We start from the raw sequence: 254,763 nt of genomic DNA on the forward strand, positions 1-254,763 counted from the left end.
ATCAGGAACTGGAGCGAGGGAGCGTGGACGGGAGCGTCGTCGCCGGGGCCGGCGCGGGCCGGGGGCCGGGAGGGCCGTGCGGCTGTCCCCGCGGGACTGCCACGCAAACCCGAGCCAGAAGCACAGAGAGGGTCGCCCTTTCGTCTGCCCCACCCCCACCCCCTTCTGCAAGTTCCAGAGCTCCCCAAAGCAGGTACGTCCCCTGGCTGACTCCTCCCGGGACTGCCCTAAATGGCGAGGTGGGCAAAGAGTGGCAGAAGTAAAGTTGGAGGCGAGGACTGCAGCTTGCAGCTAAGTAAAACCTGGTAGAACCACGTCGCAAGTCCCGAACCGCCCACTTTTAGCACCTCTAGGCTTTGCGTGTGTCGGGGGGGGGGGTGAAAAGTAGGACACCTGCTGCGAGGAACGCGCCTCTGAAAGGCTGCGCGAGCGGGTGGAGGGGCCGACACCTGTCCTCTGCTTCCACAAGTAACAGGCGAGCGGTCCGCCGAGGCGGGGAAGGGCTCGCCAGGAGCTGCGGCGCAGCGGAGACGGCGGCAGCCACCGCGCGCCCTGGTGACCAGAAGCCAGCGCGGGCGCGCTGGGCTCCGACTTCGGGATTCCGGGATTTGCATTTATCAGCCTTCATTCAACCTGCCCCATTGTTAGCTCAAAGCTTGGCTGGGAGGGACCCGGACGCTGCTCCTCACTCACCTTTCAGTTTAAAATTCTCCTCCAATAAGAAGGTCCTGGAAGAGCTGGCAGCATGGGGTTGGCAGGGATTTTCTGGGCTTAGTGACAACATCAACCAAAGTCATTTTCTTTTCTCATGGGTGGATTTGCTCAGGAAGTTACAAATGACTGCCTGAGATTGTAGAGTCGGGTTTGGTTGCCTGTCCGCCTTGACGGACAGTTAGTGTGGGGGTGGCAGCTCCGCGACCTAGGCGCGCAAGATCTAGGGTTTCACCTTTTCATCCCACAGAGCCGATACCATAGAAACAACCCGATTGTCTTATTCAATTCAGCGGAGGCAATTACAATGTCACAGCAAAGCACCATGGGCAAGAAGAAACTTTATCCCCAAAGCAAGTCTGAAGGCTCAGAGAAATAAAAAGAAAAAAGCAAAAAGCCCCGCCAGAACAGCCACTTGAATTTCCTCCTGTCAGGGTACCAGGAAGGAATTAATTTAGAAAAGATATAAGGTCCTTAGACTCCATTGAAAATAAGACATCTCTCTAATATCTCCACACAGAGACCCTTGATTCTTCAGAAATAAAGTAGGTAACTCTGAGTTCAAGCTGCTTTTTGTTTGGTTGACATGGAGCATTTTACAATTGGCTTTGCTGGTAATCTCCATGGAGAGCAGGAAAGCAAGAAAAAAAAAAAGCCAGATAACCCTCCGTTGCCACCCCCACCTCCTGTGTTTGTTTTTCTGGAATCTGAAAAACCACAGATGCACCAGTTGAAATAAACTCGGAGGCAAAGCTCATGACAACAGCATTTGTTTGCTGTGAATTCTTTATTTTGATCCTTTTCATCAATTTTCATAATTTTGCAGCGCCTCTAAAACTTTACAATTCCACAATATTTCAAACCCCTACTCTTCTTTTCTCAATAAAGCATTGCAGATACACGTCCCAACTCACCCTGCCCACCTCTTCCCAAAAGTAACATTTCTGACATGTAGGTGGGTATTAATTACAAACGCTCTGAAATGTTGAGGATACATGTGTATGAGAATATTTCAAAACATTCGTGAAATAAATGAAAAAGTGGTAAGTTTATTTTTAGTGCAATAGATTATGAGAATAATTTGAAACTTTTCACACTATGATTTTTTTCCATGAGCTTTTTCAAGATTCCTTGGTATGCACAAACTTCCAATTTGTTTTCTCCAAAACAAAATTATTTTTAAATCCCATTTCCCATGAACTTTTTGAAATTCCCTGGGACTATAGTCTCAATCAGCTTCTCCAAGTCTTATTTTTAACGTATTAATCAAAGAAAAATCACGATCTGAAAACAAAAGACGTTGTCACATTGCTAACTTTTTGGAGAGAGAGAAGAGCTACTTTCCCCTGGCAGTGACAGTCAGAGGGAACAACAAAGGAACAGAGGGTAGTAAACAGCCTCCCCAGGTCACACAGACCCTCCATGGTTACCGACCAGTCACTAGAGAAAAACAGAACAAACCATACCCCCCACCCACCAACCGACCGCTTTCTTCCCTGGAGAGAAGGGAATTAGAGAAATGGGATCCCCCATACTTTTTGGGGTGTATGTGAAGTCTTTGCACAAGCTCTTGGTTTTGCAAGCAACAATCTTTTAAAGAGGATTTACGGCTTTTGCAAGAGTAAGGGCCTCATGCTGGCAGCTCAAACCCCACTGAAAAGCCTAAGGTTGATTCTCTGCTCCCACACGCTCAGGCCTCCGTCTGTACAGTGACGATGCTCTCCAGCATTCCTTGGACCGCGCCTTCCTGCATTCACAGAAAGGAGAGCACTGGGTTGTTTTTTTATATATAAATGGCATCGACTGCTGAAAGACATCCTTCCCGACCCCCACTCTCCTCACTTCCTGAGCGATGAGTCTCATTAATTATACCGGCACGTCACTGCCCAGCCTCCCTTCTAAATAGCTGCCAGATATCTACATATCACCTCTGCCTTGACACAGAATGTGCTCTGACATCAGGATCACAGAAGATCCTCTAAGAGGTGCCTGATAGGCGGTAAGATGATTGATGTGCCTGGTGAGCCCGCTGCGCTGCATAGCTTAGGGGTTTAGAAAACTGCACTGGGAGTCTGCTGCAGGCGATTGGTCTACTGTGCTGAAACGGTGCTTTCTGTTGCAGCAGAAAACTACAAGCAACGGTGTGAAGAAGGTGGCTAGTATTCCTTTCTTAATCAAAGTTTCAGTAAGGCCAGGGAACCATGACCATATAGCACATCAAGCAAGAGGAGCCATCCTGCTTCAGCACATACTCCTGGGGCACTGGCCGTGTACAGGGCACTAGTCTAGGCAGTAAGTCTTAGCTGGAATATAGATCGCATTCCTGAAGCAACTCTATGGGTTAAAACTTCCCAGTACAAATAACAAAACCTCAATTCAAGCTAGCTTGAGAAAATGAAATTAGCCAATGCACTGATTTCCACATTAAGATAGGAAAAAGATAAGGACTTCAAAAATGAGTGAGTCCAGCAATATAGCATCATCGTTTATCTCTTGTTAAAGAAAATAAAGATTCAGTGATACTTGTATGATGTAAGGAACACCTCCTCTCAGTAAGTACAGGCACCAGAGCAATATGTCTTACCAATGGGAAGAGAGGTTGGGCTCAACTCCAAAGAAAGAATGGGCCATGCCAGGCGCCGTGGCCTAGCGGCTAAAGTCCTCGCCTTGAAAGCCCCGGGATCCCATATGGGCGCCGGTTCTAATCCCGGCAGCTCCACTTTCCATCCAGCTCCCTGCTTATGGCCTGGGAAAGCAGTCGAGGACGGCCCAAAGCTTTGGGACCCTGCACCCGCGTGGGAGACCTGGAAGAGGTTCCTGGTTCCCGGCATCGGATTGGCGCAGCACCGGCCGGTTGCGGCTCACTTGGGGAGTGAAACATCAGATGGAAGATCTTCCTCTCTGTCTCTCCTCCTCTGTGTATATCTGGCTGTAATAAAAATGAATAAATCTTTAAAAAAAAAAAGAAAGAAAGAATGGGCCAGTGGGAATTTATAACCGAGAAACAGGATGGGGGGTGGGGGAAGCAGATGGAAAATTACTAAGAGGAAATATCAGAGGTAAGAGTGGCTCTCACTAAACTAACCTAACAGGATTCTTGCTGAAGACAGACCAGGCTCATCAGACATAACCTGGGGGTGGCAGGCTGGAGAATGAGGGACCAATTAGATTGTTATTGTGATCAGATAGCCAAGGTTTGGAATTCTTGCTAAACCAACTTAGCAGAGCTCTTTGTTAAAGCTGGGTTTTATAAGAAAATATAAGCACAGACCTAGAAGAAGGGTCAGAAATGTGATTCGAGCAAAGCTGTTTTATCACTTGCTTTGAAAAATTCCTTTTTCTCACTCCACTTGTTTCGGTGTTTTGACCCTGTTACCTGTGAGCATCTCCTACAGGTTGGCAGAAGTGACAGAGAATGACCAAGTCATCTCTGTTGGCAATCCAAGGAGAAAGAGTTTGCTTTTTTTCATCTGTAGGCAATACTGTTGGGAAGACTGTAATTGACCTGGCTCTGGTCATGTGTCCCTGTGTCCGTAGGTCAACAATAAGTAGAAACAGTTCTAGGTGGCCAGACCCTGGTAGTACAGCCACTGCTGTGGTCAGAGAGTTGGGGACTGTGAGTCCCAGCAAGCCTTGCCAAAACGAATTGGAATCACCACAGTGGGCTCACCAGTCCCCAGAGAGAGAGGGCTGCCCCAAATGAACACCAGAAGAATTCTAGCAGATAAAAAGGGAATGGTGGCCCTGACAAGATGGCTGAATGGCCTTCACCTTGCAAGCTCTGGGATCGAATATATGGGTACCAGTTCATGTCCCGACTGCCCAACTTCCCATCCAGTTCTCTGCCTGTGGCCTGGTAAAGTAGTGGGTGACAATCCAAAGCCTTGGGACCCTGCATTTGTGTGAGAGAGCCAGAGCCCCTGGCTCCTGGCTTTGGATGGGCTCAGCTCTGGCTGTTGTGGCCATTTAGGGATATAGCATTATAGAAAATCGCTCTGTCTCTCCTTCTCTTTATGAATCTGATCTGCTTTTTCAATAAAAATAAATACGTCTGAAAAAAAGGTGGGGAATGGCATGGGCACCCCCTCTAATGCCCCTCCCCAGGCAGCCACCAGAGAAGAACATGAACACCTTTGTACAGATTCTAATGTGTCTGACAGAGATAAACAGGTGTGAACGGATAAACCTGCCGAGTCCATGGGGAAGGATTGGAGTTGGGCATTGCCCAGGGATGAGGGTAAGGCTTGCGTGGCCCCAGTGGCCCTACTAAGCTGCACAAAGTGTGGAGGGGCCACCAGCAGAACTGCCACAGCCGGGGCCGCATTGTGTGTTTTTTTCACTCGTCCCGAGAATTTTCAAACACAGAAGTCAAATAGCCCTAATGTATCCGTCATCAATAACTTTTCACATCATGGTAATTTTATCTAGAAAGTTTTTGAAATACTTGTGTTCACAAATAAACACATTTTTAGAAGTTGGGTGTTGGCTTTAGAAAGAAATTATGCCTCCAAAACAGCTAAAGAAGATAAGTGTATAGAAGATCCTAGAAGAATGTAACAAAAATGAGGCCTGAGAAATGTCACTTACTTTTACCGTTCTAACTAGCACCTGACTTAAAGCTTTTACACACTAATGGAAATAGGAAGATAACTTATGACAAAATTTGACTTCTCATTCCTTAACAAGAGATGATAACATTTTTTAAAGTTGTATTTTTAAGTGAGCTGTTTTTATTTTTCTTATAATAAGGTGATATGGTTGTTTTCCCTTTTTGATGGGAATGTCACAAACCAACTTTGCCAGAAAATTTCACATTAAGTCCATCAATTCACAGAAGATTTTCTTAAGCCCAACCTACTTCTCAGGAGCTTTTAGTTCCCCAGGCCGGAATGGATACTTTTTTTAAGGCATAAAGTATGCTAATTAAAGTGGACTTTTCCCTTTTCTTTTTTTCTCTAACTTGTTTCATTGTGCTTTCTCCTGCAGTGGGAGAATGAAGTGTTTCAGAGGCAACAATAGTGTCAGTGGAGGAGACAGCCCGCTTTGCCTGCTTCCCCAGAACTGCTCAGGGCAGCCCCGCACCACCGGTTTCCACAAAGACCTCCCACAGAGCCAGTATCTGCACTCCGCAGAGAGCCGAGACACTGCTCTGAGACCTGGAGACCTCAACTTGGAAACTCCATGTGACTATCTTGGGATGGACTAGGCTCCCAGTCTCATTCCAGCATTAAACTTTCGCAAAATCCACCAATATAATTAAAAGAAAATTGGATCTTCATAATCTATCCAACTGTGGACCAGTCATTTCATAAAACAATCACTTTCATATACATTGAAAAGTTTATAAAGACATGAAACCTCTCTTGTAGAGAGAAAAATGAGGAAAGAAACTGGCAAAACAGGGAAAAATGCAAATTTTAAAGCTCTGAACAGTAAAAATGTATTTTCTATCAGAATAAAAATTCTTCCATTTCTCTTCTATTTGGAATTCTAATGGGTTGTGTATTCTTCATTGCTAACATGTCTTTCAACTGAAAAACAAAGCCAGGCTTTCCCACACAGAGCAAAAAGAAAAACTGCACTAAAAATTATGTTTTTGCTTCATTTATTTGTATATTTAAACTAAAAGGTAGGTGGATAATAAGTACTGTTCTTGTTTTTGTTAAGATTTTTATTATTAATTTGAAAGGCAGAGTGACAGAGAGACTAAGATACACACACGCACATACATGGGTGTGCTCATGCTGCACATAGAGAGAGAGCTGTCCCAAGGCTGTTTCATTCCCTGAACGGTCAGAACAGTGGGGTGTAGCCACGCCATAGCCAGCAACCAGGCACCCAGCAGGGCTCCCAGCTGGGGGGCAGGGACCTAAGCACTTGGGCTGCCTTCTGCTGCTTTGCCAGGTGCATTAGCAGGGAGCTGGAGCGGATGCAGAGCAGCCTGAGTTCCAATATGAGATGTATAGATGCAATTAGACTAGCAAAACAGTTCTAGTCAACATGAAGAGGCAAAACTTGAGTGAGCTTGGGCCCAGCGCCTTGGCCTAGTGGCTAAAGTCCTCGCCTTCAAAGCCCCGGGATCCCATATAGGCGCCAGTTCTAGTCCTGGCAGCTCCACTTCCCATCCAGCTCCCTGCTTGTGGCCTGGGAAAGCAGTTGAGGATGGCCTAAGTGCTTGGGACACTGCACCCGTGTGGGAGACCCGGAAGAGGTTCCAGGTTCCTGGCATCGGATCAGCGCGCACTGGCCCGTTGCGGCTCACTTGGGGAGTGAATCATTGGACGGAGGATCTTGCTCTCTGTCTCTCCTCCTCTGTGTATATCTGGCTGTAATAAAATGAATAAATCTTAAAAAAAAGAGAGAGAGAAATTTGAGTGAGCCACCTCATTCTTGAATTTGTTTATTTATCAAATTTGTATGAGAAATACAGAAGCGCTGGCCAGGGGAGAAGTAGGCTAAATATTGTAGAGAGAGCAAAAATCATCCGAGTTTCAATTACAGGACTCACTGCAGCTTGGGAGAGAGAGGTGGCTGAGCAAGGAAGGAAGAACTGTTACTATGTGTAACAAGCCCTGGAATGAGGGTGCATTTGTAAAAACAACAGAAGAGAGCGCTAACTACTTAGTTCCATCTCTAGATTCACAGAACGTAAATGAATGGTTAATCAAGAAAAAGCAGAAAATGGGCTGATCCCCAACACCTGAATTTTTTTAAAAGCTCATTTCTGCCTGGGTAACTCGTCATCCTTTAATTTCAGAAACGTATTCATCCTGCTCCTTTGGAACGGCGTACTGGATAATGAACCCTGCAGGGTGATTTTCAATAACCCCTGACCCTACCACCCTGCGGTGGCGGCAGGGACGTCAGATTAGCCCACGCACAGCTTTCCTGCTTCGGCCGCCCGCGGTCGCCCTGTCCACCGTGGTGGGACGATAGCTGCCGGCACTGCCCATGTCCTGACAGGAGCACTCAGATCCCGAGGATGAAAACCTTCACGAGTGGACCCGGGACGCCCACAAGTGACAAGGACCCGGCTGTGGACTCCGGACACGCCATCATCCAGGTGCCTGGTAGCATCGTTGCGATCCTTTGTCCGACTCCAGAATGAAGGAGTGACGGCTGGGAAGCTTGGGAAACACCCAGGAAAAGGGGGAGAGCAGGACTGACGGAGCCTGACTGAAGTTCAAGAAGCCTACTCCCCAGGCCCTACCCACCACTCCTCCCTCTCCTCTGGATGGGTCAGCGGGGGCGGGGGAGGCAAGAACAGGGACACTTTTGTGCTGCTAGCCAGCACACTCACTTTCAAATACTTCTAAAATTTGTGCTTTTCTATTATGTTTATGGGGGAGGGAGAGCTCCCATCCACTGAAACAGGGAGCCCTAACTCAGTCTTTCTTGTGGATGGCAGGCACCTTTCCCAACCCCCACCCTTTGGGAACTCATTTGCAGGAGCCAAGATTCAAATCCAGGCATTCACGGGTAAGAAGACAGTGATCAAAGCACAAAAAAAAAAAAAAAAAAAAAAAAAAAATTAACTAGAAATATTTATCTTGGCCATGTGCAAGCCTCTCTGAGCGGTTTTATTCTGCTGTCATCCTTCATATTGTTCTTTCTGACAGATCACAACCCATTCATCAGTTTTCACATCTCACTAACAGATCTTGATCTCCAGTTGAAAAGCAGGGCTCTGGGGACCAGGATTGTGGTGTAACAGGTTAAACCACCCAACCTGATGTAGGCATCAAATATGAGCCTGGTTCCAGTCCCAGGTGCTTCACTTTGGACCCTGCTCCCTACAAATGGTATAAGATGGCCCAAGTCTGTGGCTCCCTACACCCACGTGGGAGACTCAGGGGAAGCTCCTGATTCCTGACTGGTCTGGCTGAGCTCTGGCTGTTGTAGGCACATGGAGAGTGCACCAGTGATGGAGGAGTGACTCCTTGTCTCTTTTTCTCTCTCTGTGTCCCTAAAATAAAACATTTTGAAAATGAAAAAAGTAAGCAGTATTACTTGGAACACAATCAAGGTTGGCTTGATGGCGGGGAGGTGGAAGCCAGAGGAGCAGGGCAGCAGATCAGGCAGAGGCAGTTCAATCCATTGCATACTGGCATGTGTGGGTGCCAGTATGGGGTATGGGCCATGCAGGGCTAGGCTATCACACCTACTGGTTTGCATCAAAGCCAGGAATCGGGAGCAGACTGGGCAGGCTAGGCTGCAGCACCTACCCACAAGAGCTGGGATTGAAGGTAGGCTGTGCCAGGGCAGGCTGCAGTATCCAGTAGCAAAGGCCAACACATGAGATGGGCTATGCTGGGCTGAGTCAGAACTCTCACCAGCTCATACAAGATCTGTGGCTGGGAGCAGGCCTGGAGGGGAGCTAGGTGGACCCCTCAGCTAGGCTGCAGTTCCCACTAGTGAGCACAAGAGCCAGAATAGGGGCAGCAAACTGGGCTGGACATGGATGTAGCATCCCTCAGCATGGGTGTGGACTGGGTCTGGAATTTGCCAGACTGGGCTAGGCTCCAGCACCCGTTGATGCTCGCAAGAGCCAGGGTGGGTGTAGGACAGGCTGGGCTAGGTCTTAGCATCCACTGAAGTATATGAGAACTGGGTCTGGGGATGGAACAGGTAGGGTTGGGCTATAACACCCAATGGTAAGGGCAGGAATGGGTGTGGCCTGGTTGGGCAAGGCTGCTGTTCCTGCTAGGACAGGAGGTAGGCCAAGTCAGAATGGGTCAAAGACCCACTGGTGCACATGAGAACTGTGACTGGGAGGTTACCTGATAGAAGAGCTTGGGGAACTCCTGTCAGGACACAGTCCTTGCAGGTGAGCCCAAGGACCAAGGGCTGGGAGCATCCCAGCCTATGTGTAGGTCAGCTCTGGGGGTAGGCAGGGCTTGACCAGTTCATAGTGCTCACTGGTAGATGTGAGAATTACGACAGGGTGCAGATCAAGCTGGGTTGGGCCACAACACCAGCCAGTTCACATTAGGGCAAGACTGGGGACTGGCTAGGCCAGGCTAGGCTGCAGCACTCATTAATATGAGCTGAGAATGGGGGCAAGTTGGGCAGAGCCAGGCTGCAACACCTGCAGCAAAGGCCAAAGTGAGGTGGGCCATGCCAGACTGGGCCACAGCACCCACCAGCACACACAAGACTCTGGGGGTTTGGGGGCGATCCCAGTAGAAGGGCAGTAGAGGCTTCCCTGCTGGGCCACTTCTTCTACTTCTATTGAGCATGAGAGCTGGGACTACTGGTGGAACAGTCTAGGCAGTGCTACAAAACCCTTTAGCCTGCATGTTAGCTTGGTTAGAGAGAGAATCAGGCTGGGCTAAGCAACCACATCCACGGTGCAGGGATAATCCCAAGCAGGTACAGGCTGGTCGGGATAGAAGTGCTGGGATTGGAGACCAAAGCCTGTCAGGCTAAATTGCAGTACCTCCTAGAAAGTACAAGATCTGGGGCTGGGAGTGTACCTAATAAACTGGAGGTACCCCTCTGATGGGCTGCAACTCCCATGAGAACCAGGGCTGAGGGCGAGCCTAGGTGGACAGGCAGTGACACCTGCTGGCTTGAGGATGGGCTGCACAGTGGGGTCAGTTGGACTGAGCTAGACTACAACACCCATTGATGTGTATGAGAGCCAAATGGGATGCTGGGCAGCCTGGACCAGTCTGCTGCCCATACCTGCATACATAGGAACTGAGGCTGGGGGCAGGCCTGGTGGGGGTCATTGGGAGTCACTCTGACTGGGCTGCAGTTCCTGCTGGTATGAGTGAGGATCCCAGTGTGTGGTGGGTAAGGCTGGGCTGTGGCACAGCATCCATTGGTTTGCATATTAGATGGGGCTGGGGATAGAAGTGACAAGATGAATGCAACCACCAGTGTGTGTAGGCTGATGTGGTTGATGGCCTAAGCTGGACCCTTCACTGACTGGCACACACAGGAGTCAGCTCTGGGGTCACCTCTGGTGAGGTTTCTTTAGGGATCCCCTGAACTGAATTGCTGTACTCAAACTCACAGGATCTGTGGTCTGACCATGGAGTGCATGTGTCAGAACCAGGCCTCCTCAGGTGCTGAGGCCTGTGCAGTGGACAGCCTGCCTGTATGGTCTTGGGAGACATGACAGACCATTGAGGCCTTCAGAAGACATCTAGTACCAGACAACTATCTTGGCCGAGCTTTGACAGCAAGTATCTTGGCAAGTGGAGATTCAAAGGTGGACTATGTCAGCCAATGGACCGTGGAAGGAATTCCCCAACTTGCAGCAACAAATCAACAGCATCTCAGAATTATTGAAGCCACCTAAGTAATGCTCTCAGAACATGCTCCACATCGGCGACCCTGGAATAACATTGGGCAGCCTTCCTCCATCCCTGGGTACTGATGCGGTTAGGATACTGGGAGCAGCCCTCTCCCCTTCCCTTCCCTTCCCCCTCCTCCCAGATACAGGAAGAAAAAAATTGGAAACAATTGTCACACCCACCTTCCCCCATTCCTTGACCCTTCCCACCATAACTGGTGATCCACATGGGCATGCATCCTTTTCAACTATGAGAAGACCTGGGGCCCAGCGCAGTAGCCTAGTGGCTAAATCCCCACCTTGCATCTACCGGAATCCCATCTGAATGCTGGTTCCTGTCCCTGCTGCTTCACTTCCCATCCAGATCCCTGACTGTGGCTTAGGAAAGCAGTAGAGGGAGGTCCATGGCCTTGGGACCCTGCACCCACATGGGAGACCTGAAAAAAGCTGGCTCCTGATTTCAGATTGGCTTAGCTCTGGTCTTTTGGGCTGTTTGGAGAGTGAAACAGTAGATGGAAGATCTTTCTCTCTGTAACTCCTCCTCGCTTTATATCTGCCTTTCCAGTAAAACTAAATAAATCTTTTTTTTCTGTAGAGTGACAAGACCCAAAAAGACTTGCTAACACGACCCCACCCCGTAACACAAATGCTGAAACGCAATGAAGCCCAAACATCTTGCACAAAGTTATGCATCCTTGCCATCTTGGACACATAGGCTGTGGACTAGGCTGCCTTGGGATTGAGCAGGCAGGGAGAGAAACAGGTAAGAATCTCCCAAGCTGGGGAAGAACATGTGTGTTAGAGCCCCTGTCGAGTTTGCATGAAGCAAGAACTATACCCAAACGTGCTGAAGAGTCAGTCAGTGGACTCCCGCCTCCAAGAGGGAACAACAGAAACATCAAGACACCAGACAGAAGGCAGAACATGAAGGAACACTTGTCTGTCAACTTTCTTTGTTGCTGAAATATGTTTAGCACCAATGACAGTGCTGGATTATACGTACAGACACAGTTGTCATTCTTCTTTCAAACTTTATTCGTTATTGTTACGTATGATAAGCTGATATCAATGTTAATATTTTTAAATATAGATTTAAATTTGAATGGTAGAGTTATAGAGAGCAGGAAAGACAGATCTTCTGTCTGCTGTTTCACTTCTTAGATGGCCACAATGAGCTGAGCTGATGTGAAGCCAGGAGCTTCTTCCCCACATGGGTGCATGGTTCCAAGGACTTGGGCTTCCTACACTGCTTTCCCAGCCCACAAGCAGGAACCCAGTGTCACCTATGAGAATCAGTAGAGTCCCAGCTCCTCCATTTGAGATCCAGCTGCCTGCTAGTATACCTGGAGTATGAGGCTCAAGGACTTGGATCCCTGCCGGCAACACAGGAGAGCTTCCTTTACAGAGGTCCAAGTTTCTGGCTTTATCTGGTACAGCCACTGCAGCCATTTGGGGAGTAAACCAGTAGATGGATTCCTCTCTGTCTCTCACCCACTGTCTCTGTAACTCTCCTCCAATAAATAAAATAAATCCTAACCAAAAAAAAAAAAAAATAACCATGCACAGACCAGAGGGTCCAGCGTTGTGCAGTAGGAGATAAAGCCACCACTTGCAATGCTGACACCCTAAACTGGGTGCCAGTTCACAACCCCGTTGCTCCACTCCATCCAGCTCCATGTTAACAGCCTGGGAAAGCAGTGAAGGATGGCCCCATGATCTGGATACCTGCCACCTACATGGGAAACTCGGAAGCTCCTGGCTCCTAGCTTCAGGCTGACCCAGCACTGGCCCTTTCGGCCCTCTGGGGAGTAAGCTGGCAGATGGAGGTTCTCTCCCTTTCCCTCTCTGTAACTCTTTCTAAATAAATCAACCTTTCGTAAACACACGCTGAGACCAGAGACAAAGCCCACAAAGCAATGCTGTGGATCCAGAAGCAGCCTGCCGCAAGACAACACAGACTCCACTGGGTAGTAACATCCCACCATTTCCTAGGACAGAGACTAACATGGTCAGCAAGTGGTGAGTGCGTGCAGGGTCTTGATTTGTCTTTCCACTCGCTGACCTCGTCCCTGGAAGCATGTTTCCCTACTACATCAAGAGAGGAAGGTTACAGTGGGTTCCAGATGAGCTGTGTCAGCCCCGCTCTGCCCTGCTTTCACGGGAAAGCCACCCTGTGTGCTGGCTGAGCCGGAGCGACTCTCAGAACCAACAAAGAGATCGAAGATCTCTGGAATGCAAAGAACTAAGCCCCAACCTGTGGCTTATAAGGACAAATTGGAAAAGAAAAGGCAAAATTCATGAGTCTGCCGCAAAACCAGGTTATATATATATCTTAATTTCCCTGCAAATAAAAATAAAAAGCTGTGAAGTTTCAGAAAGAGGAATTAAAAGCTGGAATATAATTTCCTATCCTACCCACAAAAAAAAAAAAAATGATGAAAGAAACCCATATTACCACAGGAAATCTTTGGAACATCACACCTGACTGAAAATTAACATTAATGGTAAAGATTGCAGGATCTGCTTCCTTATGTTTTAACAAGAACCTGGAGTAGCAGTGAACTTCTCACTCTGTACTACTGATTTTAACAGGAGTCAACCACCTGGACCAGATAATAGGTCTCAGGATCAGAAATCATTATGGGGAAAAAAACAGAAGACGAAGAATGGGTGGCACTATAGAATAAGCCACTGCCTTCAACACTGGCACCCCACATGAATGCTGGTTCTTCTAGCTTTTCCACTTCCGATCCAGCTGCCTGCTAACACGCCCTGGGAAAGCAATGGATGATGGCCTGAATGTTTGGGCCGGGCCACCCACATGAGAAAACTGGGTGGGATTCCAGCCTGACCCACCTTAGCTGTTGAGGCCACTGGGGAGTGAACTGGTAAAAGGAAGTGTGTTCTCTCTCTCTCTCCATCTCTTTGGTAATTCCTTCAAATAAATGAATTCTATACACTTTGTGGATGTTAGTGGGTAATTGTTGCTCTTACTGTGTGGATGATTTCAGCAGCTAGTTTGTGTATGTCAGATTCGTGACTCTAGTCAAATTGGCCTTCAAAATGTAGAAATGTGACCGTCACTCCTGCAAGTGTTCCAAGTTCACAGGCAGCTGGCAGGGAAGGCACAGCCTCAGCCACGAAGTGCAGAGTATTCTTTTATTATAAATAATTAAAGCTGATAAAAGGCAAAGAAAACAGACATTCTCTTTAAACAAAAATAAATAATACAACAGCCAAAAGTTAAATCTTCAAACATTGGCACTAGAGCATTTACATCCTTCAACCTGGTACTTTTTATATTCCTAAAAGCATATTACATGAATCATAATTTATTTAAGTCTATATAACATTTGTCATAATCATCTTCTTAACATTAATTACCATTAGATGACAGCTTTGATCACTTGGGAAAATTCAGTTCACAATGAAAAACGTCAAACAATATTTACAAATTTTGGTCTTCTGCATAGGTCACCTGTAAGCCTCTTACGTGTTTCATCCTTTTCTCCAAAAGTGTAAATGGCTCAGAAGTTCTCTGAACTTCAGTATTAAGGAGCAGTTAATCACGTTGTCTTTAGTCCTTCTAAATTTGTCATAATAACTTTCTTTTTTCCATTTTTCTCTCCATGAGTCTTGGAATTTTTTCAAATAACTCTCCTTTTCAGATTCTTCCTTCCACACTCCTTCTCCTTTTCTTAAAGCTGTTAACTCGGCTTTAAGTAATCTCCTGTGAGTTTTCCAATAGATCTTAGAATCATGATTTAGCCCTTTAATAAGAATAGTTTTGCCAAGGCCTCTTCTCAAAATTTCCTCATTTAGATTCATGGTAAAATATCTACCCTAGAATTTAAAAAAAAAAAGCTTAATAAAATTGTTATATCCATAACATCTTAATTACATTAAAAGCTATCATTCCTTAATTTTAGTGTCCCCTCCCCAAAGAAAAAGCCAAAAATTAAAACAGAAAGGACCTCACGAGTTTAGAATCTGGTCATTTTTGCTCGAGTAAACTGATTCTTTTTAACAGAATTCTCCACACCCATTCTCTCCAAACCCGAAGTTCGTTTTTTAAAGATTTATTTATTTTTATTGCAAAGTCAGATACACAGAGGAGCAGAGACAGAGAGGAAGATCTTCTGTCCAATGATTCACTCCACAAGTGACCACAATGGCCGGTGCTATGCCAATCCGAAGCCAGGAGCCAGGAACTTCTTCCAGGTCTCCCACACGGGTGCAGGATCCCAAGGCTTTGGGCCGTCCTCAACTGCTTTCCCAGGCCACAAGTAGTGAGCTAGATAGGAATTGGGGCCACCAGGATAAGAACTTGCACCCATATGGGATCCTGGCATGTGCAAGGTGAGGACTTCAGCTGCTAGGCCACTGCGCTGTAATCAACAATATATAAAGAGGTTTCCTTGGGGCAGGCACTGTGATGCAGTGGGCTAACCAGTAGCCTGGCATGGTCAGCATTCTGTACCCCAGTTTCCAGTTCCAGTCCTGGCTACTCTGCTTCCAATCAAGCACCCCAATAATACTTCTCAGAGACAAGGGATAATGGCCCAACCATTTGGGTTCCTGTCACCAATACAGGAGACCCACATGGACTGTCCAGCTCCCGGCTCTGGCCTGGCCCAGCCCCGACTGTTTTGGGTATTTGAGGAGTGAACCACCAGATAGAAAATGGATATTCTCTCTCTCCTTGCTCTGCGTTTAAAATAAATATATCTTTAAACAACATTTTTTACAAATAAGATACTTAAAAATTAATGACTATTTTTCTTTTTAACACACTAACTTAGCGTGTTACATCACATGCCTGTAACGGGGGAATCCCATATGGACAGTGTTTCAAGTCCTGGCTGTTCCACCTCCAATCCAACTCCCTGCTAATGGCCTGGGAAAGCAGTAGAGAGGGCGCCAATAGCGTAGGTGACAGCTTTCCACACGGGAGACCCAGCTGAAGCTCCTGGCTCCTGCTGCTGGCCTAGCCCTACCCCAGCCATTTCAGCCATTTGCAGAGTGAACCAGTTCAGACTTAAAACACATACACTCTGACACACACATGGACAAGGCTCTGGACCATACTGAGCAATGTTTACCTTCTGAACACTCATTTGTCACTGTAGTTCCCACATGATGGCCTCACTCAACAAGTTACTCCAATAATAAATGTGTTACAATATACCTATGAATAAATACATTCATAAAAATACTCCTGGGCACTGTAACATAATGGGTTAAGGCAGTCTGAAATGCCGGTGTCCCATATGGGCACTGTTTTGTGGCCTGGCTGCCTGCCTGTTCCACTGCTGATCTAGCTGCCTGCTAACATGCCTGGGAAAGCAGTGGAAGATGACCCAAGTGCTTTGGCCCTGCACCCATCTGAGAGGCCTGGCTGAAGCTCTTGGCTCCTGGCTTCAGCCTGGTCCGGCCCTAGCTGTTACTTTATTTTAGAAATAAATCAACAGATGGAAGATCTCTTTGCCTTTCTCTCTCTCTCTCATTTTGCTTTTCAAATAAATAAAATTAAATTGTTTAAAAGCAAAAAAAAAAAAAGCAGCAATGGCCAGAGGCATTACTAATTTGAATGTTTTCTTCTTTTTATAAGACACTTTTATTTATTTGTTTGTTTCCATGTTTATTTGAAAAGCAGAGACACAGAGACAAAGAGATCTTCTATTTACTGGCTCACTGCCCACATGCCCACAAGAGCAGGGTCTGGGCCAGGGCAAGGCCAGGAGGCTGAAACTCCACGCAGTCTCCCACGCGCCCTCGACCCCTTGTCTGCTGCCTGCCAGCGAGGGCATCAGAAGGAAGCTGCAATCACAAACACAGCCTCTATTCAAGCCCAGGGACCCCAACGTGGCAGGTGGGGCCTTAATGCTGGGCAGATGCCTGCTCCCAAGACAGTTCCTTTTTTTCCTTTTCTTGGTAAATTTCTGTCTTGTCCTACATTATACATATATTACATATGTGACTAAAATTTTATAACAACATTTATATAAGAAACCCTGGTTTCTTTCTTTTTTTTTTTTTTTAAGATTTTTATTATTATTATTGGAAAGCCGGATATACAGAGAGGAGGACAGACAGGAAGATCTTCCATCCGATGTTTCACTCCCCAAGTGAGCCGCAACGGGCCGGTACGTGCCGATCCGAAGCCGGGAACCAGGAACCTCTTCCTGGTCTCCCACGCGGGTGCAGTGTCCCAAAGCTTTGGGCCGTCCTCGACTGCTTTCCCAGGCCACAAGCAGGGAGCTGGATGGGAAGTGGAGCTGCCGGGATTAGAACCGGCGCCCATATGGGATCCCGGGGCTTTGAAGGCGAGGACTTTAGCCGCTAGGCCACGCCGCCGGGCCCCAGAAACCCTGGTTTCTTATATACACATACATACACATATATGCATTATAATTCAATGTGCTTACATACATACCATAAAATATTACTAGTTTGACACTACTTACCCTATTCACTAACAGGTAGCAAAAGAGTGCTGAATTCTCCTTTCCAAGAAGCTGGAACCACAGTGCCTGGGAAGGCTTTAGCTCTTTCTGTAACCATTCCTTCCCAGCCTCGGTGAGTTCTACCCCAGCCAGCTTAACCAGCAAAGCACCACCTGGATCTTCTAAAAATGGCAGAAAAGAGTTTAGCTTTAATAGCGTGTTACAAAAGCAAATTCCAAAGTCATTTAAAAAACATCTGAATATGCTAAGCTTTTTTTTTAAGGATTTATTTATTTTTATTGTAAAGTCAGATACACAGAGAGGAGAGACAGAGAGGAAGATCTTCCAACTGATGATTCACTCCCCAAGTAGCTGTAATGGCCAGAGCCAAGCCAATCCGAAGCCAGGAACCAGGAGCTTCCTCCAGGTCTCCCACATGGGTGCAGGGTCCCACAGCTTTGGGCCATCTTCCACTGTTTCCCCAGGCCATAAGCAGGGAGCTTGAAGAGAAGCAGGGCTGCCAGGATTAGAACCGGTGCCCATATGCAATCCCAGCGTGTGAAAGGCAAGGACTTTAGCTGCTCAGCTATTGTGCTAGGCCCCACCAAGCTTATTTTTAAAACCAAGCTCTCTACATCTCAATACATGTACTCTGTTCAAGTTTTAAAACAATATAAATATAAATATAAATATAAATACAAATATAAATATAAATATAAATATAAATATAAATATAAATATAAATATAAATATAAATATAAATATAAATATGTAACAGTTTCAGTAAGCTCCAGAATAGGAAGTGAAGTTTAACCAATTTGACCTTTTTTTCCAACTTTCAAGATTTATTTGTATACCTATACACATAAAGCTACAGACACATATTTTTAATAAATAAGCTGTTACTACCAATAAAATTGTAGACATTGTATTCTCATTTGATGTCACAGGAATATCTTGCAATCTCAATTAATTTAGCCAAATGTGATAGCTAATAAATACTTTTTCTAGGGACTAAGAACAACAAGATAAATAGGAAAAGATCTGTACCCACAAGTGGCTCATAGTTACTGAGAGATTTAAACCCAGATACATCATCATTATAGGAAAGTCTAAGCCATTACTGTAATTACAGTGTGTACAGATTGCCGTGGGGCTTAGTAAAGAGAAAGGCTAATTTTGCTTGGGAGTGAAGGATGTTTCACAGAAGAGCTGAATCCTAAAGCACTGGAACCAAGGCTCCGAGCCACGGCCAAGCTGTAGGACACACCAGAGTTCTGAGCCACGGCCAAGCTGTAGGACACACCAGAGCTCTGAGCCATGGCCAAGCCATGAGGACACACCAGAGCTCTGAGCCATGAGCCATGGCCAAGCTGTAGGACACACCAGAGCTCTGAGCCATGGCCAAGCCATGAGGACACACCAGAGCTCTGAGCCATGAGCCACGGCCAAGCTGTAGGACACACCAGAGCTCTGAGCCATAAGCCATGGCCAAGCTGTAGGACACACCAGAGCTCTGAGCCATGGCCAAGCCATGAGGACACACCAGAGCTCCAAGCCATGGCCAAACCGTGAGGACACACCAGAGCTCCAAGCCACGGCCAAGCCAAGAGGACACACCAGAGCTCCAAGCCATGGCCAAACCGTGAGGACACACCAGAGCTCCAAGCCATGGCCAAGCCATGAGGACACACCAGAGCTCCAAGCCATGGCCAAACCGTGAGGACACACCAGAGCTCTGTGAAGCTTCAGTCTGTGATGGAAGTGGGAGGAAGGGCACCCGCCTGCAGATGTGGCCTGACTCACTTCTCTCATCTCCTTGGTGACTCCCACTCCCTTCCTCCCTGAGCCTTAGCTACCCATTCTCACCTCCATCATGAAACAGTCAAGTTCATTTCCCTGGTGCTCCTCCTTGGCTAGCCTCTCTAAACCTTTGGGCCTCTGATTAAACAGCAATTCCTCAGTGAGACCCTCTCTGCTTTCTCCACCTGCCTGTAGCCCCCAATAACTCTTTATCCCAACACCCTGCTGCTTTTCTTCATAGCTCTAAGCACAGTTTTTCATTTGTGCATTTTCTGCTTTCCACCTAAAACACTAAGCTGCAAGCATTAGAAGAACCTTGTTTATTTCATCTAGCACATTGTTGTACTGTTAGGTCCCAGACCATAATTAATTAAGACATTAATATTTGTAAAATGAACAACTGACTACTGAATGTCAGACTGTGTAGTCGAGTCAAACCAAAAATGAGGGAAGGGAGAAAGGAAATCTAAGGTCAAATTAAACATTCCTGGTACAGAGGCCAAGTTCAGGCCCTCACAGACAATGCAAAGTTATTATGAACTAAAATGCATTCTTTCATGGTCTTATAAATAACATCAAATAAAGAAACACAATGATAGTTACTTAGTATTATTGTTTTTGCAGCTTACTTACTTCTCCAGGATGATATAACAGGTAAAGTGATAGGAATATGTTCAATTTCTAAACCATTCTCAGTTATTCGGCGTAATCGTCCACGTAGCTTAACATTCCTTTTTAAAAACTCGACTGGAATATCTGAAGAGCTTGTAAATTTTGATGTCTGTTGATTTACAAGGAGAAAAATACAACCTTTTATTTTTTTTCATCTAAAGTTCAACATGTCACTGTTGCCTAAACATTCAACAAGACATTTCCTTTAAAAATATTAATTCAATATTAATAATTTAATATGATCTAATCATACTATTTACAGAAACCTTATCTAGAATTCATTGTTCACTATTTTTTCTTTTTTTTTTTCCTTTTTTTTTTCATTATTTTTCTATGTCAAGTAACTGCAGGGGAGACATTAAACAGACTCCTACCCCCTAACAGCTCACAACCTCTAACTATGACTCCATGTGTCAAGAGGCAGCGAGTGGCACCACGCCAGTCAGGTCCACACCCTGCTTCCTCTTCTGCGAACGTACAACCCTGCTCTCCATCAGGGTATGCTCTGGTTTGAATATGAACAACTGTTCCTGCATGTCCTGCTGGAAAATCTTAAGGCTGAGTTAAATTAAATTGTAACTTTTCCCTCGCAATGGCCATCGGGATCGCTTCGAAAACCCCTCGCAGCAAACAAACAATCATACAAACTAAAAAAAAAAAACCCTAAAATAAATAGACAAACAACAAAAAGTAAAGCTTGAAGTCTGACAGGAAAGAGCTGGCGTGGATTGGCTCATGCCTCACTGGGTGGGTCACAAAGATTAGTCACTCCTCACCATGGTGTTGAGGATTTTCCTGCACACCCCCCCGAAAAAAATTGTTCTGTACCTTAAATGTCGACAAATGTCTTGTTAGAGTTACAACCCAGTCTAGATTATCCTAAAATCTGCCAAGATCAGCAAAATTATACTTCAACACAACAAATGGCTAAATACTAAAATGAAATAGACACGAGACAACTGAATGGTACCCTATAGCCATTTTAAGGTATATAGCAGCCGGTCCTGTATATAAATTGAAATGTCAATGAGCTAATCATAGGTTGTGGTTAGGACTTGCTTTTTTTTTTTTTTTTAACATACTAGTTACTCAAAACCATGTCAATTCCATAATGTTGCAAATTGCTGTTGATGTTATATTGGGACTCTTAATTGACTGTGATGATATTCTACCAGCTCTAACTTCGGACCAGAAATGGTCTCCCCAAGAAACTGTTCAATCCATCTGCACAATAAGTAGCTGGACTCTATGCTTGGTATATGTTTGCAAAGAAAGAATCTTGATTGAATTTGAACTGTAATGCTGCATCAAGGTGGAGGAATCCACCAGGGGAGAGGGGTGTGGGGAGGGGGGGGATTCCCAGAGCCTATGAAACTGTCACGTAATGCAAAATAATTAATAAGAAAAATATATAATAAAAAATATGAAAAAAAATTGTAACTTTTAACTGACTTTTTTCTTTTTTTAATCTTATTGAGGAAAGATGTAATGTCTTTTTTTTAAAAGAAAGGAAAAGAAGTCCATATTAGAAATTTGCTTCCATCTCTGTCCCAGGGAAGGCTGAGGTTAGACAACACTTCATACCCTTGCCTTTCATACTAACAACCTTCAGCCATAAACATGGCTAATTCAAAACTCTCACAACAGAAGGATAAGTTACTACCCAACTTTTTATGATAGCAGAGTTGAATGAATATTTTTATCAATAAGAATAGCACAGCAGAGCAATTGAGAACGTGGCGTATCTTATAAGCTAAATGATGTGGTTTCTCTAAATCAATCAATGACCTGGGAAAAGGGGGAGGGTGGTGTTGTGACTTAAGGTGACAAGTGCCATCCAGGCACCACGCAGGTCATCAGTTGAGGCCGCCCCTGGCGCTGCTGTGTGCTCACTCAGCAGATCTGGCATCTTTCTTGTGAAGCGGCAGCTCAGGAGCTAGAACACTCACCAGGACCCGCTAAAAGCCCAGGAAGGATCAAGACGGAGAGCGAGTGTATTCACCTGAAAGTGCAGACACAATAGCTCCATGGTGCAGTTTAAGATTCACAGGCACTACCTGGTAAACTTATGAAACCTGCTGTGAATGACAGGCTTTGCAGCAAGGCAGATCAGACTCCAACTCTGTGGACAATCAATGAATCTGAAACACCCACACAGCTGGCCATGGAGACTCACAAGAGAACTGACAGGCTTCAACAGCAGACCCAAGTGTCTGCTGAAAACACAACCTGCACTTTACTCCAAAATTACATTCTTACAGGCCAAGAAGACATTCTCAGCTGGAAAACGGCCAGTCAGGGCCATCACACCCTGACTGCTATGGTGCACGGTTCTCCATTGCCTCATTCCCCTTCCCTGTTCCTTTACTGTGCATAAGCTGGTGTATGTGCACAAGCATGCTGTATTTTTTTCTTTCCTGTTTTTTAAAGATTTAATTTTTTTTTATTGGAAAGGCAGATTTACAGAGAGAAGAAGAGACAGAAAGATCTTGCATCTGCTGGTTCACTCCCCAAATGGCTACAACAGCTGCAGCTAAGCCAATCCAAAGTTAGCAGCCAGGAGCTTCTTCCAGATCTCCCACGTGGGTGCAGAATCCCAAAGCTTTGGGCCATCTTCCACTGCTTTCCCAGGCCACAAGCAGGGAGGTGGATGGGAAGTGGAGCAGCCGGGATTAGAACCGGCACCCATATAGAGTGTCAGCACTGGCAAGTAGAGGATTAGACAATTGAGCCATCACATCAGCCCCTCTTCTCTCTCTCTCTCTTTTTAATGGCCCATTGTATGTTTTGATTGAAATCAAATAGACAGGAGGAGGAAAACATTGGTTCTGTGAAAATATCTCTTTCTTCCATTAGTGACTTTATAGTCTTTATAGTCTTTATAGTCTAGTAATGTACTTTGCCGTCACTGTTTGAACAACAAACCTACAATCCCTGCACACCTTGGGCCCAGCGGCATGGCCTAGCGGCTAAAATCCTCGCCTTGAAAGACCCGGGATCCCATATGGGTGCCGGTTCTAATCCCGGCAGCTCCACTTCCCATCCAGCTCCCTGCTTGTGGCCTGGGAAAGCAGTTGAGGACGGCCCAATGCATTGGGACCCTGCACCCGCGTGGGAGACCCGGAAAAGGTTCCTGGTTCCTGGCTTCCGATTGGCACAGCACCGGCCGTTGCGGTCACTTGGGGAGTGAATCATCAGACGGAAGATCTTCCTTTCTGACTCTCCTCCTCTCTGTATATCCGCCTTTACAATTAAAAAAAAATCCCTGCACACCTTGTTTGAAAAATTTTAATGTTTTTCATTTATTATTATAAAATCAAGGACAATTTTATAGCATTTTTGCATGTAGCAGTTACATGTAGGGCAATCTGATTTTAAGTAGGGGTAAATTACTCTTAAAAAAAAAAACTAATCCTAAATAGCTTTTCCTTCAAACCAACCATGTTGTTCATGTTGTTGTTTAAGTAAGCTTCTTGTTTAAAACAAAAACGCTAATTTGAACAGATCATATTTTTAAAAAGAAAAAACACTGGGACAATCTAACTCTATATATAGACTGGATGTTAACTGAGATTATCATTAATTTCATTCAGTGTGATAATATAGCACAAATCAACATTATGAATTTTGATGTAATAAAATAAACAGTATGGATTATTATCTCCTTTTCTTGCAGAAGTATATACACTTAATTTCATAAAGAAACAGACAAATCTGGACTACGGAACATTTTACAAAGCAGTTGACTTAGACTAAAAAAATTTCAGTGCTATAATAGGTAAAAATATTTTTTACAAGTGAGGGTAAAATTCTACCTTAAAGGTGATTAAGGTGATAAAACAAGAGAATACAACTGACTGGACCTTGCGTTAGTTAACAACAACAATAACAACAAAAAATAGCAATGGGGCATTTTTGAGAAAACAAATGTGATTGTGAACTACATTTTAGATATTATTACTGACATGTTAGGTTTACCATACATATAGGATCGTGTGAATGTGGTTAGACTATAAAATATCCATATTCCTAGGAAGTATAATATGAAGAGTTTACGAATAAAAGTCTCTGATGCCTAACGTGCTTTCACATGGTTTCACAGAGCCAAAGGGAAAGCAGGTCTGTGTCACACTGGGCCACCGGGCAAGCCAGGGGGAAGGCAAACGTCACAAACTGTTCAGAAGAACAAGCTGACAGGAAAGATTCTGAATCTACAGTCAGTATTTGCTCAAGAACATGTGATACACAGACTGCAAACAAAAAAGAGAAGGCGTCCTAAATCAAACCACAAAGGGGATGAGTCGCTTGACAAAGCTGTGTAAGACAAGCTTGGGAGAAAAACAGAGAAACGTGGGTCGGAGGGCTCCCATATGGCGGGGACTCAACTACAGAAACACCAATGAGAAAAATGACAGAGTATCGGCAGCAGTAAGCCACACAGCTGCGATCTGGGCAGTCCCCAGGCCAGACCTTGAACGTGTTCATCGGTTCCTTGAATGCTGGCATAAAGGTCAGCACGGCCAGACGTTTGGGAGGACATGAGAACTCAGAAACATCCAGCCCTCCAGAATGACGGGTAGTCGGAAAGCCTGCCCTTGCAATCCCCAAAACCGAGACACAGCAACAGTCGCACACACAAAAAAGGCTTAGCGGTTTTAGTTAACTGAACCCAACACATGTGTAAATAAAAGCACAACCTGGGCCTGCCGTTGTAGTGAGGTGGGCAGAGCTGCCTCCTACAGTGCCAGGCCCCCATATGGACGCTGGTTCCCTTCCTGGCTGCTCTATTTCCTATCCAACTCTGCCCTTGGCTTGGAGAAGGCAGCAGCAGGCGACCCCTGCCAGCCATGTGGAAGACTTGGAACAAACTCTAGGTCCCTGCTTCTGGCCTGCCCCAGCACTGGTCACTGTGGCCACTGGGGAGTTCCCGGCCTCTGGTCTGCCCCAGCACTGGTCACTGTGGCCACCTGGGAGTTCCCGGTCTCTAGCCTGCCCCAGCACTGGTCACTGTGGCCACCTGGGAGTTCCCAGTCTCTGGCCTGCCCCAGCACTGGTCACTGTGGCCACTGGGGAGTTCCTGGCCTCTGGCCTGCCCTAGCACTGGTCACTGTGGCCACCTGGGAGTTCTTGGCCTCTGGCCTGCCCCAGCGCTGGTCACTGTGGCCACTGGGGAGTTCCTGGCCTGTGCCCTGCCCCAGCACTGGTCACTGTGGCCACCTGGGAGTTCCCGGTCTCTGGCCTGCCCTAGCACTGGTCACTGTGGCCACTGGGGAGTTCCCAGTCTCTGGCCTGCCCTAGCACTGGTCACTGTGGCCACTGGGGAGTTCCTGGCCTGTGCCCTGCCCCAGCACTGGTTACTGTGGCCACTGGGGAGTTCCTGGCCTGTGCCCTGCCCCAGCACTGGTCACTGTGGCCACCTGGGAGTTCCCGGTCTCTGGCCTGCCCCAGCACTGGTCACTGTGGCCACCTGGGAGTTCCTGGCCTGTGCCCTGCCCCAGCACTGGTCACTGTGGCCACCTGGGAGTTCCTGGCCTGTGCCCTGTCCCAGCACTGGTCACCGTGGCCACTGGGGAGTTCCTGGCCTCTGGCCTGCCCCAGCACTGGTCACTGTGGCCACTGGGGAGTTCCCGGTCTCTGGCCTGCCCCAGCACTGGTCACTGTGGCCACTGGGAAGTTCCCGGTCTCTGGCCTGCCCCAGCACTGGTCACTGTGGCCACCTGGGAGTTCCCAGTCTCTGGCCTGCCCCAGCACTGGTCACTGTGGCCACTGGGAAGTTCCCGGTCTCTGGCCTGCCCCAGCACTGGTCACTGTGGCCACCTGGGAGTTCCCAGTCTCTGGCCTGCCCCAGCACTGGTCACTGTGGCCACTGGGGAGTTCCCGGCCTCTGGTCTGCCCCAGCACTGGTCACTGTGGCCACTGGGGAGTTCCTGGCCTGTGCCCTGCCCCAGAGTGAACTACAGGATGGGAGATCTCATTCTCTCTGCTTCTCTTTCAAATTTCTTTCTTTTTTTTTTTTTAAATACAATCCACTCTCAGCACCACTAAAAGAAAAAAAAGTTCAACCTAAGACAACATTACTAGTATCAGGTTCTAAAAAGAGGAGATTAAAAAAAAAAAAAGCAAGAGAAGATAATACCCACATCCTGAATCGGACTCTGAGTACAAGAGACCGTCCTACTCTGGGTGCCGTATTTCAGAACAGGCTTCACAAAGTGGAACACAGTTAAAATAAGAGAAAAAATAGCCAGGAGATTGGGATCTCATCACTCGGGAGCAGGGAAGGTGAGCGTTAGCAGTGGAGAGGGTCATCACAGATTCTTCAACTACCAAAAGGCCAGCCCTTTCAACTCAGCTGTTTGGAGGTCGGGGAAAGTATTAAGTCTGTGAAGGATGAACTTGGAACAGAACATGGTCCTCTGGCTCTCAAGGGACTCAGAGCCCACTGCCCCCGCGGCTCAGGAGCCAAGGGCAGAGCATCCGGTGCATATGTGCATGTAAATACGGTTACAGTGGCAAATTTTGTTACATATATCTTATCAAAATTTTAAGAAGTAAAAAATGTATTTGTAAGATCTGAATCTCTGATGACTCTCTCCTGTGTGTATCAAAAATATAGAAAGGGCTTTCCGCCAAAGCATAAACTGTTCAGTGCTAAGGGAATGATTCAACTGCAATCCAAGTATAAACGCACCACAGAAAACAATCCTGCAGATATTCTACAGCATCTGATATATAAACTCATGACAACCTTTTCAGATTCCTTTCTAAGCATTAAAAGAATAAGTACGGTACTACTGACTGCAATTACCTGGATTTTATATTATGCTCATAGTTCTAAAATACTATTCAAAGGTTTCCAATATGAATAATAAAATGATATAGCTTTTGAGATAAAAACCAAATTGAGAATAATCTATTGTTTATCTTAACACCTTATTCACTTTTCGACTTACCAGTCTAATACTTCTTAGAAGCAGCATCATTCCAGCCACACCCATCACGGTGCTGATGTTCTGTGAAAAGAGCTTTAATGATTAATTCTCATTGATTAGGGAAGGACCTGGTTCTAAGGAGGTGGAAAGAATACTGTCCTTGTATCTAACTGCTCAAACGACGCGCATCCTTCAAATAAAGGTCCTGTTCTTCCAAACACTGTGACTCTTTCCTTGAATTTTCTAAAACAGATTTGTTGTTTATTTGAAGGACATAGTTATAGAGAGAGAAGGAAATAGAAACCTTCAACCCACAAATTCCCTCCTCAAATGGCTGCAAAGGCCAGGCTCGAAAAGACTGCAGCTAGCGGCTCCCCAGGGCCTTCCGGGTGAGCGCAGAGGCCCAAGCGTCTGGACTGTCCTCTGCTGGTTCCCAGGTATATTAGCAGGGAGCTGGACTGGAGGCTGACCAGCCAGGACTCAAACCAGTGCTCATATGGGATGCCAATGCTACAGGCAGTGGTAGCTTAACGTGCTATACCACACAGCTGACCTTTTCCAAGTAATCTGGCTTGTATAGATCTAGGTATGTAGAAAACCACAAACAAGTTAACAAGGTAGGTGTTTGGTCCAGAAATCCAGATCCTAGATTCCACCTGTGCCTCCGGCCCCTGGCTGCAGCTTCCCAGGAATGCAGACCCCGGGAGGCCGTGAAGACAGCTCACCTAGTCGGGTTCCTGTCACAGCATGTGAGACCCAGCCCGAGTTCCTGAGTCCCAGCTTCAGCCTTGCCTTTGACCTTGCCCCGGCACTCTCAGACTTCCTGACGGAAAACCAGCAGATGGGAGCTCTTCCTCTAACTGCCTCACAAATAACTAAATACATCATTTTTATAGAAATAAAAGATTATTTGGGCATAAAAATTTTTTAAAAGGTACATATTTGGGATCTTCAAAAGGCTCACAGAAAAACATATGCATGGATTTCAAGAATTGTTTGTAGCCAAATAAATGTATCTTTTAAGTTCATGTACTGTCATATGCACAGACACATATAATCCATGTTTCTCATTGCTTCTATTTCTTTTTGAGTTCCTTGAATGCCTGGACTGACCCAACACTTCCTGTACAGTGGCACAACCTTGCCGCTATGATGGCAAATAAAGTATTTGATTGAAAACCTTAGTACTAAGATCTCAAAATACAGTGCAATGTCAAATATATGTGGATAGTAGAGGGAAATTCAGAGATGTTATATTTGGGACCCACACTGTAGCACAACAGATTAAGCCACCACCCGCAATGCCAGCATCTCATAGAGGTGCAGGTTCAACTCCCAGCTCCTCCACTTCCGATCCAGCTCCCTGCCTGTGGCTGAGAAGACAGCGGAGGGTGGCTCAAGTGCCTGGCACCTACTCGTGTGGGAGACCTGGAAGAAGTTCCTGCCCCCTGGCTTCAGCCTGGCGTGGCACTACGTGTTGCAGAAATGGAAGATTTCTCTCTCGCTCGCTCTGCCTTTCAAATAAGTAAGAAAAAGTTTTTTTAAAAAGTTTTTTTTAAACTGAAGTGACCTAAAGGAGTTTAGAATTAAGATTCCTGCAATTCCAAGAAGAGTGATAATCTAAACATGCTTTACTTCAGTAAACACAACTAGGTATTTAAGAAATGAGCCTGAAAGCAGAGACAAGGGCACATTTTTTTTTGTTAGATTTTATGATTAGGTTATTTGGAATAGCATGTTTATGCGCTTTCTTTTATTAAAAAAAAATTTCGGACCCGTTGCGATAGCGTAGCAGTTAAAGTCCTCTCCTTGCACCCATACCGGGATCCCATATGGGTGCCAGTTCTAATCCCGGCAGCTCCACTTCCCATTCAGCTCCCTGCTTGTGACCTGGGAAAGCAGTCAAGGATGGCCCAAAGCCTTGGGATCCTGAACCCATGTGGGAAACCCAGAAGAAGCTCCTGGCTCCTAACTTCTGATCGGCGCAGCACTGGCCGTTATGGCTGCTTGGGGAGTGATTCATCAAACGGAAGATCTTCTTCTCTGTCTCTCCTCCTCTCTGTATATGTGCCTTTCCAACAACAACAACAAAAAATCTTTAAAAAAATTTCTGATGTGGCTTACATAGTTGACAAGGATGCACGCCCATGTGGGCCCTATGTGCTTTCTTAGACACTGTTTCTTCCTGCAGTCCTTATGAGGTCAGTTTTAAATTTATTTGTTTCTGTTCATCTACCTGAAAGGCAGAGAGAGCTCGACTGATTTTGAGCCATCTCCTGACGGCTTCCAGGATCACATTTGCAGGAAGGTGCAGGAGCCAGGATTCGAACTAGGCATGCTGACATGTGCCGCAGAGGAAGCGGCCAGACCGAGTACCTGCCCCCATGCAGGAGAAGTTTTCAAAGTTAACCCAGCCTTTGCAACACATTTCCTCACTTGGCTTCTAGGACACCTGGCCTTCTTGATTTTTCCTTCCCCCTCAGGTCGGCCCCTTCCTCGTCTTGCCCGGCCTTCTCTGCACTGTTGGGATTCTCAGAGCGCCCCCCGGGGCTGGGGTCCGCAGGGTCTGCAGCAGCTCTCCTCACCAGCCTACCAGTCAGACACCCAGGCTCGAGCAGCAACTACGACTCCGCTTTGGAAGCCCAACGTACGTCCTCAGGTAGACAGGCCTCCGTGTTCGCCCGTCGAAAAGCTCTCTAGATTTCCCCCGACCAACCCTTGACTCCAATGCCTCCTCCGCGCCGCCTGCATTTATCACCAAGCAGGTGGCCCTCAGTTCCCAGCCCCTCCCTGGGCGGCTCAGCCCAGGCCTCGCTCGGGCCGCTCCTCGCGGCCACCGGGTGCCCAGGCCGGGCTGGCCCGCGCTGTCCCCCTGCCCGGCCGCCGCGTCCCGCTGCGCCTCAGACACGCCCGGGCCGGGCCCAGTCCCTTCGGCAATGGGGCCGAGCTGGCCCGGCCGCGGCCCGCAGCCTGAGGCCCCTCCGGGACTGCGGTACCTGGACGAGGCGCAGGTGGTCGTCCGCCCACCGAGAGATCCCCGCCACCACATTGGGCGCCGCTCTCTCCCGGTCCGGGGACGGCCGCTCGGGGGCCGCCATGTTCGCGGCCTGGTGCGGGCGCGCGGCGCGCTCGCGGGCGCACGGCAGGGGGCGCCCTTCCCCGCCCGGCGGCCTCCTTCCCCGCCCGGCGGCCTCGCGGGTTTGCTTCGCAGTGCGGTCTCGCTTCAGGCAGGGTTTTCCACAGCTGTGCGGTAGCGGTACGCCCGGGCCATAAACCTACGGGCTAGCCGAGCAGGGGCTCACAAAGGTGCAACCAGAGGGGAGAAATACAGGTACTGCATTCCTTCAAGCCGCTCCCGAATACAACCCCATGCCTTACTGCTTGTATTTAAATTGTGCTTCCAAGTTGTCAGAGTCGCTCCGGCATAGCCGCCTCAGACACTCTAAGCGTTTGAACTGTTAAATAACTGCAACGGGTCTTCAAAATGTGAAAAATGTGTTATAAAAAAAGTATGTATGAGCATCCGGGGCAGCTGTTGTGGTGCAGTGGGTTAAGGCTCCGGCTTGGAACACCCACCTCACACATCCGAGTGCCTGCGGGGATCCTGACTCCATTGCACCTGACTTGCTGATGCCCCTGGGAGGGAGCCGGTGGTGGCCCAAGGACTGAGTCCCTGCCGTCCACCTTGGAGACCTGGGCGGGTCCCTTGGCTTCTGCCCAGTCTAACTCCACTTGTTGCAGGAGTTTGGGAAGGGCACCAAGTGACAGAAAATCTCGGCCGTACTCTTTTTTAAATGAATAAAACTTTAAGGATAATAACTAAATAAAATTTTTAATTCCATTTTCTACAAACCTATTGAAGAACCCTCACACAAGGAGCTGCCACGTTCAACAAATTAGTACATTAAATGTCTTTTAAAGGGAGGAGGACAGTTCAATTGCTATGGTGGGAAAATGTGTGTGTGTTAATCACGAAGGACAGGAGAAACCCGAGTGACTAGGGGTGGCAGAGGCAGGCGGTTCCACCCTGCTAGTTCTTTTGCTTTATTATTATTATTATTATTATTATTATTATTATTATTATTTTATTGGAAAGTCAGATATACAAAGAGGAGGAGAGACAGAGAGGAAGATCTTCTACCCGTTCATTCACTCCCCAAGCAGCCGCCACAGCTGGAGCTAAGTCAATCCGAAGCCAGGAGCCAAGAGCTTCTTCCGGGTCGCCCACACAGGTTCAGGGTCCCAAGGTTTTGGGCCATCCTTGACTGCTTTTCCAGACCACAAGCAGGGAGCTGGATGGGAAGCAGGGAGCTGGGATATGACCGGAGCCCATATGGGATCCTGGTGCGTGCAGGGCAAGGACTTTAGCCACTAGGCTATCACGCGGGGCCCCATTCTGCTGGTTCTAAGAGAACACTGCAGTGACAGGAGGCATCTGTGGGTGCACTGACCCGTTCTGCAGCCAGGAGCCTGCTGTGTCTATGGCCTGCTGAGATGTGGCTTGTGCAACAGAGGAACAATTTTTTTTTAAATTTACTTATTTATTTGAAAGACAGAGTTTCAGAGGGGAAAATATCCTGCCTGTAGTTCACTTCCCAGATGTTTGTAAGAGTGGGGACAGACCAGGCAAAGCCAGGAGCCAAGAGCCCAGAGTACCGGTGGCATGTGGATGGCAAGGTGTGGGTTAGCAGGAAGCTGGAAAGGAAGCAGTGACCCAAGCCACGCACTCTGACATGGAATTCAAGCACCTCCAGCAGCATATTTTGCTTATAAGATGTGTTTATTTATTTGAAAGACAAAGTTACAGAGAGAGAAGGAAAGACACACACGGAGGGAAAGATCATTTATCTTTTAGCCACTCGTTCACTCCCCAAATAGCCCAAATGAATGAGGCTGGGCCACACCAAAGCCAGGAGTCAGGAGCTGCATCCGGGTCTCCCATGTGGGTGCAGAGATCCAAAGACTTGGGCCAGTTTCCATTGCTTTCCCAGGCATGTGAACAGGGAGCTGGATCAGATGTGGAACAGCCAGGACTCAAACCAGTGACTCTGTGAAATGTCAGCATTGCAGGCAGCAACTTGTTCCAGCCCCAGGAACTGATTTTTTTTTTTTAAGATTTATTTATTTTTATTGGAAAGACAGATGTACAGAGCAGAGAAGAGACAGAGAGGAAGAGCTTCCTTCCACTGATTACTCCCCAAGTGACCGCAACGACTGGTGCTACGCCAATCTGAAGCCAGGAGCCAGGAGCTTCCTCCAGGTCTCCCATGCAGGTGCAGGGTCCCAGTGCTCTGGGCCATCCTCAACTGCTTTCCCAGGCTGCAAGCACAGAGCTGGATGGGAAGTGGAGCTGCTGGGATTAGAACCAGCGCCCATATGGGATTCCAGCATGCCCAAGGCGAGGACCTTAACCACTACACTATCGTGCCAGACCCGAACTAATTTTTTTAAGGTTTTCTATTTTTAAAAATAAATTGATTTTATTTTTGATGATGTTTATATAGTGGAGAAGGATACATGCCCATGCGGACCACCAATTACAGGGTTGAGGATTGGGGGGAAGTGGATGAGACAACTGCCTCCAATCTCCATTTATCGTCCTGTGTCTGGGGAAAATGGGAGAGGATGAGAGAGTGCCGCTCCCAGCAGCCCAACCGCATCAGTCCCTGGGAACGGGGGAAGGCCACCTGATGTTATCCCAGAGTCCCTGATGTGGAGCCTGTTCTGAGGGTCCTGCTTAAGTGGTTTCAATAGTTCTGAGATGCTGTTGATTTTGTTGCTCCAAGGTTGAGGAGCTCCTTCCAATGTCCACTGTCTGACACAGTCCACCTTACGGTCTTGGTTTATCCAGGTACCTGTCTGGGAGAGCTGTCCAATTTAAACTGCCCTCCATGGTCCTGGACATTCTCTGCAGACATTAATGAACTGGTTGTCGTGTCCCCCGTGAGCATCTGGGCATGTCGTGAGCTGCACAGGCCTCAGCGACTGAGGAGGCCCAGTCTGACACTTGCACTCCATGGTCAGACCACAGATCCTGCGATTCTCCCAATGGTTGGAATTCTGAGTCCAGTGATCCAAGTAGAGGGATCCTCAAAGAAAATACACCAGAGGTGACCCCAGACCTGACTCCTGTGTGTGCCAGCCAGTGCGGGGTTCAGCTCAGTCCATCACCCACTTCTGCCTACACACACGCTGGTGGTTGCAGTCACCAGGTCAGTTCTGTTCCCAGCCCCTTCTCTTATGCAAACCAATATATGCTGCAGCCCAGCCCAACCATTCCCACCACACACTTGGCCCTCATGCACACCAGCACAAGCTGCAGCCTAGTAGCAGTGACCCCCCAAACCACTGCCAGCCCTGCTCCCAGCCCTAATTCCTACTCATGCTAGTATGTGCAGCCGACTGCTCCAGTCTGCCCCACATTCCATTAGGCTCTCATATATATCAATGGGTGTTGTAGCCTAACTCAGCCCAACTGACCCCACTGTCCAGCCCACACTCAGGCTGGCAGGTGCTACCGCCTATCCATCTAGGTCCACTCTCAACCCTGGTTCTCATGCTCACCACTGGGAGTTCCAGCCCATCACAGGGCTGTAAATGATACTTTAAGGACTATAATCATATTACACATGAATTATTCCACCCTTTCTTTAACATACTTAAACCTATAAATATTTTGTCCTCTTTACCTTTGCTGTTTAACATAAGCATTTTTCCTGTAGGCCAGAATATTTTACAAGCCATGCTCTTTTTTACTTTAAAAAAATGTTTATAACTTTTTAAAATTAAGAACATGTTTGTTGGGGCTGGCACAGTAGCCTAGGGGCTGAAGCCCTCACCTTGCATGCACCAGGATCCTATATGGGTGCTGGTTCATATCCTGGCTGCTCCACTTCCCTTCCAGTTCCCTGTTTGTGGGCTTGGGAAAGAAGTAGAGGACAGCCTAAAGCCTTGGGATCCTGAACCCGTGTGGGAGATCAGGAAGAAGCTCCTGGCTCCTGGCTCCTGTCTTTGGATTGGCTTAGCTCTGGCCATTTCGGCCACTTGGGGAGTGAACCAGCAGATGCAAGATCTTTCTCTCTGTCTCTTCTCCTCTCTGTAAATCTAACTTTCCAATAAATAAATAAATCTTTTTTTTAAAAAGTTTGTATGTTTGTAACCTTTTTTATCTTAATCTAAAAACTAGCTGCTAAGAGTGCATGGGTTTATCTCATACCTTGGAACAATTTGATAATGGATCAGACTGTAATTTTATGCCAGTTATCTTTGATATAAATGTTATATTTTTAGATAATGCTGTAAGTAATGCTTTGAGAGTTATATTTAGTTATGTACAAGTGTTTATAGAGTATGAGGCTAAGAGGACGTAGTTTTTTAAGTCAAAGTTAATCGGCCTATTTCCTACCCTGCCCCTCCTGGCTAAGAGATGAGGTGGAGGTAGAGTTGACAAAGAGAGGAGAAAAAAATGTTGAAACTGGCCTTGAAGAAACTGCAGCTGCAGGGAGTGGCTGGTTTAACAGAGAAGAGGGGAGGAGGATGGGAAGAGCAATTTTGGCTACTGCTGGGGGGGGGGAGTCAGAGGGGGCAGGAGAGGGCAGTGGCGGAGGCTCAGCATGTGGAGGAGGCAGGGTAGGACAGGTGGATTCTCCTGGGGTGAGCCCTTGGAAGTCAGATTGGTCAGGCAGGGGAAGGGTAAGTTAAGAAGTCTGAGTGCTCAGAGTATACTAGAAGGACTTGAGAGGGAGAGCAGGATTGACAGATGAGAGTAATGGAGAAAAAAAAGAAGGCTTACACATAGGAAATCTCTAACCATTTGCCATTTCAGTGACATAAGTTGCCTAGATCACAGAGAATTTGGAGATCAAGTTAAATGATTGTCTAAATTGTGTCAAGTCCAAGCCACGTTGCAGAAGAGAATTTGGAGGTCAAGATGAGTGATTGTCTAACTGTGTCAAGTCCAAGCCACGTTGGAGAAGAAAATTAGATCCAGTGCAGTTTGAGTTGCAGAGGAGAATTAGTTGGCATGGCTGGAGGTCTGTGAGTTGTAGGGTTTTGAGATTTTTTAGGAGCCTGCCAACTGGTGACTCTGTAGAGGGCCTGGCTGGAATGTCCAGAACCCACAGTGGCAGGATCTGTGTAAACTCAGCTTTCCATGGAGGGCAAAGTCCGAGAACCAGAACGTACAGGGGAACCTGTTGATAGGGCAAGGGGTTACACTCCCCCATCACCTGCAGTGAGTAACGGCCACCATTAATCCAATCGGAGTAGCATGCTGAGAGGCAATGAGAGGTTTCCTTCACAAGTAGTCCAAATCTGGTTCTGAAAAAGCGATTGTGGTAGCTCAGATCCCCAGTAGGGAGAGCCAATGAGAGACCTCCAGACAGAGGGGGATGAAAGGGAGGAGAGAGGAAAAAGACAAGATGGTAGACAGGGTCCTGCCATGTGGGACAGCCTGGCTGGTGGTTTCCCAGGTGGGTGGAGTAGGCCACTGGGGCTGGGTGTTCAAAAGTCAGCTGTGGCCTTCACCTCCTATTTGCTGCCAAAACGAAGAGAGTTTGGAGGAACAAAGGGAGTTCAGAGAAGATGATGGGTTCCTGAGGGCAAGAAGCACTTGCACTGGAGAGCAGGTAGAACGGAGTGGGTTTACATCAGAGATAGAAGAAAGTCTGGACAGAGGGGACCTCCTTCCATCCTGTCAAGTGCCAGCAATAGTTATCTAGGTCCCAAAGTACATCCTGATCCAGAGAGCCACTAAGATGCCAGATGGAGCATTTATCTAGGAGGTACTGAGGCCACTCTACACTATATAAGTGTGTAAGAATTTTTGTTTAACATCTGAGGCCAACTGGAGTGTCTTTGACTAGGAGGCAGCCCAACGGGAGTATCAGAAGGAATGGATAAGTGGCAGCCCCATGCTTAACAGGTCCACTTGAGCCTGACACATAGAGGAACCAAGGCATTCCTGGGTTTCTCTAGGTCAGTGGTGTTTGTAGTCCTCGAAGGGGGTCACCCACACCGTCAAGAGGAAACTACGGCCTAGAATTGAACACAATGCATTTGAAAGTCATCACTTTAGAGCACAGCAGACAAAAGGATGCCACCATGCTCAAAGGAGTATGGGAGACAATGGGCGAGTTCAACACCTGGGCCCAGGGCTTTAGTCAGAGAAAAAGGTGAACTGAACTCCGGTGTGAGATATAGAAAGTGAACCTGGTCAGGGGAGCACGATCGTACCAAGTCACCTTCGAAGCCCCAGGGGCAGGGTAATAGCTCACCTAGTTGGATGTGACGAAGGTGCTCAGAAAGATTGAAGTGACTCACAGGAGCTCGGCTCTGGGTTCTGTGACTGGGTGTGATTGGATCTCAGAGTGGCTCTGGCTCCCGGGCAGGGAAGCCAAGTGGTGGGAGAGTCAGTCCGAGTCACAGCACAAAATATTAGGAATTAGTGCCACAAACCCACATGCCAGGTGCAACAAGTGAGCAAGGTGGCTGTGGGAAGAGTGACAGAGAGAGTCTGACAGACTGCTCTCTGGTTGGAGACAACCCAGGACCACTTCCACTTGGCAGAGTGACCATGTCAGAGAAATGCCACCCAGGGTATATGGCATTGGCCTTCTGCACATCTTAGGCGTGGGGGATGGAGGACGGCAGCAGCAGTTCATGTGTGCTTGTGATGTGTCATCATGGTGGGCATTGATCTTCTGTGCAGACTCAGCATTCCAAGCACTTCTGGATGGGAGTGTCTGCTTGACCTCAGCAAAGATGGCATTGAGGCTAGGAATGCTTTCTTCTGTTGTCTATGGCCAGAGGGAGGCAGGAAGGAGAGACAGCACTGGAACTGGGTCGGCTGCTTGGTGTTCCAAGGTTACCGGGAGCTCCTGGCTTGTGATGTTTCCTTGTCTTCTGATGCACTCAGCCCCTTCAGCAGTTACCTCTGCTTGGCCCAGCAGCAACTATGCCGGCTCACTGGTATAAGTTAACACAAATGTGGCATTAACCAGGCCCAGGATGTCCACCAGCTATTAGCTGCCTTTCTTCCAATAGTGTAACAGTTGCTTAGGTAAGAAACCAAAACTTCAACTTCGTCAGTTTAATTAGTTCAAATAGTTACATATGACTAGTGCCTACTACATTGGATAGGAAAAATACACTGCTGGAATCTACTTTATGCAAACACTGTCTTCAAAAAAATTGGACATAGAATATGTTGTGTAAGTAACAATATATTATGAATAGTACCTTCAAGGAGATTAGTGTCTCAGTACAGCCAATAAGAAGTAAGCAAAACTAGCTAATCCTTGGGTCTTGCTTACCTTGGGCCAAGCACTGCTCTAAGTGCTTTTCATATGTTAACTCCCTTAATCCACACAGCAATCTTATGAGGTAGCTACTACTATGTTTTTTTTTTTAAGATTTTATTATTATTGGAAAGCTGGATATACAGAGAGGAGGAGAGACAGAGAGGAAGATCTTCCATCCGATGTTTCACTCCCCAAGTGAGCCGCAACAGGCCGGTACACGCCAATCTGAAGCCGGGAACCAGGAACCTCTTCCTGGTCTCCCACACGGGTGCAGGGTCCCAAGGCTTTGGGCCGCCCTCGACTGCTTTCCCAGGCCACAAGCAGGGAGCTGGATGGGAAGTGGAGCTGCCGGGATTAGAACCGGCGCCCATATGGGATCCCGGGGCGTTCAAGGCGAGGACTTTAACCGCTAGGCCACGCTGCCGGGCCCACTACTATGTTTTTTTAAATTTCATTTTATGACACAGTTCCATAGGCTCTGGGATTCCCCCACCCCCTATCCAAGCCCTCCCCCCATATTGATTTCCTCCATATTATAACAGTAGTACAGCTCATAACCAGTTATAATTCCATCATTGCGGGCATAGACCATGCAGGGAGTGCAGCATCTTATTGTCCAGATAAACTCAACAGTTTCATTGGGAGACCACCTTGATCTGAAAGCAGAGCTGGCATAATATCATCCCCTCCAATGAGATATCACTACACAACTTGAACAACATGGAAATTTAAAACATCATGAAGTCAGTTGACATGGTACTGAGTGACCAGTGTGTTAGAAAATGAAAGTTCTTAACCACATCCTGTAACTACTTCCTTGACATCTCAATTTTAGTATATACACAACTGGCTGCTATAAACCTTAAAATGGTTATGTGGTACTATTCCGCTGTTTCGTGTCTCTTTTTTCCTTCACATTTATATTTATCAGCTTATAGTATTCAAGCGTGATTTTTACTGAACTTCGTGAGTTTTAGGATAGTCCAAACAGGTTTAAAACTCTAACAAGGCATATGTTAACAATTGAGAAGCAGAATAGTTTTAGGAGGGGTGTGCGGAGAGATCTTCAGTACCTTAGTGAGAAGTAACTGATCTTTGTGTCCTGCCTAGTAAGGTATATGGGAGTCCAAGCTGAATTTTTCTTGTCTGTTCTAAGCTTTCCTTATTGGTCTCTCTGTCTATCTGATCTAATTTTGGGGGCTCTGGAGTGACCCTGATGGTCATTGCAAGAGAGGGTGGGGAGCCAAAGTTGGAGCTAAGTAAGGACCAGAGAAGGCTGCTCTCCTGAGTCCTGAAAGAAGTTTATTGTTCTGTTTCTGAGGACCGTTCGGGGCTCCTGACTGTTGTTCCGATGTCATTAGACCCTGTGAAGGAGCTTCTGGGCTTCTTCCATCCCGTGTGGGAGATCTGATAGGGAGTGGGTGACCTCAGAGTTCTCAGCCTACGAGGGCACTCCAATTCCCTGTGATCTCCTTGGCAGTTGGTATATAGTCCTTGGTGAGGATCTGTGAGTCTCCAGGGTTGGGACACAAGCCTCCTCCTGTCCTCCTGCTCCACTCTGGGGTCCTCCCCTGCTCTGTGCATATGACTTACTGTTAAGAGACTGACAGGATTGTTCTTGATCCCACTGTGTGTCTTTATAGTTTTGCTAATGAGTAATGCAGATTTGAGTCTATTGTCTATAAGTTACCTGTTACAATCTTGATAGATTATTCTTAACATCTTTCTCACACACTCTAAGAAGGTGGAAGATTTGTGTGCTCTCCCGACCCATTGTGGAATAACATAGGGTATTAAAAGCATATCAGGCTTTTCAGTTCTTTGATGTAGATCATAACCAGTCTGTCTCTCATTGATTATTGCTTCATTGGCTACATCACAATATCTTACTGTGTATGATACAGGCTGTTTGAGGTTACAATTTACAGGTACTATTTTTAGGATTGACATAGTTTCATCTTAAATTAAGGCAAACGTATGGTATCTAACTCTTTGGGATTGGCTCATTTCCCTTAGCATAATCACAAATAGCTAGAACCATGCTGAAGGATAGGAATCTAACAGGGGGAATCACAATTCCAGACCTCTGGACATACTATAGGGCGGTGGTTATTAAAACAGCCTGGGATTGGCACAAAGACAGAGAGGAGGACCAGTGGAGCAGAACAGAAGCAGCAGAAGGGAACCCACGCAGGTTCAGCCAAATAATCTTTGACAAAAAAATAAAAAAAAGACGACTATCCAGGGAAATTGGAAAGTCTCTTCAATAAATGCTGTTGGGACAATTGGTTGATAGCCTGCAGAAACAAGAAGTTACAAACACCATACACTAAGATCAAATCTAAATGGATAAAAGGCCTAAACTTACATCTAGAAACCTTCAAACTTTTGGAAGAAAATGTAGGAAATATCCTGTAAGGTTAGGTTTAGGCCCTGACTTCCTAAAAAAAGTCACCAAAAGCAGTAGCAGTCAACACCAAAATAAACAAATGGGACTTCATCAAACTAAGAAGCTTCTGTACAGCAAAAGAAACAATCAACAAAGAAAAAGCAACCCACAGAATGGGAGAAAATCTTAGCACACTACACAGGAGATAAGGGGCTAATCTTTAGAATACACTAAGATCTCCAGAACAACCAAAACACTAAAACAAACAAACCGCTCAAGAAATGGGCATGGGAAATGGGCAGACACTTCACAAAGGAACAAATCTAAATGGCAAACAAACATATGAAAAAATACTTAAGCTCTCTGGCAATAAGGGAAATCCAAATTAAGACATCACTGAGGTACCATCTAATGCCAGTAAGAATGGCTCACACAGGGTCCGGCTTGATGGCGTAGTGGCTGAGGTCCTCTCCTTGCACACACCGGGATCCCATATGGGCGCCGGTTCTAATCCTAGCAGCTCCACTTTCCATCCAGCTCCCTGCTTGTGGCCTGGGAAAGCAGTCGAGGGCGGCTCAAAGCCTTGGGACCCTGCACCCGTGTGGGAGACCTGGAAGAGGCTCCTGGCTTCGGATCGGCTCAGCTCCAGCCATTGTTGCCTCTCACTTGGGGAGTGAATCATCAGACGGAAGATCTTCCTCTCTGTCTCTCCTCCTCTCTATATCTCTGCCTTTCCAATAAAAATAAATAAATCTTTAAAAAAAAAAAGTAAAATTAAAAATGGTTACCAATCTTAAAAAAAAAAAAAAAGAATGGCTCACATACAAAAAACCACCAACAACACTTGCTGGTGAGGATGCGGGGAAAAGGGAACCATACTCCACTGTGGGTGGGGCTGCAGATTGGTACAGACTCTATGGAGATCATTATGGAGAACACTCAAACAGCTGAAAATCTGCATACCATATGATCCAGCAATAGCACTTCTAGGAATATATCCAAAACACCTTTTAAACAAGAAACCAACATGCACCTATGTTCATAATAGCACAATCAATAATTGCAAAAACTTGGAAGCAACTGAAATGCCCATCAACAGAAGACTGGATAAGAAAACTATGGTTCATCTACTCATTGGAATACTACTCAGCTATTAAAAAAAAAACAAATGAAATGCAGTTCTTCATGGCCTAATGAGTCCAATTGGAAACCATTATGCTGAGGCACTACTGTTAATCACAGTTTTGCAGAGGAAGCATGCACAGAATGATTAAAACAAGAGCCAAGGTCACTCAGCCAAGAAGTGGTGAACTTGGTGTTCTGCTAGGGATTCAACTTAGCCAGTGGCCTCCTTGCTAGGCCATGAGCCAAACCACAAAAATGATTATGTAATTTTCCAGTGAGGTTAGAACACAAGCCATACTGGGGAAACCTGAAATACAAAACAAAATCCTTCATCAACGCTTCAAATAAAAACAGATAAATCTTTTGAATACTCAAGTTAAAAGAAAAAAAAAGGGCCCGGCACGATGGCCTAGCAGCTAAAGTCCTTGCTTTGAAAGCCCCGGGATCCCATATGGGCGCCGGTTCTAATCCCGGCAGCTCCACTTCCCATCCAGCTCCCTGCTTGTGGCCTGGGAAAGCAGTTGAGGACGGCCCAATGCATTGGGACCCTGCACCCGCGTGGGAGACCCAGAAGAGGTTCCTGGTTCCCGGCTTCGGATCGGCGCAGCACTGGCCCATTGCGGCTCACTTGGGGAGTGAAACATCGGACGGAAGATCTTCCTCTCTGTCTCTCCTCCTCTGTGTATATCTGGCTGTAATAAAATGAATAAATCTTAAAAAAAAAAAAGCCCATTTATTTCTTAGTGAAAGATTATTTGCCCAATTAGGGTCCTATACCTCTTACTTCCTTTCTGCTAACAGTCTCTCAGTCCTAGCCGAAGGCATGCCAGTTCCCTAGTCTCCATTCTAAACTTTTAATTTTTAAAAAATGTTCTTTTTTTTTACTTGAAAATCAGGAGGACAAAGAGCAAACAAGAGGGGGAGAGGGAGACAGAGCTCTTCTACCTAATTGCTTACTGTACACAACAGCCAGGGCTGAACGGGACTGGGGCCAGGGTTGCCGAGAGCCTGACTTTTTGCTGGGGTGTGTTCCAGGCTGGAGGCTGAAAGCCTTAAGCTAAGGGTGTGTCTACCACAGAGAACAAAGAGTTCTTACTGCTTGGTCAACTTATAACACAAACCAGGAAGCTGCTGCTGTGCTTAAATGGAAGCACAAAAGATTGATAAGGGTGTTGCAATCTAAAGGAGGGAACCATCCTGGTCCCGAGAGCCAAACTGGTATAAAAACAAGTAAGGGTTTTCTCGTGAGAAGGGGGTGGAAGACATTATTAGCAGTCACTGGAGCCAGCAGTTTTGTTTGAAAGACAACGTGCATTTAGTCGTGCAGGATTGTAAATAAGAGTTGTTGGTGAACTTCAATATGTTATTGATGGGCTACTGTCTGGTGGGAAAAGGCTGACAAAAAAGCATTTTTTTAAGATTTATTTTTATTGGAAATGCAGATTCATAGAGAGGAGAGAAAGATCTTCCGTCCACTTGTTCACTACCCAAGTGGCCACAACAGCTGGAGCTGAGCCGATCCAAAGCCAGGAGCCAAGATCTCCCAGGCAGGTCCAGGGTCTCAAGGCTTCGGGCCATCCTCCCTTGCTTTCCCAGGCCATAAGTAGGCAGCTGGATGGGAAGTGGAGCAGCCAGAATATGAACCAGCTCCTATATGGAATCCCAGCACTTGAAGAAGGAGGATTATAGATACTTGAGCCATGGCTTGGGACCCAAGCATATCTTCTTATATATTAAAGTCTAAAAGGACAAAACAAATTTACATTTTAATCAAATTTTCAGGGTTACTGTTTTATGGAATTTTTTGAAAGATTTATTTTATTTTTATTGGAAAGTCAGATTTATATAAAGAAGGAGATACGGAGAGAGAAAGATCTTCCATCCGTTGGTTCACTCCCGCAAGTGGCCACAACTAAAGGAGCTGAGCCCATCTGAAGCCAGGAGCCAGCAGCTTGTTCCGGGTCTCCTGTGTGGGTGTGGGGTCCCAAGTTTTGATCCATTGCTTTCGCAGGCCACAGGAAGGGAGCTGGAAGGGAACTGGAGCAGTTGCAATATGACCCGGCATCCATATAAGATCCCGGTGCATGCAGGGTGAGGGCTTTAGCCACTAAGCTACTGTGCTGGGTACCAGAATTTTTTTTTTTTTTTTAAGATTTAGTTATGGGGCCAGCACCATGGTGTATTAAACTAAGCCTCTGCCTGTGGTGCTGGCATCCCATATGGGTGCTGGTTTGTGTCCTGGCTGCTCCACTTCTGATCCAGCTCGCTGTTTGTGGCCTGGGGAAGCAACAAAGCATGGCTAAAGTCATTGGGCACATGTATACGTGTAAGAGGTCTTCTCTTTGTCATTCTTTCTTTAATTCATATTTTCTAGTTTTCACTGCATGAATCATACATATCTTTTGTTAAAGACCTATTTATTTTTATGATGCTTAAAAATTTTTATTAGTGATGTTTATACAGGGTATGAAGGGTCAAGGATCAGGGGATAGTGGGTGAAACCACTGTTTACACATTTTCTTAATTTTCTTCACTTATGTGGGGGAGAAGCGGATATTAGAGGAATAATCATGACGAGCTTCTCAATTGCCACATTACCCCAGGGACTTGGGAACTACCACCCAATGTCATCCCAAGTTCCCCACTGTTGGGGGGTTCTGTTCATGTGTTTTTGATAGTTCTGAGATGCTGCTGATATCGGCGCTCCATGGATGAGGAAATCTTCCCAAGGTTGTTTGACTGTCATAATCCACCTCCGAGTCTCCACTGGCCCAGAAACTTGCTGTCAAATTTCACAGGGATAATTGATCAATTTGTTCTGCCCTCCATCCTCAGCAAACCAATGGGTGCTGTGGCCTAGCCCAGCCCTGCCTAACACACACTCGGCCCTCATGTACCACAGGGGGAGTTGCAGCCCAGTCAGAGCAACTCCCCAATAACCCCTACAGGATTGGACCCCCAGCTCCGGTTTCTGTGCCTGGCATCATGTGCAGTGGTCTGGTCTGGTCGGCCCCACATCCCATTGCGATCACATATATACATCATTGGGCATTGAAGTCTAACTCAACCCAACCAACTCCACTCTCCAGCCCCCACTCATGCCAGCAGATGCCACTGCCTGTCCAGCCAGGCCCACTCCCAGTCCTGGTTTTCAAGTTCACCAGTGGGAGTTGCAGCCCATCAGAGAGGTGCTCACAACCCCTCCACTGGACCCACTTCCCACCCCGGAAATTGCACTCTCCAGGTAGTTTTGTGGTCTGGCTTGACAGGAGTTGCCCCAGTCCCAGCACTTGCCAGCTGATGATGCAGCAAAGCCCAACCCACCTGCCTTTATTCTGCCTTGTGCCTGTACCAGTGAATACAATCAGCTACCCTGTAGGCGCTGTCCCGCAGCGATGGACTTGGTGCACAGAGCCGATAATAGTGTGAACTCAGACTTTATACACTGAAGGTCATATAGGATAAGGGAGGAGGGATTGAGCTTAGCAACAAAACCCCTGAACTCTCGTTTGGAACTCCTTTTGTCTTGTATATTCCACCAAGTGTTCTCATACACATGCTGTCCACTCAACTGTCCTTATACAAATGATATCCAATCAGGTATAAAAAAGGTAGCCATTCGGTTGTTCTCATGCAAATATTATCCAATCAACTGTAATCCTGTGCTCGCTGACCTTCTAGGGTCACATTGTCCTGCTACACTACCCAAGCCTGGCTCTGCCCCTAACCCAGTTCACATGTAGGCTAACAGGTATTGTAACCTTACCCAGCCTGGTCTGCCCCGAGTTCCAGCTGTCACGCTTCCTGGTTGGAGCAGTGGCCTAGAAGTCCCTACTGCTCCCCTACCAGGTTCAACCCCCAATCCTGGTCTCACAAGTGTTGGTGGGTGCTGCAGCCCAGTCTGGCATAGCCCATGTCACCTTGGCATTTGGTGGCAGGTGCTGCAACCTGGCCTTGCCCAGTCTGCTCCCATTCCAGCTCATGCTGGTTGGAGCTGCCACTCAACCCGGTGCAGTCTGCCCCAGTCCCAGTCTTAAGGTGAACTGGCTGGTGATGCAGCCAGACCCAGCCTGTGCTGCACCCCATCCTGGTTCTCAGATTTGCCAGTGAGTGTTAAGAACTGGCTCAGCCTGGCCTTTCCCCATACCTGAGCCACATGTATTCTGGAAAGTACTGTAACCTGGCCTGCTCTGGGCTGCTCCTTGCTTTGGTTCTTGCGCTCACCTGCAGTGACTGTGCCCCGACACAAGAGTTCCCCAAGGTCCTCTATTGGGTCTCCTCTCAGTGGCAGAGCTTTCACACACTGGTGCGTCCTTGGTCCAGGCTGACTTAGTCCACCTCCAGTCCTGCCAGGAGCAGTAGCCTTGTCCAACTGACTGGTACCCAGTTTGGTTCCTAATGTTGGTTGTTATAACCCAGCCAGTCCTGGTCCATGCTGTGACACAGCTCTCATGTGGCCCAGTGGGAGCATCCAACATGTCCTACACCCACTCTGGCTTTCACGAGCACCAAGGATGCTGGCGTCTAGCCCAGTTTGGCATGACCCAGAGCCTGTTCACGCCCGTGCTGAGGAACACTGCAGCCATGTCTAACCCAAACCACCTCCATTCTGGCTTTCATGCTCAGCAGTGGGAACCACATCCTAGCCGGGACAGCCTCTAAGCTCCCCAGTCAGGCCTGTACCTAGCCCCAGGTCTTGCTCATGCCAGCGGTTGCTTTGACCCAACTCTGCATAGCCCATCCTCTGTCTTGACCTTTGCTATCAGCCTGGTCTGGCCTGCATCCAGTCCCAACTTTTGCTGTCAAATGCTACAGCCTGGCCATACTCAGTCCTCTCCCATCATGATTCATGCAAACCAGCAGGTGTGATAGCCTAACCAGGCTTGCCCTGCTTTCCATCCTGGCTCCTGCAGTTGCCTGTGAGCTAAGGTTGGCCTGGCTCTGCCCAGTCCACCCCTTTCCAAAACCACCCCACATGCGTGCAGGCAGTTGGAACTACTGTGCCCGGTGTGACGATCACCCAGGCCTGAGCCACATGCTCATTAGCAGGAGCAATGTCCAGCCAGGGGAGTTGCTCTAGGTCCCCCACCAGACTCACTCCCAGACCCATAGCTCACCCATGCCAGTGCAGTAGATATTGTGGCCCAGCCTGTTCCACACCATATTCTTGGGTGAGTCTGCAGGTGCTACAGCCTGTGCCCAGCCTCAGTACTCATGAGTGTCAAATGGTTCCATGGTCACGCCTAGCTCAGCTTGTTCCCACCCCTAGATCCAAGCAAACCAGCTGAAATCCCAGATCAATGGGGTGGGTCCACACATCCCCCATAGAATCCCCCATAGCATTACCTGTTCCCTGTCAATGCTCGTTGGCGAGTACTGTGATCTAGTGCTGCCAAGTAGGCCTCCAGCCCCTAGCTTTAGCGTGTCCCGTGAGTGGTATGTGGCACTGGTCAATACTAAATATCCCAGTTCTGCTATCATTCTAGGACTGCTGTGTTGGTCTCAACCTTAAAGGTCCTTGCATTGCTCCCTCAAGATCCTATCACCTCAAGATCCTATCACCAGGTGCCAAAGGCACTGGGTGAAGCCCATGGGCCACCCAGCCTGAGCCCTGCCACCTGGGAGCTCAGAGCCAGGGCTAGTCGGCCCCTTCTGGCTCTGAGCAGCCAGCAGGCCAATAGATTTAGGCTTCCCTCCAGTATAAATAAAAGCTAGGTTGGGCTTCCACTGATGAGCATGAGAGCTGGGACTAGGGCGTGGGCCAGGCTAGACAAGGCTGCCATGCCAACCGGTATGCATGAGAGCCTGAATGGATGCGGGCTTGTTGGGTTAAGCTGTAGCACCCATGTGCTAGGACTAGGAGTAAGTCATGTCAGGCTGGACTGAAGTACCCCTGGCAAGTGGAAAATATGGGACTTAGAGCAGGCCTAGGAGGGTAACTGCGGGCACTTCCCTCCTAGGCAGCTCCTACGGATAAGCACAACAGCCAGAACTGGGCTGGGCTGGACAGGGGAGCAGTAATTGCTCGTATATGGAGGCGGGGGGACAGGTCTTAGGGCAGGGTGGGCTGAGCTAAGCTGCAGTATCCATGGATGTGAGTCAGATGGGACGTGGGATAGTCCAGGCTAGGTCTCAGCACATGCTGGCAATGCAAAAACTGGGTCTTGGTGCGGGCCTGGTGGGGATATTGAGGGTTACCCCAACTAGGCTGGGGCACCCAATGGTGTGTGAGAGGACCAGGACTGTGGTGGTCTGGGCTGGGATACGCCACAGCACCTATCAGGTCATGTGAAAGATGGGACTGGGGGCAGCACTGACCAGGCAGTTGCATCCACTGTGTGGGAAGTCATGCAGTTGAGACAGAAGGCACTAGAATGAGCACAGGCATGGCTGCCGGGTAGCCAGACTAGGGGGAGTTTCTGGCTGCGTGGCAAGTTCCAGGAGAATGTCTCTCTAATCACCTCATTGCTGCCTCACCGCATTGTATGGACACTTGATCACCTCTCCGATATTTCATGGAATTCTCCTGAGGGTGGTGGTGGTTTTTTTGTAAATGTGAAATGATTTCTGTAACGGACCTGGTTTTATCAATCATAGTAAAAGGGTCTTTAGCAACTTAAGACAATGACACACAATTAAAAGCATACAATAGTACAATTGAGTCCATACTGTTCCCCAATGTTGTCTTATGTGCCCACCTTTGTACTGGAACTTGCGCTGAGATGCGTGATGTTCTCCTTAAGAAACAACTTGATAATATCTTAGAACAGATGGCAATCAAGAAGGTACACAAAGAGTTTGTTTACCATGCAGCCTCAAACTGCTACAACACATGGAATGATGTAGTCACCTTGCCTTTCTACCACGTAAAGCAAAAAGTATGTGGGGCACCTTCTAAAATGAAGATAATGTGATGATCCCCTACAGGAAAATGGTTGAAACTTTTACTTTATCCTGGCACTTAAATTTAGGGAAAGAAAATAGTTCAAAAATATAAAACAGAGGTTTCTTATGAAGGCAATTCATTCATAAGGCCCTCTGTTGAGCTGCCCTGATCCTTCTCACTGCCCTTTAACAAAAGAATAAAAAACAATTGAATCAGTGCTAGGTGAAGGTGATGGTAGTTAGTGTATGATTAATTATAAGATTGAACAAAAATCTAGGACACATTCCTTTATAAATTTCTTTATAAGCTTTCTAATTTTGTAATCTTGATTTTTAAAGCAGTATTAGTATAGATTTACTGAAAATTGAATTTGGATGTAATTTAACCAAGTGTCACTATGTAACTGCATGTGCTGCCAACTGTGGAGTTCCTGGCTTCAGCCGGGTGCCTGCAGGTCTGAAGGAGTAATGATTTGCTAAAAATGTGTTCTTTGAAGCAAACTGAGAATAACGTTTTTTAGGATTTCTTCTGTATTCTCTTAACCATGAAGTAAATATGAAATAATTGGATGCTGTTAAATAGCTTGTGATGATTTCTGTGTAAATAAAGAAAGCAATTTTCTGAGTTGTCCATTATGAGCATCACGCTATAGTGGTCCACGTCTCTTCTTTCCTGCCAATTCTCACACCCTTCCTGAGCTCCGACCTTGGCTGGAGCTGGTCCCCAGCACACTGGTATGTGAATTGACTGCTGCAAGTGACAGAACCCGACCCTGCATTGGCTAGCACACACGAGTCAAGTCTGAGGTCTCTCCAGGTGAGGTTTCTCAGGGGACTCCCCATTCAGATCACTGGACTCAAAATCACAGGGAAAATCACTATATGCACGGTCTGACCCTGGAGTGAATGTGTTGGGACTGGGCCTCCTCAGTTGCTGATGCCTGTGTAGCGGACAGCATGCCCAGGTGCACACGAGGTACACAACAGTTAGCTCATCTAGACCAGCAGAGGATGTTGAGTGCCTCGTCACAGGATGGAAAGCAGAACAAGTTGGTTAATTTTCCTGGCCAAGCTTTTTGCAACATGTTCATTGGCTTGCGGTAGCACTAAGGTGGACTTGGTCAGCCAATAGACTCTGGAAATTTTCTCAATCCTGGTGCAACAAAGCCAGCAGCATCTTGGAACCACCCAAACCACTCAAGTCACACCCTTGAAACACTCTTTCCCACATCAGGGTGTCCAGGACGTTATCAAGGACCCCAGCCACTGTGCTGATGCTGTCTGACAGCAAGGAGCAGTCCCTCTCCATTCCCCACAGTGGACACAGGAGAAAAAACACTGAAACATCTGTCCCATCCACCTTCCTCCCTACCTCAACCTTCCCTACCCTAGTCAGAGACCCGTATGGGTATGCTTTCCTCTCAACGATGCAAATAATATTAACAAATAAAATCAAAAATTAAAAATTATTAAAATTACACAAAAATAAATCCATCATTTGTTTTCATTCTCCACAAGCTTTCAAAGTACCTTCACATTAAAGGAAATGGAAAAAGAGTTAAAACGATACACCAGAGAGATCCAAGATAGTTAAATAAAAAAAAGGAATGCTAGCAGGCCCAATGCAATGGCTCAATGGCTCAGTCCTCACCTTGTAAGCACTTGGATCCCATACAGGCACCAGCTCGTGTCTCAGCTTCCTCACTTCCCTTCCAGCTCCCTGCTTGTGGCAGGGAAGGCAGTGGAGGATGGCCCAAGGCCTTGAAACCCTGCACTTATGTGGGAGACCCAGAAGAAGCACCTGGCTCCTGGCTTCAGTTCAGCTCAGCTCCAGCATTGCAGCACTTGGGGAGTGAACCAGTGGATGAAAAGATCTCTCTCTCTCCTCTCTGTAAACGTCTTTCCAATAAAAATAAATAAATCTTACCAAAAAAATAGAATGCTAGAGTTGGCAGGAAATATTTTCAAGTCACATATCTGACAAAGAGCTAATAACCAGAATATGCAAAGAACTTTCAATACCAATAGGTGGAAAGTATACAATCTGGGCCCGGCGGCGTGGCCTAGCGGCTAAAGTCCTCGCCTTGAACACCCCGGGATCCCATATGGGCACCGGTTCTAATCCCGGCAGCTCCACTTCCCATCCAGCTCCCTGCTTGTGGCCTGGGAGGGCAGTTGAGGACGGCCCAATGCATTGGGACACTGCACCCGCGTGGGAGACCCAGAAGAGGTTCCTGGTTCCTGGCTTCGAATTGGCGCGCACCGGCCCGTTGCGGCTCACTTGGGGAGTGAAACATCGGACGGAAGATCTTCCTCTCTGTCTCTCCTCCTCTGTGTATATCTGGCTGTAATAAAATGAATAAATCTTAAAAAAAAAAAAAGGAAAGTATACAATCCAAGCAGAACATGAGTAAAAATGTGAATAGATTATTCACAGAAGAGGATATGTTTTTGTGTGTATAACAAACACATGACAACATTAGTCAACAGAGAAATACAAATTAAGACAAAACAAAATATCACTTTACACCTTCAAAAATGACTAAAGGATTTTGCAAGGATATTGATTCGTCCATGGACTGGCAAGAATGTAAAATGGTGCGGCCATTCTGGAAAAAGTGTGGAAAGTTCCTTCTGAAAGTAAATAAGCAACACAGGACTGAGAAATTGAACTCTTGAGCATTTATATCATGCAAAAATTTGTACCTGTATGCTTATAATAACTTATTTATAGAAGACAAAAACTGGAAACAAATGTTTTTTTTTTAGAAAAGTTTATTTATTTGAAATGAAGTGAGAAAGAGGGGTTGCATAAAAGTTTGAAATCCATGTATTAAGGGGATCTTCCAAGATTTAGGGAGAAAATGAATGTTACAAAAAACTATACACAGATTCCATTTTTAAAAGAAAAATAACTTGCCTCAATTTCATTTTCCATGAACTTTCTAAAGTACTTTCATAGGCAAAATACACCCTGGGAATATAATTAACAAAAATCTGACTCTACTTCTTAAAAAACTCTAAGAAACAATAGTGGCAGTGTCTATACAATATGACTTGGCACTACTTGCAACAAGTAAATCATGATTCAAAAGTATAGCATATGTGTGTAAACTATGATAAAACCTCAAACAACCAATTTCAAAGAGATTGACCTGTTTCTAGTGACTGAAACTGCTCCGGAAAACATAAACATGAACATGAACTGTGATTATAATCTTGGACTATCTTAGATTGCCTGATGCACAAAGCAAAACTATTTTTGGATCTATCATCCAAATTTGAATGGATGCACATTAAACGATATAAGTATATGAAAATGGATTTGCTAAGTCTGAGGTTGTGCCATGGTGCCAAAGGAGACTGTTATTATTCCTGGAAGGGTCATTATTATCTGTGAATTCCTGAAGGACAGCTGGCATCTCCACCTTTACAACTCTCCTAGATAGTTCATGATGTGTGCTCTTTCCCTTTTAAGTTTTAATTTTATACCCTTTCCTTGCAATTAATTGTAACTGCAAGTATAACCACATTCAGTGAATTCTGAGTCTCTTCAGCAAACTACACTGGTCAGGGTGATCTTGGGATCCCTAATTCTGTAGCTCACACCAGAACACTGGCCACATGGGCTCATTAAATTACCCTATTATAATATATTTTTCATAATAAAATTTCTTATATTTGAGGTCAATTTAAACATGATATTGTGATTAGAGGTTTTCTTTCCGATACAAATGATCTTAGTTGGGGCCTGGTTAATGCTCTGTCTTCCAACACCGACATTCCATATGGGTGCTGGTTCTAGTCCAGGCTGTTGCCCTTCCAACCTACCTCCCTGCGAATGGCTCGGAAAGCAACAGAAGATGGCTCAAGTCTTTAGGCTCCTTCACCCACGTGGGAGACCAGGAGGCTCCTGGCTCCTGACTGGCTTAGCTGCAGCGTCTGCAGCCATTTGGGGAGTGAACCAGCAGGTAGAAGGCCTCTTTCTCTCCTTCTCTTTGTAAATCTGCCTGTCAAATATAAATAAACAAATCCTTTAAAATACTTAAAAATATTAGTGTATGAGAATCACTGTGACATTTTATTCTCAAAGGGTACCCAAGTCCAAATAACGTGTATGAGAGAAGGACATCATACACAGAGGATGACAAATTGGTCTAGACAGACGCTAGGACTTTAGGGCCAGCTGTGGTACAGTGGATTCTTCCACTGCTGGGAATGCCCTCACTCCATTGGGGAACTGATCTGGGTCCCAGCTTCTCCTGAGTTAGTGACCCTTTGGCTTTTTTCAAACATGAAGTGAGCAGTGAGGAACAGCAGAACTGATGGTTTATACGCATGTAAACATGTTGGAGAGTTTCAACACCCTTTAGCCCAGAACGAAGAAACAGGTAGAGCGCTACCACTGCCCACGGCGACAGCAGTAGCACTTAGTGGTGTGATTTGTGTTAGAGCCCAAACCTGCGCTGAACTAGAGGGCTGTCCTGCTAGCCCTGGCATGTCTTTCTCTGCTCGCATCCACCCTATTTCCTGGCCTGAAGTGCTTCACCTCCTCTTCCCTGACACTCTAAGCTAATGCAAGTCCTACTAATAAGGCCCCTTCTTTTCAAATGTGATATGCTAGCAACTTCTTTGACCCCTCAGAAGCCTCAATTTTCTTGTAAAGGGTCCAACCTACTATCTGCTGGTAGGAAGATTTTATTGAAGAAATGTCATTAATGATCATTTCAGTATCTTCTCTCTCAATCTGCCTTAAGATGTACCCCCCTTTGAGAAGTAATTTTTCTCAAAATATTTGATTAAAAATTCCTCTGAATATCTGAACGAATATTGTGGTGCTGGATAGAAGTTCATATATCAGTATAATACTGCTGCCCTTCCCACCCAGCTGCCTGCCTGTGGCCTGGGAAAGGAGTGCAGGACGGCCCAAGGCCTGGGACCCTGCACCTGTGTGGGAGACCAAGAAGCTCTTGGCTCCAGATCCGCTCAGCTCTGGCCATTGTGGCCATTTAGGGAGTGAACCAGTGGATAGAAGCTCTTTCTCTCTGTATTTCATTTTCTGTATATTCTGACTTTCCAATAAAAATAGATTTAAAAATAATTAAATGTGCTATTTTTAATTTTTTAGTAGTAAGTGCTACTTTTTGAAAAGGATGCTAATGGTGTGTGGTATGGTAGTCTAGTGGCAAAATTCTCACCTTGCATGCACCAGGATCCCATATGGGTGCCAGTTTGTTTCCCAGCTGCTTCACTTGCTTGAGGCCTTGGGAAAGCAGCAGAGGACGGCCCAAAGCCTAGGGACCCTGCACCTGTGTGGGAGACCTAGAAGAAGCTCCTGGCTCCTGGCTTCAGATCGACTTGGATCTGGCCACTGCGGCTACTTGGGGAGTAAATCAATAGAAGATCTTTCTGTTTCTCCTCCTTTCTATAAAAATACGACTTTCCAATAAAAATAAATAAATCTTAAAAAGTATAGGAAACTATTGAGGCAGAAATTGTGGCACAGTCAATCAAACTGCTGCCTGTAGTAGTGGCATTCCATGTGGGTGCCATGTCAAGTCCTGGCTGCTCCACTCTTTATACAGCTGTCTGATAATGCACACGGGAAAGCAGTAAAAGAGGACCCAAGAGTTTGGGTTCCTAAGCCTCATGGAGACCAGGAAGAAACCCTTGTCTGCTGGCTCAGCCTGGCCCAACCCTGGCTCTTATGTCTAACTGGGGACTGAACTAGCAAATGGAAGACATCTATCTTTCTCACTTTCTTCTGTAACTATGTCTTCCAAATAAATGCCTTTTTTTTTAAAAAAGGAAACTATTATTTTGCTTCCTGCAGAATATTCTTTTGCACTTACAGAATTTACTTCATTTTAAGATTTATTTATTTTTTATTACAAAGTCAGATATACAGAGAGGAGGAGAGACAGAGAGGAAGATCTTCCGTCCAATGATTCACTCCCCAAGTGACCACAACGGCCGGTGCTGTGCTGATCCCAAGCCCCCAAGCGGGGAACCAGGAACCTCCTCCAGGTCTCCCACGTGGGTGCAGGGTCCCAAATCTTTGGGCCATCCTTGACAGCTTTCCCAGGCCACAAGCAGGGAGGTGGGGATGCCGGGATTAGAACCAGCGCCCATATGGGATCTTGGCGCGTTCAAGGCGAGGACTTAAGCCGCTAGGCCATCGTGCCGGGCCCGACTTTACTTCCTTTAAAAATCATGCTCTCAACTTTATATGAACTACAAAAATTAATACTGCTGATTTTCAACATGATACATTTGGGTACAATTTTTCATAAACTATGTTCTGTAAAACATCTATTTCCCTTTCTCACAATTAAACAAATCTCCCTAGGTAATCTTTATAATCCAATGGAGAAATAAAAGTTTGTAGGAACTGCAAGGATAGAGCATCCATACTATGCAATAATCTGCCCTGATACAGGGCCTGCTTCCACAGAACAGAATTCTGGAAGAAAAAAAAAATAGCTGTCCTTGTCCATTCTACCCTGTTAACACATTATAGGAGGAAAATGAAGATTCTCATAGCAACACTGACTGGAAAGGGCCCTGTCTTTGACTACATTACAGTCTACCATGGTCAGATCATACAGTGACCAGCTGAAGTGGGACAAACATGATCTACAACAGATCTTAAATCCTCTAGAAAAATGAAGCTAATTTAAATAGCCTTGCTATGTACCAAACACAGTAGTTATAAAATGTTACAGCAGTTATAATGGTTATAATATAAAATAAAAGCACCTTCTGTTGCCAGAATGCATCCAACAAGACAAGCTAGAGTGGCAGATGCAAGGCTGGGAACCTGGTAAGAGGCTCCAGGGAGAGCAGGCGAAGGGCCCCTCGCCCACCGTGCACCCTGGAAAGGTTTTTGCATTTCCCTTGATAAAGGGCAGGCATCTGTGTTCTGTCTAGTCAGCTAATCTGGGCCAGACAGTCCTGCTTCTCAGTTCCCCATTTCAGTAGCGCTTGTTAGCTTTCTTTGAACTCCCTGCTTACTGACACAACCTAAGTCTAAGTTGTGTTTGAACTATTGTTTTGTTAAATGTGTATAAACTGGAACCCTGGAAATAAACTTTGTCAGTTGCCCAAGAGAGCACTGTCCCCCCATTTCTTTTGGGCCATTCTCCCCAGGGACCTGACAGGGAAACTTGCACCTTCCCTTCTATAACTAAAATGGTTTTCATTACGTATATTAACCTTGGTTATAATGACTTTATGTTGTTCCTTCTCTAAAACTAAGGTAAAATATATTTACAAAACTTGCATGGAATGTTTCCAATCATCATTTCTTTTTCATTTTTTTTTTTTTTTAATTTGAAAGGCACAGTGGTAGAGAGATAAGAGGGGAGGATGGGGACAGAGAAAGAGAAAAAAAAATAACTTCTATTCATTAGTTTACTATCCAAATGGCCCCCAAAGCCAATCTGGGCCTGGCGAGAGCAGCAGCCAGGGATTCCATCCTGGCCCATGTGGGAGGCAGGGCCCAAGCACTCCTACTTTCTCAGGCACATCAAGGAGAGGGATCAAAGGCAGAACACCAGACTTGAACCTCTACTCACAACCACTGTGCCACACGAAGGCTGCATCACAAGTGGCTAAAGCCGCTGCATCACAATGCATTGTCGCTTTACTTATTCAACTGCTTCAAAAACCATAATCCTCCAAAATACAAACACCAATACAGCCATCTTTTAGACTGGATAATAATCTCAGCCACTTAAAGTGAAACAAATATATTTTTCTGGGTTTTTGCTAACAAGGCAAAATTAAAATGTTTAACGACTAGGATTTATCTTCTTTGGAATACAGTTAATCTGTAAGTCTCTATTACCAGGAATATCTTAAGTATTCTAATTCTTTCAATGTTAATACTACAAAGGCAGTAATCTTCCATTTTTCATCACAGATTTCTTTCAATAGCAATTTGAAACTCTCAGATTTGTGGTGCAATTTCTAATACAACTTATGTTCAATGCCATGGTTTTTATATTTCTAAGGATTACAGCCCTTCAGGAATTGCAAACAATTCAGGGGTGTTAAAAACACAACAATATTTGTTTAGGATAAAAATCCTTGCAATAGAGGGATAAAAACCAAAAATAGTATTAGATTGTAGGTCTAGATCTAAAAAGTTTAACATAAAAGAATTCTAGAAAAATCTACCGGAGGTCAAGCCTTGTGATTCATCAGCAAAACTAAAGCATTGACAGTGGGGGAAGTTTTTGAGTGGGGGCTAGGCTAATCTAGTAAGAACTTTTCAGACTCATGCATACATGCTAACAACGTGCATATGAAGATACTGATGTAAAAAGATTTATGTTCAGTCTAATATGAGCCAGTAGACACACAATGCATTAATGGGAGTAGTTAATATCCATATCTGAAGGCACATTTATCAGGATTAAAAAAAAAACGAGAAAAATAAATAGCACAGTTTTCTGGTATTGCTGATTTCCAAGCAAGAGATTTTTATTTTTAAAGATTTATTTATTTTTATTAAAAAGGCAGATTTAAAGAGAGAAGAGACAGAGAGGAAGAACTTCCATCCACTGGTTCACTCCCCAAGTAGCCACAATGGCCAGAACAGAGCCAATCTGAAAGCCAGGAGCCAGAAGCTTCTTCCAGGTCTTCCACACAGGTACAGGGGCCTCAAACAGGGAGCTGGAAGGGAAGTGGAGCAGCCAGGACATGAATCGGTGCCCATATGAGATCCTATTGTGTGCAAGGTGAGAGGACTTTAGCCACAAGGCTACCATGCCAGGCCCTCTTTTTTTTTTAAGAAATGATTTTTAAATGCCATTGGTGATCGACATGTGCAGCAGTCATGCACAGCTCTTAAACCCTTTTGACACATCTTCTAAATGTGCCCGAATTACCCACGATTTCAATGCAAGATACTTTCTCAATTTCTTAATTAATTTCTAGAAAAAAATGCAACTAACAGCTTAAAACTTCATGTCGTTATAGGCTGGTGCTGTGGCACAGCAAATAAACCTATCACTTGTAATATTGGCATCACAACATTACACAGGTTCAAGTCCCAGTTCATTTATTTCCCATCCAACTTCTGGTAATGGCCTGGGAGAAGAAGCCAAAAAAAAAAAAAAAAAGTCCAAATACTTGGGCTCCTGCCACCCAGCCGGAGAACTTTAAGCTCCTGCCTTCTGTCGCCATCTGGGAAGTGAACCAGAAGATGGAAAATGTTTCTGAAACTCTGAATTTCAAATAAATAAATAAATACTTACTTACAAAAAAAAAAGCATGTCATTAAAGATGTATAGGTTTGAAATTATTTAAAAGTATTTGATTTGTAAAAATGATATTAAAAGATTATAACAATCTAACCTTAATAAAAATTAAAAATCAAAATACATTTTACAAATGAGAAGGCAGTGGGTATTTCTTTATTCAAGTAAACATTTTGAGTATAATACATGATAATGGAAAACCATGTAACGAAGGACTGTGGGCTGCGGCTTGGTGTCGCTGTCTTGTGGACGGAGTTTTCCCAGGTGTCTTCGGGTCTGACAGAGGTGCCCGACACAGCTTTCCCATGGCAGTGCAGGAATTCCAGAGGCCATGGCCATCCTGTGCGCCATTTTCTCCCACCCATTTTATCCTCCATTATTTACAAAAACCCCACTCTAAAATTCAACCTATGTTACATAAGAAAATCAGAAATTAGTATGTGTTTTCCCACAAAGACGAAATTAAATTTATAACTTAATCCTTTTCTGGTTTATGTAATTTCAAGATGGGGTACTGTGTCATATGAAATATGCAGAGAACCTGATCACTGATGTATCTAATGTTGAAAATTGCCGTCGTACTCAAAAGTTTAACTTTCCTGGAATGGAAATTGTTTCCTGGAAACTACAGTTTGCGATCCGAAGGCTGTGTTGTAATAAATGGAAATATGGTGCTTGATTTGGCAGAAAGCAAACATGAGATCTTTTTCACTAATAAAGTGCTTACTTAAGAAATGTCCCTCCAGCATATGGTTTAATTTTTTCAAAGACACAAAACACCTTTTCCTTTTTTTAAAATAGTCATTTTAGAACAATGGTATTACCAATCTTCCTCAGGAAAAAAAAAACTACTGGCAGAATATCTTTAATCTTTATTTTCAAATTATTGCCACGAACATACATATAACACTAAATTTGATCCCCTTTTTAGCTGCTTGTGTGCCATGAAGCACTCATGACAAAACCCACATGTAAGCTGTGGAATAAAAGTTAACAAAGAGTCAAAATATCTTCCAAAACAGAGGGCTGAGAAGGGGAATCAATAAATTAGAAATCACAGCTTTCATTTTATAAAAAATAGTTTGATAATCTTCTTATAAATCTTTAATGCCTAAAAAAGCAGGAAATACATTTAAAATATTTCTTTAAACACAAGTGCATTTGTACAACCTGGTCATGGTCAGAAAAATAACTAAAATGACGTTTTGTTAGTCTATATTGCCTGCTCAGCAAATCTCACATAAAATTGAACCAATTTATAAATCAAAGTAAAGTTTGACTGTCAGTAAGGTCAGACTATGTGTAGTTAGCACTGAATATCAAGTACCCTTCCATGTAATATGTAGTACTCAATTTATACATACAACTGAATGAGAGGAGCTGGTAACAATACTTGACTGCATGGTTACTGTCCATGACTACTGTAGTGCAGCTTAAAATGTGCTTTGGTTATTAAATTTAAAAGGAAGAACTCAAATAACAAGTCCGGAAAAGTTGCTTTAGAATCAATTTTCGGACCTTAAGTAAACTTCAAATACATTGACAAGGCAAGGGGAAATAGAATCAGATGTACAGAGAGGTCTCTATTTTTCAAACATTTGGCATTTTATAGTAATAATTTCTTTTTCAAATATTTTACAATTCTGTGCACTGATTATCATTGCTCTCTGACTTAAACTACAGTTACCTTTCTAGAATGTCCTGTAGTGCATGCATTAACTGCTTCTTCTGCACTTCCATGCAGACGGTCCTTCATCCTGTAGCTTTTTAAACTTTGGACCAAGAAAGAACCACCAAGCAAATCCAATAAAAACGCAAATAATGGATTCCACATAATAACCATCCAGTGCTGTAACACATGAGCCACCAAGTTTTTTGCAAAGCTGTAAAAATGAAATTATTTCACAATTTTAAAATGCAAGTATTCAGCAAGTAACATAGTTCTTTCTACTTTGCAATTTAAACAATTAATGTTGTTGCCAATTTTTAAAAATTGTTTTTGTGTTTTACTAATTTTTCATGAGAAAACATGTTAGTGTACCTTATTCCCTCTAATGCTACCAACAAGGATTAAAGAATTTCAGGGCTGTTGTGGCAGTGCAGTGGAATAAGCTTCTCACTGCAGTGCCAGCATCCCATATAGGTGCCAGTTAAGCTTTAGCTGCTCCACTTCCAATTCGACTCCTTGTTTATGATCCAGAAAAGGAACAGAGGCTGTCTGGCTTAAGTCTCTGTGCCCCTGCACCCATCTGGGAGACCCAAAAGAAGCTTCTGGCTCCTGGTGTTGGACTGGTTCAGCTCTGGCCATTGCAGTCATTTGAGGACTAAGTCAGCAGATGGAAGATCTTTCTCTGTCTCTCCTTCTTTCACTATAACTTTGCCTCTCCAATAAAAATAATAAAGAAATGTGTAAAAAAAGATTTTTCACTTCTTATAACAATATTGATTTTCAAGATGCAACTTTTCATATTTGAAAGCGTAAAGAAATTGCCAATGAACTTTACAACCAGATCTAGAAGTGAACTAATGCTACCTTGAAATAATTTACCAACAAACACTCACCATTCAATCTTAACTGAAATATAAAAACTAGTGGAATTTTTTCTTTCCTAACATTATAAAACCTAGCTATTAACTGGGCATGTTTTCAATGCCAACCTTGTGAGACAGTGATGCTCAAAGTGAGGAAAAGAGAGTAGCCTTCCTTTCCTTACAAGTGTATTTAAATGAGCCAGTCTTCCTGATATTAATGCATTATAACCCTCAGGACTTTTTAAAAAGATACAGTACTGCTGGAGGCAAAATGACAACATTAGTTTTATGTTATCTAAAATGACAACACTCACCTCGACAGCATCTGCTGTTCCACAGTTCTGGTTCGATGCGCCCACACACTCTTTCACTGTGAGGGGATCCACCAGCCAAAGAGCTACTGTCGCAGGCCAGTTTCCTCCCAGATTGGACACGGTATTTAAAAGAGTCATGTATGTGCCTCCAATAAGTGGATCACTAACCTTGGCATTGAAAGCCATTATAGAAACATACATGCTGTACAATGTGACCTACAGGGAAAATGTAAAACATCTTTAGTATGATTAGACTTAAAAAGCTATGGTCTAAATTAAGAATATCATAAGTTAAGAACATGAAATTAATTTTTATGATCTCCACTGTACTTGGTTCAACAGCCATTTAATGGCCATTATGGTAAGGCAGATTTCTTCTGCTGCCTTTCATATAAAAAGCAACTTTTTTTTTTTTTTTAAAGAAGAAAGAATGGAATAATTGGGCCTGGTGTGATGGCTCAGTGGCTAAATCCTCACTTTGCACGTGCCAGGATCTCGTGTGGGTACCCGTTCATGTCCCGGCAGCTCCACTTCCCCTCCAGCTCCCTGCTTGTGGCATGGGAAAGCAGCAAAAGACAGCACAAAGCCTCGGGAGAGACCCTAAGTGAGAGACCCGGAAGAAATTCCTGGCTTTGGATTGGCTCAGCTCCGGCCATTGCACCCACGTGGGGAATGAACCAGCAGATGGAAGATCTTTCTGTGTCTCCCTTCTCTCTGCAAATCTGCCTTTCAAATAAAAATATATAAACTGAAAAAGAAAGAAAGATGAATAAAAAACAGTCCCTCTGCACTGCTGAAGAATTTTTTTTAGCCTGGGAAAACAGGGAACAGGCAATTCTGATGAACTGCATTAAGTATTATAAATAGAAGTACACACACAGTGCCACTGAGGCCTAAATAAATGACAGAATAATTCTACCATGAATGAAAGGATTCAATTATTAGCATGTGGAGAAAAAAAAAAAAAAACTTTAGTCTACAAAGCAGCTTAGGTGGAACTACAGGAAGTGGAGATTACTTCTTTCCAGTATTAAAAGCATATCTAGGGCCCAGCGGCTAAAGTCCTCGCTTTCAATGCCCCGGGATTCCATATGGGCGCCGGTTCTAGTCCCGGCAGCTCCACTTCTCATCCAGCTCCCTGCTTGTGGCCTGGGAAAGCAGTCGAGGACGGCCCAATGCACTGGGACACTGCACCCGCGTGGGAGACCCGGAAGAGGTTCCTGGTTCCTGGCTTCGGATCAGCGCGCACCAGCCCGTTGTGGCTCACTTGGGGAGTGAATCATCGGACGGAGGATCTTCCTCTCTGTCTCTCCTCCTCTGTGTATATCTGGCTGTAATAAAATGAATAAATCTTAAAAAAAAAAAAAAAGCATATCTATGCTTGCAATGAAAGCATCTCAACTGAACTTGAATTGTGGTAATGCAACAAGGTGGAGGAATCCACCATGGGGGGAGGGGTGGGGAGAATCCCAGTGCCTATAAAACTGTGTCACATAATGCAATGTAATTAATTGAAAAAAGAAAAAAAGAAAGAAAAAGCATATCTAGCAAAGAAAGAAAAGACAGCTTAACACACAGCTCCCACAATCAAAAAATAAGTCATAAAATAAGTCATAACTTTCAATACACAATCTGTACCAGAAGCACAGGATATCTAGTTGGTACTAATTACTACTACTTCTCAACAGTTTTAGAAAGACATTGGAAATTAGAGAATGGAACAATTGGAACTAGGTAATAAGACTTAGCTAACTTTCCAATCAATCTGAACTGCAAAAAAAAAGATGCCTTATTAAGTAAGTTTAAAATAAAAAAGAATGAATGAGTGAGGGGCCAGTGTGCCTGTGTAGCATGCTAATTCTCCACCTGAAGCACTGGCATTCCTTCCAGGGGCCGGCTTGCGGCTTGGGAAGGCAGTGGAGGACGAGCCTTTACACTCACAGGGGACACCTGGAAGAAGCTCCTGACTCCCAGATTCGGGCCAGCCCAAGTCGGTTGTCGCAGCCATGTGAGGAGCAAACAAGTGGATGGAAGCTCTCTCATTCCCTCTCCCAACCTTCCTCTTCACTCTGTAATTCTGACTTTCAAGTAAAACGCATCAATATTTAAAAAAAAAATCAAGAAGAAACTCTTTTCTTGATCAAAGCTGATTAAGTCAAAAGCCACCAGTTTAAGGTTCACCATCCAATCATTTTCTTCATGTGAGACTCATGCTTAAAGCCAGGGTAACCTTACCTGATGTAATGCATAACTCAGCAGCACAATGACATAGTAATAGATGGGGAATCCCCCCTGATGCTCCACTTTAGGAGTCCACCAAACCAGCAGTGCATATTCTAACCCAAGCAGCAGTCTACAGAAACAGAAAGGAACATGGAGTAGACTCATTTCAGGTTAAACAACAAAACTAGAAACGTGTGTGCCTACCGTACAAAAGAACCCCTATAAAAACCAGTCAGGAGGCGTAAAAAGATAAAAGTATATGTCAATGAAATTGAAATTAGAGTTTCTTTTCAAACCTTTTCCCACGGAACACTCTAGTGATACTGAATGGTCCTCATCTTAACTTCTCTTGCTTAGCAAGGTTTTATTTCATTTTTACCTGTAGGGCATGGCTTTGTAAAATATGTTTAGTGGCTGGGGACCAGCAGTGTATTTGCTGATAATCAGAGGCAATATTATCTGTAAAGGAACCATGGGAACTGCCAGTAAGGCTAGATGTTCTTTGGGTACTCCCTCTTCCACCAGTTTCAATCCCGTTACTGCATCTGCTGCTGAAAAACCAATCTGCAACATAAAGATAAAAATAACTTTAATTTGTGACTTATAAAATACATTTCTCCAAACATATGTAAGTTCAAACACCCAATTTGATTATTGCCCCATTACAGATACAAGTATCACATTACATCCAATAAAATGAACAAGTTACATAGGGTGTGTGTTGTTTTATTGCTTATTAAAAACAATGAATGAAAGATAAAACCAAAAATATTCACTAAACATGGGAATGATTGACGGTTCCATTACATCTAAATTTCTACTTCAGGAGCCAATGTCTGGTGTGTAGTTAAGCTACTGGAGTGCCTGGTTTAACTTTCAATCCTTCCTCCCCCTAATGCATGCCCTGGAGGCAGCAGGTAACAGTGCAAGTCCCTGGTCTCTGCCACTCACAGAGAAAAAACTAGCTGAGGTTCCAGGGTCCTGACTTCGGTCCGTTCCAACCCTAGCTAAGAAGGACATTCAAGTTTCCAAAGTAATTCGGGGGACGGACAGTGAGCCTGGTGGTCATTAGCAAGATGTCTACATGCTGTGTTATAGCACTGGGTTAGATACTTGACACTTGAGTTTTCTAGAAATTCAGACTCTGGGAGAGAGTGGTGATGGCTCAAGTGACTGGTTTCCTGTTCCCATGTGGGACTCTATTCTGGCTCCTGGCTTTTAGCTGACCCAGCTCCAGACATCCAAATGTTTGCAAGAGAACCAACAGGTGGGAGATCCTTTTTTCTCTCTCTTGGCCTCCAAAATGGATACATTAAAAAAAAAAAAAAACAAAGATGTATAGGCCTGGCATGATGGTTCAGTGGCTAAATCCTCGCCTTGCATGTACTGGGATCTTACACGAGCACCTATTCATGTTCTGGATGTTCTTGCTTCCCATCCAGCTTCCTGCTTGTGGCTAGGGAAAGCAGTAAAGGATGGCCCAAGAAGTAACCTTGTGACGCTGCACCAGCGTGGGAGACCCAGAAGCTCCAGGCTCCTGGTTTCAGATCGGCTCAGCTCTGGCCATTGTGGCCATTTGAGGAGTGAACCAGAAGAGAGATCTTCTTCTCTGTCTCCCCTTTCCTCTGTAAATATGCCTTACCAATAAAAATAAATAAATCTTTTTAAAAAATTATTTGTTGAGAGATACAGGATGGGCCCGGCGGCGTGGCCTAGCAGCTAAAGTCCTCGCCTTGAACGCCCCGGGATCCCATGTGGGCGCCGGTTCTAATCCCGGCAGCTCCACTTCCCATCCAGCTTCCTGCTTGTGCCCTGGGAAAGCAGTCGAGGACAGCCCAATGCATTGGGACCCTGCACCCGCGTAGGAGACCCGGAAGAGGCTCCTGGTTCCCGGCTTCGGATCGGCACGCACTGGCCGTTGCGGCTCACTTGGGGAGTGGATCATCAGACAGAGGATCTTCCTCTCTGTCTCTCCTCCTCTCTGTACATCTGACTTTGTAATAAAATAAATAAATCTTAAAAAAAAAAAAAAGAGATACAGGAGAGAAACTGATCTTTCATCTGCTGGTTTACTTCCCAAATTTCTCTAACAGACTAAGCAGCACTGATCTGGAGCCAGTAGACAGGAGCTTCTTCTAGGCCGCCAAAAGGGTTATAGGGGCCCCAAGACTTGGGTCATCCTCCATCGCATTCCCAGGAACATTAGCAGGAAGCTGGAGTGGAAGTGGAGCAGCCAGAACTTGAATTGGTGCTCATATGGGATGTTAGCATGGCAGGCTGTGGCCTTACCAGCATTTCTGGAATGAACCAGCAAGTTCAATAATCTGTGTGTCACTCTCTTATACATATAATCACATAAAAGGATGCTCATGTTTTCCAGTCATCAGAGAAGCACAATTTATAACCCAATATGATGCCACTACATGCACATCAGGAAAGTTAAAATGCAGAAGACGAATATATGTGTTTTCAAGGATGGGAGCATCTGAAGTCGCACACAACTTGTGGTAGGAAAAATTGGAACAATTTCCTTGGAAAACTGTTTGCCAGTGTAAACTAGGTACTTCCGATACAACAATCCAAACTAAGCTTTCAAATATTATTTAATGATACAAGAATATATTTGGAATAAATTTTAAAAATCTATACTTATTATTCAATTCTACTTTTAAAATACATGTATACATTTAAATATATACAAACTATATGTATAAATACATAAACATATCAGGAAAAACGGAGGGATGCAAAGGAAAAATACCCAAAGTGTCATTGATGTTTATTTCTAAATGATGTAATTAGACATTATCTTCCTTGAATCGTTCAGCATTTCTCAAACTTTCTTACCTCTTTATCATACAAAAAGGGAAAGCTCAGTATTTAAAGTGAAAACAAGGGTCCAGCAGCGCCGTGGCCTAGAGCTAAAGTCCTCGCCTTCAACGCCCCGGGATCCCATATGGGCGCCGGTTCTAATCCCGGCAGCTCCACTTCCCATCCAGCTCCCTGCTTGTGGCCTGGGAAAGCAGTCGAGGACGGCCCAAAGCTTTGGGACCCTGCACCCGCGTGGGAGACCTGGAAGAGGTTCCTGGTTCCCGGCTTCGGATCGGCGCGCACCGGCCCGTTGTGGCTCACTTGGGGAGTGAATCATCGGATGGAAGATCTTCCTCTCTGTCTCTCCTCATCTGTGTATATCTGGCTGTAATAAAATGAATAAATCTTTTTAAAAAAAGTGAAAACAAAGAGATTTCACTTCATTTGGGCCTATTAAACAAAAGCTGTGTGCATCTATAGACTTAAATACATAAAAAATCCTTTAAGATTTTAGGGTTTTTGAATTATTCCAAAACTGCCTCGCAGATTAATGTACCAAAATATACTTACTTCCTCTCTCATACAAAATCTTAAAAATGTTTTAGAATTATAAAACTGGGACATACTAATATGTCCCATACTAATATGGAATGTCATCAGAAATTCTCTTTATTTTATGGTATATTTCCTTCTAGTATTTAAAAAATTTAGAGAGACTTTAATACTCATACATTTCCATATTTTTGTAAGCACAATATTGTGGGAAAATAATTTTACTAACCTAACATTAAAGTGTATTCACTGTATCATTACAAAGCTACTATTTTTTCAAGGCATAAATATCATTAATGAAATAAAATTATACATCAAAATGGTGTGATTTTTTTCAAGATATCAAGACATTTAGCTTACCAGACAGAGGATACTGTTTTTCACTGTTATACAACTTAAATGAAAAGTAACAGAAAGTGTCCTAGATAGTATTTATAATAGAGTGGTACATTTGCTTTAGGAATCTTACCTTTGCAGTAAGGATCAGAAGGCAAAATGTCAAAACTGCTGGCATTCTCACAATGGAGAAAAGCAGCTTGTATGTATCTGTGATCCCTTGCGTTTCTTCTTTAACTACTGATACCTCCTTGTTTTCTTTTTTCAGAAGGGCAACTAATGTCGTTGTTATCAAAAATACAGTTCCCCAGAAAAAAAGAAAATCTGAAAGAATTTAAATCTATGATTAACCTCCAAAATGATATAACTCTATTAATACTACACAAATGCTATATAAAACTTCTCAATTAAAATATGGGGAAAAATCAACATTTTAAGTGCGCATCTCTTATTCTAAGCATCACACTAGGCACAGAAGATGAACAATTTCTAGTGGCAAGATGAAATAGTATGGTCCCTTTGGAAAACAATTTGGCAGTTTCCTTAAGAGCTAACAGTAAACTTACCATACAGCTGAGCAATTGTACTCTTGGGCTTGGGCATTAATGCTAAAGAAACGAAGATGTATGTTTCAAAATCTGAAAGCCATCCAGATCTTCCTGAATGAGTCTGGTGAAATAAACTGTGGTATGTTTAACTGTAATAATTTTAGCAAATAAAAGGAAGAAACCATTCACACGTGCAATGATTTGGATGACCCTCAAAGATATTACATTGAATGAAAAGAGGGACTCTCCAAAGGATGCACTGCATGTTTTCATTTATGTAATATTTCCAAAATGGAATAATTACAAAGACAGAAAGTAGATATGCATTAGCCACGGCTTGGTGGATGATAATAATAAATGAGCATAATTATAGATGCAATATAAAGCAGTCTTCTTTTAATGCAAAGCAATCTTATGGTAATAGACAGTGGAACAGCTTTGACTGGCAGTGGGGATACAAGGCTACTTGATGAAATTGCACAGAACCCCAAACACACACGTACACAGATGAGCCTGTATCTAACCAGGAACGTATGAAACCCTATGGATCATTACCACCTCATGTCTCAGTGCTCCATCTAACAGATGTGTAATATGTTGACAACAGGAGGCTGGCAGCATGGTGCATAGGACATTTCTTTGCAATTCCCTATGAATTTATTTATTTACTTAATTTTTTTTTAATTAGTGGGAAATAAGTTCTAAAATTGGGCTGGGAAAAAGAAATGTATGTCTCAGGCAAACATTTTTGTGGCAGAGCATTTTAAACTCTCACTTGAAACATCCACACCATAATCCCTGACTCTGTCAATCACTAGCACTATTTACTCTACATCTCGACAGTTATGAGATGGTCAGATAATGTCTTAAACACTAAATATAAGATCTGGCGCAATAGCCTAGTGGCTAAAGTCCTTGCCTTGCATGCACCAGGATCCCATATGGGAACCAGTCGTATCCCAACAGCTCCACTTCCTATTCATCTCCCTGCTGGAGGCCTGGGAAAGCAACAGAAGATGGCCCATAGTCTTGGGACCCTTCACTTGTACGGGAGACCCAGAAGAAGCTCCTGGATTCAGACTGATTCAGCTCCAGCAGTTGCGGCCATTTGGGGAATGAACCAGCAGGTGCAAGATCTGTCTGTCTCTTCTTTTCTCGGCAAGTCAGATTTTCCAATTAAAAAAAAAAGATTAAATATGAACGTTTAAGAATGTGTGCGCCTGGCACTGTGGCCTAGCAGCTAAAGTCCTCGCCTTGAATGCCCCGGGATCCCATATGGGCGCCGGTTCTAATCCTGGCAGCTCCACTTCCCATCCAGCTCCCTGCTTGTGGCCTGGGAAAGCAGAACAGTACAGCCCAGAGCGTGGGACTGGGACTCTGGGACTCTGGGACTCATGCCCCCCACATGGAGACCCAGAGAAGCTCCTGGCTCTGGATTGTTTCAACTTTGACTGTTGCAGCCACTTGGCCACAGCAGATGGAAGATCTTTCTCTCTGTCTCCCCTTCTCTCTATAAATCTGACTTTCCAATAAAAATAAATTATTGAAAAAAAATACATCTGTCACCAGGTAGGAATCGATAGTCCTAACTCTTCCTAGTGGAAAGCATAACTGTTTTACAAATAGTACCATTTTCACTGATTTTTAGAAAGATTTACTTATTCTTTTATTTGAAATAATTACAGAGAAGGAGAGAGATCTTCCATCCACAGGATCCCTCTCCAGATGGTTGCTGCAACTGAGTTGGACCAGACCAAAGACAGGAGACAGGAGCTTCTTCCGTGTCTCCCACATGAGTGCAGGGGCCCAGGTACTTGGGCCATCTTCCACTGCTTCTCCAAATCCATTAATTAGCAAGGAGCTGGATCAGCAGCAAAGCAACGGGACATGAAGTGGCACCCATATGGGATCTGATCAGCTCCTCTGTGTGCATGCATATTTCTCAGCAAACTCTTAGCAGCACTAATACCTTTAGCTCTTTTCTCTGATGAGACGGTCCTGCTCCCTCTCAAGTGCTCCTAGTGGTTGTTACTATTGCTGCTTAAAGTCACAGACTGATTGTGCTCCAAAGAAAAACATGTGTCTAATAAATGCCTTTTTTGGTTTTTAAAGGTGTCATTGTTTAAGGGAATTCTCTACTCTCAAAGAGCTGACTTGTCTGTCTGCAAACAAAGTGGTCAAGTGGGTAGATGTCTGGTGCGAGTAAGTCAGGTAAGATGCATGACTGCAGGAACTGGAGGAGACACTGAAGACCTAGGAAATCTGCGCTCCTCTCAAGGCAAAGGTGTCCACCCTCAGGAAGCAGTGGAGGATGGCCCAGCTGCAGAGACCCCTGCTAGCCTGGTAAGAGATCCAGCTGGAATTCCAGGCTCCTGGTTTGTGTCCTGTGATCTGGGGATTGAACCAGTAGATGTAAGATCTCGCTCTCTGGATTCCACTCCAGGCCTGACTCTGGCTTATGTGAAGAGTAGACCAGTGGATGACAGCCTTCTCTCTCACATCCTTCTCTAAGTTACTGTGTCACTTGGAGGAATCAGGCAATGTGGGAGTAGGCTGATGCTCTCTAAGATCTCAGCAGTTATAGTATTGCTTTTCTCAGGCAAAAAGCCCTATCAACACATATTATAATCAGATCTCAAGATTTTCTTAGTTTCCTAAAAACCACAGGAAAAACAGGAAGACAAGAAACATACACTACAGAAATATCTCTACTATTTCTAGTCACATCAAGCCATTTTCCTCTTCTCTAACAAGGAATACATAGAAGTTGTTTTTTAAGAAAGAAATAATCTTTCAGGTAGTAAAACTTTGTTTTAATCTGTATGCTCTTCTGAGACACTATCATCATTTTCTTGCATCTTAAAGGGGCTCTCTTTGCTATCAGACTCTAATAAAGAGGGATAGGAACAGAAAGGCTTCCTTCTGAGACGAGGATTGCCTTGGATTCCTGAAAGTATGAAAAAGTTTATCTAAGCATAACCAAGCATTTTTAGATTTATTTATGTATATTGGAAAGGCAGATATGCAGAGAGCAGAGACAAAGATCTTGCACCCACTGCTTCACTTCCCACGTGGCCACAACTGGAGCTGAGCCAGGCCGAAGCCGGGAGCCTCTTCCAGGTCTCCCACACGGGTGCTTTCCCGGGCCACAGCAGGGAGCTGGATGGGAAGCGGAGCCGCCGGGATACGGATAGAGATACAGATAGGAAGTGGTGCCCATCTGTACGTGCCCTGCACGTACCCAAGGTTTTGTTTTTAAGGGATTCTACTCTCATCCTACTCTTCTCATTCATTCTAAACTTGCTATTTGCAATACAGTTTTCTAGATGTAAAAAACTCTTCTTCCTCCCACTGTCTGTAATGCTCAAAACGATGTTAATCACAGAACACACATGAGAATTTTAAAAAATTATGCCTGTTAACATTCTGATTTTTCAACACTGCATCAGAATTTAGTCGTCTTTAATTAGCCAAACAATTACATTTGTTTCACACATTTCTTACTGTGCTCTTTAATTTCCTCAAAACCACTGTTTGTCTTAGTGTTACCAAGTTCTAAAAATTACATTTGTGACATGTGCAGCTATAAAGAGTAGGAACTAGCATTGTGGCACCATGGGTTAAGCCAGCATCCGCAACTCTGGCATTCCACACTGGACTGTCTATTGGATCCTGACTACTACAAATCTACTTGGAATCCAGCCCCCTCTCCTGGGAAAGCGGCGGTAAAGGGCCCCAAGGTTTGGTCTCCTGCCACCCCTGTGAAGTCAGAAGTGCCTGGAATCTGGCTTGGCCCTGAACGTTTCTCTCTCTCTTTCTTTTTCTGTGTGTGTGTGTGTGAGTGACCATTCTCACTCCGTCACTGTTTCAAATAAATTAAAAATGTTCAAATGAAGACATAAGACTTCTTTAATTCTCAACTGTAATGTTTGAATGAGAACCAGAAATTCATTACAGGTATAGAAATTTCTGGAAAACAAAGTTCAAATCCCATTAGTATTCAAACATTCAAAAACAAGTCAATCTAAATAAAAATCCAATGGCACAATTTTGATCCCTGAGGGAATACTTCTGTTGGGGGAGTAAAGATGCTGCAGCTCATGCGCTCATCGAGGCGCTCTCGGCAGCGATGTTTCACCAATCACTCCCACAGAATTCTTAAGACAAAGTTCTACTTTACAATTAGCAATTATTTTCAGAGCCTCTTGAGTCTTGACTTCTTTGAGACTTTTCTTAAATAACACATCCCCTCTTTATCATTGGTGACAGTCATATGAACAGCAGCCCCAGGATAAAATGAAAAGGAGACACAAAAAAGGCAACAAGAGGGTGCATGATATGCAGTAATAAAGTGTTTGTGGGCAGAGAATCATGTCTTAAGCAGGAGCGCAACACCAGAACATTCTAAAATAATTGTCTAGGCGTAAAGCAGTACCTCTCAATCATTTTGGGTAAAAGCATAATCATTATTTTATCAGTAGAAGACGACGACAGGGGTAGGGTGAAGAAGTAGACAGAAGTGGACAGGGGTAGGGTGTGTGAGACTGTAAGATTCCAGAAGGTGAGTTGTATGTTTGTAATACGACCCTCGCAGCCCACTCCCATTTAATCCCTCCCACACCAATCCAACACTCCTGGCGTTTACCCTGTTAGTAATCTCCAGGCGAGGAGGAAAGGGAGAGGAAGCTGAATTACCTAAATTTCCAAACAAAATCACCTGCATTTATTATTACTAACAAGCAAGCCTTCTCCTGTATTCCAGATGTTGTTATTGTTGGTATTGGTCATTTCACTTCTGTTTCTAGCATGTACAGGAAAAGCCCCAGGAATTATTACATATATGTATATTTTTTCATCATGAAAAGGAGAAATTTTGCAGAACTTAACTTCTTACAGGATGTTTTTAAGTACCTTCCGGCATCAAAGAACATCTTACTGATTTGAAAAGCACCTTTCTTTAAGCACCTCTGGCCAAACCCAGCCCACCATGAGTGCTTCGGGCACTTTGAACACGGTAAATAATGCCCCGAGGCTGCTAGTACTTTCCTCAGAGCACTTTCACTGAGTGAGAACGAGGCAGGCTTGCCACCTGTCTGTCTCAAGGCCTCTAGCAGTCGAGAACATGTGCAGCCTGGCTCACTCAAGCACAGCCAGGAACTGTGGACTCGCCCTCTGCGGGGTGGGGACCTCCTGGGAGGCCCCCGACTTCTGTCACCTGGCCGACTGAAAAATCACTGAATGAATGAACCCTGTTCTGCTCAACAGGTTAGTTGAGAACTCTTGGCATATAACAGCAGAACTAGAAAAAAAGCAGAATCCATGGAGTTGGAAATCTCAATTCCAAAGGAAAAAGGCAAGCCAAGTGAGCTGCTCAACAGTGCTTTAAGCAAATGCCCATGGATGCCTACACTCCGTGTTTCCTTTTGACACGGGCTGCCTTGGCCAGTTCAACCACACTAGAGAGGAAACCCACCTCAAGTCATTTCTCATCAAATTACCCTCTGTAAGGATTAGTAATGAACTTCCCCAACATCACAGACTGTCCACACGAGTCACACAGGGTTTAAAAGTGGGGGGGGGGCAGCATAATCATTTAAATACACTACCTGAAAGCGTAACGATTCCCCTGGGTTGAGGTTGAAATCGCAAGTATTTGTTACAAAAGTCAGCAGATTCAAGGGCCAAAAACAAAACGTTGCCCAAAAAGTAGCCCGCTGTCTGGCCCACCGAATTGCACGTGGAAGCATAGCCCACGTTTTCCCGGGATAACATCGTTAGCGCCCAGCCGTCCACAGCGATGTCCTGAGTGGCGGCCAGAAACTCGAACAAGAAGAACGCGACCGTGAGAGCTACCACATCGGGCGTCCTGCCGTCCGCACTGCCGAGCAAACGGTCCACCTGGGTGGACAAGTAGATCATGAAGAAGCCTAGTACATATTGGGTAGGCACAAGCCAGGATTTGCGACGACCGAAGTTCTTAAGGTAGACCGCATCAACCAACGGGGCCCAGAGCAATTTGAGACTGAAAGGCCAGAAGACGAAACTGAAGAAAGCTTGGTCCGTATAGCTAACGTTTTTGCTTTGCAAAATGAGTGGTATGCTTCCCGCTAGCCCCAACGGGATGCCCTGGAGCACGTAAAGGAAGACCAGGAGCAAAATGCTGCTCAATTCGGCCTGGCAACTCCGCGGGGCTTTGGAGGGGTCAGCCACGCCGGCCTCACCGAGCAGGGCCTCTCGGTCCCCCTCGCCGCCCACCGAGTCCGGAGGGCTGTCATCCCAGCCGCCCGGCGGCAGAGGACCGCTCTTGAGATCCAGAGAGTGATTGAAAGTGCCCGGCCGCCGCTGCCGGCTGCTGTCCTTGTGGGAGACGGTGGGTGACATGTCGGAGACAATGCAGAGCCCCGTCCGTGGCGGGCCGGGGCTGAGCGTTTTGGATCCGTTCTAGTCCCGGGTCCGAGGAAGTGGCTCTGGACCAGGGATTCGGGAATGCACGACAAGGGCACGTCTTTCCGAGGCTCAGCGCGCTGCCACCGGCGGCCGTCCCCCAGCTGGCGGCCCAGGCGATGCCCGGCTCGTCGCCCGCTGTGGCGGCGTCCAGCAGCCGGGCTCGGAGCGACGGGGACGGCCTCCCAGCGCCGATGGGGCCCCGCGGCCCGTCTCTCGCAGCCCCCCTCTCGCCCTCGCCGCTCCTCAGGCGGCAGAGAGCGCTTTCTCCACGACTCCACAGATACCAGATAACTTCCTGCCTCGCGCTTCAGGAAGTGCTCCCTTCCCCGCCTCCAGAGCCAGCCAATCAGAACACGCCGGCGCGGCCGCGTTTGGGAACGACGCCGGGTGGGATCCCGCGGCCGCGGTCTCCGGGGAGGGTTCGCGCCTGCGTACTGCGCGGCCGGGGGCGGGGCGCGAGCCGCGGCTCTGTGAGCGCATGCGGCCTAGTGGGGCGCGTGGGGCTCGGCCATTGGGCTCGCGGCCGCACGTGACCGCGCCCGGCCGCGGTGGTGAGGCGTGAGGCCGTTTACTCTCCGCAGCCCGAAGGAAGGACCCGGGACAGTGCCTAGCGGCCGTGCGCTGTTGCTGTTGCTTTCGAGAGCCAGGCAGATACGGACAGCAGAATGATTGAGATTTGCGAAGTTTCCGTATCAGGAGACAAGGTCATTGTGTGTCCCCCCCAAAGGGTAGAAAATAACCTGGCTCCTTGGAGAAGTGTGTGCCTTCCGTTCCCCACACACTCGTATTTATGGGATGGACGAAACTGCTTCCCAGGTGCTGGGATTCCCTGCGGGTCTTCTTTCCCGGCGGGGTGTTAGCGTTGGTGTTCGGGTTAGGTGGATGGGCTGAGTTCCAGGACTTGCCACATCCCTCTTTTTGTGCTGCTGCGTTTGAGAGGGCTGGTGAGCCGCCACTCTGCTGGTGTCATAGTACACTTTTAAGTAACTCCTTCCTTAGAGTTCGTGGCAAATTATTGCAAGCCCTTAGAGCTGCAGACGTTGGAGAACCAGATGTATTTCAGGGACGCTGTAAGAGATGGGGTTTCCAAGAGCCTTATTGAATCCCACATTATGTAGTAGTTATCACACATCACGACCAACGTTAGAGTAGTATCAGTAATGATTCCCTCCACTTTAAAGGGTACTTTAGAACTTATGTTTATGATGGTCATTTCATGCAAAGGTTGGCCTTACATTTTTTTTAGAAAGGATTTATTTTGGGGTCCAATGTGGTAGCTTATTGGCTGAAGTTCTTACCTTGCATACACTGTGATCCCATGTGGGCACCGGCTCATATCCTGTCTCCTTCTCTGTAAATCTGACTTTCCAATAAAAATATTGGGAGACAAAGACAGATATCCATTAGCTGATTCACTCCCCAAGTGGCTGCAGTGGCCAGAGCTGAGCCAATCCAAAACCAGGATCCAGGTGCTACTTCCAGATCTCACTTGTGGGTGCAGGGTCCCAAGGCTGTGGGCCATCCTTTCTTGCCTTCCCAGGCCACAAGCAGGGAGCTGGAAGGGAAGTAGAGCAGCTGGAACACAAACCTGCACCTGTGTAGGCAGACCCAGTTGAGCCATTGCTCCAGACCCTGGCCTCACGTCTATGCACTTGCGTAGGCAGCTGATTCCTTTAACCACCTACCTCTTTTCCTTGATATTTTTCTGGGAGTCTGGCATTTTTCTGAAAGCAACAGAAAATAGTAACTGTAAAGCCCTCTAATATTTGTTAAGGAGAAAAACAGCATCCAGGAAAAAGCAGAGACAAATTAAGGAGTGCCCAAACAAAGCCTTATTTACTTGCAAGGTGAAGTGAGGAGGTAAAGGACTTCATCTGCTTGTTCACTCCTGGGATAGCGACAGTAAGAGGGGCCGTGACTGGAGGCAGGGATGTGGTGTGGGAGGTGGGCATCCCAAGTGGGGACCGGAAGGCTTGCCTCCATAATGCCTGCTTCTGACGGTTGTGAGAGTTAAAAGAAGGAGCCCGTACTGTGGTCATTAGGGGTTTTTTCCCCCAAAGATGAACGTGTTCATGAGTTTGTACTTTGTCTATTTAATCTTTTTCTTAAGTCTTCATTTGGATTTAATTATACATTCATTGAAGTCACAAATGTAACAGTCTTATGTACCCTTCACCATGACTCCTCCAATACTTAACATCTTGCGTAACTGTAAAAAATATCAAAACCAGGAAATTGGCATCTGTAAAATATTACGTGCTAGATTATGGGTCTTATTTAATTAATCTTTCTTTTGTAAATTTATTTATTTTTATTTGGAAAGGCAGATTTACAGAGAGAAGGAGAGACAGAGCAACCTTCTGTCTGCTTGTTCACTCCCCAAGTGACTGCAATGGCCAGAGCTAAACTGATCCAAAGCCAGGAGCCAGGAGCCAGGAGCTTCTTTCATTTCTCCCACATGATTGCAGGGTCCCAAGACTTTGGGTCATGCTCGACTGCTTTCCCAGGCCACAGAGAGCTTGATGAGAAGTGGGATAGCCAGGACAAGAAATGATGCCCATGTGAGATCCCAGCATATGCAAAGTGAGGATTTAGCCACAAGGCTACCACACTGGGCTGAACTGCATCGGTCCTTACATGCACGGGTGTCTGTGTGTGCCGTTTGTGCCATCCTTTGGTTGTGCCGGCTTTCTCTAGAACCACACATTGTGGTTGAGCCAGGCCTCATTCCTCCTGTTCTTTCTGAGGCAGTCAGTAATCCGCAAACTTGGGTCATGTCAGGAATGCTATAGAAATGGAATCAGAATTATGTGAGCTTTAGGATCAGCTGCCCTCACCTAGCCAAAGGGTTATTTTCTCTTTTTTTTTTTTAAGTATTGTTTGTATAGTTGAGAGGTGCATGCCCATATGGGCCTCTGATAAGGGTGGGGAAGGTCAGGCATGGAGGAAGACGGGTGGGACAAATGTTCTAGTTTTTTTTTGTTGTTGTTTTTCCTCCTGTGTCTGTGGGGAAGGAGGAGGAGGGAACTGCTCCTTGTTGTCAGACTGCTTCAGCACCCAGGGATGGGGGATGCTCATTTGATGAAGCCTTAGAGACCCTGATGCTTGGAACAGTTTTCCAAGAGTGTTACTGGAGTGGTTTTGATAGTTCTGAGAAGTTGTTGATTTCATTGTTTCAGATTCACAAAAATCTTTCTAGGGTCTGTTGGTTGACAGAGTTCACCTTGGTGCATCCACAGACCAGGAACGTACTGCAAAGGTTGGCCAGGAGAGTTGTCCAACGTGCTCTGCTTGCCATCCTCTGACAAGGCCACTGATGTCCCCTGCTAGCCTAGATGAGCTAGATGTCATGTCCCCCTTGTGTACCTGGGCATGCTGTTCTCTGAACAGGCATCAGCAACTGAGGAGGTCAAAGAGGGTTATTCATGTAGTTTTCTAGATGTTACAGACTTACCTGGGACCTGTCTCACCTTCTTTCCTGTTTCTCCATATCAGATTGGGAACATCTCCTATTCCTGTCTCATGATTCTTCTTGGAAGCATGTAATAGGTTTCGTGGTTCACAACTAGAGAGGAATTTATATCAGAGTGAATCATACCTTGCATCTTGCCCTTAACCGATTTAGATGAGACTTTAGATTTATATGTTTAAAGTTGATGCAGAGTAAGACTTGGACCCTTGGGGGAAAGAATGAATTTATTTCACATATGAGAAGGACATGATTTGGCAGGGGTTGGGGTATGAAACAATAGCTTGAATGTTTCTGTGATAATTCCTATGCTGAAACCAAATCCCGAATGTAGCAGTGCCGTGGCAGCACTGAGAAGCCGGTAAGAAGCAGGCTGAAGACTGAGAGCACACAAGCAGTATGTTTCAGAGAAGCGGGGGCTGGGGTTCCAGGCTTGGAGGCACTAGAGCGAAGGGCCCCTGTAGCAACTCATCGAGGTCAAGTACAATCAGCAGCATTTGAGGAAGAACAGGAAGCAACAGATTTCTACACTGTGTTTGTTTCCCACATAGCTTAAAGAGCCATCTGATTGGGACAAGGCTATTAACAATTCTACTTTCCACATCCTGTAACCATCTACCTAAAGCCATACGTGCCAGGCTAAGTCTAACTCCGTATCTTGACTCCATGGGTCAAATAACTTTGTGGTTGTAATTTTCCATGGAGACAAAAGCTCTAAATGCTGGCATGCGCTGTGTCTCACTTTGCCTTAACTGTGGCCTGCACACGTGTATCGATTGTCCCCTTTGGAGTTAGCTTCTCAGACACCGGCCCCAACTGTAATGGCCAACTTTGGGTCCTGCTAGGGGAGCTGCAGCTCCTGCAGAGGCCGTAAGAAATGACCCCAACGTGGCAGTACTGGAGGTGAGATGTGATTAGGTCATGGGGTGACGTCTTCTTCAAGGGAATTATTACTGGGAAGGAGGCGCGGTAGACAGCTCCTTTCCCCTGCTGTGTGAAAGCACTGACGATACCGTGTGTGAGTTGAAACACAAGCCTTCACTGGACGTTCAGTCTGCCAGCACGCGGATCCTGGACTTGCCAGCCTCCAGAAGCAAAAAAAATACATTCCTGGGCCCGGCGCCGTGGCCTAGCAGCTAAAGTCCTCGCCTTGAACGCGCCCCAGGATCCCATATGGGCGCCAGTTGTAATCCCGGGAGCTCCACTTCCCATCCAGCTCCCTGCTTGTGGCCTGGGAAAGCAGTCGAGGACGGCCCAAAGCCTTGGGACCCTGCACCCACGTGGGAGACCTGAAAAAGGTTCCTGGTTCCCGGCTTTGGATCAGCACAGCACCGGCCATTGCGGCTCACTTGGGGAGTGAATCATCGGACGGAGGATCTTCCTCTGTCTCTCCTCCTCTCTGTATATCCGACTTTGTAATGAAAATAAATAAATCTTAAAAAAAAAAAAAGAAATACATTTTTGTTGTTGACAAGACTTCAGATCGGTGGTTATTTTTGTAGAACAGCCTGAACAGACTAAGACGCTAGCAATAACATGCTTTATATCTTTTTTTAAAAGACTAATTTTTTTAATTTAAAAAGCAGGGTTGGATGAAAGATCTTCCTGTCTCTTCTCTCTGTATATCTGACTTTACAATAAAAATAAACATATCTTTAGAAAGGTTAAAAAAAAAGCAGGATTACAGAGTGGGAGAGAAGAGAGAATTTTATTGTCATTATTTTAGAAAGGCAGAGAGGTGTACTAAGCTCTTGCATCTGCTGGTTAACTTTTTAAATGCCTGCAACAGCTAGGGCAGGATCAAGCCAAAGCCAGGAACCAGATCTCAGTCTGAGCATCCCATTTGAATGGCAAGGACCCACATAGTGAACAATCATTCACTGTCTCCCAGTGTGTACATCAGCAGAAAGCTGGATTGGAAGCAGATCATCCAGGACTTGAGCAAGGTGTTACATTTTGGGAAGCCGGCATCCCAAGCGGTGACTTAACTGCTGTGCCACAAGCTTGTCTTTCTTAAGATTTTTTGGTTTTTTTAAAGATTTTATTTGAAAGGTAGAGTTAGAGAGAGAGGAAGAGAGAGGGAGATCTTCTACCCACTGGTTCATTCCCCAAGTGACCAGGACATCTAGGACTAGGGAGGCAAAAACTAGTCAGGAACTCTGCCTGGTTCTCCACCACAGGTGGCAGAGGCCCTGGTACCTAGGCCAGCTTCCACTGCCTTCCCAGGCTCATTATTATGGAGCTGGGTCAGAAATGGAGCATGAAAGAAATGCTGCATTTCTGGCTTAACTCCGGGGGAGGAACTCCTGGAAGGCTATTGCCCCTTTGTGGTTCTTTTGAATTAACAAAATTTGTATTTCTTATCAAGCTACTGAACCCTCTGTTTTTATTATATAGTTAATTTTAACTTGTTAATTTATGTTTATTGTATAATTTTGTACCATTTTGTAACTCCAGTTCTATTATAGTTAATTTAATTACTTGTGATATATGTTAAAACTACACACCTACCCAGCACATCAACTCTGGTAGTGATAACTAGCTACTTTTACTGGTATTTCTTGGAACCTCAGAGAAGCCCTAAGGACATCAAGGATGAGAAGGAATGTCGACTAGTCAAATAAATTATAATCCAGTTATCTTTTTAGAAGGGTATTTAGAAGCTACAAAAAATAAGATCTTGCAGTGATTGGTACCTGTGTATTAGCATAAGTCTGTGTCGTGTCACATGACTGCTAAGGTTCCTCTTGTATATGCACATCCTTCATGGCCTTACCACGCGAGTCATGATCTGTGGTTTGGACATGTAAACCTGCAAAAGAACCTCTTAGTAATTCATTATTTTGAAGTCTAGTTAATATATGAGAAGGAGTTCAGAATACAGGATTCTGCCATGACTAGAGCTTACTAAAACTAAAACGTGATCAAACTGGCCATCACACACACACACCCCCCCCCACACACACACACAAAGAGCTCTCAAAGACTAATGTAAATGTGTTTGTTAGAACAATGTGAAACCATATAATCTATTTGTGTATAGGACAGCTAAGAGTATGTACAATAACTAACGTGTTGTACCGATCAAATCAGATTAAATACTTGGTTTTCTTGGTAAAGGGCACTTGGTTAATTAGGGTGACTAACCTGATCCTTGGGATTTATTTGTCCTGGTTAGGCTTAGCATGACTAAAAATGAAATTCAAAATAGTTTCCAAATGTCTCCTGTGGAACTTCAGATTATTCTCATTCTTTAGGCCTTTCTCACCACATGGCCATCCAGAGCTGTCATCTAATACTGCATCCACAGCCAGCTTGGTCAGTTCATATCAGTGGGAAGAGGTTGCAAGGGTGAATCATTAAATTTGGATGTGCATTATGGTACAATAATGATTTAGCTAAGATGCAGCTGACAGTGTGATGTAATGCCAAGTATTGTACACAGTAAACCAGCCAATCACACAGAGATAAGCTCAGAGCTTTCTAGAGAATCCGTAAGTAACTGAAAATTTTCCCCTGGACCTGGTGAGGCAGTTTTTTTTTAAAGGATTTATTTATTGGAAAGTCAAATTTACAAAAGGAGAAACAGAAAGATCTTACATCCACTGGTTCACTCCCCAAGTGGCCACAACTGCTGGAGCTGAGTCAATCTGAAGCCGGGAGTTTCTGGGTCTCCCATGCGGGTGCAGGGTCCCAAGGCTTTGGGCCGTCCTCAGTTGCTTTCCCAAGCCACAAGCAGGGAGCTGGGTGGGAAGCAGAGCAGCCAGGATATGAACTGGTGCCCATATGGGATTCTGGCAGATGCAAGGTAAGGAGTCTAGCCACTAGGCTTTTGCATCAGGCCCTCCTAGTGAGGCAGTTTTAAAACATGGCCCCCAAGTTCTTTATCACTTGTCCATTTGAATCCTTTGGATACACTCTCCCTTCTCTTGAATGTAATCTGTAAAGCTGGGGACATGTCCCCAATGACTTAAAGATCTCTCCCAGTCTGACCTCATAAATCTCCAGTCTTAATCTGATAACCATTAGTATAAAACTTTGGGCTTTAAAAGTCTATGTAAATTTTGGGGGTCAACCCCTATTCAGTCCGTAATGGAGCCCATCTCAAATGGGGAAGCCATGTCCCTTGGCAAATGTATTACAACTGTTAATAGGAAAACAACACTTTACTGTCCAGAACTGTGGGTCAGTATTGTCATACATAGCTGCACTTTCTGCACATCTAGTGGCCCTCACTAACTCCTTTATTCCCAGAGATTTATTTATTTAAATGATAGAGTTACATGAAGAAAGAGATCTTGCATCCACTGCTTCACTCCGCAAATGGCCACATGGCCAGGGCTGGGCCAGGCAGAAGCCAGGAGTCAGGAATTTCATGCTGATTTCCCATGTGGAGAAGGGGTTCAGGCATCCCATCGCTCTCCCAGGTTTATTAGCAGAGCCCTGGACTGGAAACAGAGCAGCTGGGATTTGAGACTGACGCGCCTATGGGATGCCAGTGTCAAAGGCTTACCCCACTGCGTAATTCCTTCTGTTTCCCGTCTCTGTGGGCCAGTGCTCTTTCCTAGTTGGTGTTGTCTCAGTAGTCCATTTTTGCTGCCAAAACAGAATACCACAGATTGAGTAATTTATAGAGAAAAAAATGATTTCCCACAACAGTCGTGGAGGCCAAGAGGAAGGCATGATTGAAGATCCAGGGCCTGTTCTTAGTTTCCAAGATTGGGCTCTCATGACATGAACACCTCCAGCCATGCCCCATGTCCCAACACTGCTGCATTGGGGTCTAGATGGGACAAAACAGTCAAATCTTAGCATGTGTGCGCTGGTCAAGCTGCCAAGCGACCAAGCATCAAGGTTCTCGTGGTTTTTGTTTTTTCTTTCCCCATCCCCATGCAATCACTCTTTGTTCATCCTTTCTCTCTGCCCCAAGGCTTTCGGCCATCCCTTCTGCTGGAGTAAGGCTCACTTGGTGTCTGGCATCTTGGGTTTGTGAAGAAAAATGCTAACATTGGTGAATTGGCCTGGTCCTGCTCGAACTCCCCCTCTGCAGGGTTTTGAGCGGCTGGGAACTGATTCTATCTTGCCTGCCGCAGAACCCAGATCTGCACTCCTGCAAACAATCTTCTGTTTTTGAATGCCATCACCATATCCAGGACCACAATTGCTCCCTGCTTGTGGCCTGGAAAAGCAGTAGAGGACGGCCCAAAACCTTGGAACCTGCACCCACATGGAAGACTTGGAGGAAGCTCCTGGCTCCTGGCTTCAGATTGGCTCAGCTTCAACTGTTGCAGCCACTTGGGGAGTGAAACAGGATGGAAGATGTTTCTGTTTGTATCTCCTCCTCTCTGTTTATCTGACTTTCCAATAAAAATAAATAAATCTAAAAAAAGTGAGATAGACATTAAGAAAGTTAATCTTAACATAATATGGTTACATAGCATCATTCTGACTTTTGACCTTCTTAGGTAACTTTTTCCCCTTCCATTTGTAAATGTGTAGATTTTTGCTTTTTTCTTGGGGGTTTAGAATTTTCATCAGGATATGTGACACAATGTACATGTATGTCTTTCTGTTAATCTCACCTGAAACTTACTACACATTTTTCAACAATGTTCCACGTGTTTATTGGCCTTGAAGGAATTTCCTTTTGTAGTTTCTTTGGTTTTTCTTTTATTTTCTTTTCATTAGCTAATCATGGAAATCCTATTAAACTTGCATTGGGTTTACTGGAGAATATCCCTAAGTCAGCCCAAGGCTAGGATATCTGGCTTAGCAAAAACCCAGAAACCAAGATGGCTAAAGGGTGGACAGTAGGAGATATAGCAATGTATGCACAGGAATTTTGCCGAATAATAAATCCACTGCCAAATTTATGCTCTCAGCCTCAAGTGTTTTCCTGAACTCTTACAAAAATCAACACCACCATCTAGTGGCTCGTTCCTTTGCTTATATCTGGTTGCAGATTTCTTCACTAGTTTTCCAGGAAGTTTACTGTCTTCTGAATTTTATCTCTGCATTTTCCTAAGAATTTAAAATAGTTTTTGTTGGAGATAGAATCTGATTTATTGAGGTATAATTTAAAATCAGTGAAATTTATTCTATTTAGTATATGGATATGTGAAATCTGATAGTTGCAGCGTTGTGTAATGACCACCACAGTGAAGATAGAGTAGTTTTATGATTCCAGAAACTTCTGTTTAGGCCCATTTGAAGGCAATATTTCCACTCACCTCAAGACTGCTGTGTTTTCTCTCCCTGTGGCTTTGTCACAAACGATAATCATCTTTTTTTTAAAAAAATTATTTTTATTTCAAAATCAGATATATATAGAGGAGGAGAGACAGAAAGATCTTTTGTCTGATGATTCACTCCCCAAGCGGCCGCAATGGCAAGAGCTGAGCCGATCCGAAGCCAGGAGCTAGGAGCCTCTTCCAGGTCTTCAATGCAGGTGCAGCGTCCCAAGGCTTTGGGCCGTCCTTGACTGCTTTCCCAGGGAAAAAGGGAGCTAGATGGGAAGCGGGGCTGCTGGGTTTAGAACCAGCACCCATATGGGATCCCCGTGCATTCAAGGCGAGGACTTTAGCTGCCAGGCTACTGTGCTGGGTCCATGATAATCCTCTTTAACTTTAGAGACTGTTCAAGACCTTCCGTGGATGCCTGAAACTGTGGATAGCACCAAATCCTACATATTGCACATTATTTTCTAAATATATAAACCTTTGATGAAAATTTCTCATAAATCAGGAATAGTAAGAAATTAACAGCAGGTTAAACTACTACTGGTAACACTGATGTTCTATATTAGAGAGCTGGTTTAAGTATTGGGTACTCTACTTCTCATCCATTTTCTTGCTAATGTGTCTGAGAAGACAGTTGAAAATGGCCTAAGCGCTTGGGTCCTCGCACCCTGGCTAGGATGGAGATGCTGGCTCCTGGTGTCGGCTTAGCCTGGACTTGGCTTGTTAGAGGCATCTGGGGAGTGAACCACCTTTCTCCCTGTCTCACTGATGCTCTTTCAAGGAAATAAATCTTTAAAAAAGAAGTTAATAATATTAATAATAGAATACAGCAATTATAACTGTATGTTATTATGTGAAATTGGCCTCTCTTGAAAGATCAAGACAAATAACAGTATTTCAGACTTCAGTTGATTAATGGTAATAAGACAATGGAATGTGAAATTGAGAGTAAGGACATACTGCAAATGGAGTAAGGATGTACTTTTGTGTTGTGGCTTCTTTCAGTCAACATAATGCATTGAGATTCATCCATGTAATGTATTGATCACTTGCCTTTTTGTTTTCTGAGTAATATTCTTTCCTGTGGTTACATTAGCTATTAGCTACTTAACACCTGAGCAGAACCCTCAGGGCATGCTCCACATTTTGGACCATAGGATGACTACAGGTGGCTGTCCCCCCATCCCCGGTTACTGATGCTGTTGGGATGCTGGGTGCAGCTTCTCCCTTTCTTGCCCCCTTCTCCCAGATGCAGGAAGAAAAAGAAAATTGGGAACAAATCATCTCATCCTTGTTCCCTCATACCTTGACCCTTCACATTCTAATCAGTGGTCCACATGGGTATACATCCTTCTCAACTATGTAAACATCATCAAAATTTTTTTTAAAGCTCATCTGTATGTTATATCATTCAGTATAAGTACAACACATGAATACTGGCAACCAAAATCTTCTGATATATGTGCTGTAAGTAGTTAAGGGTTAGAGAGAACTATCATAAAGGTAATGGGCATACAGACCAAAGCAGGTGAGTTGGCCAAGAGATGGAGAAAAGTTGAAGAAAGAGATAATAAATATGTAAGTGGGAGACTGGGGAGTGGAGAAAGGAAGGACATTTAATAACTTAGTAAACTTTGTTCCACCCTGAATTTCTTTTGCATATCTGCACAATGTGCTTTCTTATTTTTAATTTATTTTGAAAATGTCTTTTAAGAGATTTATTTGTTCAAAAACAGAGTGACACAGAGAGAGATCTTCAATTCTTTGGTTCACTAGATAAATGCCCACAAGAGTTATGGCAGCAGTTAGAGCAGGCCAGACCAAAGCCAGCAGCCTGGAATTCAATTCGTCTCTCATCTATGTAGCATGAACCCAAGTACTTGAGCCGTCACCTGCCACCTTCCAGGATACATATTAGTGGAAAGCTTAATTGGAAGTGGAGGCAGGAGTCAAATGGCCAGGAGCAGCCAGAGCTTAACCAATCCAAAGCTAGGAGCCAGGAACTTCTTCCAGGTCTCCCAGAGGGGTGCAGGAGCCCAAGAACTTGAACAGTCTTCCCCTGCTTTCCCAGGCCTTAAAGGGAGCTGGATTGGAAATGCAGCCAGGAATGTAAACAGTGCCCATATGTGATACTGGCACTATAGGAAGAGGATGAGACTGATAAGCCACCATGCCCACCCTGAGAAACATTTTTAAAGTTTACTGAAGCTAACTGTAATTTCTAAGACTTGCATCATATTTCTTTGTTCCTCATGTTCTTCTAGGACCATCTCCTGGAATCTCATCTCTCTTGTGATTCGTGCAATGAAGATGATGCAGAGAAGCAAACCTGTGTAACTTCCAAGGTGAGATAGGCAGAGGCTGTGTAGTTTCTACCTGGCATCCCCGCCCCATAGGCCTGAGCTGGGAAATAGAAAATGTATTTGTCCTGGAGAAGCTGTGATATACAACACTGAGTGGAAGTAGCCAAAGGGAGGCCAGTGTTAGTCCCTGGTCTGGGTGTATGATTAAAGCGAGAAAACCTTTAGATGACTCCAGCTCCCAGGCTTGGAGCCGCTTCACCTGAGGCTTAATGGAGTTGGACTTTGAGCTGTGTCATCTGACACAATAGGTCAGAAAACAGCAGTTCCTGTTGAAGCCTGTCCAAATGGCTGCTAAATAAGTAGCCCTGTTGTTTTAAGTAGATTACATAGAGTAATTACATACCAGTTATTCTGTGGAATGTGCCTCTATTTGGGTTGTCTGATGTGTATTTACTCATGATTAGAATCAGGTTACCCATTTTAGGCAGAATACCAGTGAAGTTGCCCTGTGCCCAGCTAACTGCATCCATCAGGAGATGCTTAATGTCTGTTTATTCCGCGACTGGTTATTTCAACTTTGCTCAAGTGAGGAAGGTGTTATGTTCACATGTCTCTACTATGAGATACTTTTTGTCCCTTACATAATTAATGGTTGTTTCGTAGAAAGATACTTTGAGATAATGCTCCTCCCCCAACTTTCACTCATGAATTTTATACCACCCATTGACGTTTCCTGCTTGACTTTATTTTTGTGGTGGGAGCAAAATGACGATTCTCTGATTCAGTTATTCCTTCTACCTTTAATAATTAACATTGCATTATAAGGAAGAGCTTGCTCGTCTGTCTTTTAATCATTCATTTACTTACATCAGCGTAGACTGGTGAATCCTGATTGTTTCTCTGATTATAATGTAGACTATCACTTTTTTTTTTTAAAAGATTTATTCATTTTATTACAGCCAGATATACACAGAGGAGGAGAGACAGAGAGGAAGATCTTCCATCTGATGATTCACTCCCCAAGTGAGCCGCAACGGGCCGGTGCGCGCCGATCCGAAGCCGGGAACCAGGAACCTCTTCCGGGTCTCCCACGCGGGTGCAGGGTCCCAAAGCTTTGGGCCGTCCTCGACTGCTTTCCCAGGCCACAAGCAGGGAGCTGGATGGGAAGTGGAGCTGCCGGGATTAGAACCGGCGCCCATATGGGATCCCGGGGCTTTCAAGGCGAGGACTTTAGCCGCTAGGCCACGGCGCCGGGCCCAGACTATCCCTTTTGTTAGAAGATTTACTTATTTGTTGAAATATCAGTTACAGAGAGAGGAGACAGAGATTTCCATCTACTTGTTTACTCCCTAAGAGGTCTCAACGGCTCAGGCTGGGAAATCCAGATACTGTTCCTGGCTCCTGGCCATTGCAGGCATGAAATAGCTCTTTCTTTCTGCCTCTTCTTCTCTCTCTATAACTCTGATTTTCAAATAAATAAATAAATCCTTAAGAAATAAACAGACGATAGTAACTCCTGACTGACTGGAGACAAAAGAGGTGAGAGTCCTTCCACAGCATCAGGGGATGATCTTTTTTCACAAAATAAATTTATTTGTATTTTTTATGGTATTTACATAGTTGAGAAGGATATATGCCCATTTGGACCACTGATTAGGATGGGAAGGGTCAAAGAATAGGGGAAAGTGGTTCAGACAATTGCTTCCAATTTTTTTCTTCATGTATCTGGGTGAAGGGGGAAGAGAAAGAGAGAGAGCTGCTCCCAGCATCTTAACCACATCAATGCCCGGTGTCATTCTGGGATCCCTGATGTGGAGAATGTTCCGAGGATAAGTGGTTTCAATCATTCTGATATGTTGTCGGTTTTGTTGCTCAAAAACTGAGGAAATCCTTCCAACATCCACTGGCTGAATTGGTCTACCTTAGAGTCTTCACTTGCCCAGATGCTTGCTGTCAATGCATGACTGGGGTAGTTGTCCAATTTGTTCTGCCCTGTATTCTCTGCCATTGTACTAAACATCCTCTGCAGGCCTCCATGAACTGTCATGTCCCTCATGCGCATCTGGGCATGGCATCCACTGCCCAGGCTTCAACAACCGAGGAGGCCCAGTTCTGACACTTGCACTCTACGGTAAGACCACAAATCCTGTGATTTTCTGTGGTTGGAGTTTTAAGTCCAGAGGTCCAGTTGGGAGAATTCCCAAGGACACCTCACCTGAGATGACCCAACGTTGACTCATGTATGTGACAGCCAGTGCGAGGTCTATCCCAGGCCATCTCCCACATCTCAGCTGATTTCCTAAGAGGCTCCAGGTTATACTGATAAACTGCTGTGCTTTGTGTGTCTCTCTCCAGAGCTGATATGTTGGAATTTCACCTCATTGTGAGGTATTAAGAGGGAAAACATTAGTGTAGCTGTGGTCATTAGAGATGGCCTTTGGGAGGTTATTAGAATTAGATGATGGCATCAGGTAAGCTCCCATGGCTAAACACTGATGGCTTTAGAAGAGGGACAGAGGCCAAACGAGACACATAGGAACACCCCTTGTCTTTTGCCATGTGGTGCCCTACGCTGCCCTGAGACTCTGCCAGTAAAAGTCTGTCACTAGTTGCAAGGCCCTAAACATTCATAACCGTGAGCCAAATCAGCCTATTTTTATAGAAGATTACCCAAGCTAATATATAAATTTAACCATATAAATAGTTACTTTAAATGTTAGTAGTCTAAATGCTCCACTTGAAAGAAATGAATATATTCCACCATAAAACAGCAAGATCCAAGTATATATGACTACACCAAGCATTTTAAACATCAAGTCAAGGTGTCTACACTATGGCACAGTCATTTAAACTTCCACCTGCAGCACTGGCGTCCGACTACTGATCTAACTGCCTGCTAATGCACCTGGGAAAGCAGCGGGAGATGGCTTTTCCTGGGCTCCTGTGGCTCACATGGGAGATCTACAAGAAGTTCCTGGCTTGAGTCTGGCCCAGTGCCAGTCCCAGTGTTTTGGCCATTTGGGGAATGTGTGTCTCTTATAACTGTGCCTTTCAAATAAAAAGCCTGGGAAAGCAGTGGAAGACGGCACAAAATCTTGGGACCCTGCACCCACATGAGAGACCTGGAAGAAGTTCCTGGTTCCTGGCTTCGGTTTGGCTTGGCTCTAGCCATTGTGGTCACTTGAGGAGTGAACCAGCAGATGGTTCTTCTCTCTGTCTCTCCTCCTTTCTGTAAATCTGACTTATAAATAAATAAATAAATAAACAAATCTTAAAAAAAGTCCCCAACAGGTTGAAAGTATGCAAAAGATATACCATTTCAATACTAGTCAAGAAAGTAGGCATGGCTGTTTTAATCTTGAACAGATTAGATATCAGAGAAAATAACAGTAGTACCGAGGATGAACATTATCTCATAATGAGAAAGCGATCAATTTATTCCATATTTGTGTAATTTAATGATAAAGTGAGTGGTCAAGAAAGTTGTAATCCCTTATATTTTTGTTTTGAAAATTTAAAAATTTGTTAATGGCAAATAACTGTACATATTTGTAGAGTCCAGTGCAATAGTACTTTCTGTTTGAAAGATTTTACTTCACTTATGTGAAAGAGCAAGAGCAAGAGAGAGAGAGAGAGAAAGAGAAGCTACTTCATTTCCCAGATGGTACCAGTAGCCCAGGGCTGGGCCAGGCCAAGACAAGCAGCCTGACTCTGGGCCAAGTCTCCCAGCTGGGTACAGAGCCCCAAGTACTCGTGGCAATCTTGCCACTTTCACAGGCATGTTAGTAGGGAGCTGGATCAGATGTGGAACAGCTAAGGTATAAATTGGCACCATATGAAATGCTAGCATTGCAGGCAATAGTTTAGCCTACTATGTCACAGTGAGTCCCCTGATATTTCAGAACATGTATTCAACACATAATGACCATATTAGGGTGACTAACAAATTCCATCACTTAAGGCATTTACTACCTATGTGGGACAATTTTAAGCATTTTTGACCCTATTAACAGAGCTTCAAAGTGCATGAAACAAAATTGATATGATTATAAGACAAATCACAATTCTATTTGGAGATATTAATACCTCCTCTCTTGATAATTGGTTGAACAGGTGAGCAGAAAATAAGAATGGGGCTCAGCTCAATGGCTAAATCCTCACCTTGCAAGCACTGGGATCCCGTATGGGTGCCATTAATGTCCTGGCTGCTCCAACTGCCTGTCCAGCTCTCTGCTTGTGGTCTGAGAAAGCAGTAGAGGATAGCCCAAAACCCATGGGACTCTGCATCCATATGGGAGACCCAGAAGAAGTTTCCAGCTTCTGGTTCCTGACTTTGGATCAGCTCAGCTATGGCTGTTGTGGCCATTTGGGAACTGAACCAGCAGATGGAAGATAATTCCCTCTCTGTCCTTCTTCCTGTCTGTAAATATGCCTTTCCAATAAAAATAAACAAACATGGAGCTGGATGGGAAACGGAACAGCCAGGAGACAAACAGGTGTCCGTGTGGGAAACCAGTACTTGAAACTGGAGGATCAACAGTTGAGCCATCGTACCAGTATCACTTGGTGGTCAATTTATAGGGGTAAATACTTATACTAGAAGAAAGATCACAAATTAGTGGTTTCAGATCCCAAGTTCAGACCCTATAGTAAGGATTTGTGTTGTGGTGCAGTTGCATTAGCTGACACCGTAAGGCCAGCACTCCATAACTGAGCACTGGACTGATGGCTGTTCCACTTCTGATCTAGCTCCCTGCTAATGGCCTGGAAAGGCAGAGGAGGATGGTCAGAGTATTTTTGGTTCCTGACATCCACATCTGAGACCTGGATGAAGCTCCTGGCTCCTGGCTTAGACCTGCTCGAGAACTGGCTATTGTGGCCATTTGGGGTGTGAAAAATCTTCTGCTTCTCCCTTTCTGTACTTTTTCAAATAACTAAAATCTTTTTTTAAAAAAACTATGATTAAAAAGAGCTAATTAAGCATAAAGAAGAAAGGAAAATAAAGATCAGTGTGAAAATTAACAAGAAAGCAGAAAAACAAATGAAGCAAGGGCTAGTTCTGTAAGAACTTGAATTAAATTGGTAAACCTCTAGGCAGGCTGATGAGGAAGCACAGGAGGAAACACACATTACCCTTATTAGGAATGGTTCTAGACTAGAAGAATGATGAAGACTATTATACACAAATTTAGTGTCCATGAATTTGACATTTCTTACAAAACAAATTGTCAAAGTACATGCAAGGAATATAGATAACATGAGAATCCCTGTATCTGCTTTTTAAAATGGAATTTACAATCAAACATTTTACTGGAAAGAAAACTCCAAGTCCAGTAGGTCTCATTGTTGAATTTCATCAAGCAGTGAAAGAAGAAATACAGCCAATTTTATTTCAGTTCTTTCAGAAATAGTAACTTCCTACAAACTCCTTACTTTTTGAAATCAACATTATCCCTCCTATCCCCAATATCGTGATGCTAGTGAAACTGGGCACAACAGTTTGTTGAAGAAAGTTTGGACATGTTGAGTTGAGGTTCCAGCATGACTAGGCATTCAGCTGCAGACAGGTGGATCTGCAGCTCAGAAGAGCACTGTCTGGACACAGAGCCTACTAAGGGTATTTTTTTTTTTTTTAATATTATGAAGATTGGTTTGAAAGGCAGAGAGAGGGAGAAAGCTAAGTCTTGCATCTGCTGGTCACTCTCCAAATGCCCACAGCTGCTAGCTGGAGGCAAGGCTGAAGCCACAGCCAGGAATTCAACCCAGGTTTTCCTTGTGGGTGGCAGGAATTCAGTTACCTGAGATGTTACTGCTGCCTGCCATGGCGAGCAGGCACTCAAAGCCAGGCACACAATAAGAAACATAAGCAACGTAATCACTAAGCCAAATGCCCACTTTGCATATTAAAATTCGTAATTATATAATGTTACCTCTAGAATATATTTAAATGAGGCATTGTCCTCAATAGCTGGGAATTAGGCAATGATTAATGTCTGTATAATACCTCACATGCCATTTCATTCTGAGTGAATATGCAAGTTGAGATTCTTCTATTGGTTCCCACACCGTCTCTGGGTACCTCAGACATTCCCAAAGCAACCCACTATCCATGGCTTTGGAAAGTCCAATCATCCATTTCTCAGTTCAGAGAAAAGTAAGTGAAATAGTTGGAGGCCCACTGGAACTTTGGATCTTTTGTTCCTGCAAATATTTTACTTTCTTGAAATTTGTTTATTATTATTTTTTTGAAGGGAGAGACTCTTTCATCTGTTCTGTTTTATTTTCCCCAAATGGCTGGATTGCCAGAGCTGGTGTGAAACTCCTTCCATGTCTCTCACGTGGATGTTGGGACCCAAGGACTTGGGCTGTCCTCTACTGCTTTCCCAGGCTGTAGGCAGGGAGCTGGGTGGGAAGCGGAGCAGCTGGGAAACAAACTAGCATCCGTGTAGGATGCTGGCACTTGCAGGCAAAGGATTAGCCACATACATCCCTTCAAATATTTTTTTAGATTTTCTTTTAATATTGTTAACATAGCTATTGACATAGTTGAGAAGGAAATTGTTTTCATAGTGAGAGGGATGCATTCCTTCTGCTTAGGGTGGAGAGGTTCAAGTACAGAGGAAGGCAGGTGGGGGGCGTATATATTTCAGGTTTGTTTTTCTCCTGATTATGTAGGGGAAGAGGAATTCCACTCCTCACAATGAAACTACATCAGTGCCCGGGGATGGGATACCATCCTTTGATGACGCCCTGATGTGGAGAGCAATGTTCCAAGGGTGCTACTTGAGTGCTTTTGATAGTTTGAGATGTTGTTGATTTCCTTGCTCCAGGTTGAGAAATTATTCCCAACGTCCATTGGCTGGCCAAGTCTGCCTTAGTGCATCCACAGACCCACGGACATGTTTCAAAGCTTGGCCAGAACTGTCCAACCTGTTCTGTTTGCCATCCTCTGATGAGGCAGTTGAGGTCCCCTGCTGGCCCTAGTTGAGCTGGTTGTCATGTCCCCTGAGTGCAGCTGGTCATGCTGTCCAGCATACAGGCATCAATAACTCCAAGATCAGACTACACATCTTGTGATTTTCCCTGTGGGCAGGCCCTGAGTCCAGCAGTCTGGTCAGGGAATACCCCAATAAACCCCTTCTGGAGAGACCTCAGACTTGACTCTTATGTATGACCGCCAGTGCAGGCTCAGGTGTGGTTTGTCACCTGCACCAGCCAACACACATACCGATAGATGCAACTGCCAGGTCAGTTCTACCCCAGCCCCATATCTTATGTGAATTTACGGGTGCTGTGTCCCAGTCTCGCCAGCCTACCACAGACCCACTCCTCAAGCTGCACCCTAGTTGGAGCGACAGCTAATGACCCTCAGTAGGCCCACCCTCACCCGTTGTTTATGCACCTGCCAGTCTCGCCTGGCCTAGTCCATATCCCGTTTGACTCTAGAGCACACCAAATGGGTGCTGTGGCTTAGCTCAGCCCTACTCACCCCTAGACCTGGTGTAAGGAGTTATTCGAATATCCCACCCTGGGCCAGGCACCATTTCCTCTTCCTCACAGATCACGAAATTCATGCTGGTCTAGCCACCCACCAATCAGAGGTAACCCGGCATTCCACCTGAGAATCCCACCCCCAATTTTCCAGCCTCTTCCCCAACCCCGCCCACTCACCAATCATCCCTAGGCATTCACCTGAGGCACCAATCCCGTGGGGCCTGCCCTCAATCCCTCCCAATCCCGCTCCCCACGTCTCGCAGGCCTGCCTGAACATAAGAGGCCCCAGGTGCCTGCATCTCCCTTTTTTTCCCTTTTTTCCCACTGATCTCCGCCACCTTCACCCTGCTCCTGCCCTGCTGGAATAAGCCTCCCAAGATACTTCGTTGCGACTGGTGTTTTCGGCTCACGGTAAAGAACCAGGTTGTGGGAATTAGCTGCGTGTAATAATTTCATAATAATTGGGCCCGGCGGCGTGGCCTAGCGGCTAAAGTCCTCACCTTGAACGCCCCGGGATCCCATATGGGCGCCGGTTGTAATCCCGGCAGCTCCACTTCCCATCCAGCTCCCTGCTTGTGGCCTGGGAAAGCAGTCGAGGACGGCCCAAAGCTTTGGGACCCTGCACCCGTGTGGGAGACCCGGAAGAGGTTCCTGGCTCCTGGCTTTGGATCGGCGTGCACTGGCCGTTGTGGCTCACTTGAGGAGTGAATCATTGGACGGAAGATCTTCCTCTCTGTCTCTCCTCCTCTCTGTATATCTGACTTCGTAATAAAATGAATAAATCTTTAAAAAAATTTCATAATAATATCGTAATAACGTATGAACTAGAACTCTAACCTGTTTTAAATAGCTAACACCTAGTCCTCACAAAATACCAACAAGTGCTGTGCCTTGTCCAGCTTGGCCTACCTCCAGCCCTGGTTTTTTTGTTCACTAATGATGGGAACAGCCAGCAGGGGAGTGCTCACAGTTCCTCTGAAAGGCATGTTCCCAGCCCTGGACCTTGTGCCTGCCAGGGGGTAGTGTGGTACAGCCTGACATGACTTGCACCTGGTACCAGCACTTATCAGCTGGCGCTCGCGTCTACCATGGCTCTTGTGCTCACCAGAGGGTATGGCAGCCTAACCCAGCCTGACCTGCCCCATTGGAAGCAGCAGCTTGGCAAGGGACTCCCCAAAGCTTCCCTACTCGCTTGATCCTGGCCCAGGGTCTTGCATGTGCTAGCAGGTGCTGTGGTTCAGTCTGAGACGGCCAGCCACCAGTCTTGGCCAGAAGATGCAGCCTGGCTCAGCCTGGCCTGCTCCCAGTCCCAGCCCTTGCTGGCAGGTGCACCAGCCGAGTCCAGCCTGGCCCACCTCCAGCCCTCATGTGAAGTGGTGAGTTTTGTGACCCTATTAATGTTTACCAAGAATGTCCGTTCTTTCCCAGAGTGGGTAGCTCCTTGAGAGGCTGTTTCTCTGAGCCTTCATTTGGAACATCATTACTTTGATGGGATTGGTTTATAATGTGAGCTTCTAGGAGTCAGGGCTATCATTCCAGCTCGTGAAAACCCATACTGGAGCCTAAATTCGGCAAATGCAGACTGCATTGTAACGACCAAATATTGGTTGAAAGGCTTTGTAAAGCGGAAGCTAGTCCAGGAGTTATTTACTGCACAATCCTTCTCTGGTTAGCTGCTGACGGATCGTCTGAGTGACACAAAGACAAAACCCCAATGTTTGCCTTTTTTTTTTTAAGATTTATTTATTTTTACTTGAAAGGCTGATATATAGAGAGGAAGAGCTTCCGTCCGATGGTTCACTCCCCAAGTGAGCGCAACGGGCTGGAGCTGAGCCAATCCGAAGCCAGGAGCCTCTTCCGGGTCCCAAGGCTTTGGGCTGTCCTGGACTGCTTGCCCAGGCCATTGGCAGTGAGCTGGAAGGGAAGCAGGGTTGCTGGGATTAGAACCGGCGACCATATGGGATCCTGGCGCGATCCAGGCGAGGACTTTAACCACTACGCTATCGCGCCGGGCCCCGATGTTTGCCTTGTAAATAGACTTCGCAATCAGTCTTCTAGCCCAGCTTCTTTGTGGAAAGAATCACGCTTTGCGGCACTAAGGTGCTGTAAAAGTCTGGAGGGACCTAAGCGATCAAATTTCACACTGATGTCCCTTACCGCGGACCTGCTGAAAGCGCTCCTGCTAGAGTACGTCTGGCAATTTGAGATAAAGCCGCGTTAGCGGCGTCCCTCCAGAGAGTGCTGCGGCGCTGGGGCGGGACGCCTCAGCCCAGGCAGGCGCCCAGGGTTCCAACTCTGCAGCCGGGCCACGTAGGGCCGGGGCGGAGTCCGGCCGCGGGCCCCTCCCCCGGGGGCGGGGTCCGGCCGCGGGCCCCTCCTCCCGGGCGGGGTCAGGCCGGGGCCCCTCTCCGGGGCGGGGCTTGCCTCGGGCCCCGCCTCTCGCCGGCGGGTGGGTTGGCCGCGGCGCGGGGGTTGAGTGCGGCTCTGGCTCCGCCCAGCGGCTGGCCGGGGCGGAAGCGGGAGGCGGGGGCAGCGTGCGCACTGCTGGTCTCTTCCCGCGGCGCCGGGGCCCTCGCTCTGCCACTGCTGTCTGGGCCCGGCTCCTCGGCCCGTGGCGGGCTCTCTTTGGCGGCCAGCCGCTCCTCTGCCCGCGGCATCGACTCCGGGCACCCTCCCGCCCCGTCCCGTTCTCCCGCCGCAGCACCGCCGCCGCGGCCCTAGCCCCGATGGCTCTGTGCAACGGAGACTCCAAGGTCAGTGTAGCGGGGGGGTCCCTGCGTCCCGCGGCTCCCGGCGGCGGCCACGCTCCGGGGGCTCAGGGGGCCCGCTCGCGGCTTCCCGCCCCGTCCTCCCTCGGGTGGCCCCTTGTCCCGGGCAGCGGTGCGTCCGAGAGTCCCCGGTCGGGGCCTGTGGCGTGTTTTCCGCTCAGAAGCGACGGCGCTTTGTTGATTTTTGTCTGTGCGTCGAGGTCCGCGCGTCGGGGAGGGTTCAGCTGCCCGCGGCCACCCGCTGGCCGCCGGGGGGCGCGGGGCGGGCGGGCGTGAGGAGGCGGCTTGCGGACCCCGCTCGGCACCTCCGGGAGGCGAGGGCCTGCGGCAGGGACCCCGGGCCCGCGGAAGCAGGGCTGGCCGTGCGGCGCTGGAGCCGAGCCGGCCCCTCATTTGCCCGCCTGCCCCGGACGAGGCCCGCGGGGCGCCCTCCCACGCGCGCTGGCGGCCCGCGGCTGTCCTCGGCGAGACGCGGGTGGCCGCCTGGCTCGCTCCATTCGCGGCCTGTGGCCCCGGGCCGTCGTTGGGCTCCCCTCTCCCGGTCCCGCCGGGCATGGCTGTGCGCCGGGGGCCCGCCCCGTCCCGCGTGCAGCAGTGTAACCGGAGCATCCGCTCCCTCTCCTCCGGGGTCCCTCGCCTCCGGGGTCCTTCCCCTGCACGCGCGGGGCTTGGGGGTCGGGAGTCCCGGGGTGTTGGGGAAGTGGTCGCTGGAAGTGCTGGGCCGGGCGAGAGGACTGGGCCGGGCTGCGCTTGTTGCCTCCAACTCGCTTTAGTCTATAGACCATGCTCCTCTTCCGTCCCGCTTTTGAACTGGGACCCTACTCCCTTCACTTCCATCTGAAGTTTCGTTGGCACCGAGTTCTTTCAGACTTTGCACAGAATCACTCCATTTTGTCAGCGGGTATCTGTGGTTTCCAATCGTCATTTACCTGAGCAGTATATGTTTTTCTGTACACTGTTTGTGGCCCAGGTTTAGGAAAACAATTTTCATTCGGGTGTGTGATTTTTCCAAACGGTGAGGGAGTGTTCCATGCTGATGGTTACTGTGATGGCTTACTTAGGCAGTTTTAATACTGTCTTGCAAAAGTGGTGCCCACCTTCGTAGATCCTAAATGTGAATGGTTGTTTAAGACATGGTAATTATTTAAAAAGCATTTGTGGAACAAACGAGTCACGATTATAAAGAAGCTGACAGATTGGGGCTAGCGCCGTCATCCCGCCTGGGCGCCGGTTCTGGTCCCAGCTGCTGCACTTCCGAGCCAGCCTCACAGGGTGCTCAAGTCTGTGGGCCCTGCACCCACGTGGGAGACCCGGAAGCAGCTCCTGACAACCCTGGGGCCCAGCTCTGGCTGTTGCAGCAGTTTGGGGAGTGAACTAGAGACTAAAAATATGTGTCTATAAAAATCTGCCTTTCAAATGATAATTAAAAACAGTATCTTACAGAAAAAAGAAGCCGGTCGGCTTAGTTTGAGGCACCTTTGGTGCTCAGGCCAGCTGCAGGTCTTTGTGATAAAGCTGAAGGAAAGGTAACCAGCTGCTGTGGCCTGTGTGTGTTTCCTCTGTATTGGCTGAATTGCAGATTTTTTTTTTCCTATCCTTAATTTCTACTCTTGCAACTCATCGGAAAATTTTCATCACCGTGCTTGTAGATTAATACCAGCTCTGATACAGGAAGGACTCAGGCATAATTTACAGGCTTTGAAAAATACACAGTGTGTTTGAGACAAGTGCATTCCACAAAGTCAAGTGAGAACTTCAAGATCAGTGTCCAACTTATTTTTTAACTGTCTCAAGAGTATACAACTTTCCCCTCTCAGCCCCGTTATCCTTTTTTCCCTTCTTCACTTGGAACTTTATTTTGTTACTTTTAAAATTTTTATTTGAAAGACAGATAAATAAGCAGAGACTCCCTCTCCCCAACTCCCCCAGAAATCAGCCCTAGCTCTGGCTGGAAATTGGGCTGGGCTGGGCTGAATGAAGCTAGATCTGGGTACTCAGTAGCAGGTGCCCAGCTCCTGCAGCCATCCCCTGCTGCCTCCCACAGTTCCATAAGAAAGCTGGGGCTGGAAACACCTGGACTTGGAGCTTAAAGAGGATAGTCATCAGGACATATATTTTAAATCTTGCGTAAGATTTATTTATTTTGAAAGTGGTAACAGAGAAAGGGACAATGAGATCTAACATCCTCTGGGTCACTGCCCAAATGGCCGCAGCAGCTAGGGCCGGACCCGGCGGGCCAGAGGCAGGGGCCCAGACCTCCAGCAGGGTCTCTCCACGGGTATCCAGCCTGCCCTGCTTCTTGTCTAGTTCCTCACTCTAAGGCACCTGAAGAGGCAGGGGAAGATAACCCAGGCATCTGGACCCCTGCTGTCCCTGTGGGAGCTGGGGAGGAAGTGCCTGTGTGTCTGTCATACTGCCTTTCAAAAACAGTTTTGTTAAAAATTTGTTTTTAAGAGATGCCTCACTTAAAGTGTCAGACTTTGGGTTGAAGTAAGGTATGATAACCTGTCTCATCACCTTTACTGAGATGTTATGACATTTTGGATTAATTTATAAATATTCACTACTGACTGCATATGATAAAATCTTCAGTAGTACCTGATGTTAATGTTACACTTGCAGTTTAAAAACATTCTAAAAATTTGTTTTGTTTATTTGAAAGGCAGAGTTAGAGAGAAGGAGAGCTAGAGAAACCTTCCATCTTGTGGTTCACTCCCCAAAGGGCCCCAACAGCTAGAGATGGGATGCTTTGAAGCCAGGAGCTAGGAATTCGATCCAGGCCAAGCACCTGAGCCATCTTCTGCTTTCCCAGGCCATTAGCAGGGAACTGCATGCGAAGTGGAGCAGCTGGCACTGGAGCCAGTACCCATATGGTATATTGGCGCTGCAGGTGGAGGCCTAACTGCCTGTGCCACAGCATTGGCCCAAGAGTTTTTGAATTTTTGCTTGAGATGTAGAGGATGGGGGGAAGCGAAGAGGGAGAGCCTGTGCTGCCTGTCACCCGCCTTCCTTCCTCTAGTGCCTGCAGTGGCCGGTGTTGGAGCCAGGGCTTGGCATCTCCAGCTGGTCTCCCATGTGGGTGGCAGGAATCAGTCGCCTGAGCCATCATAGCGTCCTTCCAGAGCCTGATTGACAAGCAGCTACTTTTGGAAGAAACAGCCAAGAATTGACCCTGGGCAGTGCAGTGTGGACATAGGCCTGTTCCCCTAATGTTAATTTTAAATTTGGAATTTGGAAATTTGAAAGTTTGAGATGGATACAGGTATGACATGGAATTTTTTTAAAAATCAGGAATACATTGAGAATTAAACATCTGTCTATATTACTGTGTGTGAGAATCTAATACATTTGTTTCAGCAATCAGAAGGATTTTTTGTGTGTGTGTCTAGAATGGAAGAGCTGCAGCAGGAAAAGCAAGCGGCGTTGTGTGTTCTCAGACCTGAAAGATTTTGAGGTTCTTCTAGGGACCACAGATGACACTGGTTTTAAGAAAATATTATTCAAGAATTAAAAAATATATGTATATTGACTTGTCCAAGTGGTTTTGAGAACTTTTTTTGAACAAAGCACAGTCTATTCATAGGACAGAGAATGAAGATGTGTGAACTTAGTTCACAGATCAACTTCTCAATGCTGTGTGTGTATTTAATTCATTGATTTATTTGAGAAGCAGAGTTAGGAGGAGAAACAGAAATTGATCTTTTATCTGCTGGTTCATGCCCCAGATAGCCACATGACCAAGGCTGGGCCAGACTGAATGAAGCTGAGCACTTCCTCCTGGTCTCCCATGTGAGTGCAGGAAACTGTGCCTTTGAGCCATCTGTTGCTGCTTCTCCAGGCTCTGGAGGAGGGAGGTGGATCCGAAGTGGAACAGCTGGGACTCTTAACTGGTGTCCATGGTGCAGATGGCTAATGCAAGCCATCTCTCCCACCCCATTAATACCACTAATGCAAGCCCTCTCTCCCACCCCCTCCTTTTTATAAGATCCACTATTTGGAAGGCAGATTTACATAGAGTAGGAGAGACAGAGAGATCTTCCATCTGCTGATTCCCTCATTGGCTGCAGTAGCTGAAACTGAGCTGGTCCGAAACCAGGACCTAGGAGCTCCCACGTGTGTGCATGGTCCCATGGACTTGGGCCATCCTTCCAGATCGTAATCAGGAAGTTGGATCAGAAGTTGAGCAGCTAGGACATGAACCATTACCCACACGGGATACTGACACTGCAAGGCAGGGGACTAGCCTGTTGAGCCACTGTGCTGCCAAACACCCTTCTCCCATATCTGTGTTTTTAGATAAATAATTTAAGAAATTATAATCCAAAAGATGTTGTTTTAAGTAATTCTTTGCCATCTAGAAGACAAAACTTAAGCTTTGTTTTCATTCATTTTCCTAAACTAAACTGTGTAGATGCCCAAAATGAATGAAGACTTGCCACCGCCCAGCAGCGACAGTAAAATGACGAGGCATACTCTGAGGGTCTGGGAAGAGCCGGAACCGCAACCAGACCCTTTACTGCCAAAAGCAGCTGCGTTTAAACCCTTCCCTCTGCTGCCCCTGTCCTCGTTGTGCTTAGCTTTCCTCCCCACTTTTCCAGCCCTTTCTCTGCTTTCCCTGTCCGTCTTCTGCCCTATTCTTCTCATTCCAGCCCTCATTCTCCTCCCCGTTTTTCTCGTCACAGTAGTCGTCATCGTCATCCGTCCGTCGACCGTCCATCCCCTGCTAGCTTTTTCTGGCTACTTTTATATCGTTCTCTACCAATCACTTCTCCCTGTGGGTCCACTTGGCACTACGTGATAGGCCAGTAGCAATGACATAATCGCAGCGAGGTCATTAGCCTATCCCTGTGACTTCCTGTTTACCTGCAGGGGAGACCAACTCTGCCTCCTGGCCCTGGGCCAGCCGCCATCTTGCAACAGCCCCTACCAATCCCAGGAGTGGCTTTAGCACCCCGCTCCCCACAAGGACTTCAGAGTTAATATATTTTAAAAGATTTATTACTTTATTTGAAGGGCAAAAGGAGGAAGCAGGAAGAGAGGTTGATTGATTGCAGTGACTGGTTCACTCCCCATATGGCCACAGTAGCCAGGGCTGGGCCAGGCCAGCCCAGCCCAGCCCAGAGCCAGGAACTCCATCTTTGCCTCATTTATTGGTGGAATAAGACAGTAAAAGCGCATACACAATCATGTGTTTTCTTTTTCCATGCTAATTGCGAATTAGAGATATTTCTGTGTTCCAGAATCATGGCAGTAAAATAAAACCAAACCAAAACAGCTTTGCCATGGTAATAATAGCATGATAGCTGAATTTCTTGTGGGTGGATCCTGACCATGGCTTTCGATTCATAGTTTGAGGACAAAGGGAATGCTTTAGGTAGGTAAATCCTTCCATTCCTTAATGCCATCCATTATAATAGAATAAGGAATTTGGTATAAAGGATGTAAAGGAACTGGATATAAAAAGTGACCATATACCCTTCCTAAATTGTGGTACTTTCACTACTTAGTTTTCAGACTCTTCCCAAATTTAAAGTGAAAACTACCTGCAACCCACATGGCACTACTCAAAGCCATGGCAGAAGATGGAAGTCTGAAAAGAAAGTCTAACAGACCATTCTGTCTTTAATGAAATTATTCATAATGATGCTTAAAAAAATCAAAGAATCTGAGGTGAGTGTTAGGCCAGATAGGATTACAGAACAACAGATCTGAATGAGGACAGAAAAATGGGGCCAGGGAGGGTCACTCCAGTTAGCACATTCTGCATTTGAACAGGATTTCTATGGTAATGCAAATCTGTAATTTGGCCAAAATTGCTAATTTGCATACATTAGAAATCCTTTCCCTGAGTTAATTATACTAATAAGTTACTAAATTCTTCACCTGAGTGTTGCTAACTTGCCTTTCTTTTTCTTAAATTGGCAGTATTGAAAGACCAAAGATAAATCTATAACATTGGCAAAGGATGTTTCCCAAACCTTGCCCATTGTTAAATGATGTTGTCTGTTACTTACTCCTGTTTTTTTTTCCATAATAATTTCAAGATTTATTTATTTGAAAGGCAGAGTTTAGAGACCTTTCATCTGTTGGTTCACACAATGACTGGAGATGGACTGGTCTAAAGCCAGTAACCAGGAGCTTCTTCCTGGTCTCACGTAGATGCTGAAGCCTGAGCTCTTGGACCGTCCAGTTGGTCCATCGGGGGAGCAGTCGTTGCCCTTGGGGATGCTGGTGCTGCAGGCGGGCAACTTTACATACCACCCCGCAGCGTCTACCTCTGCATGCGCTTGTCACTGGAAAAACTGAAGCCTTTTCCAAAACTCAAGATATTTGTGTAAATGTAAATCACTTGGACTTCAGTAATTTGGGGAGATGGTCTCAGTATTCTTCTAGGTCACATTATGGGTATAAATCTACCAGTCTTGATTCCTAAGATCCTTTTTGGCCAAATTTTAGGTAAACAAAAATATTTGTAAATAAATTGTTTTCATGTTATTGATAATGCTGGGACTTTCCATGCTGTAATTATTATTATTATTATTATTTTTTTCGGTGTTGGGAAAGTTAAATTAGTCAGTGCACCTATCTACCAGCCAAGTTCTGTCATTCCTTTTTCTAACTAGGTAATTATTTTGGAAAGCAGAGTTTGAGAGCAAGGGAAAGATTGAGGTGCAATGGTTACTTCCCTGTTGGCTACAGTGGCCAGGCTGTGGCAGACCAAAGCCAGGAACCTCGAGCTGCTTCTGGGTCTCCCAATTGAGAAGGAATCCTGAGATGGAAAAAGGCGCTTTCAATGAAGAAGAGAGTGTGGTAGGCATCTAACATAACGGGCTTCCAGAATGGGCTGGACGGGCGATCTGATGACAGCCCCAGCAAGTTGTATTCCTGCTGAGGGCCACAGGAGGACAGGATTGTGAAGGTTTGACTCAGCAGGTGGAAGCCAGTGTTAGAGAACCCTTCCTGTGTGCTCTCCGGAGTAAGCCTTTCAAGCATCTCGCAGGTCTCACACAGTCGGCCAGGCTTGTGGTAGTACTTCAGCTCTGTGCCCAGAGAGCGGTGCCACTCGTCCTAGAGTGGAGGAGTGAGTTTCAGAATTCCGTGTGGCTTGCTGTCACACAACTCCTCCTTTGTAATACTGCGCAGAGACAAGTTATTTTTCTCTTATATACTTACATATTTGAATCTGTTGGGGATGCTGTAATATCCTCAACTATGAGGCTTGTCCTTAAAATGTTGGAAGCTGAGGGCCCTGCGTGATGGCTCAGTGGCTAAATCCTTACCTTCCATGTGCTCAGATTCCGTATGGGCACCGGTTCATGTTTCAGCTGCTCCACTTCCATGCAGCTCCCTGTTTGTGGCCTGGGAAAGCAGACAAGGACGACACAAAGCCTTGGGACCCTGCACCTGCAAGAGAGACCCAGGAAAGGCTCCTGGCTTCGGATTGGCTCAGCTCCTGCCATTCCGCAATGCCATTCCTGCCACTTGATGGAAGATCTTTGTCTCCTTCCCTCTGGACTTGGTGCCGTAGCCTAGCGGCTGAAGTCCTCGCCTTGCACACGCCGGAATCCCTTATGGGTGCCGGTTCTGATCCCGGCAGCCCTGCTTCCCATCCAGCTCCCTGCCTGTGGCCTGGGAAGGCAATTGAGGACAGCTCGAAGCTGTGGGACCCTGCACCTGCATGAGAGACCCTAAAGAAGCTTCAGGCTCCTGGCTTCGGATCAGTTCAGCTCTGGCCACTGTGGTCACTTGGGGAATGAATCAGCGGATGGAAAATCTTCCTCTGTCTCTCCTCTTCTCTGTATATCTGACTTTGTAATAAAAATAATAAAATAAATCTAAAAATAATAGTATTTTGTGACTTAGTATGATGCTTTAAAGATTCTTCCATTGTATAGCCTGCATAAATTTATTCCTTTTTTTCACTAAATAATACTCAGTTGCATGGTACCACTTTTTATTTATGTGTTCATTATTGATGAACGTTGGCTTGCTTCTGCTCTTAGTGTATTATGAATGATGTTGCTATGAACATTTCTGTGTGAATTTTGTGTGTTATGGATAATACTGCTGTGAGCATTTCTATGTAAATTTTTGTCTAGATGTAAGTTGTCATTTCCTTGAGTGTATACCCAGGAGTGGGATTGTTGAGTCAAACTGTAATTTTCATGCTTTGGTGAACTACTGGTTTATGCTGAGTTTATGTGGAGTGTATTAGAGACCTTCAGAGAAAACAAAAAAAGAGGTTTAGAGAAAAACACAGTTACAAACATGAAGGAAGTCTTATGCAAGTTCACAGAAAATGTAGATTATGAGAAAACACTGCCTTTTTTTTAATCAGAAGAAATCAATACTAACTTGTTACAACATGTCTGGGTAGTATCTAGTTCTAGGCTTTCAGAACTTAAAGGCATCGGTTTGAAAACAGGCCCTGTCAGAACAACATGAAAACGATCTGTGGAAAGTTTGCAGGGATAGAATACCCCAAAGACACCCGTTTTGAGAAGGCGTACAGCTGTCTTGATGGTGAAACCCTCAGAAGCAAACCATCCGTGTAAAGGTAACCTTGTTTTTCCCTACTTGAAGATGACTTAACAGCCAACAGTGGAAATATTAGCCAACACCATAGACATCCTAACTGGATCAGCTTACACAATGCTAAAAAATTCAAGTTGAGCAAACTTTCTCCTCTGATCTACCAAAGCTTTGAATGGAAAATTTCAGAAGTGGATCGAGATCCTGAAATACTTCTTGGAAGAATTTTCAAGGGAGATGAAGGGTGACCTTGCTACTCTCATCTCGGTCAGCACAGCCAGAGCAGTGGCTGGCAAGGAGGTGGCCGGCAGAGTCCGAGGAAGGCCAAAGCAGACGAGAGCAAAGGTCACAGTCACCATTTTGGGGAATGCCTGAGGTGTTTTGCTTGTTGGCTTTCTGGAGGGCCAAAGAATGTTACCTGTGTATTAGGAATGTTTCCAGAAAGTTAGCCAAACAAAAAACTGGGCAGTCCTCTACCGTGATGATAGGAAAAGGTTCTGCTCATTCCTCAGCCAGTGGATGAGTTTGAATGGGAACCCGTTAGGTATGCCTGCCGCCAGTTCTCATTTGGCTTCTCCTTAAAGGTGCCCATTTTCTCTAGTGATTAATGTAACAACTGTATTGCCATCATTAAGTGTCCAGGACTCTGAGTTCTTAGGAGGGAGACTTAATGACATATTGTAGCTTACCAAAGTGTTTTGAAGCTGATGGAATTTATGTTTAGAAATAAAATTTTATATTTTGTATTTGTATTTTATCCATGAACTTTTAAAAAACCCATCATATGCTTAGGTACCTTTAGTCACGCACACCGGAGAGAATTTATTTGTTGGGAAAGTTGGTTCACATGATTGTGGGGACTTGGCCACCACTGCCATCTGTCGGCCTGGCTGGAGGCCAGAACTGCTCAACTCCCCCAGGCTCCACTGTTCATCTGGGAGTTGGAACCTTGATGGTTCTGAGCTAAAGAAAACCTTGCTTTAAACATAAAGCTAACTACCTTGGCTGTTTCATTAATAAAGTAGTCTAGCTAATACTTCAGAACAGTTTTGAGTAACTGGCACTAAGTGTGATGTTCCCTGGGTTTTCTTTGTGTGCTCTTTTTTTTTTTTTTAAAGATTTATTCATTTTATTACAGCCAGATATACACAGAGGAGAGACAGAGAGGAAGATCTTCCATCTGATGTTTCACTCCCCAAGTGAGCCGCAACGGGCCAATGCGCGCCAATCCGAAGCCGGGAACCAGGAACCTCCTCCAGGTCTCCCATGCAGGTGCAGGGTCCCAAAGCATTGGGCCGTCCTCGACTGCTTTCCCAAGCCACAAGCAGGGAGCTGGATGGGAAGTGAAACTGCCGGGATTAGAACCAGCACCCATATGGGATCCCGGGGCGTTGAAAGCGAGGACTTTAGCTGCTAGGCCATTGTGCCGGGCCCTCTGTGTGTGCTCTTTGATGAAGTTCCTCTCTAGGCCTAGCTTATGGGCTGCTTCTATTATGGAAGAGTGTTGAGTCATCAATTGCTTTTTCTTACTTATTCAAATGATCATGTGGGCTTTTGTTCTTTATTCTGTTACCAGATAAATTGCTTTTTCACTGTGAAACTAACCTCGCATTTCCTAAAATAAATCTCACTTGGGTATGGGATGTAATATTTTCTTATAAATTTATTTATTTTTACTTGAAAGTCAGATTTTTTTTTTAAAGATTTATTTTTATTACAAAGTCAGATATACAGAGAGGAGGAGAGACAGAGAGGAAGATCTTCCATCCGATGTTTCACTCCCCAAGTGAGCCGCAACGGGCCGGTGTGCGCCGATCCGAAGCCGGGAACTTGGAACCTCTTCCAGGTCTCCCACACGGGTGCAGGGTCCCAAGGCTTTGGGCCGTCCTTGACTGCTTTCCCAGGCCACAAGCAGGGAGCTGGATGGGAAGTGGAGCTGCCGGGATTAGAACCGGCGCCCATATGGAATCCCGGCGCGTTCAAGGTGAGGACTTTAGCCGCTAGGCCACGCCGCCGGGCCCTGAAAGTCAGATTTTCAGATAGAAGGATAGAGAAAGAGAATCTTCCATCCATTGATGTACTCCCCAATTAGCCGCAACAGCCAAAGCTGAGCCAGTCTGAAGTCAGGGGCCAGGAGCTTCTTTTGGGTCTCCTATGTGGATGCAGGGACTCAAGAATTAGCCAGTTGAGTCATCATGCTGGCCCCATTTCCTTCATCTTACCAGATCTTTTGAATGAAAGTTTTTCAGATAATAACCAGAATTCATTTGTCCTTCTCTGTATTAAGTGTCTTGCTGATAAAATGTTAAGGAATTAAATAAGAGATCAAACTTTTCCACTCACAACGGTAGGAATAATAACATCCAAAAGACATCCATTGTGCTTTCCTAGGTGTCTAACTCAGTTGTTGATAGAATGCATGAAGAAATGGCGTATTTGAGTTGTTTGAACCTGTGGTATGTCTGCTTCAGATGACTTAGCTGAGCTGGCCTGTGTTCTTTCCCCTAAACCTTAGGGCATCTTTCTGCTTTAGGAGTCCTTCCTGCAGGGCAGCAGTGTGGTGCAGTGTCTAGAGCTGCAGCTGGCAGTGCTACCATCCCATGTGAGGACTGTTTGAAGCCTGGAGCTCAGGCTGCTCTACTTTGGATCCAGCTCCCAGCTGGTAATCCTGGGAAAGCAGCATCAGAAAGCCCAGGGACTTAGGCCTCTACCTGCCAATGCAAGATTCAGATGGAATTCTTGGTTTTGACCAGGCCCAGTCCTGGATGTTGCAGCCATTTGGGGAGTGAACCAGCAGATCAAAGATCACTTTGGCTCCTCCTCCCTGCCTGCCTTCCTCTCTCCCTCCCTCCCTCTCTTTCTCGCTGCAACTCTGCCTTTAAGATAACTGAATGAATTAAAGAAAAAAGGATTGATTCTTAAGAGCCATTATGGGAATCTCCTTTTCTTAAGTGCTTTTTCTCAAGCTGCTGGTAACTTAATATGGTTTACCATGTGTCACTTGGTTAATCTTTTAAGATTTTATTAGTTTATGGAGAGGAGAGACAGAGAGGAAGATCTTCGGTCCAATGATTCATTCCCCAAGGGGCCACAATGGCCAGTATCGAACCGATCCAGAGACACTAACCCAGAGCCTCTTCCAGGTCTCCCACGCTGGTGCAGGGTCCCAAGGCTTTGGGCTGTCCTCGACTGCCTCCCCAGGCCACATGTAGGGAGCTGGATGGTAAATGGGGCTGCTGGGATTAGAAATAGTGCCCATGTGGGATTCCAGCACATGCAAGGCAAGGACTTTAGCCACTAAGCTACTGCACTGGGTGCAAGTGTATTGATTTAAAAGATTCCCCCTCCACAACTTTTTAAAAGATTTTTCAGAGAGGACCAGACACCACTCCAGAAACATGGAATATTTAAAAAATATCTTGGGCTAAAGAGCAGGCTCGGCCCAGACTTCCCAGGTCTAGGAGAATACTTCTGGATTTTGCTCACTTTTATTCTAAGATGAAGTCACGGTAGGGCTTTAAGTAGAGGGAACATTTGAGTTAGGCATTTTTCTTTTAAGCACACTGATGTTGTATCCAAGTGATCAGACACAGTATCATGGATGGTGAAATAAAGTGACATTGTGTTACAACAGAATGGCATGTACAATTAAGAACCAAAAAATCTTAGCTGTGGGTGTTACAGGGTGCTAGAGAGATCACACCAGACAAGTCTAGAACATATTGAGGAGTCTTTATTAACCAAGCTTGGTGATGACATGGCCCAGTGGAAGTTAGCAAATGACAAGTCCATGTGGCAACCCAGTCTGAATTGAAACCCTAAGAGTAACAAATGGCCATTGCAGTGAAACCTCTCCATTAAACTGAAGAGCTGTGTCCCAGCTTCCCCAGCAGTGTGTTATCCAAAGAGTTGTACAGCGAACAACTTGGACACACTTACACCTTTTCCTGGCTCCTCGTCCTCATTCTGTTACTGCTAGGCCTCACCTCTCCTGGAACTCTTGAAAGTCCACAAGTTAAAAATAAAAGTGTCTTAGCATTAACATCTTTACTGTCTTACCCAAACAGTGAGCAGAGGGTGAGGAATAAAGACATACAGGACATGCTCTGGGGCTACCTGTGCTCAGAATCTGTCGGCAGGAAGCCAGAGAGCAAGTAGGTACCGGGGAGGTCAGCCAGAGAGCAGCGGAAGCAGTGGACCAAGAGAGCAAGCCCCTCCCTATCATGGGGGTGTTGGAGAGAAGTGGCTACACAACAGTGCAGTACCAGCCCCTGGCGGGTTCCAGGTGATGATAGGTGGGCAGCACAGGTGGGCACAAAGGATTATGTGGGTGGGGAAGGTGTGGCTTCCAGGCTCGTGATTCTGAACTAGCTGCCTACCCCACAACAATGGGGCATTCCATAAAAAGCTGGTAAGAACTTTTAAAATTGTCAGTGTCCTAAAAAATCAGAAAGGTAGGTGAGGAGCAAACTGTTGTGACCAAAGGAGACAATGACCCGACTGCGTATACAGTGAGTGTGGACAGCATTCTGGGATTGACTTAGTGTGTGCAGTCACCATCAGTGCTCAATGTCTTGGCTGTGATAACAGTGGTGTAGTCATGCCGGAGAAGGACGTTTGTAGAAGATGTGTAGTGAAAAGTTGTTTTGAGCAGGAATATAATGTAAACGTTTACAGTAGTTCAGGTAAAAAAGTGTATTAAAAAGTGTATTAAAAAGGTGAAACATGTTATTGTTGAATATAGATGAAAAGGGGTATTCATTGTACCATACCTCACCTATTTTTTCTTACACATTTATTTTTATTGGAACAGTGAGAAGGAGAGACAGAACTTCCAAATGGCCGCTAGGACAGAAGTTGAGCTTCACTGAAGCCAGGAACCTCTTCCAGGTCTCCCTCATGGGTGCAGCGTTCCAAGGCTTTGGGCCAACCTCGACTGCTTTCCAGGGCCACAAGCAGGGAGCTGGATGGGAAGTGGAGCAGCTGGGATAAAAACCAGTGCCCGTATGGGATCCTGTTGCATGCAGGGCGAGGACTTCGCTGCAAGGCTACTGCGTGGGGCCCTTCACTCTTCTTTCTTTTGTACATTATCGACTTCCATGTCTTACTCCAGGTTTCAGTGATGTGAATTATTTTCCTGTGTTTTCATCCTTTGCCTATATGGTTGTTTAATCACAACTACTTTCTGTTGTTAAGTTTCTCTAGTTGGGTATCTAAACGCTATCAAACCCATTGCCAGTCCTATACCTCGTATTTGCAATGGATTTGAATTTTCCTTCCAGCACGACCACTTTTCAATTCTTTGCTTCATTTTCATCTCTGTTGGCTTGGCTTGTCTTCTCAATGAGCTAAATATCTGAAATATTTTCAGGGTTTGTCATGGTTACAAAGGTACCACAGCTGTGTTCCTGGCTCTTTATTTTATGTTAACCCTTCACCACTAGACTATAAAGAAGGGACTTCATTGGTCGCTGCCCATGAGTTTATGTGGTGGTTTGTGGCTTACAGAACTGGAAAAGAGGTTTGTAGCCTGTACAGTTACTCATAGTTAATATACAGCTGAAATTTGAATCAGATTCTTGAGGAATTAGTGTTAACCATGGTACTTGGAATTTGTGCACAGCAGAATTATGAGAAACAAGAACTCTGCCTGTGATGTAAAACAAGGGGGGGGCACATGTTTTTTGCACAGCAGTTAAGATGATAATTGTAGGGACCAGCCTCATGGTGCAACAGGTTTAGCTGCCGCTGCCACCGTGGTGGGGCTCCCGTATAAGCACATGTTTGAGTCCTGGCTGCTGTACTTCTGACCCAACTTCTTGCTAGCCTGGGAAAGCAGCAGAAGATGGTCCAATTCCTTGAGCCTCTGCCACTCACGAGGGAGACCTGACTGGAGCTGGATGGAGCCCCAGCCGTAACAGCCATGTTGCGGCACGAGCCAGCAGATGGAAACTCTCCCAGTCTCTGCTCTCTTGTCTCCAGCTCTGTTTCAAATAAATGCAGTCGTAAAATAAATAAATAGATACTGTTGTGGAAAACTGGCTCCCTTGCTGAATTTATTCCAAGCTATTACTGTACATGAGAAAATTGAAAGAGACATGAGCAAGATGTGGAAATCAGATAGAGACGTCAGGCTCCCAAAACCTTGACCGGGCCCAGCTCCAGCCATTGCAGCCACTGGGGACTGAACTAGTGGATAAAGATCAGTCACTCACTCTTTCTCTCCCTCTCCCTTTCAAATTAATGTACCTTTTTGAGAAAAGGTTAATGCATATAAAGTGAATATACATCAGGCTGAGTATATAATGGTTAGTAAAGTAACTTTTATTAAATTTAAATGTTCATGTATGGGTATTACATATCCGTATGTGGGAAAATTTTAATACATAAAATCTTCCCTTCAAAAGAAATTTCTGAATTCACAACTCAGAAAATTGTCATTTCTGTGCATTTTTGGAGCTGCTAGCAGTCTACCATTTTTTCAAGTAGCCCTAATTTTCTTTTGCGTTAATGCCTGCAGATGGAGAATGCCGGAGGAGACCTTAAAGATGGCTGCCACCACCACGAGGGAGCTGTTGTCATTTTGGATGCTGGTGCTCAGTACGGGAAAGTCATAGACCGAAGAGTGAGGGAACTGTCCGTGCAGTCCGAAATCTTCCCCTTGGAGACGCCAGCATTCGCCATAAAAGAACAAGGCTTCCGGTGAGCCTTTCACTACCATTTTTAGGAAGAGATTATGCTTGGGTCATGGGTTATTCTGTTATTAATTTAGTTGAACACTGAATTTTTCTGTGGAAATTAAGGTGTAGAATGATTTTTAATGAGAAATTTCTCATGGTTCTTTTAGGGGAGAGGAATAGGAAAGAAGAATTAAGCTTTCAGGGAAAGAATTTTAGTTGTACAGTTAAAAAGAGTATGTTTGATGTTTTGTATGATTTGTGGACCAGAGTTCAGGTCATTGATTCATCCTAAACTTGTTCAATTCAAGGAAAGTAAAGAAAATCAACTGAAATTCTCAAAAGAAATGAAACATATACAATAAATCTGTTTTATTTCCTATCTCAAGAGACTAGTTTCTGGGCATGGCATACAATGGCCTACTGGCTAAAGTCATAACCTCGCATGCACCAAGATCCTATATGGGTGCTGGTTTGTGTCCCAGCTGCTCCACTTCCCATCCAGCTCCCTGCTTGTTCCCGGGAAAGCAGTCGAGGTTGGCCCAAAGCCTTGGGACCCTGCACCTGTGTGGGAGACCCAGAAGAAGCTCCTGGCTCCTGACTTTGGCTACTTGGGAAGTGAACCAGCGGTGGAAGATCTTTCTCTCTCTCCTCTCTGTAAATCTAATGTTCTAATAAAAGTAAATGTAAAGAAAAAAAGAACCTGATATCTACATAAAAAAAAAATCTAAAGGAAAAGAAGACTAGTTTCTAAAATATGAACAAGATTTGCATGAGTCTAATGAAGGACATAATTCCAATAGCCTGTGCCCTTAGAACTGGCCAGAATAGCAACCAACGAAGGTGTTGTATTTTTTTTTTGCTATTTTAAAGTTTATTTGCTTATTTGAAAAAGAAAAAAAGAGAGACAGTGCTCTGAATTTGTTGACTTCCTCCCAAGGGGCTGCAACATTTGGGATTGGACCAGGCTGAAGCCAGGAGCCTAGAACTCAGTCTGGGTCTTGCAGGTGGATGGTAGGGACCCCAGTACTTCAGCCATTTTTTGCTGTCTCCGAAGTGTGCATTCATAGGAAGCTGGAATTGGAAGCAGAGCTAGCACTCCTATATGGTATATGGACATTTCACACAGCCAGCTTAACCTCTAACCAATTCTGCCAGATACCTGGTTCTTGGTTTCTTCTCTCAACAGGAATTTTTGGTTAATGCTGTAGCTACCTTTCCTTCCATCCTTCCTTCTTTCCTTCCGTCCTTCTTTCTGTGTTTTTTTTTTTTTTTTTTTTTAAGATTTATTTATTTTTTCTTACAAAGTCAGATATACAGAGAGGAGGAGAGACAGAGAGGAAGATCTTCTGCCCGCTGGGTCACTCCCCAAGTGAGCGCAAGGGCTGGTGCTATGCCGATCTGGAGCCAGGAGTCAGGAACCTCTTCCAGGTCTCCCTCATGGGTGCAGCGTTCCAAGGCTTTGGGCCAATCTCGACTGCTTTCTCGGGCCACAAGCAGGGAGCTAGATGGAAAGTGGAGCTGCCAGGATTAGAACCAGCGCCCATATGGAATCCCGGCGCGTTCAAGGTGAGGACTTTAGCCGCTAGGCCACACTGCCAGGCCCTCCTTAGTATCTTTTTTAAAAAGGATTTTTTTAAAAACAAAATTTAGTTGAAAGTTCTAAAGAGAGAGTGAGATATATCTTCCATCCTCAGGTTCATTCCCCAGGTGACTGCAATGGCTAGAGCTGGGCTGATGTGAAGCTGGGATCTGGGATCTTCTGGGTCTCCCATGTGAGTTCAGGGACCCGAGGACTTGGGCCATCCTCCTTTACCCTCCCAGGCCTATTAATCAGGAGCTGGATAGTAGTGGAACAGCTGGGAACCAAACTGATGCACATGTGGGATGCCTCCTGGTCCTGTAGAGGTATGATTAGCTTGCTGGTCCCCCTAACATTTCTTTATTTAGGAGACAAAGTTACAAAGAGAAAGGGAGGGACAGATACCTTCCCTGAACATCATTACTTCCTAAATAGCCACCATGGCGAGTGCTGGATAGAGCTGAAGCTGGAAATCAGGACTAGGTCTCCCAGGTGTGTGCAGAGTCCCAATGCCTCGGCCTATCCTCCACTGCTTTCCCAGGCACATCCTGAAACAACCATATCTCAGGCAGTAGCTTAGTGTGCTGTGCCATGATGTCAGATTCTGCTGTACCTTTTTCAACATAGAATTACTTTCTTTGTTAAAGTGCTTTTTTTCTGGATGCAAGCAGCTGCACTTAGTCCTTAGTTGGCATACCATCCCCTTTTTAAAGTTTTCTTTGGGGGAGAGGAGGATAGGGAGATAGAAATAATATCCATTGGTACACCCTCTGAATGGCTGCCACAGCCAGATCTTGACTGTGCCCAAGTCAGGAGCCAGGAACTCCATTCTAGTCTCCCATTGGGGTAGCAGGGGCCCCAAAACTTGGGCCAGTTTCCACTTCCTTCCCAGGAGAAGGAGTTAGCATTAGCAAGGAGCTAGATCAGAAGTAGAGCAGCTCGGTCTCCAAGCAGCACTCTGATACCAGATTTCTGTGTTGCAAGTGACAGTATAATGCACTGCATCACAGTACTGGACCTGTGATAGAACTTGAAGAGAATTACTTACCTGGCAGGCAGAGATACAGAGAGCGAGAGGGAGAGGTAGTGAGTTCTGGTTCACTCTTACAATTACCATAACAGCCAGTGCTGAGCTATGCTGAAGCCAGGAGCTTTCCCACATGGGTGAAGGGGCCCGGGAACTGTGCCGTTCTTCCACTGGTTTCCCAGGTACGTTACTAGGGGTCAGAAGTAGAGCATCTGGGACCTGAACTGGTCCCGTATAGGTTGTGCAGCCCTTGCAGGTGGCAGCCTGACCCGCTAGACACTGGCCCCAGCCGCAGCCCCAGCACATAAATATTAGCGGACATATCATGTGTCTCTAAAACATATGTTCTTTTTCTTGAAAACAACTGTTTTGCAATTGAGAATATGACGGAAAAAAACTTACAAAGACTTAGTTGGTATGTCGACTAAGAAATCTATGATTTCTTCATTCTGAATGAAGTAGGCTGAAAAAATCAGAAAAGGAAATTTAAACTTACTTCCATTCTATTTCTAGGATATAGATTAAAATGTACTCTCTTAAAATGATAGAATTTTAGAGTAAAATGTGCTCTTTTGAGTTTATTTGATTCACCTATGTTGATTCACTAGGAAGAATCAATTTTTAAGAGATGAATAAACTGAAATCAGAATGTCAAACCCAGGTCCATCATTTTACTTTTTCTACCCCAAACATCCCTGGCAAACTCAGACTAAATGTTTAGACTGGGGTGACAGAATACTTGGAAGTTGAAAACAAGTTGTGTTTCTTGTCACTTGATCATAAATGGTTCCTAGGTTGGATTTCTGTGGAGGTTTCTTTCTTCTGTTTTTGTTGTGGAGGGGAATAGGAACTGTATTGATTGCACTGTAGCTTCTATTACTGTAGTTCTTTTGCTGAAGTACCTGTTGACAACCCTTCTGTAGAATGTTAGCTTTGTAACATAAGGACCATCTTAACCACCTGATTTTAGAACTTAGACCTGTCTGATAGATAAGGTTGACACTTGATAACCTAGGGTTTGTTGGGACTTACAGCAACACATTAGTTTCAGAATAGCACTGAGATCCAGGAAGGAAGGGAGGGGCAGAAGTGGCGGGGGGATTAAGGGGCTGGTTCCCTCACCGGACAGCTACTCCCACCGGAGAGCGTGGGCTGGGATAGAGACAGACTAGACTATGCAAGGCTACAACACCTGTGCGCTGCATGTGGAATAGATCAGGGAAAAGCCAGGCTGGGCTGATTATTCCTGCTGGTGCAAGCATAAATTAGAGTGGGTGAGGGATGTTTGGGCATAGCCGCAGAAGCTGGCACTGGGGACTAATTCTGTCAAGTCAAATCACAGAACCACCTAAAGAGTGTATAAACTGGGACAGAGAGACCTGGGAGGGAAAAAGTGGGTTCCCCCTTCTTGGGTCACTAGTCCCGTGGGAGGGCATGAAAACTAGGACGGGGGCTGGGATGGCTAGATAGAGAGGCACTCAACAACACCCGTGAGGGCTGGATGGTTGAGGTGGTTAGATAGAACTAAACTTTAATACCCATTGACAAGTGCCAGAGCCAAATGGGATGGGGGACAGACTGGTCTACTGCTACACATACTGGCAAACCAGGGGCGGGCCGGGTGAGGGTTATCGTGGGTCGCCCCAACTAGGCTGCAGCTCCCACTGGTTAGTGTGAGGGCCGAGTACGTGCTGGGCAGAACCAGACTGGACTGCAACACCCATTGGTTCCAGTGCAACTCGGGACTGAAAACAGAAACAACACAGCAATTGCAACCACCAGCTGATCGGGGTGATGGACTGTGCCGGGCCCTGTGCTTGCTAGAACATGCAAGAAACTAGTCTGGGAATACCTCAAAGTTTCTTTGGAGATCTCCCCAATCGAACTGCTGGACTCAGAACTCTAATCAAGAAAAGACAGAAGACAGAGCAGATCAATCATTCATCTCAGCTATATGTTAGCAGCGACAAATGGGGCAAACAGAGACTTTATGATGGACCATATCAATCAGTGGACGACCTCATCGAGCGAAACTGGCAGCGATTCATAACCGGAGAACTATTAACACCACTCGAGCACATATCTCAGAGCATGCCCCACATCCAGGACTCGGGGTGGGCGGGAAACCGGGTGGGGCTTCTCCCTCAATATCCTCCTTTACCTCAGATACAAGATGGAAACAATATGGACATAATAGCATTGCCCACTTCCCTATACCCCTGAACCTTTTTTTTTCTTTATCTTTCTTTAACTGTAATTAACTATGAAAAGATTGTCAACAACAACACAATAAAATAGATTATTAAAAAAAAAAAAGAATAGCACTGAGAGAAATGAAGGAGTCAGTGATTAGCTCTTCTCAAGATTCATTAAGGTAAGACCTCAAATTGGTTTAAGCACTGCTTGAGATTTATTCTTGACTAAGTCTATCACCTTTTAAAAATAGAAATAAGAACCTCATAGTCTTGAGTTGGTTAGCAGATTAATAAATAATACAGAGCTGTCCTGTATTATCCTAAATAAAGCTAAATACACTGAGATTATGTTTGTGTGTAGTTAGGAGAGACGACTTGATGTTGCCAAGTTTTTTCCCTCCCCTTAGAGCAAATTCAGAATTTTGTGTTTCTTTAAAAAAAAAGGATTTATTTGTTGTTATTGGAAAGTCAGATATACAGAGAGGAGGAGAGACGGAGAGAAAGATCTTCCGTCCGATAGTTTACTCTTCAAGCGGCTGCAATACCTGAAGCTGAATCAGTCCGAAGGCAGGAGCCTGGAGCCTCCTCCTGGTCTCCCACATGGGCACAGGGTCCCAGTGCTTTCCCAGGCCACAAACAGGGAGCTGGATGGGAAGTGGTGCCGCCGGGATTAGAACTGGTGCCCATATGGGATCCCGGGGCGTTGAAGGCGAGGACTTTAGCTGCTAGGCCACGGCACTGGGCCCCAGGATTTTGTGTTTCTTACGTGAAATTCGTAACAGCGTGTTTTTGAGTGAGTGCCGAGGGCTAGATCAGATATGTCAGAGGTAAGATGAGGAAGAAAGAAGGTCCCGATGTCACTCTTCCCAGTTATCAGCGGTGGGCGTCACGTTGTGGCTCCAGTGGTGAAGCCACCACTTAGGTTGCTGGCGTCTGGTGTTAGGGTGTGGGTTCCAGTGTTGGCTGCTCTGCCTCTTTTCCAGCTTCCTGCTGATGTGCCTGCAAAGGCAGCCAAAGATGGTCAAGTACTTGGACCTCTGCCCCTGTGGGGGATGCAGACTTAGTCCTGGTGACTGCCTTTGGCTTGGGCCAGCCTGGGCCATTGCAGCCGTCTGGGGATTGAACTAGCAGATGGAGGAGCTCTCCCTCTCACTATCACTTGTCTTTAGCTCTGCCTTTAAAAAAAAATAAAAAGAATAAATTCATACACATACATACTTAGCAGTAAAATTCTTTTTAAGATTTTTACTAAGGGAAAACAGATTTGCAGATAGGAGAGACAAAAGATTTTCCATCTGCTGGTTCACTGCTCAGGTGACCGCAGTGGCCAGAACTGAGCTGGCCAGGAGCTTCCCCTGCCGGGTGTCCTATGTGGGCGCAGGGTCCCAACCTTGGGAAGTGTGGCATCAGACACACAGCCGGTGCCTGTATGGGATCTTGACACATGCAAGGCTAGGAGGTTAACCACTAAGCTGCTTTGCCAGGCCTAGCACACATATTTTAAAGCATAACCCAGCTGTCAACTTTTGGGAAACAAATATTAAGATGATGATGATGATGATGATGATTTTTTAGGAGATGCACTTCACATGCCAACTGTAATTTACTTTTATGTTAAGTAGCCCCACACAGTATTCCTGTTTGGTGTAACACGCATACCTTTAGCCCAGAGCCTCTGATGTGGCTCAGTTACAATGAAATGGCTGTGTAGTTAGGGAAGCAGCTCATGGATGAGTAGGGCGAACTGCTCCCTGCACTGAAAGAGTGTTTTGAAAAGAGTTCATAGATAAAACCCATAATCCCATTTATTGTTTAATCATAGAAAAGTATTGAAATAAAGTACTTAACTCCCAACTTTACCTTTGCACTGCTCTGATAATTTTAATGTAGCTCCATTAGAGTGTTGGCCTGAGTTCTGAGAAGGGTTTATGGTACAGAATTGATGGTATCTCTGTTTTCTGGGGTGTGGACAGGTTTGAAATTGAACAGGGCAAAATTAAACTGTACTTCCTGTTCTGTCATTGTGTGTGTGTGTGTGTGTGTGCGCTTTTTTTTTAATTATTTATTATTTAACTTCAGTAATTACATTGTATTATGTGACACAATTACATAGATACTTGGGTTTTTATTATTTTTTTTATTATTTTTTTTAATTATTTATTATTTAACTTCAGTAATTACATTGTATTATGTGACACAATTACATAGATACTTGGTTTTTTTTTATTTATTTTTTTTATTATTTTTTTAAATTATTTATTATTTAACTTCAGTAATTACATTGTATTATGTGACACAATTACATAGATACTTGGGTTTTTTTATTTATTTTTTTTATTATTTTTTAAATTATTTATTATTTAACTTCAGTAATTACATTGTATTATGTGACACAATTACATAGATACTTGGGTTGCGCTTTTTTTCAAATTTGACTTTTAATGTCTTTAGGTTTATGTGAGTGAGGTTACTCTGCCTCAGAGTGGGCTTTTGTGTTTTATCTCTTTCAGAATTTTCCTTTATACATTGAAAGTTTATGTCTATTAACAAGTAAATGCCTAATGGATGAACGTTCAGACATTGCAGTATAGTACGGTGAAAATAATTAAGTTCTGTAGGATATTAACTAGCTGAGATAAAGTGCAAATCTGTTACAGTATACCAAAACTATAATAAAATTTTTTCATCTGTGTAGTTTGCTTTTGTAGCATCAGAGAACATGGATTTTGTGTAAAACATAAACAGTTGGAGCTGACTACACTGTCTTCTTTAAACCCACAGAGCTATTATCATCTCGGGCGGACCCAATTCTGTGTATGCCGAAGATGCTCCCTGGTTTGACTCTGCAATCTTCACGATTGGCAAGCCTGTTCTTGGGATTTGCTATGGCATGCAGGTATTTCTTCAAAACTTGCATTGAGTGTTAACTTAAACTGTATTGTTTGCAACGATACTTTATTAGTATTTTCTCTCATTAGAATATTTAGTTAGCCGAGACAGTTTGTACATGCTAGAGCTGTATATTGTGGGTGAATTGACCTGTTAGGAAATCTGTTATCAGAAAAGTAAATTTCTTAATGAGACACTGTCCATTTTAAAAAGGCCAAAACTTGTGTATGGGTCCCAACACACTGGCTCAGTTGACTGATCCTCCCCCTTCAGGTGCTGGGATCCCATATGGGTACCCATTTGTGTCCTGGCTGCTTCGCTTCCCATCCAGCTCCCAGCTTGTGGCCCAAAGACTTGGGACCCTGTACCCTTGTGGGAGACCTGAAAGAAGCTCCTGGGTCCTGGCTTCGGATCAGCTCAGCTTCTGCCCTTGTGGCCACTTGGGGGGTCTCTCCTGCTCTGTAAATCTGCCTTCCTAATAAAAAGAAATCTTCAAAAAAAAAAAAAAAACAGAAAACCTTGTAAATGGATAAATGTAAAGGTTGCAGGAATACAAATTCAATATTCTTAATCTGAAAACCAAATGCTCTGAAATCTGCAACTTTTCCACCATTTCTTTGCATAGTGTAGAAAAAGTCCTGGAGTTTGGAACATTTAGGATTTTGAATGTCTGGATAGGGATGTGTAACTGGTAATCTGTGTACTCAATACCCACCCTTCCTCCCCAAAAAATCCCTCCAAAATTTGAAGGACTTTGGTTCCAACAATTGGGGATTGACATACTTGGCCTATACCACAGAGAGCCTCTGTATGCCTTCAGCCATGATACAGCCATTAAAATTAGGGAATTCTGTCAGGAGTGTTTTTGTACTTGTACATACTCAGGGGTGATTGGGAGTGGAAATGCTGAGCTTTCGTTGTGTGCTTCCAGCTTCACTAGGTGATGGTATTTTTTCTCAGTTTATATCCCATGTTATTATATATAAATGTGCACTGTTAAAATCTGTCGGAGTTGACAGGGATATGTATTTTTGTATTTGTATACCTGGGCAGGTATTCAAGGGGATCACATTGTAGTCTTAAAAATTGTGTTTAGGATTTATGTATTGACTTTGGAAGTGCTTAAGGGAAGGGGACAGAGGAGGAATCTTCCATCCACTGGTCCAGTGCCCTGGTATCTGCTTCATGCAGGTCTTTTGTGGGTGTCGGGGCCCAGACATGAAGGCCAGTTAGTGGATAGGAAGTGGAGTAGCCAGGACATGAACTGGTACTCCTATGGGATCCTGCCTCACAGGTGGTCATTTCAAGCCATGCCACAGTGCTGACCTCTGTGGAATTGTTTTTATTGGTGGAATTTCCTCCCCCCGCCCTTCCCAATCGAATCCTGATTGAAAGGCAGGACATTTAAGAGTGATAAAAGAGGAGCTGAGTTCGTTGAATGGTAGACCAGCCATGCTATGTGGGGTTGTTGTTGTTACTATTATTATTTGAGATCTTTTTTTTTGCAAAGGGGAGAGGTCTTGCGTCTTGTGGCTCATTCCCCGAGTGACTGCAGTGACCAGAAGTAGACCTATCTGAAGCAAGGAGCCATAGGTATTTTCCGGGTCTCCCACATGGGTGCAGGCACCCAACTTGGGCCGTGCTTTGCTGTTTTCCCAGGCCATTGGTAGGGAGCTGAGTTGGATGTGCAGCAGCCAGGACTTGAACTGACTTCTATATGGGATGCCTGCACTGCAGGTGGAAGCTTAGTGTGCCATGCCAGTATGTCGCCCAATATGTGGGCTTCTTTGAGGCAATTAGGACCTTAGATCTATCAGGAATTCATGTGAAAGAATTTCTTGAAACAAAAATTCAACAAGAAAATAGCTATTCAGTACACAGGGTTATCTGTTCCTTCCCCAGACACACATTTGCTTGGCTGACTGCTCAGCTCTGCCCGCCTTCAACTGTAAATGTCTATAGGTAAGAAATTAGAATGAGCACAAACATCTGAGCAGGTGAGTTAGCTTGCATTTTTGCAACAATCACTTGATTTTGTAGAAATCTTTATTTATGTTTTTTTGGATTGTAGAATTGTTCTAGTAGCTTTAGTCATTTTGATCTTTTGATTCACAGCTTCTTTTATGCCTGTTGTGGAACAGACATATAGACTTGGAGTGATTATATCAAGTTATTGATCTGATTGAGAACTACCAGTAGGGGCCACATGTTTGGGAAGTCATGGAGAGTAGCGTGACTTATTTTGGTAATTGTACTAGTTTGAGTGGCTAGACTGAAGAAGGAGGAGAAAGATGAGAGGAGGAACCAAAAGTTAGGCAAGGGCTATGGAATAAAATTTTGTTTTGGATACTATAAACTTGGACTTTATTCAGTGGATGCACCAAGGATCTGCAAACTATGTCTGACCCCTTTTGCCTGTTTGTTTGGTTTGGTTGGCTGGATTTTGGTGACCTGCAAAGAATTATTTTTACATTTTTTTAAAAAAATATTTATTTATTGTTATTGGAAAGTCAGATATACAGAGAGGAGGAGAGACAGAGAGGAAGATCTTCCATCTGATGGTTCACTCCCCAAGCGGCCACAATGACTGGAGCTGAGCCAATCTGAAGCCAGGAGCCAGGAGCCTCCTCTGGATCTCCCACACGGGTGCAGGGTTCCAAGGCTTTGGGCCATCCTTAACTGCTTTCTCAGGCCACAAGCAGGGAGCTGGATGGGGAGCAGGGCCGCTGGGATTAGAACCAGCACCCATATAGGATCTCCGCACGTGCAAGATGAGGACTTTAACCAGTATGCTATTGCACCAGGCCCTATTTTTACATTTTAAATGATAAAATTGGGACAAATTATTTTGTTATGTGGAAATGAAATTCACATTTCTTTGCCTGTCTTCCTATAGCCCAGCCACGTCATTCGTTTCAGTATGGATGCCTTGGGGGTCTGCTGCCGGGGCTGAGTAGTTGCTACAGACACAGAAGGGCTTGCAGAGGTTGAGCTAGTTACTCCCTGGTCTTCACAGAAGACTGACCAGCTCCTGTGGGGCAGCTGAAAGCCAGTGAGGATTTTAGTTACCTGTTAACATAGTCATATTTTATTTTGGTAGTGAACACTTGTGATATCGAGCATATAGACTGAAAGATAGGACTAGACTTATAGTACCTAAAATTGTTAGTTTTTATGCTACAGAAACAGCTTTATGCGTCTTTAACTTTGAAAATAATAATATTTATTTGGGAAGCAGACCACTCCTTCTATAGTTTATTCCCCGAATGCATGTAATGGCTAGGGGTCAGCCTGGGTCACGCTGGGAGCTGGGGATTCAAATCAGGTCTCCCTCTTGGGCAGCAGGAACCCAGTTCCTTGCATATTTTATTTCAAAAACTGGCTGCTGCCTCGCAGGGTCCACATCATGAGGAATTCTAGTCAGGAGGCAAAGCTGAGTAGTAAAACCTGGGACTCTGCAGTGTGGGGCATGCGCATCTGAGCCACTAGACTCAGTGTCCACCATTTGGTTACACCAATGTTCAGCAGATTTGTCTTCTGTTGGATTTATGGTGGGGTAGGGTTACAGAAGTGGCTAAGAAGAGAATATAACAGTTAGCCAGTTACTAACAGTTTTGATGAGTAAGTTACTATGAATGAGTAACTTACTATGAGTAAGTTACTAAGATTGAATATTTAGCTGTCTGTCTACTTTCTGTTAGAGCCTTGGTCAACCTGTGTCAACTTGAATGTGTTATTTTATGCCTGTTGTGGAACAGACATATAGACTTGGAGTGATTATATCAGTGCAGAAATAATATTTGAAAATTCTGTAATTACCTTGGGTGGGATATAGGCATGCGCAAATGATAAGGTGATAAACACAAGGAGAGACAGTCAATTGAAAATATGAGTAATTGGAAGGCCGGATTTTTTTTTAAAGATTTATTGATTTTATTACAAAGTCAGATATACAGAGAGGAGGAGAGAAAGAGAGGAAGATCTTCCATCTGATGATTCACTCCCCAAGTGAGCTGCAACGGTTGGTGAGCGCCGATCCGAAGCCGGGAACCATGAACCTCTTCCAGGTTGGGTGCAGGGTCCCAAAGCTTTGGGCCGTCTTCAACTGCTTTCCCAGGCACAAGCAGGGAGCTGGATGGGAAGTGGAGCTGCCGGGATTAGAACTGGCGCCCATATGGGATCCTGGGGTGTTCAAGGTGAGGACTTTAGCCACTAGGCCACGCCGCCGGGCCAGAAGGCCGAATTTTCTTGTTTATTTCTACAACACAGCTCTACAGACTTTCAAACTGTTCCACTGGGACCAAAGATTAAATAGCGTGGAGAAATGTATACCCATCCTGATTCCTGCTTTGGTACCATGGCTCCTGCTATTTGTCCCAGCTTTTGTTAATTCAAGTTAATCTTTTTTTTTTTTTTAAATAAACTGTTTTTTTTAATTTATTTTATTTTTTTTTATTACAAAGTCAGATATAGTGAGAGGAGGAGAGATAGAGAGGAAGTGTAGCTGCCGGGATTAGAACCAACAGCCATATGGGATCAAGGCGAGGACCTTAGCCACTAGGCCACGCTGCCGAGCCCAAGTTAATCTTTTTTTGAGAGGCACCAGCAGAGACAAAGATCTTCCATTCTCTGGCTCACTTCTCAAATGCCACGGCAGCTGGAGCTGGGCTGGACCGACGCTAGGGGCCAGGGTTCAGTCTAGTCCCCTGTGTGGGTGTCAGGGACTCATGCATTTGAGCTCTACCACTTGCTGCTTCTCGGTGCTGGAAACTAGAATTAGCAAGAAGCCAGATTCTTGAGCAAGGCCATGATTTGAACCTGGATACTGTGGTGCATGATGTGATCGTCCACGCAGTGTCGACCACTGTGCTGGATGTGCTCCTCTCAAACTTGTGTAACGTAGTCAGGACATCCTTAGTATTTTTAACAGATGCATTAAAATGTATGAGTGGGAAATCTGTAGTGTTTGCCATAAAATAACCTCAGACCACATTTTTAAAAGGGTTCTCTTGCGTTATTTTATATATATATATATATTTGAAAGAGAGACAAGAGAGAGTTGGAGAGACAGAGGTCTCCCATCTGTTGATTCACTTCCCAAATGGCTGCGACAGCAGGGATGGGCTAGGACCAAGTTGGGAGCCAAGAATTCCATCTGGTTTTTCAGATGAATGGCAGGTGCCCAGGCACGTTAGCTGGAAGCTGGATGGGAAGTCTGGCACTCCCATTTGGGACCCTGGAGTCGTACATGAATTACCTGTTAAACCCAGTGTACCCCAAAGTAGGCCCTTGGGGTTAAATTCCTAATCCAATTTTGTTTTATAGTCATACCTCTTGAAAGGTGTGTGATTATACATAGTAACAAGTTGAGTGCATGTTGCTGCTGTATTCATTGGATACATATGCAATGATATTTTGAAAACAAATGTAAATTATTACATCAATATAACAAAATTACTTTCCTCTGATTTGTATTAATGTCAGTTCATTTTCTCTTTGAACAGATGATGAACAAAGTATTTGGAGGTACCGTTCACAAAAAAAGTGTTAGAGAAGATGGAGTCTTCAACATTAGTGTTGATAACACATGCTCATTATTCAGGTATTAGATTTTTACATTTATTTAACGTTGCTGCTGTTACGCATCAGAATTGCAGATTCTGTAACTCAAAAGCAGATAGGATCACAGTAGAGAATGGTGATGGTGCCCATTTAGGAATACGGCCGGTACTTAACACCAACACCTACAAGTGAAGCAGCTGCGTGGTGGTGGACTGTTTGGGACTGTTCACCGTCATGCCAGCATTTCTGGTTTTCCCTTTTCTGGAGTGTAATTTTAAGCATTGGTATACCAGATGGGACAAAGGGATAATGTTTCAAACTGTCCTACGTCTGCAGTGCTCATGTAGCTTTGCCTGCTCACCTCGCTCCTAGGACTTGCAGGCCATTCCCTGGTTGTAGTCAGTACTAAATGTGTCTATCATTTCCTTCCTCCTTACTTTCTCTGCATTGAGGTAGAATTGTATCTTGGTGTACAGTCTTAACACAATGAAAGAATTTGTTTTATTGCTGCTTGATAAAGATTCTGTAGCTCTGTCTAAATTCTGATGAGTGGGGTTAGGGTAAGCTATTCAGTAGCTTCTTCAACTCATCTTTTGCTTTATTGAGAAAAATTAAAATCTTGAATGATATATTTTTTTTGACAGTCTGCAAAGTGTGTGTTTAAGTCACTTGATTTTTTTTTGAAGGTTTTCTTTGTGTAAACTCCATTCAACAGAGTTAACTTTTTTAACCTGTATTTTACTTAGAAAAAAAAAAAAAAAAAACAAGTTTTCTCTTAACTGTGTTAGACCTCAAAAAAATTGGTTTGAGATAGGATTAGTGAAGTCATTTTCCAACATCTCTTTATTTGAAAGGCAGAGATGGGAAAAGACGGTTCTTCACCTTCAGGGTCACTCCTAGTCTGGCTGCAGTAGTTGGGAGGTGGCCAGGAGCCTGGAACTCCGTCTTCTAGGCCTAAATTTGCAGGAAGCTGGAGTTACGAGTTGGAAATTGAACCCATGCACTTTGCTTTGAGATGTAGTTGTTTTACTTGCCAGGCAGAACATGCGTTCCCTGTAACATTTTTTTCCTGACAACTCCATTGACTAGTATCTAACTTAATTTTTTTTTGATTGATTTTTTATCGGAAAGTCAGATTTACAGAGGTGAGACAGAGAAGGATCTTCTGTCCACTGATTCACACCCCACATGACCACAACGGCAAGAGCTGCGCCGATCTGAAGCCAGGAGCCAGGACCCTCTTCCAGGTCTCCCACTCAAGTGCAGGGTCCCAAGGCCTTTAGGCTGTCCTCCACTGCTTTCCCAGGCCACACAAGCAGGGAGTTGGGTGGGAAGTGGAGAAGCTTGGATACAAACCAGCATCTATCTAGGATCCCGGCTCATGCAAGGAGAGTACTTTACACACTTGACTACCACGCCGGGCCCCTAAAGTATTAATAAATTGGATAGATCAGAATTCAGCACGAGAGTATTCAAAATGTCCACGGAGTGGCAGCACTGTGCAGGTGACAAGGTTACCTGGAGTGCCAGCATCACACAGGGACTCTGATTTGTGTCCCGGCAGCTCTATTTCCAGTCCAGCTCCCTGCTAGTGTCCTGGGGAGAGATGCAGAGGTGGCCCCAGTGCTGGGGCGCCTGAGCCCACGTGGGCGACTTGGATGAAGCTCCTGGGTTTCGCCTGTCCCAGCACTTGCTGTTGGCATCTGGGGGTGAAGCAGCAGCTGGGCGATTGCTCACTTTCTCTCCGCTGTACCCTTCTGTCCTTTTCTCCTGCTCTCGCTTTCAAAGAAAAGAATTTAAAAAGTCCATGGAGATTTGTCTTATGAAAATATACATGTATTTAAACAGTTTTGCATTAAAAAAAACTTAATTTCATATTTGATGAACTTTGAAGTATCTTTGTGTATTCTACTTTTGCCCAAAACTGGCTGTGTCTGGCTCTTGGTAAGTATTGAGGAATGGTCAGAATAGGTGGGTCATTTCTTTTTAAGAATTTTGATGTTTTCAAAATTTAGATTAATGTTGAAAAAAGCAAAAAAATAATTTTAAAAACTGGAAGCCTCTTACTGATAGAAATCCTGAGTTTACGTCATGTCATCATGGAAAGCTGTTTACTTATCTTACCCTTTATTCAAGTGGTTGATTTTCAGAATTTCTTCAGCAATTTATTAGGAATTTGTGATGCTGTAACAAATCTTTAAGTATCTAGTTATGATTTTTTTTCTTCTAATCCTAAAGTTCTAGGACTCTATTGCAGCCTACACTGTTCTTTTCTATTTTTAAGATTTGTGTTTTTTTGAAAGGCAGAAAGTGGTACAGACAGGTTTTCCATCTGATGGTTCACTCCATAAGTGGCTTTAACAGCCAGAGCTCGGCCAGACAGAGCCAGGAGATAGGAGCTCCATATTTTTATGGGAAAGTCAGATCTGCAGAGAGAAGGAGAGACAGAAAGACCTTCCATCCACTTGTCCACTCCCCAAGTGGCTGCAGCAGCCACAGCTGAGCTGATCTAAAGCCAGGACCCAGGAGCTTCTTCCAGGTCTCCCATGCGGGTACAGGGTCCTCTACTGCTTTCTCAGGCTAATAGCAGGGAGCTGGATGGGAAGCAGGGCCGCCAGGACACTCATCGGCACCCATATGGGATCCTGGAGTATGCAAGGCAAGTACTTTAGGCATTAGGCTACCGCTCTGGGCCTGCTTTATTTTATTTTATTTTATTTTTTTTTTTTTTATTTTATTTTACTTTATTTTATCTTATTTTAAGATTTATTATTTTTTTATTACAAAGTTAGATATACAGAGAGGAGGAGAGACAGAGAGGAAGATCTTCCGTCCCATGATTCACTCCCCAAGTGAGCCGCAATGGACTGGTGCGCGCCAATCCGAAGCCGGGAACCAGGAACCTCTTCCAGGTCTCCCACGTAGGTGCAGTGTCCTCAACTGCTTTCCCAGGCCACAAGCAGGGAGCTGGATGGGAAGTGGAGCTGCCGGGATTAGAACCGGCGCCCATATGGGATCCCGGGGTGTTCAAGGCGAGGACTTTAGCCGCTAGGCCACGCCGCCGGGCCCACTTTATTTTATTTTTAAAACTTATCTTATTTGAAAGACTGAGTGAGTACACAGTTGTTTTTCTTATTTCTCATCTATAGTTCATGCCTGAAATGCTGCCAACTGCTAGGGTGAGCTTAGGCCACAGTCAGGAGCTGGGAATTGAATCTGACGGTCGCACGTGAGTAGCAGGAATTCATCTACTTGGGCCGTTCCCTGCTTCCTCTCAGTGCACACACTGAATGGGAAGTTGGATTCAGTTACTGCTGAAAGCCAAGCGCTCCTGTATGGGATGTGCTGAGTGGAGTCCCAGCCTCCAAACTGAGCATTCATCCACTGTTTATTTGTATGTAATTCTTTAATGTAGTTCCTTATTAAAATTTTCTCATTATGTAAATAATTTTTTTTGGTTGAATTGTTTTATCAGAGTCCAGAGAAAGTCCACCCATTGCATGGCTAAGTATTGATCTGCTGAAGTTCCCCTTTCCCTGAAGTTCCTTAATTAAATGCTGTTAATTTGCCTCATAGTAGGATGTCATTGTTTCTAAAACTTTTCAATCAACAAAGTTGGCAGTGTGTATTCTTGAAAGAAAGAAGATCTTTTGCTATACATTATTAAAGTGAAAAATCAGTTCTAACACCTTTGATATCCTGACTCATAACACTTAAACCAAAAAACTGAAAATTCCTGATTACATTTTTTTACCTGTAGTATGAATATATATTGTACACAGATGCACAGTTAATTATTGTGACATAAATATAGTGATTAAGCTATTAAGGTGTTTGAAATGTCTCTGTTACCAACAACACAATAGAGATACAATGTTGAAAGTGTTAGAGAGCAAGAGATGACACCAGGTACAGGTGTGGGATGTCAGGAGGAGTCTCCAGCCGAGCTTGGCTCTAGCAGTTCCTGCTGCACTCCAGAACCACCGCACGCTGTGGCCCAAGGCGGGAGTTTTCAAGCTCCTGTTGGAGTGCAGCAGCCAGGGATTTTTTTTTTTTTTTTCGGAAACTATCCATCCAGTCAGCAGACCACATTCTGGTGCTCGCAGTACAAATCCTCCAGTCAGCTTCACCTTAAAACTCAGACCACGCCTTTAGCCAATCAGCTGGCAAGTGTATTTATAGAAGCAGATAACTGGTTAGCTGTGCTCGAAATTTAGTTAAGGAACCAGAATGAAGTCGCATTTCCCCACTGCTATGGGGTGCTATTACCTGGCTACACCATCAAAAAGTAATTTTGTGACCTCTTATTCTTTTTCTGTATGACTATGCTACCAAAATAATATATTTGTTTCAGTATTCAATTTTTTATGGATTATCTCTTGAGATTTAATACTCTTTCCTTGGCTTTATTTATTTATAAAGGACACAAAAAATTAAATGCTAGTAGTGCTATATTGCTACATACTTTTGTATTTTTTCATCCATATATAAGACAATTTTGTATTTCTAAGGAAGAGAACTCATCAATTTTAAATTAAGAAATGTGTTTTTTTGTTCTTGTTGTTTGTCTTAGGAGTCTTCAGAAGGAAGAAATTGTTTTGCTTACTCATGGAGATAGTGTAGACAAAGTAGCTGATGGATTCAAGGTTGTGGCACGTTCCGGGAACATTGTAGCAGGTGAAGATTCTGAAACTTTTATGAATTTCATTAAAATAGATCTGAAGAAAATGTAATCTTCAAATCACTTGTTGGCTTTGAAGTACTTTTTTTTAAAAAAAAGATTTATTTATTTTTATTTCAAAGTCAGTTACACAGAGAAGAGGAGAGACAGAGAGGAAGATCTTCCATCCACTGGTTCACTCCCCAAGTTGCCTCAACGGCTAGAGCTGTGCTAATCCAAAGCCAGGAGCCTCTTCCAGGTCTCCCACGCGGGTGCAGGGTCCCAAAGCTTTGGGCCGTCCTCGACTGCTTTCCCAGGCCACAAGCAGGGAGCTGGATGGGAAGTTGAGCTGCTGGGGTTAGAATCAGCACCTGTATGGGATCCTGGCACGTTCAAGGCGAGGACTTTAGCCGCTTGGCCACTGCTCTGGGCCCTGAAGTCCTTTTAAAAATGTTCATCCTAATATAGACTTTGATGCATAAAACACTGGTTTTTATATATCAGTAAAAAAATTTGAAAGTGCTCATGGTCCTACCGTGGTTGCTGATTGTTATGCCTGTCTTGGTGTAAGTAGGTATGTGCATGAGACGTCTCCATGACCGCTCGGGCATTTCTGTCACCCCGAGTTGGCAAACTGGCCAGCTTAACCTGTGATTTGTTTTTCTATGCCCAGGGCTAAGGCTGATTTTTGTTATCTAAGGGTTAAGATAAAGTAGGAGCACTACATAGGTCTTATAAAGCCTGAAGTATCTGCTCCCTGGCCTAGGCAGAAAGTTTGCTGATCCATGTTCTAAATAGCTTGTTCTATACTTTCCTGTAAAAGATTGAGGTATTTTGATTTGCCTTCCTGAATAATGTTGTAATCAGTTGCTGTTTGTCCTAGAAATAAATTAATGCCGAAGATAAGTTTATCAATAGAGCCTGTTTTGTTTGAGATACTACACCTAATAATTTGACAAAAATTTATGGCCAAACTTATCAACAGTATATATAGATGGGCTGATGCATTTTTAATCATTCAGCAGATATTTGTGTACTTAGCTGTATATCGGGTACAATTCTGGGAGTCAAAGATATATTAGTAGCCAAACAGACAAAATTCTTGTTTTAACATTAGAACAGGGAAGACATACACATATTTCATAGGGTATGAAAGATAGTGTTTATTTTGGAAAAAGTGATGAGGTGTTTGATAATTGTTACTATGCTTTACTATAGAGTTGTTGCTGTTTTACATGTGATATTCAGAAAAGATATTCCTGTAAAATGGCATTTCACCTAAAGATAGTGTTAAACTCTGTTTGGAGAAAGAGGAAATAAACCATAGGCCATATTGAAGAACAGCAGAACAGCACTGAATTATGATTGGAGCAGTGTAATCCAGGAAGAAAATAGAAAATAAAGTACTTGAAAAGTTTATGGAGCATGGCAGACAGACATGTTTATTTTGGAGCAGGTGTTTTTGAAACGCATGCATAGATTTTTTTGTTTTTCATTTTGTGCATTTTTCATGAGTTCTTACAAGGTCCTGTGCAGTGGAGATCAGAGTACAGGGATGTTAAACATTGTAAGCCTCGGCTTTGCCTGCAGTGAGGTAGGATTTTGAGCTGTAGGTAGACAGGATTTACTTTAGGATTATGCTTCAGTGAAGAGAAAAAGAAGCAAGACCAAAGGTACAAGAAGCAGCCACAGCAGCTGCAGACGGTCTTGTCTTGGACAGGGAAGCAGAGGTGCAGTAGTAATGGTTGGATTCTGACATGTTTGGAAGGGAGAGACAAAGAATTTACTCTTAGATTGGATGCAGAATGGGGCAGACAAAGTAGAATCAAGTTTCAGCTTCTATGTTTTTTAGCCCAAATAGTCAGGAAGACAGTTTCTGTTTACCTGATGGGAAAGACCATAAGACTGTGGGTTGGCATTATTAAATTAAAACTGCTTTATGAAACCTCAGGATGAAGATGGCTGTATGTGTGTCTGCATTCTGCAGGGTCAACCTTGGGCTGGAGAGTGGGGATTGACGAGCGTATGAAGTTAGGAGAGCTTGAGAACATTTGGAGTGTACAGAGAATTGATTTAAAGACTAAGAGCTAAGTGATTTCCTTGTATAGGGTTAAGCAAGGTCAGAAGAGTTCAGCAAAGATTGAGAGGGAGCAGATAGTAAAACAAAAATTGAATCCAGAGAATGGAATTCCAGAAGCCAAAGTAAAAAAATGAGGTTATATGATGAGTAAAATAAGGAAGGGCTCAGGAGCATAAATGGCCTGATTCTTGATACATTGTCTTAGTATCTCAGAGCCATCAAATAGGGATAATATTTTTATATGCACATGTAAAACATCTTACAATACTTGTCTAAAACAAGTACGTCATATGAAGTTATGTGAAGAAAATATCAAAAAATCATTTAGTGTATTTTGATAGGTTTGGCATATAAATTCATTTCATACAGAAAATTGGTAGCTGCACATTGGATGTACTGAGAATCAGTACTAAGTTGTTACTGTTAAACAGACAAAACAAAGGAGGTTACCTAGGTAGACAAGTAAGAGTGAAACGATTGTGTAGGATTTATTGTACTGTTTTATAAGCCCATTATTTGCTGTATTAAGAGATCTTTGGATAGTTATGATGATGTAGCTTTTGTTTATATTATACATTTTTTTTGCTCTGTAGCCAAAGTCAACTGAACTATATTGGTTTTAACAGTTACAGAAGAGGTTGTAAGGACTCAGTTGTAGATACCAGTTGAGTCTTTATCAACATGAAAAAGCTTTAATTTTTGATTATTTTCTTTATAAAGGTATAGCAAATGAATCTAAAAAGTTATATGGAGTACAGTTCCACCCTGAAGTTGGCCTTACAGAAAATGGGAAAGTAATACTGAAGAATTTCCTGTATGATATAGCTGGGTGCAGTGGAACTTTCACTGTGCAAAATAGAGAACTTGAATGCATTCGAGAGATCAAAGAGCAAGTAGGCTCATCGAAAGTTTTGGTAAGCAGTTTGTCACCTGCTTTGTGTCTTCACATTGATGTTGGTATGTTGGAGTGCTGCTGTGGATTCTGCACTGTGACCCATACCTGTTGACTGGGTGAACACACCTTATGTGTATTACAGTGTTTGAAGTGGTGTTCAAATAGTGTACATACCTTTGACATAAGTAGTGCGTTTACGTAATGATTCAAGCTGCCAGTTTTGTTTCTCTTTTCGCTTTTCTGCTAAGTAGGATTTTTTTTCTTTTCATTTAACCCTGCAGGTTTTACTCAGTGGCGGAGTAGACTCAACAGTTTGTACAGCTTTGCTAAATCGTGCTCTGAATCAAGATCAAGTCATTGCTGTGCACATTGATAATGGCTTTATGAGAAAACGAGAAAGCCAGAGTGTTGAAGAAGCCCTCAAAAAGCTAGGAATTCAGGTCAAAGGTATTGATGGATCTTAGAAAAAGCTAATTTGCATATTGGAAACTGGTCAGATGTAGCCTGATACTTGAAATGAACATACTGCTTTGACAATTACACTTTATTTCAATGAACTTGTAGAAGTGCTTATTTTGTTCCATCAGAATTGCTTCTGGGTCAAGAAAGGTCTCATTTTAGCATTTCAACGTGTTGATTTCTATTAATGTTACAGTTAGTCTGCTGTTAACTATTTTCCGCTGTTTTGTTCTCTGCTGGTCACTAAGTGGTCTTTCCCTACTTCATTGTATTTAAGGATTTTTATATATAGATACATAAATTATTTTGCAAGCAGAAAAACTTGTGAAAAAGGGAATGAAGAGTCTAGTCTTTTTTTAAGGGACTAATTTTTTTTTTTTTAAAGATTTATTTTATTTTTATTACAAAGTCAGATACACTGAGAGGAGGAGAGACAGAGAGGAAGTGGAGCTGCCGGGATTAGAACCAGCGGCCATATGGGATCAAGGCGAGGACCTTAGCCACTAGGCCACGCCGCCAAGCCCTAATTTTTTTTTTTTTTTTTTTTAAGATTTTATTGTTATTAGAAAGCCGGATATACAGAGAGGAGGAGGGACAGAGAGGAAGATCTTCCGTCCGATGATCCACTCCCCAAGTGAGCCGCAACGGGCCGGTGTGCTCCGATCCGATGCTGGGAACCAGGAACCTCCTCCGGGTCTCCCACGCGGGTGCAGGGTCCCAATGCATTGGGCCGTCCTCGACTGCTTTCCCAGGCCACAAGCAGGGAGCTGGATGGGAAGTGGAGCTGCCGGGATTAGAACCGGCGCCCATATGGGATCCCGGGGTGTTGAAGGCGAGGACTTTAGCCGCTAGGCCACGCCGCCAGGCCCTAAGGGACTAATTTTTAAGGCCAGTAGTAAACTTCTGGGTTTTCTTTCCTTTTCTTTTCTTTTCTTTTCTTTTCTCTTTTTAAATTTATTTGAAAGACTAACAAGGAGAGACAGCGTGAGGTGGTGTGGAGCAGGATAGGGTGGTTGGAGGGGAGAGAGCTTGTGTTTTCAGTTCGTTCCTTAAAGTGCCGCAGCAACCACGCTAGGTCAGACTGAAGCCAGGAACCAGAAGCTCCGTGCACGTTCACACATGGAGGCCGGGAACCAAGGACTTAAGTCCAAGCGCATTAGTAAGGCGCTGGATCAGGTATGGAGTGGCTGCGACTCAAACTCACTGTGATGCGGGTGTAGACCCCCAAAGCTGCAGTTTGACGCACTGTTCTGTAATACCCACCTCACTAGTAAACTTGTTAGTCTGTTGGCATCATTTTTTCTTAAGGATATTAGAAAGAATTACAGTGAGAGAGAGAAAAGCTTCCATTGCTTGTTCACTCGCTAGATGCTTTAGTACAAGAGAGATTAAAGTCATTTCACATTAGTTTAGCAAATCTAGGCCTGGTGCAATGGTGCAGTGGCTAAATCCTCATCTTGCAAGCACCAGGATCCCACATGGGTGCCAAGTCGTGTCTTGACTGTGCAGCGTCTGTCTAGCTCCCTGCTTTGGAAGGCCATGGAGGATTGCCCAAAAGCCTTGGCACCCTGATCCCTTGTGGGAGACCCAGGGGAAGCTTCTTGCTCCTGGCCTTGTATCAGCTCAGCTCTGGCTGTTGTGGCCACTTGAGGAGTGAGTCAGCAGATGGGAAATCTTTCTCAATACTCTTTTCCAATAAAAATAAGGGGGGAAAAAGGCAGAATGTAGTAAAAATCAGTACCTAGTGATAACTTCTCCCTTCCACTTTGTTCAGCTGTGGAAGTTGTTAAGGAGGGAGACTGGGGGAGTCTTTGATATAACTGACCATCTTAAGAGAAGGATGTACAGATTGAGTGAAATACCCAACTGCCTTAGCCTCTTAGGGTCTATGTTCAAAAGAGACTAACAGTCCAAAGGACTCTGTCTGCAGATGAACTGCTGCTTTGCCTGTGTGACGCTGTGTTTCTTGCTCTAGCTTTGGTGTTGTCCTGCTGGAGCACGCAACAGAGGGACAACATGCTTGTTGCCATCCTGGCCCTAGGTTATTAAATGCCTTGGAGTTCTCAGAACCAGATTCCAAGAATGCCTGTACCTAACTGTGTGGTACTCATGCTATATTGATGGAACATGGAGCTACATTTTTTTTTCATTTTTTTTTCTTTCCTTTTTTTTTTTTTTTTTAATTAATTATTTTGCATTATGTGACAGTTTCATAAGCTCTGGAAATCCCCCCACCCCTCCCCACGCCCTTCCCCCCTGGTGGGTTCCTCCACCTTGTTGCAGCATTACAGTTCAAATTCAATCAAGATTCTTTCTTTGCAAACATATACCAAACATAGAGTCCAGCTACTTATTGTCCAGATGGATTGAACAGTTTCTTGGGGAGATTATTTCTGGTCTGAAGTTAGAGCTGGTAGAATATCATCCCAATCAATTAAGAGTCCCAGTATAACATCAACAGCAATTTACCACATTATGGAATTGACATGGTTTTGAGTAACCAGTATGTTAAAAAAAAAAATGCAAGTTCTTAACCACATCCTATGATTAGCTCATTGACGTTTCAATTTTAGTTTATATACAGGACCGGCTGCTATATACCTTAAAATGGCTACAGGGTACTATTCAGCTGTCTCGTGTCTATTTCATTTTCGTATTTAGCCGTTTGTTGTGTTGAAGTATAATTTTGCTGATCTTGGCTGATTTCAGGGTAATCTAGACTGGCTTGTAACTCTAACAAGACATTTGTCGACATTTAAGGTGCAGAACATTTTTTTGGGGGGCGGGGTGCAGGAAAATCCTCAACACCATGGTGAGGAGTGACTAATCTTTGTGTCCCACCCAGTGAGGCATGAGCCAATCCACGTCAACTCTTTCCTGTCAGATTCCAAGCTCTACTTTTTGTTGTTTGTCTATTTATTTTAGGTTTTTTTTTTAGTTTGTATGATTGTTTGTTTGCTATGAGGGGTTTTCGGAGCGATCCCGATGGTCATTGCGAGGGAGGGTGGGGGTCCAGAGGTGGAGCCAGGTAGGACCAGAGAAAGCTCTTCTCCCTGGTCCCGAAGGACGTTTATTGTTCTTCTGTTTCTGCTGACCGCTCAGGGCTTCTGGTTGTCTTTCCGATGACGTTGGTTTCTGCACGGTAGTGTTTGGACTTCTTCCATCCCCTGTGGAAGCTCCGGTTGGGGGTGGGTGACCTCAGAGTTCTCTGCCTCCGAGGGCATACATGGAGCTAGATTTACATGAGTTGTAAGAGTCCGCCTAGGATTTTTTTTCCCTGTAGTTTGAGTTTTTGTTTGTTTTTAAAAATAAATCTGTTAGTTTAAAATATTTCTCTCCTTTCCTCTAGTAATAAATGCTGCTCATTCTTTCTACAATGGAACAACTACACTGCCAATATCAGATGAAGACAGAACCCCACGAAAAAGAATAAGCAAAACATTGAACATGACTACAAGTCCTGAGGAAAAAAGAAAAATCATTGGGGATACTTTTGTTAAGGTACTTTTCTTTTAAATTATTTGACGTGTATGGTGGCAGGTGAGTGAGGGGTAGTTCTCCTCTCTGCTTGGTCGATCCCCAAACCCAGGACAGAGATTGAGCTTGCCTGAAGCCAGGAGTGCGAGAACAGTCCTTGGCTCCCACCCATGGGTGACAGGGACCAGGGGGCATGAGCCGTCTTTGCTGCCGCCAAGAATTTGAAATCGCTAGAGACTGAACCAGGAGCTGGTGCCTTGGGTGTTGAGTGACGTGGGATGGACATCCCAACCCAGCCCCACTGCTAGACCAAATGCCTGCTCTCATACCTTTCTTTTGAATATCTTCAGTGTGTTCTGTAAGGAGTCTTCAGAAAGTTTATAAAAATTGTATGTTTTGAAAAAATTGTGTGAATTTAAAAAATGCAACAAATTTAATTTCATTTTTCTACAAAGCATTTGATGTGAATCTTAGTATTTCACTTTTTAACCATTATATTAAATATTCAACAGATTTTTAAAAGATTCACTTATTTTTATTTATTTTAAAAGATTTATTTTTATTAGAAAGTCAGATATACAGAGAGGAGGAGAGACAGAGAGGAAGATCTTCCGTCCGATGATTCACTCCCCAAGTGAGCCGCAATGGACTGGTGCGCGCCAATTCGAAGCCAGGAGCCTCTTCCAGGTCTCCCACACGGGTGCAGGGTCCCAAAGCTTTGAGCCATCCCCTACTGCTTTCCCAGGCCACAAGGAGGGAGCTGGAAGGGAAGTGGAGCTGCCGGGATTAGAACTGGTGTCCATGTAGGATCCTGGTGTGTGCAAAGGGAGGACTTTAGCTTCTAGTCTACTATGATAATTTAGCGGCAGGCCTCCCACCATAACTTTTTTTTTTAAGATTTTATTGGTAAGGCAGATTTATAGAGAGAGAGACAAAGACTTCCTTCTCTCCACTGGTTCACTCCCCAAGTAGTAACAGCCAGAGTTAAGCAGATTCAAAGCCAGGAACCCGGTGCGGCTTTTTGGTCTCCCTTACCCAGGCCATAATCAGGGAGCTGGATGGGAAGTGGAGCAGACAGGATACGAACAGGTTCCCATATAGGATCCTGGCATGTGCAAGGTGAGTACTTTAGCCACTAGGCTACCACACTGGGCCCCACCATAGCTTTTTGAATCATGTAAAAAGCATGTTTTTCTTTTCTTTTTTTTAAGATTTATTTATTTTTATTGGAAAGTTAGATACAGAGAGAAGAGATTAAGAGGAAGATCTTCTGTCCGATGATTCACTCCCCAAGTGAGCAGAAAGGCCGGTGCTGTGCCGATCCGAAGCCGGGAACCAGGAACCTCTTCCAGGTCTCCCACACGGCTGCAGGGTCCCAAAGCTTTGGGCCGTCCTCGACTGCTTTCCCAGGCCACAAGCAGGGAGCTGGATGGGAAGTGGAGCTGCCGGGATCAGAACCGGCACCCATATGGGATCCTGGCGCGTTCAAGGCGAGGACTTTAGCTGCTAGGCCACGACACCGGGCCCCAAAGCATATGTTTTTCAAAGAGTTTATTTTGAAGAATGGTAGATTTCACTTCATAGTCAGTGTTGCAAAAGGACTCTAGGAAATTTGGATGAATATAAAATTTTGCTTTTAAAAAGTCTTACAAGGCTATTTTGTGCTTCTTGGTTACAGATTGCCAATGAAGTAATTGGAGAAATGAACCTGAAACCAGAGGAGGTTTTTCTTGCTCAAGGTACTTTACGGCCTGATCTGATTGAAAGTGCATCACTTGTTGCAAGTGGCAAAGCTGACCTCATCAAAACCCATCACAATGACACAGAACTTATCAGAAAGTTGAGAGAAGAGGTAAAACTTCCGTGAACTGTTCCATTAAGTACATGTCTGGAGAACTTCTTTCCCAGGGGCGTAGAGCTGCTTTCATTACACACCAGGAACCCCCAGAGCCCCTTAGCAGTCACACCTTAGCCTTCTCCTCCCAGCACAAGCAGACAGCAACCACTAATTCATCTTTTGTTTTTAGACATTGTTTCTATAACAGAAATTCAGTATATGGGATTAAAAAAGCAATTGGCTTCTTGTGCTAGCCATGTTTTTTGGATTCGGTTATGTTGTAGCACTTATTACAAGTTGTTTTTCACTGCCGGGTAGTATTTCAGTATAAATATATGCCCCATTATATTTATCCATTCATGAGTTGGTAGACCTTTGGGTTGTTGTTTGTTTTGGCTGTTTTAACTACGGGTTTTATGTGTACTGGTTAAAGTTTTGTGGAAGTATGTTTTCATTTTTATTGTTATTTTCCTAGAAGTCACGCTGCTAGGTCTGAGGGTTAACTCTGTTTTTATATTTCGAACTACCAAATTGTTAGGAGGTGATATGACCCAGTCTTCACAGTGTGTGAGGTCCCAGTCTCCTTCACAGTGTGTGAGGTCCTAGTCTCCATCACAGTGTGTGAGGTCCCAGTCTCCATCACATTGTGTGAGGGTCCCAGTCTCCATCACAGTGTGTGAGGTCCCAGTCTTTATCACAGTGTGTGAGGTCCCAGTCTCCATCACAGCGTGTGAGTTTCCAGTCTCCATCACAGCGTGTGAGTTTCCAGTCTCCATCACAGTGTGTGAGGTCCCAGTCTCCATCACAGTGTGTAAGGGTCCCAGTCTCCATCACAGTGTGTGAGGTCCCAGTCTCCATCACAGTGTGTGAGGGTCCCAGTCTCCATCACAGTGTGTGAGGGTCCCAGTCTTCACAGTCTCACCAGGAATGTACATGTGGGCATGGTGTCCGCGCTGCACAGGCATCAGTAACTGATAAGGCCCAGTTTCGACACATGCACTCCAAGGTTGAACTAAGTATGTAGTTTCCCTGTGGCTGGGGTTTGAGTCCAGTTGTCTTGGTTGGGTAGTTCCTCAGGAAACCTTGCCTGGGGTGACCCAGCCCTGATGCTTGTGTGCGCTAGCTGGTATGGGGTGCACTTTAGTTTGTCATCCACAGTAGCCCATGCACATACTTGTGAGTGCGATTGCTGGTCAACTCTGCCCTCACCCTATCTCCTTTGTGATTACCCTAACCCAGCCCCCTTCCAGCCCAACTCTTAGGCACACTAGCAGAAACTGCAGCCTAGTCAGGACAACCCCTAATAGCCCCAAGCAGGCCTGACTTGGGTTCTGGTATCTGTGTGAGCTGGCATGTGCGGCTGTCTAGATTGGTCTGTGCCACATCCCGTCCAGCTTTTGCACACACCCATGCATGCTGTAGTTTATGGCTCAGTCCAACCACCCTCAGACCCAGCATACACATGTGCTGATGAGTACTGTCACCCTATCCATCTGGGCCCACCTACAGCCCTGATTGCCAGGAACATTAGCTTGGCAGAGGAATACCTACAGTTCCCCTGCTAGTCCCACTTCCAGCCCCAGGTCTTGCTCTTGCTAGTGCCGTCCAGCCTGACATGAGTTGTGCCCAGTCCCAGCACTTGCCAGGGGATGGTATGGCAAAGCCCAGCTGACCATCCCTTACTGTGGCTCTTGCATGTGCCAGCAGGTGTGGTGGCCTAGCCTAGCACAGCCCTTCCCCAAACCCAGTTCACATGTAGGCCGATGGGTGTTGCAGCCTGCCCATCCTGTTCTGCCCCCAGTTCCATGTTCCATTGGGAGTAGTGCTCCAGCAGGAATATTCCTGAAATTTCCCTTCCAGTTTTGCATCCAGTGAGGGTCTTGCACATGCCTGTGAGTGCTGTAGTGCAGTCTGACATGCCCTGGCCTGTCTTGCCTTTGTGTTTGCTGATGGGTATTGGAGCCTGGCTCTGCTACAACCAGTCCCAGCTTACCTCAGCAGGTGCTGCAGACTAGCCCAGCCTAGCCAACCCCCATTCTTGGCCCTCATGTGAACTAGCAGGTATTGGGGTCCATCCCAGCCTGGCCTGCAGCCCCTCTTGGCTCTGACATCTGCTGGGACTGACTTGACACGGCCTGTGCTGTCCCCAGGCTTTGCTGTCGCTCTGACTAGCAGGAGCTGCAACCTACCAGGAATTCAACAAAATTTTCCCTGTCAGACCAGCTCTCGGTCTTGGGTTTTGAATGGACCAGTAGGTTCTCAGCACAGCCTGACGTGGTCTGCCTGCAGTTCTGGCATTCACTGGTGGGTGCTGTGGCCCTTCCTGGCTGGCCCACACCAGTTGGTTGCCACATCCTGGTCCTGCCTGACCTACCCCCAGACTCAGCTCATGTGGACCAGCGGGTGCTGCAACCTAGCCCGGCCCGGCCCACTCCCAATCTGGCTCTTGCGAGTTCCAGGAAGTACTGGGGTCTGGCCAAGTTTGGACCATTGAGCATCTTTTCATGTTCTTGTTGGCCATTTGTATAAAAATCTTAGAAAATTCTGTTCCTTTGTTCATTTTGAAAATTGGGTTAATTTTCTAATTAAATTGTGTTTTGTATAATCATGCTGATTATAAATCTTTCATTAAATACAGTATTAGTGAACCTTTTAAATCTTCTGTGGATTGCCTTTTTCTATAATTTTTAGAGTTAGTTTGTTTTATTCATTCATTCATTTATGTTAGAAAGGAAGATATGCAGAGAGGAAGATCTTCCATCCTATGATTCACTCCCCAAGTGACTGCAAAGATTAGAGCTGAGCTAATCCCAAGCCAGGAACTTCTTCGGGGTCTCCCGCACAGCCGCAGGGTCCCAAAACTTTGAGCCATCCCCTACTGCATTCCCAGGCCTTAAATAGGGAGCTGGATGGGAAGTGGAGCAGCCAGAATATGAACTTGTGCTCATATAGGATCCCGGGTATGCAAGGCGAGAAGTTAGCCACTAGGCTACTACACCGGGCCCAAGGTTTTAGTTTTAAAACAGTAGTATTATATTTACTACCCCTCTATAGTGTAGTATTTATTTCCTTTGTATGTTTTAATTAACCTATTTACTTGTCCTTATATGGAGCCTTCAGTATATGGCATAAACTCCTTATTTTTCTGTAGATTTGGAGCCCATAGGTGTAAGATGTTTCATTGAGAGTGCACTGTGTTATTACTCTGACTTAGATTTGAAGAGTTTGTGTTAAAATGTTTCGCAAGAATACCACTAAAATAGTCATCCAATTCTTTGCAAAGACATACGACTAAAAACTTTAGAAGGTATACTTTTAACAGTTCTGTGATTCAGGAAAATGACATATAGGAAGTGCCTATTCACTTCTCACTGTTTCCCAAGTCATTTTTGTTACTAATTTGTATTAATTGCCTTTTCGCTCTTCCTTATAGGGGAAAGTAATAGAACCTTTAAAAGATTTTCATAAAGATGAAGTGAGAATTTTAGGCAGAGAACTTGGTCTTCCGGAAGAATTAGTATCTAGGCATCCATTTCCAGGTAAACAATAGAGTTAAATTTTGTTTTATTGTGTCTTTAATCCTTCCTGTTTAAGAAAAATCAGTGAAAACAATTTTGAAACAATTTTTTATCTCAGGATTATGTCATATAAGAGAAAAGATGGTTAAGAAGCAAATGTACTATTGGGAATAGCTAATGTATTTCATTTTACTAAATGCTCATTTTCCGTTGCGTTGGTAGTAACTTGTCTCTGGCATGGAAGTTTTAATGGCATTGCCAGTCAGTCCTGGGTCTGAATCTGGAATTTCTGTGCTCTTTGTGCCATGATGAGCGTTCCACGGAGGGAGGGTGGACTACATTGGATTTTCTAAAATCCTTATCAGTGTCTGATTTATCTGGATGAACCACTTCATTTGTATAACTAAGATAAGAATAAAGTAGTTTAGTTTTCTTAGAAAAACAGAGGGCATATTTGTTTAACGTCAGAACTATGTCCTTTTTAAAAAAAAAAAATTTATAGGATTTGTTTTGTGTATTTGAAAGGGAGATCATGTATTGATTGTTTTAAGTCATTTTTATGCTATTTTCCCTAAATTGGATTGGTAGCTCAAGCTGGAAAATGATTGTAGGGAGATTCAGACCCTGTGGAATTGTACCATAAAATTCAAAATAAAAAAATTGCTTTTTGGACACTTTTTTGATCTTTAACAGGAAATAGTATTTATAGGGAGAAAATGAAAACATTCCAAAAATGAGTAGAATGGCAAATGTAGCTATATTTGAATTGAAATACTTTATGAAGTAAATGGGATGGCAGATTTTAATTTTGAAAGAATATTACGTTTTGGAAATAGTGGTTTTAAAAAAATTTTATATTAGATATAAAATGTGAATTACCTTTTATTTCTTGTCTTTAGGTCCTGGCCTGGCAATCAGAGTAATATGTGCTGAAGAACCCTATATTTGTAAGGACTTTCCTGAAACGAACAATATTTTGAAAATAGTGGCTGATTTTTCTGCTAGTGTTAAGAAGGTAATAATTTGACACAGTCAAGGGAAAGAATTGAACTTACAAAGTAGTGTACTTCTGCAGTAGTTTTGGGAAGGTTTTTAGGCTTTGATTATTTGAAGAATCAGAATACTATGACCTTTGAAATGACTACTTAAAAGCATTCTAGATACTGATGCAAATTTCTCTTTTTAGCCAGATAATTGTGATATTCAAATCCCTAAAAGAACTAAAGTGTTTTAAAGTCTTCTTTCATAGGTATCCCAGGGAAGTAAGGGAATTGTTTGATTCAAGAATTCATGGAGAAAATTAGTTCAGGAATCTACAGCTTACCCTCTGCTAGAGGGTGGCTACTAATCACATGTAATCAAGGGCTTCAGTTTGAACAATTCCATTCATAGATAGGTGAGGGTTGAATCCATGAAGGAGTGAACATTAGATTGTAGAGATGTACAAACTATACTTCTTCAGCTACAGAGGTCTTAATTCATACACAGTCTGAAAACACAATTTATTGTAACGTGGACCTGGATTGGTGGTGCTTCCCGGAGCAGGCTAGAAGCGATGTAACTGCTCTTTGAAAGGTCTTCATTGGGCCCCAGAGAATTCCCACTGAGTTGAGTTCTAGCAAGTAAGAACTGATGCTCTTTGATTTTTTTTTTTTTTATTGTGAGACAGCATATGGGAGAAGTGACAGTGACTAGCACAATAAGACTCCTGAGACTTCAGATACTGCCCAAAGCAAGCAGTTCATAGAGCAAATGGAAATAAAACAAGCTATTGATAGTAAGCTGTAAGAAACTGCTAAATATGGCAGTGTTAAAGAAATTAAGTATTGGAAATAGCTGACGTTAAAATTGGCTGAGATGTGAATTAGTGAACAAAATCTGGGTGCTAAGAATTGTTTGAGTCAGCATTTGGTTACCGGATGGGAAAGCCGTGTTTCAGATCAGAGTACCTGGGTTCAGGATCCAGCTTTGCTGATGCAGACTCCGGGAGGCACTGGGTGACTCAAGTGGGAGACCTGATTTATATTCCTGGCTTCCAGCTCTGACCTCAGCTGGAGCTTCCGTTGGCATTGGGGATCGAAGCAGCAGTTAACAGAGTTCTGTCTCTGTTTCTCAGGCAGAATAAAAATCAAAGTGTTACCTGAATGCACATAGTTAAGATAGTATTAGTCAGGACTGGGCCAGGTATAGAAAAAAGACCCGAGAACTCAGTTTGGGCCTCTCCTAACACCTGAACTATCACCCACTGCCACCCAGGGTGCTCATTAACAGGAAGCTGGAATTAGTAGTGGAGTTGGAACTTGAACCCATGCATTGTAATGAAGAATGCAGATACCCAAGTGGTATCTTACTGCTATGCCAAATGCCACTCCAGAGAACTGTTTTAAAGACCTGACTTCAGGGGAAGCAGAAAGAATCTCAGAACATGTGTCTGAGATACAAGAAGGAATGGGAAGTAAGAGGGTAAGTGGACTCTATCATATGAAACGTAATCTCTCCTTTTTGGTATTTGGACAAAATGTGTACATATGTAGTTCTAAAAGCATGGGAAGCCATAAAGGAGTTGATTTGATTTGAGATACAGCATCCTGAGATACCTGAAATATTCATATTAATCCTTAAGGAGAACTCCTAAAAGAATAGATACAGAGGAGTTTAAACCAATAACGGGAAATAAGCTGGCAGGAAGGACTAACTCTAAAGATGGCAAGAAAGAAATGCAAATGACAAGACAAATAGAAATGACAGAACAAAACGTTTAATGAAATTCAGCATATCATTAAACTACAGTTAAAGTAATGACCATTTCTATCTCTAAGACACAGATTGCAAAACTAGTTTAAAAACTTAAACTTATTTTGTATGGAGCAGTAAATTGGGAAAGTATAGTCTTTTCATAAGAGACTTAACTGGTAATATGGATAAAAGGAATGGAAATAGAAGTTGGAAACCAGATACCGGGAAGATACACCAAGAAAAGGAAGTGAAGCTATATTAATTCCAACAAAAATTGACTTTATGACAAACAGTATTTGACTGAAGTGAGGTTGTTACTTGCTTGCAACAGGTGTTTAAAACCTTGATGTAGGTAAGTCTGATCTGTGATTCTTAAGTGCTGAAATTTAACTTTCTCATCATAGCCCTGACCCTCAGGAAAAAAATCTCTGGAGTGGGGTGCCCACAAATTACAGCGGTGCCAGTGTGACCTCCTGCTGTTTATCACTCAGTGTGCGTAGATAAGGTGGAAACAGATGCCAAAGAATGAAAACTAAAAGCAGAATCTCTGATTTTCTTAGCCTCATACGTTATTACAAAGAGTCAAAGCCTGCACGACAGAAGAGGATCAAGAAAAACTGATGCAGATTACGAGTCTGCATTCCCTGAATGCCTTCCTGCTGCCAATCAAAACTGTGGGTGTGCAGGTGAGTTGTGAGCTCACGCACTTTTCTGCCCAAGTTTCTGCAGTTTGCATACTATATGAACACTGAAGAAGAATTACTTAGGAAAATTAGAATATATGTCACATGTTTTAAAAAGCTAAATGGCAATACTTTATAGATTGATCATTAAGCCTGTGATTGTAATTGTGTTGTTACAGAAATTGAAGGAAAAAAAGAGGGGGAATTGGAGGAGGGAGGAAAGTGTGGTTATGTTAGAATTATTTCTGTGAAATAAGTGAAATCTCAATCTGTTCTCTACATTAATAAATCTTAAAGAAGAGAGCTGAATATCCAGGCTGAAGCTTTGTCGTTAACTCTAAAGAGTATCTGAATTCTAACCAAGTATCAAAATTAAAAATAAAAAATCACCAGCAGTGCAGCTGGTTTGTTTCATTGTGCCCTGAAGGGCAGATAAAAGAACTCATGTCCTCATTCAAGTGTGAAAAACTGGTGTTTTGGTTTTTTTTTACTGTATGCAGCCTCCCCTCCCCCACAATGAAAATCTCACACCATTTAGCTTATGTTCCCTCTGCCAGTGTTTTTGTTTCTTCAGAATACCATCTCTTTCCCTTAACCTGAAGAACAACTAATATTTCTTTCATATATATTATTATTTCTAATTGTAAAGGCATATGAAAAAGGTACAGTTATATTTTAAAGTGCTAGTTGTACATATTAAGCACTTTTATTTTGTGGTCCACCAATAAGTTTTGGAGAGATATGTATTGGGCAGGTGGGGAATGAGATAAGTTCTTAGGAATGATTAGGCAAGGCATTTTGATTATAAAACTGTTGCTTCAACTGTCTGATTTAAAAGATTGATTTACTTATTTAAAAGGCAGAGCCGGGATGGAATCTAGGTAAGACTGGGTAGAGGTGGAGGGGTCTGTATCTCCCAGCCACGTGGATGTTTCTGGGAGAATCTGCTCTGGTCCAGGCTTCCTGGTGGGAATTGTAGCTCCCTCTCCACTGCTTCCAAGTGGTGGCTGAATCCTGGCCTTGTGGGTTACCAGAGCACCAGTGGTACTGGGCTTTGCCTACTGGCCACCTGGTGATGAGCTCTGCTGCCTTGTGGGTGTGTAATTACTGCCTAGGGACATCCAGGGATAAGACCATTGTACGTGTAGGTTAGGAATGAATCCTGAGGGACACCCAGTTACAGGGCCACTGTACTTGCATGTAAGCAAGGGGATTGAGACTTGATGATCTGTAGGGAAGAGACCAGAAGATCTGTATGGGTCAGACTAATGCGCCAGCTCACATGGGAATCTTGAGTTGGGCTTGTTAGCATGAGACATTACTGATCACCCCACGGCAGTTCACGCAAAATTGCAGACTGGGGACCTGTCTAGCAGGGCTAGATCCCTTTACTGAATGTTGGAACGGGATGGGTCACATTAGGCTGGGCCATTACACTAACCAGCATGCAAGAGAACCAGGTCTCTGTGGGGAATATGTGGGCCCAATCCTGTGGAAATACAAGTCCTGCTGGTTAGCTCAAGAGTTGGAATAGCGATGGGCTAAGCTAGGTGTTGTGACCATGGAACCTACCAACACTCACAGGTACAGGGACCGAGAGTCTGGGCAGGTCCAGGTTGCAGAACCCAAATGTGCATCCTAAAACAGGGTGTCGAGTGGGCCAGGCTACAACATTCACCAGCTCTTCAAGGCCAAGACGGAGGGGCAGACTATGCCGGGCAAGGGCCTATTACCCACTGGCATGTGTGAGATCTGGGTCTGGGAGTGGGTTGATTAGGGGAGTTTAGGGAACTCCCTTAGTGGGTTATAGCTCCGGCTTGTGAGCACGTGGTCCAGGCCTGGGGATCAGACAGGCTGGGCAAGGTAGCTCCAACTGTTGGCGAATGTGTGGGTTGGATTTGGAAGGGAGCTAACCAGGCAAAGCCAAGCAAACCTTAACTCACCGGCAAGTGCAGAAACCAGGCTGGAGCACACTTCATGCTGGGCTGAGCCATCAAACCTACTGATTTGCATGAGCCAGGAATGGGAGCAGACTGAGCAGGGTTAGGTCCTAGCACTCATCAGCAAGAGTTGGGACTAGGGACTGGCCGGGTCAGGCCAAGCTACAGCATCCAAAGGCAAAGGCAGTTGAGAGATTATACTAAGTTGGGTCAGAACAACCACTGACACATGCAAGAGTTATGTCAGGGAACAGGCCTGACTGGGGAGCAAATTGTTTTTGTCTCCCGCTTAAGTGTTTTGTTAATAAATTTAGGCATATATTTTTTGCCAAAGTAAATGCCAGATCATTCTGGCTTTTAAAGGTGGACAGGTAGTTGGAATGAAAAGTCATTGGACCTATAACGTGTTAAATGCTTGAAATTTTTGTGCTGCTTTCATGATGTCTGAACTGACCCGTATGAGATTTACTTATATCATTAGAGAAGCATCCCATTCATGCTTTTATTTGAATAGTGTGTTTTTGTTTAAAAACGACTTAATAGTGTTTCAGTGGATAAAATCTTTTGAATAGATCTTTAAAGTCCTGTAAAGCTGTTAAATATTTCTGTTTTCAGGGTGATTGTCGTTCCTACAGTTATGTGTGTGGAATCTCCAGTAAAGATGAACCTGACTGGGAATCTCTGATTTTCCTGGCGAGGCTTATTCCTCGAATGTGTCACAATATTAACAGGTGTGTCTAGGAGTTGGCAGTGGTATGAGTTTTAAGGATTTACTGATTTACTGATTTCAAAAGGCATAATGAGACGAGAGGGAGTGTGACACTGAGTGCGAGAGAGATTGATGTTCAGTCCACTGGTTCAGTCCTCCAGATGGCCACAGTGGCCATGCTGAATCCAGGAGCTCCGTCTGGTTCACCTACTTGGGTGGCACAGCCTAAACACTTGGGGCATTTTCTGCTGCTTTTCCTAGGCCGTTCGCAGGGACCTGGATTTGAAGTGGAGCAGCTAGGATGTGAGTCGGTGGCCATATGGGATTACTGCGTTACAGGTTCTGGCTTTACCTGCTGTGCTTCAATGCCGGCCCCAAGGATTTGTGTTTGTAAGAGCCTCCACTGGGGCCTCGCACGATGGCTCAGTTGGCTTGTCATCCACATCTAAGCGCTGTATTGTGTACAGTTTGTCTCCTGGCCTCTCTGCTTCTCATCCAGCTCCCTGCATGTGTCCAGGGAAAGCAATAGAGGATGACCCACAGCCTTGGGGTGCTGTCCCCATGAGTGAGACCCTGAGAAGGCTCCTGGCTTCGCATTGGTTGAGCTCTGGCCATTGCAGCCATTTGTGGAGTAAACCAGTGGAATGGAAAATGTCTGTAAATCTACCTTTTCAATTATATTTAAAAAAAATTGTAAAAAAAAATATATCTTCCATTAACTAAGGCAAAAGTGTAGGTACAGGTACATGATATTTTATATGTACTTATGGTTTAAATATGCACTTTGTTCACAGTAATAACTGATTTCTGTTTTGATATTTCATCACAGTGTTATTTGTTTATTTTTTTAAAGATTTATTCATTTTATTACAGCCAGATATACACAGAGGAGGAGAGACAGAGAGGAAGATCTTCCGTCCGATGATCCACTCCCCAAGTGAGCCGCAATGGGCCGGTGCTGCGCCAATCCGATTCCGGGAACCTGGAACCTCTTCCGGGTCTTCCACACGGGTGCAGGGTCCCAATGCATTGGGCCGTCCTCGACTGCTTTCCCAGGCCACAAGCAGGGAGCTGGATGGGAAGTGGAGCTGCTGGGATTAGAACCGGCGCCCGTATGGGATCCTGGGGCTTTCAAGGCGAGGACTTTAGCCGCTAGGCCACGCCGCCGGGCCCTATTTGTCTATTTTTAAAATGAGTTAAAGGAGACATATTTTTCTTTTGGAATAAGAAATTGTTTTAAAAAGGTTTATTTTCTTTGAAAGGCAGATAAAGGAAGGTTTGTTTTATTAGATGGGCACAACGGCTGGAGCTGGACCGGGGGAGGCCGGGAGCCTGCATCTCCACCCAGGTTTCACACGTGCTGGGCAATGCTCCCGGTGCTTGGCTCAGCTTCCACTGCGTTCCCAGCCATGTAAGCAGGGAGCTGGATCAGAAATGGAGCACCTGAGCGTTGGTCAGGCACTTAAATGGAATGTCAGCCTGCTAGACCATAGCACCACTTCCAATATAAAATTATTCAAGGTAGCTGTGAAACCGTTAGCAGGTAACATGTTAGCTGTTGGTTTTATGCTAACACCTTTTAAGTCTTAGGACTGACAAAATTGTTTGCTGGTTATAGAAGTAAAGGTAGAGACTGGTTAACAATATTTCTAAAGAAAACAAATAAGCATATGCCAGAGACTGTTAAAACGGCTATATTTGGGCCCGGCGGCGTGGCCTAGCGGCTAAAGTCCTCGCCTTCAACGCCCCGGGATCCCATATGGGCGCCGGTTCTGATCCCGGCAGCTCCACTTCCCATCCAGCTCCCTGCTTGTGGCCTGGGAAAGCAGTCGAGGACGGCCCAAGGCTTTGGGACCCTGCACCCGCGTGGGAGACCCGGAGGAGGTTCCTGGTTCCTGGCATCGGATTGGCGCGCACCGGTCCATTGCGGTTCACTTGGGGAGTGAAACATCGGATGGAAGATCGTCCTCTCTGTCTCTCCTCCTCTGTGTATATCCGGCTTTCCAAAAATAATAATAAAATCTTAAAAAAAAAAAACGGCTATATTTAAAGTATACCTTATATTTTTTCAAATATCATGTTCGTTTAATTTTTACATTACTTTCGTTTTAAAGCTATGTTGTTTATTTGAAAGGCATGAAGGGGGAGGTGAGTTTTCTGTCTGCTGAAATGCTTCATTCCGTTGTCCCTTACAGAGCCGAAAACCTTTCTTGTTTAGTACCAGGCTGCTAATTTAACATTCTGGTTTCATAGTTGTTGCCCTCTTCAGGTTTTTCCATGGGTGTCAGGCAGTTAAAAACCAAAAGAATGACTGTAGGTTTTATTTTACTCACAAGTGTGGCAGAAATTAGAAATGTACTTGGCTGTATTAACCTTGTAGTGCCACAGACAAAGCAAGTTCTTACAATGGGAACAAGCCTGTTGAAGGAGTTCTCGAATCTACTGCAGAAGAACTTCTCACATGTCAAAAAGTAAATTACAGTGTATAAAATGATAAATTAGTAATTGTTTCTGATAAATTTTATCTGTGTCCTTTTATCTGCTGGTTTTCTCCCCATTTTGTGTTCTGTTTGCCTATCTTTTCCCACGCTTGCTTCTTTCTCAAGAGAAAAGATGCCTAAGAAGCAGCAGAAAAGAAATTTTAAAAATGTGATCTTAGCAAGCTCTTAGAAGACTCTTAGTGGACAGAGTTCAGATTTTCATCATTATTGACTTGGAGCTTTTTTGGAAATTGGAATTTTAGGATTCTTTCCCAGTTTTGTCCTAATACAGATGAGGGAGTTTTTGTACTGAGAGCAAGTGTTGCATTATACTGTGCTTTTCAGTGTAAATGGCTATCTGTTCCCTTATGATCTGCCTGCAAAAAGATAAGCTTCAGACATTCTCGTAAGTAGTGATTTTTCTTTGAATGATTTTTGCGCTGTAGGAGTGAAGGTGTTGTTGGAAGATGCATGCCTTGCGTCCCTGGCCTGACGCAGAAGCTTCCTCTGCTGTGTGGTGTTTCGGAGGAGGCAGCCACTGGCTGGTGGTGGTGGTGGTTTTGCGTTGAGGATCCCTTCTTGCCTCTCTCTAGTATCTCAGATTGGTTCGCAGTCAGCATAATAGCTCGTCTTCCTTTGTTTTACCTTGTTCTACTTTCTTGTGTGTTTGGTTTTCCAAGTTTCTGTGTTGTTGAAAAGGTTCACCAGTCATTGGATTAGGGTCCTCAAATCTAGTATAGTGTCGTCTTGATTATATCCTCAAAGACCTTGTTTCCTCTTGTAGGGGGATGTGAGTTTCAGAGGATACTCTTCAGCAGAGTGTGTTATGTTAGGGAGGGTTGTGTTAGTCACTTGTATTTTTGTACATGGTGAGATACTGCTGTTTCTGAAAACACCCTGAGAATGGTATGTAGAACATAGACTTCACTGAAATCCTGCTTGGAGAGTTGAAAGAGTAAGAAAGAGGCCTAAACATGAACGAGAAGAATGCTGTTACTGAGTGTATCTTGTTTCTCACAGTAAAGCCATTTCTGTGTGACTTTCCCTGTTTCCTTTCAGGGTTGTCTATGTATTTGGTCCACCAGTTAAAGAGCCTCCTACAGATGTTACTCCCACTTTCCTGACAACGGGGGTGCTCAGCACTTTACGCCAGGCTGATTTTGAGGCACATAACATTCTCAGGGAGTCTGGTAAGTTGCTTGTGTGGCTTATCCCTGTGTGCGATAACTAGTTCTTGGCATGAAGATTTTTAGCAGATGAATATGGCGTTGGATTTTTAGATGCTTTTATTTAATTCAGTGAGGATATCCACTGTGCTACCCTCCAAATACAATGTTTTCACCTTTGTTAGCATATGTAGAGAAGCACAATTGTGAGTGTTCTGTTCAGGCAGCAGCTGAGGTCCAGCACGGCGCCATTGCTGCCCGTCTTGTTTCAGTTCTCATTTGTAAACAAGATTCCTTTTCTGTGGCATGTTTGGTGTCATTTTTTCTTATTATTTTCATATTTTTTCCTAATGACACCTCCATTTTATTTAACTTTTAAATTATTTTTTAAGAATTTTTTTTTTATTGAAAAGTCAGATACACAGAGAGAAGGAGAGATAGGAAGATCTTCCATCTGATGATTGACTCCCCAGGTAGCCACAAAAGCTGCAGCTGAGCCGATCTGAAGCCAGGAGCCTCCTCTGGGCCTCCCAAACAGGCACAGGGTCCCAAGGCTTTGGGCCGTCGCCGTCTGCTTTCCCAGGCCACAAGCAGGGAGCTGGATGGGAAGTGTGGCAGCCGGGACATGAACCAGCGCCCATATCAGATCCCAGTGTGTGTAAAGCGAGGACATTAGCTGCCAGGCTATCACCCCGGGATCGACTTTTCTAGGCATAGTGTTGAAGTGTGGTCAGTTCCCAAGTGCAAGAATGCTATACTTTATGGGAAAAACATTTGTTTGACAAACTTTAATTCAGATATGCGTTAACTGTGCTGTGGTTCTAAACTCACTGTTAACGAATCTACAATAAAATTTCAACAAGGTATCTTTAAACAGAAAGGCACGCGAAACAAAGGTATTGATTAGTTGATGAAAATGTCACACGCATGACAGCCCTATTTCCCCTGGAAGAACCATGCATGTGATTTGGACACTATCTGGAGTAATTGAGTAGTACAGGTCGTGGAGCCTCTTGGTGTGTGGTTGATTCTGCATCTTCTTCCTCTAGGGTACGCTGGCAAAATCAGCCAGATGCCAGTGATCTTGACGCCTTTGCACTTTGACCGGGACCCACTTCAGAAGCAGCCCTCGTGCCAGAGATCTGTGGTCATTCGAACCTTTATTACTAGTGACTTTATGACGGGTATCCCTGCAACACCTGGCAATGAGATCCCTGTGGAGGTAGTGCCTGAATTGTTTTCTGATGTACACTTTTCAGGACCTCATTCTGTAATACTAGGAACGAAATAGGTGATGACAGTACTGATATTTCTGGATTTGCCTCCTATTTCTCTATTTTTGTATTTAGAAATATTTGTCTATTTCTAAATAGATATTTATTTATCTATTTCTTTATGTATTTTTGCCACCACACAGGTTATCATTTATATTGCAGCAGGAAAGGGCCTTGAATTGAATATACCTCCCAGTTTCTGATGACTGTGGAGGAAGTCGTCACATGCAATCTGTAATCTGGTCTTTCTGACTTCCCAGCAAGGAATTAAACCTTAGATGTAAAGAGTCAGAAATAAATATTTAGGAATTGCCTGATATTCTATCTGCTGCTAATCTTAATTCCCTTTTTTTGTATCTTTTTTTTTTTCCTTTTCCTTTATACCTTTGTCAAAGTGTTCCAAAGAAACTATGTGACTAAACATGTAATACTGAAAGTGAGCTATGCTGGGGTTTGCGGTTTAGCATCTGATTTCCCCAAGATTCATGGTTGCCGAATTGCTGGCCGTTCACAGTACCGGGCCGTGCTCTCCTGTATTCTTGACAGTGATTGCTACTGTACTGTCTTTTACTGTGGGGGCTTCAGTGCTCAAGCCATAGATAGTTTGCAAAGCATTGGCTTGAACACACATAGAACTTCTTACTCTTGGACACCACAGCATTGCTAAGTGTGTTATTAAGCGCTTTTTGTGACTCAACAAAGAACACGACTTGTAAAATAGTACGTGTTCATGGGCTACGCTTTGAGTAGTACTAAGGTTGTCATAATACCAGTATGAAGATGAATAGGTTCATTATATGAGATTAGCCATCCCTATACCTGGCGGGACAATAGTGAAAGAAGTTTCTGTGTTAAAATTAGATTGCACATGTAAGCTTATTGGACACACAGGCGATCCTGACTCCTTATTTATCATCTTTGTTTTTATCACAGGTGGTGTTAAAGATGGTCACTGAGATAAAGAAGATTCCTGGTATTTCTCGAATTATGTATGACTTAACGTCAAAGCCCCCGGGAACCACTGAGTGGGAGTAATAAACTAATGTGCTGTCAGAGTCCTGCGTGCAGTATACATTGATTAGAAATCATCCTTACTATTGACATGCAGTACTGTGAAAACAGTTCATGGAGCAGCTACATCACATCCGGAGTTATCTACAGGAAACATCTGCAGCTTAAGAGCCGAGTTGGGGATAACTTTAGGGATTAAAGAGTTTGTACGGGTAAATAATTACTCACCATTGCCTACACTCAGACAGGTTGATAACTGCCTTTGCCTTTACCTGGCTGTTTTGTTTTTTAATGTGAACCTGTTGGTGCTTTTGATGTCTCTGTGGTGATGTGGGAAGGAGGTGGGTTAATGGATGGGGAGCAGTAGAGGAGTTCTTTCTGCTTGCTCCTTTCTCTGAGGTGTTAGGCACACCCATTGAATAAGTAACTTCGTTTCTCCAGTGGGTGAGGAAGAGATGATGTAGCAGAGAATGGGATAGGTGGGCTGCCTTAGCCTGTTGGGAGGACCCTGAACCTATAAAATGTAAGGTACCGTAAGAGAGGCACACACAGGACTTGGTTAACGTACTTCAGAGCTTTTTAAATCGCAGCCATGGAAGGAAGAAATGGTCTTAGATGTCTAGGAGTGATCTTAAAATGTTTTTAAGCCGTGTTGCGCAGAGATGCTGTGTTACTCATCTTCCACTTTTCTGTGAGTCGGGTGATGCGTCCTTCCAACAGCCTTACATTACCAGCTTCACAGCTGTCACAGAAAGCTCTCTCCTCAGAAGGGACTGTCGGCTGAGGTCTGTGGTGTCGTGCTGAGGTCTGTGGTGTCGTGCAGGTGGTTCTCTTTCTTGCTTGATGAGAAGAGCAGCCGAGACCACAGAAGACACAGTACGTGCCTTCTAGGAAAGGTTGAAAAATGAGCCCTTAAGCCTGATGTGTTGGCAGGCTTAGAACTGGGTTCAGGAATCGGTGACTACTCTGGATCCATGAATAATATTTGGTGATCCAGATGATTCAAGAACTGGTTAAGGACTCATTTCCATTGCCACTGGGTTTCAGCAGTTGCCACTTCGTACTAGTTAAAGTATCTTCTTTATTTAGATCCAAAATTTTGAGATTCAGTATTAGATAACAATGAAGTGATGGCTGGCAGAAGTTGTCTTTCATTCTGACTGGTCCGGAGGAATCTGCTACTGGATGAGCAAGAGGGCAGCACCTGTCTGTTGTAACAGATACCTGTCCAAGACAAAGGAGTGTTTGACTTCTGTAAAACTTGAGGGCTTCATCATCTCATTGCATTCTGGAAATAGAATGTGCTAGGGGGCTGGCTTACAGTCATGTTATTTTAGAATTAGATAGTTAATCTGCAAAATGCTTACAAACTTATGGCAGTATATGTTTATGTGAAAAAATTCTAGCAAAAGTTTCTTCAGATTTTTTTTTTTTTTGAATCCCAGCAAACAATAGGAATCTAGGCAAAATTAATAGTAAGGATCTTTTCCTTGAAGTATGTCCTGTGGAACACCACTCCACTGAGATGGACCAATTGAAGAATGTGGCTTAGGTAGTCATATATTAGTTTGAGATATTCTGCTGATATTGGAGATTCAAGGTGTATTGTGTATGTTCAATGTTTGAGAAACCGACGTTAAAAACAGATGTTCAGTGTTGCTCATTAACAGTGTTTTCCTGATATGTGCCTGTTACATACATTTTTTTGTAATTGTGATACTGAGCAAATTAGTTTTGTAAAATATCCCTTCACATTTTATGGTTTTAAAACAGTCTAAATTTTCTGAAATTCAGAAATTACGAATATTTAGTAGTTGTTTTCCTTCGCACAGCTTTGCACCATACAGTGTTGCAGTGTTTCATCTGAGCCACTGAGAAAAGCTAGGGTTACAATTGTATTATACAGTTAGAGAAACAAGCTCAACTTACCTGTTATCTAACAGTTTCAGAATTAAAAGACAGATTTCCATAGTCACACTTGTCTTTTTCATTGAGTGTATTCTAATGCCTAAAACTATATGGACATTTGTTTTAAGTTGATTTGAAAAGTAGATGATGGAGAGAAGGAGGGATGGAGGGATGAGTCTTTCATGTGCTGTTTAATTCCCACATGTTGGCAACAACCAGGACTAGGTGAAGCCAAGGCCCAGAAGCTGTGGAATCCCATCTGGGAATCTTTTAAACAGTTTTTTTTTTTAAGATTTATTTATTTTTATTACAAAGTCAGATATACAGAGAGGAGCAGAGACAGAGGAAGATCCTCCGCCCGATGATTCACTCCCCAAGTGAGCCGCAGTGGCTGACTCACCGATCCGAAGCCAGGAGCCAGGAACATCCTCCAGGTCTCCCACACAGGTGCAGGATCCCAAAGCTTTGGGCCGTCCTCGACTGCTTTCCTAGGGCACAAGCAGGGAGCTGGATGGGAAGCGGAGCCACCGGGATTAGAACTGGTGCCCACATGGGATCCCGGGGCGTTCAAGGTGAGGACTTTAGCCGCTAGGCCACGCCGCCGGGCCCCCATCTGGGAATCTTACACGCTGTTGTTGGTAGGGCCCCAAGTGCTTGAGCCTTCAGCTGCTGCCTCCCAGAGTGTCGTTTAGCAGGAAGATGGATCAGAGTAGAGGTGGAACTCTAACCCCGGTACTTGTAGCCTTCCCAAGGCTGAACTGCTACAACACAGCACTTAGCTCTGGGGTGATTGTTTTTTTACCAAGACTGGAATGTTGACTACCTATATCATCATTACTGGTTATCCAGAGTAGATCACACTTCGTTCTTATCACTGCCTACTTGGGTCGTCTCTGCATGTAAGTGGGTTTTGCTTCTTTGTTTCTTTGTAGCTAGTAGGAGGCTATGGCAGGTGAGTTAGAGCATGATTTACTGTTATGATTGTCAGACACAAAAGAATTTTTGAGAACCAGATACCCAGTCCGCCTGTGATGATCAGATCTGTTGGCAGTAACGTAGCCTGGCATAATTTTTGGGGAAAGCCTTAGCTGCTAAAGAGAAGGGTCATAGTGTCTTCTTACCACCTTTCCCCCTATCCCTTAAAGTCAGTGGCCAAAGGAGCATCATTGACCCTCTCTGAGAGGCTGCTCTAATGAATAACTTGGCTTTTAGTTCTTGAGAAGGAAAGCAGTGCCACTAGGTGAACAGGTGTGTGCATTAGTGCTCTCTCCTAATAAACAGTAGCTGTGTGAACCTCAAAGGTGTTGTGCTTATGAACCAAAGAAGCAGGGTTAAATTCACGAAATTAGATCAGCCCTCAATTCTTAATAAGAAATCAATAGAAAGGAGAAATGAAAGTTTTAAAAAAGGATTTTTAAGAATTTTTAAAAATCCTTTTTTTATCAAAGGTAAATATCAATGCATTGTAAAATCAAATATTATTTTTGAAACTGGCATAAATCAGTGTAGTTTGGCTGCTTGAGAGTCTTCCGCAGTTTCGTAACACTTAGTAGAATACTCACTGAGGTGTTCCAGTAGCAGTCTCGTTAAAGCTTGGGAAATCCGGAAGAGGTGCTGGCTTTGACATTAGTAAAAAGCCATGATTCGTTACGTTCAGATAATTGCCGGGAAAACAGGCTGGAATCCAGGCAGAGTCTCCACATTGAGGAAGTACTGCTCTAAGTCCATCCAAGTTAAGGCTTAAAAGAAAGGTCTTGTGTGTAGTTAACCGTCATGATTAAATTTGCTGTCAAAGTAATAGTCATGTCCTTCCTTGGAGGAATTTCTAGGAATCTTATTTCTACAAGTTAACATTGTCTTGCCTGAAGTTAGAAACCTTCCTCCCGCCTTTCCGTGCTCCTCCGTGGCCCATGTTCTTCCTCACTGTTTGGAATTCCCTTTAGAATTACCCAAGTGGAATTTCCTATTCTCTCCTTGTCAATCAGGAACAGATTTTCTTTGGAGAACACTCCTTCCTGGGGTCAGTGAGAGGGGACCTGGTTCTGTTTCACTGTTGCAAGGCTTTCACCTTCATATTGGTGACATTGTTTGCTCTTATGTTCTTGAAGGTTTCATTTAATGACAAGTGAAGTGATGTACCTGAGAGTTAAGATGCCAGCTCCAAACCTTCGGGGTATCTGAAGAGTGCCAGGTTTTCTGCTAAACCCAAATATTCCCCTTCCCCCACTTTTGTTTTTTTCAATTTATCCACTTTTATTGAAAAGGCAGATTGACGAGAGGACAGAGAGAAAGATCATCTTCCATGTGCTGAGCCCCAAGTGGCTGCACCTCAGCTGAGCTGATCTGAAGAGGGGAGTCTCTTCCTGGTCTCCCACACAGGTGCAGGGTCCCAAGGCTTTGGGCCGTCCTGTACTGCTTTCCCAGACCACAAGTAGGGAACTAGAAGGGAACAGGGAAGTGGAGCAGCTGGGACACGTACCGATTTCCACATGGGATCCTGGTATGTGCAAGGCGAGGACTTGAGCTGCTAGACTACCACGCCAGGTTAAATTAAAAAACAAAACACAACACCTACTTACCTACCTACCTACCTTCCTTCTGTCCACTGACTCTCTCCCCAAATGCCTAGCCCTGAGCCAGGCTGAAGCCAGGAACTTGGAGCTCCATCTAGGCCTCCCCATGAGTGGCAGTGGCGCGAGCAAAGGGTGTGCATTAATAGGACACGAACAAGGTGGAGGTGGGACCCATCTCAGGGAGGCACCTGCGAGTCTGCAGCCCCACGGTGCCTGCCCTCACTCCTGCTCTCGAACTGTCTCTTGCTACTGCATCTCGGAGGGTGTAAGCGCAGCAACAAGGGGAAACTCAACTTCTCTATTGTCACGATTATTCAGAATTGTCATTGGCTGTGGCTATTGTTTTTAGATTGATTCTAATAAGCTTGATACTCAAAGGGAAATTGCCCTATGAAGCTTAAAACTTTGAAACTTAATAAAGGTGTTTCTGTTTTATATATTTGTATTTGAAGACTAGAAGTAATAGAACTGTTACCAGACCATTAAACTTGGAAATTCTTCCAACTGTATCTGTCCACCAATAACCTCATCGAAGCCATTTTTAAAATATATTTTAAAAATTTTATTTCCCCAAAGGAAACAAAGGATCTATAAATCCTTTGTGTGTGTGTGTGTGTGTGTATACATACATATATATATAAATAAAGGCAGATCTATAGAGAGAAGGAGATACAGAGAGAAAGGTCTTCTGCCTGCTTGTTCTCTCCCCAAGTGACCATAATGGCCGGAGCTGAGCTGAGCTGAAGCCAGCAACCAGGAGCTCTTTCCGGGTCTCCCATGTGGTTGCAGGGCCTCAAGCTCTTGGGCCATCCTCAACTGCTCTCAGGCCACAAGCAGGGAACTGGATGGGAAGTGGAGCAGCCACGACACAAACCAGCGCCCATATGGGATGCTAGCACATCCAGGTTGAGCTCTTAAGCCACTAGGCTATGGTGTCATACTCTTGGAGGTCCGGGGAAAAACTGGCAGAAACAGCTGTGTTTAAAAACCTTTTCTCTGCTGCTCCTGTCCCCGTTTGTCTAAGCTTTCCTACCCGCTTCTTCCACCACCCTTCTTCCCACATTTCTTCCCATACTCTCTGCTTCATTCCCGTCTCCTCTTCGCTCCCCCAGTCTTCTATTGTCCATCCGTTCCAGTCATGCCCTGTTCCCGTCTTCGTCCGTCAGCCTGAGTCCAGCTTTTACCGGCTACTTCTATATCGTTTTTCCACCAATCATTTCTGTCCATGGTCCACGGGGCTATCTGATAGGCCAGCGATCGCGCGGGGGAACTAGCCTATCCTGTTTACCTGCCGGCGAGACAAATCCCGCCTCCTGGCCCTTGGCCAGCCGCCATCTTGTGACCACCTAACATACATGTGGGGTCGGCCGCTCCCCACGTCTCTAGCCTTTCTAAAATTCTTAGTTCCCATCTCTCAGCTTTCATTTCACATATGTTCTCACATGTTGCCTACTTTCACTTCAGGGGTGTGAACATTAACCACAGATATCTGGCGGTGTGAGAACTGTAATAGATCTACCTACTGTTGTGTGAATTGGGTTCTGAGGTTGGTTTTGTGCTTTTTGCCTGTGGGTCCCCTCTCCCCTGGCCAGCTTTACCATGACCTGGACCTTCACGAAAGGAAGCCTGGTGAGTAGGCCTTTAGTGACTGGGTGGTAGGGTGTGTGGAGGGAGGGCTCTCTGGTGCTGTGATTGCGCTTCCGGCTTCCAAGGAACCTTCTCTGCAGCTGTGTGCTTCACGCGCCTCCCAGCCCCTCCCCGGCAGCACCGTGGGCCTGGCTACAGGGAGCTGCAGCTTCTCCGCGAGCACCAGGTCAGTTGGGCTTTGGTGACCGTGGCTTGTGAGGGAAGCTCTTTAAGACCAGAACGCTCTGGCATATTTCAAGATAGTGACTTTTTTCTCCTTTCTGCCAAATCCTTTGAAATTCATTGTGAGAACCTGGAAGTGTCACATGAGCTAACATTCACAGAAGTGAGGCTCTCCTAGAATTTTTTTTTTTTAAAGATTTATTTATTTTCATTGCAAAGTCAGATATACAGAGAGGAGGAGAGACAGAGAGGAAGATCTTCTGTCCGATGATTCACTCCCCAAGTGACCGCAATGGCCAGAGCTGTGCCAATTTGATGCTTGGAACCAGGAACCTCTTCCGGGTCTCCCACACGGGTGCAGGGTCCCAAAGCCTTGGGCCGTCCTCGACTGCTTTCCCAGGCCACAAGCAGGGAGCTAGATGGGAAGTGGAGCCGCCGGGATTAGAACCGGTGCCCATATGGGATCCCAGTGCGTTCAAGGCGAGGACTTTAGCCGCTAGGCCACGCCGCCGGGCCCTCTCCTAGAATTTTTCACCTCAAACTTGTGTACACTGAGCCTTCTGCATTTCCTCAGTTACAGCTCAGCTCCGTCTCCCCTTGTTTGTTGCAGGGTCCCGTGGAGATTTTCTGTGGTGTGTAGATCATGGTTCTCTGTATTCAGCAATCTCTCCAGCTTTGTGGGAGGGGTCTATCTTGCGAAAATCCTTCTCTCTGATGGGTCTCAAAAGAATTATAGATGCTTTCCATTTGTTTAGCTTTTTGCACGCACCGGGATCCCATATGGGCGCTGGTTCTAATCCCGGTGGCCCCACTTCCCATCCAGCTCCCTGCTTGTGGCCTGGGAAAACATTCCAAGATGGCCCAAAGCCTTGGGACCCTGCACCCGTGTAGGAGACCCAGAAGAGACTCCTGGCTCCTGGCTCCCAGCTTCGGATCGGCACAGCACTGGCCATTGTGGTCACTTGGGGAGTGAACCTTTGGACTGGAGATCTTCCTCTCTGTCTCTCCTTCTCTCTGTATATCTGCCTTTCCAATAAAAATAAATAAATTTAAAAAAAAAGATATAGTGTTGACTTCCAAGCTCCTTATAGGCCTGAGCAAAAACCAAAGGTGGCATTTCACAAAACTCTTTTTAAATTAAAAACTTTTCTGTTGTCTCACCCCTGAGTTATTATAGCACTTTAAGGAGATCTAAAGTAGTGTGTATAGTGCTTTGGTATAAAGAGGACCTGTATCAGGAGACAGGAAACATGCTGGTAACTCTATTAAAAGTGATAGTGTCAAAACCAAACCATGGACTGCTTTCCGGAGAATTAGACAGCATCAAGTACTACGAATATTATAGTTTGGAAAAAAGTAATTGCTTCCAAATAGCAAAGTATCATGAATCTCATGTAGGAAATTTTACGTAAGTTTTGCTAGAATAACAAGCAGTCCCTAGAGTTCATTTGCAAAGGTGTTTTTATTGATGCTGCAAATGGCTGCAGGTGGGTGAGGCTCGGACCTCATGTTGTGGGAGTGGGCTTCCTCCGGGGCATGCCAGTCCAAGAAAAACAAAGCATTTCTGCTCACGTTTCTTGAGCCAGACTAAGTCATCGAGCATTCACAGAATGTAATGCATGTGCCACAGAAGTTACTAAAAGCCACGTGCCAGACATGACAGCAACATGTGGGGAATGTAATCTTCCAACTGAAAAGGGCATCCAATATTTTGAAGAATAATGCAGGTTCCATACAGATTCTGCTAAGTGCTTCCCTCATTTTTGTGAATCGCTTGTTAAAATTCTACCCAAGATTTCTCTACAGACTCCCACCGTGTGAGGTTTCATTGGACACCTCTGTGCCTGTGTTGAGCTGGAGTTGCTTTATGTTCACTCTCTTGGGGGTTGGGGGACAGAGGAATTCCTCCAGCAGCTCTTGCACGTTAGCGGAGATGGAGATGTAGCAGTTGCTGTCAGGCGATTTACAGCAGCATTTTCCAAACGTTGTGTCCCCAGCAAGTCTCTGGTGAGAGCGCAGGCTCCTGGAGGCTGCGCCGTGCAGCCTAGGGCAGAACAGATTGGTTACGCTTGAGGCCACTGGGTGACATCTGTGTGCAGAGAAGGCCGCCTGCTGAGGGAAGGAGGGTCAGCTGTGTCGTCTGGAGAGGGCTGCTGATTGTGCAGGAGCAGTTCAGTACAGGAAGACTGTTGAATCGGTACATAGAGGAAATGCAGTGTTGTAAGCAAAACTTGCTGGTTCAAGCAGGACTTGGAGTGCAAGGCATTGCAAGGTCACAGTGTTGAACTCACAGCTGGCACTTGCAGGGCACAGGCTGGTTGCTCACAGGAGGAGTATGGGCCACACCAGGTCTTAGATAATATGGGACGTTATGTAGAAGAGAATTAAGATTTCTGTCTTCTCTTGGAAAGATGGAAAGGTTTGTCAGGTTTCATCTATATTCCAGGAGCAAAGCTGACTGGGAGACAGCATAAATCTCCATTTCTCTACATGGAATCTACATGGATTGAAAACCTTAAAAAATAAAACATAAAAAAGTTCATGAATAAAACTACAGAAAAAATGTTTTGGGTACAGTTTGAGGACAGATTTATTGAATGTCACTCCAAGTTGTAGATACCATTGTGTGCAGTCCAATATTATTGTAATTAAGGTTAAGGATTGTTATTTAACATGTTTTCAGACCAAAAAAATCTACATAGAAATAAATTGGAAAAGCTGTTTTTACTAAATGTTAGAAATATGAACAGAATTATCTTGGCATTGTAGAGTGAAATTACAAAATTTAAGTATGAGCACCAAAAAGAAAAAAAAGAAAAACCTCCATGTTTGGAGAAATTTCAACATCTGGAGAACCCCTTGCACAGTTTTTCAACATGATGTTTTCAAAAATACGTAGAATACTCATGAGGGTATTACCTGTACCAGAGAACAAAAGTGAAAAATGACATAGATGCCCGTCTTTGGAGAATATACAAGAAAAAATGTAGTGCATATATTTAATGGAATCTTTTTTTTTTATTACATTTCATTCTATGACAGTTTCATAGGCTCTGGGATTCCCCCCACCCCTCCCCGTACCCTCCCCGCATGGTGGATTCCTCCACCTTGTTGCAGTATTACAGTTCAGATGCAGTCATGATTCTTTCACTGCAAGCATGTGCCATGCATAGAGTCCAGCATCTTATTGTCCAGATCAATTCAACAGTTTCTTGGGGAGACCATCTCTGGTCTGAAAGCAGAGCTGGCAGAATGTCATCCCAATCAATTAAAAGCCCCAACATAACATCAACAACAGTTTACAACATTATAGTCTACGGCCATACCACCCTGAACACACCGCATCTTGTCTGATCTCGGAAGCTAAGCAGGGTCGGGCCTGGTTAGTACTTGCATGGGAGACAACATTATGGAGTTAATTGACATGGTACTGAGTGACCGATATGTTAGAAAATGCAGTTTCTTAACCACATCCTGTGACTACCTCATTGACATTTCTGTTTTGGTTTATACACAACCGGCTGCTATACTCCTTAAAATGGCTATAAGGTACTATTCAGCTGTCTCGTGTCTATTTTCATTTTAGTATTTAGCAGTTTATAGTGTTGAAGCATAATTTTTACTGAACTTGGCGGGTATGGGTTAGTCTAAACTGGCTTATAGCTCTAGCAAGGTATATGCCAACAGTTGAGGTGCAGAACCATTTTAGGAGGGGTGTACAGAGAAATCTTCAATACCTTAGTGAGGAGTAACTAATCTTTGTGTCCTACCTAGTAAGGTATGTGTGAGTCCACGCTGACCATTTTCCGTCTGATTCTAAGCTTTGCTTGTTGTTCTCTGTCCTAATCTTGTTGTTGTTTATAGTGGTGGTGGGGGGGTGCTCCGGAGCACCCCTGATGGTCATTGCAACAGAGAGTGGGGATCCAAAGCTGGAACTAATTAAGGACCAGAGAAAGCTCCCCTCCCAAGTCCCGAAGGGAGTATACTGTTCTTCTGTTTCTGCGGACCGCTTAGGGCTCCTGGCTGTTGTTCTGATGACATTGGATCCTGCGAGGAAGGATTTGGGATTCTTTCATCCCATGTGGGAGATCCAAAAGGGGGTGGATGACCTCAGAGTTCTCGGCCTCCGAAGGCACTCCAACTCCCCGTGGTTTCTTTGGCAGTTAGGATGTAGTCCTTGGTGCCCGCACTGATAGTGATTTAATGGAATCTTAAGCAGCATGCAGAAATTTGATGTAAACAAAATATATACATCATACCATAGATGTGCATATGCCTAAATAAACATACATTAAAGATGGCTTGAACATTCAAGTTCAGCGCTGCAGTAGGTGCTTGTATCTGGAAAGAGAGGGTTGGGGCTGAGGAACAGGTAATATAGAGTGTGGCTCCCTTGCAAGGGCCACTGGTACTACAATCCATTCAGTTCTGTAAATCTAAACTTATACATGACTTCAATATGAGGTTGCTATTTATATTTTTACCTCAAATAAATGTCCTAATCCCTTTTGTGAAGAGAGGATCCATTCCATGGAGTGGCTCTTCCTGAGCTGTTTCTTGCAACGCTGACCTTGTGGGCTGCGATTCCCTGCTCTCCTGGGGGATTATGTGTGGGCTGCCCATTTCACTGCTTTTAGCTGTGTTAATTTATCACCATGCAATAAAGTCTTTGAGTTCATAGCTGAGGGTTGGTCTACACCCCTTTCCTAAGCAGTCTGTTTCTTGAAAGCCAGAGGAAAATTCCTGTAAATGCAACTGCGCTGGTGCTGCTGGCTTTGAACGGGCAGCTGGCAGTTGGATTTGATAAGATGCCTTTGCTCTCTCCTCATTTTCTGCCTGCTTTTCACTAATCTGTAGTGTGCTGACCTGGCTTAGTGTGTGCAGTACCTTCCCAGGAACCGCATTCATGGCCAATTGAAATCTGGGTCACTGAGCAGTCATGCTACCTTCATTTACAGAGTCTGAGAGGCTCCTCCTGGCCGTCATCATGTTAAAGCTGTACGGCAACTGTGCCACTTAGGGAAAACACATATGCAGCAGGGGTTGGGCACCTGGCCATCCTCAGCCTGGGGCTTCCCTGCAGGCTGGATTCATTGGACTTCTCATTGTCCTTCACCATTTGGGTCTCCACACTTTACTGATTCAGTCTTGAAAGCAGAGAAACCCAGCCGAATTGTAACACTGCAGCTTCAGTCCCTCAAGCCAAGAACAACTGGGCCAAGAACTCTTCCAACTGGGTTGCAAAGCAGCATCCGCTGCGTTCACCACGTTAGCCAGAGACACCGCTCCGTCAGTGCCGGCTTTGCAGTGCGGGAATAAATGAAACAGTGTGCAAAGAGACTGCTTTTCATCTCTGTCTCACTAGCACCTTATCCTGTTTTCAGTCACCCACTCTTGCTCTCTTGTTACTGTTTCTAGCTTAGGAGTACCCGAATCTATTTCACAGTATTTGCAGAACTCTTGCTTCTAGCCCTGTTTGAACACTTCCATCAGCTCATTGTTGGGTTGACTTCTCCCTGCCTTTAGTTATGAGATTCTGTATTTGTGTATTTTGGGGACCTGCATTAGTTATTATTTTTTGAGATGAATAAATGCTGGAAATCATGTTGTCAGTCTCCGTAATTTGCTACATGGCTATATTTTCCATGGTGAGTTGATGTTCTTGGAGAGAGGAAAAAGTATGTGCCATATCATTCTGTCTTCAATTTTCACCCGAAGAGAAGATGAAGTGTTAGTCTTAGTCAACACTACCAGACTTTTCCCATGCTGCTGCTGTGGGGCGTGGTCAGGGGAGCAGGTATTAATGTCTTAGATTGCTGTGTCTTTAACTAGTAATTCTTATGTTTGGAGTGAGCTGGTGAAGGATCTCCCTGCTGCATCCCAAGAGGGATGTAAACAACATCTCGGGCCTTGTGCTCAGAGACCAATGCCAGAAACCTTCAGAAGGTTCATGGAAAAGCGCATACAATGAAAACGGCATGAGTAGAAATGTTTCTTTTTTGGTAACAAAGTAATTTTGTATTCTGTTTAAAACATTTATCTTTTAATTTCATTTTTCTGCATAAATTTCTAAAGTATCCTGTAGATTAGTTAGGGAAAAGAGATACACAATTTGAGTAAAACTATCTGAGAAAATGCATCTGAGAAGAAATCAGATGAGCAAGCTAATTTATTCTGTCCCTTCATCACTAATTCTGGGCAAGGTTTTTTTGTTTGTTTGTTTGTTTGTTTTTACACAAAAAGATGCATTTAGGAATGGGTGCTGAGGCACTGGCAAGCCACTACTTGGGACATCTACAGCCCATATCAGAACCTGGGTTGGAATCCCAGCAGCTCTGCTTCTGATCCAGCTCCCTGCTGATGTGCATGGGAGAGTGGCAGAGATGCCTCGACCCACGGCTCTTGTGTGGGAGACCAGAAGGGAGTTCCACGCTCCTGGCTTGGGCCTAGTTGTTGTGGCCACTTGGGGAGTGGAGCAGGATACAGAAGAGCTCTCCACAACTCTGCCTTTCAAATAAATAAACTTTAAAAAATGTGTTTACACTTGATGCCCAGGAGGTTTGCTATATAAACCAGTAGCTTCTGTTGGGAATACAGACACTTGAGTTTTAAATTAGGCTGCAAACACACACTCATGCATATAAATATTATAGTGACTTCAGAGCTCCATTAGGGTGTTCATTTGAAATTTGCACAAATGTTTGATTCATCTGGTGACAGCTCATCGAACATGTTGCTTCCGGTGTTTGCGAATAACAATCTAAACAGAAATCTGCTGGAAGAGATTCTATTTCATGTGTTTGTGCTGAGAAAAAGCAATTTCTCTGTCATACATTAAAGGAGTTGAAATATTTCTTATTCACAACTGTATAAGTGTCCTCCTGTGGTTGAGGTGCAGACCATAACAGGAAAGCCTAAATGTGTGATTTGGTGATGCTTGGTCAAGGAGGCAGGCTTGATCTTTAGCGGGGGCCTCACATTGAAGCATTTTGTAAGACTTTTCACTGGTCTCGTGCCAGTAGGTTCAATGAGAAAACCCAGGGCTTAATCTATGACCCTTGGGATGATGGTGTTTGCATCTGCACAGGGACATGGAACTTTCTGGGTCAGGAGATATATTTTCCTTCTCATTTTAACTTCTAATAACATCTGGGATGATTGAAATCATCCCAGAATGGACAGCAGCCAGTGTCCAGCTATCCTCTTGGAGAAGGTTCTGGAAACAACTTCTGAAGTTGGACTCCCAAGACCTAGTCTCTGTGATTTTACGAGCATTTTGGGGGAAACTTTTTTTTTTTTTTAATTCTTTACTTACTTGAAAGACAGGGGAAGAGAGAGTGAGTTCTTCATTCCTCTTGTTCACTCCCGAAATACCTGTGACAGGGCTGGGCCAAGACAAAACCAGCAGCCTGGAATCCTACCTGAGGCTTCCCTGTGGGTGTCAGGTACCGAAATCCTTGCTCCCAGGTACCAGGTGCCCATCACCTGCCGTCTCCCACGATGCACACGGATAGGAGCTGGCACTAGAAACAGAGATAGGCTCAAACCCACGCACTCTGATGCGGTGTGGACACCCCAAGAGTCATCTTAACCACTCGGCTAAATGCCTGCCTCTGGAGGAAGTCTGCATTACAGCTGAATTGTCTAGTATCTGTGTCTCAAGAAGTTGCTGGTCTCACACATCAGACCAACACAGCTGCAGGTTCTCAATTGATCAGTTCCTGTTGTGTGGTGTTCTGAAGTCTGTAGGTGGCACTTGTGAGCTTCAATCCCATTAGTAGCAGCGAGAAGGTGTAGAGGTGGGAACGTGGAGTGTTGGAAATAGGGTAAATCCAGCTATGGTAACAGCGGTGCGTGTGTGGGGGGAGGGGTGGTGTTGATGGGAATAAATGAGTCCGGGATTGGGACCTCCTATCATTCTCTCCCTGAGGAATAATTAATAAATTAATCATCAGGGTTGTGACTTGAATGCTAATGTTGTTTCCGCCTTCAGTTCTGATGATCTCTGCAGCTGGATCATCCTTAATGAGATGCTGTATGGATGAACCCAGAACAAAGAGGCAGGAGTGATTAATTCAGTAGCTCGTGTGTCACTGGACACTCCTCTGGATCCAATGCCTGTGTCATCGAGGTGTCCTCCCAGCAGCTCCTGAATCCCTCCGTGTGTTGTGTTGTTTTTGAGGAGAAACATGCAAATCTTTTGCCATTTGCTCAATCACTAAATATGACAGTATCCTTTGGAATGGAGAAGTTAGAGTATTACATGGCGCTGCTCTCAGCTGTCTGAATGAACTAGGGCAGATCTCACTGGATGCAAACATACTGAGTTTTATTTGCTCTACATGTTTGATGTCAGAGTGATAAAATGCATATGAAAGTGTGTGGCAATGACTCCTAGAAATGGAAGACCATTAGCACTCAAATTTTTTTAAGGGGACCTGAATGAAATTTAATAGTATGTCACAATAAAGAAGCAGGTTCGTGTTCTGTATTCAATGTTTCCAGGAGCAGGAGCAATTTTCTAACTTTGTATTTAGTTGTTTTTTAGATTATTTATTTGAACTCCAAGTTAGAGATAGAAATGAGAAATGGATAGAAGTGTCTTCCACGTGCTGGTTCAGTCACCAAATGGGTGTAAAAGCCCAAGCGTTTTCCATCTTTTCTGCTGCCTTCCCAGGTACATTTGCAGGGAGTGGAAGTGTAGTAAGTAGCTGGATCTTGAATTAGTGCTTATATGGGATGTTGGCAATGCAGGCACTGGCTTAATTCACAGCGCCACAGGTCTGCTCTTAGTTGTTATTTAAGGGCAGAAGGATGGCTATCAGATGGGAGTTCTCCTTGGCAAAGGGAAGGAGGAGGGATTGTCCCTGCTCCACAAAATAGAGGGATGTTTTCTATTTTTTTTTCCTGGTTGAAGAATGGTCCTGTGTCTTGTTCCAAGTGCAGACATAGACTGGGCTTGTTTCACTGTCATCTGCAATCTGTGAGTAGTATGCATACTCGGTAGCCTCATAGCCCAGCTGCTGGGTTTGCATGCTTGTATCTGGTTTTAGACATATCTTCTATCAGTCGTCTTCTCTGGAAGGTAAAGAAGAATGGCCTGCTCTTGAGGGATACCAAGGCTGAGCACCAGGAACGAGATCTGCAAAAGAGGATTTATTGACTGTGTGGTATTCGACCGTGGGGCTCGGGTGAAAGGAGCCCTCAGCAGTGTGGCAGCTGCAGAGGTACCCGAGCCAGGTTGGACCCAATGCTTGGGACTCTGGTCATGGCCACCATTGCCAAGCGGTAAGCAGTCCTGAGCTTTTGGTCGGCCAGCACACCAAGTGGTGCAAGGCTCCGCCTGCTGGCTGCCCAATGGTGAGCTTTAGGGTTTATGGGGTATGTAATTGCTACCTAGAGACCATCCATGGATAAGGCCAATGTGAGTGTAGGTGAGGGATGAATCCAGTGTGACTCCCAGTGACGGGGTCCCTGAACTTGCTGGCAAGCATGGAGACTGAGATCTGGTGGTTTGGAGGGGAGAGTCTGTAAGATCTGTTTGGGTCAGACTGATTCACCAGCCCACATGGGAGTCTTGATATAGGCTGTTAGTGCACAACATCGCTGCTGCCACATGCCAGCTCACACAAAGCTATGGCAGAGGGCATGTCTGGCAGGGCTAGATCCCAGTCCCTGACTGAGTGTCGGAACAGGGGATGGGTCGCATTACGAAGGGTCATGACACCAACTAGCACACAAGAGAACCAGATCTGGGGATAGATTCTACAGGGTATAAATGGGCTCAACCCTGTGCCAACACAAGTCCCACTGGTTAGCTTAAGAGTTGAAACCTGCCATCACTCACGGGTAAAGGAACCGACAACAGCCTGAGCAGGTCAAGACTGCAGTACCCAACTGTCCATCCTGAAAAGCAGGGTGTGGGGTGGGCTGGGCTGCAACGTTCACCAGCTCATACAAGACCAAGATGGAAGGGTAGACTATGCCAGACACTGGCCTAACACCCACTGCATGTATGAGATCTGGGTGTGGGAGAGGATCATCTGGGGGAACTTGGGAAATTCTCCTAGTGGGTCATAACTCTCACTGACGATCACATTAGTCCAGACCTGGGGGTTGGGCTAACTGGGCAAGGTAGCTCCAACTGTTGGCTAATGTGTGGGTTGGTATGGAAGTGGGTGGACTGGGCAAGGCCGAGCAAACCTTAGTTCACCAGCAAGAACAGAAATCAGGCTGGAGCACAGGTCATGCCAAGCTAGGCTCTTACATTGACTGGAGTGCATGTGTCAGAGCTGAGCAGTGGACAGCATATCCAGGTACACATGGAGGATATGGCAGTCCGTCGGCACCTACAGAGGGCATCTGGTACCACAACAGAGGAGGAGGACAGAGCAAATCAATCAACTACCCCAGCCATGTATTGGCAGTGAAAATTTGGGCAAACGGTGACTCTAAGGTGGACTATGTCTGCAGCTAGATTCTGGAGAGATTTCATCATTCTTGGAATGGCGAGATTGGCAGCAAATCAGAACTGTTGAACTATCAAACCTATTTGAGCAGGATCCTCAGAGCATGCTCCACATCGGGGACCTGGGATGGGTGGGAGGCTGGGTGTGGCTTCTCCTTTTATCCCCCCTTACCATACATACAGGAAATAATAGTAATAATAATAATAGTAATAATAATAGTAATAATAACAGGGAAACAATGGTCTTACCCTCTTTCCTATAGCCCTTGACCCTTTGTGCCCTAATCAACTACGTAAAGATTATCAAAATAAAATAGTTTTAAAAATAAATAAATAAAATTAAAGAAAAAAAAAGATTGTGTAATGAAGGGTCAAAATAGAATGAGGAATGATTGCTACTGAGTTGTTTTATTTTGGAGTGATGAAATGATCCCAGATTGGTGGTGATGGCTGCCACGCTTTAAGTATACTAAAACTCATTACATTTTACATTTTAAAAGCAAGTTGTTGTTATTATTATTATTATTATTATTATTATTGGAAAGGTAGATTCAGAGAGAAGGAGATACAGACAGAAAGATCTTCAAGCCGCTGCCTCACTCCTCAAGTGGCCACAACTGCTGGAGCTGAGTTGTTTTGCAATCAGGAACCAGGAGCTTCTTCCAGGTCTCCCACAAGGGTGCAGGGTCCCAAGGCTTCGGGCCATCCTCTACTGCTTTCCCAGGCCACAAGCAGGAAGCTGGATGGGAAGTGGAATAGCTGGGACATCAATCGGCACCCATAGGGATCCCAAGCCCACAAGATAAGGATTTAGCCACTAGGCCATTGTGCTGGGGTCTAAATTTTACATTTTCTATGGATAAATTTTATTATGTATGAATTATATTCTACAGATATACTTTAAAAGTGGAGCATTAAATCAAGTTATTTTAAAAGATCACAGGAAAATTTAAAGGTAATTCTATCTCGTTGCAATTTTTTTTTGCAACTAATGCATACTTGTTTGAATACTCATTTCCAGGAACTTTTAAAATTACTTTCATATATACTGCAATATGGATCAACTGTAAACCATTACGCGGTATTTAAAAAGATACATGTTATATGAAGCATCTATCAACCTTTTAGCACCACAACTAAATGCCTAAGAAGCTACTTAATGCTGAAGGAGATTTATTTTGGGTCACAGTCTTGGAAGTTTACAGTCTGGGGCAGGGTGTTTGCCCCAGTGGTTAGGGTGCCAGTTGGGATGCCTCTGCAGTGCACAGCAGAAACCGGCCTTGACTCCTGACTGCAGCCTCCCGCTAAGTCAGATACTGCGAGGGGGCAGTGCGAGGGCCATGGGGCTCTGCGCCTCAGAATCCTCCGCAGCAGATGTGGGTTCTGGCTGCCCTGGAGACTGTCAGATTTGCCAAGGCTTTGTTAATAATGTGATTCTGAGCACCTGCAGGGCCTCAGATGTTTGCCTTTGCTTGAAGGCATGGGCAAGTCTGAACAGAATGGGATGCTGTTCCCTGAGGGCAGACTGGCATGGCCAGCACCCTTGAGAGCTGTGAGAATGAGACACATCCAGGGAGAGCAGTGGCAATAGGCACTTTACAGTCTCAGATCTAGTTGTCTGAGTGAAGACAGGATTAAATATTCAAAAGCACTTGCAGTAACACTTACCTGGTGTCTTTGCCTTGATCAGGGTTTCTTGAGGTCAGAGTCTTTTGGAAATGGTCATTAGGTGAGGAGTATTATTGAATGAGCCAGTGTGTGGCACAGTGCGTTAAGCTGCTGCCTGCAACAGTTGCATCCCATGTGGGTGTCATTGAGTCTTGGTTGCTCCACTTCTGATCAGGCTCCCTGTTAATGCTTCTGGAAAAGCAGTGGAGGATGGCCCAAGTGCTTGGGCCCCTGCACACATGTGGGAGATCCAGATGAAGTTTCTGGCTCCTGGCTTTATCCTGGCCCAGCTCTAACTTTGGTGGTCATTTGAGAAGTGAACCAGCAGATGGAATATCTCTCTCTTCCTCTGTGTATCTCTCTCTCTGTAATTCTGTCTTTCAAATAAATAAATAGTTTTTTAAAAAGTATTATTGATGAAAGAGTTGCATCATAGTAGTTAATAAAGCAACTTGCACCTGCTTCCTCTAGCGGCTATCTTAATAAAGACTCTCTTTGAATGTGAGCATTGCACGGGTGTATATCCTGAGCCAGAACTTGAAGGACTCTTTAGGACGCTTATCATCCAAGTAAAAGATGTTTAGTCCAAAGTTCCCATTTTGTGATGATGAGGGATTTGAGGTCTATACAGATGCAGAGAAAGCTAGCCAGGGAAGAAGCTGGGTCCAGAATCTGCCCTTCTGAATTTAGTCCATGCGGGTTTGCTTGTTTGTTTGTTTGTTTTGACTGCCAGGCCTCAGAGAAGATGTGAACTTTGGAGTCTGCTCTGGAGTACCTGCTAGCCCTGTGGGCTCCGTAGCTTCATTTGCGCAATGAACATGGAGGATTCTGAGGGCACACGAGCACCCATCATTGTGCCAAAGAGCACAGCTGTTGCTTTCCCTATTCTTTGCCTCATGCTTGATGAATTCTGCTACATTTAGAGGATATAATCATAGTTGGCCTGGCAGTCACAACCACACTGGCTCCCAGATGCTGCTGCACAAATCAGAAATGCCATCAGGTGAATCTGGTTCCTGAGCTAGAGAAAGAACAAGGCTGGCGAAAACAGTTTGTAAAATGCCTTCGAAACTCCAGGCTTTTGTTAATACTAATGTAACTTAAAATAATCGCTTGTAATGACTTGCTCTGTGGTCCTCAGCACAGCTTTCTCCCCTGCGGACTAAGACAGATGAGCTTTGATAACATGCCTTCATGCAAGGGGAGCCCTTGGCAACAAGAGAGGTAATTGCTCTGAAACAGCTGCCTTCTGGGAAGAAAGATCAAAACCCAGTGCGGAGTTGTTCTGGAGGGTTCACAGACAGGCCGTGGAGTGACCCTGACTGCTCGCAGCAGGGGTCTCAGGCCGTTGGTGAGGAGTGGTCACTCCATGCACAATTTTGTTCAGAAAAGCTCAGGTGAATCAGTCTCAGGCTTGTGAGCATCATTTTAAAACTGTGAGGGGGAAAAGATGGACCCCTCCCCACGTTAGCCAAGGAGGACTAGGGGGCACGTGAAGCCTGGATGTCAGTTAGGCTGGGTCAGGAGTCAGTCACCTATCATCTCCCTGTGCAGGTGGGAAGCCTTAGCGCAGCCTGTGCTTTCAGTGGGGAAAAATGGGTGCAGGTGATGGGAGTCCATGCTTGAGTCCTGATGCCGGTGGTAGTGTATGAGACTGGAAACCATCAAGAGAGTAGGAATGAAGTTTTATCTAAGAGAAAGAGAGACTCTGAACATAGTGGTTGGTAGAAAGGAAAGGCCAGAATACCAAGGGTAATTCGTATCCAGGGGTGTTTGTATGTCTCTAACCTGTTATCTCCAGGAGCAAGTATGGTAGTTATATATTAGCTACAGTGAATTCTGGGGCAGTCTCACTATAAAATTTTCTTTTTAATATTGTTTACATAATTGAGAGGGATGCACACCCAAGTGGGCCTCTGATGAGGGTGAGCAGGGTCAGGTGTGGGGGAAGGTGTGTGGGACAAATGCTCTAATTTTTTTTCTTCAGTGTTCACAGTGAAGGAGGTGGAGGGGGTTGCTCTTTGCTATAAAACTACTTTAGCAATGGGGAGGTTGAGAGATAGTCTTCTGATGACACCCAAAGACCCCAATGGGGGAAAGAGAGTTCTGAGGTTTTAATAGCCCTGGAGCATTGGTTTTATTGATGCATGGTTGAGAAAATATTTCCAAGGGCTACTGGTAGACAAAGTTCACCTTAGTGCATCCACAGACTCAGGAACATGCTGCAAAGCTTGGCCAGGCAGTTGTCCAACCTGTTCTGCTTTCCATCCTATGGCAAGGCACTTGATGCCTGCTGGCTTAGATGAGCTGGCTGTCATGTCCTTTATATGCATCTGGTCATGCTGTCTACTGCACAGGCGTCTGAACTGAGGAGGCCCAGTTCTGATATGTGTGTGTCTGAGGCCAGGGTCTGAGTCCAGCAGTCAATTTAGGGAGTCCCCCAAGAAACCTCTTGTGGGGAGACCTTAGACTTGACTTTGTATGTAACAGTCAGTGCAGGGTCATGTTTGCTCCGGGGGGGGGGGGGGGGGGGGGGGGCGGGAGGGGGGGCGGGGGGGGGGGGGGGGGGGGGGGGGGGGGGGGGCCGGGGTCTACTCCAGGCAATGTAAATATTGGTGTATACAGCTGCCTGGTCAGTTCCACCCCAAACCGTTACTTCACACAAACTGACAGGTGCCAGCCTGCCACAGACCTGGTCCTCATACATACCAGCAGGTGCTGCTGCCTAGTTGGGGTGGCCCCCAATAACTCCTACCTGCCTGACCATAGCCCTACACTTTATACCCACCAGCCTATGTTGTGGCCTAGCCTGGTTAGCCCACATCCCATCTGGCTCTCATGTACATCCGTGGATGCTATGGCTCAGCTCAGCCCAATCTACCACCAGACCCAGCCCTCAAATATGATGACAGGCACTGCTGCCTTGTGCAGCCTGGCCTGCCTCCAGTCCTGGTTCTTGTGCTCACCAGCAGTGGTTCAACCTAGCAGAGGAGGGCCCACAGTTCCCCTGCCAGGTATGTTAGCAGCCTTCGATCCTATGCCTGCCAAGGAATACTGCGGTCAGTTCTTACATCACCTGCACCCAGTTCTGGCATTTGCCTGCGGGTGCTGCAGCCTAGCCCAGATGGCCTGTACCCATTCTGGCTTTTGTGCACACCAGATGATGTGGCAGCCTAGCTCACCCAGGTCTGCCACCAGTCGCAGCTCTTACGCTCACTGGTCCAGCGAAGGAATCCTGAAAGTTTCCCTGCTAGCTCCACTTGCCATCCTGGGTTTTGTGCATGTCAGTGGGTCCTGCGACCGAGTGTGAGATGGCTTGGCCCTAGTCTTGGCACTTGGCAGCAGGTGCTGCAGGCTGGCTCAGCCCAGCCTGCCCCCTGGGGCAGTATTAATGGAGCTCTTTCTAATTAGTTTCTATGAAATCCCAAGTCTTGTTGTTGACTGGCAAACGTTTCTTACAAGGGGCTTCCATCCTGTTCTGTTTAGGGTGTATGTGCTTGCAAGTGCTTGTGGGATGGCTAGTCTGGCCTGCTTTTAGTCCTGGGCTCCCTTGGAAGGCATAGGAGACTGTTGGAATCTGTGGGGTCCAGTAGAGATCACTCTTAACCAACAAAGAAGAAATCTTTCTGTGTTTGTGAGGAAATGACCTTCATGAGGAGAGAGATGTGGCGTCCATGAGACCGACAATGCTAGCAATATCATGATGTGACTGACTTGCCAAAGGAGTGAGGAAGGGAATGCCTTTCCCCCTTCAGCCTCAAGTTTGCAGTGGCTGATTCCAGCCCTTTTCACAGAAATCTGTGGGTGGAAGAGCACTACTGAGATTCAGTAAAACTCAGAAAACCGGAGACAGCTTTATGTGTTGCGGCCTGTTGTGAGCTGTCCTTGTATTATTTTTCTGGAGCCTGATCCAAGTGGTTCCTTTGTATGCTGTCAGGTGACTGATCCTACCTGATTAAATACTTCTCTACTGGGTGCTTTTGATTTGCTTCATTTTTCGTATGATAAATAAAATTGAATGGAATATCCTTACGCATTGGGTCTGTATGCATCTTTTGGTTTTGCTTTCATGAGCTAGTTTCAAGGTCAATCATGGGACCTAAAAGCAGGCACAGTTTTTGTGCTTCTGATACATTGGAGGCATTCCAACATGTGCACAGGAGGTGGCTGCTCGTGGCTTGGCTGGCAGAGCTGTTGCCTGCATTAGCACAAATGAGTGCGGTTCAAATCCTCTCTACTCCACTTCCCTCCAGCTTTAGTGACCATCTGGGGAGTGAACTAGTGAATGGAAAATTGCTTTCTCTCCATTTTATCTAAGTCTGCTTTTCAAATAAATAAAATAAAAATAAATCTTGGAAAACTCACAAGAAATAGTATTATAAACATGTATATTGTGAAACACTATAAACTGATATCAAAATAGACTTCTTGGGGCCAACATGGTGGTATAGTAGGCTAATTCTCAGTTTGCAGTGCTGGTTCATGTCCTGCTGTTACACTTTTGATCCGATTCCCTAGTTACGGCCTGGGAAGGCAGTGGAGGATGGCTCAAAGCCTTGGGTCCCTGCACCCATGTGGGAGATCAGGAGTGGGTCCCTGCACCCGCGTGGGCGATCCGGAGTGGGTCCCTGCACCCGCGTGGGCGGTCCGGAGTGGGTCCCTGCACCCGCGTGGGCGGTCCGGAGTGGGTCCCTGTACCCATGTAGGCGGTCCGGAGTGGGTCCCTGCACCCGCGTGGGCGGTCCGGAGTGGGTCCCTGTACCCATGTAGGCGGTCCGGAGTGGGTCCCTGCACCCGTGTGGGTGGTCCGGAGTGGGTCCCTGCACCCATGTGGTCGATCCGGAGGAGGCTCATTGCCTGCCTTCTGATCAGCTGTGTCTGTTGCAGATGTTTAGATGAGTGAATCAGCAGATGGAAAATTTCTTCCTCTCTGAAATCTGCCTTTCAAATAAGGATAAATTTTGGGAATGACGCAGTGGCTCAACAGGCGGGTCCTTTGCCTCCTAGCATGGCATTTCATATGGATTCCAGTTTCTGTCCTGACTGCTCCGTTTCCCTTCCAGCTCCCTGCTTGTGGCCTGGAAAAATGGTAGAAGACGGCCCAAAGCCTAGGGACTCTGCACCCATGGGGGAGACCCAGAAGAAGTTCCTGGTTTTGGATCGATCTAGCTCTGGCCATTGTGGCCATTTGAGGAGTGAATTGATGGATGGAAGACCTTTCTCTCTCTCTCCTCTCTGTAAAACTGACTTTCCAATGAAAATGGATGAATCTTTGAAAGAAAAATTAAAAAATGAACCTTTACAAATAAGCTCCTTTTTAAATTCACTTTTCCATAAAATTTTTGTAATAACCTGGGATGTGCTCTGAAAACTCAAATGTATACTCCAAGAGGAGATTCTGAGAGTGGAGAAGGAAAAAGGCAGAGGGTTAGGGATCCAAAACATTTGGGCCACTGCTTTGCTAGGTCATTCTCAGGGTGATGGGTCAGACGTGGAGAAGATGCGATCTGAACTGGTGCCCATATAGGATGCTGCCATAGTGGGTGGTGGCTTTATCAGCTATTCCTCAGCAGCAGCTCCACAACATTTTCCTAAGGAGCTTATTATATCTTCCTTGTGACAGTATAGAGACCAAGATACAGAAATTAAGTGACTTTCTTACAACCCGCTAAAGAAGTAGAAGACAGACTCAAAGTGGTATCTTCTATTGCAAATCCCTCAATTTTCCACTCAACTGTTATATGCTCTAAGGAAAGAGATTGATCTCATGTAAGCGTTTCTATATATATGCTCTAAGGAAAGAGATTGATCTCATGTAAGCGTTTCTATACTTTGAGATGAAACAGGATATCCCGGGCCCGGCGGCGTGGCTTAGCGGCTAAAGTCCTCGCCTTGAACGCGCCAGGATCCCATATGGGCGCCGGTTCTAATCCCGGCAGCTCCACTTCCCATCCAGCTCCCTCCTTGTGGCCTGGGAAAGCAGTCGAGGACGGCCCAAAGCTTTGGGACTCTGCACCTGCGTGGGAGACCTGGAAGAGGTTCCAGGTTCCCGGCTTCGGATCGGCGCGTACCGGCCCGTTGCGGCTCACTTGGGGAGTGAAACATCGGATGGAAGATCTTCCTCTCTGTCTCTCCTCCTCTCTGTATATCTGGCTTTCAAATAATAATAAATCTTTTAAAAAAAAAAGAAATAGGATATCCCTCCTCCCTTTTGACACTGGATCTCTCCTAGAAGTGTGGCTTAAGTGAGGATGAATGAGTCAGATGTGATGAACAAGAAAGGGACAGTTTATCTGACATGAAATGATTCTGCTAAACTCAAAATCCACTGTGGCATCATATATTATTGCTAAGCACACAAGACATTTTTAAAAGGCTCTCTTCACAAGAGTTACTCAGTTCTAGATCCATAAATTCCAAATATGTGTGAATCTCTGTGATTGATAGAGTGACGACAATTATGTAACAAGCAGTGACAAGTTGAGTCCACTGGGATGAGGCACAGGCTTTTCAGGCTGCGACTCCATCAAGGTGCCTCACTGAAACATTCAACACTGGTTGTTTTCCCAGAACTCAGCTTGCTAAAATGCTCAGCAGGAAGAAATGTTTGTTTCTTGTATTTCTTGGATTTTTGTCGGCTGGATTGGGCACTGCAGTCAAAGAAGAAGAACCAACTTGTAGGTTGCTGGGCAAATTTGATCTGAATGGGTATGTAGATGCCAAAAACCACTCCATCGTTATTGGAGGACTGTTCCCTATTCACTGCTTCTTTCTGTATCCGCAGTATGGCTGGGTGAGGGGGAGTGGGTGTGAGGAACTGAGCCTGATATGGAAGACCTGACTGACATTGTCTGGCTCGGGATAGGTATTTCCTGTTTTGGGGGTCTCAGTTTCTCCAGGGTCAACATTCTAGGATTGCTTACAAATGGGAAAAGTTTGTTGTGCAGTGGGTGCTTTGCTACTTCTGTATCTGAGACAAAGCTGGCAGACTTTCTTACAATGGAGCATTGCTCCTGAGACAGAGATCGCCTCAGAACTTGCTGGAAATGTGGACTCCTGGGCTGCCTTCAGACCTCCTGAGTTAGAATCTGCATGTGACAAGACTGCCTGGTGATTCTTGGCCACAGCAAGGTTTGAGATGCACTGAAGCAGGATTAGGTGCATTAAGAAAGCACTACTGCAGCCTTGTTATTAGCGGTTACAAACTGAACTCAAGTGAAATACAACATGTGGGAACGGTGATTTGAGCTCTGAAGTTCGTGGCAAGATTCCCTCAGCTGCGGGAAATCTTCTGCCCCTCTTCCTCTCAACTCCACGTTGCCATGTCAAGAAATATTTGCTAGTAATCCATTGCCAGAAGAGAAAGTGTGGGCTTCAACACACACACACACACACGGCAAATTAAAAGAGGAGCAATTCTTCACTATTCTTCTTCTGTAATAGCACAGCTTTTTCCATTTTTTAATACTCTTTCTTAGTCCTTTATACCAATGCAGCCATATGTGTGTGCATGTGTTGTGTGTAAATGTGACAATAGCATGGTCACAACTGTATTGAGTAAACAGTGTTGTAGATATTCTAGAAACTTCTGATAACATTGATTTTTTTTACTGATCAGTAATACCCATTTCTTTTGGTCATATTTCATGATTCTTATTTGAGACAACACTAGAGGGCTGGATCAACCTTGCCATCGTTGGAGAAAGCACTTCATCACTCCTTTCTCTCTCATTTGCATCTTCTAATTGTTTTCCATAATTACAGTGAAGCAAATGATGAGACATGTGAAGCCCTTTTGCTTACAACTCCATTACTGTGGAGTCAGTCCGTCATTTATGACAGGTACTTTCTTTCTTTTTTCTTTTTTTTTTTAAAGATTTATTTTATTTTTATTACAAAGTCAGATATACTGAGAGGAGGAGAGATAGAGAGGAAGTGGAGCTGCCGGGATTAGAACCAGCGGCCATATGGGATCAAGGCGAGGACCTTAGCCACTAGGCCACGCTGCTGAGCCCTATGATAGGTACTTTCAAGCCTCAATGACACAAAATAAAAGCGTTTGATATGATATAGGGAACTAACATTTCATAAAGTGAATAATTTAATTTGTTCTCCACTCTTGATTGGATCTTTTGAGGGTTATTTTCCTAGCAAGCTTAGAGGTGGCATATATATATATGCATGTATAAATTTACACACACATTTTAATATAAATCTACTCTTCATTAAGAATAACAGGGCATAGTCGCTTGAAGCAGTGTTAAGTGACTACAGCTTATTTTAAACATAATCAGAGATTTTTGCCTCATCAGCGCCGTGAGGATTTGAGTGCTGTGGCTTGTGTATGTGTTGACATTTATGCACACGTAAGAAAGGAGAGTGCCTTTCTAAAGATGATTGAGGGATGAAGTGCAGGCTTACTATTCACATATGGAATAAAGAGTGGTTTCGGGGGTTGAGGAAACAGGCCAACCATCACCTTTCTTAGCTGTGTCTTCTCATCTCCTCTCTGAAAGCAGGGGAAGTCAAGTTCAAGGGAAACAGGAAGAGTCAGCAACCAAAGTGCATAGTTAGGTTGCTTTTCAGTCTTACAAATTCTATGGTTCATTTGTGAATGAAGGGATGGGAAGAAGATGGTTGGTTACCCGTCAACACACAAAAGTATGATTTGTGTTTCACGTGATCCTACTTGCTATGAAGTGAAAGAAATGTGCGAGAGGTGGACAGTGAGAGCAGAGGAAATTTCCAGCGAATGTTGGGAGAGCACCTGTGGGAGTGACCCACAGAGTGGAAGGTCAGGAGCATTGGAAGACAGTATTGGCTTTGGAATGAAGAATGGAGGGATGAGTGCTGAGGTTTGAGAAGAGAAAGATAAGAAAGCATTGGATTGAAACAATGTCAGTGTTTATCTTTCCCAGAAGTTTGGAAGGAGTTGCTTTGTTTATTCTTATGTTTTGATAAACCACATGGAAAAAAATTTTCTGTTTAAATAAAGACAAAATGAGAAAGGGTTGGTGCTGTGGCACTCCTGGTTAAGCTGCTGCCTGCACTCCTTTGTGTCACGGGAATATGTATCCTAATCGCTTCCCAGGAAAGGCCAGATGTTTTCCTTCTGTTCTCATAGTACAATCATCACAGATTTCTGAAGTCCCCAAAGTACAGGGATTTCTCACCTCTAGTAAGCAAGTAATCAGTTCAGCAAAGGATGCCAGCTGGGTGTGCTCTAATCCAATTTAGTTCTGACACTGGCTGGGTACACTATCAGATCTGCACAGCATCTCATGTGAAGACCAGTTGAGGTCCTGGACATTCCACTTAAATACAGCTCCCCATTAATATGTCTGGAAAAACATCCAAAGATGGCCTAAGTGCTTGGGCTCCTCTATGCACATGAGAGACCCAGATGGTGTTCCAGTCCTCAGGCTTCAATGTAGACCCAACCTGACTGCTGTGCCCTAACACTTAGGGAGTGAGCCAGCAGAAGGAAAAGCCCTCTGTAACTGCATTTCAAATAAAAACAAACAAACAAACAAATATATCCTTCAAATAAATGCAATGAGAAATCAAAAACTGCTAGCGTGTTCCACTGATTGGGGTTGGGGAGGCCTGGGTGGGGCTGCAGCACTCAACCTGCAGAGGCTCTCAGGGGGCAGATGAGGTTGGCGGTGAGGCCAGAGCATCTACTGGTTCCTGTGATAGAAAGGGTCTATTCTCCAGGGCTTATCTCAGTTGTCAATCTGCCGACTCTGAGGTCTTCAAAAATTTGTGTGAAAATAAGCAGCAGTGGGCCCGGCGGCATGGCCTAGCAGCTAAAGTCCTCGCCTTGAAAGCCCCGGGATCCCATATGGGCGCCGGTTCTGGTCCCGGCGGCTCCACTTCCCATCCAGCTCCCTGCTTGTGGCCTGGGGAAGCAGTCGAGGACGGCCCAAGGCTTTGGGACCCTGCCCCCGTAAGCAGCAGCCTTTGCTTTATCTATCTATCTATCTATTTATTTTTGTGGTCGGAGGGCAGGGGCCTCTGAACATTAGGAAGAACAAATTTTAAGCAATCCTCAAAATCAAGATCTGACACTTTTTCTGGGGTGAAGCTCTTGCAAAGAAGACACATGTTTCTTTAGTGCTAACTAGCTCCGAGGGACAGAAAGCATCCAATTTAATATTGAGAATAGCAGGTGGAAGATGAAAAGTCCTGAGGAAACAAAGATGCTGAGAAGTTCAATGGCTGGTCCAAGACCCTGTGGAAAGTGTAAGACGGAGATGGGGGTTCTTTTTAGGCCCTCCATATCTGACAAATCCTTTGTTTTCTCTTTCTGTGTGTAAAACCTATTGCCCAAACTGACAACCTTTTCTTTGAGAAAAAGGTTCTAGAGTCAATGTCCTAAAATTAGTGACCAAATCATGGCAGAAAATTATGTTTAGAGTCAATATACATGAAGTTCGTATACTGCTTTTGTGGACTCTTATCCAAAGTATCTTTATATTGTTATAATTATAATTAACGTACAGAAGAAAATAAGAGGAGGGAAAGGAGCGCCATATGGCCCCCGGGACTTCTGGTAGTTGGAGAAAAATATGTTGAGGGATTGTTGAGTGACCAGTTTGGAGGAGAGAACCGTGAATATCCGGATACTTTTTGTGAAAACAGACAATCAGCAGTTTGAAAAAATTTACAGTATATGAAAGATACTGAAGGCAGGGAAACTTCCAGAAAGTTTCTTTCTATACCATATGAATCAATAATGAATTTGACTCACACTTAAGTCTTTAAAATTTGCAATGATGTTCTAAACAATGAATAGGCACAGACAAGCTGTTACTATCAACCCCAAGAAAAAGACCCACCAAGTGGCTAGTGCCTTACAAAAGCTATTTCCTTTTCAGGTTTAATTTCCGGGGATTCCGCTGGATGAAAACCATGATACACACCCTCAAGGAGATTAATGAAAGGAAGGACATTTTGCCCAATACCACTCTGGGTTATCAGATCTTTGATACGTGTTTCACTGTCTCCAAAACAATGGAATCAGCATTGGTATTACTAACAGGGCAAGAAGAAAATAAACCCAACTTCAGAAACAGCACAGGAGCCAATCTGGCAGGAATTATTGGGTCAGGAGGATCGTCCTTATCAATTGCTGCTTCAAGAATTCTAGGTTTGTTTTATTTTGCTCAGGTAAATATTCTCAGGTACTGCAGAATATTGTGCTGGGGGCCGACTTGCAAGGAAACACACAGAGTGTTTGTGTAAGCACTAGCAAATAGCAAGGAACTCGGGCGAGACTGGGTTAAGCTGCAGGAAGGAATAATGCCACCACCTCCAATTAGGTGCAGCAAGGTCTCAGTCAGTGTGTGGCAGGGTCCTGCTTCAGTTTTTGGCTTGAGGCTGTGATCCAGTGATTTGTATGTTGACTTCTGACCATGCGCACATCACAGGAGCATGGTAGTTGACTGGGAGATGCTAGAGGGATTGTTCTTATTGCTGTCACTGTTAACACTTATTATTCATGACCCATTTTGTTTGTTCACCAACACATGCAAGAAGGCTAAGAACTCCACAGGATGCTGAGGTCTAGGGATGCTAACTTTCCAGGTTATTTGAATTTGGAGACAATGACACATTTCAACACAAGAAAGATGGTATTAAAAAGAATAGGCTATTAAGATAACACACATGGAGCTCTGCAGTTCTTTCTAAAGATGGGCCGCTAAAGTATTGATAGGACTTAGGGTTGTGAATGATGTTCAGGTTTATGTGTGTAATCAAGCTTCTTCATTCATGTCATGGGAAAATTTGAAGTAATTGTAAAAAGTAGTGCTTACACAATATATATATATATTTTTTATAATGCTGCATATACAAATGGAGGCGGAGCAGTCCTTGAGGAAGGGTTGGGAGACACAGTGGCCAGCTTCACGGGGTGCTTCACGCAGCTTAGCCTGCTGGTGCTGGACATGTCTCTCACCAAAATACTGCCTGAGGTCTGGGCATGCACTAGAAACCTCTAGACCATTTTCTTGTTCCATTCATGGTAATAGGTCTGTAAGAGACAGCATCTATGTGATAGACACTTTCCCATTATCATTTGTTAAGGAGCAGTCTTCATATGTGTGTCCGTCATTACCCCGTTTTCACCCATGGAGAGATGAAGAGTAAGGGGAGTTGAGTGACTTGTCAGAGATCTTACACTGATAAATTACAAAGCTGTAATTGGGAATCTTGAGTCTCTGTGGCTGAAACAGGATTCTGTCCTGCCCATGGCTCCAAAGATGTTGCTTCTTGTCTGCTTCCAAAAAAGAATGAAAACTTTAGCCAGTATGGTAAGAATAGGGTAAATGGAGGAGGAGAAAAGAAAGTAGGAGCATTCCGGCATACTGTTGAGGGAGTTGCCAGTCACAGAGGTGTAGAATCAGGACATGGAAACTTCTCCAGGAAGTGATATGCTAATAACAGGAGATGAACATGGGATAAGTAAGAGTGAGCTGTGTTTTAACTGCAGTGTCAGGCTGAGTTTAAACTGCATGCAAACACAGGTAAGAGGGCTAGGCATTCATAGGCGTCTGACACATACTTAAGTTCTCACTGATGGGAAATGCACACAAGGACAATCAACCTAATTTAAAAAAATGTTCCTTTACATTTACCTATGGAAACGTCAATAAAACAGAGGCATCTGATAACTTTGTTGAACATGATTTAGATTTGAGATGGAAGTGGTGTTTGACAACCTTATCAAACTCAGAATTCGCATAGTTGGAAATCCCAGGAGAGAGAAATAAGAAAAAGAGGAGAGAGAAAGTGATGATGGAAAAAGCAGATAAGGAGAGAAGAAGAAGAGGAAGAAGGAAGACAAACAGGAGGTTGATGGAAAGGGGAGACACACACATACACAGAGAGGCAGAGGAAGGAGAGACTGGCCTGTCAAGCGAGGTGGGAGTCCATTCTCTCTGCCGTCTGACTGCATGATGTTAGATCTGAGCAAGACCTTGGATGGCTTGACTTAGTGAGTTTATCTCAGATGAGCAAAGAAGAGTGTGGGAGAGGACCTCCTCTTCAGTGCTAGGCTCCCTTCTGTGAGCAGTAGTCCACTGCATTGGAACATTGCAGCTTTTCCAACTCTCTTGTGCTAGGCTGGGAAGGCCTAAGATATCCTTTCCAACAGTCCCCACCCCTGAGTCAGGAGAGGAATATTACATCTATGGAGGAATGTGAGAGTAAATGGAGAACTGCGAAGTTTCCTCATTCTCCAACAGGTACATTCTGGAATTGTGTAATGTAAGATTTGCTATGCATCCTAATAATTACATGAATTTTTTCAATTGTAGGTAGGCTATGCCTCTACCAGCTCAATCCTTAGTGACAAATACCAATTTCCATCTTATGTTCGCACGGCTCCCAGTGATAATTTCCAGTCGGTGGCCATGGTAAAACTTATCCAACACTTTGGCTGGGTCTGGATAGGCACTATAGCAGCTGATGATGATTATGGCAAATATGGAGTGAAGGTTTTTAAGGAAAATATGGGGACTGCCAACCTGTGTATTGCATTCTCTGAAATCCTTCCCAAAGTCTACTCCCATGAGAAGATGCAAAAAGCTGTTGATGCCGTAAGGAGTTCCACTGCCAAAGTCATTGTGCTTTATACGTCCGATATTGACCTCCATCCTTTTGTGCTGGAAATGGTTTACCATAACATAACTGACAGAACATGGATAGCAAGCGAAGCATGGATCACCTCAGCTTTCATTGCAAAGCCTGAATATTTCCCATATTTTGGTGGGAGTATTGGATTCGCAATACCAAGAAGTGATATACCAGGATTAAAGGAATTCCTCTATGATGTGCATCCCAGCAGGGATCCAGATGACGTCCTGACCATTGAATTCTGGCAAACTGCCTTTAACTGTACTTGGCCCAATAGCAGTGTCCCTTACAATGTTGACCACAGAGTGAATATGACTGGTAAAGATGACAGATTGCATGCCATGTCGGATAAACTGTGCACTGGAGAGGAGAAGTTAGAGGAGCTTAACAATACCTACCTGGATGTGTCTCAGCTGAGAATTACAAACAATGTCAGACAAGCTGTGTATGCTATGGCTTATGCCTTGGATCATCTAAGCTTGTGTGAAGAGGGACAGGGACCATTTATTCCAGGGCATTACTGTGCAAATATTTCTGATTTTCAGCCTTGGCAGGTAAGTTGTTGCTTGTTTTACCCCATAATAGAGGTTGAGAGTCCTAAAAATTCATGCTATTGAAACTATCTATTTGTTTTTGTACTTAATAGACACAATTTTGTCACATGCCAACCTAACATAATGCCTTGCATGTGTGGCTTAAACGGGTATTTTAGTTTCTCTTTTGTTAACAGAGTTGTTATAAAATTTATTGTGAATGATACAGCTACACCCTCCCCAACTCCACTCAGATCCAAAAAACAAACAAAAATCCCAAACAAAAAAACCTGATTTTTAAAAAGTTAATTTTTTTCTTCACATAGATGATGTTTCAAGAAAAGCATTCCAGGACTGAAAGTCTGACCTAGAGACCCCGGTTTCTCCTCGTCATTTTCCCACCACAATGTAGGGGCTTCACCTCTTAGTGTGGGATGGCTCTTAGGACCATCGATGTCGTGTCCACACTCTAATCAGCAGGAAGGATACAGTTTCACGTGTACATGTAACCTGTCACTTGAGGATCATTTTGGGAAGTTACTAACCATTCTTATGTTCCATTGGCCAGAATTTAGGTCCATCGAACGTCAGGGGAAACTGGAAGGCCCAGTCCGTTGGAAGGTCTAGCATGCTTCTATCCTTGCATGTCCTGCTTTACCTGTAAAGGAGGAAGTAGGAGTGTCCTGTTGCTTTTTATTTCCCCATAGATTGCATATTGAGTTTATTTTTGTGTCTCCTTAGTCTCCAATCTGTAGATTTTTGTCCCCTGTTTTTTCACGACCTTGGCACTTCTGATAAGTACTAGTTAGTTATGCTTTGAATGTCTTTCTTGTTTGTCACATAATAGACTGAGGCTATGTCTTGTTTAGGAGAATTACCTGGGAGGATGTGTTGTCTTATTTATGCCTCCTGTCTGGATGTATGCAATATGATTATCGGTTGTTGTTGCTAATCAAAGTGATGAAATAAACCACACCACTTAAAGTGACTAAATGAATCACAGAACACCCAGGGGAATGAAGCTAAGCATTGCATACAGATAGAATTATGGACAATTGTGCCAGGGTGGTCGGTTGATAGAAACCTTTAAAAATTTCCTTGCTTTGCTTTTCTGAAGATGAGAAAAAAAATGTTTTCCCTCAGTGACGCTGGCAAAAAATCATCTCTTCTGAATCCTGTTGTATATCCCATTCAGATAGCCAAGAACAGACAAATAAAAGAGAAAGAGGGAGAGATAAAGGGCAGAGAGCTGCAGTGGTGCTAGCTGGGAAAGGTGATTGTAATAATTCTGACTTTGAGGTTCTCAGTGAAATTTTAGGTAAATTACCTTCATCCCTTTGACTGAAATGGAGCCACAATACACTCTTTCTCCAGATCAGGAAATTAATGCTTCCTTCATGTGTATCTTACTCATGGTGACGGCATTTAGCCAAGCCAAAGTATGATTCCTAAGTATCAGATACCTTCATCCAGGCTCTTCTCATTAAGTTGTGGATCTTTCTGCTTCGTGGAGGGTTAGCAACCGCTGAGGCCCTGTGGTTAGGAAATGGAAGCTTGCAGTAGGGTATTGACTCCGACCAGGGGCAGATCCCCGCACAAGGTGACTCACTTTGTGTGAATCGATCAGCAAAGATTGAGGCAAGGGAAGGGAAGGGTCCTTGTCTGTAAGTCATTCTGAAGATACAGAGCCAGTTCCATTCATTGTTGACACCCTTGGCCATGGCCTCTTCTGTTCATCCTTGTCCCTCAAGCATGAACGGAACTTTAGGTTGCAGTGGCAGTGAATTCCCCAGTACTGCTAATTCCTTGATTTAGATTTCCTTTGCCTCAAATATTTTTTTTAATTTATTTTATTGTATAGTTGTTGACAATCTTTACATAGTTAATTATGGTTAACAAAAAAAGGTTCAGGGGGTATAGGGAAGTGGGTAATACTATTATGTCCATATTGTTTCCATCATGTATCTGAGGGAGAAGGGGGATATTGAGGGAGAAGTCCCACCCGGTTTCCCGCCCACCCCAAGTCCTGGATGTGGGGCATGCTCTGAGATATTTGCTCAAATGGTTTTAATAGTTCTCCAGTTATGAATCGCTGCCAGTTTCGCTCGATGAGGTCGTCCAGTGATTGATATGGTCCATCATAAAGTCTCCGTTTGCCCCATATTTCGCTGCCAACATATAGCTGATATGAATGATTGACCTGTTCTGTCTTCTGTCTTTTCTTGGTTAGAGTTCTGGGTGCAGCAGTTCGATTGGGGAGATCTCCAAAGAAACTTTGAGGTATTCCCAGACTAGATTCTTGTATGTTCTAGCAAGCACAGGGCCCGGCACAGTCCATCACCCCGATCAGCTGGTGGTTTCAATTGCTGGGTTGTTTCTGTTCTCAGTCCCGAGTTGCACTGGAACCAATGGGTGTTGCAGTCCAGTCTGGTTCTGCCCAGCACATACTCGGCCCTTCAACCAGTGGGAGCTGCAGCCTAGTCGAAGGGACCCACAATAACCTCCACCAGACCCGCCCCCTACCCTGGCTTGCCAGTATGTGTAGCAGTAGACCAGTCTGTCCCCCATCCCATTTGGCTCTTGTACTTGTCAATGGGTATTAAAGCTTAGTTCCATCTAACCAACTCAACCATCCAGCCCTCACGGATGTTGTTGAGTGCCTCTCTGTCTAGCCATCCCAGCACCCATCCGAGTTTTCATGCCCTCCCGTGGGAGTAGTAACCCAAGAGGGGGGAACCCACTATTTCCCTCCCGGGTCTCTCTCAATCCCGGTTGATGCACTCTTCGGATGGTTCTGTGGTTTGATTTGACAGAATTAGCCCCCAGTGCCAGCTTCTGCCAGCTGATGCTGTGGCTAAGCCCTAACAACCCTCACCCACTCTAATTTATGCTTGCACCAGTAGGAACATTCAGCCCAGCCTGGCTTTTCCCTGATCTAGTCCACATGCGGCGCACAGGTTTTGTAGCCCTGCTTAGTCTGGTCTGTCCCCATCCCAGCCCACGCTCTCCAGTGGGAGTAGCTGTCCGGCGAGGGGACCAGCCCCTTAATCCCCCCTGCCAGCTCTGCCCCTCCCTTCCTGGATCTCACATGTGCTGGTTGGGTGCTGCAGTCAAATCCAGTACAGGCAACCACGCCCTGGCATTCCATAATGTGTACTGGTTTTGTCGCGACCAAACCTGGCTCAACCCACACTCTGTTCTGGTGATCGGATTTGCCAGTGGATGACATGAACTGATTCAGCCTGGTCTGCCCCTGACCCATGCCGAATGTGTGCCAGTGGGAAACTTTCCATGGCCTATTCTGGACTGTTTCCTATCATGCTTCTTGCGCTTACCTGCAGGGACTGTGTCCTGCCAGAGGAGTTGCCCAGGCTCCTCCATCAGAACCCCTCCCAATGCCAGATTCTGCACATACCAGGGGGTCTTTGAGCCAACCCTACTCAGTTCACCTCCTGTCCCAGCAGGAACAGTGGCTTTTCCCGGCTGGCTTTCACCCCATTCTGGTTCTTATTGTTGGATGTTTCAGACCAGCCATGGCTCTTCCATACCCACATACAGCTCACACATGGCTCAGTAAGGGGTTGAGACCCAGCCTAGTCAGTCCCACATCTACCCTGGTTCTCCATGACACCAGATGGTGTTGGGATCTGAACTGGCCTGGTGCATCCAATCCCAGACCACACTAGTGCCTCGGGTGACTACAACTGTTTCCTAGATAGAACGCAGCCCCCATTCCAGCACACGTGCCTCTTGGTGGGAACCTCAACCCAGTTAGGGTGTCCCCTTACCTTCCCAATTGGGCCTGTTCCTAGCCATAAGTCACGCACCTGCCCGTGGTTGCTCTGAGGACCAGTAGGTGCAAGAGCCTAGCTCGGTATGACCTGTGCTCCATGCTGGTTTCTAGTTTTGCTTGTAGGCTAAGGTTTGCTCAGTCCTGCCCACTACATTCGTTCCATTACCAATTTACACATCTTGGAGCTACTATGCCCTTCTTGTCCGACCCCCAGATCTGGACCACGTGTTCACCAGCGAGAGCTATGACTCGCCAGGGGAGTTTCCCAAGTTCCTCCACTTGATCCACTCCCAGACCCAGTTCTCATACATGCCAATGGGTTTTAGGACAGTGCCTGGTGTACTCTGGCCTCCCATTTGGCCTTGTATGAGCTGGTGAATGTTGCAGCCCGGCCCACCCCACACCCTATTCAGGATGCACATTTGGGTGTTGCTGCCTTGCCCAGTCCAGTCTGTCACGGGTCCCTTTACCTGAGATTGATGGCAGGCTCCTTGGTCACACCTAGCTTAGTCCATAACCACCCAAACTTTTAGGTTTACCAGTGGGGCTAAACTTTCTACAGGGTGTGGCCCACACATCCTGCACAGAATCCACCCCAGGATAAGGTTCTAGAGTGCTAGTTGATATTATGGCCCTGCCGAATGTGACCAGTCTCCTGAACCATCATCATGTCAGGCAAAACAATATCCTGCTAGACAAGCCTGAGCTTATCTTTTGCATGATAGGTGTTCACAGCTTAGCATTGTTAAGTGATTAGAAGTTCTTCAAAGGAAGAGTTACTGGCATTGGGAATCTTTTTTTTTTTTTAAAGATTTATTCATTTTTTATTACAGCCAGATATACACAGAGGAGAGACAGAGAAGAAGATCTTCCGTCCAATGATTCACTCCCCAAGTGAGTCGCAACGGGCTGATGTGCACCGATCCGAAGCTGGGAACCTGGAACCCCCTCTGGGTCTCCCACGCGGGTGCAGGGTCCCAATGCATTGGGCCATCCTCAACTCCCTTCCCAGGCCACAAGGAGGGAGCTGGATGGGAAGTGGAGCTGCCGGGACTAGAACCAGCGCCCATATGGGATCCTGGGGCTTCCAAGGCGAGGACTTTAGCCACTAGGCCACGCTGCCGGGCCCGGCATTGGGAATCTTTAGGATTGACTCAGATCCCAGAAACAGTGGGGTCAGCCTGGAGCTACCAAAGCAGCAATTTGGACAACCAATACCCCAGAGCTCCCCTGCTGGGCGGCCAGCAGGCACAGCCTGGTGCCAAATGGCGCACTGGCCGCCCAGGCCCAGCTTACCATGAGCACATGGTGGCTGGGATCAGGATCCGAGCAAGACGCTCCCTCCTGCAGCCCCCAGCAGCCTCCTGGCTGCTGAAGTTTAAACCCGCAGGCCCAAGGTTGCGCCCCACCCCAATCCAGTCCACCGCCCAATGAGGGCGATCAGTGGGCCCCGGCCCCATCCAGTCCCGGAGACTCCCCCCCCTCGGTGTACTTACCCGAAAGGAAGTAGTCCCCGAATCCAGGTGGGTCCAGGCCCAGCTCACCATGAGCACATGGTGGCTGGGATCAGGATCCAAGCAAGACGCTCCCTCCTGCAGCCCCCAGCAGCCTCCCACCTCAAATATTTTGTCAGGCAAATTCCTACTAATCACTTTCAATCTAGCCCATTTGGTTACTTTCTGTGGTAACTCTTTCCAGTTTTCCTAAGGTAATTAACCTCTCTTACTCATACCCTTTTACCGAGTACCTGTTACAGTACCTTCTTGTCTAGGCTGTATTGGACTTAGTTTTGTAAAATAAGGGAACAGAACTACTGATCTTGCTGTCTCTGATGCACTGGAGCCTATCGGTGAAAAAACCTAGAAGGAAAGTAAAACTTGTTATGAAAATTAGCCTCCCAGTGAGCACACAGCCGCTTATAACAAGGAAAGCAACATTTACTTGTGCCAGAATGGTGCCAGCTGGGGTCAGCCCCACAAGGCTGAACACTGAGTGCCTTTTGTCATAAGTTTTTAATAGGGCATGTGAATAAGCACGGAGATACTGAAGTGAAGTTTCAGCTGTTAGCCTTGAGCTGTCAAAACATTATGACACAGTTCCCGGCATTTTCTATCTGTTTAGTCGACATTTTATCTTAGTCTGGCGGTAAGAAGCCTTGTCCCTCTTGACTCACAGCAAGCTCATCTCTTTATGTCCTCTATGTGCCGTGAGGGTGAGCCTGTTTTTCTGTGAGTCGTACATGCAAGCCTGCTTCTCTGCTTCAAAATATTCTCTTTTCTTTTCATGCAGATATTAGCAAATATTTGGCCTCATTATGCTTTGTTTTTATTATTATCATTTTTTAATTTTTATTTTTGATGATGATTACATGGTTAATCAGGGTGAGAAGGATCGAGGGTTAGGGAAAAGTGGGTGAAATCATTGTATCCAAATTCTTTATTTTTTCTCGTCCCTGGAGGAAGGGGAGAAATAAAGCGGGAAGCCACACTCAGCCTCCCTAATGTTCCAGTACCCAGGGATGGGGAATCACCACTCGTTATCATCCCAGGGTCCCGATGTAGTACATGTTCTGAGGGTTCTGACCAAGTGGTTTGGATAGTTCTGAAATGCTCTCAGTTTTGCCAATCCAACGGTGAGGCAACCATCCCAATGTCCATTGACTAGGATAGTCAACTTCAAGTCTCCATTCACCCAGGTTTTTGCTATCATTGTTTGCTGAGGCAGTTATCTGATTTGCTCTGTTCTTCCTCTGCAACAGTAGCAAATGAGCTGCCATATTCTCCATGAGCATCAGGTTCTATGTCCACTTCTCCACCTTTTTCACTCTCAGGCAGGTCCAAAGACCAGGGACAAGTGACCAGTGTCCCCCTGGATCCCCCAGCATCGGGGCTCCTGAACCCAGCACACACCCCGCATGTGGGATCAAGGACCCAGGTCAGGTGACCTGAGCCCCACTGTATGCCCCACCCCTAGGGCTCACAAACCTGTCACCCACCTCACAGGGATACCCAGGAACCAAGCCAGGTGACCAGAGCCCTGCGAGATCCACCACCTCTGGGACTCACAAACCTGGCTCCCACTGACCCCAGGCTAGCATGGCATGCCTTACCTTAGCATCTACAACACTGCTGGCATTGTGGCCTGACCTGGCCCCACCTACACCCTGTTCTGGTTCTGATCTGCCAGTAGATGTTACGAACTGGCCCATCCTGTCCCACTCCCAGACCTGACCCACGTGTGTACTGGCAGACACTGTAAGCTGACATTGTCTGGGCTGCTCCTTGCCTTGATTCTTGCACTCACTTGCAGGGACTGCATCCCTATAAAGATGAGCTCCTCTGTTGGGTCCCCCCCAGTGGTAGGTCTTGCACACTCCAGTGGATCCTTGGCCCAGGTTAATTTTGTCCACCTCTTGTCCTGGCAGTAACAATGGCCTTGTTCAACCGACCCACACCCATTCTGGTTCTTGTTGTTGAGTGTTACACTCCATCCACACCTGGTCCGTACCTAGACATAGCTTCACATGGTTTAGTGGGATAAAAAACAGCCCAGATCATTTTACACCCACCATGGTGCTTACTAGTACCATTGTGTGCTGGAATGTTGCCCAGTCTGTCACTCCCCAGACCCAGGGCACACTCACTGAGGGAGGCTATAGCCATGCCCAGCCCAGCCTGCTGCCCTTAGTCTGGCTCTCGTGCTCACCAGCTGTAATCCCAACCCAGAGGGGGAATCCCCTTAGCTCCCCAGCCAGGTAGGTTTCCATCCACAGTTCTTGGGCATGCCAATGAAGATTTCAGTTCCGCAGGTGTGAGCCCACATATCCCCTACAGATTCTGCCACAAGACCTGATTCTCTCATGTGCTAGTTTTTTTCATGGTCCATCCTAACTAAACTCTTCCCCTGATCTGACTCTCACTGGTGGTAACTGTGATCTTGCTCTGTCTGATAGGCTCCCGCCTTAACTTTAGTGTGTGCCAGTGAGTGGTGCTCAGTGATGGTTGAAGCTAACTACCATAGCTCAGGTCTTCCGCGTGTGCTGGTGCTTCAGACTGACTGACTGACTGTTAAAGGTCTTCTCATCTCCCCTCCCCCCTAAACCACTCAGACTCAGCACTCTTGCTTACCTGAAAGTACAGTGGCCTTGTCCATTGATGTCCCTCAGTATTCATTCCTCTCCTGGACATGAACCCTGAGGTTCCCCACTCAGCCCCACTTGTGCCATAGCCCATACCTCATGTAACCCCATACATTCAAGTCCCTAGGACATGTGGCCACTGGTAGGCCCGAGAGGAAGTAAGTTCAAGGTGACTCCTGGCAGGCCCAATCTGGAGCTACCTCCATTGCTGCCAACTGGGAGGAAGCAAGAGGACCCCAAGCAGGGCACCCAAAGCCTCTCGCTGCTCCTGCAGAGCAAGCGGGATCAAGATGACTCAATGCAGGCTCAGCCCTCACTAGGCTTTAGTAGAAACTAGTATTACCTACTAGGAATCTACAAGCCATGTGCATACATAGTATTACCTGCTAACAATATATAAACTATGTGCAAACATAAAAATTATCCAATGGGTAAATTAAAAAATAAAAATGAATGCATGAAATTAATTTTCATATACAAGATAGCATTTTCCTGTGTGACCACAACTATAATAATATAATCATATGAAGTCATTAATTAGTTTGCATTTCTGGACTAAGTCTTATAATCCTGTGTGTATTTTATGTTTACAATGTTTTTCAACTTGGCAAGTCACCTTTGAAGTTTTGTAACTGCCATAAGGCCGGCGGTTGTTAGACAAGACATATATCAAAATATGGAGGAAGATTAAAAAATCCCATCTCCTGAATTAGATATGACTTTAGAATTAATTTTCTGCCTTACAGTTGTGCTCTAAAGAGAATTAAAATTTCACACATTGCTTCGTCTGCCACTGTTTTGCTTTCTAGCTCATGTTTTATTTGAAGACAGTCATGTTCACAACCCATGATGGAAGGAAAATAGAATTTGACACAAATGGCGATGTGGTGGGATACTATGATATTCTAAATTGGCAACTAGATGATAATGGAGACATTGCCTTTGTGAAGGTTGGACAATATGTCTATACAAAGTCTAAGAATGAACTCATCATCAGCAATAATTCAGCAATATTTTGGAATACTGAATCATCAAAGGTTAGTTACCTTGATAACTTTTATATTTTGTGTGTTTGTAGAGAACAGCTTTTCCATACTATTTTAGAACTTATTGAGTATAAACACCTAGAATTTGCTATTCCAAGTCAATTGTCCTAAGGTTGACTTCCTGAAAAAATGAAAGTTTAATTTTATTTTGGTGTAAAAATTTTCGAAATTTTTGCATATTTCTTTGTAGTGCATATTTTCCAAAGTTTAAAAATTTCTTAAGCAGCACATATATATATTTTACATTTATTATTATTATTATCATTTTATGACACAGTTCCATAGGCTCCTGGCATTTCCCTTATCCCAGCCCCAATTCCCTCCCCCCCACCTAGTTCCTCTATATCATTGCTAAAATATAGTTCTTCATACACAGTCATATGTTCATCATTGCGGGCATGGACAATGGCAGAGAGTCCAGCGTCCTATTGTCAGGATATAGTGGACAGTTTCATTGTAAGTCCCTCTTTGTCTGGATGTAGAAATGCATACTACATTGTATCCTCACATCTGTATATCTTAGTCTCCATGTCACAGCTACTGTACATCCCCTTAAATGAAAAATCATAATACAAAATCAACAATAGAAAGAAAAATAGCAATTTAGAACACCATGAAGTTAAATGACATATTACTAGATGTGACAGTCTCCATTACACAGCTACTATACATCCCTTAAATGAAAAGCCTCAAAACAAAGTCAACATCAGGGAGAAAAAAGAAATTAACAACACCATGAAGTTAAATAGCATGCTACTAAACGACTAACATGTAGCTGAAGAAATGAAAATCAAGAACCTTCTTGAAGAAAATGATGTACTGTATGACCTATGAGTCATTGAATGATTTAATCAGAAGAAAGTGTTTTGAAGAGATGAAACTAACAGAAAACATCAAAACCCATGCAATATAGTTTCCACTGATTTTTGTTGGTGAAGTGTGTCTCTTCTAGACAAAAAATAGATGGGTTTTGTTTTCTAATCCAGTGTACTAATTTATGACGTTTGATTAAGCTTAAACCATTTACATTCAGAGTTTAATATGTATGGGCGGTACTTTGGTCCTGTCATTTTAGGAATGGGTTGTTCATTGGTTTAGTCTCTGTTGTCATTTTACTGGGATGTTCTTCCCATTTGCCTTTGGTTTTGGTGAGTGCTATTCCTCTTCTCTGCCAAGAGAACATCTTGAAGTATCATTTGTAGGGCAGGTTTGGAAGAGGCAAATTCTTTTAATTTTTCTTTACTGTGGAAGAATTTTATTTCATTTTCAAAGACAAAAGAAAGTTTTGCAGGATATGTTATCCTGGGCTGACAATTTTTTTCTTTTAGAATCTGGAATGTATCACTCCATTCTCTTCTTGCCTGTAGAGTTTCCTGTGAGAGATCTTCTGTGAGTTTAATTGGCATTCCTTTATATGTCAATTGATTTTTTTTCACGTGCACATTTAAGGACATTTTCCTTATGATCAATTGAAGAGAGCTTGATTATCATGTGTCTTGGTGAAGATCACTTTTGGTCAAGCCTGTTGGGAGTTCTGTGCCCCTCCTGGATCTTGTTTCCCAATTCTTTCCCTAGATTAGGGAAATTTTCCTTTATTATTTCATTAAATACATTTGCAAACTCAGCTTCTCTTTCTGCACCTTCTGGGACTCCCATAAATCTTATATTTGGCCTCTTAATAGTGTCTTTCAATTCTTGAATACTTTTTTTGGCCTGATCCAGCTCTGCTTCTAGCTTTTGTTTGCTTCCCCCTGGTGACAGGAAATATCTTCCAATTCTGAGATTCTTTCTCCTGCTTGCTTCATTCTATTTTGGAGACTCTCCATTGTACTCTTAATTTTCTCTACTGTGTTCTTAGTTTCTGATATATCAACCTTGATTTGCTTTATTGCTTCCTTAAATTCTTTGAACTCTTGTATGTGTTTCTCATTTTTGATCAGAAGCTTTAAAACGGGTTTTTTTTTTAAAGATTTATTTTTATTACAAAATCAGATATACAGAGAAAGGAGGAGAGACAGAGAGGAAGATCTTCCGTCCAATGATTCACTCCCCAAATGAGCTGCAATGGGCCGGTGCGTGCCGATCCGATGCCGAGAACCAGGAACCTCTTCCAGGTCTCCCACGTGGGTGCAGGGTCCCAAGGCTCTCTTCGACTGCTTTCCCAGGCCACAAGCAGGCAGCTGGAAGGGAAGTACAGCGTCCGGGATAGAAACGGTGCCCCTATGGAATCCTGGGCATGCATGGAGAGGACTTCAGCCACTAGGCTGCCATGCCGGGCTGAGCTGTACTGTTATGTACTTAGATCAGGCCGGCCACTGAAGACTTCTGAGGTGTGCAACTTAGAGGACAAATCTCTCAAGAGATGGTTTAACTAGGAGTATTCCACATGTCAGCATAGTAGAAACCAAGTATTTGACAAAAGTTACTTATTTTATTTGGAAGACAGAGAAAGAGACATTGAGACAGACAGAGAAATCTTACATCTGATAATTTACTCCGCAAATGTCCACACCAGCTAGGTCTGCACAAGCCAAAGGCAGTAGCTTGGCATTCAATCTGGGTCTCTCATGTGGTGGCAGGGATTCGAGTAATGGAGTCATCACTTGTTGCCTGCCATGGTGTGCATTAGCAAGCTGAATTTGAAGTGCAGTAGTAAGAACTCAAACTAAACACTCCAAATTGGGACTTGGTATCCTAAGCAGTGGCTAAACTACTGAACCTAACTTCCATCCCATAGCAATCTATCTGTCTTATCTTATATATTAAAATTGTGGCTATATTTGTATAATGATTTCTCCAAAGGCAGTTTGTTACAAACTTACAAAACATTGACTATGAATTCAACTCGGTTAATGTCTTGACAAAAGGAAGTGCTTACAATTTGATGATTGAATCGCAGAGGAACTATTCACTAGCACAGCATTATATATGCATGCAACCTGGGGACGTGCATCAGTGCACCAATAACAAACTCTTGCATAGCAGAGCTAAAATTTCAGAGGGATATATCAGGAAGCAAGCAAGACAAATGCACAAATTGCATAGTGTACTGAAAGTGATATAATTGTTAGGTGGAAAAACAAAAGCTGGACACTGAGAGGGGAGTGCTGGGGGAGTGTAGTGGTGGAATTCCACAAAGTGTGGTCAGAGAAGGCCTCACCACAGTGCCAGGTGAACAAAAATTTCAAAGGAAGCGTATGTAAGAATCATGTAGAAGAGAATTCTAGGCAGAAAGAACAGCAGCTTTCAACCCTGATGCGCAAATGTGCTTGGCATTTTTGGGAGGGGGAATAAAGAGATCAATGTAGTTGGAAAAGGGGAAGATGGAATGTAGGAAGGGAGGCGAGAGAAGGTCACGCAGGCCACTGCTGTCCACTGAGTGACCTTGCCCTTCACCCTGAGTGTAAAAGTAAGGCATGAAGCAGACTTGACAGAAGGCCGTCATGATGCAACCTGAGGTTTGGAATATCATGGTGTCTGACATATAAATAGACTGAGGATGTGGGGGCAGAGGGCAAGAGTAGAATCAGAGAAACTTTTACAAGACCATAAAACTCGGGCCCGGCGCTTGTGGTCTAGCGGCTAAAGTCCTCGCCTTGAACGCCCCTGGATCCCATATGGGCGCCGGTTCTAATCCAGGCAGCTCCACTTCCCATCCAGCTCCCTGCTGGTGGCCTGGGAAAGCAGTTGAGGATGGCCCAATGCACTGGGACACTGCACCCGTGTGGGAGACCTGGAAGAGGTTCCTGGTTCCTGGCTTCGGATCAGCGCACACTGGTCCATTGCGGCTCACTTGGGGAGTGAATCATTGGACGGAAGATCTTCCTCTCTGTCTTTCCTCCTCTCTGTATATCTGACTTTGTAATAAAATGAATAAATCCTTAAAAAAAAAAGACCATAAAATTCATTCAGAATAACCAAGGTTGCTGGGATCAGGAGAGATGGGATAGAGTTGGTGAGAAGAATTTTGATTCTGGATGTCTTTTTTTTTTTTTTTAATTATTTATTATTTAACTTCAGTAATTACATTGTATTATGTGACACAGTTACATAGATACTTGGGTTCTCCCCACCCCTCCCCAAACCCTCCCACCATGGTGGATTCCTCCACTTTGTTGCATAACCACAGCTCAAGTTCAGTTGAGATTTCCCCATTGCAAGCGTATACCAAACATAGAGTCCAGCATCTTATTGTCCCGTCAAGTTCAACGGCTTCTTAGGTATACCCTCTCTGGTCTGATGACAGAGCCAGCAGAGTATCATCCCAGTCAATTGAAAGCTCCAACATACCATCAGCAAAAATTTACATCATTATGGAATTAATTGACATAGTAATGAGTAACCAATATGTTAAAAGTAAATGCGGGTTCCCAGCCACCTTCTGTGACCACCTCACCTATACTTCAATTTTAGTTTATACACAACATATAACATTCAAAACATAACATGTTATACATAACATCATATCATCTTAAATTAAGGCAAACATGTGGTATTTAACCTTTTGGGATTGGCTCATTTCCCTTAGCATTATGGTTTCCAGTTTGGCCCATTTGGCCACAAAGAACTGATGGCTTGGACCTGATTGTGTCTTGATCCCTTAGAAGAGTGTGTAAGGTGTGGTTTAAGTCACAAGTCTGATGGTAGGTTAGAAGAAGATCCCGGGTGAAGGAGAGAGTACCTCTAGGCAGGCTACAACAGATCAGATTGGTGCTAAAAATGGAAGCTATGGAAGGAGGAATAGTGTTCAGGGGATAGTTGAATTTGAGATGTTGAAGAACTCTCAAAGAAAGAACATGTTAGGAGACAAAAAAAAAAAAAAGAAAAGAAATTTTGAGTACAGAATGAGATAAAGGTCTAGTAGTAAAGGTTAGCATTGAAGATTAAGATTTGGCAATTATTTTTTAGAGATGCAAGGTGAAGGTTTACAGAATGAAAGCCTGCCTTTACCTCAAGAGGTGGAAGCAGGGGGTCAAGGATCCTGGGCTGGATCTCCAACGTTTGAAAGAGATAGTTTTGGGGCTTGTGTTGCAGGACAGTAGGTTAAGCTTCTACCTGCAACACCAACATCCCGTATTCGACTATTGGTTTAAGTCTTGACTGCTCTCCTTCTGATTCAACACCCTACTAACTCACCTGCGAAATAATCAAGTATTTGTGTTCTTGTCACCTAGGTTGAAGACCTATATTTCTGTTAGTTGGCTTCAGCCTGGTCTAGCCCCAGCAGTTGCAGCCATCTGGGGAGTGGACCAGCACATAGAAGGTCTCTTTCTCTTTAACTGCATTCCAAATGAATGAATAAATGAGTGAATATTTAAAAGCAACAGAAGAGCTAGTTTTTACTTTTCTGGAACCAAGCACAACATTGTCCTTTGGAAAAAGTTCTCATTTCTTTGAGTTTTATTTTTACCCAGATATCCTATGCTCTCAGCCACCCACCAAGTTTCCATGGAGATCTGTAGGGGAACTTTTTCAGTCCTGGGAGTAGCAGACACACAGTGCTTTCTTGTACTCATTGAATTTGTCTTTGCCAGATTCCCCACTCCGTGTGTACTGAACTCTGTCCTCCTGGGACCCGGAAGGGGATTCGTCAAGGAGAACCCATCTGCTGCTTTGACTGCATTCCTTGTGCTGAAGGGCATGTGTCACGGACGGCAGGTAGAGACGGTTCATCTTCCCTGGATATAAAAATACCATTTGATTAAGCATGTGTTGGCAAAGAGCAGCCTTCTTTATAAATAGATCTCAACAACTTGTAACAAAAATCTCTATACTCCATCAAACCATTAGATTTTGTTTTGTATATATATAACAAGAGTATTGAATTTCAACTTTAAAGCTGCCACAGTTGAGAACAATTATGAATATACTGTGAAATTATTTGTTTCTGAAATTAAGCATCAAGCATCTTCATAATTGAAAAAAGGTGACTTAAAATTCAAGATTTTCCTGAATTTTTTCCAATTTCAAATTGTAAGATCTGGAATTTCATTGCTAGGCCAACTGTCTTAATCTGGAAAGTGCCAGATTTGAAATTTCATGAGTAGTTCAACAGCCTAATATGTATTTCAAAGTTGCCATATTGGCATACTAACCGCTCAGTTGAAGGTTTCATTGGTGTCCTACAGCTTAGGACGATGGGACAGGCTGGGTTGAGGCTGTAAATAGGACAGATGAGTTCTGCAAACAGTGCTTACGCATTGTCCACAGCTGTGGCTGAACAACTGCTCTTCATGGCCAGCATTGCACAGGGTAGGCTGAGGAAAACACTGCCATTTTAACAAGCCTGGTCCCATCTTAATCCTCTTGACTGCTTCATGGCAATAGCTTTCATTTTATTATATTTTTTCCCCTCACATATGGGTTTGTTTTTTGTGTGTTTATGGTGGCACATGTTTCCCTTTTCAAAAAGGTAGTTGGGGGCCAGGCACAGCCTATCTGTTGAAGTCCTCACCTTGAACATCACAAGATCCCATATGGGCACCAGTTCTATCCTGGCAGCCCTGCTTCCCATTCAGCTCCCTGCTTTTGGCCTGGGAGCGCAGTGAAGGACAGCCCAAAGCTTTGGGACCCTGTACCTGCGTGGGAGACCCTGATGAAGCTCCTTGCTATGGATCTGCTCAGCTCCAGCAGTTGCAGCCACTTGGGGAGTGAATCAATGGATGGAAGATCTTCCTCTGTCTGTTCTCTTCTAGGCATCTCTGCCTTTCCAAAACAAATAAATAAATCTTAACAAAAAAAGTCGGAACAGAAAGATGTGCTGCTGGAAAAGGTGCTGGTAGAAACAGTGAAATTGACAAGAAAGACGAAGTTTCTGCAGGGGAACCTGATTCTCCCACTGGAGCAATCCCTGTACTTTCAGGCCGTTTTTACTCTCTTGAGACCTTGTATGTATTCTGTATGAAAGGATTTTCAATGCATCCTTGCTCTGTAGGTCCTTCCTTGACTGCTCTGGGCTATTCACAATGGAGAGGAACAACTGATTTACTTACAGTCACTTCTCTGTTTTGTTTAATAGGCCAAAGGGAATGTGAACGGTGTGGTGAAGACTATTGGTCCAATGCACAGAAGAGTGAGTGTGTTCTCAAAGAGGTGGAGTTCCTTGCTTATGATGAGGCCCTGGGATTCACGCTGGTCATTCTCTCCATCTTTGGGGCACTTGTGGCCTTAGCAGTCATGGTTGTGTATGTGATGTACAGGCACACTCCACTGGTGAAGGCCAATGGCCGGGACCTGAGCTTTCTCATTCAGGCTTCTCTTATCATTATAGTGTTGTCATCCATACTTTTTGTTGGAAAGCCATACGACTGGTCCTGCATGGCTCGGCAGGTCACTCTGGCACTGGGCTTTTCTCTTTGCCTAGCTTGTATTCTTGGGAAGACCATTTCATTATTTTTAGCCTATAGAATTTCCAAGTCCAAAACTCGGCTTATATCCATACGCCCCCTTTTTCTAAAAATCATTGTGCTGATGTCTGTCTTAGCTGAGATTGGCATCTGCACAGCTTACTTGGTGTTGGAACCCCCAAGGGTATACAAGAACATGGAATCTCAAAATATAAAGATCATTCTGGAGTGCAATGAGGGCTCTATAGAATTTTTGTGCTCGATGTTTGGGGTTGATGTCTTCCTGGCCTTGCTTTGCTTTCTGACGACCTTTGTGGCTCGCCAGCTGCCAGATAATTACTATGAAGGGAAATGCATCACGTTTGGGATGCTTGTGTTTTTTATTGTCTGGATATCTTTTGTCCCTGCTTATTTGAGCACCAAAGGCAAATTCAAAGTGGCTGTGGAAATATTTGCAATCTTGGCATCCAGCTATGGTTTGTTGGGTTGTATATTTGCTCCCAAGTGCTTCATTATTCTGCTGAGGCCAAAGAGGAACACGGATGACACTGTTGGTGGAAGGGTCCCCATCATAGACAGGAGTATACAACTAACGTCAGCGTCTGTGAGCAGTGAGCTTAACAACACCACCGAGTCAACTGTTATGGATGACTGAGTTTGTAAGTCACGTATGTCCTTTCAGGCTGCAATGGTGACATTTCCAACATATTTTTTCAAGTTGTCCCTCCAGCAGCTGCCTGCTACTCTGGGGTCATCTTGATGATAGTATTCTGGTGGTGTAGTCTTAGCATGTTTATGAATACTCATATTGTAGGATGCACATGAGTTACAAGATTGTTTACCCTTGAAATTTTTAACTATTTAAACATTTTAAAATACGTTTTAAAGTAGAGGATGTGATAGGCACGAGCTAGAAAATTATGGGCGTAAGTTAGAGAAAAATTTTGACTCTAGAATAGGTTTTTGTCTTATAAGCATCTGTTCTAGAAATTTATACCCTGGTGAGGACAAGAAAATCTCATCATTCACCCTGCTGATGCTTTCTCTAAAATAGCTCTTCTTAGATTGAGGCAAGAATTGAAGTGAATACACTTTCCTTTGAAGCAGAGTGTTTGGGGTAGAGTTTATGTATCACAGGACTCTGGACATAGAGAAAATTCTGAAGGGATTGATAGATTTACTCCACATTCTCCTGGAAGAAAGTAAATAATAAGATATCTGAGTTTGCAGACACTCCTTTGCTTGAAAAGAAAAACAAATGGGATTTAGATGCCAGCAAAGCAGTTATTAGGTGGATTATACAGTGAAGACATTGATGGCGAAAAGATAAATGTCTACCTAGAGCAGCAATTAGAGTGTAAGAGTTTTTAGGATCCATCAAATGATGGATATTTGCCTTCTGATTATGTAGAGTTAATTGGCAATTAATCTCCAGGTGGAAAGATTATGAAATATTTTCAATTTTTTTCTAGATGTGATACTTGAAAAAATGAATTTATGTGTATATTTGTATGTGTACATATATATACACATATGCTTACATGTGTGAAAAAATAATTTGTGGAAACAGTGAAAAACTAGAGCTCCCTTAATATACTTGATTCTAGAATTCTGAAGGGGGTAGAAAGCACTCATTCTTCAAGTCAATTTGATAATGGTTATGAGTCTCAATTAATCAAACCAGGCAGCAATTCATGCAGGGGTGAGGAAACAGAAACTGCGATGACTAATGTGGAATGACGGGTATGTCAGGCACTTATTGATTGACTATTGAAGAATGATCTTTCGAGGCCAAAGAGGATGAGCTTTCTGTTATGGAAATGGGAAGTTCGCATCAAGATTGAGCAAAGCTCCAAGTGAATACATTTTCTGGAGGGTCAGTGGCATCTCAGTGCTTGCTGGGAGAGCATCTATTCATCTTTCCACCTCCCTGTGATTCCTCAGAGCTTGCACCATAGCATCCTTTAGAATCATTAGAGAGCCTGCACTCCAATATGAAGAGGAGGAGAAGTGCTATTCTTGGTCCTTTGTTTGACTCTGAGATGCACTTTGGGCAGTTTGTTGAAGTTAGGAAAATAAGAATCTTTGAGTGGGTTTCTTCGTTCAGTTATATATATACATCTTGAGTATTTTTAGTGAGTTAGCATGATATATATATGTTTATATATATATTTGAAATATGGCTCATTTTCATTCATTTGCTTTACTTTTTACAATATTATATTTTAATGTAATTCATTTCTGAGATGTTGATTTTGGGAATATGGTGTCTAAAAAGATAGTTCTGGAATTTCATATGGACACTATCAAAGTCTTACTAACTCTTTTCATATTGCATGGCTCAGTAATGCTTTCCAATCAGACTGCATTATTTGCCATCATCTTTTCTGATTGGTAATGGTTTTGGGAAAGAAGAGAAAATAAATGTTTTAAAAAACAAAAAATCATTTAAACTTGTATCTTTAGTATTGATGCTTACTTCATACTTACAAGTTATAGATTTTATCTATTCTGAAGCAGTCTCTTGTTTATTTGGTACACATTCATGGTTACTGAAAATGGCTTAGATATGAAGTTGAAATGATAGATAGCTGATTGTTAAAAGATGGTGGGCTGATTTGTAGTATGGCTGTACTCCTTATAATTAATTTAACTATTGTAATTATTAAACTATTTCTCATAACATTGAAAGGCGTCTTCCTCGGGATGAATGTGTCCATTGAAAATGATTTAGCGACGTGAGTGACTGAACTCTCCATCAGTACATGTTGCTCTGCAGGAGGATCTCATTTACAAGCCACCAGTGACACTCTCTGCCGTGGGTGAGGGCTTGTTACCAACTATACTGCTGGACCCTGGGGAGAAGCTCAGAATTAATTTCAGGGTGTTGCATCAAAATTGTGTGGTTGTTGGCTTGGGGAATAGCATAAAGAATAATTGCTTAAAGTAAAAAAAAAATTGCAAAACAACACTTTACTCAGTGTTTATTTTTACATATGAAGGTTTGAGATCTTTTGGTAAATAGAATGTTTATCCCAACTGCTCAAACCTACATTATATTTTCTTATATAAAGGAAAATAAAATTCCTAATGTAAAGTGAATATATTATCAGAGAGTGTAAGCTGTCCCAACTTCCATGTTAATATTTTCAAAACAGACTTTATTTATTTGAAAGCCAGAGTTCTGTAAAGAGAAGGAGAGATGAGAGAGTAAGTGATCTTCCATCCATGGTTCACCCCCACAATGGCTGCAATATCCAGGCTAGAATTCCATCTGGGCGTCTCACATGAATTATAGAGGACCAAACAATGTGCCTTCCTTGGCACATTGGCATGGAGCTGACTCAGAAGCACAGCAGTGGGGGCATGAACCAACATATGGGATTATGAACCAACAGAATCTACCTCAGTGGTAGATTAACCCAGTGTCCCACAATAACAACCCCAATAGATTAATCTTAAAACACAACCCTGATTTAATCTCTTTCCAGCTCATCAACTCCAAGTGGCTTTCCACTCTACACATCAAAGGTCTAACTGACTTATTTTGGCATTCAAGTTTCTCCAAATTGTTCAATCTTTTATTTTCAACAAATGCTGCTTGCTACCTTCTTTTCACGTCTTTTTGATGAAACCAAATGCATTTCTACAGCTTCTGGAACATACCTCCTGTGTTCCTGATTCCATGTTGCCCACACTGCCTTATTTTCCATCCAGTGCTCTAATAGCACTCTTTCCCCACCATTCCTGCATCCACCCATCCACCCACCCGCCCATCCATCTATCCCTGAGGACTTGGAATGCATCAAAATCAGAGTTGGGCAAAAAAGATGTACAAAGACAAGGCATTATCCTCCACTTTTACGCCTTTGTCATCTTTGAGGACAACAGGTAATAAGCCAAAATTTATCCTGTGATGTGATAAAGGCATGATTGTGGCAGTGTAGAAGAGAGGCAGAGTAAATTGGAGTTAAGAAAGTCTTCTGAGGAAGTGACATTTGAACAAATTCTCGGAGGGCAGGAATCTTGCCATCCGTGTCGATAGTTTTGTCATTGGCCTTCCTGCTTTCCATGTGCTAGTCATTTCTTGCTGGCACTTTGACTCATCCGAGGCTCCATGTTCCTTTTATCTTATAATGCTTCCATCTTCAAGGCAAACCATGCAAGATTCCTGGCAAAGAGGAAGAGGGCTCACGGGGCCAGGAACATGCATCCAACCTTCAAGGCTCATAACGGCACAGAATTCTTTTGCTTACATTTTGCATATTTGCTGTTGGGCTTCACACATTTGACAGTTGAATAACAGATTTACATTCAAAAGAAAACTGCCCTTACAAAAGTTACAATTTAAGCCTGACTTAGGAACACACCCACAACAGCCAGCCAGTTATTCAAGAATTCCCGTGAGGTCCAACTTTTACACTGCTTCCAGACTGGTCCTTTTCTCTTTAATTTTCCCATCCACCAGCAGCCCTGGGCTCTAACACCTGCTGTCTCCCTTTCTCTGCTTTTTCTCTGTGATACTTGACTTTACCAGACACATGATCGTCTTCAAAACATTCATGGACAACATGTGTTATGGAAGAATTATGCATTGATTTCAGCATTTTTACACAAGAACAAACAAAATGCAAATTAATATTTCAATGTCACTTTGCCATGGACATTTTGAAGTATCCTTGTGTGACATTTATGTTTACTGTTTCCCAACTGTATTGATACCTACAATGGTGAGTGATAAATATTATACACACTCAAATAACAGTTGTGGGATTCATGAATGGTATAGAATGAATCAAATGGTGAGGGAATTAATGCCCAGGCTGCTAGGCTGGTGTCACACAGGTTTGTATTGAATAGCTTCTCCCGTTTACAGCCTACCTGTCTGGTTTTCTACCTTTTGTGCTTACACTGCATAGGGTTATCTCTCAAAGATGTGTTTGAAGATACTTTAAGAGCACATGAAGAAGTAGGAAGAAAAGATAAGCTTATTTTGATTCAAAAAAGCCTAAAATCCATGCATGATTTTTCTATAGTATAGCTAACCATGACGTTTTGGAGACCCTTCTTATTGAACGCTGTTACTTCCTTGCTAAATTCTGGGGCTTAAGGACCCCTGACAATCCTGTTCTTGGTGCCTATCTGTATCGCCTGACACTCCTTTGCGATGCTTTTTGGCTTCCCGTCTCTCCAGCTAGCTTCTTTACAGTTCCCTGAACTCATTCCCTGTGTGAAGGCAGCTTCTCTTCTTGCTGGCATCTTCCTCCCTGCTCTGCCGTCTGTTCTCAGGGACCTCCCTCCAACCCTTGAAAACCAGGCACTGGCTTATTACTTCCCTGTGGAAGTTTCTGACCAGCTGCTCTGACACAATGTTCATCCTCTTGGTTCATCATGAACTTTGGAAGAAGGCACCTTGGGGCCCGGCGGCGTGGCCTAGCGGCTAAAGTCCTCGCCTTGAACGCCCCGGGATCCCATATGGGCGCCGGTTCTAATCCAGGCAGCTCCACTTCCCTTCCAGCTCCCTGCTGGTGGCCTGGGAAAGCAGTCCAGGACGACCCAGTTCATTGGGACCCTGCACCCGCGTGGGAGACCTGGAAGAGGTTCGTAGTTCCCGGCATCGGATCGGCGCGCACCGGCGCGTTGCGGCTCACTTGGGGAGTGAATCATTGGACGGAAGATCTTCCTCTCTGTCTCTCCTCCTCTCTGTATATCTGACTTTGTAATAAAAATAAATCTTTAAAAAAAAAAAAAAAGGAAGAAGGCACCTTGAACTTGAAGTGCTGTCTTGGTCATCTCTCTATTTCTCATTCTTTGATGAGGGGCTGATATTTGCTAGGTGTCCACCAAATAATTTCTGTATATCTCTAGGCAGAATTAAGTGACAACTCAAGTGGGAGACTGGTGTTTGGGTTAGCATAGGAAATTATACATAATCAGTTTTGGTTCACTTTAAAAGGTCTAGGCAATTTGGATATCAGATTATGTTTTAGTCCATGATTGAGGCTATAATTCATCTTTGCTAATAAATACCACACAAAAAATTTAAATGCCAGTGCAGAATCGGAGATGAATTACTTCTAAAGAAGCACCATTTGATCTGTGGCAAAACCACCATAAGCCACAGTCATCCATCAAGATTTACAGAATGTTGCTGGCCAGGTAAACCTGACTTAAAATAAATCTCTAAAAAGCATCAGCATTAAAATCTCTGCCCTACTTACCGTGGTTAAAGGTCATGACCACATTTCCTGGCCCAGAGAGCACTTCTTGGCATGAATGTTTTCCCTTCTCCAAGGTCCATACTGTGTGGTTTTTGATGTTGGAATGTTCAGTTCTCGGCCCACAGGATGTTGTGGTCATCCAGACTATCTCAAACAAGTCTCACTGTTCTGTTCTTTCTGGATGTGAGACAAAACGGTAGAAATCACAGCGGTCATGACACTGAGTTGAGGCTGTCCCTTTTTTTTTTTCTTTTTTTTTTTATAATCTATTTTATTGTGTTGTTGTTGACAATCTTTACATAGTTAATTACAGTTAAGGCTGTCCCTTTTGATGAGAGTCAGTGGGTTTCTGAAATCTGACCAAAGAATTAAGAAGATCACAGGCAATGTGGGACTGGGGCGGGCCTCTTTGTAATGAGGAACTGCCCAGGTAAGACTTTGGATCATAGGAAAGGGAAAACTCTTCCTCTTTGGATAATTCTTTCCCAAGGAAAATTGGGATCACTTGTCTGCACTCAGCTGTGTCACTGTATTTCCCCTTCCCCTCAGAGGGAGTGAAGCAGTAGAAAAACCAAAAGTTACACACTAATTGTCCTTAGTATAAAAATGACCAGGAGGGGCTGACACCGTGGTGTATTAGGCTTAAGTTACAGCCTGAGGTGCCAGCATCCCGTATGTGTGCCAATTTGTGTCCTGGCTCTCCACTTCCCGTCTAATGTGCCTGGGAAAGCGGCAGAGGATGGCTCAAGTCCTTGATCTTCTGCACTCAGGTGGGAGACCCAAAGAAAACTTTTGGCTTCGGATTGCCTCAGTTTTGGCTGTTTACGGCCATTTGGGGATGCTGTGGGGGTGATTCCGTGGATAGAAGATATCTCTCTCTTCATCCCTCTTTCTCTCTGTGTAACTTTGCCTTTCAAATAAAAAGTGAAGAAGTCTTTACAAAAAAAAAAAAAAAGAAAAGAAATGATCGGGAATAGGGGAGAAAGTGTATCACCCAGCACTAAGAATATACTAGGGACTCACAGAGCTTTTGCTGCTTCATAGATAAACTACACTTACTGGTTCACATCGGTGTGTTGTTCCTCCTGACTTCTTGCGGTTGCCTAGTGTCTTGGAATACATGTGGATACTTATGTGGTCATTTTACAGACCAAAGAGGCCAGCAGATGAATCATTTGTGGGTGACTTACGATGAACTCTGCCGACAGCCACATGAACTCTCCACAGTGCTTTTTGCAGGTTTTATGATGCTACCCGTCAAAACACAACCTGAAATGGTTTCCAGACTTCAATACATGGGAAATTAGGAAAACAGTGATCTTCTTCTTAATTTCTTTTTAAAAATTATTTTTTACCTCAAAGAAAGTAAATTAGCCATGTGAACAAGTTGACTTAAATGTATTTTTAAATTGTAACTTCCTTTCATACCTAAGACTAGTAATGAATCTGTAGCTTCTATCTGAACACATTAACGTTATATTTTTAAGGCTGAATATGCGCTCTTGTATGTTTATCAGGTTTGGAACCTTGATCACTTAATAATGCCATGATCCCTATCACTTGGCAGTATTAAGTGGCCTGCTGAACTGGAGGCCAGTGTCTGGGGTCAGGGTAACCAAGAGACTGAGGGACCTGGTGAGGCTGGCTGACATTTCAGAATGTCTTAAGATTTGTGATGTGGCGGTGTGCCAGCCAACAGGCTTATCTACCTACAGGCAGGGGCAGTTAAAAGAAGGAAAGGCTGTGTGTCTCACTTTGCCTGTTTATGGTACAACAGCTCTCTCTGCAGAATATTGGGATCTAAATCTGGAGTCAGATCTAGTGACTCAAAGGTCCTAGCATTCTACTGATCAGTTTTAAAAATCACAAAGTATTTGCTGTTTTCTTGCCTTGCCGCTGGAAGTTCCTCGGGCCTTGCCAGCAGGGGAGAAGTTCTTTTCAAACCTTTGTGTCATCCGCACCCACTGCAGAGGACTCCGGCACTTTTGCCCCCAACCAGCTGGCATGGCAGCAGAGGTGGCTCTGCGCTGGCGGCCTGGGTGTCAATGGCACGCAGTGCAACCCTCAGGCTGTCTGGCAGCACACTCTGAGAACCTGGGGTTGAGGATTTGCAGGGACATTGGGGATCACACAGGTGAGGAAGAGCAATGAATGACCTGTTGGTTCATGCCCAAGTGAGGAATTACTGCTGAGGGAAATCCCTGGAAAAAACCACCACAAATGTAAATGAGGAATGACTCCAAAAGGACTCCAAACAATAAGTCCTCAGTACTTGCAGGTAAGTCAGGGGACTGAGACCTGGCCATTTGAACGGGAGAGACCAGAAGACATTTATGAGTCAGACCTATGCTTCAGGCCACATGGGAGTTTGGAGCTGTGTTTCTTAGCATGGATCATTGCTGATCACTACATGGCAGCCCACATGAAAGCTAAGGCTGGGGCCTGTCTGGCAGAGTTAGATCCCAGTACCTGACAGTGAGTGTCATAACTGTAGATGGGTCACATTATGCTGGGTTATGACATCAATCAGCATGCAAGAGAATCAGGTCTAGGGGTAAATTCTTTAGGGGATATGTGGGCCTAACTGTGGAATTACTAGTCTCACTGGTTAGCTTAAGAGTTGGGGTGGTGAGGGATTGATCTAGGTGAGACCATGGAATCTGCCAACATTCACGGGTACTGGGGCTGGGAACAGGCTGCGCAGGTCCAGGCTATTGCACTTGCATACATGTCCTAAAACAGAGAGTTGTGCGGGCTGGGTCACATCATCCACTAGGTCATAAAAGGCTGGGATGGAGGGGGCAGGCTGTGTTGGGTGGACTCTGGCACCTGCTGGCATGTCTGAGATCTGGGTCTTGGAGTGAGCCAAGTGGGGGAACCAGGGCATCTTTCTTGGGGACTTACCTGTAAGAGGAAGAAGGGAGAAAGCTACTCCTGAGACCCTTTCTGGGTCTATTAGTTTATGATTTTAGAGCTAGAGAGGGGAAATTTTCATGGTCTAGAGCTGTCTGGCTAAGTAGGGAAGGGCTGTCACAAAGAGAGCTGTTATGAGTAAGGAGCCTTTGAAATAGCAAAGGCCCAGAGATCGCCATAACGGAATGGCTCACACGGCTGTGCCTGGACCCCCATCCATCCACAGGCCTGTGGTGCAGGCTCCCTATGGTTGGCTTTGTGTTTCCGAAAGGTCAGTCTCTCTGGTGATTCTGAGGCCTCACCAGACTTTGTAGAAGTAAGAAGAGTGTTTAAATCTGATGCAGGTTGTTTGCTAATTGGCTTTGTGGCATTTGTCCTGGGAACAACAGAACAGGAGCCAGTTGTCCTAGGAGGAGAGGTACTGTTTGTTCAAGTAGTTACATTTAATAATACACGAACTCCCAGGTCACAGCCTGATCCAGAATGTTCTTTATCCTCTCTCTACATTCTTCTAGGTCGAAGCTGTGCTTTCCTTTTCTGCTTGATTTTAATGCAGATAATTTCTATTTTAGTAACCCCCAAGAATCTAATCTATTAAGGAGCAAGAGAGAAAGAAAAAGCACAGAGGACTATACTCAAAACTCTGTGAGGCACATATTTTCAAATGACGTTTTTTTATGGAAGTGTGGACGCAGTCAAAGTGTCTAGAAAGTGGTGGCATGCATTGTGGACCTGCCAGAGGGCAGGGAAGTGATTGGTGTTGAGGAGCCCTAGGCCTCAGGCTGCCCTCAGAGGCTGCCCTATCCCTAGTATGCTGAGAAACTGGCAAGCAAGGATTTAGATTTGCAGCATCTGCTGATTGCTGGGTGTAAGCACTCTTCTATGGCTAATTTCAGGATGTCACTGTAACTACTGGTTGTGGAGGTGGGATAGGTACAGAGTGGGCCCTGGGGTTCGGTAGGAACTGATCAAGTAGTGGTGCCAGACATTCTAGGTTAAGAGATATCAGCTGTTGAGGAATATGGGAAATGATGACCCCTAAAGGAGTGTTTGGGCAGCTTCTAGGGAGAGCACTGCAGGAGAATAATGGGATCTGAACACAAAAGCTGCAAGGCTGAGTAAGTGTGGACGTCAAACCATCTTAGGCCTAGGGATGAATAGTAATTAACTGTCAAGAAACAGATGTGGAGCCCCCTCTTGCCTTTGCCAAGGGCTCCTGGGGTCAGGGCTCCAGCCCTGTTTATGTAACAGCTGGGTACAAAATGGCATGTAAGTGGCTCACCATGGGATGATCACCATGGATGAGGAGAGCCAAGGGCTGGTCCCTCACTTCGAGGGGTCAGGGAAAACACTTTCCACAGCCTGGTTTGGGACAAGTTGAGCAGGCCTGTTGGCTCACTTCCTGCCAAAGGCTGACCTTTTGAGACTTCCCTCCAGTCTGGAAAATGTCGTAGACAAATAGAAAACCCATCCTCAAACTCATATGAAATCCCAAGGGACTCCAAATAGCCAAAGTCATCTTGAAAGTGAAAAGTAAAGTTGAAGGAGTCACATATCCTGATTTCAAAACTTGCTGCCAGGCCACAGTTCTGGCTTCAAGGCATCAATGGACTAATGCAGAAAAGAGAGCCCAGAACCCTAACATGCATGGCTAAATGATTTTTTTGCTGAGGGAATCAAGACCAATCTATAGGAAAGGATAGAATTTTCAATAAACAATGCTGGAAAACTAGACATCTGCGAAAGAAAAGTTGGGCCCTTATCAAACACCTATATGCAAATGAACTTGAAATGGAACAAAGACCTACACGTCAGACCCATAACTATCAAACTCCGAGAGGAAAACACAGGTCAAAGCTTCACGACGCTGGACTTGGCTATAACTTCTCAGATGAACCTCAGGACTTCATGCTAACGGAAAGGGTCGGTACTACTTGCTTCCATTCATTCGAAGTGTCTGCATAGTCTTGGAACAGGGACAGCAGGCAGAGAGATGAGAAGAAAGACAGATGGAGGGGTTGTTTCTAGGGATTGACAAGAGAAACAAGGAAACATTCTGTGTTTCTGGTAATGTTTGATTTTTATTATTATTATTACTTTATTTGAGAGACAGGGAAGAGACGGTTCCTGTCTGTTGTATCTACCTCTTCGTTCCCAAATGCACATAATTGCTGGGTGGGGCCAGGACTCTGCCAGAGCCAGGGTCAGGAGCTAGGGACTCAGTTGATGGTTTCTGATGGAGGTGCCGAGGACAAAACCACTTGAGCCATTAGCTGCTGCCTTCCAGGGCCTGTATTAGTGGGGATTGAGCCCAGGCACATGGATATGGGAAATGGGTGTCTGAACTGGCCAAATGCCCAGGTTAGTCATGTTCCATATCTTGATTGTAATTTAAACCACATGGGTAGATGCATCTGTTAAAACTCAAAGATAGTTGGGGCCAGCTCAATGACTCAACTAGTTAATTCTCTGCCTACAAGTATCAGCATCTCATATGGGCACTGACTTGTGTCCCGGCTGTTCCACTTCTCATCCAGCTCCCTGCTCTCTGGCCTGGGAAAGCAGTGGAGGATGGCCCAAAGCCTTGGACTTCTAGACCTGAAAGAAGCACCTGGTTCCTGGTTCTTCAGATTAGCTCAGCTCTGGCAATTGTAGCCATTTGGGGAAAGAACCAGCAGATGAAAGATCTTTCTTTTTGTCCCCCCTTCTTTCTGTAGACTTGCTTTTCCAGTAAAAATAAACAAATACACATATTTTTAAAAACCCTCAAAGTAGTTAACATATAGATTTCAGGCCTTGGGATAACATTATGGTACAGTGGGTTAAGACAACAGCTGCTAGCACATGCAAGAGTCAGGTCTGGAGTTACCTCAAACAAGGTTTTTTTGAGGATCCCCCAAACTAAAGCACTGGACTCCAACCACAGGGGTAATCACAGGATCTGATTTTGGAGTGCATGTGTCAGAACTGGGCCGCCTCAGTTTTGTATAATGTAGCGGTGAACGGCACGTCTAAATGCACATGAGAGATATATAGTACATAGGGGCCTGTAGAGGACATCTAATACCATAGCAGAGGTTGGAGGGCAGAACAAATTGGACAACTACCCCAGCCAGGCATTGACAGCAAGTATCTGAGCGAATGCAGACTTTCAAGTGAACTCTGTCAGTCAATGGACCTCGAAAGGATTTCCTCATCCTTGGATAGGCATTATCGACAGCATCTCAGAACTACTGAGACCACTTGAGCAGAACCCTTGGAGCATGTTCCACACTGGGGACCCTGGGGTGCCATCGAGTGGCTGTCCCCCATCCGTGGGTACTGAGGCAGTTGGGATGTTGGGTATGGCTTCTCCTCTTTTCTTTCCCCTATTCTAGATACTGGAAGAAGAAGAAGAAACTTGGAAAAAGTGGTCTCATCCACTTTCCACAATTCTTTGACCCATCTCCCCTGCTCCCTACAATCAGTGGTCCACATGGGCAAGCATCCTTCGCAACTATGCAAACATCATTAAAAATAAAATTTTAAAAATTTATTTATATTGTCATTTAAAAGATAGATTTACAAAGAAAAAGGAGAGTCAGAGAGATTTTCCATTCGCTGGTTCACTCCCCAAAAGGCCACAACAGTCAGAGCTGGGCCAATGTGAAGCCAGCAGCCTGGAGCTTCTTCCAGGTCTCCTATTGAACTTGGGACATCTTCATCTACTTTCCAAGAACATTAGCAAGGATTTGGATTGGAAGTGGAGCAGCCAGGACTCAAAAACTGGTGCCCATGTGGGATGCTGGAATCGTAGGAGGCTTAATGTATTATGCCATGGTGCTGGCCCCCAGGGCTTTTCTTTCCTCCCCTCTATCTTCTCATCAGGCCCATCTAGTTCCTCAGAAAACTCAGCCATGACCATAGCTTGGGGACAGGGTCTCAGGTCCAAGTTTGGTGTCTGCCCTGTCTGCTTTACCAAGATGCAGCTTGCACAGCTGAATCTCTTCTGCTTATAGCCTCTATCCTTATGTTCCTGGCTGAGTCAACTACTGAGTCCACTCAGCCACCGGAACTCTGCCATGGTTGAAGTGCTCTGTCTCTTGACTTTGGTCAGTGTCCCTGCTGGTGGGTGCTGTCCAGGCTTAGGCTCTGCTCCAGGCCTCCTTTGCCCCAGCCACAGTGAGGATCTGGCAGCTATGCTCTGGTCGCCAATGACTTTTTGTGTGTCTCTTGGAAGTCAATGGAAAGCGTGCAACTTTTTCATCTCTCCACGAGGAACTGCTCTGAAGCTCACAATCCTGCTTTTTCTTCTCCTTGGTGATCATTTCAAATGTGGCTCAAATCTAGATCTTGTGGAAGAGCCCAAAGTTCCTCCACTGCACCACCAGTTTTCAAGAAACCCAGGAGAGTCCTTATAATGAAACAAAAATAGTAAAATGTCGGCAACGCCCGCGTCGCCGCGTAACCCGAGCCAAGCGGAGGGGCTAGGGTTACAAACAGACAACACACAAGACAACACAAGACAACACGCAGTGGGTCACTCTTGTACACAGAATGCCAACTTTATTCCAAGTATCCTGCATCTTTTATAGTCTGCTTAGTCCCTCCCAGTATTATCCCAATGTTCAAGCAACACCTAAGCTCCCCTGGGGGCATCTTAACAAAAGGAAAGTAAGGAAGAGGGAACTTGCAGTCAAGCCAGGGGCTAAATGCATTAGGCCAAGATTGCCCATTCTGTTACCTCTTAGAAACAAGCTAAGCTGTGGAGTTAACCCTTGGGAGACCGGGGCCTACAGTAAAAATAAGTTTTGTGTTTTTCTGTACAACTTGTCAAAGCTGAAGATCTATTTTAATATTTAAAAGATGTGATGCCATCTGGATGTGGTATCCCATTTTAAAGCTGAGGCAGTGAGTCATGGTTTCCAATTCAAAATACACTGTTTACTAGGTTTATTCTTCCTCCTGTCTGAGATGCTTTCTATCAGACTAGAGACAGATGGCTGAGATGTTGCAACACTCACGGCTGTTTCATTGTACAACCCCAAGAGCTTCATTCATATCACAGTCTGTGAATCATACCTTCTAACATTGTGCAGTGCCCAGCCTACGCCACTTGACATAGCCCTTGGCACCAGCGGGAACTTTGCCTCTCACTGTGGTTCTCAGCCCTGGCAGTGTCACTCCTGAGGCTAGGGCACCAGGGAGGTATATGAATTCTTATTTCCTGAGTTTTGCTCCGTCTACCATGGCCATTGCTGTCTATGAGTCTCAGCTGATGCATGTAACACAGAAGACACTCAAAGGAAGCCAGTGTTTGATTCCTGGCAAAACTTCAGTTCCTTTCTTCAGTGGCTCTCAGCCTTAGGCAAAATGCAAAATCCCATATAGATGAATTGAGTATCCAATGCTACTGGTGGCTAGTGGGTAGAGTCCAGGGATGCTGCAGGCCTAGGTTAGCTCCCTCCACAACAAAAAATAACAGACTTAATCCAATGTTAATGCTAAACTTGCATAATAGGCTGTGTCCATTTGTGACCCTGAGGTTGTCTTAGCTCTCCCAGTCAGCCTGGATGGTTGCAGCCTAGGAGGCTCCTCTCCACCACATCTACATCCTGGAGTTTGCTCTTGAGAATCTCCCATTTCCCTCATGACAAGTCCTTTATGGAGCACTCTTCTCCTGTGAGTTTTGGTGCAGCACATGGTGTGAAGTAGCTCCTGGAACGGGAGGGAGTACATAGCTGGACACCACTGTAACAGAGTAGAAAGCATCGCTTTGGCATCCTCTCATCTGCTGAGAATTCTTCTCCCTATTTTCATCCTCAAAGGTGGACAAGAAAGACTGTGGATGCCTTACAGACAGAAGAGACAGACTGTATTCTTGTAAAGGGGTGGAGAGCTTAGTATGAAGTGGATCATTGATGTAGCTGTTGCTTCTTTATCTTAGAAATCATGTAAAATTCTCTAGTCTGTAAACATGTAAATACTATTTTTTTATAAACTTATTTTGAATTATTAGTGTTTTCCTCACTTTTTTTTCTGAGTATGAATAAAATGAGAATTGTATGAAAATGCATATGTTTACCCTGCTGGTTTGCTTATGCAGAAAAAGAGTTTTTCTTCTATAAGCCCTACTGCCTTTTCTGGATGATTTGAAGCCAATGACTAGGTTGGTAGATACTACAGCATAGTTCCTGTCACCTACAAGAGATAGAATGAAAAATTCTTTAATTAATAATGAGATTAGGGGTTGTCTTTGTTAGGCAATTCAATGACTCAGCCACTACTGCTAGTGATGCCACTGTAGCCTGATGCTCTTAATCTGCCTTCCAGCTGGAGGACTGGCCCAAGGCTCTCAACAATTATCTTTTCCATCACATATAAGGTTAGGGAGTAAGGCAGTAGGGGACCGCTGGGGATTACTGGGGTGAATGTAATAGGAATGTATCACTTTAGCGTAAGAGCTGCTTTCAGCTGAAGACAGTTGCGAGTCAATAGACACCCTAAAATATGATTACTACTTCCACTGTGCAACCTCTGCCTTTACCTAAAAGCTGCCTTGGCTCGGTCAGGGTGCATTAACAAAGGCAGCGCACACAAGCATCAGTACTTACAGCATTCTTGGAAGAACAGGAAATAGTGAGCACCCAGAGATGAGCAATAGTGGAAGCTACCGGTCTTGGGCTGAAGTGACAAATGGGCAAAATCCTAGAGTCCAGGGGGAAGGATCATCCAGCGTGAGACTGAGGGGGTCTTTGTGTGGCTAGCCAGGATGATGGAGGTGAGGCAACTACTGTTGGAGTCATAGCACAAAGCAGAGCTATTTGGAGGAATATTCAGCTTCTCTCAGCTTTCTGTTCCAACATCTTCCTCCTACCTCACTTCAGCTCCAGGCTCTCATTGCAAAGGAAGCAGAGAAGTATAGCTTGCAGGCAGTCTCTCAACATGGAGCAGAGGAGTGGAGATCCAAACGCAAAGGAAGGACTGATCGGCACGGAAGGGATGAAGTCAGAACTGACATAACAGGGTGTGCTGCTAGACTTCCAAGACCCTCTCTCCCCCTTCTTTTAAGCTTATGTGTGGGCCTTCCAACAACCTCTCAGTTTCCTTTGTCTCTGCATAGACCCTTATAAGTCCCTACAAGATTAACTTTTACAGTTTGCACATCCATGGACAGCAAATCTCCAAGGCAGTTGTAGGAAGTGAAGGCATCTTAGAGTCGCCCGAGGAATGAGCACAAAGCCAGATGTTCAAGCTCGAGGTGGGACCCATCTCAGCGTCTGCACTCTGCCCTCAGGGGCTCTGAATGGGAGTGGGTACTCTTCAGAAGGCAAGAGGCTCAGCGACACCATTCCAAAAGACTGGCTGAGAGATTCATGGAACAACCAGCCTGAGAAATGAACTGACCTCAGTGATCCACCCCCTGCTTGAGGAGCAGACAACCTAAAGCAGAAGTTCCTAAGCGATGGTGAGGACTGCGGTTCTAGGAAAATGGACGCAGTCTGTGACAAGCAGTGGTGCTGGGATGAGTCATACAGGACTCTGGTTTTCTGAGGTTTCTGAAAAGAGAAATTGATGAAAAGAAATTCGACTTTTTTCGATATAGGAACAGGGAAAGACTTTTTAGAAGACGCCTAAAGCAACGGCGATCAAATCCAAAATGAACAAATGGGACTATATCAAACTAAAAAGTTTCTGTACAGCAAAGGAAACAATTAAAAAAGTGAAGAAACAACCAACAGAATGGGAGAAAATTTTTGCATTCTACACAAGTGACAGGGGACTAATATCCAGGATCTACAAAGAGCTTCAGAAACCCAGGGATAGTGAAAAAATAAACCCTGTAGCAAAATGGGCAAAGGAAATGAACAGACATTTCTCAAAAGAACAGATTCAAATGGCTAACAAACATATGAAAAGATGCTCAGGCTCTCTAGCCATCAGAGAGGCACAAATGAAAACCACCTTGAGGTACCACTTAACTCCTGTGAGACTGCCCTACATTCAGAATTCGAAAAACAACACATGCTGGCATGGATGTGGGGAGAACGGTACCCTCCTTCACTGCTGGTGGGAGTGTAGGCTAGTACAATCGTTGTGGAAATCCATATGGAGAGTGCTTGGAAAATTGCAAATAAACCTGCCATATGACACAGCAATCCCGCTCTTATGAATATACCCAACAGAAGTAAAATCTGCATATGAGAAGGGAATCTGTAATCCTATATTTACAGCAGCACAATCTACAATAGCAATGACATGGAAACAAACCAGATGTGCGTCTAAGGAAGAATGGTTAAAAAAACGGTGGTACATCTACTCAATGGAATATTGTTCAGCTATGAAGAAGAATGATATTATTCTATTTAAAACCAGGTGGTCCCAACTAGAAACCATTATGCTCAGCGAAATGAGTCAATCACAAAAGAATAAATACCATATATTCTCTCTCATATAAGGAAGCCAACATGGAAAGGGTAACTCCAATAGTCCAATCTATACTGTTTTTTTTTTTTTTTGAGCATCTGTTGGCTGTTTTGGCTGTGTCTCAGATGTTTTGATGTTTTTATGTTGGTTTGTTGGCTTCGAAATAATTTCTTTTCTCTAGTGGAGTTCATCAAGTGCCCATGGAGTATGCAATGGCAGCATAGTTCCTAAGAGACTTGTGTGTTTCCTTTTAGTTAAGCATGTGCTGCCTACTCAGTGGCACATTACTTAATCAAGCTGCTACAATTAGTTGTTGATGTTGTTGCTGTTGTTATTCATGCTGTGATTGATGTGGCTGTTATGAAAGGATGTCAATCTGAAAAATAGTTAAAAAAATGTTCTAGATATGAGAAAAAAATGTCTTTGGTATTTTGAGATTGCAATAGCTTATAAATTGCTTTGAGTACGATGGGTATTTTGATGATATTAATACTTTCAATATATAGGAATTTGATTTTAACAGATAATTTGTGCTATGAATGTTTACTGTTAGTACCAGGAGTGAAATATGGCCTTTTGTTATTGTTATACTTTTGTTTTCAAAAGATTAATTTTTCTGGCCGAAAGTCTTAATTATTTTAGAGGTAATCTGTGACTACTTTGCCATTTGTGTGTTTTTCCTTTCTTCCTGCGTGTTCCATGAGGAAGATATTCTGACTTCGTAGATGAAACATGCTTATGCTTTATTGTACAAGAAGTCTTATGTTTTTAATGCAAATAAAGGTGTTTAAAAAGAAATTCTACTTTTAAAGATCTGTGAGGATCTAAAATACCTGATGGGATAAACCAACAGCATCCAGTACTGGAGCAACAGCTCAAGTTCTAGTGTTTGCGTTTCCACCAGTTTCCTAATAATGAACCAGGGATAGTCGTGAGCAATGATTCAATTACTGAAGCCCCTACTACCTGTGGGAAGCTGCATTTGGAGTGTGAATCAGTAGATGAAATTCATTCTCTCTCTCCATCTCTCCTGTGTGTGCAACCTTGCCTTTCAAATACATACATTGTAAATAGAAAAGAGAAAGCAATTCTGCTGGGTTCCTGCCTCCTCTCCAGCCGATTGGTACTGACTGAGCACAAGCAACCACCTGCTCTGCTTCCCCATCCATCCACACACACATGCATTCATTGTATTCAGCAATACTACAAAAAGCTGTGCAAATGAAACTCAAATCTAAGCTTATTTGGGTGCAGAAGTATTTTTAAAACCCTGGCATACAAGAATCTTCAAAATGTTCATGAAAATGTGTATTATTAAACAGCTATGTATAGATTTTGAAACATTTGCACCAACAAAATTCTAGCAGTAAGTTTTTCAAGTGCCTCCTCTATGTATTTGGCCTTCTGTATCCCCTGAGATAAAGAAAAAAAACAGCTGTAGATTTCAGAAGGTACAGGAGATATTATTAGCAAGATAAAACCATAAGGCAATAGAGACATTATGAAGAACAAAACAGAACATGGGTCCAGTGCTGTAGCCTAGCGGCTGAAGGCCTCGCCTTGTACACGCCAGGATCCCATATGGGTGCTGGTTCTAATCCCAGCAGCCCCGCTTCCCGTCCAACTCCCTGACTGTGGCCTGGGAAAGCAGTGGAGGACGACCCAAAGCCTTGGACCCTGCACCTGTGTGGGAGACCTGGAAGAGGCTCCCGTCTCTTGGCTTCGGATCTGCTCAGTTCTGGCCGTTGCAGTCACTTGGGAAGTAAATCATTGGATGGAAGATTGTCCTATCTCTCCTCTCTGTGTGTCTGGCTTTCCAATAAAAATCAATAAATCTTTAAAAAAAATCAGAACATATGCAGAGAAAAAACAGGAAAAGTAGAATTAGAAATACCCACTCTCCTAGAGTGTTACCGTTAATTAAAGCACAATTATGAGGAAATTTTTAAAGTGTTTTGTGTAAACAGTTAACATGCTTAGATTAAATACTTGCTATATTATTAGAAAACTTACGACCTGGTGAAGTAAATATGGCAGTATTCTGAGCAAACAAATATTGACACGAGGCTCAAAAGTATACGTGTGTTTGACACTGTGAACTCAGTTGGCTAGCATGCTAGCTTTCACTATTTTGTTCACTTCCCACTCAAAGTTATGACAGTTTGTGTTCAAGTTGTTCATCAACATGCATGTAGGACTTCCTGCAATGAGATTCATAAAATGTGTATTAGACACTTGGAGAAAGTCAAAAGCATGATGAGTGTAGCAAAAGTCAAGTTTACAAATTCTACCTACTGTTCATCATGTCACATGTAATGAATACATTTCTGCTGTTTTGAGGGTTGTTTTACTCAAACTGAATCATCAGTCCCGTGTCCATTATAAAATCCCCAGCATGATGTCTGCTAAGGAACTGAAATCCATTTGCTGCCTCCACTCTGCCACAGTTTAAGGCTTTTCTTCTGTTAGTCAACGGTTAGAACACACAGTCATTCAGTATTCTAAAGGGAAGTGCTGAGAAGTTCCTAAGAAAGGACATTAATTAGGATCAACTTTTCCCTGTGGTCCTGCTCAGAAGAGAACATACAACAAGAATTTAGTAATATTCTATTTTCTGACCTGATATCAGTTATGCATGTGTGATTTAAATTGTGAAATTTTATTAACTTTAAATTAAGATGTACATGTGTATCTTTTTAAAAGATTTTATTTTTATTGCAAAGGTAGATTTAAAGAGAGAAGAGACAGAAAAATCTTCCGTCTGCTGGTTCACTGCCTAAGTAGCTGCAAGTGGAGCTGAGCTGATCCGAAGCCAGGAGCCAGGAGCCTCCTCCAGGTCTCCCACGTGGGTGCAGGGTCCCAAGGCTTTTTTTTCCCACGGCCATCCTCTAATGCTTTCCCAGACCACAAGCGAAGAGCACAACAGGAAGTGAAGCAGCCAGGACATGAACCAGTGCCCACAGGGGAGCTTGCAACTTGAAGAGGCAGAATGCACCAACTGAGCCATTGTGCCAGGCTCTCAGATGTAAATATATTTTTCTGTGTTTATGTTATACTTAGGTTTTCAAAATCAAATTATGCAATTTTATTTTCAGGTAGGATATTTAAATAAAAATCTGTTGGGGGCTAGTCTTATGATTTGTGCACATATTCTTAAAAATCTTTATTCATCTTTACCCCGCAAAATTATTACCTAGGTCATTGGTGCCAGGGCCAAGGCCTGTTCTGCCAGAGCCTTCTAATTCCAAGTTCCTTTACTAGTGGCCTTCTTCCATGGATGAGTGGATGGATATAGAGATGAACAGACAACATTCACGGATTGATAGATGGATAGATAGTGGCTGGATAGAAGATAGATGTTGAGATAGTTTTGATTAAAAAGGGTTATAGGTTGAGAGTTGTCAAAGACTGCACCTGATCATTGGGAAAATAATCGATTTGGTATTGGGAAAAGGTCAGATTACACATTGATTTTGACATAATTAAGTGTATGTGGGTATGAGTGTTACTTATCTTAACTTCTGATGTGTAAAAAAGCAGGAACAACATATTCCCTGCTCAGGCTACACGAGCTGTTGGCCTCATGTAAGCTGCATCAGGGGAAAACCAGGCTGGGTTGACTATTCCTTCTGGTGCATGCATAAGCCAGAGCGGATGTGGTTGGGCTCTGCCACAGCATCAGCTGGTAGACGCTGGCACAAGGGACAAATTCTGTCAAGCCAAACTGCAGAACTTTCGCCGCCCTGCAGTGACATTAAAATGACGAGGAATATTCTTGGAGGGCCGGGAAAAACTGGCAAAAGTGGCTGCTTTTTTTTTTTTTTTTAAGAATTATTCATTTTATTACAGCCAGATATACAGAGAGGAGGAGAGACAGAGAGGAAGATCTTCCGTCCGATGATTCACTCCCCAAGTGAGCCACAATGGCCGGTGCGCGCCGATCCGAAGCCGGGAACCTGGAAACTCTTCCGGGTCTGCCACGTGGGTGCAGTGTCCCAATGCATTGGGCCGTCCTTGACTGCTTTCCCAGGCCACAAGCAGGGAGTTGGATGGGAAGTGGAGCTGCTGGGATTAGAACTGGTACCCATATGGGATCCTGGGGCATTCAAGGTGAGGACTTTAGCAGCTAGGCCACGCCGCCGGGCCCAAAAGCGGCTGCGTTTTAAAACCTTTGCTCCGCTGCTCCTGTCCCCGTCTGTCTAAGCTTTCCTACCCGCTTCCTCGCCACCCTTCCTGCCATTTTCCACCACCCTTCTTCCCAATTCTTCCCGTTTCTGTATTCCCCCGTTCCCCCCAAGAGAATGTCACCAGCCAAAAGAGAGAGCGAACCAAAAGGAAGGCTTTATTGCCAAAACCGGACTGCTTATGCCTAGTTCTTCCACCAATCACTTCTGCCCGTGGTCCATGAGGCGCTATCTGATAGGCCAGCAATCGCAGCGAGGGAGAATTAGCCTATCCTTGTGACTTCCTGCCTGCCCACTGGCGGGGACAAGTCCCGCCTCCTGGCACCCGGCAAGGCCCCATCTTGAAGCCCCTCATCCATGTGGGGCCGGCCGCTCCCCACATCTCCCCCCCTTTTTATTTAAGTGAGGCCATGCCTGTCTGAGGTAGCCCGCAGCAGGACTACCTCCTTACCCGTCATTGGGTGGCAGAGCTTCCAGCTCTACACCCTGTCTTAGGTTGGTAGGTGTCCCCCACAGGTCTTACCTGTCTTTGACTACCGGTCTAGCATGCTTAACTATACCTGGGGGGAGGCCCCTGCTCCCAGGGCCATCAGGGCCTGTCACATAATGGCGTTATCTTGCCCATGTCTCAGGCAAATAAACCAGACAAGCAGGAAGATCACAAGGCACAATAACCCTCCAAGGGATAAAAACCCAAGCCAATGTCTAACCCTGCGGACCACAGATTGTACCCATAACCAAACCACTGCTTCACAGTAGCCACCTCAACCCGGGTGGCATAGATGGTTACAATTTTTCCACGCAGCCAGCATGTAAATTATCAAACTGAACATCCAAATCCCATACAAATAAACCGAAAAACTTCTCTAGCGTGTAAATTATCAACATCTCAAGTCCCATTCAAATAAACTGAAAGGCTTCTAAATAGATTAGCTGCAAATTGGAAACTGAGAGGACCTCAGATAACATGTCCACCTGTTCTGAAATCAAGTCCACTCATCAGTCCAAACATGTTGGTTAAACTGGTCCTGTGTCCTGGCCCACAGGAGTGGGCCTAAGAGAAAAGCAATGCAATTAACCACTGCTACCGAGCTCTCACAAGTATCATTCCCTGAATACAAATGGAAGCAATTCTGCAACTGGCCTTCAAGAATCATGGACATTGCTGCTCCCACAGCACAAACGGAGGCCTCACCTCAAAAGAATTTGTGGTTATACTCTGCATAGGATGTTTGTAAGAATACTTATGTCCTCTACATGTACTGTTTTTATCTGTGGGAAAATATTAGTCAATACAATGCAGGGTGCTGGCACAGCAAAATTACTAATATTAATACTCACCTGAAAAACATAATAACTAGCTTGTCCTTTGGGGACCTATATTGATCCCTTATTCCCCCCTTTTCTGTGTGTATAGCATAGTTTTAATTTTTTTTTCTACGCTTCCACAGCTTTATTGCCTCTTGGCACCATTTATTAGCCTGTTCATACGCTAACTGCTTTACCAAAGGCATTGCTGACTCCACCTCCCCCCAAATCCTCGAGGCAGTTTGAATGAGTCTAGCTACAAAATCAGCATAAGGCTCATTGGCTCCTTGAATAACCTTGGAGAGGCTTCCCTGTAGATCCCAGTGCCTGTAAGCATTTCTGTGCCTTAGTGGCAGTGGCACTTATTTGAAGATACTTATTTGCAGCAGCATTACGCCACGCAGTGTCTGAACACAACTCTTGGTATGCCACCTTCCAATTTAAATACTGACCACCAGAAAGGGTGGCATGAGCCAAATTCATCCAATCATCAGGGGTTAAAGTTTGGGCGGCAAGGGTCTCCAATAATGCTTTCGTAAAAGCTGCTTGGGGTCCATAGGGCATGACTGCCTCCTTTAACTCCTTTATCATCTTAAAATCTATAGGCTGATAATATCCCTGTTGATTTTGGTCCTCTAGGACCGGAAACACAGAGGAGGAAGACATAGTTTCCTTCCATCCCCGTGGGGCATTGGCACCGCAGGCACATGCCCCGTGGCAGCATGACCCAATGGGGTTATAAGCGGGTGGAGGGGCGGATGGCACTATTCCTGGCTTCGAAGAGTGCCGTAGCAGCTCCGCTCCTGCCCTGTAAATTCCCTTTTTCACTATCATTTTCTTCCTCGGAGTCAGAATCTACTTAGGAGGCTCGACTTCCTCTTTCCGATAGATAATCCTCCCTAACACTAGAAGTTTCAACCACATTCCGTGGAGCAGATACAACTTGCTCATCTTCTACAGCCAAAGCATCAGATAATTTAAAATCTCACTTTTGTTCTTTCTTCTGTTTTGCAAGAACTTCCTCACATAGTGTCTCTTTCATCAAAAGCCAGAAAAAGAGGAAAGTTACTGTAATAACAACTGAAGGAATAAAAACAATAAAATACATTGACTCATAAAACTCCATGGTACTCGTCCTATAAAACCCTGAGCGGCTGAGGAAGGAGATTCAGAAGCAGTGGTGCCGGCTCTGCAGGCCGAGATGCCTGCTCGAGGCGGGGTCACCACTGCAGTCGCTCAGGTGCCATTGGGTCGCCCGGCCACTGTGGGCAATTCCGCCCCTTTGGGCAAATTCTGCCTCTCTGGGCTATATTTAACTGCCTAGGCAAAAATAAAATGCACTTATGCTGGCTCAGGCTGGGGATACCTCGTACGTAGGTACCCTCTGCCGCTTTTCCTATGTCAGCGCAGGCCAAAAAATTCCCTCTCTGCCGCTTTTCCTATGCCAGCACAGGCCGAAAAATTTCTGTCTCTCTTTGCCACTTTTCTTATGCTGGCGTAGGCCGAAAAATTTCTGTCTCAGCCGCTTGTTGGCGCAGGCCGAAAAATTTCTGCCCCAGCCGCTTGTCCTATGCTAGCTCAGGCTGAAAAATTTTTTCTGTACGCTTTTCTATGCTAGCGCAGGCTGAAAATTTTTTTCCGTACACGTTTTTATGCTAGCTAAAAGTTTTTCTTTCCCCGTACGGGCCACCAGAATGTCGCCGCCCTGCAGCGACATTAAAATGATGAGGAATATTCTTGGAGGGCTGGGAAAAACTGGCAAAAGCGGCTGCGTTTTAAAACCTTTGCTCCGCTGCTCCTGTCCCCGTCTGTCTAAGCTTTCCTACCCGCTTCCTCGCCACCCTTCCTGCCATTTTCCACCACCCTTCTTCCCAATTCTTCCCGTTTCTGTATTCCCCCGTTCCCCCCAAGAGAATGTCACCAGCCAAAAGAGAGACCAAGCCAAAAGGAAGGCTTTATTGCCGAAAACAGACTGCTAGTTCTTCCACCAATCACTTCTGCCCGTGGTCCGCAGGGCGCTATCTGATAGGCCAGCAATCGCAGCGAGGGAGAATTAGCCTATCCTTGTGACTTCCTGCCTGCCCACTGGCGGGGACAAGTCCCGCCTGCTGACACTCGGCCAGGCGCCATTTTGAAGCCGCTCGTCCATGCGAGGTCGGCCGCTCCCCACACAGAACCACCTCAGAGTGCAAGATGTGGGAATGAGAGTGGGCCCAGAAGGGAAACATTGGGCATATCCTTCCTGGATTGATACTCCAAATGATGAGTATGAGAAGCAGAACTGGGACAGGCATGGCTAGAAAGAGTGGCACCAGCCAGCACCTGTGTGGGCTGGATAGATGGGTTAGTTGGGTTGAACGAGGCCTCAGTGCCCACTGACAGCACTTAATGGGCTATGGGACAGGCTGGTCTAGTCTGCTGTACATACTGGCAAGCTCGACAACCAGGGTCGGGGAATGGCCTGCTGGGGGTTATTGGGGGTCGTTCAGACTAGGCTTCAGCTCCCACTGGTTTGTGTGAGGGTCAAATGTGTGGTGGGCAGGATTGGGCTGGGCTGCAACACCCATTGGTTTGTGTAGAAGACAGGACTGGAGACAGAACTGACCCAACAATTGCAACCACCAGCATGTGCATGAGCTGATCGAGGTGACAGACTGTGCTGGACCCTGTATTGGCAAGCACGTTCAAAAATTCGGTCTGGGATCACCTCAGATGAAGTTTCTTTGGGGATCCTCTGAACTGAATTGCTGGACTTAGAACCCCAACCATGGAGAATTTAAGTTCCATGGTCTGACCGTGGAATGCATGTGTCAAAGTTGGGCCTCCTCAGTGGCCTAGATGGAGCAGTGGACAGCATATCCAGGTGCACATGGGGGACATGGCAGTCTATTGGAGTCTGCAGAGAACACCTGGTACCATAACAGAGGACAGAACAAATTGATCAACTAGCCCAGCCAAGTGTTGGCAGTGAATATCTGGGTAAATGGACTCTAACGTGAACTATGTGAACCAGTGGATTCTGGAGAGATTTCATAATGCTTGGAGTGGTGAGATCTGTATTTCAGAACTGTTTAACTCCCGAGACCTCTTGAGCAGTAGCCTCAGAGACTCCCACACCTGGGACCCTGGAGTGGTGTCAGGTGGCTGTTCTCCATCCCAGGGTGCACAGGTATTTGGGAGGCTGGGTGTGGCTTCTCTCCTTACCTCTCCTTACCTCTCCCAGATAGGGAAGGGAAAACAAAATGAAAATAATGAGCAGAAAAAAAAATTCCCTGCTCACCACCTCAAACGTGGGTAGTAGGAGATATGAAAATGTTCTAAGCTAACGTGTGTTCAATGGACCTTAAGTAGCAGCAGCTCTCTGCTCTAAGTCCTTTAAGATAGGAGGCACCCGGCCACCAGCCTCTTGTTCGGCCCTCAACACACTCCAGGTGGAGTGAGTTACCTACTGTATGAATGTGAAATAAGGAACAGGCGGCTTTATTAGCTTCTCCATTCCCTCCCTTTTAAAAGCGGTCACACAGGAAAAACGCGAAGAACACTTCCGCTCCGAGTGTGGAGAGCATCCTCTGTGCGCCGAGGTCAGCTGAGCGTTTCTGCGACTGGCGATTCCTCCCGAGTGTCACGGAAATTCAACTGGAAAAAGGTAAGGAACAAGAGAGACCCTAATTCCTGTTGGTGTGTTTTCCCAGCATCTAATCCCCTTTCAACCGCAATGAAGTTGCTATCTTCCTAAGGGCTTTGTTTCTCAATTTTTTAACGTAGGCAAAAACAAAGATGACCCTTTATCCTTCTTTAACAAGAGCTAAGATTGTTTTCTTACTGTTTTTCGCCTACTACACTTATAGTGCCCATAATAATGTTTAATTCTAGAAGTGTTTTCCCCTGGTCGCTTGAAGCCCATGATCCACTCTGACTTTTCAGATTCCAGGATTTCTTTGTATAGTATGTAAATTTGATTTGACAAATACTTTCATGTGGTTTCTGTGTGCCAAATGCTGTGTTTGACTTGAGAGGTTAAGAGTAATGTCCTTTAAGTGGTGTTTATATTCTGACGGGTTGCACTTTATTAATTAAAACTCTTGTGGAAACATTTCAGGGTCTAACGTCAGCAATGTTCGTGGAAAAACAGTATCAAAAGCTTAGCGGTCAGGATTGTTGAAGTATTGGAACTAGACACAATTCTCACTTTCTATTCCCGTCTATACTCAAAGGTTGAGATTTCTCATTTCAGTTGGCCTGTAACCTTATGTTTCTCCTATGTCTTGGCTATGGATTGAGACGTGTTAAAGCCATCATAATGTTATTAGGCAAGGGGGAATTAAAAGCAAAACAAAGCAAAAAGCAAACAAATACAGGGCACCAGCATTTTTATGCTTTTAATTAGTAAGTAAATGTATCACAGGCAGGGCGTAGGCCTGCGTGAGCTCTGTGCTGTTGGTAATCCCAGAAGACAGCTGTCAGAAAGAACAGCTCAGTGTATGTATGCACAACATGCATTGTTCAGTGATGCTGTCCCAGGAATCTTGGATTAGGCAGGTGCTGCTGGAGACCTGCCCTAGACGTGACCTTTGACAGCTGTGGTGGGTTCCATAGGCTTCTGTCTCTGCCAAGTCGTGGGCCTGGGAGTAATGAGGAGTCTCCGACCCAGAGAGCAGGGGAAGGCACCAGAAAGCTCTCAGCTGTGCTGATTTCAACTACCTTGGCCTGGCTAAACCATGACGGGGAATGGAGCTTGCATGCCTGTAATTACTGAGCCACTGTGGGTAATCCTAGGGAAACCTCGGAAAAATAGCATTTCCAGGAGTGTTTCCAAGAGACTGAAGAATGGAAAATGTTGTTCCAATTTCCAGAAGGAGAAATGTTTTGAAAGCCTTTGCACACTTAGAAAAGGAGGCAGTAATGACCAGAATTAGAATATAGATTCAATGCAGCATGTTTTTGTATTTATAAAGCAAAATGTCTATACAGGAATGATACAAGCCATGTTTAGCACATTGCAAGTATACTAAGCTCAGCTGTCCATTAATCAAGTTACTCTTTAAGGAGAATCAAACTGTAAAAAGGGGCAGGTGTGGTAAGCATAACCAGCTGATCGTCAGTCTGCAGCACTGGCCGCCCCTATGGGTGCTGCTGGTTCAAGGGGGTAGCCGCTCCACTTCGGATTCAACTTCCCACGGATAGCCAGAGAAAGCAGCACAAAAGTTAACCCAAGTCCCTGAGTCCCTGGGTCCCTGGGTCCCTGAGTTCAGATGGGCTCAACCCTGGCTATCACAGCCGTTTGGGGAATAAACCAGTTGATGGAAAATCTGTCCTTCTCTGTGAGTCTGCCTTTCAAATAAAGAATTTTTTTTAAAAGGAAGGAAGTAGTGTGCTTGTATTAGGCACCAAACTGCTTATTTAGGAACCTCAACTGGTATATCCTCCAAAATATTCTCATTTTACATCTCTCTAATAGAACACCTGTTTAATATCCAAACTTCGTAAAATCTCAATACAAGAAAAGGACTCATGCTTGTAAGAGAAAGTACTTAATGTTGATGCTCAAAAGCTCAGCACATCATTTGAAACAAGAAAACCTGCAGGTAGAGCCCCCTTTGTGATTTGTAGGAAATGGATTCCTGTGTGTTTTTCAAAATACCTTCTATGTGCTCAAAGCCAATGTTTCAAAGCACCTCTTGGTGGCGACCGCACTGCTTGCCTAGGGATGAGGAAGTAATGCTTTCAATATATTCCTCATCTAACAGTCATTACTTGCAAATAAGTGCTTTTATATACTGCTTTGGCAACATGAAGATTCAGGATTGACATTTTAAAATGCTGTCATTTTTATTTAAAGTAACTGAAAATAGTTTTCCAGTGAATGTTTTCAAAAAGAACATCTGATTTTCATGAGGAAATTACTGGCATTAAACAAACGTGCAGAGATGTACTCCAGAGAAACCTCAGACTACCTCTGCTCCTTTTCTTTCTGGAAGTCCTAGAGCTCTGATTAAACAGGTTGGGATTCATTTCCAACTGTCATGTCAGGAGTTCTGTTTGTTTCTTGACAAGTTTTGCACCTCCATGCTCTATAACATCTTTGATCTCTAAGTTTACTAATTGTGGGAAATGCAGCCTCCTGGTGATGCTGTAGGGCTCCAGAGCCCTGGAGGTAGTTGGAGAGCCTACCCTCTCCCATCCACCTCCCTCCTCCCCCCAGCTAGAGTTAACTCCAGGCTTTGGTCATTCTACATGTAAGAACACAAAGGAGAGACAGATGAACAGAAGGACAAAGGGACAGTCCTCACTCAGACATGGGTGCAGGCAGTCTCAAAAGGGACAATTTCCCCACCTGGCTGGGGTTACATTTCCTTCTAGGATAAGGAGTGTAGCTGTAGTATGTGTGGTGAGCTCCGTATGGTGGTTAAGGACACCTGGTACCTGATGCAAAGTGAGGCTTAGCTGCAGGATGCAGAGCAGGTGTGCTGAGGCTTTGGCCATGTGGAAACAGCCTGGAGGAGATGGCAGTGCCGATGGCTAGGGTGTTGGCAGCATTCCGCTCCCTGTCCCTCCCTGCCTGCTTTGCCCATGTCAAGTATGTCTAAATCACTCAATCTATTGACTTGGTAATACTTGGTGTGTGTAAGATTTCATTTCCAGAAGTTCTAGTAGATCATTTTCAAATCCATGTTTGCTTCTGCTTCTAAATCTGCTTGTATTTTATTGCTTTAAAGACAATGTTGATCACATTTCCTATGGTGACTGTTTTTCAAAATGTGCAGTTTGTGGATCTACTTCTGATTCTGCTTTTGCTCATTCTTGATATCCTCTTTCCTGGCGTACCTAATCTTTTACACAGATTATTTTGCGAGTTTATATACAGCAATAAATGTGGAGGTCTCAGAAAACCTCTCTGGAGAGGATTACCTCTTCCCTACTCACCTGCGCCCCCCTCATTCATGCTCAGGACTTGAATTTAATTCCCTTAAACTATGATCCCAAGGACCCAGCACAGTGGCCTAGTAGCTAAATCCTTGCCTTGAAATCACCAGGATCCCACATGAGTGCCACTGCGTGTCTGCTGCTCCACTGCCCATCCAGCTCCCTGCTTGTGGCCTGGGAAAGCACTATAGGATGGCGCAAAGCCTGGGGGCACAGAAAAAACTCCTAACTGCTGGCTTTGGATCAACTCCGCTCCGGCCATTGTCACTTTATCAGCAGATGGAGGATCTTTCTATTTTTCCTCTCTGTATAGATCTGCCTTTACAAAGAAAAAATCTTTTTTAAAGATTTATTTTTTATTACAAAGTCAGATACGCAGAGAGGAGGAGGAGGAGAGACAGAGAGGAAGATCCTCGATCCGATGATTCACTCCCCAAGTGAGCCGCAACGGTACGGTGCGTGACGATCCGAAGCCGGGAACCAAGAACCTCTTCCGGGTCTTCCACGCGGGTGCAGGGTCCCAATGTATTGGGCCATCCTCGACTGCTTTCCCAGGCCACAAGCAGGGAGCTGGATGGGAAGTGGAGCTGCCGGGATTAGAACTGGCGCTCATACAGGATCCCAGCGCGGTCAAGTCGAGGACTTCAGCTACTAGACCACAAGCGCCGGATCCTACAAAGAAAAAAATCTTTAAAAATACATATATAGGGGCCCGGCGGCGTGGCCTAGCGGCTAAAGTCCTCGCCTTGAAAACCCCGGAATCTCATATGGGCGCCGGTTCTAATCCCGGCAGCTCCACTTCCCATCCAGCTCCCTGCTTGTGGCCTGGGAAAGCAGTTGAGAACGGCCCAAACCTTTGGGACCCTGCACCCGTGTGGGAGACATGGAAGAGGTTCCAGGTTCCCGGCTTCGAATCGGCGCGCACCGGCCCGTTGCGGCTCACTTGGGGAGTGAAAACATCGGACGGAAGATCTTCCTCTCTGTCTCTCCTCCTGTCTGTATATCCGGCTTTTCCAATAATAATAATAATAAAATCTTTTAAAAAAAATACATATATAATCTTGGGCTGGAAGGGTATATGAGGGCTCTACTGTGTCTCATTTACTCTAACTGATGTCCAGTGGAAACTTTTGGGGGTGTGCCTGCTAGTAGCTTCTCAACTTCCAACAGACGCAGGGCTCTGATGTCTGACCCTCTCCTAAACGTCACTTCCAAATGTGTTCAGTTCACAGAGCCCACAAAAGCAGCTCTCAGGTTTTATCGCATGAGTTCTTTTTTGTCCTGTCAGTTTTTGCCAGATACTGTTTTGCCAGCTTTTCAGTTGCTAAGAAAGATGCTTTAAATTTAGCTTTACTGCTTATCAGTGAGAGTGGATCCAAATAATTAAGCCTGACTTGACTAGAAATGAGATGTCACATCTCAATATCCTAAAGTAACAGAAAAAGTAGTGGTGACTTTGAGTATCATAGTAATGTTGCTATTAAGTTAGAAAGTTAGGTGGAAGTAAGTACTGTGTACCCTTGAATTTTCTTCCACTGAGATTCAGTTGAAGAAAAATCCATGGAGATAGTTTGCTTTGATGGATTTGAGATAATCTGCAAGAGTAGGTAAAAAGTTCTGGCAAAGTGCAATTGAAATAGAAGTTTGGTGTAAAAAAGAAAAAGCCCTAAAATCCATGAACCCAGTGGTTTTCAAGTTTATGAAAAAAATTACAAAAAACTGCAGGGATTTCAAGTGTTTCTTTGCACTTGTAGTTAATTTCCATTTTTTTCCCATTGGTGTCTTGAAGTGCACTCACACAAACATTGTTGTAGACTCTTCCCCTGCCAACCTATCAAAACTGTTGGAAAAAAATTAAGGTTTTTGGTTTAAAAGTACATTTAGTTAGAGTGTTCCTTTTTATCCTTAATTTGTCTTTGTTATTGCCATGAGAAAAGTTTTGGCCGAGTCATAAACAGTACCTACTCGTGCAATAAAGGAACTGATCAAACTTGCAGCGATAGTTTGTACATAAGGAGACTGCTGATCTTTGGCTTCGTGGTAATAAAGCCTTGGTGAGTCACTGGCTTAGAGAAGCCTTCGGACAAGGCCAGCAGTCATGCATCACAGCATGTGGCCGGATATGGGGGAGAGAGTTGGAGAAGGATTTATTAAGTAATTTTCCACTATTTGAGCAGTTTAGGCCCATAAAGAGTGACTCGTCCAGTCTGGGATGCCTAGATTTAAATTAGAGAAAAATAAGGAGGAGCATGCTGAGAAATGCCGGCTCTGTTATCTTATTGTGTCACTTTGCTGGCAAGGACAAAAGGAACTATTCAGCTATTTTCCCATAACAATGTTAACATTGTATAAAGAATATATGTGGAAAAGAAATATTTGTGAACCTGTACTTTTCATACTGTCTATATGAGCACTTGATGCTGTTTGAGGATTTGATTAGTCATTTCTGAGCCTGGGTTATGAGTATGTTTTTTTGTACAATATTACATATTGATATGTACATTCTATGTGCCTAGGTCAAACCCTAAACTAAGGGACCTACAGATAAGCCATCCTATTCTTAGATTGCAAATTTGAGAAATATTCACTTAATATGTAGGGAATCCATTTTCTGATTAATACTTTGCAAGCAGATCCACAGATGGCAACAACAATGCTACCTTCTGCATGCCAAGTGTTACACCAAGCACACTATCACTGACTTTCAGGAGGTAGGAATCAGTGATCCTATTCAACAGATGAGAAACAAAGGCACAGAGAAGCTTCTTGACAAATCCATGAAGTGCTCATAACTCATTTTGGCTCATGGAAAAGCTGTAACTCGAATCCTACTTCACATAGCAGAAACACCAAAACTAGGGAACCTAAGGTAAAGCGCCAGGGCAGGGGAGGTCGTGGGGAGGGATGTCGGGTGGCAAAGTCCAGGCTTCACATTCTGTTTTGCTACTTGCTAAAGGCATGTGATTAAGTTAGTTCCTGCTACTATTATGGTTAAATTGCTTAAAATATCATCCCTAGGCAAATGTTGGCAGAGATTAAGATAATGCTGGAGGACTCCTGTAGCCCATATCATGGGGTCTTGATTTCAATGCCGCTTCAGCTACGGGCTCTAACTTCATCTTAATGAACCCTGGAAGTAACCAAGTGATAATCTGCACAGCTAGGTTCCTGCCATCCGCACACACCTGGGAATGGAAATCTAACAGCTGCCTTTGGTCTGACCTAGCCCATGCTGAGGCAGGCATTTTGAGATTAAATCGGTTAATAGAAAATCGTTCTCTGTTCTCTTACTCTCCTCTCTTTTTCTAAAGTTTTATTTAACTGGAATACATTCCTTGTATTTTACTTAAAGTTAAGAGCATAATGATATTTCCCAACCTGTCTAGCCTTCTGCCACACTCTCGCCCTTTCTCCTCCTTCCTTTATAATTTTTGTTTAACTTTTCACTGCAGCATACTTTGAGTTTATTTTTTTTCTTTTTTTTAAATTTTTATTTATTTAAAAAAAAAATTTTTTAAAGCAAACATTTATTAAACTACAATAAAAACATTCAATCAAATTACAAAACCTGAGCAAGAAAAACGGCACATGCTTAACTGTAGTTGACATTCAAACAAAATTTACATTCCCAAAATATTACTTTGAGTTTATAACCACAAGTTCAATCCTCCATTAAAGAATTCCACAAGTAGTAAGTAGAAAAACCACTATTTCTCAAGAGTGCAGACGAGGGTTATAAACATTAATCAAGTCTCAAGGTGTCAGTTTCAGTCATATTACACTTCTGTACTCTGTATTAGCTAACAAACAGGAAGGAAACCATTTGTCTTTGGGGGACTGGTTTATTTCAGCAAGTATAAGAGGCAAGTAAGTGTCTACTTGCCTCCGTTCTTTCAAATAAATAATAAAATTTAAAACAGCCATCCTTCTTGATTAGTCATCCCTTCCCATGGGAGAAATATACTATGACTTCTTGTGTGTGTGTATGTGTGAGTGAGTGAGTGTGAGAGAGAGAGAGAGAGAGAGAGAGACCCTCTTAAAATATCTATTTCCATCTCATCAGAAACCAGGGAGTTGGAGTAAATGAGGCACTTGGAATGCTGACAGGAAGGTACTGAGGGGAGCTAAGTAACTTGGGAGTGATGTATAGGAGGAAAGCATTTGCCAGCATCCTCTCTGACGTCTTAGAGGACTGAAAATTATTCATTAGTGTAAAACTATCAATAAGTGCGGACTATAAATTTTGGCTTGTGGAAAGAGCCAGAGACTGAAATCACATTGTCTAACCTCAAAGAACTCCAAAAACATGACCGTAATTCTCAGTTGCAGTCTACTGAGAGTTGGGTAGGAGAAGCGAGGCCAGTTCCCTGAAGCCTTGGAAAGATCGACTGTGTGATGCCATGTTTTCTATTGCAGAAAACAATGCACAAGTCCCCTACCAATGCCAAACGGACATCAACAAATCAAATATTCTGAATGTATGTTTTTGCTTAGTTCCCTGGTAATCTTACCTTAAGAACAAGGTCTACTGCAGTCACTGGGCAGCTTTTTCTTTTTTTCAGTCAAGCAAAATGAAGGAATTGTTGGAATATCATGCTTTGCTGCCAGAAACTCTCAGTAAGATGAACAGTTCCAGTGAAACACATTGCCAGAGGAATTGTGTCTGCTATCATTTGAACGGCTGTTTAACTAATTACCTGCAGATGTGCAGGAAATCATGTGCAAAACCATGCTGTACTCACTTGCTACTATTTTACATGTAAACGCATTCTATGGCTTATCATTTGAGTGACAAATCTCCAACTGGACCCGGTGCAGTAGCCTAGTGACTAAAGTCAACACCTTTGCAAGTGCCAGGATCCCACAGGGCAGCTTGCTCATTTGTATCCCGGCTGCTCCGCTTCCCATCCAGCTTCTTGCTTGTGACCTGGGGAAGCAGTCAAGGCCAGCCCAAAGCCTTGCGACCCTGTACTGGCATGGGAGACCTAGAAGCTCCTGGCTCAGCTCCGGCTGTTGCAATCACTTGGCGCGGCTCAGCAAATGAAAGATTTTTCTGTCTCCTCCTCCTCTCTGTAAATCTGACTTTCCAGTAAAAAAAATTTTTTTAAAGATTTATTTATTTATTTATTTATTTATTTATTTATTTATTTATTTATTTATTTATTTTTGGGAAGCCAGACATGTAGAAAAGAGAGAGGACAATCTTCTGTCCAATGATTCCCTCCGCCAAGTGGCCGCAACAGCTGGAGCTGAGCCGATCCGAAGCCAGGAGCAGGAACCTCTTCCGGGTCTCCCACGTGGGTGCAGGGTCCCAAGGCTTTGGGCCATCTTCAGCTGCTTTCCCAGGCCACAAGCAGCGAGCCAGATGGGAAGCGGGACCGCCAGGACTAGATGCAGTGCCCATATGGGATTCCTGCACATTCAAGGCGAGGACTTTAACTGCTAGGCCACCGCACCAGGTCCAAAATCTTAACTCTCCAACTAAAATACTGAAGGCCAGTACATTGTGAGCTGAACGTATCCCATGTTGGTAGCCCATTCCTAAACCAATGCTGGCCTTTTTTTCAAGGAAAACTAGGCTGTCAGAATTACTCCGTATGCACGGGGCTGAAACTTCCTAAACACACACACAAGCAAGAATTGTAAAGAAAGATGGCTTATGTGAGCATGGACTTTACCCCATTAAGGTTCTTAAATAGTTATCTGCTTTTAGCTCGTTTCCTACTGAAAATTCAAATGTCTGAATTTTCAATTAGGCTGTTACAGCTTCGTCTGTTAAGCATAGCCCCGTGTTCCCTAGCATCACCTAGTAGATCATTCTTGATCTCGGAGCTTCTGATGAGCTATGTGGATTCCAATGGAGACTTGCCTTACTGGAATTATGCACACATGTCAGTAAGGAATGTTTTCCGTCATTTAGGGACCAAGTGACTTCTAGAAAAGCCATAATGTTCAGAGTACTTCCGAAGTTATTTACTGTTATGGCATGGTAGAGAAACTGACACGTGCGTTAGACTAGACGTTAATTTGTCAGCATCGGCCAGCAACATTCCTCGTGTGGACAAACGTGGGAGTAATGCTCCAACGCTCAATGCCGAGATAGGAGAAGATCAGAGAAGGATGAAAGTCTGCGCTTCTCTGCCTCGTGGAGGTGTTTGAGGAAGTAGGAAGTGGGATGCTTCACAAAGTCTGTAAAAATGGAGTCGAAAGAGAAGTTTCCATGCAGACTTGAAATCCATATGTTGGCTTTCATGATCATTCTCCACGAACATTTTAAAGACTGTGTGAGAGAGACAGTGTATGTGAATTCTATAGCTCACCAATGTTAGGAAAAGTACACCTGTTACTGGTTAAGTACCCAACTTGTGAGAGTTCCATAATTTTTAGCTTGTATTTTCTGCCTTCTGGCTAGATGTGGTTTGGATTTTTATTCTTTGGGCAGCTGTGGGTAAAAAGTGGGAAATTAATGATGATCAAATTAGACAATGGACCTACTTATTAGCTCTAGAGAAAGTCTAACTACAATGAAAATTAGACTTGTGGATTATTTGAGTAACAATTCCCTCACTTCTTTTTTATGAAGTACGTTGCATTACGTGACAGTTTCATAGGCTCTGGGATTCCCCCAACCCCTCCCCGTGCCATCCCCCCATGGTGGATTGTTCCACCTTGTTGCAGTATTACAGTTCAAATGAAGTCAAGATTCTTTCATGGCAACCATGTAGTTTGCATAGTGTCCAGCATCTTATTGTCCAGATAAATTCCAGGGTTTCTTGGGGAGACCGTCTCTGGTCTGAAAATAGAGCTGGCAGAATATCATCCCAATCAATTAAAAGCCACAACAAAACATCAGCCACAATTTACAACATTATGGAGTTAATTGACATGGTATTGAGTAATCAGTACGTTAAATTGCAAATTCTTAACCACATCCTGGGAGTACTTCATTGACATTTCAATTTTAGTTTATACATGGAACCGGCTTCTATACACCTTAAAATGGCTATAGGGTACTATTCAGCTGTCTCGTGTCTATTTTCATTGGAGTATTTAGCAGTTTATAGTGTTAAAACATAATTTTGCTGAACTTGGCAGATTTTAGGATAGTCTAAACTGGCTTATAACTCTGACAAGGCATTTGTCAACAGTTGAGGTGCAGAACAGTTTTAGGAGGGGTGTACAGAGAACTCTTCAATGCCTTAGTGAGGAGTAACTAATCTTTGTGTCCTCCCAAGTAAGGTATGTGTGAGTCCACGCCGACCATTTCCTCCTGGTTCTAAGCTTTGCTTGTTCTCTATCCTAATTTTTTTTTTTGGTGGTGGGGCCTCTGGAGCGACCCTGACGGTCCTTGCAGGAGAGGGTGGGGATCCAAAGTTGGAACTAAGTAAGGATCAGAGAAAGCTCCTCTCCCTAGTCCCAAAGGAAGTTTACTGTTCTTCTGTTTCTGCGGACCGCTCAGGGCTCCTGGCTGTTGTTCCAATGACCTTGGATCCTGCCAGGAAGGATTTGGGCTTCTTCCATCCCATGTGGGAGATTCAGATGGGGGGTGGATGACCTCAGAATTCTCAGCCTCCGAAGGCACTCCAATTCCCTGTGTTCTTCTTGGTGGTTGGGATGTAGTCCTTGGTGCCCGTAGTGATAGTCCTTCCTTGGTGAGGATCCGGGAGTCTACAGGGTTGGGATACAAGCCTCCTCCTGTCCACCTGCTCCACTCTGGGGTGCCCCCCTGCTCTGTGTGTATGACCTGTTAAAAGATTGTCAGGATCGCTCTTGATTCCCCCTATATGGCTTTGTAGTTTATGAGTTCCCTGTTCCATTCCTGGTAGGTTATACTTCACGTCTTCCTCACATTCTAAGCAGATGGAAGATTTCTCTGCTCTCCCACCCCATTTCCAAGTAGCATAGGGTCTCAAAAGTATATCAGATTTTACAATTCTTTGATGTAGATCATAAGCAGTTTGACTCACATTGATTGTTGGTTCATTGGTTACATCGCAATATCTTATTGCATGAGCTACAGACTGTTTGGGCTTGGAATAATACTACAATTTACAGGTACTGTTTTTCGAACTGGCATCATTTCATCTTAAGTTAAGGCAAATATGTGGTATCTAACCTTCTGGGATTGGCTCATTTCCCTTAGCATTATGGTTTCCAGTTGGGCCCATTTGGCCACAAAACTGCATTTCATCTTGTTTAATAGCTGAGTAGTATTCCATGGAGTAAATGAACCATAGCTTTCTTATCCAGTCTTCTGCTGATAAGCATTTCAGTTACTTCCGTGGTTGTACAATTGATTGTGCTGCTATGAACATAGGGGTGCATGTTGGTTTCTCATGTACAGTTGTTTTGGATATATTCCTAGGAGTGCTATTGCTGGATCTTATGGTATGCAGATTTTCAGTTGTTCGAGTGTTCTCCATACTGATTTCCATAGAGGCTGTACAAGTCTGCAGTCCCACCAGCAGTGGAGTAGGGTTCCCTTTCCCCCACATCCTCGCCAGCAAGTGTTGTTGGTGGTTTTTTGTATGTGAGCCATCCTCACTGGTGTTAGGTGGTATCTCATTGTTGTCTTAATTTGTATTTCCCTTATTGCCAGGGAAAGTTGAGCATTTTTTCATGTTTGCTTGCCATTTGGGTTTGTTCCTTTGTGAAATGTCTGCCCATTTCTCGTGCCCATTTCTTGAGTGGTTTGGTTTGGTTGTCCTGGAGATCTTTGTATATTCTGGAGATTAGCCGCATATCACCTATGTAGTGTGCAAAGATCTTCTCCCATTCTGTGGGTTGCTTTTTTACTTTGTTGATTGTTTCCCTTGCTGTGCAGAAGCTTCTTAGTTTGGTATAGATACATTCGGTTGTTCTGGTCTTGATTGCTGTTTTTGGTGTCCTTTTCAGGAAGTCGGGACCTACCCCTAGATCTTGCAGGGTATTTCCAACATTTTCTTCCAAAAGTTTGAAGGTCTCTGGATATAGGTTTAGGTCTTTTATCCATGTAGATTTGATGTTAGTGTATGGTGAGAGATGTGGGTCTATCTTTTGGTTTCTGCACGCTATCAACCAGTTGTCCCAACAGCATTTATTGAACAGACCTTCCCATTTGCCTGGATTGTCGTTTGTCTTTTTGTCAAAGATTATTTGGCTGTATCTGTGTGGGTTCCCCTCTGGTGTTTCTATTCTGCTCCATTGATCTTCCTCTCTCTCTTTGTGCCAGTACCAGGCTGTTTTGATAACCACTGCCCTATAGTATGTCCAGGGGTCCGGAACTGTGATTCCCCGTGCTAACTTCCTGTGCTTCAGGATGGTTCTAGCTATTCTTGGTTTTGTTTGTTTGTTTGTTTGTTTGTCTCCAAATGAACCTTTGAATCGTTGTTTCCAGTTCCATGAAGAATGTTTTGGGTAATGTGATTGGAATTGCATTCAATGCATATATTGCTTTTGGTAGTATAGACATTTTAATGATACTGATTTTACCTATCCAGGAGCATGGGATGTTACTCCATCTTCTGAGGTCTTGTTCAATTTCTTTTTTAAGTAGTTTGTAGTTTTCTTCCAAAGGGTCTCCTACATTTTTGGTTAGATTTATTCCCGGATACTTAATACTTTTCTGTTATTTTGAATGGTATTTTGCTGGTTAGATCCCTTTCCATCTTGGGGCTGTTTGCATACACTATAGCTGTTTTTCGTTACGTCATTTTGTACCCTGCCACTCTACCAAACTCTCGTATAAGTTCTAGCTGTCTCTGTATTGAGTCTCTCGGCTCTTCTAAAGAAACGTAACACATCGCCATGGAGGAAAAAGACACGGGGTGTAGTTAAGAGAGGGAGTGAAAGTGAGGGTTTGTTCTTTGTGGCAGACTGTAAGAACAAAAGGTGAATTTTTGAATATTTTTCACCATTGCAAAGAATCTTGCTGGTAAAATAATGCACCAGTCAAAACCTGATCGTTCCAATTGCTTGCATGTAATAGTTAGCAGACGCACGTCTCCATAATTTTCTCATTAAATCAGTCTGAATGTTCCACAACAATTAAAATCCTCATATTTTAAGTTTCTGGTTACTTGAATACATATATATATAAGGTGGTCATAATTTTAAGTGCAACTTTTTACATTTTGAAGATCAACTGACACAAATACGCATCCACGGGGACTCTGTAAGGTTTTGCTGCATGTAAAGCAAACATTGGGTACAGATGAAATGGGGGTGAATAGATCTAGTTATGTAGTTCCTTGGATAATTTCTACGTGATGAAACACTCAAATTCCTTCCATCTAGCTTTATATGTATTAACTGTATGTTCTATATAATGTGTAGACGCGTCCACATATGTATGTACACACAGCATGTTGTTGGTAACTGTCATCACCTTGTCATACTATAGAACACCAGAACTTGGTTCTTCTATCCAGCCATTACTTTCAGCTTGTCCATCAGACTTCTCCCATGTTTCTATCCCTCTCCCCTCTTCCCCCCAATCTGTGATATTATTCTAAATTCACATGAGATCAACTTTAAATTCCAAACAATGTTTCAAGAAGTTTGTAGAAGACAGAATTAAAGATCTGTTTATCTTGATGAAAAAGGTCTTAAAATTTGCGTTTTTCGTAAAATGAACACCATGAATGCATGTACAGTTCTTCACAATAGTCCCTAGTGACCTTTCACCTTTCTCTAGTGTTGGTTAGATTTCCTTTCTCAGCTCTCCTCTAATTTCTTTTCGCGGTTTTTAACATTTTCATTACGAAGTCAGATATACAGAGAGGAGGAGAGACAGAGGAAGATGTTCCATCCGATGATTCATTCCCCAAGTGAGTGCAATGGCCAGTGCTGCGCCGATCCGGAGCCAGGAGCCTGGAGCTGCTTCCAGGTGTCCCATGCGGGTGCAGGGTCCCAAGGCTTTGGGCTGTCTTTGACTGCTTTCCCAGGCCACAAGCGGGGAGCTGGATGGAAAGTGGAGCTGCTGGGATTAGAACCAGCACCCATATGGGATCCTGGAGCATTCAAGGCAAGGACCTTAGCTGCTAGGCCACGCCGCCGGGCCCAGTTCTCTAATTTCATTTCAATGTTTTGTTTCTAGGTTAGTCTATAAGTTTGCTGGTTTTATTTCTTTTTGAAATAACCTTTTTTTCACTGATCTTTCATGTTTTTCTCTTCATTTACTGGTTTGATCTTTATTTCTTTACTAACTTTGGGATTTATTCTGCCTTCTCTAGATACCCAAAATGCACCTAACCTGTTTGAAACCTTTGCATTTTTATATGTAGGCGTTTAATGCTTCAACCTTTACTTAGTATTTCTTTAGATGTCTTATGTAAGTTTTGAAATTCTGTATTTTCATTTCATTCAGTTTTTAAGTTTTCTTTTGGATTTCTTCCACATTTCTTCTTTGGATTTCAGGATCATAATATTTAATCTGCAGATGGTTTTGTTTTCAAGATTTATTTGAAAGGCAGATGTTACAAAGAGAAGGAGATTTTCTGTCCACTGGTTCACTCTCCAAATGGCTGCAATGGCTGGAGCTGAACCAATCCCAAGCCAAGAGCCAGGAGCCTCTTTGATTTCTTCCACACAGGTGCAGGGTCCAAGCACGAGAACTGTCCTCCACTGCTTTTCCAGGCCATAAGCCGAGGGCCAGATGGGAAGTGAGGCCCCTGGAACATGAACCAGCGCCCACATGGATGCCGGTGGGCAAGGTGGAAGATTAGCCTCTTGAGCCACAGGGCCGGCCCCTCTATCTATGGCTTTATAATTATCAAATTTGTCTGGATTTATATTTTTGTGATTAGAAAAGAAATGATGTACTTTTTGTTGTGGTTTAATATGTGGTCTTAGAGGAAGTTTAGTGTATTCAAGTACATATTCTAAAGCTATTGCAATGAATGCTGTGTCAGTGTCTGTATACCCTAGAACTGTGGTTTTTCTTTTTGTTTTGTTTTTTTGCTTGACTGACATGCTAGTTGATTCCTTAACTCCACTTTTCTTGATCTGGAGCTTGACTCTCCCTTTAGATATATATGTATTTTTAAAAAAGATTTATTTTGTTACAAAATCAGATATACAGAGAGGAGGAGAGACAGAGAGGAAGATCTTCCGTCCCATGATTCACTCCCCAAGTGAACTGCTATGGGCCGGTGCTGCGCCGATCCAACCAGGAACCTCCTCCAGGTCCCCCAAGCAGGTGCAGGGTCCCAAGGCATTGGGCCGTCCTCGACTGTTTTCCCAGAGCACAAGCAGGGAGCTGGATGGGACGTGGAGCTGCTGGGATTAGAGCTGGCATCCATATGGGATCCCGGGGCATTCAGGGCGAGGACTTTAGCCACTAGGCTACACTGCCGGGCCCTCCCTTTAGATATAATAAGGCTTTTTAATAAAATGACATGCTGTGGCATTGGATATATAATACCCCATCTGTCCTATCTTATTGTTGAATTAATTCCTTGATCACTATCTGATGATCTTTGTATCTTTTTATAGCTTTTGGCTGAAGTGCATTTTGTCTAATGCACTACTCCTGCTTGCTTTAGGTTTCCACTTAGGTAGAACATTTTTTCCATCTTTTCACCAGTGTGTGTCTTTACTAATGAGTTTCTTAAGGTACATATCCTTGGTTATTTTTTAATCCATTTAGCCAAACTATATCTTAACTGGGAGTGTGGTCCATTGACTTTCAAAGCTGTTACTAATAAGTAGTAACAGTAAGTAGCTGTTATTAATAAGTAATCTATCCACTTAAAAATTGGTTGGTTTTTTCTGAGTATTCTTCATCCATTTTGGGCCCAGCACAATAGCGTAGTGGTTAAAGTCCTCACCTTTCACAAGCCAGGATCCCATATGGAATGAGAAGTTTTTCCAATAACCTTCTAGCTGATGAGGGAATTTCCCCTTCTCAAATGGCAGATGAGAATCACAAGGAGGACCTGAAGGAGGCCAAGGTCCTGAATTCCTTCCAAAGGGCAGACTGCAAGCATGCGCCTCCCTTTTCCATGGCTGGTAAGTCTGGAGCTGCTTCTTGGCTTCTGTTTTATTTTATTATTTTTTAAAGATTTACTTATTTGTATTGCAAAGTCAGATATACAGAGAGGAGGAGAGACAGAGAGGAAGATCCTCCGTCCCATGATTCACTCCCCAAGTGAGCTGCTACGGGCCGGTGCGCGCCGATCCGAAGCCGGGAACCAGGAACCTCCTCCGGGTCTCCCACGCAGGTGCAGGGTCCCAATGCATTGGGCCGTCCTCAACTGCTTTCCCAGGCCACAAGCAGGGAGCTGGATGGGAAGTGGAGCTGCCGGGATTAGAACCGGCGCCCATATGGGATCCCGGGGCTTCCAAGGCAAGGACTTTAGCCGCTAGGCCACGGCGCCGGGCCCGCTTCTGTTTTATTGAATTCAAGAGAACCAAAAAATTTCAATTTGGCTGTTGTCTTAACTAATACCATCCTAGATAGTCTCTTATCAATAAGATGAAAATCACTTAAAAGGAGATGTTAAAACACTGTTGTTCTTCACAAGGAATCAGACTTCAATTCCATTGTCTTACAGGAAAATTCAGAAATTATACACATCATAACCAATTTCACTATCCAATTTCAAACTGTTTTTTCCTGTAAGGCAAAATCTCACTTCTTTCTAAATAGGAACAAATAATTTAAAATCTGGACCAATTTCATGATTAGGAAACATTTTGACCAATGGACATAAATACTCGTTTACTTTATGCTAAATTTGACGCCTCATATGCTATTTTATAATATTGTGAGGTTACAATCAAATTATTTTAAATGACAATTATATTATCCAAGTTCTGTCTCAATCTTTGAAGGTTCTAGGGATCCTACTAGATCTTTCAAAGTCAGGAAGACTTGGTTTCAAATTCTGAAGAATTGAGGTGTAAATTAAAGTACACTTAACATGTAACTGAACATGTGAATGGATACTGAGTTTTAGACCTGATCAGTGCCAGGACAACACTGTAAGCTGAAGGCTAAGCAGCAAGAAAACGGTATAGGAGCCTTAGCCCAGCAGAGGTGGGGAGTCGGGTCTGACCAAGTCCTGTTAGATGAGTTAGACCTCTCTCAAATGCCGTACCAGGAGAGAGAAAGGGGGCCGGTCGTGGTCCGTCCCATCTTGTCTGTCAGTCATACACAGACCCAGTTCTGAACAAGAACAACTAAATTCACGACACAGATAGAAGTCTTGTCTGGACAGAAGTAAGAGGACTCTAACTGACTAAACAAACATGCACAATCACTACACACGTCAGAACAGACATAAAATTCAACCTTTTATGACTTCCAACCTCCTCTTTGATATACTTCAACCTGGAAATGTTTCGTAAAGCAAGCACATAGGTTCATCTCGTGCTTAGCGTTAATTTAACAGTGGATTTGGTCCACTGGTTACTTTTATGTATAACTGCTAGATGAAGTTACAGAACAAGTTTCCACTTTTTTCTTATGAATGTTACATTGCTTATGTCTTACCCTGTCCCTCCCAGCCAGGGGTTAGGGCTATGAGGTAGAGCTAGAGAAACCCAGGCCCTAAGGGTGGCCTGGGTGAGGTCAAGTCAAGAGAAAGTGGAAAAGCAGATAAGGGCAAAGGTGAAAGTGGCTACAATGGAGAGGAAATCTGTGTGCTACTCAGCGAGGAGAGCAAATGGAGACCTTCAGACAGGGGGATGGGCCCCGCCCTCGCAGCAAGACCAGGATCATGGGGTGATGGGGTTATCATCCAGCCTTACATATGCCTGAGCCAATTCTAGGAGCAAATGTACACCATAAAGGCTGTCAGAGATCTCGCAAAAGAATCCTTTCATCTGAAGTTTCACTAAAACTACAGCAAATAGTTCCTTCTGTGCTGATCGTTGACATGGCTCAGAATAGGTTACATAGACAAGATGGGACAGAAAAACGTCTGCTGCAGCCCCTCTTCCTTCCTCATGGTTTGTTGGTAACAGGGCAGGATTTTCCCAATCCAAGCGATTGAAAGAGGTGACCCACTTCTCTGGCCCATAATGGCAGTCAATGGTGCTGAGGTAACCTTGAAGGGAGGCTGCCAGCCTGTCGCTGTTTCTTCTAACCCATTCAAAATCACTCCTTCAAGAGGGGACAACAAGATTTGCTGGTTCAGTCTTCACACCTAAAGGCTAGCTCTCTGACCCCGATCAACTGGCAGATCTAATTCAGAAGGTAAGTATAAGCTCTGGGCGCCCCTCCAACGGACAAATGGACCCACTGGAGGGGACTGCCCTCCTGGACAAGGGCAGCCATAAGCATGAAAGAATTTGAAAATGTTCACACTTGAAACAATTTCTTAGGGCAATAATGAGCAAGTAGCCTTGGCCCGGGGAGAGTTAGACTCGCTCCTGGCATGGCTTTAAGTCCTGCATTCCAGGAATCACACTCCGCTGGGCAGTTCCCTTCAGGGATAACACTAATGGGAAAGGCCTGGAGTACCTCATGCTGCCCGAACAGAATGCTTGCAACTGGCGCTGTGCTCTGACTCCCCTTGAACTGGGGGTGGTTTCCTGCCCTCTGAGCTTCCCAGAAGCTCTTGTTGGGGTGGCTGAGGTGGGCCAGGGCCAATGCTCTGAGCATCAGTTTTGCTCTTCCCTTGCCAAGCATTGTGGGAAAATAAATTAACCAATGTTACCGATGGGTGCCAATCTGACCAGGGCCCCTCAGACCTTGACTGCCTGAGCACCTAGGATTTCTAACCCTCGAAACTTCAGCATGTAATTTAGCGCCTTAAGCGCGGGATGATCAGGTTCCTCACCGTTATTGCCCATGTTTCAGGACAGCAGAGGAGAGTGGCCCTCGGATACCCAGTTGGGTTGTCTGGCCAAGGAGATCCTGTGAAGAGTTTTGGGTAACGCCCAAGTGTCACATCGGACAGAAACCGCCAGTCCTCACACAAGTTCACCCCAGAGCCATGCATCCAAGGCCATCTCTCAAAACAGGAGATGAGAGGTTAGTCACAGCATTGCCTTTTTCCCTATCACCTACCTTAACTTCAAGCTGTCAGGGGATTCGACTGGAAATAAGCTGGGAATGGGGGGGGGGGGGGATGACCACCTTCGTGCAAAGCTGTGGGGCGCCAAGGGTCACTTCCGCAGAGTACACTACAGCTCCACAGGAGGATTACAGCACTAAAGGTGAGACCCAAGAGAAGGCAGCGACCTGAAGAACCACAAGGGGTATGAGGATGTGCTCCACTCAGGAGGAGGGAGGAGGGGGCAGGGGTGGAGGGCCGGGAAGCAGAGTGGGGGGGCCCCCCCGTGGCTGGAGGGGAGGAGAGCCCTTACAGAGCAGAGTGGGGCCCAGCGGATGGAGGGGAGGGGAGGGGAGCCTGGGAGCAGAGCAGAGTGGGGCCCCTCAGCGGGAGGGGAGGGGAGCCTGGGAGCAGAGCAGAGTGGGGCCCCTCAGCGGGAGGGGAGGGGAGAGGAGGGGAGCCGGGGAGCAGAGCAGAGTGGGGCCCCTTGGTGACAGGGGAGGGGAGGGGAGGGGAGGGGAGCTAGGGAGAAGAGCAGAGTGGGGCCCCTTGGTGGGAGGGGGAGGGGAGGCTAGCCGGGGAGCAGAGCAGAGTGGGGCCCCTTGGCTGCAGGGGAGCAGAGTGGAGCCCCTCAGCGGGAGGTGAGGGGAGGGCAGGGGAGCCGGGGAGCAGAGCAGAGTGGGGCCCCTCAGCGGGAGGGGAGGGGGAGGGGAGCCGGGGAGCAGAGCCGAGTGGGGCCCCTGGGCGGGAGGGGAGGGGAGGGGGTGCCCGGGAGGGGTGCCCGGGAGCAGAGCAGAGCAGAGTGGGGCCCCTGGCGGGAGGGGAGGGGAGGGGAGGGGAGCCAGGGAGTAGAGCAGAGCGGGGACCCCTTGGGGGGAGGGGAGGGGAGGGGAGGGGAGCTGGGGAGCCTGGGAGCAGAGCAGAGCAAAGTGGGGACCCTCGGCGGGAGGGGAGGGGAGGAGACGGGAGCCTGGGAGCAGAGCTGAGTGGGGCCCCTCGGCGGGAGGGGAGGGGAGCCTGGGAGCAGAGCAGAGTGGGGCCCCTCAGCGGGAGGGGAGGGGAGAGGAGGGGAGCCAGGGAGCAGAGCAGAGTGGGGCCCCTCGGCTGGAGGGGAGGGGAGGAGAGGGGAGCCAGGGAGCAGAGCAGAGGAGAGTGGGGCCCCTTGGTGGGAGGGGAGGGGAGGGGAGCCAGGGAGAAGAGCAGAGTGGGACCCCTTGGCTGGAGGGGAGGGGAGGGGAGCCTGGGAGCAGAGCAGAGTGGGGCCCCTCAGCGGGAGAGGAGGGGAGAGGAGGGGAGCCGGGGAGCAGAGCAGAGTGGGGCCCCTTGGTGACAGGGGAGGGGAGGGGAGGGGAGGGGAGCTAGGGAGAAGAGCAGAGTGGGGCCCCTTGGTGGGAGGGGAGGGGAGGGGAGGGGAGGGGAGCTAGGGAGAAGAGCAGGGGAGGGGAGGGGAGGCTAGCCGGGGAGCAGAGCAGAGTGGGGCCCCTTGGCTGCAGGGGAGCAGAGTGGAGCCCCTCAGCGGGAGGTGAGGGGAGGGCAGGGGAGCCGGGGAGCAGAGCAGAGTGGGACCCCTCAGCGGGAGGGGAGGGGAGGGGAGCCGGGGAGCAGAGCCGAGTGGGGCCCCTGGGCGGGAGGGGAGGGGAGGGGAGGGGTGCCCGGGAGCAGAGCAGAGGAGAGTGGGACCCCCTGGCGGGAGGTGACGGGAGGGGAGGGGAGCCAGGGAGTAGAGCAGAGCGGGGACCCCTTGGTGGAGGGGAGGGGAGGGGAGCTGGGGAGCCTGGGAGCAGAGCAGAGCAGAGCAGAGTGGGGACCCTCGGCGGGAGGGGAGGGGAGGGGAGGGGAGGAGACGGGAGCCTGGGAGCAGAGCTGAGTGGGGCCCCTCGGCGGGAGGGGAGGGGAGCCAGGGAGCCTAGCAGAGCAGGACCCCGCGGCTGGAGGGGAGGGGCGGGGAGCCGGAGCTGAGGGGAGTCGGACCCCCGCGGTGGAGGGGAAGGGAGGGGAGCCTGGGAGCAGAGTGGGGCCCCTCGGCGGTAGGGGAGGGGAGGGGAGCTGCGGAGCGGAGTGGGTCCCGCGCCTGGAGGGGAGGGGAGCCGGGAGCGGAGCGGCGGAGGGGGGGGGTCGCAGAGCGGTGGGGATCCCGCGATGAGGGGGCCGGAGTCGCAGAGCGGATTGGAGCAGCAGAGCCACATCGGAGCAGGACGGCCTGGCCAGGAGGTGGCCAGGGTCGCGGAACACAGTGGAGCAGAGCAGCAGCGCAGAAGAGCAGCAGAGCCCCTTCGGAGCGGGCGGAACCGCGAGGAGTGCGCCGGGGTCGCGGAGCTGGACGGCACCGCAGGGAGGGAGTGGGGGTCCCGAAGCAGAGCAGCGGAGCCCATTGGGAGCGGAGCGGCCACCGGAGGAGGTGGCCAGGGTCCAGGAGCAGAGCGCCTGGAGGGGAGGGGATGGGAGTCGCAGAGCGGAGTGGGGCCCCACGGCTGGAGGGGAGGGGAGCCGCGTAGCAGAGCGGCTGGAGGGGAGGGGATGGGAGCCGCTGAGCAGCGGAGTGGGGCCCCACGGCTGGAGGGGAGGGGAGCGTCGGAGCAGAGCGGCGGAGGGGGGGGCGGTCGCGCGATGAGAGGGCCGGAGTCGCAGAGCGGAGCGGAGCAGCAGAGTCACATCGGAGCAGGACGGCCTGGCCAGGAGGTGGCCAGGGTCGCGGAACACAGTGGAGCAGAGCAGCAGCGCAGAAGAGCAGCAGAGCCCCTTCGGAGCGGGCGGAACCGCGAGGAGTGCGCCGGGGGTCGCGGAGCTGGACGGCACCGCAGGGAGGGGGTGGGGGGTCCCGAAGCAGAGCAGCAGAGCCCCTTGGGAGCAGAGTGGCCCCGGAAGAGGTGGCCAGGGTCCAGGAGCAGAGCGCCTGGAGGGGAGGGGATGGGAGCCGCAGAGCGGAGTGGGGCCCCACGGCTGGAGGGGAGGGGAGGGGAGCCGCGTAGCAGAGCGGCTGGAGGGGAGGGGATGGGATGGGAGCCGCTGAGCGGAGTGGGGCGCCACGGCTGGAGGGGAGGGGAGCCACAGAGTGGAGTGGGGGGGTCCCTGCAGGAGGGGAGCCAAGGAGCGGAGGGGGGGGGGATCCAGCAGGGTGGGGGTGGGGAGCGTCGGAACAGAGTTGGGGGGGGTCGCGCGATGAGCTGAGCAGAGTGAGAGGGGGGTCCGACGAGGAGGGGGCAGGGGACGAAAATCAGGGCAACATCTGAGCAAGTCGGCCAGAGTCCCAGAACACAGTGGAGCAGCACTGAAGAGAAGAGCAGCAGAGCACCTTCGGAGCCAGACATAACCACAAGGAAAGGGAGCAGCTAGATGAGCAGCACATCACCACGAGAAGTGGGCGAGATGACTGAGCAGAGGAGCAGAGGGCCCTTCGGAGCGGGGAAGCCCGGTGAAGATGGGCCGCTGGTGCCGGAGCGGGGCGGAACCGCGAGGAGGTGGCCAGAGTCAGGGCCCAGGAGCAGAGCAGCAGATGAGCACAGGAGCAGATGAGCACAGGAGCAGATGAGCACAGGAGCAGATGAGCACAGGATCGCAGGAGCAGAGGCCCTTCGGAGCGGGGAAGCCCGGTGAAGATGGGCCGCTGGTGCCGGAGCGGGGGCGGAACCGCGAGGAGGTGGCCAGAGTCAGGGCCCAGGAGCAGAGCAGATGAGCACAGGCGCAGATGAGCACAGGAGCGCAGGAGCAGAGGCCCTTCGGAGCGGGGAAGCCCGGTGAAGATGGGCCGCTGGTGCCGGAGCGGGGCGGAACCGCGAGGAGGTGGCCAGAGTCAGGGGCCCAGGAGCAGAGCAGATGAGCACAGGCGCAGATGAGCACAGGAGCGCAGGAGCAGAGGCCCTTCGGAGCGGGGAAGCCCGGTGAAGATGGGCCGCTGGTGCCGGAGCGGGGCGGAACCGCGAGGAGGTGGCCAGAGTCAGGGCCCAGGAGCAGAGCAGATGAGCACAGGAGCAGATGAGCACAGGATCATAGGAGCAGAGGCCCTTCGGAGCGGGGAAGCCCGGTGAAGATGGGCCGCTGGTGCCGGAGCGGGGCGGAACCGCGAGGAGGTGGCCAGAGTCAGGGCCCAGGAGCAGAGCAGCAGATGAGCATAGGAGCAGATGAGCACAGGAGCGCAGGAGCAAAGGCCCTTCGGAGCGGGGAAGCCCGGTGAAGATGGGCCGCTGGTGCCGGAGTGGGGCGGAACCGCGAGGAGGTGGCCAGAGTCAGGGCCCAGGAGCAGAGCAGCAGATGAGCATAGGAGCAGATGAGCACAGGAGCGCAGGAGCAGAGGCCCTTCGGAGCGGGGAAGCCCGGTGAAGATGGGCCGCTGGTGCCGGAGCGGGGCGGAACCGCGAGGAGGTGGCCAGAGTCAGGGCCCAGGAGCAGAGCAGCAGATGAGCATAGGAGCAGATGAGCACAGGAGCGCAGGAGCAGAGGCCCTTCGGAGCGGGGAAGCCCGGTGAAGATGGGCCGCTGGTGCCGGAGCGGGGCGGAACAACGGCGCAGAGGAGGTGGCCAGAGTCAGGGCCCAGGAGCAGAGCAGATGAGCACAGGCGCAGATGAGCACAGGATCTTAGGAGCAGAGGCCCTTCGGAGCGGGGAAGCCCGGTGAAGATGGGCCGCTGGTGCCGGAGCGGGGCGGAACCGCGAGGAGGTGGCCAGAGTCAGGGCCCAGGAGCAGAGCAGCAGATGAGCATAGGAGCAGATGAGCACAGGAGCGCAGGAGCAGAGGCCCTTCGGAGCGGGGAAGCCCGGTGAAGATGGGCCGCTGGTGCCGCGAGCGGGGCGGAACCGCGAGGAGGTGGCCAGAGTCAGGGCCCAGGAGCAGAGCAGCAGATGAGCATAGGAGCAGATGAGCACAGGAGCGCAGGAGCAGAGGCCCTTCGGAGCGGGGAAGCCCGGTGAAGATGGGCCGCTGGTGCCGGAGCGGGGCGGAACCGCGAGGAGGTGGCCAGAGTCAGGGCCCAGGAGCAGAGCAGATGAGCACAGGCGCAGATGAGCACAGGATCGTAGGAGCAGAGGCCCTTCGGAGCGGGGAAGCCCGGTGAAGATGGGCCGCTGGTGCCGGAGCGGGGCGGAACCGCGAGGAGGTGGCCAGAGTCAGGGCCCAGGAGCAGAGCAGCAGATGAGCATAGGAGCAGATGAGCACAGGAGCGCAGGAGCAGAGGCCCTTCGGAGCGGGGAAGCCCGGTGAAGATGGGCCGCTGGTGCCGGAGCGGGGCGGAACCGCGAGGAGGTGGCCAGAGTCAGGGCCCAGGAGCAGAGCAGCAGATGAGCATAGGAGCAGATGAGCACAGGAGCGCAGGAGCAGAGGCCCTTCGGAGCGGGGAAGCCCGGTGAGATGGGCCGCTGGTGCCGGAGCGGGGCGGGAACCGCGAGGAGGTGGCCAGAGTCAGGGCCCAGGAGCAGAGCAGATGAGCACAGGCGCAGATGAGCACAGGATCTTAGGAGCAGAGGCCCTTCGGAGCGGGGAAGCCCGGTGAAGATGGGCCGCTGGTGCCGGAGCGGGGCGGAACCGCGAGGAGGTGGCCAGAGTCAGGGCCCAGGAGCAGAGCAGCAGATGAGCATAGGAGCAGATGAGCACAGGAGCGCAGGAGCAGAGGCCCTTCGGAGCGGGGAAGCCCGGTGAAGATGGGCCGCTGGTGCCGGAGCGGGGCGGAACCGCGAGGAGGTGGGCCAGAGTCAGGGCCCAGGAGCAGAGCAGCAGATGAGCATAGGAGCAGATGAGCACAGGAGCCGCAGGAGCAGAGGCCCTTCGGAGCGGGGAAGCCGGTGAAGATGGGCCGCTGGTGCCGGAGCGGGGCGGAACCGCGAGGAGGTGGCCAGAGTCAGGGCCCAGGAGCAGAGCAGCAGATGAGCATAGGCGCAGATGAGCACAGGAGCGTAGGAGCAGAGGCCCTTCGGAGCGGGGAAGCCCGGTGAAGATGGGCCGCTGGTGCCGGAGCGGGGCGGAACCGCGAGGAGGTGGCCAGAGTCAGGGCCCAGGAGCAGAGCAGCAGATGAGCAACAGGAGCAGATGAGCACAGGATCGTAGGAGCAGAGGCCCTTCGGAGCGGGGAAGCCCAGTGAAGATGGGCCGCTGGTGCCGGAGCGGGGCGGAACCGCGAGGAGGTGGCCAGAGTCAGGGCCCAGGAGCAGAGCAGCAGATGAGCATAGGAGCAGATGAGCACAGGAGCGCAGGAGCAGAGGCCCTTCGGAGCGGGGAAGCCCGGTGAAGATGGGCCGCTGGTGCCGGAGCGGGGCGGAACCGCGAGGAGGTGGCCAGAGTCAGGGCCCAGGAGCAGAGCAGATGAGCACAGGCGCAGATGAGCACAGGATCGTAGGAGCAGAGGCCCTTCGGAGCGGGGAAGCCCGGTGAAGATGGGCCGCTGGTGCCGGAGCGGGGCGGAACCGCGAGGAGGTGGCCAGAGTCAGGGCCCAGGAGCAGAGCAGCAGATGAGCATAGGAGCAGATGAGCACAGGAGCGCAGGAGCAGAGGCCCCTTCGGAGCGGGGAAGCCCGGTGAAGATGGGCCGCTGGTGCCGGAGCGGGGGCGGAACCGCGAGGAGGTGGCCAGAGTCAGGGCCCAGGAGCAGAGCAGCAGATGAGCATAGGAGCAGATGAGCACAGGAGCGCAGGAGCAGAGGCCCTTCGGAGCGGGAAGCCCGGTGAAGATGGGCCGCTGGTGCCGGAGCGGGGCGGAACCGCGAGGAGGTGGCCAGAGTCAGGGCCCAGGAGCAGAGCAGCAGATGAGCATAGGAGCAGATGAACACAGGAGCGTAGGAGCAGAGGCCCTTCGGAGCGGGGAAGCCCGGTGAAGATGGGCCGCTGGTGCCGGAGCGGGGCGGAACCGCGAGGAGGTGGCCAGAGTCAGGGCCCAGGAGCAGAGCAGCAGATGAGCATAGGAGCAGATGAGCACAGGAGCGCAGGAGCAGAGGCCCTTCAGAGCGGGGAAGCCCGGTGAAGATGGGCCGCTGGTGCCGGAGCGGGGCGGAACCGCGAGGAGGTGGCCAGAGTCAGGGCCCAGGAGCAGAGCAGCAGATGAGCATAGGAGCAGATGAGCACAGGAGCGCAGGAGCAGAGGCCCTTCGGAGCGGGGAAGCCCGGTGAAGATGGGCCGCTGGTGCCGGAGCGGGGCGGAACCGCGAGGAGGTGGCCAGAGTCAGGGCCCAGGAGCAGAGCAGATGAGCACAGGCGCAGATGAGCACAGGATCGTAGGAGCAGAGGCCCTTCGGAGCGGGGAAGCCCGGTGAAGATGGGCCGCTGGTGCCGGAGCGGGGCGGAACCGCGAGGAGGTGGCCAGAGTCAGGGCCCAGGAGCAGAGCAGCAGATGAGCATAGGAGCAGATGAGCACAGGAGCGCAGGAGCAGAGGCCCTTCGGAGCGGGGAAGCCCGGTGAAGATGGGCCGCTGGTGCCGGAGCGGGGCGGAACCGCGAGGAGGTGGCCAGAGTCAGGGCCCAGGAGCAGAGCAGATGAGCACAGGCGCAGATGAGCACAGGATCTTAGGAGCAGAGGCCCTTCGGAGCGGGGAAGCCCGGTGAAGATGGACCGCTGGTGCCGGAGCGGGGCGGAACCGCGAGGAGGTGGCCAGAGTCAGGGCCCAGGAGCAGAGCAGCAGATGAGCATAGGAGCAGATGAGCACAGGAGCGCAGGAGCAGCGGCC

General features: G+C 45.3%; 4 protein-coding genes across 10 annotated transcripts; 2 read left to right on the forward strand and 2 right to left on the reverse strand.

Moving 5' to 3' along the window:
• Window positions 1–14,119: 14,119 nt before the first annotated feature.
• C3H3orf33 (chromosome 3 C3orf33 homolog) lies at window positions 14,120–29,995 on the reverse strand. 2 transcript variants are annotated; one of them, XM_058661477.1, is made up of 5 exons: window positions 29,864–29,974; window positions 26,889–26,960; window positions 19,897–20,044; window positions 17,482–17,642; window positions 14,120–14,857 (listed from the first exon to the last, which is right to left on the reverse strand). In XM_058661477.1, the coding sequence occupies exons 1-5, from the start codon at window positions 29,963–29,965 to the stop codon at window positions 14,513–14,515; spliced, it is 828 nt and encodes a 275-aa protein (XP_058517460.1). In that variant the 5' UTR covers window positions 29,966–29,974; the 3' UTR covers window positions 14,120–14,512. The 2 variants fall into 2 exon arrangements, with proteins under 2 accessions (XP_058517460.1, XP_058517461.1); XM_058661478.1 differs by having other exon boundaries at window positions 14,126–14,857; window positions 26,889–26,948; window positions 29,864–29,995.
• On the reverse strand, window positions 19,949–73,006 carry SLC33A1 (solute carrier family 33 member 1). 5 transcript variants are annotated; one of them, XM_058661473.1, is made up of 7 exons: window positions 71,756–72,995; window positions 65,735–65,925; window positions 62,282–62,466; window positions 61,915–62,032; window positions 59,680–59,895; window positions 58,521–58,716; window positions 19,949–20,044 (listed from the first exon to the last, which is right to left on the reverse strand). In XM_058661473.1, the coding sequence occupies exons 1-6, from the start codon at window positions 72,528–72,530 to the stop codon at window positions 58,549–58,551; spliced, it is 1,653 nt and encodes a 550-aa protein (XP_058517456.1). In that variant the 5' UTR covers window positions 72,531–72,995; the 3' UTR covers window positions 19,949–20,044; window positions 58,521–58,548. The 5 variants fall into 5 exon arrangements, with proteins under 5 accessions (XP_058517456.1, XP_058517457.1, XP_058517455.1 ...); XM_058661474.1 differs by lacking the exon at window positions 19,949–20,044 and adding an exon at window positions 57,226–57,241; XM_058661472.1 differs by lacking the exon at window positions 19,949–20,044 and having other exon boundaries at window positions 57,459–58,716; window positions 71,756–72,994.
• A 157-nt stretch (window positions 73,007–73,163) lies between these two features.
• GMPS (guanine monophosphate synthase) lies at window positions 73,164–152,302 on the forward strand. 2 transcript variants are annotated; one of them, XM_058661469.1, is made up of 17 exons: window positions 73,164–73,300; window positions 84,569–84,649; window positions 109,922–110,103; window positions 117,664–117,778; window positions 123,276–123,373; window positions 127,907–128,010; window positions 130,794–130,987; window positions 131,250–131,415; window positions 134,777–134,928; window positions 136,583–136,756; window positions 140,175–140,280; window positions 141,159–141,274; window positions 143,556–143,681; window positions 146,234–146,349; window positions 149,867–149,997; window positions 151,023–151,195; window positions 152,181–152,302. In XM_058661469.1, the coding sequence occupies exons 1-17, from the start codon at window positions 73,262–73,264 to the stop codon at window positions 152,280–152,282; spliced, it is 2,175 nt and encodes a 724-aa protein (XP_058517452.1). In that variant the 5' UTR covers window positions 73,164–73,261; the 3' UTR covers window positions 152,283–152,302. The 2 variants fall into 2 exon arrangements, with proteins under 2 accessions (XP_058517452.1, XP_058517454.1); XM_058661471.1 differs by lacking the exons at window positions 73,164–73,300; window positions 84,569–84,649 and adding an exon at window positions 94,594–94,854.
• A 24,818-nt stretch (window positions 152,303–177,120) lies between these two features.
• Window positions 177,121–201,962, forward strand: LOC131479781 (vomeronasal type-2 receptor 1-like). The gene is made up of 8 exons (XM_058661168.1): window positions 177,121–177,458; window positions 177,843–177,871; window positions 179,385–179,403; window positions 181,565–181,856; window positions 184,007–184,879; window positions 193,599–193,826; window positions 199,370–199,493; window positions 200,854–201,962. Exons 1-8 carry the CDS (start codon window positions 177,271–177,273, stop codon window positions 201,834–201,836), a joined length of 2,736 nt encoding a protein of 911 aa, XP_058517151.1. The 5' UTR covers window positions 177,121–177,270; the 3' UTR covers window positions 201,837–201,962.
• Window positions 201,963–254,763: the final 52,801 nt, after the last annotated feature.

This window comes from Ochotona princeps, chromosome 3, assembly GCF_030435755.1.
Source record: "Ochotona princeps isolate mOchPri1 chromosome 3, mOchPri1.hap1, whole genome shotgun sequence".
Lineage (NCBI taxonomy): Eukaryota > Metazoa > Chordata > Mammalia > Lagomorpha > Ochotonidae > Ochotona > Ochotona princeps.

Bases quoted from the DNA above. Each gene is read 5' to 3' on its own strand.
- C3H3orf33 (XM_058661477.1), bottom strand. From the start codon at position 29,965: ATGGCGGCCCCCGAGCGGCCGTCCCCGGACCGGGAGAGAGCGGCGCCC. The intron at 17,643-19,896 runs GTAAGTAAGCTG...TGCCATTTTTAG, and splicing joins TGTTATATCATCCTGGAGAA to AAGATCCAGGTGGTGCTTTG. The intron at 14,858-17,481 runs GTAAGTAGTGTC...TTTAAATTCTAG, and splicing joins GCTACCTGTTAGTGAATAGG to GGTAGATATTTTACCATGAA.
- SLC33A1 (XM_058661473.1), bottom strand. From the start codon at position 72,530: ATGTCACCCACCGTCTCCCACAAGGACAGCAGCCGGCAGCGGCGGCCG. The intron at 62,467-65,734 runs GTAAGATTCCTA...TTTATGTTGCAG, and splicing joins TTCTGATCCTTACTGCAAAG to ATTGGTTTTTCAGCAGCAGA. The intron at 62,033-62,281 runs GTAAAAATGAAA...CTGTTTCTGTAG, and splicing joins TACAAAGCCATGCCCTACAG to ACTGCTGCTTGGGTTAGAAT.
- GMPS (XM_058661469.1), top strand. From the start codon at position 73,262: ATGATTGAGATTTGCGAAGTTTCCGTATCAGGAGACAAG. The intron at 110,104-117,663 runs GTGAGCCTTTCA...TTAAACCCACAG, and splicing joins ATAAAAGAACAAGGCTTCCG to AGCTATTATCATCTCGGGCG. The intron at 128,011-130,793 runs GTGAAGATTCTG...TTCTTTATAAAG, and splicing joins TTCCGGGAACATTGTAGCAG to GTATAGCAAATGAATCTAAA.
- LOC131479781 (XM_058661168.1), top strand. From the start codon at position 177,271: ATGCTCAGCAGGAAGAAATGTTTGTTTCTTGTATTTCTTGGATTTTTG. The intron at 177,459-177,842 runs GTATCCGCAGTA...AAGCAGGATTAG, and splicing joins CCTATTCACTGCTTCTTTCT to GTGCATTAAGAAAGCACTAC. The intron at 181,857-184,006 runs GTAAATATTCTC...TTTCAATTGTAG, and splicing joins GTTTGTTTTATTTTGCTCAG to GTAGGCTATGCCTCTACCAG.